The sequence below is a fragment of the Lepidochelys kempii genome, chromosome 17 (genome assembly GCF_965140285.1).
Source record: "Lepidochelys kempii isolate rLepKem1 chromosome 17, rLepKem1.hap1, whole genome shotgun sequence".
NCBI lineage: Eukaryota > Metazoa > Chordata > Testudines > Cheloniidae > Lepidochelys > Lepidochelys kempii.
The window spans coordinates 12219694-12464985 of record NC_136396.1 but is presented as its reverse complement, the minus strand read 5'-3'; the positions used below and the strand labels follow the sequence as shown (position 1 = coordinate 12464985).

At 44.7% G+C, this 245292-nt stretch overlaps 7 protein-coding genes, 3 long non-coding RNA genes and 3 other non-coding genes across 35 annotated transcripts; 4 read left to right on the top strand and 9 right to left on the bottom strand.

Annotated features, from left to right (window-relative positions):
• Window positions 1–20040: 20040 nt before the first annotated feature.
• On the bottom strand, window positions 20041–24114 carry LOC140899647 (uncharacterized). 2 transcript variants are annotated; one of them, XR_012155410.2, is made up of 5 exons: window positions 24092–24114; window positions 22680–22705; window positions 21733–21958; window positions 21023–21085; window positions 20041–20218 (listed from the first exon to the last, which is right to left on the bottom strand). It is a non-coding gene; the product is annotated as an uncharacterized LOC140899647 (long non-coding RNA). The 2 variants fall into 2 exon arrangements; XR_012155409.2 differs by lacking the exon at window positions 24092–24114 and adding an exon at window positions 23672–23744.
• Window positions 20295–20367, bottom strand: LOC140899918 (small nucleolar RNA SNORD65). Its single transcript, XR_012155505.1, has one exon. It is a non-coding gene; the product is annotated as a small nucleolar RNA SNORD65 (small nucleolar RNA).
• LOC140899913 (small nucleolar RNA SNORD49) lies at window positions 22187–22262 on the bottom strand. Its single transcript, XR_012155500.1, has one exon. It is a non-coding gene; the product is annotated as a small nucleolar RNA SNORD49 (small nucleolar RNA).
• LOC140899920 (small nucleolar RNA SNORD65) lies at window positions 22775–22845 on the bottom strand. The gene has a single exon (XR_012155507.1). It is a non-coding gene; the product is annotated as a small nucleolar RNA SNORD65 (small nucleolar RNA).
• Window positions 24115–28696: 4582 nt separating the features above from the next.
• NCBP3 (nuclear cap binding subunit 3) lies at window positions 28697–54020 on the bottom strand. 2 transcript variants are annotated; one of them, XM_073315047.1, is made up of 14 exons: window positions 53740–54020; window positions 52592–52657; window positions 49726–49831; window positions 48255–48380; window positions 46575–46700; window positions 42956–43029; window positions 41752–41860; window positions 40820–40919; window positions 40358–40464; window positions 38025–38310; window positions 35943–36100; window positions 34001–34165; window positions 33617–33662; window positions 31535–31618 (listed from the first exon to the last, which is right to left on the bottom strand). In XM_073315047.1, the coding sequence occupies exons 1-13, from the start codon at window positions 53914–53916 to the stop codon at window positions 33640–33642; spliced, it is 1623 nt and encodes a 540-aa protein (XP_073171148.1). In that variant the 5' UTR covers window positions 53917–54020; the 3' UTR covers window positions 31535–31618; window positions 33617–33639. The 2 variants fall into 2 exon arrangements, with proteins under 2 accessions (XP_073171147.1, XP_073171148.1); XM_073315046.2 differs by lacking the exon at window positions 33617–33662 and having other exon boundaries at window positions 28697–31618; window positions 53740–54019.
• Window positions 44483–46568, bottom strand: LOC140899479 (uncharacterized). The gene is made up of 2 exons (XR_012155351.2): window positions 46455–46568; window positions 44483–46357 (listed from the first exon to the last, which is right to left on the bottom strand). It is a non-coding gene; the product is annotated as an uncharacterized LOC140899479 (long non-coding RNA).
• A 58235-nt stretch (window positions 54021–112255) lies between the features above and the next one.
• LOC140899791 (tricarboxylate transport protein, mitochondrial) lies at window positions 112256–175573 on the bottom strand. 11 transcript variants are annotated; one of them, XR_012155454.2, is made up of 13 exons: window positions 175368–175573; window positions 172280–172387; window positions 172053–172152; window positions 171049–171187; window positions 170598–170682; window positions 170246–170350; window positions 169892–170007; window positions 168949–169022; window positions 168200–168296; window positions 164029–164200; window positions 121242–121303; window positions 119825–119976; window positions 112256–112550 (listed from the first exon to the last, which is right to left on the bottom strand). XR_012155454.2 is itself a non-coding variant. In XM_073315861.2 (10 exons), exons 1-10 carry the CDS (start codon window positions 175489–175491, stop codon window positions 164141–164143), a joined length of 1008 nt encoding a protein of 335 aa, XP_073171962.1. In that variant the 5' UTR covers window positions 175492–175573; the 3' UTR covers window positions 158663–164140. The 11 variants fall into 11 exon arrangements, 3 of the variants coding, with proteins under 3 accessions (XP_073171962.1, XP_073171964.1, XP_073171963.1); XR_012155456.2 differs by lacking the exon at window positions 112256–112550 and adding an exon at window positions 112614–112636; XR_012155453.2 differs by lacking the exon at window positions 112256–112550 and having other exon boundaries at window positions 119080–119976.
• Window positions 114301–158821, top strand: SMTNL2 (smoothelin like 2). The gene is made up of 9 exons (XM_073315857.2): window positions 114301–115219; window positions 141680–141767; window positions 142543–142785; window positions 143486–143548; window positions 145805–145880; window positions 148156–148329; window positions 149007–149124; window positions 150616–150767; window positions 157236–158821. Exons 1-9 carry the CDS (start codon window positions 114815–114817, stop codon window positions 157360–157362), a joined length of 1446 nt encoding a protein of 481 aa, XP_073171958.2. The 5' UTR covers window positions 114301–114814; the 3' UTR covers window positions 157363–158821.
• LOC140899792 (uncharacterized) lies at window positions 134795–135330 on the top strand. The gene is made up of 2 exons (XR_012155460.2): window positions 134795–134919; window positions 135131–135330. It is a non-coding gene; the product is annotated as an uncharacterized LOC140899792 (long non-coding RNA).
• On the top strand, window positions 175164–188623 carry TEKT1 (tektin 1). 3 transcript variants are annotated; one of them, XM_073315859.1, is made up of 9 exons: window positions 175164–175231; window positions 177214–177276; window positions 180156–180402; window positions 181332–181497; window positions 182732–182860; window positions 183424–183567; window positions 184473–184695; window positions 186300–186496; window positions 188188–188623. In XM_073315859.1, exons 3-9 carry the CDS (start codon window positions 180213–180215, stop codon window positions 188345–188347), a joined length of 1209 nt encoding a protein of 402 aa, XP_073171960.1. In that variant the 5' UTR covers window positions 175164–175231; window positions 177214–177276; window positions 180156–180212; the 3' UTR covers window positions 188348–188623. The 3 variants fall into 3 exon arrangements, with proteins under 3 accessions (XP_073171960.1, XP_073171961.1, XP_073171959.1); XM_073315860.1 differs by lacking the exon at window positions 175164–175231 and adding an exon at window positions 176356–176423; XM_073315858.2 differs by lacking the exons at window positions 175164–175231; window positions 177214–177276 and adding an exon at window positions 178265–178376.
• A 740-nt stretch (window positions 188624–189363) lies between these two features.
• On the bottom strand, window positions 189364–191670 carry LOC140899864 (F-box only protein 39). The gene is made up of 3 exons (XM_073316048.2): window positions 190657–191670; window positions 190272–190448; window positions 189364–189495 (listed from the first exon to the last, which is right to left on the bottom strand). Exons 1-3 carry the CDS (start codon window positions 191668–191670, stop codon window positions 189367–189369), a joined length of 1320 nt encoding a protein of 439 aa, XP_073172149.1. The 3' UTR covers window positions 189364–189366.
• Window positions 191671–195948: 4278 nt separating this feature from the next.
• On the bottom strand, window positions 195949–208250 carry XAF1 (XIAP associated factor 1). 3 transcript variants are annotated; one of them, XM_073315481.2, is made up of 8 exons: window positions 207320–207462; window positions 204914–205049; window positions 204067–204123; window positions 203220–203478; window positions 201898–201965; window positions 200765–201109; window positions 199362–199431; window positions 195949–197918 (listed from the first exon to the last, which is right to left on the bottom strand). In XM_073315481.2, exons 1-8 carry the CDS (start codon window positions 207385–207387, stop codon window positions 197905–197907), a joined length of 1017 nt encoding a protein of 338 aa, XP_073171582.1. In that variant the 5' UTR covers window positions 207388–207462; the 3' UTR covers window positions 195949–197904. The 3 variants fall into 3 exon arrangements, with proteins under 3 accessions (XP_073171582.1, XP_073171580.1, XP_073171581.1); XM_073315479.2 differs by lacking the exon at window positions 195949–197918 and adding an exon at window positions 208163–208250 and having other exon boundaries at window positions 197930–199431; window positions 207320–207403; XM_073315480.1 differs by lacking the exon at window positions 195949–197918 and adding an exon at window positions 207891–208135 and having other exon boundaries at window positions 197930–199431; window positions 207320–207403.
• Window positions 208251–218905: 10655 nt separating this feature from the next.
• Window positions 218906–245002, top strand: SLC13A5 (solute carrier family 13 member 5). 7 transcript variants are annotated; one of them, XM_073315282.2, is made up of 13 exons: window positions 218906–219139; window positions 222564–222620; window positions 222936–223064; window positions 225032–225168; window positions 227113–227327; window positions 229621–229792; window positions 230983–231105; window positions 231803–232015; window positions 233939–234060; window positions 234777–234895; window positions 236924–237085; window positions 240704–240841; window positions 242031–245002. In XM_073315282.2, the coding sequence occupies exons 1-13, from the start codon at window positions 219035–219037 to the stop codon at window positions 242157–242159; spliced, it is 1821 nt and encodes a 606-aa protein (XP_073171383.1). In that variant the 5' UTR covers window positions 218906–219034; the 3' UTR covers window positions 242160–245002. The 7 variants fall into 7 exon arrangements, with proteins under 7 accessions (XP_073171383.1, XP_073171377.1, XP_073171379.1 ...); XM_073315276.2 differs by lacking the exon at window positions 222564–222620 and having other exon boundaries at window positions 218951–219139; XM_073315278.2 differs by lacking the exon at window positions 240704–240841 and having other exon boundaries at window positions 218951–219139.
• Window positions 245003–245292: the final 290 nt, after the last annotated feature.

Sequence of the window (245292 nt, the reverse complement as noted above, 5' to 3'; positions counted from 1 at the left end):
TTGTAACAAAACTGTAAAACAAGTTCCAACTGCAGGAACTTGATTAGTGATGGCGATGCACAAGCCAGAGATAACCCAGCTGGGCTCTCAGGTTGTTGGGGGAGATCGTAGGGCAGGCAGTTGGGAACAAAATATACCGTAATCTTTTTACTTGCAAACTGCGCAAATCACATAGAGACTAAATGAGAGACAAAATTTCAAGCTTGGTCTTTCCCATTCTCTAACTTCCTATGTAGAAAAGAGAGCTGCTTACTTTTAAAATCCTACATTGCATCTTTTCTGCCTATTACCTTAGGGTTTCAATCTGTTCACCACCGTCTTTGATTTGCACATTATTCTAAATTAATTGCCTAGGTTTGCTGACTGCTAATAGCTTATTGATTCTGTAACTTGTGCACCGTAATTTACTCTTCTTTCCTCCTTTATTAATTCATTCTGAGGGGAAAATAAACCAGTTGAATCCATACAACAGCGTCCAGTAATGGTTTAAGCAAGAATATTCTGCAAGTGCTGGAAGGATTTGGCTAAAGAATTCAATTTGCAACCTCTCTCTTTAGTAAATCTGTATCTACTGCATCCTTGGTGAATTATTAGTGGAAACATGCAGTATTTAAGATCTAAAAAACACCAACAACGTAGGGCCTTATGTGGGGGTATGAAGTCAATGGAGTTGCACCAGTTTACACCAGCTGAACATCTGGCCTAACGTATTTGCTCTGGTTTGAATTTGAATGTTTACAGTTGGGCTGGGAGTCCTGAGTTCTGTTCCTCACCCTGCCACTGACTCACTGTGTTACCTTCAGTAAATCACTTATCCTCTCAGTACTGCATCTTTCCACACCTGCAAAGCAAGGACTGTAATACCACCCACCTGAGTGACATTTGTTGATGTCTATTATTATTCATTTTATTGTATCGTGGTAGTGTCCTTAGGCCCCCACCAGGATCAGGGCCCCACTGTGATGGGTGTGATACAAACATCACAACAGTCCTTACCCTGAAGAACTGACAATCTATGTGTGCAGGGTCAGTAGGAGTCTCAGTTCCGATCTCGCTTATACCAATTTTACACAATGTAACTTCACTGAAGTCAGTGGTGTTCCCATGTAAATCAGGACTTGTGCGAGAGAGATCAGACTCAGCACATCTCATGCTTAGGTCTCCAAGTGCTTTACAAAGGTCAGTCTGCATTATAAGAAGAAACTATTAGAATTACTGGTCTATGGAGATTTAGGGCTGGTTGTCTTTAAGAAATGCTAGACAGGGAAGGAAAAGGAGACAATGCACTAAGAGCGGGCCTTGTGGGAGCAGAATCCAGTTGGAAAATAACACCAAGTGAATCAGGGTGGGAATATGCCCCACTTTCCCCTTCCAGCCATCCTCCTTGTCACATTTCCATCCACAAATGGCAAAACCTGTACTTCCAGTCTAAATTGGCTTATTTATATTAAGAAACAATAGGAAAGAAAGAACAGAAACAATAGGAAAGAAAGAACAGAAGTATCATAAGAGAGCACAGTGGTTATGACTCCTTTGTAACTTGCTACATCAACCCAAGAATAAAATGGCTGTTGAACACTATGCATAGAAATTTAGGCAGAGATTTTCAAAGGTTGCAAGATCCCTTAAGGCAGAGTTGAAAATCTCAGCCTTAAAATAAAAGGAAAACAAAAGACTTCCACTTCATAGCTACCTCCACACATCACTCTCTGATCTGCAGAGATCCTTGATACTACTATTCACTATTTCACATGACAGTAACTGTTTTATTTTCCTCTTTTTCCTTACACACTTGGATGCTAAATTATGGATTTAAGACCAAAACATTTTTAGACTGCTGAAGGGAAAGCTATAATTTCTTGCAAGATGAGAGCTCATCCTGCCACATGTCATAGAAGCAGGTTTTCACAGGGTTGTAGGCTAAAATGCAAAATTTAATTGGCAGGATTTCATGGGAAGAGGAGTAGGAGGGTAATGCAAAAATTGTGGAACAGAGTCAGATTATGTTTAGGTTCTTTATGGAGGAGACTAAGAGAAAAAACAACCAAAAATTTAAGGGGTCAGATTTTCATAAGATCTCAGAGAAGCCCCCATTTAGGCACCCAAATAAGTGATCAGATTTTCAAGAAAACTCGACTGCAAGTCCTCAACAGGTGAGGAGCACTTTCTAAAAATTGGACCTAACATTACTAGGGAATAGATCCATTTTTCCCCCCACTCAGGAGAAACATGCAACAGAACATTTTATAAGGGGACCAAACGACTCAGGAGATAGACGTGTGAGGGCTCAATCACGTATTCATAGAATTCACTAGTAGGCTGTAGGTTTAAACCTCAGCTCATATCAGTGATGACTCAAGCCCACCCCCCTCGTCCCCCACATGGCTGTTTAGCCAGGGTACGTCTACACTGCAAGGGAAGGTGTGATTATAGCACTCATGCCAGCTTTAATCTAGCTAGCGCAGATAACAATAATAATGAAGATGTGATGGCATGGGCCACCAACCAGAGTACGACCCTCCCAGGGACACTGGACATGTTGAAACCTATGCCATGACATCTACACTACCGTTACCTGTGCTAGCCAGATTAAAACTTCATGCCTACCCATGCTGCAATCACACCTGCACGTGCAGCTTGTCCTCAAGCCAGGCCTCTGTGCACAGGTGCCCACATCACACAACCAACCACCAAAGTTGGCACCCTGGAGGGGGCCGCTCTGGCTCACCACCCATAAAACCTGATAATGCTGCCCATGCCAAATTTCCACAGACTTCTAAGTGAATTTCACTCAGAGCAGCTGCAGCATCAGCCCCATAACAATCACAAACCACATCCCCAAACCATATCTACAGAATTAACAAGGAAGAGGAAAACAGTAGGAAATAATGCAACCAGCTTGCAGCTCCGGGGGGCTTCAAAAACACACCAAGGGACTTGGGTTTGCAATGAGATTTAAACATAAAATGCATGATTTGGGGGTGGGTGGAGAAGAGGGTGGTACATGCACATTTAGGGCCTGATCTGTCGGAATTACTAATGCAAGTCGTGCCATTCAAGTCACTTGAGTGAATCAGGGTTGCAGGATTGAGCCCTCACACGTTAACTAGCCCACGGGAAAATTGTGTGTGTTCAGCAGAATCTGGCAGGATTTCATTCACAGGGACCCTCTGCACCTCGTTGTCTCTAGCACTTCTGGCTCCCTCAGCCACTGGTTCTTTGGCTGTGCTGAGCAACGCAGCTCTGGGGAACGTGGATGTGCTCGGAGTCAGCCCGTCTGCTAATGACCTGAATCCTCATGCAAGTGACTTAGAGGCTCAGGTTGCGGATGTGGATACCTGCTGCACACAGCCAGTGCACCCCCTAGTTTCGTTTGCGTCTTTCTTCGTCATACGGCAAGAATAGCTGCAACACATTTGTACTTTGCATGGAATAACTTCTGTAAAAGTGGACTGAGGGAAAAGCCTGTGCTTTCTCTGCTATTTATTGCTGAGGTGGTAAAATGTGCTCCTTAAAATGTCCCCCTCACTTTCGAAACTGATCTGTTTCCAGCTAATAAATCACATACTTTAGCTGAGAGGAGACTGTTGGCTTAAGTGACGTTATTTATTATGAAGAAACGATCCAGCAAGAGCTGGTTTTTCTGACACTGAAAACCTCCCATATAATGCAAATGCAATATTCATTTGTGTAGCGTTTCACATGCCAAATATATCTCAAAGAGGTCTTGTCGAACAAATGTGATGTTGTTTAGCAAGGGTACAGGTCCGGTTGATAAAGGCAGTTGTGTTGGTGTTCTATACTCGGATTTCTGTAAGGCATGTAACTGTCGACTTTTAAAACTTAATATGGCCCATATTAAATGGATTAACAATTGGTTCTCAAAGTGTAATTACTAATCAAGAGACATCAGCAAATAGAGGTAAGTTTCTAGTAGGGATGTAAATAGTAGTTTAAATAGTAACCGTTTAAACTATTAAAATTGTATCGGTTAAACATTTAACCGTTAACGAGTTCACAACATAGGGAGGGAACTTGAGATGCGGGAGGTGCTGTTGCCCCCCCGCATTTTAAGCAGGGTCCCAGCTGCCACCCCACACATCACGCATTTAAAGGTTAAACTGAATACATTACCAGTAAGACTGATGCTTATCGGTTAACCGGTTACATCCCTAGTTTCTAGTAGACTCCCACAGGATCTGTTTTTGGCACAACGCTTTTCTTCAGGGTATGTGTGCAAACATCAGTGCAGTGCTGTGTTAGTCCTTAGGAATACAGCAAATTGTTATAAAGTTTCCAACAATTTTGCTCATTTTTTTTCCAGTTTCCAAGGTTTACCATCACCCTTTCCATATTTTAATCCCTACATATGCTTCTCCTGTATTGAGAACAGTAAACACTACGGTCTCAATCATAAATTTCTTCCTCATTCTTCTGTCGGGGAAGGGGTAAGTATGCCCCTTCAACAGGGGATTCAGCTTCCCAAACAATTCATACCCCAGTACATGCAGAGACTCTAGGCCTTGGTACTGGCTCATTGGGAGCCATCCAAAATTCAGCTCTGCCAACATCTTACCAACAATTCCCTCTCAAAATTGCTTGAGGTTTATGGTCCACTTCACAATTTCTCCACCCCACCTTTTAGGGAGATCTAAAGATTGTGAGCAGACCCCAGCTTCAGTGGGAGACTGAAATTAAGCATTTTCTCTTGCATGTTTTTCCCCTCTCCCACTCTGTCTTATTAATGGAGGTGGAGAACATCAGCTCAGAACTACCAGCCTCACAGTTGCCTTGTGACCTTTCGTCTGGCTAGTCCCAACTACTCCAATTAAAGTTCCAGGACTCAGGGCTGGCCTAGACTGAACAGGTACGATGGCATAGCTACATCTCTAAAAGGTTGGGAAAATCCACACCCCTGAGAAATACAGTTAAACCGCCCTGACCATTGGCATCGACAGCACTATGTTGATGGAAGAATACTTCCACTGACCTAGATAAACGACACTGAGAGAGAACCCCTCCCGTCACTTAAAAGTGTTTATACTGTATGTCTTGAAGCCCTGAGCGGGGCACTGCACAAGCCGCAGGAGGCTGCATGAGAGGAGAGTTCGAAGAAACAGGAGATAAAAAAGGCTGCTTTCGTTTTTTTAAAGAATACAGAGATTTCATCAAAAAAGCGTTGAAAGAAGCAGAGGATTCGCACCGAGCCGGAGCTAACGTTGCATGAAATAGAACTGAATATGTGAATGTGAAAAGGGAGAGGAAGAGGTGAGCAGCCTTAGGAGAGGCCCAGAATGATCATTAGCTATTTCAGCCTTAAGGGTCAGATTGCACTGCCCTTCCTCATACCTTACTCCAGGAGTAGCCCCAGTGACTTTAATCCGGACTGATCTAGAACTAAGTCAATACACATCACCAGTACAGATGGCACAGTCTGGCCCTCAGGGTTAAACTATTGCCTGAAAAGAACTAATGTTTATAATTTGATAAAAATTCCAGGCATAACCTTCAAGGGTGGCATAAGGCACTAGAGAAAGTGACAGACAGAGAGAGAGATGACACACAATTGTTATGTCCTGGGTAACAGAGTTCTTGACAGGAAATGAGACCCAACAGTGAAGGATATTATGGGCTTGGCTAATCGTGCACTGCATCTATCTGCCTGCTCCAGGCTCTACACCAGAGGTCCCCAAACCCTAGGGGGGCATGGAGGAATATTTGGGGGGGGTAACAGGCTCAGGCCAGCCCCCACAGGGGTGGGGAGGGAGTGCCACCCAGCCCTGCCCCACCCCCAGCTGCAGCACCAGTTTCCGGCCCTGCACCTGGCCTCAGGCCCAACGAGGCTCCGGATCTGGCGGGGGGCCCAGCTATGGCTCCGCTCCTGCCCCTGCCCCTGGCCTCAGCTCCTGGCAGCGGCTCCTTCCCCAGCCCCACCCTCGGCCTGGCTTCAAGGGGTGTGGACAGGCATAAGAGAGGAGCATGACCCTCAAAAGTTTGGGGACCAGTGCTCTACACCATGAGTATCCTTGCTGAACTGAGTCCTGAGTCTGACCCAACATGCACTGGGCTTAGTGTAAAACCTGGAGTGGATTCTTGTGACACTTCCTGGGGGTACCCAGGGTTGTGAGGCACCTTGCTACCACCTACCCTTAGCATGAAGAACCAGCTCCCCAACTGCATGGGCAACACAAGCCCTCCCCTCTAGGCCTACCCAGGCTCCAGTCACTCGACAGGTCACACTTTAGCCCCCGAGAACATCTCCCTGGAGCGTCCAGCCCCTGTTCCATCGGACGCTTGCAGCGTTCACAGATTCGCTGCTCCCAAAGAAGCCGGAAGGCACAGTTCACCCATCACACCTCAGAGCACTGCCCTGCTTTGCACATAGCACTTAGATTTGTTTTGAATGAAAACAAGCCTTTAACAAAGTACAGCGATTCAAGTGATAGCGAGCAGCAGCACTGGAAACCAAGGGTAACAAAATCATAAAGTGCATCCTAGTACCTAGCCTGATTTAACTAGATACCTACATCTCTTACCGAGGAAGGTTCACCCAAAGTCCTTCCCACATTTTACAGCCAGGCTTGGCTGTGATCTTCAGACCAGGAGATAAATCACACTCCCAGCTTGCCTCCTCGGAGAAAGGGGTACACCTGGCTCTGCACCCCCAGAAATACCCAAGAATCCATTGTCTACACTTGTAAACAGGATCCTCTCCTGCTTGTTTCATCCTCTAAAGTTCCTCTCTTGAAGATTTCACAATCTCTTTATGGGCCTTTGACTCAGAATGCAAACAGTCATCCATTGTGAGACATACAATGCCCAGTACACACGAGACCAAAAAGAGAGATAAGCATCCATTACTTCTTGCTTGAAAGAAACCGGTCCAAGACACATCACCTCTCAGGTACCTGCCTTAAGAACATAATTTTCAATATAGGGACACAAAACTCTTCAAATATTATCCATATCTACATTTTGCAGTGATGACCAGTGAGCTACTGGCTTGCAGTAGAGACCACACATGCCATGCTTTAGTGAATGCATACATCTGACCCAAAGGATCCCAGTAAAACACTATGTACCCTCTGGGCACTTGTCAGTTGTCACCAAGAGGTTCCTGGGTCATAGTCCCCTTGAGGCCATCTCTTCTTTGGGTGTTCGGGAATCTGGAAGAGATTTCCCCAGGGCAGTACAACTGCACCGCTGCCTACATCTCTGCTCTCACTGCCTCCTACCTCCACATTGTCCATACAGATCTCCCTTCTAACAGCTCCTGGCATCTCTTTTCCTTCCCTCCAATTGCTTACGACCTTCTTTCATACCTCACAGTGCGGTCCTGTGATCTGCACTGCCTCCTTATGCCTGGATCTGTATGTCCCACTGAAATCAAGATGGCTTTCCTCTCTGTTTTCATTTCTCTTGCAAAGCATTTTTTGCATTTTGCTCAGTTTTGATAGCAAAACCTGTCTGCTCAGTTACTTTTTGGCTTTCAGTACTGAAGTATTGACCTCAGGGAGTCTACTCATTGCTCAAAGGTTAAGCATGTGCTTAACTGCTCTGCTGAATCGGAGCCACAGGGTACATCTGCTCTGCAATCATTGTGTGACTTCAGTGCTTGTACACACACCCAAGCTAATTTTGATCAACCTAGCTCAAATAACAATAGCAGTGAAGCTGCGGCACTATGATAGCACAAGCTCACACAGTACCCTGGGGATGTATTTGAGGGATTAGCCCTTGCCAAGTAGGCTATACCAAACACTCCGCTTAGCTCCCTGCTGGACGGTGCTGAAATGGTGTGAGGAGGGATAGAGGGCAGGTAGCTTCCTTATTTTTTGTTTTCAAGGACTGGAAAAAAAGAAAACAAAATCTTTAGCCATCTTTGGCAATCTCATTCTATTGCTTTCAATGGAAATGAATGGCCTAAGACTAATGCAATGTCAAATAACTGTGCAATACAGCTACAATAAATCGAAGAGTGACATTTCATTGTGTGAGGGTTTGTCTATAAGTTAATCTAAGTCGCATATCTGATCTAATAGCCAGAAACTGGACAATTGTTTCCCAAACCAGCACTTTTACTATCTTTAAAGGTTACAAATCCATTTTTCTTCTTGAGGTTAACAATAAATCCTCTTAACTTGATCACTGCACCACCTTGTGGCGAAATACTATTGCACTGACCGTATCCCTGCATCTGAAGCTTATTCTCTCTTTCCGTTTTCTTTTCTGAACACCATCTTCAGTGACATTATTGGCCCGCTGGGAGGATTTGAGGACTGGCCCTGGCCCTAAGGTAAATTGAGTTTGAGATCCCTGCTTTAAAACATTCCTTCTTGTACCTATTGAGTCAAATTCTGCTCTCAATTATAATTGTGCCCAGTTCACTGAAGCGAGAGGGGTTGCATGGGTGTAACCCAGAGCAGAGTTTGGCACAATCTATCAGAGCGGGCTTAAAATTCTTTTATAAGTGGAAAATTGAAAAAGACAAAAACACATGAACTGAAGACAGGGAAGAAGAAGGATGGCGATATTAGTGATTTTACCATATTGCTAATGCATCACCTTGGCTTTCTCGGTAGCTGCCCATGACACTATTGTTTGAGCCCAGATAACTATTCCTGTTAGGTTTTCAGGGCAGGTAGTTTTTTTCCCCCACACCCATTTGTCACTGATGTACTATCTAAATGGAGAGCATCTGGCCGTCAGATCCTGGGAAAATTACAGAAGCAATGATCTCAGCCTCTGGGCATGAGTGGAGAAGAGAACTTGGCTATTACTGATTTCAGTACCCATACCTAGTGGCCAAGGCTTAGGCACCCACCCTTAGCTCTGCTGAGGAAGATTCAGGTTTTACATCTCTGACCAAGGCTACAGAAGGGGGAAGTGTTTGCTAGCAGGTAGGGCTCAGAGGAAACAAACTTTTTTTTGCCTCACACTAATATCAGGATAATTATAGTTTGTCAGCAGCATGTGTCCCTTTGGGAGTTCCTCACTTTCCCTTTGCCCCTACTTGGGGATAGGGTGGGGGAGGGAAGGCTGGAAAAAATAAGTACCCTCCCCCCCTTCAAAGCAAAGGAATGAAGTCGCACAGCTGAGCTCCTATTTCATTCTGAAATCAGCTCTCTCTAACTAAGATGATTAATCTCATTTTCCTGAGACCAGTGGAAACTGACTAAGCCTCAAACATTAACATATGTTAAGTAATTTCTTTCCCCCCACCTCCCATTTCCTAAATAAGAGTGCATTGAGATTTAATCATAAGAGCAGCCAGCTCGGCAAGAAATGGAGCTTGGCTCACACGTTGTAGATTTGAAGTGGGATTTGTTTGCGTTAGTAGCAGGAATTTATTAAATACTGAAATTGTTGTTTCTTCAACAATGGTAACATTAATATGCATGTCTGTCTGATTACTTTACAACAACGACGAAATTGCGAGCCTTTAACCAGCACTAAAAGAAAACACTTTGTCATTTATTGCAGATTAAACAGCCAAAAGAACTAGAATATTTAAAATTCAGCCACTTTCCTTGAAGACCTTTTTCTATTCCAGATGTATACCGTTATCTACACTGTTATATGACTTTTAGGACATTTAGGTCACTCAGACCACATCCCTACTCTATTCAACTCCTTCCCATAATCCTCTGCCCTCCCATTTCTTGGGGCTTGTTCCTGCAAAGTATCTGGAACTACAGCCTGGCTCCAGCAAAGCCCTTAGGCACCTGCTTCACTTTAGGTATGTGACTAGTCCCACTAAGTTACATGAGATCTCAAGTTGAGCATACGCGTAAGTGCTTTGCTGGATCAAGCCCAGAGTGCGGAGCACCATGAAGGACTGGAGCCCTAGTGAATCAAGTTTCATATGATCGCCCTTGGCTGACAAAGCTCTCCATACTTCCACCCTGCCCTACATCTCTGTTCTTGTTTCTTATCACGTCCTACCTCACCAGCTTTGCTCCTCCAAATGATATCAGCCACACTACTCCCTTTGTCTCCTGTTTCCATTCCTAGTCCTCTTCCACACTACTCTCTATGGCTGGGATGACTCCTGCTAGGTCAGCACACCAGGCTCCCACCCTCTATTCATTTAAATCCCTCCTGAAAACCCACTTGTTCCACAAGGCTTACAAACGCTAACCCACGTCAATCCAGTGCCATCACCAATCCCACCTATGAAGAACCCCAAAGGGGATGCAGAGGTTTTGTCTGATCTTTCTTTGTTTTGACTATAAGCTCCTTGGGGCAAAGACCTCCTATAACTGCCATAAACAGCTGACCACATATCAGAGCTTAAGAAAGAATAAAACAGAATATGTAAAATAGACACCTATATGGTTTGAGATCTACTGATGAAAAGCACTATGTAAGAACTAGGTATTATTATTGTTAGTACTACAAAGCCCTTCCTTGACTCCACAATAATTGCTATAATATGAACTCAGTGCAACATAGAGGCTTTCTTCCCAAAGCACCTTACAAACTAGTGGCCTAGCCTGCCAGAATTTACTAATGAGTGCAGTGCTTACTCTTGAGTAGTCCCAGTAGTCAAGAGTGTAAGCACTATGCTTAGCAGTATTGATAGATGGGACTTACATACATACAGCACCTCTGAAATACAGTTGCCTTTGAGATGGAAGGCAACAACCAGGGAGAGAAGAAAATTAGAATAAACCCCCCTCCTCTTTGAAATTACTGTGGGTTCATTATTGGTCACCCAGAGCACAAGGCCTCAAATATTATGACAGCTATCCTAGAAATAGAAGACTTACGTTTTCCAAGAGGCCTTTCATAAAACTCAATTTATTGCCAAAGGGTTGCAGTGCCCAAGCTGGGATCTGAACTTGTGTTTCCAAGGTATCCCTTTGGCTTAGGTCACTCTGTGTTTTGCAGTGGCTAAAATTTCCAATGAAAATAAATGAATCCTTATCGTGTGCACCAAGAGGACATGTCTTTAAGCCTACAAGATTTGTTTATTAACTGACTTTATAAGGAAACAAAAGTGTCACTTTTTCAAAGCTCACATTTTTCCCTTCCCCCATATAAGGATAAATGTTTGCTCCAAACCTATTTCAATGACTAAGTTCAGAGCCAGAGTTTGGTAGCATCCACTAAAACATAGTGAACCTAGCGCTAGCATAGATATGCTTGCATCTCATTTAGCATTTGAAATGTGACTTTTGGGAGTTGGCGTTTAATACTTAGTTGTTCCTAATTTATTCAATTGAAGTAGCTCACAATTGTCAGTGTTGAGGGACTGATGCTGTTTTAACTTGTCCAAGGGCTGGTGCATTATGGTTACGAATGAACTGCCTGTAAAAAAGGGCTTTCAGAAGAATATTAATGTAGGTCTCCTTAGGAAAGATGTTAAAAAAATAAGAAACACAGAAAACATCTTGACATCTCAACTCTCTATGAGCAAAAACTGGAATTCATTTTATCAGATGAAGATTAATTCAAAAAAATTGCCTACATACTCTTGGTAAATACATTGCAGGATTAATCTAGAATAGAAGGCAGGCAGAAAAATTTGGACAACTATGTGGATAGAGAGAGAGAACCTGTATTTATTTTATGAAGGACAAAAGTTATTTGTTCAGTGCACCTGAAGGCTAATGATTCATATACAAATCAGGGGATTCCATTGCTGTATCTTGAATTCAGAGGCCCTGATTCTGCAATGAGACTTATGAGAGCAGACCCCTGTGCCCATGCAGATCTCATGGCAGGGATGGAGCCAGAGTGTGTTGCTTGCAGGCAGCCTGACTTGCCAAAATGGCTCATCTAAAATAATGGAAGTAGTCCCCTTCAGTCACAGAGTAAAAAGCAACAACATATGAGCACACCCAAATGTAGGATTTCGTCTTTGTGTTCAATTTTTAAAGGTCGTGTCTTAGTAACCATCCATAATTATCTGCGGCACTTCCCACAGGCAGGATCTAGTCTTGCTGATGGCGAAATAAACTTTAATATGAAAAACTAAATTCTAAAACAAAATTGTTACACAGGATAAATTAATCATGAAATATATCATATTTAAGAACACAGCCTATTGTCAAATACAAGACAGGAGGAGATGTGTCACATTTTTAGTCCTACTGCTTCTAATACCGAAACTACAAAGGATAAAAAGTGCAGATTTTACACTTGACTAAGATAATTAGTAGCTCATTTCAAAGTAGGGATCCTTCTGATATGGCTCATTGAATCAGAAATTGTGGCAATTTTTAGAGTGGTACCACTCAGAGAGAGGGGAAAAAACCTATTAGTAATAACAATTTATGCTTCAGTGTCACCATCTGAGGATCTCACTGACCTTTAACGATATTAATGAAGTAGTAGAACCACCCCGGGCTGACAAGAATCCTCTCTATCTGACAGACGAGGAGACAAAGGCACAGGCTAATGCCACAACCTGTCCCGGGTCACGCAGCAAGCCTGCGCGGAACCGGGAACTGAACTCAGGTTGCTTTAACCACCAACCAAGCCTACCCTTGATGGAAGTGGTAAGTGGCAGAACTTTGCTATTTCTGGAATTTCAGTTCAGTCCTGAAGTTCACATAGGTACCTTTCCAAACTTTAACCTAAGTGACTTAGAAGCCTAAGTACCATTGACTTTGTGCTGCAGTGAGAGCGGGAGATTGAAAGCAAGAGCTCAGAGGGACAGTGAAATAGAGGATTTACCGTTTCTTCCTGCAGTAACAGAAGGAAACAGAAGTATCAGGTGGAACTCCAGTTGTTACCTCCCTGAGAGCACACCAGCTTTTACTCTTACATTTACAGTGCAAGTTTTTACAGGCACACTGGGTAGTTACGCACCTGCACCCAGATTGGAAACGGAACCTCCACATGAGACCGTTCTTTTCCACTTCACTACAGGTCTAATTCAGCCTTCAGATGCCTGCATGTGACTCTCCTTCACGACTGCAGGCACCTCACAAACTCTACGGGCAGAGATCAAAGGTCACTATCATCTGATGGCTGCTTGTTGGCCTATGTGAAAATGAGCTCAGGGGTCTCAGTGATGTTTCTACTAACCAAGTACCTGCAACACAAAAAACAGCCACAAAAGGCATCCACAAAAGGCATCCAGCATAAAAAAGCATCATCACCTTCTCACCATGGCAGTGGCCACTCCGGCTCAGGATAGAAACTTCCAGTCATAACCTATAGTATTCAGAGTAACAGCCGTGTTAGTCTGTATTCGCAAAAAGAAAAGGAGGACTTGTGGCACCTTAGAGAGTCTCTAAGGTGCCACAAGTCCTCCTTTTCTTTTTGCTAACCTATAGTATGTGTTTGGTGTATCAGGGCACCTTACATCAGCACTGAATACTCTCAAAAATGAATTGCAACATGACGTTCCCATCTCTGTCTGGGAGCCATTCTTGCTTTCAGCATCTAATGTGGATCATTATTTTCTTGCTGCCTTAATCTTGTGATAGGTTTTAAATTTATTCATGGACTTGAGTTTAGCTCTCATTAAGCTCTGGGGGCACAAGCCCCCACTTTCTCTCAAGCTTTTGCTACTCAAAATAATTTTTATTTCAAGACCTTTCCATTGCTTACTTCCTAATAACCCTGCAGAACCAAATACACTGCAAATGCAGTGCAAATGAATCCATTTTATTTTCCCCAGAGAAGGACTGACAGTTATATATTTCATGTTTATGAAACAGAAGTTGGTTCAATCAATGCACAATTTTAATAGGGATGAGCCTTTGCTACACATCCTACTGGGAAACTATATTGTTTATTATCAGAGGGGTAGCCACGTTAGCCTGGATCTGTAAAAGCGGCAAAGAGTCCTGTGGCACCTTATAGACTAACAGACATATTGGAGCATAAGCTTTCGTGGATGAATACCCACTTCATCAGATGCATGTAGTGGAAATTTCCAGAGGCAGGTATAAATATGCAGTCAAGAATCAGGCTAGGGATAACAAGGTTAGTTCAATCAGGGAGGATGAGGCCCTCTTCTAGCAGTGAGGTGTGAACACCAAGGGAGGAGAAACTCAACAAACCACCAACAAATTGAAGGTCATTAATGGTGAAGATAGTTAATCTAAAATAGCTATTTATGATAGATACCATTGTCTTATAACTTCAGCCAAATTCCAGCTAATAAAGTGTCTTCTGAATGTAGACAAATATTCCCAAATCAACACCTTATAGTTTATTCAGCAGGAGCACTTCCAATTCACAAGCTCAATAAACTAACATATATTAGAAAAGAGCCCCATGTTAACAAAAACAAAGGCTTTAAACAAAACACTAGCCAGTAGACTGCAGCTAATTTATCCACAGACGACATAAAAATAAAAACCCCAGCAAGCTAAACCATCAAGTAAACATTTGCTCAGTTGCTTCACTCTACCCAAGGTCTGTGAGAGTATATAATGGCCATTAACATCAGCGGCGTTTGTAGTCTTATTTAATCAGAGGTCAGATTCCCTTGCAGCCCAAATTTGCACTCTTTCCAGATGATGTTTTTAAACCTTTAAAATAAATAAATGTTCTCTGTATAACACATCATTGGAGAAATGTATTTTGTTTTGTCTCAACAAAAACTCTGAACAAGTTTACAATATACTAAAACCATGCCAAGAAAAAAAAAACCCACCTCACATTTGTTGTAATACAAAAAGTGCTTTTGATTACATTTGCATTTCACAACACAGCAGAATAGACTGTGATTCTATTAAGGATTTTAATTAAACTGTGTTTGAACCATCAGTGTTTCCTAGCGCTCTGCTCCCGCATTCCAAAAAGAAGAATCTAATTAGTAACAACATGCAGTTTGCGTGCTCCATTGAACAGGTCAGAAACTTACTGTGATATATAGTGCTCTATGTTCTCGTTAAACCAAACGTTTTGGGTAACTGTTGCATAGCTATGCCACTTCTTTTGTACCAGCAAGAATATAGTTTCACTTTGTTATTTATTGTAGCTTACAGAAACATGCTGACTTTTCAAAATATTTGTATATGTGCTTCCTGGGTTCACATACAATATTGATATATTTCTTCAGCACAGACTACATTCTGTACCCTCGCTGGATTACAAATAAGATTTAAAAATGTAAGCCCCAATCCTGCAAAGATTTAGGTATGTGGTGAACTTTAATTATGCGAGTAGCTCCAATGGACGAAAGCTTTCACAACATTGGAGCCTTATACTTATTCTGTCCATTTGAGAAAATAAGAAATGGGATAACAAAGAACAAAGATCTACGTAAAAAATTCATTTAAATGACCATTTAAAAAGAGTACAACTACAATGTTTTAGGGACATCAAAAACATTTAGCAAAACAGGTTAACGTGAAAGGTAGGGGGCCAACCAGCTTGTGATGCACAAGAAACTCATGATTCAGATAAAAGTTTTGGCTGAACAGGGGTTAGAAAAAAACAAAGATTATTTTTTATATTAACTGTTCCTCACGCTATCCAAAAACTGGTTGTTTAGGGAATTACAACCTACCTCCCAGATGGCCTCAGTAGTTTCTTTCGAATATGGATTTCCTTCAAATCCTGGTCTAAGTGGTTGTCATTCAAATCACTCCTACAGATCCACCTCCTTTGCTACAAAACAAATCATGGAAGTGATCAGATGAAGATCGTATTGTTATAAAAATTCTCTCAAGCAACAATTTTATCTGCATCTCAGCCCATTTTGATTTTCTAGGTATGATTTGGGGTTGTAAGCGTTCTGACAAAAGGCACTTCATGTTTACATCTTCTTTCCCCTCCCACTTGTCTATTTAAAATACAGTACAAGCTTTTTCGGGTAGGGACTCTTACTCTGTGTTATCCAGTGCCTAGCAGGAGGCCTTGATCTTCATTAGGGCCTATAGGCACTATCACCAAAAATAATTCTTTTACAAAAATTGTACACCACAACCAAGTAGACAAGTGTTGTCATTTTACAGGCCAGCAGTATCCCCATTTCAGAGATAGGCGAAGTGAGTCAGGGGTGCTGGAACTATTTTTATGAGGGGGTGCAGATGTTGGAAACCATGGAAACCGTATATTTGGTGTTTGTTAATACTACTTCAAGGTAGGAGCTGCGACGACACCACTGGAATGGACTGCTGCGTGTAGTTTGAAGTCCTTTCACAGGCAGTGACCCCATGCTGTTATTATTAATCGTGTTTTTTATAGTAGTGCATAAGCATCAACCAAGAGTGGGGCGCCATTGTGCTAGGTGCTGTACAAACAGACTAGTAGATGGCCCTGCCCCAAAGAGCTTACAATCTAAATAGACAAAACCCAGGGGATGGGGAAAGGGATAGAACATAACAACAGAGTTAACAATATGATGGCAGCAAATGGCAGGTTAGTTCTAATTTTTTTTTCTAAATGGGTTTTGCTAGTTAGGAGGCGGGGGCAGGATCAGCTATATGTAAGGAAAGGGGAAGAGAGGGTGAGGGGGCCAGGGTGGAGTGAAGAGATTGTGAGGGAGGGAGAGGCTTGGAGCACACAGCACAGAGCAGAGAGAGGCCAGTCAGAACTGCAGAAAGTTCTCAATGTCCAGAGCTCTGTGCTTTGGCTGCTTCTGCCCCTACCAGCTAGAGACTCTGGCGGACTCCTTTCTGCAGTTTTCTCCTAAGCCCACAGGGAAGGGAGAGGAGTGGCCCCAGCTAGGCTCCATTTTACCTCCATCCCCTCAGTGCAGCAGTCCTTGATTTGGCTGTTTTTGCCACTACCAGCTAGTGTCTGTGGCTGGCTCCTCTACAGTTTTCATCCCTGCCCCATGTTGATTTTGGGAACCACCCAGGTTCCAGTGCCTTCCAAGTTTGGGGGTCTCCCCTGAACAGTTCTGGGTCCAGGGGATGCTAAAGGGAGGGGAGCTCTGGCTGGGCCCAATTTTCTCCCTTCCCCAGAGTGCGTCCCACTGTGACTGCTTCTGCCCCTACCAGCTGGAGTCTCTGGTCTATGAATACATGAGCATCTCCTTAAATTAGCTGAATATATCTACAGTCAGCTTGGTTTCTATATTGCTAGTAACAAGGTCCAAATTCTTGCAAAGTACCTTTAACAATTTTTTTTTTTTGATAAAAAAAATCAGCACTACAGGAGGCCAATATTAGCAAAAGCAAACTAAATTTAAAATCTCTCCCATAGTGACACCAAGTGGGCAAACTTCTTCAGTAATTTTTCAGTGGTGTTAAGTGGCTAGTTCCAAAGCCTCAGCAAACATGTTCAAAACCAAAAGAGATTATAATGAAGTAATCTTTGATACCCCACCTTTATACAGTAAAACCAGATACTGGTGTGGTAGCATATCGAATAGCAGACATGAGTGCCACCAGATTCCTCGTTGTTTTTGTGGATACAGACTAACATGGCTACCCCTCTGATAGCAGACATGAAGTTTCTCTATTACTAGAATCCTAGCTTTTTAGCCATTAGCAAAGTTGATCTCAGACTCAGATACCCTATTTACTTTCCCTGCACAAGGGTTGTAACAAAGTCAAAATGAACAAAATTGTGCCAATTCATCATACGGTTCACTTTTATACTAAATCCACAGGTGCTACCCCTTCACTTTTTGCATTTTAGTTTGCAGTCCAGGGCAGGGATTAGTTATGTTCACACAGAACTGAACTAGTGTAATATATAAATGCTTACCAATGATAAAGAACATGGGTAAGTTGGACGGAGTCTCCTCTAGGTTGTCCACTGACTGGAAGTGAATGTTACCCATTTTCTACCTAGGCAGTTGTATCCATCTCAGTCAGAGCTAGGACAGGTGGCCTGAAGTAGATTGTCTTTCAGTTAGTAGGATCATTGACCACTGTTTGCTGACAGAACATGACACCATCACATATCAGCTCCTTAGAGCAAGATCTGGCACTGCAGTGCTCTGCCTCAGTTTCTCCCTCAGGCTCTTGAGCAGGGAACTTCACAGATTCTGCATTTTGGTAACATGTCTTTGGGCTATTAAGACCCACTTAAGTCTTCCAAACCCAAAGATAAACTCCTCATAGTCCAAATCTGAAAATGTCCAACAGACTAGGAATCATAAACAGGGAATCTTCTGCCACCATCATGCTGACCTTCAACAATGGTCTCACCATGTCTTTAGTAAACAAACTTAAATTCAGCCCCTTTCTTAGGCACCCCTTCTGCATGCTTGGTGTTCCTGGGCTCTGCAGGGTGCTTGCAGTTTTAGCTGAGCACTGTCTCCCACAAGGTTCCTTTTTCCACAGCAGTTTCCCACTGTCTCCCCTTCCATGACTCTTGCTTCCCCTTCCTTAATGACAACCTGACTCCTTATAGGGAACACCTGCCCCTGCCCCCTCAGCTGCATCTCATTAATGAGCAGGCCGGTCTGGCTCCAAGTTCCTAAACAGGCACACCAGTTATAGCTGAAATTTAAGCTTATGAACCCTTTCATTCCAAACCCCATAAATGAACTGAGATAGTAAAAAATACAAATATAAGCTATTTGCTTATAAAAACCTATTAACACGTAGACATTGACAACTATTGGACACAAGGAGGAAACCGGTACTTCAAACTTATAGGAAAGGAACTTTGATGCCAAATATTAAACCTGAAATGTTGCCTTACCCTACAAAGAGTAGCTAAATGTCAGAGCTCAGCCCCCTGGATTCCAAGTGCTGTGCACATCTCACTAGAAAACAGTCTCCTTAACAGGTGAAGAGATGTGGCTTCTTCCTATGCCATTTTCATTACATCCAAGCATGCTACTTCACAGGCCTCACATCTTGCAGGCATTTCCTTTACAGCTTTCAAAATTTGTTAACCAGTTGTTCAAAATTAGTATTTGTCTGCAATATACACAATTCTGACTGGAATGCTACCCTGCCCCTGCTACCTCTGCAAATCCTACTGTATACAGGAGATCTTCAGCATCTATTTTTTCCAGAGACCCTGCAGTTTAAGGCCAAAGAGGGTGGTGATACAGAAACACTTCTTTCAATTTTGTTTGCTGTAGAATTACTTGCTTGAAAGTTCCATTGGAGCTCAAGCTTTTACACCTGTCTACAAAACCTTGTTAATCACCTGGTGTTTTGGATGATTGAGCAATGTATCAATCATTCAATGAGCTGCCCACATCAAAGATTGAGATACACATCTATAACACATAGGAAGATTTCCTCTTTTAAATATTTAAAGAAATCAGTAAAAAATGAAGGGCAGCAGCTAGGTATGAAGAGACTGTTGTGCATTCAGCACATTTTACATCTTACTTGCTCTAACTAAAGGGTCATTGCAGGAACAATCAGTCATTTAAAGTTATATGCAGTGTTGCAGTTGTGGGTGTTAAAGAGGCGGGTGAAGTAACATCCCTAACTGGACCAGCTTCTGTTGGGAGACAAATTTTCAAGTTTACAGAGCTCTTCACAACCACCTGTCTTTCTCCAACAGAAGCTGGGTCAACAAGACATTCTCTCCTTTAAAGTTAGAATTACATCACATGAACAGAAAATTCAGATTCTGTAACTGAGAACAAGTGAAGTGTCCCCTTCCCAACTCCCTGGACTATATTTGAGGAATGTTTCATTAACACTACTTTAGCTTAAAGGATGAGCACTCTTTAAAGGAAACAGTCCAGCTACAAGTAGTGTTTTAAAAAGGTAATTGTGTTTAAACTAAGCAAAGAGTCAAAAATCCAGTATGTTCTAGTTACAAAGTTTATTTGTATTACCTTAGAGCAGTGATTCTCAAACTTTTGTACTAGTGACCCCTTTCACATAGCAAATCTCTGAGTGCAACCCCCTTTATAAATATATTAAAAAGGGTTTTTAATTTAACAGCATTGTAAATGCTGGAGGCGAAGCGGAGTTTGGGGTGGAGGTGACAGGTCATGACCCCCCCCCGCTCTAATAACCTCGCAACCCCGAGGGGTCCCAACCCCCACTTTGAGAACCCCTGCCTTATGTTTAGTGCTGTTTTTTTTCCCAATCTGTTTGTGTAAACAATGCTGTATTTTAAAGTATATAAAGGGGTATTTTCTATTATAAACAATGAGTTTCGGTTATGCAAGTTATTTGAAATAAAGACCAAGAGTACAATGATTTGAACATTTTAATTTGTGCACTCAACAGTACGCATCTTTTACTTGTAAAAGAGTGAGCAGACACATTTGGTAGTGCTCACAAAAAAAAAAAAGAAGAAGAAGAGTTGCTAATTCTCAGGCTCATTTGGATGTTCTTCTATTGCAAGCCTGTTGGGTCTGCGATATGGACACCTGCAACACAATATGACAAATAAGTTACAGTGCAATGTGAACTTCTACCCAACCAATTCATTAGTATACAAGATGTCTTCAGAAAACCTTTGCTCACCACTAATCAATCTGCCGGTAATTCCAGCTATTTTTGGTGAATTTCATCATTTGATATCTTGTACTGAATGGTACACATTTGTAAATATCTATACAAAATTCCAGGATTATCACTGAAACCTACAATGTTTGAAGTGATGAAAAAAGTTACAAACATGGCTCTAAGGTTTTTTGTTTAGAGTATCATCAGGTTCAATCACCATTGGGATTTGATGTCTTACCACTTAATTTAAATTCTCAGCCATTTTTGGCCCTTTTTCCCCCCCCCACACTTAACCACATGGGCTTTCACCTCCAGTTCACCAATGCCTCAGTATTATTCACTCATTTGCACTTGATAAGATTTCAGTGAACAAATATTATGATGCAGGGACAACTCTCTTGTACATCATCAAGCACATCAGTGGTTAACTTTTTTAGCCATTAAAGTTTAACCTAGCACTGCATCAGTATGTTTTTAGAAAAGGTGGTATCACACTGAGTCTGCTAATCAACTATGCCCCCTAGAATCTAAATTGAATAGAAAGCGTAGCTGACAATTTCTCATTTAAAGTTTATGAACACAACATGTAAGATATTAAAGCTAATGTTAAAATTTAGGTGAATGAATTTAATACAGTTTAGGTATCTAGCATCCGTACATTACTCATGAAAAAAGTTTTACAGAGTTGGTGGTGGAAAGCAAAATATATTTGTATTCAAACTCACCCAAAAAGACTTTCTAGTGCTGTATTTTCTTTACTGCAGGAATCTCATTTAACTTCCCAAATGCTGTAACACACAAGTTTCCGAACCAACATTAAAAGGATAAAGGACAGGTTGCAGAGGAAGCTGCTAGTGATGTCTAAACACATTGGTTCTGTGAACTAAGACTCATTATGGGGGAGAGGTTTAGTAAAGAAGGGAAAATTGAGAGTTCACTCAGAGGGGAGGGAAGCAGATTAGTTACAAAACTGAAGGTCTAAACTCACAAGGGATGTGATTAAGAGTTGCCTGACCTAATTTTATTTTCTGATTTCTAAGGATGTACATGTGTAAACAGTTTAGAAACTATATACAGAGACTGAATTCCTGCTGAAATGTGATGCTACTGTAAAAGGAAAAAAAGTACCCACAGACAAGTGATCTGGAATGACAACAGATGGTGGGAGAGGCAATTTTTCTGTCCAGATTCCTGAATGACTACATTACCAGTCCACTGCTGCCATATATTAGAGAACTGTACAGCTGAATTTCACTAGAAGCTATTCTTATGTAGAACAGAACCCTTACATGTCTTCTATTAAGCTAGTGAAATATGACAGACACCTTGCACACTTTAAGCTATAAGCAAGTGCGAGGGGAGAGAGCGGGAGAAATCTGCCTCCTGTGGTGGATGCCCAGGTATTGTGGGGACAGGATGGTCTGTCACAACTTACATAATTATGCAATATCCAGTTTCAGCTCTTGACCTTGAATCTGTGTATTAAGAGGGTCTGAAGAATAGAAGGCTCCACTTTTCCACCAAGTCTTGGTAAGTCATGACCCAAGTTCTCCTTTCCACCCAGATTAGGTCTGGTCCAAGGCCCACCACAGCTCAAGGGAGCTGCTTTCCACCTCTCCCGTAGGCATCTCACTCCTCTGAAATATCGAAGTCTACAGATTCTGCAGAGTAAATGGAAACAAGAGAACAAAAATGGACATTACATGATGCCCTGAGTAGATCGAGGCTGGAGTGACAACAGCAAGCATGGAAGAGCCAGTCTTCAGATAAACTGCATGCCTGATTGTCTTTTGGCTCCTAGTACTAATGTCATTTTAGCATATCACAAACAGCCAAGTTCTAGCATACAGGCCTCCAGACAACTTTAATTCAATATACATATAGCTGTATTTCAGACAAGTTGAGAAGGTTATCGTCAGTTCTCGCATCTGACGGCACTTCCTATTCAAGGGTATCATCATATCAACAGCTTTTTGTTGGTTTAGATAAGCAATTAACACAAGCCCAAAACTTGCCAATTTTGCTCTAACTTTCCCCTTGACTAGGAGTAAGTTGCAAGGCATTAGCTGATCAAATCAGTAACTTAATCAAATCCAAGGATCAGCATTAGATTGGAGTATTCACCTGTAAATTACCAAAGTGCTTCTATTTCAACCCTCATGGAGCAGCTCCAAAAAAATCTTTATCAGCTTTTCCTTTTGCATTAGTCCAGGTCCAAATGATGCACTACTAGTCAAACGCCTAACCAGAGTCTGTCCCCCCCACATCCAGAAGTGGATGAATGGGACTGCCATATTTCAACTTTAGAGTTTGTCAATATGCAAGTAAAATCCCAAAACTGGCTTAAGAATTTATACAAGTTAGTGCAAAAATAAAGCTTACCTTATACTTCAAGACACCATTTTTCCCTAAAAAGAGAAATATCAATTATTATATGACAATATTACAGTTTTATACAAAGGATATTTTGTAGGTTTATTCAGAAAAACCTTCTCACCACCAACAATCTGTCGGTAATTCCAGCTATTTTCGGTTTATTTCATCATTATGCACCTTTGATTTGACCAATTCTATAGGATTATTAAAATACGGCTTTCAAAATGAGCTTTAAGACTCTAGATTTTTGCACGTAATTATCTGCAAAAAAATTGCCCAATCATGAATCACTGTCTCTAAAGTTCAGTAATTCCCTTATTACAGCTTGCTATCCGTTAGCCGTAACTTCAGTTTCTGAATTTAACTGCACTGCAGAATCCAGAACTATAACCACTGCTACAATGACTGAGAAGTTTTGTAGTCTGCTCACTAGGCAAACTTTTTTTTAGCCTGAGAACTATTAAGGAAATTAAATCTTGTATTCCTATTTCTGATTGGAGGAGCGCAGAGCTGCAGATCTTACTCCAACTTCTCAGCCCTTAATATCCAGCATGGGTGTCTTTCACAAAAAAAGTTTTCAACAATATGGGGCACAAACGCCACTGGCTGAGTCTGATCATCCCTTCCACTCCCTGCTCAGGTTCTACGCTTGATGCCGACGAGAACATTTTGTTTCGGTCACCTATGAGGCCTGCTGAAGGAAAAAGGGGTAGCGACCAGAGCTGAATTTAGAAATCCTGAGCCCGTCTTTCGAAGACGCCGAAGGCACCTCTCGTTCCCCTCCCTCTGCGGTTCATTCCCGAGCCGGCCCCTTACACAAGGGAGTCACACTGCGGCAGCGAGTCTCAGTCCCCCCACCCCCCCATGACCCCGTGTTAAGGAACAAGGGGGTCCCGAGCCCGACAGCGAAGCAGGGCGGGCACAACCCCATGGACCCCGCCAGGCCCCCGGGCAGGGCGCCTCCCCAGCCCGGCTGCAAGGGGCAAGCGCCATCTTACCTCAGCCGCGCACGAGGCGCCCAGCCCCGGCCGCGCTCGGGCAGCCGCCGCCGCCCTCTTCCCCCCGGCGCCTCGCGGCCACGCAGCTCACCCAGCTTGCGAGACAAACGCACGGCGGCCCCCAGTAGCAGCCCCGGGCCCGGGCCCTGCCCCCTCCCCGCAGCGCGCGCAGCCTCGCCCCCTCCCCGCTGGGGCCAGCGGCTCCCGCCCGCCGCACGCGCGCTCCGTCCCCAACGGGCTCCCCTCAGGCCCGGCTGCCGCGAGCCCATCCGCCCGCACCGAGCGCGAGGCGAGGAGACAGGCACCCCGCTGCCCCCAGGGTAGTGCACGAGGGTCCCAGCCCCACGCCCCGCTTTCCCGGCGCGGGCCCGCCCCCGAGCCGCTGCCCCCCTCAGCCGCTCCCCTTCGCACGCAACGTACCGGCGCCAGAGAACGAGAGGCGAGCGGGCGGCGGCTTTTAAGGGGTTGGAATGTACCATCCTGTGGGGGAGGGGAGGCTCATCGTAGGCCGTCAAGCGCTAGTGGAACGTACCATCGCGCTCGCAGGATACGGGGGGAGCAAACATGAGCTCGTCTGCCTGCCCTTGGAAGGGACCGAGGGTCTCACTCTGCAGAGCGGACAGTTGCAGAGCTCAGGAGGCCCCCTGGCGGCTCACGATTCTGTCAGCAACCCTCTTCAGGCCTGACACGCTCACTGCACCTCTCGCAGTGCTGACCTAGAATGATCTCCCAAGACTCTCCTGGGGGATATCAGAGGAAAGCGTATGGCATCCTGACCATCCTGAGCCTTGATGTACCAGCATGTGCTAAAAATACCTTTAAATCATGCAACCAGGCAGCTGTTGATAAATGTTTTCCCCAAACAACAGAAATGTTAATTTCCCTCTTTACCTAGATCTCGGACATAAATTAAGTAGGATACGTCAAATACAATAGGAGTTCATTTGCACCTGAGGTAAACGAGAAAGCAGCAGGCCGGAGAATCTTGTCAGAGCGTACACGTCAAAAGGATACATTTCAAAGGTTTACTGGTCTGTGAGAAGAAGGAAAAAGAAACATTCAGTTGTCAATGGCTAAGGGAGCGAAAAGGACAACATTTTTTACCCCCCATGAAAGTTGAATCCTGAACCCAGTGGGGAGGGGAAAGGGGGAAGGTAAGTAACCCTGAGCAACTTTCCTTAGACAGGGCTTGTAGCCTGCTAAAGTTATGTTCAGTCTCTTATAAGCATATTATTGTGTTTTGTCTTATTTGTAACCAGCACTGTTTCCATTATTCACACTCAGTTATTACTTGAATCTGAGAATCTCTGGTCTTTGCTAAGACAGATTCTGTTTTTACTATAAAATCATCTCAGTGCTGTGATGTTACATAGGATGCGACTTCTTGGTCGAATCAAGAAAGCAGGTGTGTACACTCTCTCCTTGGAGGTAGCATACATGGTATTTTCTGTGAGCGGCTAGTGATAGGAGGTGGATGCTACAGGGGAATGCTTTTCAACATGGCTTGGGGACCAGGATGGACCTAGTTAAACTGCAAGGCAAAGTAAATACTGACTGCATCTGAGAACATTGTTTAGGGTAGCTAACAGACTGGAGTGACAGGGAGCAGACATCCAGTTTATAACCAGCAAATCTTTCTCTTGCTGAGGCAGGGCGGGGGTAGGAGAGATACCAAGGTGATTTATAAACCTGGGTGCCAAGAAAACGTCACAGTAGCCTAGGGCTATCTACAGGGAGAAGGGGATCATGGGGCTATTTATACTTTGTAGGGTATAGGCAACCTGCGGCTATAAGATAGAGGGATGGATGTGATTATTTTTAGTGTTAAAAGTCTAGAAATCTGATTGATCACATAGAAACATTGGGCTGGAAGGGACCCCAAAATTACATGAAGTCTAGGCCTCTGCACTGACGCAGGACTAAGTAAACCCAGACCATAAATGTCAGGTACCTGTTCAACATGTCCTTAAAATCCTCCACAATTTCCTTGGAAGCCTATGTCAGATCTTAACAACCCTTGGAGGTAGAAAGTTCTCCTTGTTATCTATCAGCCTAAATCTCCGTAGCTACAGAATTAAGCCCATTACAATTAATCACCATCCTCTTCATAACAATATGTAGCAGGGCACACAGTTCCTAGAATTCACCTTTGATAAAAGGTGAATACTTACATGACCCATCATCAGGCCTTACACCCATTTCTGTCAGACTCCTAGAACCAAGAGTAACCCAGCTTCAAGAGTTTTTGTGACATACAGGGCCCTGTATTGAGAACTGTACCGAGACCATTGAACACCCATTAAATTGTAACAACTAAGTCAGTCACTATGACCTAGGCTGTATTCAAACCAGCAGTCAGATGAAAGACTTTCTATCCCTTTACCTACCTAAAGTCCCACAATGTACGCCCCGCAGGTTCTCCCAGACACGGCATAACCAACTCACTGTGGCACTGTCCCCCTCCCCTGGCATCCACACTGCATATAGAGTTTGAGATGAGCCTGCTAGACCCTGGGCTAATTTTCTGCACAGTGTTTTATTAGGTAATATCAGCATACCGTGATCTGTACAGAACACAGCTGCTGACCTGAGGCATCCTACAATCTACCAGTGGTTGCTTTTCTCCACTGCAATCATTCAGGCTATGAACCAGTTGGTTTTTATTCACCCGTTGCTTGAAGGGCTTTTCCTCACACACACACACACACCTCTGCTGAAGTTTTCCAACACGTCTACACTAAAAATTAAGTCAACCTATCTTACATTGGCATACAGCCACCACAGTAATTACATTGCTTGTATGTGTCTACACTTTGCTCCTTATGTTGGCAGTACACATCCTCACCGGGAGCAATTGTATCGATTGTCCTGTTAGTGTGGGGCATTGTGAGATGGCTCCTGAAAGCCAGTAACACTTGACAAACAACGCAGTGTCTACACTGATGCTGGGTCAACCTAACTACATTGACCTTGACTCTATGCTGCTTGTATAGGTGGAGTTATTAAGTCAGCCTAGCAGGGAAACATCATCAGTCGAAGTGAAATTTACGTAGACACTTCCAGTTAGATTGATGTAAGCTACCTTGCGTCAACCTAACACTGTTGTGTAGAGCAGACCTAAATCTTCAGATTCTACTTGGCAAAGAAAAAGGACACAGCTTCAGTGAATCATTAAGGTCTCTCATGAGCCTCACTCAAAAGCTTATCTAGACTACAATACAAAAAGTGCATTTTTAGTACATTAATATATTTTAACATGAGCTGGGTTGAATTTTTTTCATTGAAAAATGGGGTTGTGATAACATTTTTTCTGGACAAATTTTAATTGAATTTCCTCATATTTCAATGACATTTCTACGTGAAAAAATGACAAAAATCTTGATTTTTGGGGGTGGGGAATCCACTCACTTTTTTTTTTTTTTTTGTTTTAAAAACTTTACTCAACTCCTCCCACCCTTTTTTTGGACTGTGGGGAAGAAGTAAAATGAAATAAAGTAGTTTCCCCTACTTTCTCTACCATTTATGGGGGAAAGAAAGTGGACTTTTTCACAAAGCAAAATGAAAAAAATCATTTCAATTTTCAAAAACTAAACTAATTGAATATTTTTCAACATTTTTTGCAAAACATTTTACCTTTTTCTGATCAGATCTATTTTTAACTTAGGGCTTGTCTACACAGGAAAATTGACTGAAATAATTATTGCAGAATAACTTATTCTGCAAAAGCTATTCTAGAATAGCTGTCCATGGGGACACTATTCTGCATTATTCCCCTCTGGACACACACTAATTATTCCAGCATAAGGTGACTTTTTTATTCCAGAACAGTGTCCACATGGGGAGCTATTCCATAACATCCCTGCGTAAACAAGCTTAAGGTAGTAGGCCCCTTGGAGCAGATTGCCTTTTTGTTAAGTATTTGTACAATGTAGAGCAAAACGATATCCTTGTGTGTGTGAGGCTCCTACATGCCAGCAAAACACAAAGTATTTTAAAACACATTAGCTGATTGAACCTTAAACTCCCCTCCTACCGTCCACCATTGACCATCTAACCCAAATTAGTATTATAAAACATTTATATTGAGGGTAGTGTCTTAAAAGCCACAACCCGGTTGAACCTTATTGCACTAGGCACTGTACAAACATGACAACAGTTCCTGCCCTCTTAAATACATCACAAAAGAAAAAAAGGGTTACAAACCCAAATATTTTAAATAATTTGCAAGACCCCTTTACCCAAACCTCAGAAACTAGTAAGTCTCCTTTAACCTTGACATAAGGGAATACCAGTTTGCATTGAAACACCATATGATCAGTTTGAGTTTGAATTACAGGACCATGAAATAAAACTAAAGGTTGTTTAATCCAGATTAACTTGTTTTTCACCTCCATATAGAGAAGACAATGAAGGGCTAACTGATGCACCCACAGCCTCTATATTAAAATAATCACATATTTTTCTCTTACTTTATGTAATTGCTAGGGTCCTGACTGTACCCCAATAAGCCCTTTTCAGGAACTGATTTAATATGACTACCCAACAGAATTTCAGTAAAATTGGACGTTAATGTAATTTCTAGCAGTTTTTATTTGGAAGAAGACCAAGCCAACAGACATCAGCAATATCTGCTTAAATAAAGGTTTAAATATTTTCACATTTTTTTTTTTCCAATTCAAGGCAAAGAATATAATGTAATGTTGCTCTCTTCTTCCTCTTGTCTGTTATTGGATGTACTTACCTGAAAGGAAATCTTGATTTTAAAGTCCTAAGGCCTGGTTCTGCCCATGCAGACAGCTTGGAGAATTGAGGCCTAAAATGCCACATGCCCATTTCTTTTGAGAAACAGAATGCAAGTCACCTGAACCACTCACTAAAAGAGGTTTTTTTCCTTTCATAAGAAATGATCTAAAGAAAGTCTTAAGGTGTTTCTATAACAGTTCACTTAGAATTGAGGAATGCTCATTTCCCTTCCTTGGTGTAGGTCCTACGGCAAAACCAGAATATTCATTCCCAAATCTGAGAGACTTTGAACAGACTTCATTTATTCTAAATGGCATACACAGGTCAAATTTCTCACATTCACTATCTGAACATTTATCATCAACATTAATCACTTAAAGGTGCCCATTTTTCCTTTCCTTTTTTGGTTATGTGCTTTTTGCTTCATTATGTTGCAGGCTTAATTTTTCCCCCCCCCCAGCTTGCCTTTTACGTTACTAATTTAATTTGTCTTGCACAGACAACACAGTAATGACTTGAGAACTAGTGAAATGCCAACCAACCAAGAATCAAGAGAGTTTAAAAAGCCAAGCAAAATGGGGGGGTGGGGGGGGAAGAGGAAGGATTTTTAGTAAATCTGCTTAATACTTTTTCCTTGTTAACATCTGCTTAATTTCATTGAGTAATTAACATTTTGGGAAAAGGATATATCTTTGTTAAAAAGACTCATTACCCACTTTTAATGAAGATGAGAGAAAACAATACACACCCCATCTGAGACAACGGACAGGGTCCTCTAACCAAACCAGACTTGATGCATGTGATACTGGCAAATACCTTTCAAACCCTCTTTGTACTTCATAAAGAAGCAAAAATGGGCACAAGGTCAATTCTAGAGGAGTCTTTTGTATGGTCCCTTTAATAATACACTTACATTACACTCACAATTAGGGCTATGAGGACTCAGACCTAAAGATTTTAAAGATATTGGACCCTCCTACTGTGAAATGCGTGAAAGGCATAGCCACTTTCTGGCTGAGAAGGAAGACACAGCAGACATGCCCATCAGCAACACTAAAAGCAGATTAAAGGCCCAGTTACTCGGCCTAGGCAGAAATCTGCAAGGGCTCCAGAGCAGTGCATCTTACATGATCGGGGGCCTACACCATCTCTACTTCCAGAAAGAGTAAGATGTGGTATGGGAGTCAAGCCAGCAATACAACCCAAGTAATTTACTGACAGAAACACAGCAGTTAAGGGAACTTTTATCAGGATCTTATATTGATAAGGTGTCAAATGTATTGTTAGATATGATTCTATTTTAAAGCTTTATAAGGGGAAATATATTAAATGAAAGTACACATCAAAATAATCCATTACAGTGATATTGCAGTCATTTACTCTTGTCATGAACAGTATTTTAGGCAGCCATGTTTACCAGACAACATTCAATATTAAATATATAAAAAAGGGTGAATGTCACAAAAGCAAGGAAATAGTTAAGGCTAGAAGCCCAGTCAGTCCCCAGCTTACCCTGTTGTATTTAGTCACTGTAGCTTATCTTCAGTTTTATATACTGCTATTCTTATACAGACACACAGACATAATGGAGGTTAACTGCAGATTCCTTGCTTTTGCAAAACCCCAAACCTATTTCAATATAGTATGAAAAAATTAGAAAAGGGAAGAAAATGTATGTTAAAAAGGAAGAAGGGAAAGGGACACTGACATTTTGGGCTAACAGAACCTATGAATTAGATACAATGCAAACAGATTTGCAGGCTGTCAAATCTTGGCAGGTAATATTTTGCTACATGTTCTATTTACCAGAATGTGATAGACATTATTCCTTTTCCCGGAGTTGTGGGCAATCAAAATAAATGCCACAATTAAAAAAAATCCAGTTACACATTCATTAACCTTTTTACCTACTAAGGAAGAGGACAAGGGTAAGGAAAGTGAAGTGAATGTAACTCGTCAGCCATGTGCACGTCCACATGTACTATACAATTAGGACATTCAAAAAATATTGACATGAAACACTGATCCTATATTTTCCTTTTCTCTTTTAACAGCACATATGAAAACACCACTATAAGCTTTCACTGTAGCCAACAGAATTTTCACAAATATAAAAATTATTTTAAGCTTTTAAATTGTTAGATTTCTTCAAACATAATACAGCTATATTGAAATAATTTTTTAAAATTGTTTCAACATTTAAACTCCAAAAAATTAATCATCTCAGGAAATTTGCACAATTCTGTCAACAATCCAACTCTGCAGTCTTGAACTTGTCAATCTTCACTTAAAGCAAAAAGTTATCACCAAAACGAATGAAGCAGAATCCTTTCTGAGACTAGTATAGTGGTGCTGCTCTGATGTTATTTTGAAGTATTACTGTACTAGGAGGTCTAGTTTAGATTTACATTCAGTATTTTGGAGGAGTGGGAGACAGCAATCCTTTATAAGCTTTACCCTTTACTGGCTGCCCACCCAGGAAGCATCATTGTTATTACCCCATGAGGAGAATAAAGGTGCTGGTAACAGCTATAAGGGCAAGGCAATAGTGATTATTCTGAAGTTCCCTGTTCTTTGGATGAACTGTGTAAAACATTTTCTTAAAAGACTCCATGTTAAAAAGATTAAGAACAAAAAGTCTTCTACAAAATCCAGGAGTAGTTCTGCCCCTTCTTTAAAGTTTGAAGCTTGGGGAAAAAATGGTTTTGCAATAACTACAGGTTTGCTGTAATAAATGTATATGACAATGCCCTACACAACACAGGGCCACACATACTGAAGACAAATGTGACTGATTGCTTTAAATGTCAAGTGGTATACAGGTCTTTACTTCTGTGTAAACAGAATGGAGAGGCTCCTGGAACCTCAATCAGAGTCCTGCCACGCTTCCATAATGTTCAGCCTTTGGGCAATGGAAATCTTGCCATGCTGCAGAGTTCAAATCCTGAGGATCAGGGTCTAAAGGGCATCATGATTCAGTATCTGACCCAGAACTACTCTCCCGGCTAATTTCAATTTGTAGAGATGGCAAGTTATCTAATCGGCTTTTCTTCTGGCGAGATTGTTCTTTTTCTTTTATTAGAGCACCCCATGCCCGCTGGAGCTCTGAATCATCCTCCTCTGGAGATGTTACTGAGTTTTCTGATTTATCTGGAGTCTTTTCTTGTGTCTTAGGTGCTGATCCTAAGCGGGTCCATAAATTACCTAATTGGAATAAAAACAACATGTTTGAAAAACACAGAAATGGATAGTAATGAAAAACACTGGAAAAACTTTCAATTTTAACCATTGCATTTCCTAAATTTTGAACACTTCAACTATGCAACCTTAATGTTCTCAACATTTTTTTAAGTAGAATTTAATATATTTTAAAGTGGGGGTCTACTCTTAAAAGTAACTATGTAAAATGGCGCTTTTATTCAGTTCTGCTACTGTATGTATCCAGAGCAATCCTTGCTTATAGCAGTGATAGTTATGGCTCTGTGTTTCTCACAAAGGTCGTGGAAGTCATAGATTCTGTGATTTCTGCAGCAGACGGTGTGGCTGACTCCAGAGCCAGCTGCTGGAGGAGCCCTGCAGCCGGCTGCTGCTCTGATGGCCCCAGGGAGCTGGTCCTCGGGACCACCCGAGCAGCGGCCAGTGCAGCTGGCCCCAGAGACTGCCTGAGCAGCGGTCCCAGGGTGGCCGGAGCAGCAGCTGGCCCTCCAGGGCTTCCTTCCCCACGGTAGCCAGAGCAGCAGCTGGTGGTGCAGGCCCCCAGATTCCTCCCCTCCAAGATTCAATCAGGGGTATTGGACAGGTAACGGACCATGATTTTTTGTTTCTTGCCCATGACCTATCCATGACTTTTGCTAAAAATACCCATGATTAAATTGTAGCCTGAGTGATAGTACATTTTAACTAATTTTACTTCTGTTAGAACTGTAGAATCACACATCTCTGAATAAGGCTTTGTCTACACTAGAAAGTGGTACCACTTTAACTATACGAGTATAGTTAAACTGGTGCAACCCACCCAATGTGGGCAGTTATATCAGTATAAAGGTGCTTTGTACTGTAATATAACTTATTCTCCTTCCAGTATGGGAATAGCAACCCACAGAAGACACCTTTATGTTGTGTCCATGCTAGGAGCTGTACTAGTAAATGTACATTGGTTTTAAAAAAAAAAAAAAAAAAAAAAACAACAAAACCCCACACACCCCTTAACAACACAGTTATATTGATAGACCTGGTCTACACACAGATTTTGTAAGAGAGCAGGATTCAAATGCATCATCAAAAGCAAATACAGTCTTCCCCTAATACTTCCCTTATATCTATGCAGCCTCTATGTGGCCTATAGATGCTTTATTACTGGTGATTTACAAGTATGAAAAAAAGACCGTACAATTCCCAGGTTAAGTTTTCAGGGCTGTCACCAAGAAAAGCTTTCTTTCTGTAAACTGAGAAAATGTGACCTAGCTTCACTAAGAAAATTACAGAACTGTATCAAACTATTTCCACGAAGTCTCTTCTGAAAGTAGAGCCACACTTTAAAGAGAACGACAGCGAACATAAATAATTGAATTGCAATTCACAGTTGAAATGAGTAAAGGTTAGGAACGCTAATGAACAGTTTGAAATGCAAATTCCTTGGTTACTATAGTTTTGCACTTTTTATTAGCACATTATTACACCTCAGAGTTTGAGATATCTTTAACAACTGCTCTGTTCAGACAAGCTGAGCAAAAGAATAAAAAATAAAAATCAGGAAAAGTTCAGCACTGAGGATAGAAAATAACATTCAGGGAAAATCTGTCTTAAAAGTTCCTTTAGTCTATATTTTGAGAGAAAAGTAGAAATTAAATGCAATAAATTATATAATAATCAGGGCTTTGGAGCTGTGCTCTGGCTCCACTCCAGCTCTAGGCAAAAACCTGCAGCTCCACTGCTCCGAGCTCCGGCTCCAGGCTCCGCTCCAAAGCCCTGATAATAATTCAGCCATCATTCTATGATATTCTCCAAGACCAGATTTTGAAGACATTTCAACCAAATTGTGCCCTCAAAAATGTGCATAAGTCCCATTATCTTTTATGGGAATTGCATACATTTCTCAGGGCAGAATTTGGCACTTGTGACTTCTAATAACCATTAATATATTGCTTTACAATTTCAAAACATTCCACCAACATTCACTACTTGATTTCTAACTTCAGTCACCAGAATATTATTCCTCCAGGTTTTCATTTGAGGTTCCTCTTGTTCCCTAGAATCAAAGCAGTAAAGTATCTTAAAGGGAATAAGCCAACATTTGTGATCTTCATTACAAAAACTGCTTTAGCTATTACAAGTTATTCACATGAGGATGTTGTAATAAAGCTCATGAGATGCAATCTCTATGCAAAATTATAAAGTCTAGAATGTTATCCACATGAATGGGAAAGCTTTAATGTTTAGGAATAATATTCTGTTTCTAAGTTAATATCCTTCGGTTATTTTCTAGTCAAATGTCACTAAAAGCATCAAGACATCATTGTCATCTGTAGTTACAAGCTACATATGCACCCCTAAAGTAAAGTCACATTTTCTCTCTGTAAAACAAACCTGCTTTCTTCTCTCTGGTGTCAGAGTACAGGCCTTTCACATCTTGTTTGGGTATCCCTAACCGGCTATGTACATCTGATACTGATTCTCGACGAGGGGTGGAGGAGCTACTTGGGGGCTTGACTTCTGGAGAGTGAGGTCTCTTTCCTAGTCTCTGCCGTACATCTGGAAATAACATGTCACAGTGATTAAACTGAATAATCATGTACTACATTTTTAACTCTTCCAGCTGATCCCATGTCCTTTATCCATTTGCAAAATTTGGAATTAGAGAGGTTATCTATGGCTGTTTTTTCTGAAGTCTTTTCATTAAATCTTAACATAGCTCACTGTCTTTGAAATATTCTGAATTCCTGTATTACAGTTAATCCAGGCTTGAATTATTTCTATGACAGATTTGTCACACGGCATCTTTGCAAGGCACCCCTTTTGGGATGTTTATGCTCAAGCGGCTGGGCTTTGTCCCAAAGATTAAAAAGTAACAACTGTTCTAAAGATCGCCAAAAGCTATTTTTGTTTTGGATTACATTTCTATTTTAGGAATATAAATACTGAAGCAAGAGAAAAGGGTCTCTGTCCAGTGTGAGGCAGTTTATATGAAAAGTATGACTCCTTCATTAATTACTTTTTAGAATACATTAAAAATCTGCTTTAAAACTACAGTATTGTGTCCTCTAACTTTGAGAGCAGAACTGAAAATCAGAGCAAAAGAATCTTATTGTAAAGATACTTAACCCATGACGTGAACCATACCATATTGAAAACTGTAAGGGCTGGTCTACTCTACCGCGCTAAATCGATCTACGTTATGCAACTTCAGTTACATGAATAACGTAATTGAAGTCTACATAGTTAGATCCACTTACCGCAATGGCTACACTACACTGTGTCGAGGGGAGAGCGTCTCCCGTCTACTTCCCTTATGCTTCTCAGGGAGGCAGAGTACACAAATTGATGGGAGAGTGCTCTCCCATCGATTTAGCGTGTCTTCAGCAGACCCACTAAAATCCACACTCGCTGCTGATCTCCTGTAAGCGTAAACGTGCCCTAAGATTTGGATCCCTGCTTCTGCCATAGGACTCAGACAAAAACATGAAAGCAAATGGAACAGGAAGAGATATTTAGAAAGCTGTCAATCTGAAGGACATGAAAGATTAGAGAAAGGTATTAAACAACTGGATCATTTAGTAAACTTTATATAAAGAAAGTATTCCTTCCAGGTGACAAGAGTAACCTCTAGGCATTACGCACATGAGAGAGTAACGGAAGTTACACATGCTCAAGTTTAAAAAAATAATTAAAAAAAGGACCAATCAACTAAGATTAAAACTCAAAACCTGCCAGTCAGAAGCAACCTAAATATTCTGCTCTTAAACAGGATCTCTCATTCAAGACATTCAAAGCAATTCACATTTGTTATTTGTATCATGTTAGCCCCACAACGTGCTAGGTATTTTCGCACAGAAATACAGAATCTCTGCCTTAGAGAGCCAGCAACCTAAAAAGACAAATACAAAGAAATGTGGGGAGAACAGATATAAACAAAGTAATTCAGGCAAGAGTAAACTCTTCATCTCCATCCAACTATTCATTTTTCCCTGTAGCAAGCCCCAGTTTTGTCCCTAATTTTCTTATGTCTGTAATCTGCCCTCTGCATAAGGGAGTAGTTCGTTCATCAGATAAAAAACAAAGTAGGCATTATACATTTATCTCCACAAGCTCCTAATAACTGAATACAAGCCACCTGCAATTCCACTAATACATGAACTGTCAAAGCCTGGTAACGTAAGATTCTTTATATTCCTTATGAGGTGTGAAACATGTGAGAGAATATGGAATTGCATATCTGCAGAACCAACAGTTGAACATAATTCCTACAAGTTTATAAATTTCAGTACTGAACATACCCATTTAAAAATGTGTTAGATTAGTTTTCCATTACCTGATTTTGTAGTGCTGACTGGCTGACGCTGCCCTGTGTTATTCTGACGTTTTTCCTCTAACAGTAGTCTTACATCTGCAACTTTTTCTGACGACCCTTTGCTGCCAATCCGGTTTTTGACATTACTGGATGCTATACTATCCGCTCTCATAGAGTTCCTAAATAAAGACATAATGTATTTCTAATCAGCAAATAAATTCCCATGAATGAAGCCCAACAGAGTCTTCAGGAAGGCCCCCTGTGCGTAAACACATTTTGGAAGTTAGTGATATCAAGATTTCCCCTATTAAGAAATGGGGGAGAAAACACAAAATCTACCACTTAAAAAAAAAAAAAAAAGTCTGCATTCCAGAATCAGTCTTAGCTCTTCTTCAAACAAATTATCAATATGTTCAGAGCATTATATGCTGCATATCCTGTAAAAAATAGGTAGCAATGTTTTTCCAGTTTTAAACCAGGATTTAAGCATATCTTGTCAAAACAACAATAGAGAGAGTACCAATGCTTCTCTAAGTTTAGGTTCATCATCGTTTGTTACTCAAGACTATAAGCAATGTGCACAGGGGCTGCTTGTAAACATCTTACCTCTCAGGGATAATGCAGATAAGGGATACATTTGTAGGCTATGATAGTACAGAGTTTGCAATCCCTTTCGCTACAGAGAAAATGTATATTCTTTAAAGATATCTGCTACAGTCTCTAGTAATAAGTGTGATCACCACTATTCTGACCACTATGAGGTACTCTGAAAACTAAAAATAGTGATGTGAACAAGCTCAATCAGTATCTGTTTCAAACAGAAATACACCAGTTTAATGTCAACACAGCTGTTCCACTGCGGTCAAAGTAATTCAGAGTAAATGAACAGTCTCAGAATTACTAGACTGATTTAATTCACGTTATAATGGTTCCATCATGTTATTTACAGGACAAGCAGATTTTTATTAGATTATTAATACTGAAAATATTAAAACCTACTTTTACTTTTTACCATTAAAGGGTTGTTGTTGGTTTGTGGTTGGTGTCAGTTTTATGCACATTTCTCCTAGATTCAGGAATGGAAACACACCAGTCAGTTCTATTTATTTTAATCAGGTTCTCATGCATTAACACAATGCTGCAATGTCAGATTACAAACATTGCAAGGGAATATTTATTTAACAATTTTACGTTTGGATTAAGGGTCAATTTCAGTGAGTTTTCTGTATTTCTTCTCTTAAATATCTTCCACTAAATCATGTCAGAGCTAAAGAGGGCATGCTGATGCTGCCACTTCATTTAAGTCATTACAGCTCTGCCACTGAAATGACAAGTGATTGATCTTAACAAGAGTCAAATGGGATAAGTTTTCAAGGAGAGTTGTTACTCAGTGCTAAGGATTTTCAGCATTAAATATACCGCACATTGAGATATGCTATAGTAGCTTCAGAAGGGCTCCGTATTGTAACAAGTCAAAGCAGAATACTGCAATTGTTGTTAAGATCTTCATGTGTACTACTGAGTCATTTCTTTTGAAATACATGGTCTAACTGGAATGATCTTAATATACAAGATGTTAATATTGTTCAGGGCACAGAAAAGTAAGTAGCTATTGAACATGTTTTTGGACAATTCTTTTATATTTACTATTTAATAAACAGTTATTTCACAGATTTTACATTATCAGTATATACTTAAAAAATTACAGTCCCAGTCTTGCAGACACTTGTGCACATGAGTAAATTTAAACTTGAGTAGCCCCACTGAATGCAACAGGATAACTCAGATACATAAAATTACTATGTACATATGCGCAGGATCAAACGCCTGTACTACATGGGTTTTAACCATTAAACGGTGACTCAAAACACTTAAGTTAATGAGTTGAGATCCTGAACAGTTATTGTACTTTTTTTTTTTAAATTTAAAAGAGCAGGTCAGTTGACTTTGTCAATTCATATAAGTGATTACATTAATTATTGTCAATAGCTTTCAAGCTTTAAAAAAATAATTTTAACCAAATCAAAATATAAATATAATATAATGCAACACTTTGTGACTGGGGTTTTTAAGTAATAAAATGCAACAAATTAAAATTTTTACCTAATAGTTTTCAATTGAGATTCCACCTCATCAGCATACATTGTCATTTTCATGCTCTTTTTGGGAGATGGAGTGGATATCATTTTCAGTTCAAGGTCATAGTCCATTTCGTCAGAATCAGACGCACTGGCACTTGATCGTCTTGCTGCACTGCGATCTCGAGACTGTTTGAAAGCTTGTAGTTCATCCCGGTACTCTACCACAACCCTGTCATCCTCATCCATATCCTCATCTTCCTCCTCCTCCTCTTCTTCCTCAATAGGCTCCTCAGGAACATTCACTAGGCCTGAAGCACAACAATTACTTCTGAGAGATTGCAGCTTATCTTTTTCATAAATATTTGCAGGTTTTTTGAATTCATATTGGCCCCAGGATACAACACACAAGATGGGTCAGGTGATCTCTTCCACTGGACCAACTTTAAGACCTGAAGAAGAGACCCGTGGAGCTCAAAAGCTTGTCTCTTTCATCAGCAAAAGTTGGTCCAATAAAAAATATTATCTCACCTATCTTGTCTCTTTTTCATAAAGTTAATTAAAAATCAAGATCTAGAAAAAATGGCAAGTAAATACAGGAAAAAATAAAACTGCTATAAAACATGCCATAATCTGTACCATTCACTGTCTCAGAAGGAAAGCTGGATTTTTAAAAATGCCTGAATAAGGGTATGATCAATATGAAGCGATATCTGCTAAAATAAAGATAATTAATTCTAATGCTTGTATAGTGCCTTAAGGTGATCACTGCTGGTGAAAGAGAAAGATTTCTCCCAGATCCCATATTCAGCACTGGGCAACAGAAAAGGTGCATCATGTATTGCCCAAGTTCTAAATCTATAATATATACTCAGTTAGAAGTAAAACAGTGTTTTAATCTTGTGTCAGATGCAACAGGAGGCAAACACCGCTCCATCAAGTAAAACAGTGTTAATCATACACAGTTAAATGGATGATTGTGCACAGTTTCAGCACCCTCTTCCAATCTTCATGTGACTTCATATTCATGGACATATACAGGAATATATTCTAGAAAATGTATTGAATGCACTTTGTATCAGTCTCTTTTTTTTACAAAGCAGTCAGCAGACATGCAGCCTCCTGTACAGCTTTTCCTTAGCACTTTACATATTTCTTCCCATATTATCTCCCTAATACACACACCCATAAATCACGTGACCACTGTAAAGGCTAAAATACCAATTAGAAGCTCATTGATAGGGTTTTCTGGACTATATGCCCCTGGAATATACACCACCCAACTACTTTATTTTTGTCATGTACTGTAAGACAAGAGTTGAAATGGCAAATATGACAGTTTAAGATGAAGTGTAAACAAACCATTAGAGATTTTTGTCTTTTATGTTCTAGGCCCCATTTCCTAAATCTCTAAAAGAAAACCATCAAGTAAAATGAAGTACCTACTGAATTACGCTAGCTAAGTGATTTGATGTTTTGTATCTGAACGGTTGCTTGCAAAACCATAGGACGAAATCTAAGTGCTGGGGAAAAAGCATAGAACTCTTTCACTTATCTGACACTGTTCTATTTATCAAATTAATTATGCACAATCTATGTCAAGCTGACAAACCCAAAGACAGTAAGAATTATATTTTGGCAGGTATTCCATTAATAAGTATTTCAATTATTGCTTTACTTGAAAGATGCTTTTATTTAATGAAATGTATTATTTTAGAATTTACATTATGTATATTGATGCTTAGGTTATATTTTGCATTTGCATAGCACCTTTCACAAGGACTCTGACACTCTGATTTCTCACAACATCCTTGAAAAATAGTTATCAAGTAAAGGTTAAGAACAGTGTTTAAAGCACTGGACCAACATCTGGACTTGAGTCCTATCTTTGTCACAGATTTCCTAAGGGATCTTGGACAACTGACTTCATTTCTGTGCCTCAGTTCCTCACCTGCAAAGTGGGAGTAATGTTGTCCTGTCACACAGAGGTATTGTAAGAATGATTTGTTCGTATACTATGAGTCATATAAAGTGGCTAGACAGATAGGAAAAACGAGGTCATGTAACAAGTAAATCAGTGGCTAAGCAGGGCTAAGAACCCTAGTATCTTGACTCAACTCCATGTTTTAACCATTAGAAATGCCTCCACCCAAAACTAGCATGTGGCAACCACCATTTTCTCCTGGACTAAACTCTGCTTTGGTTAATTATTTAATGAGGTGAAGTGGAGTGAAAAGGCAGACCTGTGAAGCACAAAGACCTATATTTTATTTCATTCTGCAGTTTCACAACAGCTGCAACGCAACTGGTTTGAAGATGTAAAGCACTATATATGTTCCCAGTACTGTCATTAATTACCTGAATGCCGGTGTTTATAAGGAGGTGTCAACCCAACATCATCCCCAATGAGTGTCCTTTTCTTTATCACATCACGATGGATTCGACGTGAATGATATCTTCGTTTCCTGGAATGCCAACAAAAGCAAACGCATTTCTGCCACGTAAAAGGCCAAAAGAAAGTGAGGTAAATTCAGCCTCGGAGTAACAGCTGTAATTTCCATTGACTTCAATGGCAGTTGAACGCATTTACTCTATGGATCTATTTTGCCCAGTATCAATATCTCAACTATAAGCACTTGTTAATTTTGAATTAAAATTTTTATAAATATAAAGTCAACAGGTCAACTTTGCTAAAATACAAATCAATGCTCCCCACTCCCAAGTCTACAGAACTTTGAGGGATGACACTCACAAAGTAAATAGCCTTGTAAGCATGGCTGGACACATGCAAGGTTCTACTTCCCTTTATCATGTACTCACCAAGAGTTGCTAAGAATTCCTTTCATGCCACCATAATTAGGGTTGCCATATTTCATGTAGTATTGACTTCTTCTTGCAGCTCCAAGCTCTTTTTTATCATCTGAAAATGTGTAATTAAGTTAAAGGAATACTTTTTCCCTAACCACACTGGAGCAAAAATAAAGAGTGCCCAATCAAAGATATGAAGCATATATAGTAATAGGCAGTCTCAACTATTGTTGAGCTATAAAATATCCAATCTCCTTCATGTGAGTAAAAGATCTGTGTACTTACTAGGAACAAAATGGATTACAATGCTTGCGGATAATTCCTCTGAAATAAAACTAACAGTAAAAAAGACACTGGCTTCCACTAATTTCATTCCATGGAGATAGGAGTTTCCATTTATCACCTTCCTGTTGTATTATGTATCACTTTAAGACCTGGAATGTGGAGACTATCTACTTAGACATGTCCCTGTCAGAACTGTATGAAAAAGGACATAGTCAAATTGGAAAAAAGTCAGGACTTGAGTTTGTTTACCTTAAATGCATTAATATTATCTATTGACATGCCTGTAGCCAGTAACAGCTTCCACCAACACCACATAAAGAATTCCAACACCATAAGAATGGCAAATAATTCTTGATGCTCAGAAAAGGCAAAATTCACCCTTACGCAGAGCCTATTTTGTGGGCTTCAGTGGAACTGAAGTGGTAGATAGATCTTTTGCTGAATCTTTGCATCAGGCTGAACTTCACCCAGAATAAAGTTCTACATATACGTTCTTCGCACATTAAAAATACACATAAGTACTATGAGATCTTAACATATAATGCTAGACAAACAATATAACACTTTAATAATTTTATTTTTATCTGTGTTGTAAAGACATCATTTAGTCATCAGTCACCTTCAAACACTGTATAGTGCCTGTGCAGCGGATCTTTTACCTTTAGTAGCAAATCTCATGAACAGTTTGTTTCCTTTAGCCAGCTTGTTGGCTGGGCGAAGATCATTACGTAGGAGAGAATCTTCCTCTACCTGGGAGAGCGCATCCAACTTTGGAAACAAAATATTTTAGATACAAAAATAAAATGTTTTTCAGCACAGATTACATTCAACAGTAAAGCTAACAAATGATTTACTAGAAAGTTTATTTTTGTGTTAGGAGCTTTCCAGCAGATTTGTGAACTCAGCGGTTTTGCATTTCTTTAACAGACTGATTTATTAAAGGAACACTGGCAGGTTAAAATTATTTTTTTTTTTAAAACAAAAAGATTTCCCTCCCTGTCTTATTAAAACCCTAAGTTACTAAAACTAAGCTTTTTAACATCTAATTTACTTTCCACTACTTCTGACTCCATCTATGTTGCATTAAACCTGGACAATGAAAGGCAACTAGTCAGTTTTATTTTTGCTTACAGTCAGTTTCTAGCCTGTTTATCAGCTTGTCACACACTAGCACAACGCTGCAATGTCTGGACTGCAAAAACGTTTAGAAAAGTTTCCATTAAATTTATTAATATTAAATTTGTTTTACACAAACTGAAATTTGGGCCTATATTGACCTGACAGTATTCTATTAAGCAGGTCATCTTAAAATAAAAGGCTTTTTAAAAATTTCTTGCACCTCTAGAAATATTTCAGCTGGTTTCTTTTGAAAAGCAGCATTATTCCAGATGTGCTGTCCTTACTGTTGTAAGAGTGAAACAAATAAGTGTATGACTTAAATAGATACACTCCCCTGATGCATACCTTTATGTACAGTTTGCCAAAACCGAATAGCTTGACTCCTCTTCATCCTTCCTCCTAATTACTCCCCTTATCTCCTCCTTCCAGTCTTTTCCATACCTGCTGTCATACTGTCCTCACATGGGCAGAGCAGCTTCAAACTTCTCACATGCCAAATGCCCTCCCTCTCCTAAAAACCCACTTTCACAAAGCCATCCTAGGCTGATATCCCCACTGACAAAGTCTCTGGACTTCCCCTTGCCTTAAATGTTTTCATACGTACTAAATCTGATTTAGCAATTTAATTTATGATACAATAGTCTAGATTCTGTATAATATTTTTGCATTAGGAGTAGAATATCGGAACGAGCTCACTACCCAAAACTGAATCTCTCATGTTAATGTTTTTCTTTCTGTACTGACCTCAACATCACTTGGATTATCATCCTCAACCTCTCCTTCCTCGGTCTCATCATCCGAGCTTTCCTCCTGTTGGTCTAAGGATAAACAAATTTTAGGATATTCTTCCTGATTTTATGATGTCGCCAGCATTTGGTTTTCATTTCCTTATATTTTCTGAAATCAAACTGAGTAAGTTATCAATTGTTCCTGTGTAGCCTGGAGAATAATTAAGATAGTAAACGTCTGCAAAAACTTTAAACAGGTGTGTACACAAGATAACTGTAACTAATCAGAGAGCTTCCTTCATGCTGGTGCTCTCTATTAATGTACGTGGTTGAAGCAGTAGGGATGGATTACCAGTTTAATTCTCTGTTAATATAAGAAGACACACTGTGTTTCAGTTTATCAATAGCAGAGAGGTCATTAAATGCCTTAATTTAGCTGCCACTTAAAAATATTTGAGTTAATGTTCAATAGTTAGAAAGTTACAGAGATAATCTCTGCAGCTAAAAAATTATGAGTCATTTCATTTCAAGAATCTAACTAAGTAATTTTGGAAGCAACCTTTTAACCAGTAATAACTGATTACACTAGTCTATTGGCTGTATACACTGTGCATTACTAGTTGATGGCAGATATTTTCAGTTTATTTTTTGGGGATAAGAAAAAGATTTTGTTTATATTGTCAGCAGAATCTTGTTTCAAATATTTCTGAAAGACAACTTAACAGTCCTTTAACGGTGCCTCTCGCTCAGATATCTCAAAGCACTTTACCAACACTGGGTAAGCGTCTCAGCAGCCCTGTTTAGTAAGGAAATATAGAGATTCTTCACCTAGCAACTAAATGCAGCAACTGTCAGGGTGCATACAACAGCTGGTTACAGCACACAGCAACTACACAAAAGTTATGGGCAGGAACCAAGGAATACTGAACCCAAATGAAACCCTGGAGGATATTCAGACAGCAGAATGTAATTACTGCGGTGGAATTTGGCCAAGTTATCAGGGCTAGCATCCTGCCTCTTACAAAAAGGGCCCCAGGATCTTTAATTACTGCAAGGGTTTTTAATGACAAAATTCCAAAATTATTTTAAAAAAGGAATATATCTGAGCCAAAGCCTCCCTAATCGTTTGGATTTATCAGATTCCTCATACCTTAACTTACTTCAGACTTCTTCAGTTGGGAAGAATTTATGAACTTCGCCCAGTATCCTGCTTTTCCAGATGCAGAAATGTATGTGGGAGTTTAGATCAATACATATTTTACTACTGTTGATATACATAATAATTACTTTGCACCTGACAGGATCAATGTGAAAATATATGTCCTCAATATAAATAAGGTCTTTCCCTAGTCTCCAAAAATAACACAAAGATGTATTTTAAGAAAGTTACATTTTGTAGCATCTTGGTATTTGCCAGAAATCAAACGTTATGTTGTGTTTTAAAACTGCACAAAAAAGTTTTCAGTACAAAGAAATAAGACATAGTATAAAGGAGGCTGGTAAAATGGTATAAAAAGCACTCTTATCTTCCTCACAATACCTATTTTTGTATAGACTTAGTTTTCCCAAGGCAGGAAGGGGGTTGCTAGAAAGCCCCTGAGTTGCAGTGGAAAGCTGCAAGGAGAAATCTGCTATGAAGGCATCTGGAAGCATAACAGAGTTGTGAAAACAAACTACATATGATGGCTTCTACTAGTGCATAACGTACAGAAAGTGAAGATTGGTAATCTGGATTTTGTTCATGCAACTCATACCTCAGCAAAATTTAGTGTCTCAGTTAAACCAAACGTTTTTATGAATTGCATTGTCACTATTGGTTGATAATGTGGAATTCAATATCTTGGTTTGAACCACATCACAGGAAGTTAACACATCACCTAGCAGCGAAACAGTTGGATATAGTCAAAGTAATAAAGCCACAAATTCCTGTCTGTGGAAGTATAATGGGGTTATGATGAAGGGGATGTTGTCAGCAAGTAGATTCCACGGTTATCACAATTTGAAGGTACACCTTAGCCGCTTCAGTTTATACAACTTACTTGGCAGTATGCTCTGACTGGAAAAGGAGACTATGGGCACTGTGACAGAGTGGAATATGTCAGAGTCAAATTATGAACATTATCTTGTTCTATGTGTGAAAATGTTGAACACTGTGACTGCACAAGCCTGGACATGCACAAAGACTCCTTAAAGGACTAACACTAAGAGCCATCAAGACTGAAATCTGGGGTCAACAATTTTGATTGCCTTTCCACTACTGGCCCATCCCCATGGAACAATGGGTTTTCTACACAGGCTCCTGCAGTGGGGAAGGGGCAAGCATGACTGAGGGGTCACTAGCATTTCAATCTGAGCACATGGCTCAGAGAAGAAACCCTATTTAAGGGTGAGGTTCTGCTGAGCGGGGTGGGGGGGCGTGGGGAGAGTGACCACTGGCTACATTCAAGGTCTGGCGGGGGGGGGGGGAGGGAGAAGAGAGAGAGACTAGTACACGCAGAGACACGCACAGGACGGACTCTGTCCAGCTTAAAATACTGATAAAACCTTAGGTTTCAGAGTAACAGCCGTGTTAGTCTGTATTCACAAAAAGAAAAGGAGTACTTGTGGCACCTTAGAGACTAACCACTATGCTCAAATAAATTGGTTAGTCTCTAAGACGCCACAAGTACTCCTTTTCTTTTTGATAAAACCTTAGACTCACACAAGGGGTGAGCTCATACTAGGTCTCAGGATTTTTGTTTTCAAAGATCTAACTCAAATGTTTTAAGAATAAGGTCACTGTGGTTAAACAATTCCTGTGTTACTTGCTTTCCTGCCATGCTGTCCCCAACGGGGTAAAGCTACAAGCCCAGAGTGCTCACAGCCCAGGTGGAACTCTGGGGAGTGTATGTGACTGCGGGACTCAGGAGGTCTCTGACACTGATTTCAAAGTCCTGGATGGCGGCATCCCACATCCCAAGGAAGGGCATTAGACAAGAGGTCAGAGCCTAGGAATGTGCCCTAGGGTCTCAAAGCTAGAAACAGTGGCTAGACTCTAGCCAGACGCAGTTGGCTTGGAAGCACATGGGACCCAGCAATTGGGTCCATTTGCAATAGATTTGTGAACACCCAGTGGGGTACTGGGTCAGGTTTTAACAGGGTCAAATTCAGAGATAATATAAATAGTGATGGAAGTTACACATTGGTAAATCAATGTCATTTGCAGAAAGGACGGTGTAGTAACAAGAAAAAACAACCAACGGGAGGGTTTAAGAAGATAAAGCACCTTCTTACACCCACTTGTTTGTTTCTCATTGTTACCACCCCACCCTTCCACCCACTCAGCTTGTGAGTTACAAGTACTGTGTAACTTTCCCCACTACTCACAACGCCTCTGAATTTGTCCTTATGTTTAGACTGTTCAGTACAGACCTTATTACTGATTTTGGTATCTCTCCAACCCACCTTTTAGGAAGCAGCTCCTTCAAAAGGTTTCCAAGATGAAAGCCTTTTTTAAAGTGGCAGAATACCATTACCTGAAACTACATGACAGAACCTCCTTCAGTAACTCAAATTATGCAGCACCCAAGCCAAGAAAATATATTTTAAAGAATGCAGATTTTTCACTGCATGACCTGTATCTTCTGTGCATCTACCTTTCTTGTTTTTTTCAGTTGCTTTCTCCTCGTTTTCTCTGTTTTTGAGTTTATCCTGATCAGGCATAGAGCTCATATTTATAAGAGCTCGTGTTGCTGTCACTTCATCAAGCCAGACCACATTACCTAAAACAAAAAACCCACACAAAAATAGTTCTAGTTAGCTGAAATTTTCCACACAGGCTCTTAAGATTATATCCTTTATCTTACAGTCCTTTATGTAGAAGACAAATTACTAGTATAAAACTTCAGTCACATAATAAGTTATATGCACCAGTAGGAAGGGAGATTATCAGATGTGTTTCATAAAGGGAAAACAAATCCTTTAGCATGTTTGATCAGCAAGAGACAACTCTTTTCACACAGCACTACAAAGGCCATAAACCACATTATTTTCTGGTCAAAACTAAAAGAACGCTGAAATGATTATGGTCTACATAAATAATAGGGGCTCATTTATTTGTACCAATAACTAGAAGACCCACTCAAGAGTATTGCACTTTCTGAATATGCTAGTGAGCAACTATGATCAAATCAAGGATACAGGCTCATAAAATGCTCTGTTCATTTATTTTGAAGAGTGTTGTTTAGTTTCACTGTGTAAAACTCTTGACAGTATTCTAGAAGTATGACTGAAATATATTTTGTAAAATAATTAAGTTTAAGTAACTAGAGACCTCATTGCAGAACTCTGCTGTTAATCTTTGCTGAGAAGAAAGGAGAGACTGTTAAGGGTTTTTTGTACGGATTATCAAATTTGTAGATTAGTGATGCAAGGATTAGCAAGGTTCTCATGCACTGAAGAAAATACAATACAGATTTGTTACATATAAGAACAATGCCTGTAAGAAGAGACAGAATTAAAATTATATGCAGTAAAACTGATCATATGTCAGGTCGATGATAGTGCTGTTAGAAATGTGATGATGACAGACAGGAAAAAGAAGATTTGAGAGGTGCTTCTTAAAAATAAGTATTGAGCAAAAATCCTTTTATTGAGATGCATTCAGTCCAGATACAGCCACAAGCGTTATATGCTGCTCTGCTGTTTAATGATTCTGGAAAAACCAGAGCAATAAATTTTATCTTGTTTTATATTAAGAAGCCTGAACAGATAAGATTCACTGTAAGGGAAAACACTCATATTCTAAATGTAAAGGCAGGCTAAAGAAAGAAAAACTACATATAAACCAAATACCTAAAGCGCCCTTCAACATTTGGATTTTTGAAGACTACACCTTTTTTTTGTTTCTCACTCTGAAGAACAAGGACATTACCTCAGTATGTCTCGGACCTTTAAAAATGCTACAATACTGTTGCACCAATTTAAGACACACTGCTGCAGCTTGTCATTTTCACCAGCGTTAGCCTCTTTCACAACATTCTATATTGCAGCAGGGTGTAGCCAACCTAACCTGCTAGAGCTGGGGTAATTTTTCTCACTAACCAATAACTTAGCTATATATTGCTTTTGATATTCACAGTTCTTTATTAACTAGTTCTTTCTAACACCCCTTTGAGGTAGTAAGTTTACAGATGGGGAAGCTAACCCACAGAAGGGTCAGCGACTTGCCCAAAAGCCACAAAGCCACTACTAGTGGCAGAACTAGTAATAGAATCCAAGAGCTCTGGAATATGAAAAATATTAAGAACTATAGGCTAAAAACTTAGTTTACTTACATGAAGTGTCATCTAGCCACTCAATATGAGCAGGAGGATACTCTTTAAAATAGGCAAAGATGTCCTGGGTACTCATCTCATCTACCCCGCAAATGTGGACTGTATCCAGCCTCACTTTAGGGATTGCTGTAAACAAGAAACAAAACCACTGCTCATTTTTACAAAATGAGTTTTATGTCTAGAAACATGTTCAATTAAAAATCAAAATCATTTTTAAAAAATGGAGAATAGTTTATTAAAGACAGGTACATCCTATACCAATTTAAAGGCATGATCTTCAAGTCTAATGGCCTGGAACTTAACTTATAATTTCAGAATGTTTTGACCTTTCTAGTTGAAAATAAAAATTGGATACTATAAACATAAAATCATTAGGAATATTAAAATGTATTGCTATAGAAATTCTACTGCCAATCACTGATTATAATTTAATTTTAAAGACAGCATGCAAGTGGTTATTAACTTTTCAATAAGAATGTAAAATTTTCAGCTTAATTTAAAGGTACATGATCAAATAAAAAAACAAATCATGCCATTCTGAAAGTTTTTTACCTAGTATTGTTACAAGCAGTAATAAGGTTATCCATAACTGAAAATTAATTATATTATTTTTCCTCTGTTTTCAGTGTCTTCATGTATTTCACAACCATCTGTACAGTCAGTTTCAAGTTTCCTCTGTATAATCAATGGCCTAGGTCTTGATCCTGCAAATGTATCTGCACAGAAGGACCGTTAGGCCTAGGTCCTGCAACTGCATCCACATAGGTGGACCTCTATGACCACACTGAGCACCACTAACTTCAATAGGATAACATGCACATGGATCCAACCTGCACTAATGCAGTTGCATGACTGGGGCTTTAGTTTCTTTTTTGTATGTTCTTCACACAGCAACAAAGAGAAATATTTTAAATAATATGGGAAAACGTGGTCGTAAAACCACTAAGATTGGCAAGGGATTCAGAGGCAGATGCCGAACGGTTTTCAGACGACTTTTAACCCTTAAAAAAAAAGAATTTGAAGTTGATAACATCGCTTTCATTAAATATTGAACGGACATCCTACTGGAGCCTTATAACCGTGTGTGTGCCGACAGCTTCTGCTGTGTCAACTGACAGAAAAGCCTTGGACAGCCAATCTACCTGCAGCTGTGAATACTGCTGCCACGTCAGGAAAAAAATGATGTCTGCCCAAAATGGTTCTGTTTCTTTTAAGTGTCATCATCCTCCCACAATAATTTTAATTGTATTTATTTTTTTTTTATTGTCTTCAAGTTTTTTTTAAAATGGGAAAGTGAACAGAAAAAAAGGAAAGTGAAAAATACAAGATATTACTCGTACAGAGGCTTGCTTTTTCAGGAGCATCTGGAAGGGAGTGAGGTAGAATGGCCATCAAGGCAGGAAACGGGAAGGAAGCAATCTAGAGATTCTGCCTTTCGTTCAGTTTGATAAATTCATGGTACTTTCCCTACCTTTCTTCATCATGTCTCGCTCTAATGCCACATTCCTCTGGGAAAGGTTCACTTCAGCTCGAAAATGAAAGCGCTTCGCTCTTTGCTCCTTTTTCTCAATTGCTTCCTGAAGGAAACAAGGTCCAATGGAAGAGGAAATTGGTGCTTTGGTCCAAACAAGTTTCATAGTAATACCAGACATTTAATAAAACACAAATGGCCAGAAATTAATCATTACAAAGTTTCCATTAGTTGTTAATAGGCATGGCTGAGTCAACAAAAAAAGAAAATTATGTTAAAAAGGACAAAATTAAAAACTCTTTCACAGCTTGACTAAGAGTCAAAGGATTATTGTCTTGTGGCCCAAACAGCATAACGGGAATCATGATGTGTTGTCTGTCACTGACTCTGTGTGACCTTGGACACGTGCTTAACCTTTCTGATGGATAACCATATTAACTTATCCTTAAAATGAGTATACATCAAAGGCAAAATTCAGCAAACCTTTACTTGAAACAAATGTTTCCTCTACCAGGCAGACTAATCTTTTATTTTGAGAAGGCTGGCTTGTTTACTTGGAGGAAAAGAGAAAAACACATTGAGAAGACACAGATCACGCAGAGTTTCCAGACAGTTACAAAAAATAATGTGGAGATCTGTGGCCCTTGGGAATATCCCTTTGTGTCTGCACTGTGGCCTGTGGGAATATCCCTTTGTGTTTGCACTTCACTAGTACTAACTAGAATCCTGCATAGAGAAATCTTGCTGGGATTGGTAATCCAAACTATTTCCAGGGAGCCCATCAACAGATTCTCTAAACGCCAGTAATACAAAAGATGTTATGCAAGCCCCCAGAAATGGTAATTTTCTTTCTTGTGACTGATTAAGAATGCCTCCATCTAAAAAAAATAATAAGAGTGTTTTAAATATCTCTCAATCAACTAAAATGAAACTTGTCTCATAAAAATATCCTTAAGCAAGAACTGCTCTCTGATATCACTACAAGATAAATTTGACCTTTTAATCACAGTTTTATTAGATTTCCCAGCCAACTCATTTTCATTATTCAGCCCTGTATATCTTTATCCATAATTATGTATGCCATTTTGAAGCTGTATTAAGGAATGTAAGAAAGGACGGAGATTTTCTCACTGATACTATAACTTTAATTGCTTCCTGAACTACAAGTCTCTGACATACAGAAGTTATAGATTTGTAGCCAAGAATGCTGATTTTCCATCTCTAACACCAGCTCCATTTGTGCTCTTGGGCAAGTAACAAGTTCTCTGGCTAAGCTTTCTCTAGGCAAAATGGAAATAAAACTCATGCACCATCTCTCACAGTGCTGTTGTGAAGATTCATATTTTATCATGTTCTGAAAATGTAAAGTCCTAATAATACCACCGAACACTTAACACAGAACATGGAACAATAAATTTTATTTTCAATTTCCTGATACAACGTACAGTGATCTGTCATACAGTGATGCCAATTATTTAAAAATTGCAGTGTGTCAGGGAGACCAGCTGCAAGTTTAAGTTTCCAAAGAACCACAAAATGATCAAACCTTGTTTTGAAGTGGCCACTAATGTATGTATTTAAGGCCCAGTGTGTGGAAACACACAATGATGCCCTTTGAAGACTCAAGACAATGGAACTAGATTTTCCTGCCAAACGCTTGTTTTTCTTTCTCTGTCACACACACAATAAGAAAAATTCAGCTGACCTGACTCTGAAGGGCTTTGCTTTGCGCTACAGAGTAGCATCACTGCAATTCCAAGAGAGTCTCCTTGTTTTTTGGCAAACGCACTGAACATTTAGAAACAGTATTACAAATTCTTGTCGGGGTATGAGAACTTTGTCTACAAATAAATCTTTCAGTATAAAATCATAGAAAGAGATGTTTGGCTCAGCATTTTCATAGAGATTGTTTATTTTTGTATATTTTGTGACTTACGAATTGATGACTCTAATAATTTACACGAGACAGACATCACAGCAGGAGAAAAAATTTCACCAACCTAACGTCAAAACAAGAGCTCTCCAGTTACAAAAGAGTGTCTAAAGTCAGTAATTAGTGGTCCAGGAGCCAAATTAGCGATCAGCATTGCCCAAAAGAGCTCCAGTAGTGCGAATTCATTGTTTCATTTACTATTGTACTATATACAATTCTCACAGCAAAATGACTGATCAAGTATTATTATTTTATCAACTACAATTGGTTAATAACATAGTAAAAGCATCCTGATTGATTAATAATTAAGGCTCATATTTTGTCACAGATATGTTTAGTAAAAATCATGGACAGGTTGCGGGCAATAAACAAAAATTCAGGGAGCCAGTCCGTGATTTTTACTAAAAATATCCTTGACAAAATGGGGAGGGAGGAGGGTCCAGCACCCACAGTGGCTGGGCTGCTGGGGTGTGCGCGCACGGGGGCGATTCCCCTGCTCTCCCCAACTGCGGCTGGGCTGCTGGGGGGGGTTCCCCCTACCCCCACGGCTGGGCAGCTGCAGGGGGGCTCCTGCCTCCCATGGGAGGTGGGAGCTCTAGGGGACCCCCCAGAGAGCTCCGGGGTCTCCCTGCTGCCCAGCAGCTACAAGCTGTGGGGCTGCCTGCTGACAGCAGTCCAGCCCTGGGACAGAAAATGTCACAGAGGTCTCTGGAAGTCACAGATTCCATGACATAATTGTAGCCCTATTAATAATTAAATCACACAGTGTTTTAACATCAAAACAGCCGCAGGAGGCACATTAAAGAGCCAATCACTGGTCTAAGTGTACCTGAAAATGACCATTTATCTGAATTTCCTGAAGACCAGCTAACAATGCTTCCTATCCAACAATAGTAATACAAAACTTGAAAAAGACCCACAGCACAATATTACCTTGGAGGTGACATCTATTCCTGTGATGAAACTTCCAGCTTTGTTTTCATACCTTCTACTAGTGTCCTGAAAAAAAGCAGAACTGTGATGAAGGCTAAATGCAACAAACCAATTAGACTGATAAAATCTCGCCTGGTAATCAGCTCTAAAATAAATCCATTCCTTTCTACTTTCTCCTAACTCTTAGCTCCAGTATGTTCTTGACCCAGATGTGTACAACACTCAGTGGAATTACGTACCAACAGAATGGATCAAAACACATGCAGCTTCCTTTGGTGTAAGTAATCTTTAGCAGTAGTTAAAAATCTAATGCATCCACAATCACAGGGGGAAATATATTCTGCCACAGAAGGAAGGGGAGGTGATAATCAAACAGCTTTACCAACTCTAACTTCCATGGTTGCAGCTATAACTGTCTTCCAACAGAAAAATGTGTGTGTTTAACATAATCATATTAAGACATTAGACTCTCTAAAAGTTACAACGTACCAATATTAAGTTATCAAGCAACCTTTTAGCACAAGATAACATTAAACTCAACTTTCATATTAAAAAAGTAACTTTTAAGCCTCTTGGTGTCATTGGTTCCAGTCCCATTTCCCAAAATATAGCAGTCAAAATGACTGCCTTTGTTTTGTTAAAACACCTTATTAATGTCATAAAAATGAAGTGCGACGTGGAGGGGAAAAACCCAGGGTTTTTCTTTGTCGTCAGTTAGTTCTGCTGAATTCACCAGATCGCACTAGCCCATGTAGACTGTACACCAATAATCCAGTTTCTTCTCCTCCACCCTCTAGCTGAATGGCCATTGACCATCTCGTCCTGGCTTTGAGGCCTCAGCATTCCCCTGGCCTCTCCCCGCCCCACGCCCCGATCTGTTAGGGCTGACACGCCGGCCCGTCCTCACTAGGGTTCCACCTCGTGTTAGCTCGCTCGAGTTACTCCCTAGCGCACGGCCTCAGAGATTCGCCCCCGCTACCTCGGCCCCCGCCCCACACAGGCCCCCCCCTCCCGGAGAGGGACTGCCGCACATTCACCGCCTCGCCCCCCCCCCCGCCCCATCTCCCACTGCCCAACCTCCCCCTCCCGGCAGCTTCCCGCCTCCACTGTCTGCCCCCTCCCCCCATTGTCTCCTCGCCCGCCCGCACCGGGAGCAGCTCCCGCAGCGAGCGCCGCACGGGGACGGTCTCCAGCTCGCCCTCCTCCACCTCCATGGGCTCGGGCTCGGGGCCGCGGGGGGGCGGCTGCGGCGGCGGCGGCTGCTGCTGCTCCTGCTCCTCCTCCGCCGCCTTCACCGAGATCCGCAGGCCCCGCACGGCCGCCATCGCTCCGCCAGGCTCGCCCGCCCGCAGGACACAACCAGCGAGAGCGGCCCGCCGGATGGACTGAGCGCCGCGCCGCCTCCGAGCCGGCCTCCACGAGCACAGAGACGGAGTGGCGGATAGAGCGCCGCCGGCAGGGCCATAGAGACGGCAGCTGGCCGGCCAGAGCGCTCTTAATGCCATAGAGACAGGGAGGGAGCGCGACCAGCTCGGTCCTCCAGGGCCATGGAGTTCGGAGAGGAGGCTAGAGTGGCCAGTTGCCTGTTTGGAGCCTGGCTCTGCCCGCCTCAGAAAACCCTACAGCCTGGCCCCAGAGCAGGGGCCTCCCCTGGCTTGTCACCCCGCTGGCACCCCACAGCCTAGCATGAGGGGGCCTGGCGTGATATGGCACAGCACGAGGGGGCCTGGCGTGATATGGCACAGCACAACAGCACTGTCCGCTTGTATCAGATCGAGCTTCGAGTCACGTCCTCGTGATACCGTAGTGCCAACATTCGGCCCCGGGGGCTTAGGTTGGCAGAGCTGTGGTGCTCAGGAGTGTGAATTTTTGAGCGCCATAGCTCTGTTGACCTACGTTTTAAGTGTAGGCCTCAGAAGGATAACATGGGGATCGTTTGCCCAATCTGAAGCATTGTTTTAAATGCATGTTTATATCCCTGAGGAAGTAATAAATTCCATGAAAAGACTCTGTGGTCGAGTCTAAAAAACTACAGTGTCCAGGGACTCAGTCACAACATGGTCATCTCCTAATGCAGTTAATCTTGGGTGTAGGGTTTTGATTTAGCTCGTCTTTAGTTGCAATATTATTGGGATCTGTGGGGATTTGTGGCTGCCAAATACTTATTAGTGTATGTATCTGTATATCCACCTAATGGGATGTACTTAGCTGAGCTTCCAAAAGAGATCTTCGTGTTGGAGAATGAAGCCCCATTGAACGGTATCAGGTCAGGTAGCTTCCCAACTCCAAACTTTTAGAGTCAGGCCTAAATTGGAAACAATACTCCCACCCCCCGACACTCCTGAACTCTGAAAATTTGGATCAAATGGAGCCTAGATCCTAAAATAACCTTTGAAAAACAACAACCTTGTCCTAGAGGCTTTACCCGTATTTGCTTTTTCCTGTGCTTTTGTATGAAAGTGCTTGGGTTATAACTGTCCACCAGAGGGAGGTCTTGCAACAAGATTCCCTAACCGCTGTAGGATGAAGGATAGAGTATAATTAAAGTTTGCACTGTCAGTTTTGTGAGTAAGCTAAAAATAGGGGGATGTAGAGAGCAAGAGCACTCTGAGGGCACCGGATCAAAGGGGTCTTTTTTGGAACAATCTGCAATGAATTTCAAAGATGGAAAATTTGGCTATTGTGGGACAGTAAACGAAGTTCCCGTGACCTCTCAAAGAGACCAGAGACATTTTACTCACCACAATGCATTTTTTTGTTATCTTGTCTGGCCACTATGACTCAGAGCGGGACCTGAGAGCTGCAGCCCTTTAAAACGCAGTGAATCACACAATGAGCGAGTGCGGGAGCTGATCAAGGAGAGGTATTTCTGCAACTGGTGAACCCATAGAATCACCAGGATAAAATGGGAAAGGAGTGCAGAGCTGATACTGATAGATGGCTATCTAATTACCCAAAGGAAAACATCCTGATCAAATCTGGAAGGGTAACAAGCCCATGAAATGATGGATGGTCAGTGGTGTTACCTTAGCACTCAGGGGAACCTGCTTTACTACAGGTTTCAGAGTAACAGCCGTGTTAGTCTGTATTCGCAAAAAGAAAAGGAGTACTTGTGGCACCTTAGAGACTAACCAATTTATTTGAGCATGAGCTTTCGTGAGCTACAGCTCACTTCATCGGATGCATCACGAAAGCTCATGCTCAAATAAATTGGTTAGTCTCTAAGGTGCCACAAGTCCTCCTTTTCTTTTTGCTTTACTACAGATTTCCTGGGTAACCCTAGTTAAATTATTTAATCTAAATGAGCCTCAGCTACCTCCCCCAACCCATAAAATGGGGATAATCATACTGCTCTGTCTCACAGGGGATCGTGAGGTGCTCAGATACTACAGTAACAGAGGCCCATATATGTCCCTCAACTGGATAGATTTATCTGTTACATGGCAAGAATGAGACAATCAGTGCCTGTATGTGCTACAAGTTTAACCTCCAGCGTAACAGAGATGGTGACCATACAAGTACCCAGGCTGAGAGAGATTGGGTGCTACCGCAGCTATCTCACAGATGGGGCATCTCTGTTCTAATGTGATTTTTTTATTGCTGCTAAGAAGAGGCAAAACAGTTTGAAATGTGGTTTACCTTATGGAAAAGTCTTACAGAATTCAACAGGGCTGAAACAGAATTTCACAGAAATGTAAATAGGGATCTATAGACATTCCTCTAAAAACCTATGGAATATCAAAAATCAGTTCCTTTCAGGGTTTTTGAACCTATAGAATTCTCCAATAAATTTTATAGGCTGCTTTGGAAAACCTATACAAAGGTCTATTTATTTTGGTAAGGCCCTTCCCTAATGGATAAAAGAGCTGTGTTACAGAACAGTGTAGTCTTGTCCACATGAGCAACAAACACTTTAGATTTATGACCAGAAAAAGGTCACTGAAAGAGATGTCAGTTGGCCAAATAAACATGAGATGGAAAAGTCTGTTAATGACTGTGTTTCCTTTCATCTTGGACTCAGTAAAGACAGTTCTGAGATTTAGTTACCAAAACAATACCATCGTATAGGGAAGCCCATATGCAGCACCTTGTTTTCAAAGCTGTGTTTCTGGACTGGTCCTGGGATCCGATTCATGTGAACTACAGTTGTGTTTAAACCATGGCACCATTCCCCTGACATCAGTCTCAGAAACTTAACAAGGCCTGGGCAGGCCTTCCTCCTGCCCTGGTTGAAAGGGCGTAGTTCATCGGTTCTCAACCAGGTCTGTGTGCCCTCCGGGGAGGGGCGGGTCATGACCAGGTTTCAGGAGGCCCACAAAGCAGAGCTGGCATTGAACTCGCTGGGGCCCAGGGCAGAAAGCCCAAGCCCTGCTGTGGTGGGGCTGAAGCCCGAGCAACTTAGCATCGCGGAGCTCCTTGTGGTGTTATGTGATGGGCAGTTTCCCTGCTTACTATCCCCTAATGCTGGCCCTAGGTTTTATATGCAGAAAACCAGTTATTGTGGCACAGGTGAGCTGTGGAGTGTTTATAGCATGTTGGGGGAAGAGGGGCTCAGAAAGAAACGGTTGAGAACCGCTGGTGTAATGGGCTCTGCTGTTGTGTGCACTCCTCCAGCCTTCTTGGGCTCTGATCTGGCTTCCACTGAAGCCAATGACGTAAATCCCCTGGACTTCAAAGATGCAGAATCAGGTCCTTGAACTCATTGGCTCAGATCCTCAGTAGCGAGGATGGTGGTGAGCGCAGGTACAATGTCTGTAGAAGCTCTTGGCAGAGCAGTGCACCTTCATACATTTTACTGCCATGGACAGTGGTTTGAAACCACAGCATACTAAGCAGCATCAAAAAGGAAATGAATCCCTTTCTGTTCACAGCAAAAAGAGATTATGAACTCTAAAGTAATGTTTATAGGTATCATCCTTACCACACACACACGCACACACAAGGTGTGTGCCTTAATATCCCCCATGCAGTTATGGCAGGGCTTCCACACTTTGTTAACGATGGTGTACCTTGTTGCTCAGACTGAGTTCTATCATTCAGATCAAGGATAAATCCGTGGCTGGAAGCTAGAGTTTTCAATTTAAACAACTTCTGCAGAAATGCCAGCAGGAGACAGATATTTGGAAAGGTTTTCATAACAGGCGTGTGGATCCAAGTTTGCAGCTATAAGTTCCATATGTGAGCAGACAGAGCCAGCAAGTAGACAGGCAGATCTGATTGGCTGCTGTTCTTAGGGTTCTGGAGGAAGGTGTTATTAAAGAACAGCTGTACCATCCTCCATGGAGGAACATGGCGCTTTTTGTAAATGACACAATTCAGCCACTATTCCTTTCTTTCAAAGCTGCATTCACATTCTCCTTTCAAAATATTGACCAATCACCACAGTGAGGATAGACTGACTGATGTTTATGGCAAACAGCGAAAGAATGCTGCCTAGTGGTTTGTTCAGGGTCTAGGAAATCAGGACACCTGGGTTCTAGTTCTGATTCAGCTCCTGATCTGGAGCCAGATTATGCCCCCAGACTTGCATGGAGAGGAGACTCTTGGTGTGTGTATCCTATCCCTGCTGCCCAGAATCCCTCCCCCCCTTCCCAGGACCCCACAGAGGGCTGTCCTGGGGGTTGAAAGCCACTTACAGGGTGAAGTGAGAAGACTTGGCAGACTGAAGGCAAGGAGTGAGCAGCCTCGCCTTGGATGGAGGTGGAGCCCGGTGAGACTTTCATTGTCTCACCTTTGGCCCTGATTAAAGTCTCCAGGAAAAGAAACAGCCTGGGGCTGTACTGTGGAATTTCCCACTGTAATAGACTCCAGTGAAGCCATGATGCAGAGTGGTGCCAGGGGCACAAAACTGGGGCCCAGGAACAGGGGCCCAGCATGGGTGGTCCTGTCTTTCCATTGATCTAGGGGGAGTTTATAGACTGGGAGCTGCGACTGTCCCATGGCTTATTCTGGGAGTAGTAAACCCTCTGCAATGGGATGCTTGGGGAAGAACTCTATAAGGGAAACTTCACAGTGATATTCACCCCTCCTATGGGTGCTACCCACAGTAGGGAAGGGTCAGCCCTCAGTGGGAGTGGGGGGGCTAATTGCTTCATCTCTGTGTCTCAATTTCCACACATACCGTGGCTGAAACCCCACTTACCTACCTCGCAGGGCCATTCCTAAGGGTAATTAATTAACGTTTCAAAAGTGCTTTGAAATCCTTGTTGTGTCGGTGCTATTTCCATGTGACTATTAAAATAGCTATGTGTATTTGCATGCAGACAGCTTCTTTTCCTCTCAGATCTAGCATCAAAGTTTTAATCACCAAGGCAATATAAACAGATGGAGATTAAATTCCCATTCTTTAATACAGACTCCCTAGCCCTTTAATATTTCAATTTAAAACAATCCTGCTGCAGTGTCTGGTTTCTTGCAGTGGAATCAGTGTTTGCAGGTGGAAAATCTCAGCCTTAGCAGGTTGACTTTTGCTTTGAAATGATCTGATTATTAAATCTTGTTTAAATGAATCTGAAGCTCTATCTTGTTGTAAATCACATGGGTTAGAGTCTCACACCTGGCAGTGTATTAGCAGTGTGCCTTGCCAGTGGCTCGAAAAGCTACAGCTGGAGCAAACCTTTTTGTTTTTCAGAATATGAATATCCAAATTCATCCCTGGTGTGTATCCACTCAAGCCAATAACTTTACACCAGGAACAAATTTGTCTGAGTCCTGCTCCAAATGAAGTCAAGGGAGTTTTGCCCATTGACGTCAGTGGGAGCAGGATCAGGCCCAATGTTTTATATTTTTACAGTCCTGTTAGACCAATGTGGAGCTAATGGTCAGAGTAATTTAATCTGGGGTTTCACACATACAGCTTTCATCTTAATCCACCCTCTGGTCGGAATTTGCTGTCTGTGTGTGAGGGGGAAATCATGAAAGAACCATTCACTAATATATAAATCTCCTCTGTCACTTGAGGGTCCTGAGAGAAAGGGTTTGCTTATCCTGTTTTAAATCCAATAAATTATAATCTTCACCCACTGCCTCGGAGCAGAGCTTGCTTGTCATTATCTCCCACTCGTTTCTGCTGAATTTGTTGGTGCAAAATCAAAAGTTCTGCATTATAAAAAGGAAAGGAAAAGGAAAGAAATAAAACACAACAGTACAGATAAAGACAGTAGAAAGTAATGAGACTGTGACCTCTTTGAGGCAGGGACCATCTTTGTGTTCTATGTTTGTACAGCGCCTGGCACAATGGTGGACTGGGGCTGCTATGGTGATACAAATACATAAATAATACCTATGTGTTTGTACAGCTTTATGGGGACCTGATCTGGACTGGTGCTACTGCAATAGAAACAAAAAATAATAGATCACCAACAAATAGCCCCCCAAACCCTAGATATGCTTCTTTTAACTGAGTTTTTTTTTTACTATAGTTTAAATTCAATCCCTCGTAGGATTTATATTCCCAGTCAAAGTGGCTGAATCCAATTCTGGTTGTCCTAAGGAAGCCACTTCCAAAATAAGTGGAACCCTCACCCCCACCCCCAAACCTTGTGTGAAATAGCCTGAATTGGCTAACTTTTCCAACATTTTCTTAGGAGAGTGGCTGACAAAGCAAATATTGATGGGGGGTAAAGTATAGAGAAAATGGTGTATTAGGTAAATTTTCACATTGCTGATTATTTAGTTGTACTGGGTATGACAGGGCTTGCTGTTTCTTTTTTGGATGCATTGTGTTTATTTTTCCGAGGCACCCACAAGGGTTAGTTAGGTGCCCCATGTTATTGTGTGTGTTATGTGTGGGCTCATTTAAAAATTAATATAATGAATAAATGAATACATTGGATGAAGCTTAAATTTACTAAAAACTCTCCTCTTTTTAAAACATAGGTGCTGGAAGTAGGAGTGCAGGGGGTGATGCAGCACCCCGTGACTTGAATTGGTTTACATTATATACAGGCTTTACCATTTGGTTCAGTGGCTCTCAGCACCCCCATTATAAAGATTGTTCCAGCACCCTTTTCAAAATGCCTTTGTGTCCCCTTGCCTGACAATGAGTCTCCACTGGATCATCTGGCACGGTCAGATCTTAATGTCAAGATTCTAATTTGTAGATTTCGTCTGCAGCAGGATGTTAATTACACTAATGGATGCTTGCACTTTCAGTACAAGGAGTGTTAACACTCTTCTGAATGCTGATTTACAAGAGGTTACTTCTCATTTCTGTAAAACCCTCTCCCCCACGTGTCGCCTGAGATCTCTGTGTAACTGGAATTCTGTTGGTCATCTCTTTTACCACTAGATCATAAAACCTATAGAAGAGCCCAATCCTGCCCCCCATTGAATTCAGTGGGAGTTTTGCCTTCACATTAATTGGGAGTAGGATTGGGCCCTGTTTTTTTTCCCATTGACTAGGACTGGCAAATATCAATGAACCTTGCTTAGTATAGTGAAATTATTTTTCTTTCTACGGTAAGGATCATCACAGGAAATAAGAATTGTAGAAATTAGGGAGGGAGACGATCTGTTAGTTCATCTAGTCTGTCACGTGGCTGGTGCAAGTCATTCCCATAGGCCTTTCTATTACCCTGCATAGGTCACAGCAGCCCTGCGGACCTTTACAAACATGCTCAGGCCTGTGGTTCCTAGTGTGTCCAATGATTTACCCCTTCAGAGAAATGCCAAGACTAGACAAAGCCATTTATGGACCATCTAAGGATAATGAGAACGACAGGCATCTTCCTGAGGCAATTTGCACTTTCAAGTGACTTTATTTCTCCTCTACCACATGACTTTTCTACCAAATCAGCAAACATAAGAACGGCCAGACTAGGTCAGACCAAAGGTCCATCTAGCCCAGTGTCCTGTCTTCTGACAGTGGCCAATGCCAGGTGCCCCAGGGGGAATGAACAGAACAGGTAATCAAGTGATTCATCCCCTGTCACCCATTCCCAGCTTCTGGCAAACGGAGGTCTAGGGACACCATCTCTGCCCATCCTGGCTAATAGCCATTGATGGACCTATTCTCCATGAATTTAATCTAGTTCTTTTTTGAACCCTATTATAGTCTTGGCCTTCACATCATCCTCTGGCAAGGAGTTCCACAGAGTGATTGTGCCTTGTGTGAAAAAATACTTCCTTGTGTTTGTTTTAAACCTGCTGCCTATTAATTTCATTTGATGACCCCTAGTTCTTGTGTTATGAGAAGGAGTAAATAACACTTCCTTGTTTACTTTCAAAGCAACATATTTGTCTTTGAAAACTACCGTCTCATTAGCCTATAAAGAGAGATCAGCCAGCTCTAATCCACTCCTTTGTTCACAAAGGATGAAACTCACCCTGGTGGAAAGGGACAGCACACAGCGTAGGCATTGTCTCAAGCGTAATTTAAGGGCTGAAGTGGGACTCTAATGGTGCACAGACCTTGTACTGGCCCTCTGCACAGAGGGGGAATTTTACCACTGGAATTGACTGTACTTGTATGTAGAGATGGATCAAAATGAAAACTCAGAGCCAAACACCCCAACTTTATCCCAAGGCTGGATTTGGTCCTTAGACCTAGGACGTAACATGGACTAGTGGAAATCAAATGTAGAAACTGTTGAGTTCTAGCCATGGCTTTGCCACTGACCTGCTGGGTGACCTGCTGTGCAAGTCACATCACTTCCCTGTGCCTCAGTTTCCCCAACTGTAAAACGGGAATAATACTTCTCACGTAGACACAATTTTGGGATTCATTAGATTATGTTTGCAGAATGTGCAAAGTACTAAGATTTGCATTAGTTTACGGACACCTATCCTGCTTGGCATGAGTTCAGAGAGGTTAGTTCTAGAGACTACCCATAAAAACTTCATTTGCCTGAGAAAACAGAGTATTTTTGTCTCAGTGTACTAAGATTGGGGAAGTTAGGCAGGATCCGAAATACCAGGGAAATGTTATCTAAGTGCAAGGGCAACATTGGGAAGATTTTAAGAGCTGGGTATCCAGTTGGTTTTGTCATGCAAGGGTTCTGGGTGGTAAGACCTGTGTGAACAGCCAAAGAGTTTGCTCTCTGATTGGATTCAATTCTTGAAGCAAAGGTCCTCCCCAGGAACTGGGCATTGGCATTCCTGAAAGAAGAGATTGCCTGCATGCTGTTTGTGACTACCTCTGCTCCAGGACAGGAGTAACTCCTGTTATTGCCATGTTTATAGAGCCACAATGCTGATTTCTCATGCATTGGGAAGCTGACCTGTAAAGCCACAGACATTTGCTTCCTGGTTGGCAGAATGGCAACAATTCAAACGAGGAAAAAGACAGGGCGTGAACAGAGAAGGGGAATGTCGCAGGTAAGAGCAATCCTCAGCGTGCCAAAGAAGTTGCTCATGTACTCCTCGCTTTGGCCTCACTCCGGCTACTAGGCAGCAGCGCTCTCCTTAACACAGAAGACAGAGCTGCAACACAACCTGACTTGCAGTTTCAATCTTGTGCCTGTACTTGCAGCATTGTGCAGGATCAAACCGTACCAGCATTACTGAAGGCTGTCATTCTCCTTCATTGCACAGTGTTCCCTCTCGGGTCTCAATTCAGGAAGGTACTATAAGCACGTGAGTAGCCAATGCAACTCTTCTGGAACTTAGAGACAGGCTTGTAGGACTTATGTACGCCACAGAATTGAGATCTCAGATTGTCTTAGAGATGCAATTCCTTAAGGAGGCCTTATGGATGGGGCTGGCGGAACCAAATGGCTGGGCGGACAGGGAAATATTTGAAGCGCAGACGTCAGAGCATAGAGAAGCTCCCGTCTCACTCCAAGACAAGCTAGGGTGGCTGTGGTGCGGGGTTCTGTCTCCTGGCAAGCCTCAGGCTGCATCTTCTGGGCGAGCATTGATTCGGCATGATATTGAAGCAGGGGGGAGAGCTGTGTGATCACAGCTATGCGTGATAAGGGAACCCAAAGGGCTCTGTGGATCCTGAGCCTTCTCCAAGCTGAGGGGATGTCTGAAGAGAAAAGTAGCATATGCTTGGACAGACAGTACAGATTGCAGCATGAAGCCAAGGCTTTTGGAGAGGAGGGGAGCTAGTCAGTCACCAGCTGACATTGTATTCCAGGGAAATACAGCTGGTTGAAAGGCTTCGGAGTTATATGGGACATTTCAGGACTGATCTAGGGCTCTGCAATTCACAGTTCTGCAAGATGGCTGGACTACTCTGTTCTCTGGATCCTTCTGCTTCCTCACCTGATTCTTAATGAACGGACCGATGGATTTCTAAAGGCCTGACCCACCCGCCCCAGAGCCCGGGCCCAGCCTGCTCATTCATCTGGGCACGAAAGAGGAGGAGGAGGAGGTGTAAGAGCAGGCCTAAGGCCTGCAGTGGTCTCCAACGGCTCTAGCACCTTCTCCAGGTGTGTGGCAGTTCATCTCCCTGCCCAGCCTTGAGCATCCTCTGGGCAGCAGCATGCAGGGGATGCAGTAGGGATCTGGGTCCAGTGCTGTGCGGGGGAGAGTCACCCACTGTGGGGCTTTGCCCAGTCCTACAGAACTGCATCCCTTCTGTGTGTGGGGCCCTCCGCACAAGAATTAAAGGGTGGCAGGAATTGCCCTGAGCACAGGTACAAAAATTTAAATATCCTGTTCCTATGGACTGGATGGATTCCCTCCCCTACGTAATTCAGTACTCACCCAACCCTTCTGGGAAAGGCTGGAGGGACAGACCTTAGTCCTACTGAAGTCAATGGCAATGGGACCAGGATTTGGTCTTAAGTCAGAGCCTGGCTCTAATAAACCAGCATCAGGGAGTGAATTCCACTCTTCAGGACCCTCCACTAAGAATGTCTGACCACCAACCAGCTTGGGGACAGTAGGCTGATCCATTGCCCATTGAAGTCACAACTACAATGGGGAATGAGGATAGTAGAGGAGAATCGGGCAGATGATGTCTACAATTTTTCCAGAACTAAATCGTAAAGAGATTTTTCTGGACACTAGAGCCCTGACAACTTTAGCTACCCACTGCAAATGCTGGGAGATGCCACAACCGATAGCTAACCTGTCCCCACTATTTTTTCTTGCCACCAATTACAAAAATATCATGTTGCATCCGATGAAGTGAGCTGCAGCTCACGAAAGCTCATGCTCAAATAAATTGGTTAGTCTCTAAGGTGCCACACGTCCTCCTTTTCTTTTTAAAAATATCAGAGCGATATATACAAAGATTTCCCCACAGTTCTGAATACAGTGATTAGTAGAAAACTTGTAATACCCAGGTAACAGACGTCTAACACACCGACAGGGTATTCAGAACGGCTGAATCACATAGAATCACAGAAATGTAGAGCTGGAAGGGATCTCGAGAAGTCATCAAATCCAACACCCTGTGCTGGGGCAGGACCAAGTAAACCTAGACCATCCCTGGCAGGTGTTTGTTCAACTTGTTCTTAAAACCCTCGAATGATGGGGAGTCCACAACCTGCCTTGGAAGCCTGTTCCACAGGTTAACTGCTCTCTTGGAGAAAGCTACTTTGAATCTTTGTTCATCGGATACTTTGTTGCATCCGATGAAGTGAGCTGTAGCTCACAAAAGCTTATGCTCAAATAAATTGGTTAGTCTCTAAGGTGCCACAAGTCCTCCTTTTCTTTCTACTTTGAATCTGTGACAACATAAGAGGGAACTCTAAAATTTGGCGTCATTTAGATGCATTAAGGCAGCTATAAATGCCCTGTGTCTTACATGCATCACCTCAGTTCCAAAAACATCAATTTGTAGATGGTGAGCCAGATCCCCAGCTGGTACAGTTACTTATTTACACCAGCTGAGGATTTCACCCAATACGCTGATCTCATGATCTGGCTCTGAGCCTGCTTGTGAAAAAAGAAAGAAAGATTAAAGCACTTGTTTACTTTCCTTTGACCTGATATTGGTTATAATGATTTTTTTTGCATTAATTCCACTGATGCCTATTTACACCAACTGAGGAACTGGCCTAATTATAGTTTTGATTCTGTATTATTTATTAATGTTGCAAAAAAGAAAAAAAATTAAGAAATGAGAGGACTGAAACAGGGTAAAACAGACCAGGGAAACAAAGTTCTCCCAGGATGGTATTTAAAAGTTACATCAAGGCAGAACTATTTGCCTGTGTTCTTCAAATCATCAGCGTTTTGTCTGGCAGACTTGAAGTTTCAGAGTAAAGGTGGATCCGGAATCATTTCCAAATCTGCTCTGCAGCAGCAGGGAGGCCGAGGGTGATCCCATGCCTCTTGCTAACATTCTGGGCCGAAGCAAACAACTTAATTTTGTTTTGTTTGAGACGTTTCTCAGTTGCTAGGTGTGCAGTAGTGACTAGCCCTCAAAACAGGGTTTAAGTGGACCTAAATGGTGCCTCAGTTTGGCACTGGCTTTCTACAGCGCCAGTAGAAAGGGGCTGAATTTCACCCTATGGATCTTAACTGTAGGTTGAAAGAATGGGAATCTGAAGCTCTCGGTCTTCTCCCTGCACCAGGCACAAGCTCACACGGCTTCGTGGCTCAGGACATGTCTACACTAGAGGAGGAAGGCGTAAATTCACTCTTCAGGAGACATGCCAGTGCAAGCACCTTCCAGCTCCGGTCTCGGCGATCGGTTTCAAAACTGTAGGGCAGAGCCTCCCCCTTGCACACGTTAGGTTGTGCGTGCAATGCTCACACTTTCAGAAATGGAGCAGCCCCTTCCATGCCTGCCAACCTCACTCTCCAAAATCTGGCACGTTCACAGAAAGTGCAGAAACATCTCACGTGAGTGGCTGTTAATGAGAACTGTACACTGGGGTGCGTGCAGATGATCTGCTGCTGCCGAGCTAGTCCGCTACATTTCGGTTCTTGGCCTGGGTGCCTGGCCCTAGTTTCTCACACCATTACATTCCCACGGTATCTTTGAAGTCTCCCTTTCAGGCCTCACTATCTGGAAACCTCTCACACTATTAAGTCACAAAGGCGCTGAGATAAAGAAAAAAAAAATCCAGAAGCTGTCATGACTTCCTGGAGCCCTCCCCTGTTCCTCTCTGCATTTAGCGAGAGGCAGTAGCTGCCAGCACTTGAGCTGCAGAGTTCAGAGCCAGATCCAAACTTCCCCAAAGCTCAGGGGTCATAAGACCCAGCTTATTGATTTCACTGGGAGTCATAGGGATTCAGCCCCTAGGGGTCTGACCCAGTGAAGTTTTGCCCGAGTACATGCTGAGCAGGGTATTAAAGGAAGTGACCCATCAACATTATGTGCTGTCTAATGGTTAGAGCGAAGGATGGGACTCCCTAACTCATAGGCTCGACTCCCCATTCCTCTCACTGGCTCCCTGGATAGACTTGGGTACATCACTTATGGTATATCCACATTGCAGGAGTTGTTTCCAGCTTGGGTAGACACACACACGGGAGCTTTGACTGCGGCAGCATGCTAAATCTAGCAATGTAGCCATAGTGGCACGGGGCGCTAGCTGCCCGAGTGTTTACCTAAGGACCAGCTGTACTGTACTTGGGCAGCTAGTCTATGCCGCAGTGGCTACCCTGATGTTTTCAGCATTTTAGCTTGTTCAAAGCCAGTGTGTGCGCATGTCTACCCAAGCTGGAAATCCTATCTCAGCTGCACTGTGGACATACTCTTAAACGCCCTTCCTATACCTTAGGCTACGGCTACACTAGACATCTTACAGCTTCAACTACACTGCATAGGAGAATTAAGTCACATTTTCTAAAGCTCTTTGAAACCTGCAACTGAGATGAGCTACATACATGCAAACTACACGTGGGTTAAAAGAAAGGAAGGAATAAATAACAACCCTACCTGAAAATGTCTGCTTTTCCTCCAGAGATGCTAGGAGTTCTTCGTCATTGTTTCAGCCCTCTTTTTGCCCTAGCTGCATATACGGTAAATGTTAGCAAAGCCATAAATATAGAGCATGGGAAAGGAAAAAAAAAATCTTCTGGAACACGTATGGTTTCAATTACTTATCAGTTGTGGCTGACTGTGCAGATTGGTATCTGGGAGAAACATATGATGGGCCAGCTTTTAAATCACAAATAAGGCTCTGTTTCTTTATTATGGGGCAGTGTTTTCCCTTATGAGGGACCAATGGGTACAGATTTGTGGGAGGGAGGGGGTTGAGAGAGTGTGGGAAGCAAGGGGTGTTGACTTGCTATGCCCCACTGCCACATTTGGGCTACTTGGTTCCACTTGTGTCCTGTTACTGAAATCAACATCTTCAGGACGCCATTCTTAGCAGCGCTGTTTTCTGGGAACTTGCCGGCATCAGGCAGAGATCTCCTGTGGGCCAGAAAGGCCTTGATCTTGCTAGCCCTTGTGCAGCACTGAAGGGAGTGCAAGGTTAATTACACAGCAGTACAAGTATGACCGGAGACTATGTGACACAAGTTATCCCCTTTGCGGCATAGAGTGGGACAGAGAGAATGACAGGCAATTGGGTCCTTTGGTTTCCTCTATTTGGTACCCTAGGCAAAGAGGGAACAGTGCGGCTGCAGATAGTCCAGCAGGTCCATTACAACGTCACTGCTGGTATTAACAGGCGACCGTGGGATCGCAAAGCAGCTCCCACGAGCAAGGGTGAGCAATTGCCAAAATCAACGTCCAAGTGATAAACTCCAAGAACCTTATGTGCTGGGGCTGTTCGGTCAAGTGCTGGGTTTTCCCACTGTGTGCTGGATAAGAACGGAGTGTGGCTCGTGCCGTTTTACTGAGCAGTAACATGAGATGGGATTGGGGTCCGGGCTGGTAGAAAGAGTGCATTTGCTGTGTGCTGAGGGTTCTGGGGCACACTGAAACAATTGCAAGTTAGTGCTACTGAGCACCATCTACAAGCACCGATGGGAGGGAAAGAGAATTCTGACAGATGATGGTGTCAATTCAGGGCAACTGCGCCTGTATTTCCCCTAAGTGGTCCATGTCTCAGGCCTCCAGCTGCAGCCTTTCTTGGGTGTCTCACATCCTCCTGAGTGGTGTATTTCCAGACTGCACAGGTCCCTGCTTTCACTGTGTTATTCCCAGCACAGACAGGCTGTGTGCAAGGACACCTGCTGGCTTTCTCTTTAGAGACGGTTAACAGGTGTAATTGCTACAGGGACAAGTTACCCACACAGCACGTCCCATGATTTATTCCTACGGTAAGAGCAGGAGAGAGGAAACATTAAAAGCAATAAAAACCTCCATGCACCCTCACAAGCTTACCCGAGGCCAGCCCAGCCCTAACACAGGCTGTGGCAGGAGCAGTCCTTCAACCCCCCCATCCTAGGGGTTTCCTTCTGGTTTTAAGTTCATCACAACTTCAGCTCAGAACGGCACATAGTTTTATGGGGCCTCTGTAGGCCCAGTCCCTAAGCACTGGGGCCCTCCACGGACCAGGGGTCCTGCCCATTTGCCGGATCAGGAGGAAGGTGCTGAGCCTTTTTAAAAACAGGCTATTTATCCAAAAATCCTTTGTCTGTTGCTTCCTGGAGAATCCAGGCTGAGCTAGGAAAGGTGCACCGCTCCTGGGGGTGGTTTCCAAGAGCTGATGACAGAGGAAGTACGTTAGCACCCCCGCTCCATCTAGAGAAGGTACGTACACTGCCACAATCACCCATACACCACTGCATTTTTAACACAATGGACCCTAGGTACTAAACCTAACTCAATAAGGTTTAACTTAACAATTCAAGAAAGTTCATTCAGGAGATTGTCGGTCTGTCACAGATGACTCTTTAGTCCAGCTGGCAAAGGCATAACAAGATCCAATGGCTGGAGACTGAGGCTGGACTTTGGACTAGAAAGAAGGCAGGCACATATTTTTTACAGTGAGGGTAGTTAATCATTGGAAGCACTTTTCTAGTGAGAGGCTGGTTTCTCCATTCCTTGAACTTTTAAAATCCAGACTGGATCTCTTTCTAAAAGATCTGCTGTAGCTCACACAGATTATGGACCTGGTGTCGGAATCACTTGGGGAAATTCTGTGCGATGCAGAAGGTCAAGCTAGATGATGTCCTTCTGCCTTTAAAAATCTATTACGTGAATACCGATAACATTGTTCAATGCTATTAAAATGCCTGTCTAATGGACCAGGCCAGCAGTTCAGGTTCCAGGCCCTTCAGAGCCGAGGAGGCAGAAAATATTTGAGGGACCCCCTTGTTAAAACCTTAGCACCACATTACTAGTCTCAGAATACTGCTATGAATTAGGGATAGGGTGACCAGATGTCCCATTTTTATAAGGACAGTCCCTTTTTTGGGACTTTTTCTTATATAGGCGCCTATTACTCCTCACCCCCATCCCGTTTTTTCACAGTTGCTATCTGGTCACCCTAATTAGGGAAGTGTCATTATCCCCATTTTACAGATGAGGAAATGGAAGCACAGAGAGGTTAGGTGACTTGCAAGTCTGTGGCAAAGCTGGTGTTAGAACTCACGCATTCCTAGCCCCCGGTTCTGTGCACAGAGCCCTAGACCTCTGGATTCATTTATGTACATTTCCAAAACAAGACATAAAATACCCTGTTCTGCTCCTGCACCCAAATGAAAGGGGCGATAATATGACAAGCAAGCAAGTTTTCCAGACTCACAGGCCTAGAGGGAGTTTTACTCGGGTCAATGGAGAAAACATGAGTTATTTCAAAGGGCTGTTTTGCAAGTTCATAAAACGCGATGAAGTCAGAATGACAGTGTGTGCTTACGGCCAGATGAATGTTATATCATTCGCTTTACACACAGCCCCCTCCTGGCCTCAGCCGTCCCTTTCGGTGTCTGACGCTTCTTGAAAACAAAGCTCTGACAAATACTACTTGCCTCACGCTCCCTTGTGTCTCTTTCTGGTCCTGCTGATTCACACACTGAGGACAGGATCTGGAGGCAGTAATCCAGTTTAAACACTATTACCTTCTGTCCTCTCTCGTGGGTTGGAAGTCCTATATCCACCTCAGAAAGGCCTGATCCTGTAGTCTGTCCTGTCCTCACACAGAGCTCCCTGAACTTCTCTCAGCAGGAGTAGGAATCTCATGCATAATGCAGTAGGCAGATTGTGTCACGGCCCCAGATTTTCAAAAGAGCTCCAGGCTGCGTTAGAATGGCGCACTGTTTGGGTCTGGGTTTTCAGAAGAGCTCCAGGCTCCGTTAGAAGGGCGCGCTGTTTGGGTCTGGGTTTTCAGAAGAGCTCCAGGCTCCGTTAGAAGGGCGCGCTGTTTGGGTCTGGGTTTTCAGAAGAGCTCCAGGCCTGCGTTAGAAGGGCACGCTGCTTGGGTCTGGATTTTCAGAAGAGCTCAGTGCCCAGCGCTCTGAGCAGTTTGGAAAATCTGGACGTATGTTGGTGACCAATTGCAAGCCAAACTGGAATTAACTGCAGGGAAAGGTGAGCTAGCTGAGTGAACGAGTGGCCATGGGCTTATTTGCCAGAGTCCCCTGCCCGGGAGAATGCAGGAAATGTTTACTTCTCTTGCTTGCAGGGGAGCAGATTGGTGCTTGGGAAGCTCAGGAAGAGACAGCATTGTGCTGTTTTAGGTAAGCTGAGGGGGCTATTAGCCAAGAGAGTCAGGGATGCAACCCCATGCTCCAGGTGTCCCTAAACCTCCAACTCCCAGAAGCTGGGACTTGATGACAGGGGATGGAGGTCTCAACATGGCCCTGTTCTGTTCATTCCCTGTGAAGCATCTGGCACTGGCCACTGTCCGAGACAGGACACTGAGCTAGATGGATCATTGGTTTAACTCAGTATGGGCGTTCGTATGCAGTTAATTTCCCACCTCTAAAACCTGAAACCTTTGGAAAGAAACAACAGTCCTTAAAACAAACAGCAACTTGCTGGTGTGCTTCGGGATGGGAGTCAGGCAAGGAGCCCTTTCAGATGGTAGCTGTCTCCATCCAGATTCTAACAACCACTTAACGTCAGCCTCCTGCGTCCAGTATGCAGGGTTAATGCAAGGCACTATTTTGTTTTGCTTCATTAACAAAGGGTTGATTAGTGGTTCCTTGCCTACACTAATGTGCTTTCCCATGAGGGCTTGTCTACATGCTGTAACTTGTGCTATATCTGTTGAGAAACCAGTTGTTGCTTTTCTGGTGACATTTTGGGGTGGGGTGGAACGAAATCAAACATATACATGATGACAATTCATCCCCCCCCACCCCCCCGTTCTGAATCATGGCACAGCTTGCAGGACAATGGGTTTGGCACCTCCTCTCCCAGATGATTCTGCAACTGTTCCTTGTGTCCTAGGGAAATTGCTGCGTCCAGCACACTCTCATGCTTGCCAAAACTGCTGTTCTCGTCTCTGTTCTATTTCCATCCAAGTCTGGGTGGCTGCTATACCGATTAGTGCTAGGAATGAATTCACTCATCTGTTATTTCAGCTCCTTAGATATATACAAGTCCCGCTAGTGACTCTATCTGGCTGAGATGGGAGATTGGGTTTTTTTTGACTGACATTTTTGTGACTGACTTGATTGATTAGGGTACTTCTGGAGATGAGTTTTCACTCCTGCTTAAGCTATGATATTCCGCCCAGGGATGGCTGCAAATTATAGTTACATTGCACAGTGCATTCGAATCACAGGATTAACTTCCTGTCTGTCTATTTCTATGCCAGGAAGAGGTTAGCAAATCTGCCTGCTAGCAACTAACCCCCTAGCTGCAATGATTCTCAGTCCCAAGGGTGTTAATTTTTGTTGTCTTCCTGACTGATCTCGCACTGTTCTGACTGCACTGTGGGACTATATGTGTAAAAAGTAACTAGTCACAGACAGTAAAGAAGATGGTTTTGTGGTTAAAGGCCTGGATTAGAACCAGAAGACATTCACTTCTAAGCTCTCCGCCAGGCCTAGTGTGTATCTTAGGGCAAGTCATTCTTGCTGCATCTCAATTACCTTTGTGAATTCTTCAGGGCAAGGACTGTCTCTTGCTATGTGTGTGTACAGCACCTGGCACAATGGGGCCCGGATCTTGCCTGGGGCACTGCTGTAAGACAAATGAAAGATAATGCAGTACTTGTAAAATTAATAGGCCAAATATTCCAAAGGTGTAAGTGGTCACTACCCCACTGAGGGCTACTGAGTGAATTTAGCCCAATATCTCAAGTCTTTCAGTTAATTAACTGACATAATTTGCAGCTGTTTGAAAACAGAATCATGGCATTTCTAATGGTTAGTCTGCTGTCATTTATGTCTCCCCATTACTCTTCAGTCTCAAATGACATGTCACCCTTGGTAATATACTCTGTTGCACCGTCTGTGATTTTCCCAGGTCCTTATTGATAACAGATCTTGGCTGCACTAACCCCTTTATACTTAGCCCACTTTATCTTAGCCACTGACTGTTGTTTTGAGGCGCTGCAGATCTTTGAGCCATCCGCATGTGGTTCACATCACCCGGCCAACACTAACTTCAGTTTCACCTTTTATTTCCTACTGCAGATACGTAAAGTCATTTTCTGTGCTGTTCCCGCCCCCCCCCCCCAATTATTGTTTCACGTTACGCAGACCGCAAGCTTTTTGGGACAGGGACTCTCCTTACATTTTGTGTCTATATAGCACCTAGCTGGGGGGACCTGATCCTTTACTGGTGTCAATGCAGGAGGAACTGGATGAAATCCTATAGCCTGCATTATACAGGAGGACAGACTAGATGATCACAATGGTTCCTTCTGAACTTGGAATCTATGAATCTATTAACTGAGGCCTGTCGGTGCTATTACAATAATATGCCTGAGCAGTGCACGAGCTATCCCAAGGCTTTCAGAATATGCCTCTCTCTTGGTAATAAGTTAATAACAAGGACACTACATTTCTAGAGGAGTTTTTCAACCTTAAGGTTTCCAGGTTTATAATTTAGGAATTATTTGCCCAGCACTAAAATGCAACCACCTCTGAGGCAGTATGCAGCAGCTGTTTAGCAACACATAGCAAAATGATACAACAATTTAGGACAAGAATAGAAGAATATCATATGCAGCTGAAGGCAACACAGGGAATTTTAGATAAGCAGAATATCAGCAATCAAACTGGAATTTGGCCAGGATATAGATGTTAAAGACCCCTGGTAAATTTTGTGAATTAATGATCTCGTGACAGTGAAACCCTGCCACAGGCACCCTCCCACAGTCCAGTTTTCCCTTCAGCTATCCAGGAAACGGAATGTTGTCTCTCTTGGCAGAGGGTTCAAACCCTTTCATTCACACAACGTGACATAGTCCCTGAATCACTCCAAGTCAAAATAGCTCCTCCCCAAACCCCAAAGTAAAACAAGGTTACAGCACAGAAGCTTTCCAATCCCATTCAAAGGTTCCCAGGTCACCCACCCAAGAGTCATTGACAACTCAGTCCCACTTCCTTTCCCCGTCCCAGGCCATGAACCTGAGATTTCTAAGACCGGATTCTCTCCCGTCCCAGGAGCTGTCTCCTGTAGCCACAGATCAGGTCTCCTACAAGAGGGTCCCTGCAGAGTTTCACTCCACAGGCTTATCCTCCGTCCTGTGAATCCTATCCCTGCTCAGGGCAAACTCCCTCCAGGACCAACCCTTGTTCCTGGGCTCTTCCCACAGCCCTCCACCCCAGTCTTCTGTCAGAGGGCTCCCTGCAGTGTTGGATTCCCCTGGCCTCCATGCCTGTGGGTTCTACCGCTGCTCCTCTTGAGTGAGCCCATTGCTTCTGGGCCCAGTTTACACCGGCCAAACTGGTCCTTCCCCTTGTTAAAGGGGCCTCTGCACTCACCTTCCTGAAACTCAGGAGGGTTCCTCAGCTCTAGCCACTCCTCTCAATAGTGTTCCTCAGAATGTGTCACCAGCAGCTCACAGTTACAGCTCTCCTTCAAGTGTCCTTCAGCTCTTTCCCATGGACTCTCTGCTGCTTCTACTGTCTCTCCTCTGTTCTCAGGCAGCCTGCCTGTCAGACGCATGCATGGTGGGTGCACCCTCACTTGCTCTCTTTCTGTGGCCCAGCTGCCTCCTCTTAAGCACAAATGGGAGACAGCTGAGCAGTTACAGGTGAACTGGACCCCACTTCCTCTGAAAGGGGCCAGTCTCCCTCTGACAGACCACGAGTGATGAGGACCTGAGTTTTACACTTCCAGGAGCACCGCAGTGTTCTGTGGCATTGGTTCAGGGCTGATTCAGATGGAAGCATGCCACCTGCTGCATCAGCCCTTGGCGGGTGCTTTCAAACCTTGCTCTATTTCCATTCCCAAGTGGGTCAGTTCTTTGCTAGTATCCACCTTTGGGAAGCACCAGATCTGCTTTCCCGACCTTCAGTATAATTCACAGGCTGCATGTTTTCCCCTTTTACAGAGACCAGGAAGCACAAGGGATAGTGCATAGGTGTTGGAATTAGAGGAGCCGCCACGCCCCCTGGCTTGAAGAGGTTTCCATTATATCCAGGGTTTACAGTGTGGTTCAATGGCTATCAACACCCCCACTGTACAAATTGTTCCAGCCCCCCTGGGATAGTGTGACAGAGAATTTCAACTCCTTTGGATCCAGGTTGTGATACCTACACTCACACTGCGGGATACCTTACTCACACTAGTCCCATTGACTAAAGTGGGACCACTCCCGGTGAACAGTCCATTCATGTTGAGTAACGACATCGCAACATGTGCTCTGTTTTTATACCTCGTTCCTGTAAGTAACATCATTTACCTTGTTAGCACTGAGTCCGGCTGCTCACTTGAGCTGGAGTTACTTCCCTCCTGCCTTGGGCAGCACCACAAACAGCCTTACGTAACAGAGTGAAACTTCTCTCTCAGAGGCTGAAAAACAAATAGCCGTTGGCAGTTTCCTCTAGCTGCTCTTGCCTTAACTTGAGAAACTATTAACTGGCAATCTGACTTTGATTCCTGCACCAGGCAAGTTTGATACAGCCAAATACTGTCAGGTGAGTTACTTCTATCAGCCCTACCCTGAGTTGTTCTCTTACCACAAGATTCTATTCATTCGGGTTTTACTTCCAAATGTTGAGGCTTTCACTCAATTCTCTGGCTTCTCTTCTTTATAAGGTTCGTATACCACACTCCTCACTGTAACATCTGAGCACCTTCCACTAGTGCATTAAATGACATGCCTAATATCTATCGCACATTTGCTCTCTCATCCTCTCCCCAGGGGAAGATACACGAGTATAGGAATGTCTTGCTTTGATGGGGTATTTTGTGTTGTTGGTTTTTTTTTGTCTTCCATTTTGTTGGAGGGGATGTTTTTTTTTATTTTGTTTTAATATACCTGGTGCTCAGTGTTTATGCTGGAGAAGGTAGGTCAAAGAAACGTGCCTTCCACTCAGAGCAGAAGGTGTGAGGTTTGTGATGGCCCTTAGTCCTGGAGGAGTTCATTCCACAATCTCAGACCAGCCCCTGAGAAAGTTCAGATTACAGAGTTGGCAATTTATATACACATCACCTCGATCAATCGATTCCCAGTGCTTTGAAAAGTAACACCCCACGTACAGTGAGTGCTAAGTCCTTCTGACACCTCAAGCTTGAATTGAAAGTTTCAGATTTCAAACACTCAAAAGTTTGGATCGAGGCATGCAGTGGAGGTTTTGGTTTGGGCCGTTAGAACGATAGGAGCTATTTGCAAAGTTTGGAACTGGATCCAGGTTTGGAGTTCAAATGCTTCAAAGGCTCATGGATGTCAAACCCAGAACTCTGGTCTGAATCCATTTCACACAGAGAACAGCAAAGACTGAAATCCTCACATCAGCTGATCTGCTAAACATCTCAAACTCCCTGCTGGGCTAATTGATTTCTCTCCTTTGCCCATGTGTTTGTACAGTTTCCCCCAAATGGCCTCTTGGAGCTTGGGGCATTTCTTGTAACTCCATATTTAGTTATCCTGACTCAGCATGTTACCTTGCTTTGAGTCCCTTTTCACTGTTGCAGGCAGAATTATTGCCTTCCTTTCTAAAAACCTGCCAATTGATTTTCATATTGAATAAGAAATTCACAGCTCAGAGATGGGTAGGGTTGCCGATCCTCCCAGTTTCGGTGTAAGTCTCCCGGAATTGGGCTCTATCTCCCAGAGGCTACTGAAGCCAAACTGGGAGATTTTAGGCCACTAAAAGTCCAGTGGCGCACCAGGGCTAAGGCATGCTCCCTGCCTGCCCTGGGAGTGGGGAGAGGGTCTCTGCATGCTGCCCCCGTCCTGAGTGCTGACTCTGTAGCTCCCATTGGCCGGGAACTGAGGCCAATGGGAGCTGCGGGGGCAGTGCCTGCAGGCAGGGGAAGTGCACGGAGCCCCAGGGGCCGCAGGGACGTGCTGGCCACTTCTGGGAGCGGTGCGGGGCCAGGGCAGGCAGGGAGCCTGCCTTAGCCCCACATTGCCGCCAACCAGGAGCCGCCTGAGGTAAGCGCTGCCCAGCCAGAGCCTGCAGCCCTCACCTCCTACTGCACCCCAACCCCCTGCCCCAGGTCTGAGCCCCCTCCAGCACCCAAACTCCCTCCCAGAGCTTACACCCCGCACCCTTCCTACACCCCAACCCCTACCCCAGGCTCAGCCCAGAGCCCCCTCCCACACTCTGAACCCCTTGGCCCCAGCCCAGAGCCCACACAACCACACCCTGCCCCAGCCCAGTGAAAGTGAGTGAGGGTGGGGGAGAGCAATCGACGGCAGGAGGGGGGATAGAGTGATCGGGGCAGGGCCTTGGGGAAGGGGCGGGGCCTCATGGAAGGGGCGGGGCAAGGTTGTTTGGGTTTGTGTGATTAGACAGTTGGCAGCCCTAGAGATAGATCCTATGCCTTGGAATTCAGATCACAACCCTAAGTTTGGAGGAGTCCAGATCTGGGGGGTTCGTTCATAATGGAGGGAGGAGCTAAACATAAAATTTGAATCTTAATCTGGGTGTAGATTCCTGTCTGTCCTCTCCCCTACCACAGGAAAAGGTTATGGGGTATTTGGACTTCGGAGCGTTTTAGTTCAGGTCCAGCTCTAGTTTAAGTGAAAGAAGGAGAAGAACATAACCACTTACATCAAGCCTTTAACCCAGTTATGGAGACCCAGTCAGGGCCTGTCTAAATGATGGCTTTTAAGGGTCTGATCCAATGCTCATCCCAGGAAATGGACGGACTTTTATCGACTTCACTGGGCTTTGGATTAGGCCCTGAAACCTGATGTAAGTGCATCCCCTGACTCTATTCCAGTGTAGGCGGGGCCTCTATAATCTAAAACTCAACCCTCAAACTCTTACTCAGGATTAATTAGAGTTTGCACAATGTTCTTATTGTTTTGCAGTTTATTTATAGTAGCACCCACTGTGTGCTCAACAGATTCCAAAGACTCAAGATGTACCGTTCCCTGCTCACAATCTAAAGACAGGCAGACCATGGGACACAGGGTGAGACAAGAGGAGCAACAATAGACAATGTATATACAAGTCACCCCCAGGCTTTGAATGCCCCATACAGAGTGAGTGCTAAGTATTAGGCAGCCCCCTCAGACAGCTCATGCTTGGATTGAAATTCTTGGCACCTGGTTTGTAAACTACTTGGAAATATTTGTCCCTGGTTTGCACCCTCCCCATCTCACCCCCTGTTTGACCTTTCATGGCACTGACAGGAAAGCTGAGTGGTCCCCCGAAATGTCAGCTCCTCAGTGAATTCAGCCGTGTGTTGTGTCCCCAGTTCCTCCTGGGGTGGTGAATGAGATTGGTTCTCATTAACACTGCCTGGGCATTTGGCATTTCAGATTACATAGTGTCATGTCCATTCGGCAAGGCCATAGTGATGTTTAATGAACGGGGCCCCAGTGGTGTCAATCTCTGGCTAAACCCATCGTCTGGTCCAGCACGTTGCAGAATACACAGAGACACTAGCTCCTGAAGGGATTTTGTTTTTATGCAGGGAAAGTTTTAGAGGCAACATGCCTACCAAAAATATACTTCTGGATACAGACTAACACGGCTGCTACTCTGAAACCTGTCAAAAATATTAACACTCTACCTCCACAGTATGCAGTTGTGTTCAGCTTTCATAATGAATTAATGGTGCTTGGCTGTTTCAAGAAAAAAATAAAATCTGAGCATTCTTTTTTTACTGGTAGGGCATAATACCGCTCTGAAGACATAACCACCTACCCCACCACTGGGTGCCAGGGCTCACCAATGTGGGTAGGTTGGTACTTTGATGGGAGATGTAAAGCAACGCCTTTGAGAATCAGTAGGTTGCATGCTACCTGAGTCAGTATGAGTCTGGTATTATGGGTCACTGAACTGCGGGAGCTTCCGAGGAGTAAGAGCCAGGTGCTGACCACTTGTGGCAATTAAAGATTCCACAGCACATTTAATGAAAGTCTTGGCCAAATTCTCATTCAGGGCATTAAATCTCACTTGCCTAAATTCCCCCTGCCATCTCTGCTGGAGATGGTGTTCTTCATTTCCTAAACCGTTTTATAGTGTTGTTTCACACTGCCATGTACCCCACAAGAGGTGGATAATTTAGTTTTTCATTCATATTTGGATTAAAATAAGGCAAAGAGGCAGATAGCATAAGTAAGCCCGAACACAGAATAATTACGAGCTCATTAACAGTTCTCAGAAGATATTCAAATGGCTCCCCAGAACAAAAAGCCAGCATTGGGTCTTGAATACAAAGCTTGGAATATATTTAATATGCAAACCTGATGCAGCTATCTTAATTGCTCACATACCATAGTGACAAGTGCATTATGAAAAAGGAAATCGATAGGTTTTGTGGGGGGGGTTGGGGGGATTAAGATTTAGGCTGTCTATACCACAGATTTCTGCTGGCATAGCTGTCGGCTAGGGCTTGAAGACGTGTGATCTCTGACTGACATAGCTCTGCCAGCACGAGCCCCAGTTATATCAGCAAAGCTGCACTTTTACCAGCACAGGTTGTTTAGTTTTGTGGGGATGGACAGAAACAGGGAGCTGAGCTAAGACATAATGGTAAAACTGGCACTTTCCTATACTGGCAAAGTGCTCCTAGTGTAGACATAGCCAGGACTTACCTCCACAGATCACTGAGTAAATGAATAATGAAGAGAACAGGAGAAGCATTAAAACACACACACACACACAGAGTCAAAAATGGCTCCAGCTCTCTTCCACCCCCGACCTCCCAGCTTAGTTCAGATCAAGATCAAAATTTCTCCAAAGTTCATGGAGCATTTGGCTTGGAGTTTTGGTTTGAGCCCGTCACTGCATAAAAATAAATCATGACTAGCATAATTAGCTGATAGAAATGGTAATCCTCCATCTAGCCCAGGGGTGGGCAAACTTTTTGGCCTGAGGGCCATATCTGGGTATAGAAATTGTATGGCGGGCCCTGAATGCTCACAAAATTGGGGGTTGGAGTGCGGGAGGGGGTGAGGGCTCCAGGTGGGGATGCAGACTCTGGGGTGGAGCTGAGGATGAGGGGTTGGGGGTGCAGGAGGATGCCCTTGGCTGGGTCCAAGGGGTTTGAGGGCAGGAGGGGGATCAGGGCTGGGGCAGGGGTTTGGGGCACGGAAAGGGGTCAGGGGTGCAGGCTCCAGGCGGTGCTTACCTCAAGCAGCTCCCAGAAGCAGCGGCATATCCCCCATCCAGCTCCTACACGGAGGAGCGGCCAGGCAGCTCTGCGCACTGCACCATCCACAGGTGCTACCCCTGCAGCTCCCATTGGCTGCAGTTCCTGGCCAATGGGAGCTGCAGGGGCAGCGCTTAGGGTTGGGGCAGCGTGCGGAGCCCACTGGCTGCCCCTACATGTAGGAGCTGGAGGGGGGTATGCTGCTGCTTCCAGGAGCTGCACAGAGCGGGGCAAACCCCCAACCCTGCTCCACGGCCGGAGCGCCAGAGCAGGGCAAGCCCCAGACCCCTGCTCCCTCGCAGGAGCTCAAGGGCTGGATTAAAATGTCTGGAGGGCCTGATGTGGCCCCCAGGACCATAGTTTTCCCACCCCTAATCTAGCCCCAACTCAATCACTCATAGAATTATCATTTCACATAAACAGCTTCAAATGAAAAATTGAATGATTTATGGACATGTCCAATGATTTATGGACCTGTCCATAGGTTTTCTATAGCTCGGGTCTCAAGATATTTAGGTGCCTAACACCCACTGATTTCAATATCTTTGGGGATTGGGACCTAAATGCCTTACTGATCACCCTTTTATTTTATTGTATCGTTGAGATCACCCCACATTTCACTATTTAGAAAGCGTCTCCTTCATTCTGCATGCCAGAGGTACCAACCCCCAGGCACAAAACAGTCTTTCATTGTTGGTGTTCATAGATTTTTCCATCTACAGAGCAAATGTGAGACACTTGTTCCCCCCCAGAGAAAATGGACAGAGCATTCAAACTGTGTCGTGTTCCATAGGCCGCTGTGCTGTATTTCATTTGTGGGTAAAGTTATCCCCCGCAGAAGCCTGGATCACAGTGAGGAGGACGACCTATATTACTGTGGTACCTTGAGGCCCCCAGCTGAGATCAGAGCTCCATTGTATGAGGTGCTGTGCACACAGATTGAGACACATTCCCTGTTCCCAAGAGCTTATGATTGAAGCGGATGAGACAAAGGAAGTATCGTTACACCAGCGTTTCCCCCCCAAACAGATGGGGACCTGAGGCCCAAAGATTCAGGATCAGATTTTTAAAGGTCCGGAGGTATCTAACTCTCATTGATTTCAATAGAAATCAGATTCTACTCTTGATGCTGTGATATTATTTTGTTTCCAAGTCATCTGTGAGGCCTGCTGAAGGGAAAATGGGTAGAGAAGCTCTGGATTGAGAAATCAGAGACCTTCTTTATGTTAGGCATCAATATACCTTTCAAATTTGACCCTAAGTGACTTGCCCAAGGTTACACAGGGAGTTTGTGGCAGAGCCAAAACTAGAACCTAGCTTTCCTGAGTCCCAGGCTCGGGCTTTAACTACAAGACCTCTCAGCCTTTAAGTACAGAGCATACCCACCCCATACAACCACTCACATAGACTATCCCCTGAGCACCCATGCAAGGCATGGAGGAAACTGAGCTGGAATTAACTCCTTGTTTACCAGGACCCCACTACACCACCCACCACATCATTAGCCATGCAATCACAGAAGCTCTTGCTGGCCTCGGAGCACTCCTGTAACTCCGCCAGTACTGACGACCCCAGTGCAGATTCCCCTGATGGGGAGAGCTGACCAGGTGGCATACAACTTCTTTAGAAAGCCCTGTATCAGTCCCCACAGCCCCTAGTGTTCAGAGCAGGTCACGGGCGTGGCTGGGGGAAAAGGCGCAGCGGGAGCATGCTAAGCTCTGGTGGTCTTTGGCTGGCATAACAGCCTTGGAGTGCCTGCCGTTCAACTGTGCTACCCTCAAGTCATTGGGTGGTTGCTCAACATGCTGTTTAGGAACAAAGCTCCAAAAACTACCCACACATGGCTCCTTCTTCCTTCTAGGATCAGGGTAAAAGTAGAGCCACTTCCAGCACCAGCCCGCACAGCTGTCGTCATAAGGATAAAGACATGAAAACAACCTCCGCCTCCAAAGATACGGTTCCCTTGGGACATTTTTAGAGCCATAACATCTGCAAGATTCCGTGGAGCCCATTCCCACTGGCCACAGAAAGAAGGGCGGTGAAGACCTATTAGGTTATCTCCACCATGGAATCTCAAACATTTCCATGCTACGGACCACATCTTAGGGAAGAGGGGGAGACGGTGACTGCCTCCTGCAACTTCTGTACGAAACCTATTGAGGCAATGTGACCTAGCAGCTAGCCTGCAAGATGGGGACTCATGAGATGTGGGTTCCATTCCTGGCTTTGCGTCTAGCCTGCTGAGTGATGTTGGGGAAGTCACTTCACTGCTATGTGCCTCAGTTTTCCCCACCTGTGAAATGGGGATAATGACATTTGCCTCCTTTGTAAAATGCATTGTGATCTACTGATGAAAAGTGCTATAGAAGAGCTGGGTATTATTACTGTTGATTACCTCTAACATGTAGTTTGGGGGCAGCACTAATTAGGGAAGATGAGAATAAACTGTGAAATTAAATAAAATAGATGAGATGAAAATAAACACTCTGTAATAGGAAGAGTGAGGCTACAGTTTCCACACACACGTCTAACCCTTCTTTTGCACTCCTTGGGGGCAGGACCTAATGTCTGTGGCCCAATTCCTCTGCAGTGCTCCTTCTAGCAGTTGGGAAATGCTTAGCAAAAGGTTAGCAAGTACTCAGATCAAAGTCCTTTACTGAACAGAAATGTAGACAGTGCTTTTACCAATCACTGGTCACTGACTTCAACGACTAAGGTGCCACAAGTCCTCCTTTTCTTTTTGCGAATACAGACTAACACGGCTGTTACTCTGAAATCTATAACCTAGACTGAGAATATGAGTCTTTGTTCCCCTCTGGTGGCTGGTCTACATAAGAGGAAGAATCTACCACTACTGTCAGCTAATGGTGTTGTCCCATCACCTCACATGGTAGGACTTCATGCTGAAGGTCATGGGTTCAAACCTCCCTGATGATCCAAGTGGCGAATTGATATACTTGAACAAAACATAACTGCTTACTTGAGTGAAATGCTCAGATAAGCTGTTCAAGTGCTTGGTAACAGCCTGAGAAATGTTATGCAAGTTATTTACTTTGGCAGGGGGCTTTCTTGTTGCATGTCCTTTCCACTGCTCTTGGGCTTCAGCCTGCAAAAGGCTGAGCCCGCCCCTCCACTCCCTACTGATTTTGGTGGGAGTCAAGTGTGTTCAGCACCCTGCAGGATCAAGCCCCTGATCTCTCCAGGTCATCGTTTGTAAACTTTGAAGTCTGGCTGATGCATCACCATTGTGCAGACCCACCTGAAATCGCCCTGTGGACCAACTGAGTGCTGAGAATCACTAGCCCAGTTCATCCTGATGCTACTGCACTTACACACAGACAGATCTTCAGCTGCTGGAAAGTGTCCTAGTTCCACTGGCTTCACTGCAGCGATGCCAGTTTATACCAGCGGAGGATCTCCCCGACATCTCCATATCCACTAGCGCTACATCTGAGTCACGTGAACTTTGTATAACAGGGCCTGGTCCAAAGCCCAGTAAAGTCAACGGCAGCTAATATTTGGCCAACCTAGCTTTAAATCACTCATCCAGTGGGACTTCTGCCACTTGACTCGATAGACGTTGCAGTTAGCAAAATGTGACTATGCGGTGGGTCTGAATATACGTGCAGGGCCTGATTCCATTCTCATTCCAATGTAAACAAGGAATACCTCCACCCACATCGGTGGACTTACACTAGCTTCAGTGAGAGCAGCATCAGGTCTATGGCACACAGAGTTTGCATTAAAACCACGTGTGCAGCTTTAAAAAGAATGTTCTGAGCCCGAATTGTTTTTCCTCACTGGGGACCTGAGTACTCAAGAAAAAATAATCACATTGAGATTCTCTCGCTCTTTCTCCTTTCCTCTGCTTATTTGAACAGCTGGTTTCTGGAAAGATATTACACTGCCCTTTAAGTTTAATGTCTGCCATGGGGTTCTACTGGTTTACAGTGCCAAAAATTCCACATCCAAATAATGCACCAGCATGACTGTGATGGCGATAGCTTGCTAGACTCAAAATGCAATCCCTGCACAGTGCTCAGTAGTTTTACGAACACTGCCATGTAAACAGCTGGGGCAGGCTAAGGGGCTTGCTTTAGTTTAAGGCCTTCTAAGCAGCCTGCAAGGGAGGACGGTGCGAGCACTTGGCAAAATGACACAATCGCAAAGGTTTCATAGGAAGCCTAAATTGGAGATAATGGACCCAGTGACTCCCAAGCGCAACTCCAGTGAGGTCAAGTGGGTTACACCAGAGGTTCATCTGACCCATCCCATTTATTTTTAGTTTCCCCTTTAACATTCCTCTGTGTGTGTATTTATATCACTCCCCTCCCACTATTCCCCTTCCCTACCCTTTGTGCTTTGATTTCATTTAGCGTATAAGAGTTTTCGGGATAGAGACCATGGGCCACATTGTGATCTTGGTGACAAGGGTTTAAACCCCAAGTAATTCCACTAGGATGAATGGAGCGACTCCAGATTTACACAGTTATAGTGGAGATCAGAATCTGGCCTGGTGTCTTTTAATGTACCAGTAAAGTGCTGTGCATATCTACCTTTATTAAAAGTTACAGATTAATGAATTCCACTGAGTTTAACTGAGGGCCTGTCTACATGGGGACACTCAGGAAAGTTAATCCACATTAACTTTTAAAGTGGATTAATAAAATCACATTAAATCCCGCTGTGGACATTCTCACTCAGAATAAAGGCTATATCTATACTGTGCTGTAGTGAGGACTACAGGCATGTTAACTGCACAGTGCACAAGAGTTGCACTCTAGCTGCCAGTGTGGACACTGCTGGCAAGAACTAAAAGGTACCTCGTTGGTGTTAAATATACTCCTCTTTCAAACAGGACTACATCAATGCAAACTAGACACCTTTTAGTTTGTGCCAACAGTGTCCACACAGGGCAAGTTAGAGAGCAACTTTTTGGTGTGCTCTGCGATTCCCACCCCTGCAGTCCACACTGTGGTGCAGTGTAGATAAGCCCCTAAAGTCTCTAATTAGTTTAGCCTAATTCACTTCCCAAGGCCTAAACCAAATTAAGGCCACTTTAGTTCACATGGGGTTTTAATGCAGTTTTACTAATCCACTTTAAATTCACACCCTTATTAGTTAATTTAGACTAATTTCCTGAGTGTCCCCATGTAGATGAGCCCTGAAACTTTATGAGCAAAAGGGACAATTCTGGCTCTCTGTTTCATTAGAAACTCCTCCCAGCCAGCAAGGTATCGCGTTATGGCTACCATTGGTAAAAGGCTTAACACTGTTGCTAGTAGCTGGTGGAGACAGTGGCCTTATGCAAATTAACAAGGGTGCCACAATAAACCCCAGCTTTGTAAACAGGGAGAGCTAAAATTCTCCAGAGAAACATGGGAGAAGCAGCGCTTCATCTTGTGGACGGTGCCAATCTGCATAGATGGACAGCAAACCAAATCCAAGACTGAGTCATGGGTTGTCTGGATCTGCTCACACCCTGGATTTCCGGTCTCTGCAAATCACATAGAAATGGGCTCTTTGGTGGATGGGAGGGTCCCAAAGGAGGGCATCGCAGTATGTTGGAAAAACAACAAGTCAGAGAAGTTACGTGTTTGGTGACAAGGGAACCCCACATAGGGAAAGAGACAGACAGACAGGACACCCGTCATGATCCAAATGGCAGGAATTGTATATCATACCACAGGAATGTGTTGGAGGGATTGTGAAGGATACTTGAGGAGCACAGCAATCCGAGTATTATCAGGCAGGAAAACCACTATCATGCATGGGTCTGATAAACCCCAGAAGAGCCCCGAAGAATGCCATAATGGAAGCTTGAGTAGTTTATGAAGTGCCTTGGGAATGCAGAGGGAGATAGTGGGGAACCCAAAGCAGATTACACCAAAGGAATGAGGAGTGACACCCCTGTACTAGCCACTTAATATTTCTGGTGCTATTCAGCTGCTCGGGGAAAGATGCTTCCTGGAATGAGGATTAAAACAAGGGAGCAGCATGCCCTACAGCGAATTTATTTGGTGGCAAAAAACCAGCCCTCTCCGTTTTGAGGTACCTGTATCCTTGGGCAGCTACGCAGCCCATCTCTCTGAAAAGCCCTAAAGCCAGATTTTGAAAAGAGCTCAATCCCCCACAGCTTCTATTGTTCTCAGCAACTTAGGCATGAAGAGATTTCAGAAACTTGTCCAACGTCACAGGCAGTGCAAGGCAGAACCAGGACTGAGTCCCACTCCATTTTCTGTACAGTGATCGTGCCAAAGAGCCCCAGTCATGGAGCAGGACCCCATTGTGCTAGGCGCTGTACAAACACAGAACAAAAAAGATAGCTCCTGCCCCAAAGATACTCTGGTGCCGTAACCCCAAGGCTGTTGTCTTCCACCAGCTGGTTAGTTGGGCAACCAGGCTCTTTCAAAATTGATGCCAGCTGCTGTTGTGGTAGAAGCCAAGGAGCGATTAGTACTGTGGTTAGCACTTGGATGGTTGGCCCTCCAAGTATAAACCAGCGCCACCTTCACAACACACCTGAGCACTGCAAGCCTTGTGGCTCCTTCTCAGTCTGGATCGCCTACGTCTCCGTCTTTGGATCTCCAGCACTGTCATTCCTGGGCTGCTGGCCGAGTTGAAATAATTGCGAAAGGCCCTCAATTAAACAGAGTCCCATGGAAAATAATAGCTAATAGTAAGATGTAGATGAGGAAGCAGGTGCTACGTAGGAGACAGCGATCACGGAAGTGGTGTCAGGGAAGCGGCAGTGCATTCTTCCACCTCTTCTGTAACAGAGCGCTTTGGGACAGGTGCTGACACCAAGTGTCCCATCTCCAAGACCACCCTCCACCCCAGCAACCCCCACCTGGAGTTGTGCCAGGGTGTCAAGTTGCCTTACGCTGTGAACAGCTAGAATTTTGATCTGGAAAGAATTGGAGCCACCTGCGGCATGCTGTCAAACCAGCGGTCGGGTAACATTTGGCCGAAGAGAGGGTGACTGGGCCTTGGTGTTATCTGAAATCAATATTGGGAAAACAAAGTTTGCAACCATGGTAGCACTCCCCCGCTCTCAAATGTTACAGGCTGAAGGGCTTTGGCATCCATGTACTTTACATTTCAGGATATCTCCATAGGTGCTTCTTGCTCCCTTAGGCATGAGGAATAATAGAAAGACTGGCTGAGCTAGGAGTCAAGAGCAGAAGCACAAAGCAGGGAACGGCTGCTCCTTTCTCTGAACCTGAACATGCACCTGCCCTCAGAGAATGTGTGCTCTGTTACTTCTCTGCCATCAGGAACTTAGTATTGTGATAATCCCCAGTACCAAACATAGATGACACAGAAAAGTTGCCTATCAGTTATTTTAAACAGCTGAAGACCCTTGGCGACAAGCCCACATGAACTGAATATTACCTTCAGCTGTTTTCAAATAAGCTTTGCAGATTAGTACTAATGGCTTGATTTTGGTATCCCTGGGGCAGGCAATAAGAAGATAAATAATATGTTAAAATTAACATAATTATGTTCTTTAAATCTCTAAAATTGCGTAGCCTTACATGCTGCCAACCTGTGAACAGTTCTTGCTAACAGTTATTGTATATGTGCATTTGGGGCACCAAGTTCCGTACCACACTTTTCATGCTTCCATATTATTTAGATCATACGAAAGTCTGTCTGTGTCTTAGGCAAGCCTTTAAGGTCCTTGTAAATAAATATTGATGGATTACTTTCCTTATAGTTTATTTTTGACTCACAAATGTTTTGGCACAGTCTGAGATTGGGGAGATTTGTGATGGGGCTGACGAGGATACATTTTGAAAATGAGGATTCCCCAGCATGCGTGCACACACACACACGCCCACGTACACATTGTACATATACACACACATATTCTACACTTACGACACATCCATATACAGACATATTGCACACACCCCGCACAAACATTGTATACACACATGCACACACAGTCCATAGACCTACACACACCTATTATGCACACACAAAAATACACAGCTACATAGACCTACCCACACCTATATTGTACACATACACACATGCAGACATGATACCCACACGTATACACACTCTTCTCTGACCCTGTAAAATCCACTGAAGATCGACCTGCTCTGCTATTCCATTCTGTTCTATTAATTTCACTATTTCCTTCTCCTGTGTCATCCCTGGTCCTCTGGGCTCCTCTCTGGGAGTCTTGATGTTGAAATATTACAGGAAAGACAGTTTTTTTTAAAAATCCTCCTTCTGTTTTGAGTGATTGGGCTGACAGTGGGAGAAAGCCATATGAAGGGTGCAAAAAAGGAGAGCAAAATTGGGAGAGGGGAAAAGAAGGGAAGTTCAGGAAGAAAAGGGGAGGACAGGGAAGGGTGAGAAATGAAGGGGGGGAAGAAAAGAGAGAAAGAGAAAATTGAAAAAGGACAGAGATGAGGGAAGGAGAGAAGTGACAGGCTGTGAAAACAACAAACAAAAAAGAAATGAAGTGTTCACTTTCACTACCAGTGCCATTGTTTTTGGGGGCTGAACACCAATATGAAATGTTAGTTTAACATGATGGGCTGCACAATCACAGGTACCACAAATGGGATCTACCCTCAATTCTCACAACCAATGCAAAATTTCTCCTTACAATATGGCCTGGGCACGTCTCTCACCTACACTGGTTTACATGAGTTCAGCTCCATTGGCTTAACGGCCTCCATCTCTGGAGGATGTTAAACAGAAGCTACTAAAGTTAGATATTTTTAAATCATCAGGTCCAGAGAACTTGCACCCAAGAGTTTTAAAAGAACCAGCTGAGGAGCTCGCTGGACCATTAATACTGATTTTCAATACATCTTGGACACTGGGGAAGTTCCAGAAGACTAGAAGAAAGTTAACATTGTGCCAATTTTTAAAAAGCGTAAATGGAAAGACCGAGGTCATTATAGGCCTGTCAACCTGACATCAATCCTGGATCTCAACATAATGGAACATCTGATATGAGACTTGATTAGTAAATAATTAAATGAGATTAATGTAATTAATTCAACTCAGCACAAGTTTATGGAAAATAGATCCTGTCAAACTAACTTGATATTTTTTTTTAGATGAGCTCACAAGTTTGGATGATAGAGGTAATAGCGTTGATGTAATATACTTGGACTTCTGTTTGACTTGGTACCATACAACATTTTGATTAAAAAATTAGAATGATATAAAATTAACATGGCACACATTAAATGGATTAAAAACTGGCTAATTGAAAGGTCTTAAAATGTAACTGTGAAGGGGAATCATCATCAAGTTGGGTATGTTTCCAGTGGGATCCCACAGGGATCAGTTCTTGGCCCTATGCTATTTAACCTCTTTATCAATGATCTGGAAGAAAACATAAAATCATCACTGATAAAGTTTGCAGGTGATACAAAAATTGGGAGAGTGGTTAATAATAATGAGGACAGGTTACTGATTCAGAGCGATCTGGATCACTTGGTAAACAGGGCACAAGCAAACAACTGTATTTTAATACAGCTAAATGTAAGTGTATACATCTAGGAACAAAGAATGAAGGCCATACTTACACGATGGGGGTCTCTCTGCAGGGAAGCAGGGATGCCGGAAAAGATTTGGGGTCATGGTGGAGAATCAGCTGAACATGAGCTCCCAGTGTAACACAGTGCCAAAAGAGCTAATGCAATCCTGGGATTCATAAACAGGGGAATACTGAGTAGGAGGAGAGAGGTTTTTTTTACCTCTATATTTGGCACGGTGTGACCACTGCTGGAACACTGTGTCCAAATCTGGTGCCAACAATTCTAGAAGGATGTTGATACACTGGAGAGGGTTCAGAGAAGAACCACAAGAATGATTAAAGGATTAGAACACAGGGCTTATAGTGATAGACTCAAAGAGCTCAATCTATTTAGCTTATCAAAGAGAAGGTTGAGGGGTGACTTGATTACAGTGTATCAGTATGTACATGGGGAACAAATATTTAATAATGGACTCTTCAATTTAGCAGAGAAAGGGATAATATGATCCATTGGCTAGAAGTTGAAGCTAGACAAATTCAGACTGGAAATAAGGCAAATATTTAACAGGGTGAAAATTAGCCATTTGAACAATTTACTAAGGTTGTGGTGGATTCTCCATCACTGACAATTTTTAAATCAAGATTGGATGTTTTTCGAAAAGATCTGCTCTAGGAATAATTTTAGGGAAGTTCTCTGGCCTCCATTATGCAGGAGGTTAGACAAGATGATCCCAGTCGTCTCTTCTGGCCTTGAATCTATGATGGAGTTACTCCTCAAGTTTGAGAGAGGTAGGGTGACCAGATGCTAAATACAAAATATCGGGACTGCCACAGGGGGAGCGCCTTTTCAATCATTACACTCACCCGGCACGTTCGGCGACGGCAAATAAATCTTGCAGGCGAAGAAACAAGTACCCGCCGCAGAAATGCTGCCGAAGCCCATCAGTGACTGAAGTACCCACCGCCGAAGACCCAGACATGCCGGGTGAGTGTAACAATTGAAAAAGCGCTCCCCCCTGCCTGTCACCACCGCCTAAGGGGAAAAAAACAGATGTGCCCGAAACAAAATATTGGGACAAATGGCGTCCTGACCGTGCTTTGGTCGGGACACAGGGCAAACTGTTCAGTATCGGGATAGTCCCGATTTTATCGGGACGTCTGGTCACCTGAGAGAGAGGGGACAAACAGGCCTGAAATTTTCTAGCATAGTCTGGTGTCAGGGTGGGATATGAACTGACCACTCCCGCAGAGGAGGAATTTCTGAAGGGTGGGGTATGGAAACTCCACTGAATGACTCTAATCTGTTTCCCACAACGTCCAAATTATGACTCCAGATTTAAAAGTCACCCAGCAACACTGACAAGGAAGATCAGACGACAGGCTCCAACAAGATCCTCCCAGCTACCATGGAGTAAGAAACCAGCCTCACACTTCCTTGCACATAATGTGACTTGATCACATTCTATAAGTATTACATGGGGAACAAATACTTGATAATGGGTTCTAGCAGACAAAGTATAATAAGATCAAATGGCTGGAAGTTGAAGCTAGACAAGTTCAAACTGGAAATAAGGTGTAATTTTTTATTTTTTTTTTTAACAATGAGGGTAATTAATTATTGGAACAATTTACCAAGGGATGTGGTGGATTCTCCATCACTGACAATCAAGATTTAAATCAAGACTAGATGTTTTTCTAAAAGATATGAGCTAGTTCAAACAGGAATTATTTCGGGGAAATTTTATAGCCTGTGTTATGCAGCCAGACTAGATGGCCTTTTAGACCCCTTTACACTGCCAGAGAGGCGTAAAAGGACCTTAGTGTAAATGCAATCAGTCCCAGGGTGTTGAAATGACTCGCCCAAGGTCACATGGAAAGTCAATGGCAGAGGCAGGAATAGAACCCAGGAGTCCTAGTTGCTAGTCCCTGCTCTAATCAATCACTTAAATGGATGAGAAATGATTTACACAACTTATAAAGCTGTAAATAAAATGGTAATAATGATACACAGGGGAGGTTAAATCTGCAGCCGATAAGTCTGAAGGGGAAACATAAATTAGCTGAGGTATGTGCCTCCAGCGTGAGGGCACTTTTAAGAGCGCTAGATCACAACTCAGAGTGTTGACGTGTTTACTTGCATTGACCAGTTATAACAAAGGCTCAGACAACAATGTACCTTACATACACTTATCTTCCACTACGTTACTGGCAATCAGGGTGTTTCACACAGTTTAAGCAAGGTCTCTGGGAGGGCTGCCTTCACCCCATACAAATAGGTGTCCCTGCATGGGGCTGGAGAGTTAGGATTGCAAACTTTTGGAGTGGCTGCCTGGTAAGGCCTCCATTCAGCAAGGCACTTAGAACATACCTAATTTTATGTTCCGAGCACATGCACGGGCTCACTGAAGCCAATGCCTAAAGTTAGGCATGTGCTTGTACCTGGCTGAACTGGGGCACAGGTGGACAATTAGGCCCAGATCCTCAAAGGCATTTAAGCCCCTAACTCCCATTGAAATCGATGGTAATTAGGTGCCAAAGTTTCTTTGAGGATTTGGCCCTTAGTGGTTAAGGCTTTGTATCAATTCCTTCTGCAGTTCAGCTTCCCCGCCTGATGCCAGGGGCCTGCCTGCTTCACACAGTGGATTTCTCTGTTCCACAGTTTGACACGCCAGCCTTTAGTGGGTTTGACATGTGCCTGTGGTAATACAAGCTGTCTTGTTGGCAGCTGGCGAGGACTGCAAAGTCCTTTCACTCCCTTGTCCCTCTTCTGCTAAAGGATTATCATTTGGTACACGAGGGACAACAGGTGGGAGTGAGCTCTGGGAGGTGCCAAGACACCAGGGCTGCTGGCACAGAGGAGGGCCTTCCTGTGGAAGAAATGGGATTCATGCTGTTACGCAAGCTGCCCATTTAAACTTCTGGTTGCATGGAACCTCTCAGAGGGCATGTAACTAAACAATGTAGGTGGGCAAAATGCCATGCACTAACAGCGGGGCACAAACGCTGGCAGGCAGCTACACTCAGCAAGTTTCCAAGCCGGCAGTGTCCTAACTGTGAAGGTGCCCAGTGCTGTTGTGGCTAAGAGGATGTGCTATCTTTTAAACAAAACTTCAGTGTTGTTATCATTCTCTGTGTCATGGTCTCCTCTAGAGGCCACGACTGAGATTTGCGCCCCACTGCACTAGGCGTTGAACATACAAATAGTAAGAGATAGTCCATGTCCCATAGAGCCTACAATCTAATTATACACAACAGACAAAGGGTGGGTGGAAGGAAGTGTTATTATCCCCATTTTACAGATAGGGAAACTGATGCCCAGAGTAGCAAAGTGACATGGGGAGTCCATGGCAGAGCTGGGAATCAAACTGTCAGTCTCCAGAGTCTCCAGCTGGGGCATTAACCATCCTCATGTTTCATTTTAGAATCACCTCGTACCAAAAACTTGGCTTGTTTTAAAAAAATTAATGTTTTCCACCCCTAATGAAAATGGGCATTCCTGTCTGTTCCTCACTTGGGTCCAGTCCACCCTGCACAGTTTGGGCTGTGTTGTAACCAGGCCCAGTCTCGGTGGTTTGTAGGGTAAATGGGCCCTTACTCAATAAACTTAACCCTTCTTAGAAGATATGTCCTGAAGCTGTTCCCGTTGAAGTCATTGGTGAAACTCCCACTGATTTTAATGGGGGCCCCATTCAATTTAGTGGGAGTTTCATCAACAGCTTCAATGAGGGGTTGAGGGGAGCCAGGATCAGACCAGAGCGGTCCTCACAAAGCACATCAACTAGCAACGAGCTGGTTAATTGTTTTCTATATTTAGTCTGTTTCCCAGCACAGCATGGAAAATGGCCAACTCCCTCTGGATCAGCAGGGGTGAGAGGGTGTACGCAGTGGACTCAGCAAAGCACAAAGGGAAATAAGGGGCAGGGCGTCCAAGCGACTCCCTTCTCAAAGGAAAAAGCCATTCCCAGAGTTCCTGGGGGACACTCAGCATTGGGAGCACAAGGAGATGGATATTTATGTTTTTCACAAATAAGTCACAAAGCTATTTTTAGCCGGCCTCCCACTTCCTTCCTTCCCTCTTCCCCCCCTCGCCCCCCTCCGCCTGCAGTCCGAGAAGGACATCAGCATCGGGCTGTCAAATCAGCTGAAGAGCCCATGTGAGTGGGTGAGATTAACATAAACAAAAATGTCACCAGTGCTGATCTGGTGTCAGTTCTGGTCCTTGGGGCAGCTAATGAATTCACTCTACTTCTATCATAGCAAGCTTAGCGGGTGATATCCAAGCCTGTGTAGAGGCCAGTGCCCAGCTCAAGGCCTATGCACTGTAGGACCTGCATTTGGGTGAATATCACCCTTTAGAACTAGGGCAGAGTTCACAATTAGCTTTTCCTGTATAGACACGTGTAACAGTCAAACACATGCACAATAAACCGCTCTCTATGGTTCCTTTCAAAATGAGGCAGTCTGTAAGCAACGTTCAATGGGAAACTGAGGGCTCCATTGAGCGGGAAGGTCTGCAGATGTCTGCTCGAGACAGAAAACGTGCACTCCTCTTGCCACTGTAATATTCAATAACTGTGGGATGTCTGAATGTGCCATTGTACTGTGGGCATTGAAAGCAAGTGGGTACCAAGATATTTGAAAACTGGAACCAGCTGATCTCTTCCCTTCCCTTCTCCCTCACTACTTTGCTGAGGGAGGTGCGCTGTTACACACAGCCGGTGCAGCTAGGCTGAGTTCCCTAGCCTGAGAGAGAACTGCAACAACAGCAGAGTGCTGATGGTAATTTCAAACTGAGTGGCAAGCTGGCCTCGTGAAGTCAGTGCTGGCCTGCCGGACAGGAACGCCTGAGTTCTAATTCTGACACTGATCCTCCATGTAATTGCATCACTTTGTGCCTCAGTTTCCCCCTTTGTAAAATGGAGACAATACCAAGCTACTTCCCACCAGCACTGGAAGAACGATTTCGTGAATGCTTTGAAGTGTCCACTGGACAAAAACCACCATTGCAATTGGCTCCCTTGTTAGTTGGTGCAGACGAGCCAAGGACTGCCTGGGTCATGGAGGCTGAACTCTTCTCTCTTGGCTAAAGCCAGCCCCTCCATGGCAGCTGGACTGGGGCAGCATGGCGGAGGTTTGCACCACGACAGCTCTCAACGCTGTATCTATTCTCAGGGATTGATTAAGATTAAATGGAGCATAGATCTATCAAAACCTCAGGTGCTCATGAGATACCAGTCGCCTCACAAACTCCCCCCACACCACAAACTCACTTCTTGATCTCCCCCAAACCACCCCCTACGAAGGTACTCTTCCTCCCAATGCCCCTCCCCAGAGGGGCTATTTTCCTTTTCAACCCCAGTGGACTTCCTGGTCCTCCACTCTTTGCTGCTTTCAATACCAAGCGCCCAAGGTTTCTGCTCTGGTCTGCCCCTGTTGCTTTTGTGGGGGGCCAAATCCTCCGTCTCTTCACAAGCAAATCTCTGATGGCTACCAGTAAAGCCAGGACTTCTGTAGGTGACTCTGGTTAGAGAGAGGACTCCAGGCTTCAAGGCTGTCAATCTAGCAGCTGTCACCAGGATGAGATTCACTCCCACACACAAAATCTGACCTGGACAACTACATGCCTTATGTAACAACAACAGTGACAGGCCAGAAATAAAACCCGAGGACCGAATTACCTCTCTACACTCTGCAGGCAAAACCCAAGTTCACTTGCGCCAAACAGGCAACGTAGGAACATAGGACTGGCCAAACTGGATCAGATGCCTGGTCCATCTAGTTTAGTAACCTGTTTCCCACAATGACCAGAACCAGACGTTTCAGAGGAAGGGGTAAGAACCCTGCAGCAGGTAGATGTGGGATAATCTACCCCCACATACACATTAGAGAGGAAGGGGACACCTTGGGAGAGCTGTGTTCTCTTCTCTTCTCTGCCACAGGTTACTGTGTGACATTGGGCAAGTCACTTAGCAATCTCTGTGCCTCAGGTCCCCCAGCTGTGCTATGGGGACAACAGCACTGCCCTGCCTCAGAGGGGTGTTGTGAGGGTAAACACAGTAAACACTGTAAGATAATTACTATGGTAACTGGGACCACAGATGTATCTTAGATAGACATTAGGTCTCCTCTCAATCTCTAATAGAAAGAGACTGATTTAAGCTCTGAAGCATGAGGCTTAATATCCCTTCCAAAATTTTCGTTAGCATTAGCTAGTGTAACTCTGTTATCGATACAAGAGTCCAATTCCTTTTCGACTCTGGATGAGTTCTCTGGCACAGGACATCCTTCCAGCTATGTGGTAACTAGGTGCTCAAACTGCAGCATTTCAGCCTGTGGCCGACTGCCTCTTCTGAGGGGAAGCACATCCTTTCCCTTTCATTTTGCAGCCAGGGCACGGGAGGTACCCCTGTATTTGTTTTATCTGAGGGACTTTCACTGCGGAAAGCAGAGTGGAAAATGTTAGTCAGATGGGACTTTTGTTGAGCTACATGGCAATTGTTACTGTAAATGTTTGGCTGAAAAAGCAAAACATTTGTCCTGTAGAATATTTATGGAACTCGAGCAGGTTTACACAAGTAGTGGAGAGGCAATTACAAATCTCGGGGTCCCTTCCAGCCCTTTGCCAGTTCCCTCTCGCTAGCCCCAAGGAAGGCCGGAGCAATCACAGGCTTCTGAACAGCACAGGAAGAGCTTTTTGGAACCAGGACCTGTCTACACTGGCTAGGATTGGCTTGGGGAATCCGATTTGTCTGCAGTTACTGTGTTTCATTTATTTGGATCAGGAAGGGGGGGGGAAAACAAGCAAACAGGATTGTTAGGGGTGATGCGGGGGCAGAAGGGGATGTTTCTGTAGGAGCATCACCTCACCCAACTGGGTTTCTCATGATACAACCTGCGTGGCTGCTGATTACTGGCTGTCTAAAGAATAAATGCATCCAACCCCGCTGCAGAAGCCTGGCCACCCCAAGTCCCGAGTCCTCTTGGAGGAACCAATTCAACCGGACTTGCAGGGCTTGATTGCAAGCCCTGTGCCGCGGGAGGCAGGGGGTGGGGATCATCCCGGGAGCCGGCTCTGTTGAGAATTCCCCTCTACTGCGGGTAGGCTAGCCAGCTGCAGCCAGGTTACATTCCCTTGTGTCCTCTGGAGGGAGAATATGGGGCTGCTCCTGATGAGCCTCTGTGGAGTGGAGGCTCTCTCCAGACAACTGGGGGAGACCAGGAGGGGTCAAAAGCCCCCTCCACACACACCGCCTGGTTCCAAAGTGGAGCTGTCAGATAGCAACACAACCCATTGGCCAGAAGACACTCCCTCCTCACAGACAATCAGGAGCCAGGGGCTGTGGAGAGAGCAGCAGTAGGGCTCTGGTCCCCCACCCTTCCAAGCTCCCCACCCCACTCTGATGGCTGTGATTAAATCCCTGCCCTCCAAAAGACCGTCACTCCACAGGGGCTACAGCAGCTGAGCAGCGTCTCCCATCAGGAGGCCTGTTCAGGCCAGTGCAGACCTGCCCGCCATGGGAGTGAGGGGCCTAGGCCGCCCTGTGGGCTTATCCCAGTAGGATCACAGAGTTCTGCCTGGGCAAGGGCTGCAGGCTCAGGCCCTAAGGGGAAAGCATGTTGTCATGATGAGAGGTGATGCAAGCCCAATTATCTGAAGGATTAAGAGCCCTCCTTTTCTTCCAATTAAAAAAAAATAATTAGAGAGCCTTGTCCTGAGGAGCAATGGTACTGCAGGAGATAAACGGTTCCCCCTCCAGTCAGATAAAGCATGCAAACGACTCCATGAGAAAGAAAGACAGAGAGATGGAAAATGTGAGTCTAGCCTAGCTGTGGCCAGTTGGAGCACGATCCTCTAACACCATCCTGGAAGCAGCATTCCCACACACCAACACACTTTGCCACAATGGAGAGCTTTCAGGGAACACAGTAATTGCTCCCCGCTACCTCACCTGATTGAAAGTATATTTTAGTTTATATTTTTTTAAGGAAGGGCCAGATCCTCAGCTGGCATAAATCACGGTCGCTCCGTTGGCTTCCATGGAACTATGCTGATTTACACCAGCTTACAATCTCTCCTGAAATCTTTACACTCATGTCAGTTGGGCATGAGAGGCCAGATTTTCAGGAGCTCATTGCCCATAATTTGGACCAGTTTTCAGAATAACTTTGCTCTCATCCAGGCCTCTAAATAAGAGCCACATTTTCAAAGCAGCTCAACAACCAGCAGCTCCTCCTATTTGACACTTACGGCCAGATTTTCAGAAGAGCTCAGCAGCCAATGCTCTTTTGAAAACCTGATCTCAGTTCTCGATGCTGAGCCCTTCTGAAAATTCTGGGCCAGGTGGTTTAACAGAAAAGCCCAAACTACTTTTGACATTGGCAGCCCTTGCGCTTTAGATTGAGGAATGGCGCAGCTCGCTGGGTTCAGTAGGAAAAATGCTAATGATGATTTGGTTCAGCTAGAGAAACTCCTTCACAGGGGATGTCCCACCTTTGTTCCGTATCCCACGGCCTGGTACATCAAAGGGGATGGGGAAGAGGGGCTACTGGACTAGGTCTGATTTTCAGAGAAATAGGATTCTCACCCTTGGCTCCCACTCAAGCCCAAATTCGGCCATGAGGGCAAGGAGATTCTGGAAAGTGCTACGTGAGTTTTCATCTGTTCCCTTCAGGCTGAAAAAACAAACCTGCTAAGAGTTTCCCCCCTTGAGCAGAGCAGCTTGATTTTATGGAGAGGAAACTAGCAGGAGATTTGACTAAGAGAAGATACAAATCAGTAAAGAAACTAAACTACAAGAGCCTTCCAGTTGCTATTGACTTTACCATTAAAGGCAGCACTAGACTTTAACCTTGATACACATCAGCAGTCCAAGCACTGGGAGGGGGGCGGGAAAAGGGCCAATTACACACAAACTTCCAGGGAAGAAATTGGAGAAGAGTGGAAATCTGTTGCCTTGTGCAGGACAAGAATATATCGCTAAAGCAACTGACCTATGCAGGAACTGCAAAAAGAAATTCTCAATGTATACTTTTCAGCTGATGGAAGGAGATTTGGCCTTACACCATTTAAGCTTCAGCTTTCAGAATGATACCATTTTGCAGCCACTCTTTCTGCCTTATGGATGTGATCTCCTTCCACTTGGCTTAGGGTTTTATTTGTTATTCCTCCTTATTTCACAGGCATGATAATTTCTAAAAGGCATACAGAAGATGCATGCAGGCTAGGAGCATTTTGGGTAGTTGCATCAATCCATCCTGTCTCATTGTTTTCATAACTGTCTCACTCGCGCTTCCAAATTTGGGGTATGTGCCAAAACATGAAGCTAAAGATAGAAAATGTTTTGGAAAGCGGTATACATTGCTCTATAGGTTAATTACAAGGCACAAATTAGCCTGATCCTTGTTTGTCATGTGGACTTCGGGCCAGATCCTCAGATGCTGTAAATCAGCGGAGCTCCACTGAAGGCTGAAATTACTAGATTTACGCCAACTTACACCAGCTGGGGATCTGGCCCTTTATCTTAACACTATTCATTGAGGACATATTTCCGTTTGGTAACAATCTGATGAAATGATAAATCCAGTCGATAAATCCACCTGCTAATCAAGCCGCCATGGCTCTGGCCCTGACATACATCAGAACAGCCTAGAATAGTCAAGCTATTTTAAATAACTTCTACTTTTCCTGCCCACTCCATGACCTGTCCTATATTTGTCAAAGTACATCAAATCCATCGGAGCTATGGATACGTTAAAAATGGCAGTGATCTTGCGGTTATAGCTCAAATCTGATATCTTACAGCAAGTCTAGGGGAAATTCTAATGGTATTATCAATATTTATATAACATCATAGCATCGCTTGGCACGTCAGAGATTTTTAAAAGATGATCACTGCCCTAAACAGCTTATCATCTAAGATTCCCATCCTGCAGACTTATGCACCTGCTTAATTTCATGCACTGTATTTTCATTGGGTCTACTCACAGTGCGTAATGTTAAGCAAATGCAAAAGTCTTTGTAGGATTAGGGCCTGAATAAACAAGAAAGATAATGAAGGGGACAATGGAAGGGATAGAAAAAGCCGTTGATGTGGCACAAACTAAGAAAAAAGCTTGAGAAGCCCTGAGCAAGAGGAATTTAATCTAAGCATTCAGAAGCCTCCTATGAGAAGATAAATGCTTAAAACAAAAGGAATGAGAAAGATATAGACAGACACAAAGAAAGACTGTGTCAGCCTTACAAAACGGAAAGGTGAATGGTTTGATGTAATGTCTCCCTGTTGCATAAACCCTTCCTCATCTCTATCACTTCTCCTTTTCTTCCTTCTTTCTTTTTTTCTAATCCTTGTCACTGGAATTGTTCCAAGTGTATTTTGCACACTGTCTCACTATCCTTTTTCAATCTTCACAGTACTCTATGTTACATTTACCTGTTATAGAGGGCCTAATCCTCCCTTAGGGTGACCAGATGTCCCAATATTAGGGGCTTTGTCTTATATAGGCAACCATGCCCCTCTCCCCCCGAAAAAAAAAAAGTATCCAATTGCCTTCAGCGAGCTATGGATCAGGCACCTGGTGTATTACATGTGTGTGACCTGTATTGTCTGCATCTGAGTGAGATGGTCCTTTTGGGGGACAATAAGCATGTCTTTTTATATGACAGATCAGTGCTGAGACCATTGTCGATGCTCCACAGATAATGCACAACAATTAGCTCTAATATATGAGACTCTTCACTTTCCCTTTCGGTTGTTCTCTCCTTCTCTTTGAGTCTTGCCAGCTCCCACCTTTTTCCTCCCCACCCATCTTCTGTTGTTCTTGTTCCCCTTTCCACACCCCGTCTCCTGTCTAACGCTCAGTTACCAATTCTGCAAGGACTCTCCGTTCTCTCTTTAGTACCTTTTGCCACATGTGTGAAAACTTCCAGTCGATTTGGAATTGTGGAATATTCCTGCAGAACCATCTATAACTGGACACCTTCCTGAAGCAGAGGTGTGTCTGTTGGCTGCATATTTCAGTCCTGCTGGAGTACTGGCTACTCCTGATTTCAGAGCCGTAATTCACAAATTAAATACATCAAGAATCATGCATGGTTTGTTTAGGATGATCTGAAATAAGATAGAGTGATTCTGCTCTAAACTGCCCTGGCTTAGAGTTACTAGCATGCTTTGTGTTCACCTCTAAAGAGGAGTAACTCAAATGATCAGATTTTACAGCACAATGAATTCTACATTGATGAAATAGTGTTAGTGTTGGGGTAGTGCTGACCTTGCAAGTAGAAGAAGTCACACCTTCTGGACCTTCCCTTGTGGATAGCTGGGGAGGGGTGCACTTATTTTAAATAGATCAAACCGCCGTTAGGAGCTCTTTCCTCCAGCCTTGCCTCCCCACATTCCTGTCTAACCTAGGATCTGCCCAAGCTTCTCCCCTGGGGCTGAACTCAGCCTGGGTGCAAGGGGGTTCAACTCCTTCAAAGTCAGTGAATTGTTCCTACTTACTCTAGGGTTGGATTTGACCCTTGGTCTCTTTTCCCATCCCCAGCTTGGCCCTCTCCTCCCTTGCTGATGGAGCAGCCTCCTGGTTAGCATGTTCCATCTTCTCCCCTTTGGAAAACCTGTGACGCCCATGAGCACCAACAACCTTCCTAGGCCCCTGACCCCAAACTGCCTCCCACTTACACCAGCTTTACGCCAGTTGACTTCAATGGAGCAACTCCTGACTGACACTAGTCTATGGGAGAGGGAAATCAGACTCTGTGTTTCTTTTACCTTCACTGCTTCTTTCCAGGGGCCTGATTCTCCTCTCTCACACTCTATGCAGGTGTGACTCTGGAATTACCCGCTAGTGTCCAGGTGGTACATGTGAGAGGAGAATCAGGATCAGGATCCATGTCTTTATATGGTAAGATCCTGGGGGCGCAGAGCAGTGAGGACCCTGTTCTCTAAGGGTGCTGCAGTGAAAGCTGGTGCTGGGCACATGTGTCTTCAATCTCCTGGCTCTTTGTCCCTACATGTCTGTTTAGTGTGAGTGGACTGACACCGTGATGAATCAGACCCCGTAAGCCCCTCAAGGCAGGACCCACCTTAATACATGTATGTAAAGACCTGGCACATTATGGGGTGCTAGCAAATAATCCCAGTAAATGGAAACATTTTGGAATGACCTCATCCCATTGTGGAGATGCATCAGTCTCGTCGTCTTTTGGGCCAGCCTCACTTCTGTGGGTTCTACTGTCAGCACTGCCTGGTGCAACACGCCTCCTGTCTGCAGGCCTGTCTGCTTCTCGTGTCTGTTTCATGGGTGGGTCTCCCATCCAAACCACAGCACAAGCTTGGACACCGCAGCATGCTGACACTGAAGAGAGAAGGCTCCAGTCACTAACTCAAGCAGCAGTAGCCACCCATCTAGCCAAGATGTGAAGGTGCAAGCAAGCATTTGGCACCATTCAGACTGATGGCCACTTAGGAAGGAGTGAAGGAGCGACACTCCCTGTCTTATGGAATGACAATACTCCAGTCACACACTGTGTTACAGCCACAAAAAGCCACTGTCTGGCTCATGCCTCCTCTCCTGGTAGCTATTATTTTTTTTAAAAGGGCAATTCTATTTGGGAGCCTAGGGTCAAATCCCTGATCTCAGTGATGCCCCTCCACATCCCAAGTTTTTGCAGTGAAGTGGTGTTTACATCAAATTCCTATCTATCACATGCAACATCTTGTCCAATTTACAAGGCCAGTTCAACTAGAATGCACAGGGCTGGGATTTGGGAGATCTGCATTCAGTGCCTGGCTCTTGCACAGACTCCTGTGTGACGTGCCAAAGGTCACACAGGGGGAGAGCCTTCAAGTGCAGTAACCTCCTTGGGCACTTCTGAAAACCTGCCCTTTACCAGCTTTGGGCCTCAGCTCAGCCATAATATTTCTTTTCTCTCAGCCTTTGCCTGTCTTGTCGATAGATTGTCACTGTTAGGGGACTGGGAATGTCTTCTACTACGTGTGTATATGGCACCTGTGTTGGGGCCTCTAGGTGCATTAAATAGTGATTGCAACCCTACTACTTCCAAAACCATACACCATTGTCCTCTCTGCCTGCTGACATTTGACCGGCTCACCTTTGTCTCGTAACTTCCTTAGTGCTAACCCCTCCTGGAGATTCTCCAGTAGCTTAGCTTAGCAGTGGCCTCTGCTTTTTGAGCTGCAGAATCGGAGTTCTACCTCTGTTCCCCCATGATAGTTCTAAGCGACCCTGGTGTGCAATATAGCAAGAGCTGGAAGGTCTCAGGGATGTGTTACAATAGCATGGGGCTTGTACATCCTCTTGGAAGTTGTTACTGTACGGTAGCCCTACATTTGTTTTATTGTTTCTTCCTCCAATAGGTTGTCATTCGAGAAGAAATAATACATACTTGGCCTGCTTTTCATTTACACCACGGTCCCTTTCCTCTGCTCTGACCGTGTAAAGGAGCCTTAGAGTGGGTGTGAATGCAATTTAAGGCTTCTATACACTGCCAAAGCGTTGTAAAAAGTCCTGAGTGTAAATGGGAATCCGGGCCCCTGTTCTTTCTAGAGCTCACCTCCCTAGAAATGTAAAAGAACTGAAAATAAGCAAGAGCTTCTCTGTGTAACCTGGGAACTTTTTGGCACCTAAACCATTATCTAGAAATTCTAAGGATCATACTTCTCATAATTCTTGGCTAGCGTATGTAATGTTCTGGCAGGAAAAGATAAGAGCAAACCTCAGGAGGATAAAATGATATCACCCAAAAGTACATATTTACAAAAGCCTAGGAGTTAGTCGCCTATTAATTATAAATGATACAGTTTGCAGAGCTTTCAAGTCTGACAACGCTAGTGACCTCATTGTTTTCATAATTAATCTCTACCTGTTGTAAAGTGCAGAGCAACATGGTACTGTAAGTAGTTGACTGTCATCATCTCTTCTGTAGTTGTGGTGATTTGCCCTTTATCGTAAAACAAGGAAAGACTCAGCAGAAAAATCACAGAAAGCAGAATATCTGACTAATAGCAAGTATGCTTGAATAAATTCCTAACAATTGCCTGCTGTAGAAATATCTGATTAAAATCCATTCCACAAAGGCAGCTTAACGCTCTTACTCAGACTAGGTCTTTCTGGGGTCATTCAGGAAACCAAACTGAGACTTGGAGATATTTGTTCGTTTCGGCCTAACCCACCACAAGCAGGTCCAGACCCTGAAATTGATACCTCAGAGTTTGGAGGTTCAGGCCCCTCTCTGATTCTGTAGTTAGATGGGCTAGCGTGTCGGGTGGCACATTAGTTTGTACAAAAACCCTTTGAACCAGACGTACCTACTGTAAGTAACAGATGGTGAAAACTCTGGGGGGTGTCCAAAGAAGTTCATCGTGGTCTTGGCTTACTAGGTCCTGCCTCAGTACTGAGGCTGGATTAGATGCTCTTTCAAGGTCCCTTCCAGCCCTACATTTCTATGTTTCTACCCCAATAGGAGGCTTCTTTCTTGTTTTGTAGTGCATTTAGTGTTGAAAGGTGCCTGACAGATGGCTCTGGAGATGGGAGTCCTCTACCCTCATGGGCAGCATGTTCCACTAACAATACTGTGCACAAGAAATCATGCCTTGGCTACACGGGAAAGCTGTACCACTTTAATTATACCAGTATTGTTAAAGCTGTGCAGCGCCGCGTAGTGTGGCTGCAATTATACTGGTATAAAGGAGGTGCTTTCTACCAGCGTAGCTATTTCCAAGCGGGAAGGAGAACAACTACATCAGCAAAAGGCATCTTTAAGCTGGTATAACTGCATCCACACTGGGGCTTTTACCGACTTACCTGTTTTGGTAAGAAATTATGCCCCTACCTGACATGGCTATAGCTAACTTTCAAGTGAAAAGCAGGCCTTAGAGAAGGAAAAGGTTGGAAGACGAACGAGAAAAGTTAAAAACCCAATCGTCACATCCTATACCCTTTCAAGCTCATGCTGCTTTAGAGTTTTGCAAAAGGTCGTATCTCCTGTTTGACATGCTAATAAATGAGCATGGAGTAAAGAAATGCTCAACATTTCCTGTGGGGTAACATGTTTTCCCCATGAGCTGCCAGACCTCCTAATTGCCTGCAGAGTTTTGAGTTTGGCGAACCACCCAGATATAATAAATAAAGGTTATTGTTGGTTAAGCCACAAATGCTTTCAAGGCTTCCACAGAGGACAAGAAGAATGCATCACTATAGAACAGTGGACAGTGTGGCCCTGGATTACTTGTGTAAGAAACAAGAGTTGAGAGAGGTAAGAGGGGTGCTAAACAGGGCACAGTCTTGAAAGCAAAAACAGAGGGTCTCAAAGAAGAAGCCAGAGAAGGGATTTGCATGATGAACTGCAGAATCATAGATGCTACTGAAGACCTTTTAGTTAAGAGGTTTTTTAGTCCAATCTGTGAGTCAGGGCAGGATAGTTTCCTTCAGTCTGTTTTCTAGCGTTTTGTCCATTCTAGTTTCAAATGTCTGATGTGACAGCATTATCCTTTGCCCTCTAGTGCATCCCAACATGATCGAATTATACGGTGGCAGGGTTGGGTTACTCATGAACTATACATGTTGCAGGAATTGTGAAAAGGGCTGTGTCCGTAGCTATCTGAAGACACTCAGAAATGTAGAGGATAACTGCCAAAGCAGATATCTATCTACACAGCTGGCAGGAATGCAGGACATTCCACCAAATCAGATCCAAAAGGAAGTAGCTCTGTTTGCACTGGAAATAACTGGAAGAGCTGGGCCTAAGGAATATTGATTGTTTGGAGGAAACCACATCTCTCAGGTGGCACTGGAATGGGAGAATGTACATATCCCCTGCTGGTGTCTCTGATCAGTGATCTGACCTGCAAAGTGAGCACTTACAGTTGCTATTGGGTCCAGTCCTACCCCACTGAAACTAATGGGAGTTTTTGTAAACCAGTATCCTGTTCGAACATTATCCTGAAGAATCAAGTTAGCTCACCGCTCAGGGTAGACTAGGCTTAGTTATGATTAGCTGATGTAATATTGAACATAATTTGCCCTGGGCTATACTGACCAATAATCATAGTCAGCATCACATCAGCTCATCTGCCTCCTCGCAATCATGTTCCAGTGTGATACAACTGTGCTCTTAGACCACTGACAAATATTAATGTCTCATTGTTTCCTTGTGCTCCCCATCTGTATCACCTGTTGTCTCGTTGTTTTTTTTGTAAGAAAGGGGGAAAAAGAGCTGCAAGTCTAATTCCCAGTATGGGACGAGACCAGAGGCATAAATCACATATTTATATATTTTACAAGGCTGAAGATTTCACAAGGCTGCCGAGCATTTCTGGATTAAGGCAACTGCAGTGTGGCCTGTTGTAAATATTCTATTTAGAGGACAGCTTGCTGCAGGGGCTTTGTGGAATGTATCTGTCTGCAGGACAAACTAACTTTAAACTTTCTATGTACATGGCAACCTACTGTAAATACCATCTCCTGTGTGCATAGTCATCATGCATGCCGGCACAAATCCTGGCACTGCTTCTGTTGTTAGGGCAGCAGTGACATTATAGTCGCCATGTCTCATTCCTGATCCAAAGCCTACTGAAATCGATGGGAGTGTTTGGATTGACTTTGCTGAGTTTTAGATCAGGCACTTTTCTGACCCAATCCTGCAGCACGTACAGAAATAATTCTTATTACTCAGGCCTCATGTACCCATGTAAGGACTACTGACATGCATAAAGATTGGGGCATCAGTCAAAGTGCTTTGCAAACATTAGTCAGTTAGAACCTGATTTTGAGGCCAGTGTTTACACACCCATTTCTTCATGTCAGCACAATCAGTCCCTCAGTCTTTGCAACATCCCTTAAGTACTGGTAGGCAGGTGCCATTATCCACAATTAGTGGTGGGGAAGCTGACACAAAGAAGACAAGTGACTCACCCAAGGTCACAAACGTCGTTGGAGTCAGTCTTAGAACTCAGCTTCCCAGCCTGGATTCAGGCCACCATGCTCAGTAGACCAGAGTCTCCTTTACGCTGATGTCACTTTACATTACTACGGTAGTAAGAAGGGGATCGGTAAGTACAAGTACACTTGGGTTGGGTACATCTTCACTGCAGAGTTAACACAGGCTCTTATTTGCCCCTAACCCCACTCCCATTTGCACACAAAACCCTCTCACCTATGTGGTGAGTTTAACCCTGGCTAGCTGGCCCTGCTGGTGGGTTTAGAGTCTGGGTTCTGCTTTCACTTGGGCTGGTAACCCTCCCACTTTGCAATGAAGATACAGATTAAATCACGGAAGTGCTGACAGTCCTCCAACACCTTCCCACAGTTCCCCCACATGTCCAGAAAGAGAGACAAGCTCTCCCAGAGCTCGCTGAGACAGAATTGTACAGCAGCTCAACTTACTGCAGTGTTAAGAACCAAGGGACAGATGGGCCCCCAGAAGGCCTAGGGACACACATGAATAAGCACAGCAACACAAAGGTTCCAGTAACTCAGGTAGGGCTTTGCAGTGTGGCTACTCACAGCTGGGTTAAGCTAGCCCTGTTCCCCGCCACCTGAGTTAACTCTGCAGGGAAGACATATTCTTCAAGGCCTCTTTATACTGCGGCACACTAGAGCAGCGTAAAGTGGCCGTAGAGTACATGAGACTAAAGCTCAGCATGATTATTTTGGGAGAAAAAAATCAGAACCTCCCTGAAGTCTTGGTTTTAGCTATCTCGAATCAAAACTTTCCTGAACTGTCCTGCTTTAACTATCAACAGGTATAGTAAAGTGGTACAACCCCTCCCTAGTGTGGACCCAGCTATCCCTGTATAAAGATATAGCTCTTTCCTAGATGGGAAGGGGAATAAGCTATCTCAGTATAAGGTGCCTTTATAGTGACGTAACTGCATCTCCACTAGGGATTATAGCAATTTAACTACATTGGTAAAATTCAATAATAAAAACCCTGCACTCCTAAACTTAGTTATATCAGTACCAAAACTGCGTATAGACTGGACCTAATATTCAGCTCGAAGTCTGGGGTTTTCTAGGAACAGGAGACTGGAACTTGGGCTCCTCATTGTCTAAGCCGCTTTCCACTCTTCCACTTGTTATAAATATTGTCTTCATATCATTATGGACCCTACAAATCTCATTTTCTGGGATTTTGTGGGGAAAACCAATTGTGCTGATGTGGACTTTTTGCAAAAACACAGAGGTTAGAGGACAGGACAATGCTGCGTAAGAATCCTTCAGTACAGATGGTACTGCCATTCCCAGGAGAGCCCTACCCCTTCCTTCCTTCCTTTCTCCCTCCCTCTCAAACTATTTTAAAAAACGAGTCTGTATTTGGGTTTTAAGAAATTAATGTAGTAGCTGGATAATATTACATTATCAGATGTATCATGTTAAGTTTTGAACAATATTAAGGGCAACAAAAGATGCCTTTGTGAACTAATTGCAAAATAACCTGTCATCCTTCCAGTACTGTGCTAACTTAAAGAACCAACGTCAACTTAAACCCCTACAGGACTGGATAATGCAATGCCTCAAACCAGCTGACTCTCACTGGGTCAGAGCCTCAGCTGGTACATCAGCGTAGCTTCATTGACTTCAGTGGAGCCCACTTAAACTAGCTGAGGATCTGGCCCAATAACTAATGAATTCCCCCAGTATCACTAAATGCCAAGTCAGTATAATTAACCTCAGTTTAAAAGGGGGAAACTGAGGCACGGGGTTTAAATGGCTTTCCCAAGATCCCACAGCAACAGGGCAGCAGAGAGAGGCTTTGTTCTAACCCAGAGTCTTGTGCTCAAGACAGCAGATTACACATCTCTGTTAGATTCTTGGGGCCTGATTCTTCTCTGAAATCAGTTTGACGCTACTGTAATGCCTCTGACTTCATGGAGTTACTCCTGATTTGAGAGTGGGCTAGTCAGGCCCTCGGGGCTAACCTGACCACGTGTGTAAGTGAGTGCAACTCCACCAACTTCAGATCGTCCCTACTTTCTACTTTAAACCCAACTAGCCTTGAATTACAATAGTTATGGCCAGATACAATTGTAGCAGACAGTCTTCTCAAAGGTTACCTTAGTAACACGAGACAAGGACCACATCTCATCTCAGCGGTAACCTGGAGCAAGTCATGGAAGTCAGGGGAGTCACTCCGGAGTTAATTACACTATTGTAGCTCTGTGCAGAATCTGGCCCAGACTGTAATAGATAATTGTGGCAAAATTATGTCCTGAGTTACAGTCACGCAACCTCTTTTAACTGGGTGGAATAACTGACAAGTAGACATCTCCCCACCCCCAGCACAATCTGAGCCAGTTACTATATGCACTTTTGGTACAAATCTAGATCCTGATCCGGCAAGCAGCTCCCTGCAGGTGTGCTGGTGTCTGCCTGCTTGGAGCCCCTTCCAGAATCAGGGCCTTACACAGTCTGATGATTGCTAGGGTTGCTCAGAAGAGATGCTGGGACTACAGCAGCAAAGGCTGACTCTGGAGATGAAAAGAAAGGAGAAGAGGAACTTGGAAGGCCCCCTATGGCACTGCAGCCTGTTCCAAGGGAGATAAAGAACATGATGTCACTGCACACACTGACGTAAATCTTGTGAGTGAAAACAGACTGGCAGCCCGTGGAGATCTGTAACAAAGGCTGGGAGCCTCCTTTTTAACCCTGTGTTATGCTGCCTCGTTCACAATAAAAACAAACCAGTAGCTGCAGCTGCTGAGATTTTTCCATTCCCCACCCTGCCCCTCCGAGAGGAGAACAGAGAGCAAATTTCACCCTGCAGAGTTTCCCAGCCCCTGAGCAGAAGAAACTCATGTAGGGGGCATTGGATTCAGCTACCTTAAAAGAAAAGGCCTGATTCTCCTCTCCCTTACACCAGAGTAAATTAGGACTATCTCTGTTAAAATCACAGGAGTTAGGCTGATATAAAACAACCGTCAGACCAGAATCAAGTCCAACATGTACTCCAATAACGCTCAGAGTAGTTGGTAAACATGTACGGCCACTGGATTGGATGGATCAACTGTACCAGTTTACACATGCTGCTGAGGACCTGGTCCAGAAACAGAAGGATGGTTTCAGACTGGTGTCTGAAATCCCCCCAAAAACTACTTTGTTGGGCCTGGACATTGTATTCTGCCTCATGTATATCTTCCCCCAGCTGACCCTGCCCTGCACGTTGCAATGTACACTATGAATGCTTATGGACCAAATTACACCCTCCTCAAATATGTATCCAAAATGCCAAATACAGTATCCAAATATAAGGAAAAGCAGTTACTCTGCAGGAACTGGAACTAAAGAGTGAGCACACAGAACCCATAACAATCAACTTTTTTTCTTTCCACAGATCCCAAACTCAAATTTCAGTGTTAAAAGGAACATCTGAATCACCGCAGAATTTCTTCTTGCCAACTAACACTGACTTCATACTTGTTTTAGCTCTATGTTACACTGCTGATTGAATAAAAGGCTATTTTGTCATTCTGTATCCGTCCTCGCAAATAACCCAAGCGTGCAAGACAATTGATAGCATTTGCATTTACATTTACTGACGGCATTTATGGGGTAGAAGTTAATTGATTGGATTAAGTTTAATTTGGATGAGCTCATGTCTTGGGGGGGATGAGGGGGGGGATGTGCCAGATTTTCACTCTCAAACCTCAAGGAGAAATTTTTAAAGCTTTATAGCTGCAAATAAATCTATTTTTGTCTAACATTGTTGTACGCTAGCCCTGCTGATATCAAAGATTCCAAACACCGGGGAAAAAATATGGCAACAGGTCAGCACGGATGTGCCAAAATAGCTCCATAGGTCGTTACAAAAACACATGCACGCACAAAAACCTTGGCAGTAAGCTTTACCATGAAATAACTGTTGGAACATTTAATAGATTAGGTAATATAGTGTTCTTTCCTGTCTCCCAATCAAAAGAGACAGATTTTTTCTTTTAAAGGATCTAAGCAGGATTCTTACGAGCTTCATGGAAGTGTTTACATTCTATACTTAAAAAATGACAGACCAGCTCTGAAGGTGTAATAGTAGTTGGAATACAATATGGATCGACTGATGAAAGAAATGATTAGGGGGAAAATATATTTAAATCTGATGAACTCTCTTGTCAAACATTAGGGAAAAGCTTAGGCAACCTGCAATGCTCAGACAAATAATCCTTATGGGAGCAGATCTATTTGCAATGGGATTATTTGCATGCATGTTACTTGCATGAATAAGGGTGAGTCACCTGAAAGGCTTACAGGATTGGGTTCTAAGAAAACTTCAGGCTCCCTAAAGGTGCCCCACGGTTGCCAAAATATTAAAATTGAATTAAAAATTCCACATGAATGTGGGTAAGTCCCCTTACCATTGATGCACTGATTCTTGGAGTGCACAGAGGCAGTTTTGCAGGCAATGTTATCACATTATTAGCACTACAGCCGGAAGCGACAGAAATAAATTGAGGTCTTGGTCCCATGGAGTGTTGAGCTGCAGATTCGAATCCATTTTTGTGTAAGCTTTCCAGGTGCAGACTCAGGGTTGTACAGCGCTAGCCTATCACGGGCACTACCAGAAACAAATACTAGTAACATTCCACTTCATGCAGCAGGGACGGAACTGTGTGCTGGGTTACAGTCAGGAACTCCTTTGCGAGACCACTGCACACAATGGGTTCGGCCAGATGTCAGGGAGGGCATAACTGGGCTTGCAACATCTTTGTCACCACTGAAGATGTGCAAGATGGAACGACTTGATTCTCGGAGCCCGGATGGAGTTTGCTGCGCTGGCAGTTATTAAAACCAGACCTTTTTATGTGTAAACTGAAAGCTGAACACATTTGATCTGGGACCCACTGAGATGCAGTAAGGCCCACAATGCCATTTGCAGAGTCACTTTTCAGAGCGGAACCTTTCTTTGAGCCAGAACATGCCCCAAAGCTCTAGCTACACTGTGTATTTAAAACATGTATTGGAATCGCACTAATGCCTGGATGCTATAGTGCTAGGTGATTTAGAAATGCTGCAAAATCCTTACACAAAACACACCACCATTCTACAGTAATAGTCCAAACAATCCAAAGCACGATGGTCATGTAAACTGCGGTGTTTGGGATCACCACAATATTTTTCATAAGGCTGGAGAGACAATTCTGACTAAATCATTTTGGGTATCGGTTTGCTTGGCCAGTGTGGATGGGGCAAAGTAATTTCCACACTGTGATTAGAAGCCCATTTCTAAATACAGCTCACACTTTTAAAATGGTTCGGTCCCCAACCATGCTGGTCAGCCAAGTCATGCAAGAAACCATTTCAGCTGGAACTGTATTTCACCATGGTTCCAAAACCTGTGAAAAGCCCAGTGTAGGTGAAGGCCTGTCTGATGCTGGCAGGAAAAAAAGAGTTGATTTCATTGTACTGGACAGATTTCCAGAAGTGTCTCATTTGGAGTGAAGAAACAAACCAAGTGGTTTTTGTTCTAACAAGATGGCATGGTACTGCTGCTCTTACGCATTGTTTGCTCCTGTCTAATCTAGGCTTGATCCTAAAAGGTAGAGCACAAACAACTAAGGACAAGAGTGTGTGGATGCCCTCCCATGGACTTCGGGGGCTTTGGCTCAGGCACGAAAAGATGACCGACATTATTCGATTTTAAAAAAAAATCTTATTTTCAGGCATGACTTAAACAAAGAGGCACAGGCAGAAAGAACAAAACTCAGAGCGAGAGAGGATTTTCCAAGTTGTCTAGGAGATTTGGACATCACGTTCTTGATGATATTCCGGCATCTAAATCCCGTAGACAGCCTTGAAGCTTTCAGACAAAGTGTGTCTGTCTTCTTCCCCCGGTAAGGCTGCCCCTTGGTTTATTTTTTTCATTCTTGTGTTTGTTTTTTATATTATCTGTTCAATGCTGGCTTTGTCGTTGTTTGTGGCGGCCGCTCCATTCCCAGGGCTGCATCCAGCTGCGATGACTTGGAAGAGGGAGATTTCAAACAAACAAAAATAAGTGCTGGGCATGATTTTAAATGTCTGAAACAAACAGCAAGTGTCCCTCATCCTGAGAGAGAGAGAGAGAGAGAGACTTTGAGACTGGATTTTAATTTCTTCCAAAACCAGGAAGGCCCTGCCTCCACATTGCTGTATTTACTGAATTGTGCAATGTTCCACATGCAAGAACAAGGAGAGAAGTGGTTTTATAAATAACATTATGATGTAATTATTCTTTACTTGTCTGGGTCCAGACACACCGAAAGAAGTGGATTTTCTTGGAACAGATATGTGCTGCTTAGGGCTTGTTGGAAAATTTCGATCAAAACATTTTTTTTTTGACTGAAAATTGAGCTTTCAACTGAATGAAATTTTTCATAAAAGGTGGGGTTTTTTTCCTTTTAATTTTTTAAAACTTTTTGATGGAAAACGCAATGCCTCCAAAATTATAATTTTCAGGTTTTGGCTGAAAGAATTTTTTTTTTTATTTTTATTGAAAGTTCAAATTTTCAATGAGAAAAAAATATTCTGATCAACTTCTCCCCCACCCCCCGAAATCCCAAGAACTGGCATAAAAATCATGAGATTTTAAAAATGAACGGGGGATTCTTTTTATTTACTTCCTTTTTCTTTGGCGCATATAGAGGTCAGGCTGCCAAGCTTTTCTCTTTAAATAAATGAAAGCTGATGTCCCAGTGAATATCCTAATTCCTGCAGCTGGGGGCTTGGAGAAAAACAAAAAGAATCTTAAGCCTGACAGATGGCAATGCTGTGACGAGCCCCCATTTAAAGCTGGCTCCTAACTGGAGTGGCTTTGCAGGCGTCACCCCAGGAATAAACCTGGCCGAGTATAGCCCCAGATCTGCCCTGGTTTACTGCTTGGGCATACATCGCGTCAGTATTTAACCAAGTTTGCAACTCATTCTGGACTCCACAGTCTCAGAGCTGCTGCTGCCTGTCAGGGGACAACAGTTGAGCGCTGACCCCTTTCTATGGCAAGAAAGCATCTATTGTCTTATAGGCCATTGGCATTTGCTTGTAGGGTTGATTCAGAGCTGCAAACTGGGCCCCTTCTTCCCACAGACGGGAGAGGAAAAGGGGGTGTTAACACAAATCAAGGAGGAAAGAGAAATCAGTGGGGGTTGAAGGTTAAGGCCAGCTTTGGTAATAAGTCAATACCATAAATAAATGCAAACACGTGTGTGTCTCTGTAGATCACACCTACCTCTGCCAGAGACCTGGATCTCTGGGAAACACCTGGGTGGCCTGCCATACCAAGAATCTCCCTGGCTGTGCACTGGTAGGCATGTGAGAGCGTGTGGCAAGGGGAGCGCCACACGTGTGCAGCTGTGTCTGGATGGGAGCAGGTCTATGTGAGTGCCGCGTACATGCCCGTGTACAAGTTATGTGGGAGAGTGTGTGTGCCTTTACTCTCCCAGAATCCAGTCCCCTCTCCCTTTGCCTCCAGGCTCCCCCAGGGAGCGATAAGGAATGTTTACTTTGGCAGGAGCATCCAAGCAACACAGGAAAGACCAGATATGCAACCCCCCTGCTCAGTCCTCTCCCCTGGCTCCCACTCATTCCTAGTCACCTCCTCCCACAATTCCAGCCCCACCCACAGCCTTTCCTTTCTGATCCTCCCTCCCCACCCTGCCTCTCCCCCCACCCTTGTCCCCTCCCACCCCAGAGCATCTCCCCTGCAGCTGCACGGCTCCTCCAAGAGCTGTTGACAGAGCCAAGCAGCCTCTGGCAGCTGCGAACAAGCCAGCCCCCCTCCCCACCCCTTTGCACTGTCCCCTCCTGAAATTGCATCGCCTCCTTGGAGGAGCTGGAGAGAGACACACACAGCCAGCCCTGCTGCTCAGCCAGCTTTGCTCTCGCTCCCGGCCAGGGCTCCCCCAACTTCGCCCTCCCTCATTCGCTTTTCTGTGCAGAGCTGCCAGAGTTGCCTTGTGCATCCCCGGAGCGGGGAGAATGCACAGAGCCAGCTGGAGCCCGGGGAAGTGAGCATGCGAGTGCCCCGGGCAGGAGGTTGCCCTACAGCAGGGGCTGGGGGCTTTCCTTAGCCCTGTGTTTCTCAACCTTTTTGATACCAGGGACTGGCTTGCTGCCTTCCTAAACTGTGTCAGGGAGATCTCAGGGACCGGTGCCAGGACGCTCTAGGAGTGGGGTGTCCTGCGTTCGCAGCCCCCAGCCTCGCTGGCTGGGAGTTTGCCCGGAGCCCGGCAAGAGTCCCCAGCACCCCATCATGGACACGGTGGCCAGCGACATCGCAGACCTCAGCAGCCAGGACGCGCAGAGCGTGTGCGAGGCGCTGGGGCGCTACGAGGACACGCTGCGGGGCGCTGTGCGGGAGATCCACGTGGACATCCAGGTCTTCAAGCAAGGGGTGGACCGGCAAGTGGACGAGGTACTGCGCCTCGCCAGCCCGCTGGCCCGCACCGTCGCCGAGCTACAGCAGGAGAACCAGCGACTGCGCGTGCAGGTGGAGTGCCTGGCCAGGCAGGTGGAAGCCCTCAGCAGGTCGGCGGGGCTGCCGGACAGCTGGGCTGCGGAGTGCGGGGCAACCGGGGGGCCCAGCTCTCCAGGAGCTGGCGTAAGGCGGGCCAGGTTCTCCAGCCATGCCACCTTATCCATGACCGGCAAGAGCCAGGTAAGCACAGCTGGGAGCGGGGAGCTGTGCTGGGGTGCCCCCTTGGGGGTGGTTGGGCATTGCAGGGTGCTTGGGAGACAGGGGTGGCTGGGGCACCTACCCCCAACTGGGGAGCACCGGTGCACAGGAGGGACTAATCCAGGCATTTAAAAAAATCTCAGCACCCCCCTCCACTTGTGTTGAACAGAACATTTGATAGACCTGGCCAGTTTGTGAACTAGGCCTGAACGGAGATTTCACTCCCTTTAACAAAATCAAATGGCAAGGACAGATCAAAAATAGTGCAAACAGCCTGTTTGAAATCTGATGATGTTACTGTCTAATGTCTCTCCGAACAGGAGCTCATCTAAGGATTGTTTTTATCTCTGCTAGTTTCCTTCCTTAAATGGTTTTAAAACAAAATCATTGGTCTTTATGTATGTGGGGCCAGGTCCCCGGAGGATATAAATTGGCATAACTCCATTGAATCAGGCCCCTTGGGTCAAAGGGGGTTGTATGAATGAGGAGAGAAGTTGGGAGAGCCACGGCTATATATCTAAGGCCCTTGAGCTTGCGTCCAGTGGAATCGTTGCCCAAGGAAATTGTGCGCGCCCTTTGGTGTGCTCCAAAGGCAAAATGAAGCCCTCTCTTCAGGAGTCTATTTATGAGCAACAATAGAATTCCTCCCTGCCAGAGGTGATGTAGTGTTCTCCAGAATCCCTGGGCACCCACCCCCCTGCAGGACAGTGGTATGGCTCTGAGAATGGGCCCTAGAGGATAAGGCTTTTATGCTGTCATTCCAAGGTCACAATCTTGCAAGAGCAGATAAAAGTGCTGTCTCAGGGCTATGTTGGTCTGTAGCTTGGTACAGGGAAACCCCACAGAGTTGAGCAGAAACTCTGCCCGAAACATGATACCCAGACAAATTGTTTATTACAGTACAAAGAACAGAGGGCCAGGTGCAGCACCTACCACCTGGAGGTCGCAGTCAGACAATGAACACCTTTCCCACCCCACCAGACCCCCCATGTCAGCCACAAGGATCACCTTATGCCCAATAGATTATGCAGGGGTGCTAGGGAAGGTAGTTTAAGGCAGTGGAGAAGCACAAAACTGTTCTAAGGTAACTGAGGCTCAGGATCAATGCATGAGTGAGTACTAACCCTATTTAAAGGGCCTTTGGCTGGGAACAGTTGAGAGCTTTTTAAAGAGCATCACCATGGGCAAGTGTCAGCGTCATTGCCTCCTGCAGAGAGATCTGTAGGGTAATCTGGATATCAAGTGACTGTACTGGACTGAGTTGAGCCAAGATTGTTTTACGGGGCAATTTCATTTGTTGCAATCTTCAAAGGCATCGCCCTAGGAAGATTTGCTCACTCTTCACAGTCTCACTGCAAGTGTTTGAACACTAAGAATGAAACAACTCATTTCATGCTTTCACAAAGGTCTGACAAGCCCACTTGGCAGTTGCTACAGCTAACTCCCAAAATGCATTGTCAGACTTTCCTCAATCCTTAGGGAAATCTCTTGTTGAAGGTAGTGGAGATTTGCTTATAGACTAGAGTAGTGGTTTTCAAACTACGGGTCACAGACCCAGTACTGGGTCACGGAATGGAAGGCACTGGGGCTGCAGTGGCTCTGGTCAGCACCACCGACTGGGCTGTTAAAAGTCCTGTCCGCGGTGCTGCCCAGCTAAGGCAGGCTAGTCCCTACCTGTTCTGACACTGTGCTGTGCCCCAGAAGCAGCCAGCAGCAGGTCCAGCTCCTAGGTTGGGGGGCCACAGGGCTCTGCATGCTGCCCCCACCACGAGCACTGGCTCTGCACTCCCATTGGCTAGGAACTGGCCAATGGGAGCTAGAGGGGCGGTGTCTGAGGGCAAGAGCCACACGGAGCCACTTGCATACTTCCACCTAGGAGCGGGACCTGCTGCTGGCTGCTTCTGGGGTGCAGCGCAGTCCACGGTGCCAGGACAGGTAGGAAGCCTGCCTTAGCACCCCCGTGGCACTGCTGACCCGGAGCTGCCTGAGTTAACCCCATGCCCCAATCCCCTGCTCCAGCCCTGAGCCCCCTCACCCCCAGACCTGGAGCCTGCTCCTGCAACCCAAACCCCTCATCCCCGGCCCCACCCCAGAGCCTGCAGCCCCAACCCAGAGCCCTGTCCCCCTCCTGCACCCCAAGCCCCTGCCCCAGCCCAGAGCCCCCTCCCACACCCTGAACCCCTCATTCCTGGCCCCACCCCTCAGCCCTCACCCCAGCACCGCAATCCTCTGCCCCAGCTGTGAGCCCCTCCCACACCCCAAACCCCTCATTCCCAGCTCCACTGGGTCATGGGCATCAATAATTTTCTTTAATTGGGTCACCAGAAAAAAAGTTTGAAAACCACTGGACTAGATAAATACTTAAGGATTTGGCCTGTTGTACATACATAACAAATCTCACAGCTCCTGATCCAAAGCCCACTCAAGTCAATAGGAATCTTTCCACTGAGTCCAGAGGATTTCAGGGCTATTGACCGGAAAGAGATCCACTACATTTAGTATCGCTAATCCCCACTATCCAAAAAAAAAAAAAAAAAATCACAAGATTTAAAAAAAAAAAAGATTTTTTTGCTATCTGGTTTTTGAACACTTGGGTCGCGTTTTCAGGCTTTTGTCTACAGTCCTGGGAACCAGACACTTCCTTTTTTTAAAAGGACAGCTGAGATTCTTATATAATCAACATGACTCCCAGAGCTAAGGCTTCATATATCACAAGACTTGCAATTAAACAAAACCAAACCACCACACTTTGATAACACGGGCAGCTAGAAACAACTTTAAAAAGTCTCGTGGCTGTTCCCTAATGACAAGAACCACATCCAACAAATGCAAGTGTACTACTAAGAGGCACTCGGGTGGCATGGTGCTGGGCAGAGTATAATTGCCCGGATAGAACAGACCAATAAATGTTCTAGTTACAGCTCTATTATGATCAGCAATATTTCCTTTCTACTGCTAGAAAGGAACACTTTGCAATCCATAATTGGGTGCTGAATCAGTGGAGATATCTCCAGTTCACTAGGGGTGCACCTGATATCTTGGCAGCAGTGGCTTGACTCTTGTGCATGAATTATGTTATGCAATATAATATAGGCGAACAGAAAATAGTTTGGGGTAGTTCATATATTTTCTTTGACTGAGAAGTAGCTACTGTTATTTTGGGACTTGAGCCCTAGGGTGAAATTCTGGCCTCATAGACTTCAGCTCCAGAGTAGGGAAAAGAACCACAAGAATACCAACAACTGAGATACTGCTATCTGTTTTGTTTGTATTACTAATGCATGTATTTCTGGGTCCAGTCCTGCTCACAATAAGGATGAGAATAGTTCAGAGAAAAAGAACGGTCCAATGATTCCGGTGCTAGTCTAGAACTCAAGACCTTGGCTCAAGTCCTTGTTCTTCCTTTGTGACCTTGGGCAAGTCATTTAATCCCTTATCTGTAAAACTGGAATAGCAGCATTTTCCTACCTCATAGGAGTATTGTAAGGATCAGTATAAAGACTGTGAAGTGCTCAGATACGGTGGTACTGTAATGGGGCCACAAACAGACCACACCCACTGAAGTCAGTAGAAATATTTCACTTCAATGGGCAATGGCTTGGGTGCTCTGACACTAGCTACCCTCTCTGCCTCGGTTTCCCCATCTTTGAACTCAGGGATGGTGGGGAATTGAGATTTAAGCATTTTCTTAGTTTAGGAAAGGAGTGATTAACAAAACACATCTTAAAGTGCAAAGCTGCGCAAATCTTTTCCTGCACATTGTTATGAATTAAAAATAGGAATTTTTCACAATTCACTAAAGAACAAGGATGCTTTAAAAAAAGCAAAAACTGGCTCATTTTCAAACAAAAATGGCTTTGCATCCAGTAGCATGTAAAGGGTCTTTTTGCATATTTGTGATGTTAATAGCTATTGTGGGTACATATTGTTGTGGGGCCACCAGGCTTTTTTCAACACAGTTCTGCAAAACTAAAATATTGCATTTTTCATGTCATTACTATTAGGCACTACTGTCACGGCATTCATGAATACAAGACCCAACTGAGTGCAGGGTCCCCTTGTGCTAAGTACTGTGTGTAGACGCAGTACAGGGCGGTCCCCGTCCCAAAGGGGTTACAGTTTAAAGGGACAAGATAGAGACCAAGTGACTTGCCCAAGGTTACACAGCAACCTAGTGGCAGGGCCACGTCTCCCGAATCCCAGTGCAGGGCCCTATGTAATTCACCATGCTGCCTCACAGCTTTATTTCTCCCTCTTTAATAAGTTGCCTCGCAGAAGAAACCCACCCTGTTTATTTCTCTGATGGAAGCTTTCTTCCCAAGGCATCACACTCCTCTGGTCTGGTGGCTCTTTATTTTGCCACGTGCACGTGAGAATCGAATTTAACCCACTGAGCACCCCCAAAATGCAAGGTCGGGCTCATCATTTTGTATTTTCCGAAGAAGATGGTGGAAACTTACACCGGAAGAGTCTTGGGCGTCCATTATTTACAGTAGTATAGGTTCCCCCAGACCAGGTGCATGTTAATCCATAGTGCACGCTCCTAGTGCTATGAAAATGGGGTTGGATTTCTTAGCTTCAGCTTACCGCAGGTCACTGGTTCTGTGCTATGTTTCAGACAGCTCTTGGCCTGAGCTGTCATTCCCAGTTACCAGTGATGTCATTCAGAGCAGCTGGCTTTGCAGATCCCCTGGGGAGAGGTGAGAAAGCTCTTACAGCTGGAGCTACCTCGAGCAGCCCTAAAAGACAACAAACGTATTGAATGTACACTCATATGATGGATGGCTTTGACTTGTGCAGGGATGAGCGTGCCTGGTGTGGTTCTGTATGGCACGCTGAAGTCTCGGGAGAACGGCCGGAGGATACCAATTGTTGAAAGTGATTTCAGGGGTCTGTTTCATTTTTAAGCACGCACATCACCGGAGACCAACACGAACCCTCTGCGGAGTTCTGCTCACGCCAGTAGTTCGGTGGAACTGCCTCCAAAAGAGCCTCCCCCCCCCCAGCACTCTTCCAGTGGCCTGTCTACGCTGCAGCTGGAGTTGTGACTGCAGCGGGTGTGGGCACACAACACACTAGCTTTCATCCAGCTACCGCAGCTAAAAATAGTAACAACGCCACAAGAGCGCAGAGCCCTGCTAGGCAGGCAATGAGTGTGTGCCCAGCGTTCTAGGTGGGCGTGTCCAGTCCGCGCCAGCATCTGTCCGGCTGCAATTTCCCTGCTACTTTTAGCGGCGCGAGCTAGATTAAACCTGTGTGGGGACGCTTAGACTCGCTGCAGTCACACCTCTGCCTACAGCGCAGACGTGTACTCGGGTGAAATCCTGGCCCCACTGATATCAGTGGGGAGTTTGCTGTTGACTTCAATACGACTATGATTTCACTCTCTGATCTCCGTCACCAGCCCTGCTGGAGAGGAGGGGGAAAAGAGCAACTTTCTATGTGAATGAAAAGGTAACATAGGGTCCCATGTTTGAAAATCGGGCCTAACAGGTTCCTGTCAATTTTAGGTGCTTCCAGGCCAATATGATTATTCGGATGAAGGATTAAGGTTCCCATGTCTGGAAACTCCCCATTCAAACAGAACAAACACACAGTACTGCTTTTAGAGTAGCAGCCGCGTTAGTCTGTATTCGCAAAAAGAAAAAGGAGGACTAGTGGCACCTTAGAGACTAACACATTTATTTGAGCATAAGCTTTCGTGAGCTACAGCTCACTTCATCGGATGCATTCAGTGGAAAATACAGTGGGGAGATTTATATACACACAGACCATGAAAAATGCTGACATGCTACTTTTTATTTAGGGTGATTTTTGGTTGCTCTGTTATAGCGATATACAGAACTGTATGTATCCAGTTTCAGATTCTGGCATGTAAAGGTGCACACTGCAAGAGGTCATCGTTTTTGTGTCCATATAAGCTAGAAAGAGGAGCTTGTACCAAAACCCCTATGAAAGGCAGAGTCCTTTACCCTGCTTGAATCCATCACATGCATATATGTACCTGCAGAATTAGTGCCCGAACACAGCCCTCTGCCTGGGGTTCCTTGACAGCAGTTGAAGTATCTGTGGGAAGAAAGCTAGGCTGTACTTGGTTTTTCTCCAAGGCCTCCCTGTCTCAGACTTTAGTTTCCTATGCCGGAAAGAGTCACTCTCACCTCCTCTCACCTCCGAGGTGGAGTTAATGAGCAACACCCACCACAGTGGGTCAACAGGAATTCTGTGTGGGACACTTTACAAAGTGGATCAACAGAAGAACCTGCCACTTTATCTCAGACCCCGAACTGCATACCTGTGAACTCTGGGGAAGTTCCGATCGAGAGTGACACACTCCCAAAGTTTGGGAAAATCTTGTTAGGCCCATTCTTTAAAAGTATGATCATGTCTGTCACCTCCAGATTTTGATTCTTCACTTCCCACTGCAGGGTCAGGCAGGATTCTAGAGCTGGCTGAAGTTTTTCAATCAACACAAGTTTCCTGCCCCTCAAAATGGAGTTTTATCTAAACCAAAACTTTCCACAGGAAAATGTTAGGACTCTTGTTTCTGCAACCCAAAGTTTTCCAAAATATCAAATTTGTTTCTCCTTTTTTCCTGTCTCCCTCCGCCCCCAGTACAATAAAATGAATAAGCGACAGAGTAAAGAGAAAAATGAAAAGCTGCAACTCTAGCTTTGCAGAAGCTGATGAAGTTTTGAAAATCTGGAGAGGAAAAAAGCAAAGACGAAGAGGAAAGTGAAAGATTCCAGACATTAGGGTGACCAGACAGCAAATGTGAAAAATTGGGACAGGGGGTGCGGGGTAATAGAAGCCTATATAAGAAAAAGACCCAAAAATTTGGACCGTCCCTATAAAATCGGGACATCTGGTCACCCTACCAGACATACATTCTAAGAGTGTGGGCAGATGATCCCATATCTGCCTACTCTGGGGTTCTTACACCTTCCTTCTTCCGAAGCACCTGGTACCAACCGCTGTGGATGACATCATCTTAAGTTAGATGGGCCTGGGGTCTGATCCAGTCTAGCAAGTCCTATGTGCCTAGTGCATTCAGTGCTAAGAAGGGGGGAGGGAGACCCCAAACATCTGAAATCTTGATATCCATTTTTGATAACTATCAAAATCATTGCTTCCGTTTGAATTATTTCAAAATTTTCCCATAAAAAAGTCACTTCTTAAAAAAAGTTTAACTTTCATTTGAAACTGTGGGGGGTGGGTGGGAAATAAACAGGTTTTTCCCACCATCTCTGTAAGAGACACTTGCAAGCACTTGGACTTAGTCTGCTACAAGACTTTTCCGGCTGCACTTTGGTTATAATTGACCTCGCCCCCCCCCCAGCTCACCCTGGCACAAATCCATTCGCAACTTTGAGCTACCCAGAGAAAATGAGCCAGACCCTCCAATGGGGTAGATCAATATAGCTCCCTTTGGCCCAGTCACTGCAAGGTAGTCCTATGCTGCAATTTGTTGTGTTCCTGAAAAAAAATTAAAGATTAAATTATGAGTGAGCCAGTCCAGCCCTATGCAGGGCTGGATTTAAGGGCAGGTGACCCAGGCGATAGCCTGGGGGTGCCAGGCTTGGAGTGCTGGTTTTGTTGTTAGTGACAAAAAGGAAAATAGGGAATACTTGAAACATGTTACTTCAGACATTCTATGTGGGTTCATTTTTCACTAACCTCCTAGAATGTTCTGGACTTTAGTAGAATCTTGTGGAACCTTCCAGACTTTCTGAGAACTACAGTCTCCTCAAACCTCCTAGAATGTTGTCAGCCCTGCCCGTGCGGGTATATGAGGGGCGGGGTGTCGCCAGTCAGTCAGTGAGATATAAGAACGAAGTGAAGCGAGAGCCTAGTTGTGATGTTGTGAACCTTGTTTTATTTTGTAATTGTGAAAGTATACTTGTGTTTTAAGATTTGAAGAGTGTAAGTAGCGACTAATAAAAAGACATATTTAATGAGATGCCAGAGATCTCTATCGAACACCTATCTACACAACAATATAAAAGAAATACTGTTACTTCTTTTGCCATGCTTAGCATGAAATGTTTGAATACTGTGGATCACAGACTTTTGCTCTCCCTAATACTGTTTTACCCTGCAGAAAATAAAAGATGCTCCTGAAGATGCCTTCAGGAGCTCAGTATAGGAAGCGAAAAGCTCAATTGCAATCTAGTTTGCAGCAAGGGGCAAATTTGATGGGAAAAATATCTGAAACAAAACAACATACACTGGGCTTTAGGCAGTAGCAATCATCCCAGTGCAGAAAAAATTGAGGAATTTGTTTGCTTAAATATATGACATGAATAAATACAGATTTACAGATCCTAGCATGCAAATGTATCGTCTTATCTGACAGGGATAAATCATGCACGCAAATCATGCATCAAAGTTGTGAAATAGGCTAACAATGCAATGCAGGGGAGAGGGCACTGAAGCTGTCCCTTGCCTGGGGCACCCCATTTGGCCTGGACGGCCAATTGCTACCAAGGTGTGAGCTTTTTGGGAGGAGTGTTCATAGTGTTCATTACACAGTTGTCAGGAGGTGATCCACAGCTTAAACTTAGTATGTCCTGAGCTACCACGTACTTGTTGCTTGTACTCCTGCTTTCCTCAGAGAATTAGATTTTAAGCTCACTGGAGTGGGGGCCCTGGGTGAAGGATTTCACCTCACGTCTTTATGTATGTTTGTTACAATATCCTAGCATAATGGATCCCTGATCTTGTCTGGGGCCCTTTGGCGCGACTGCCATACAAGTAATAGATAATGTGCAGATACAGTTACAGCAGCCCCATGACAAGACTGGAAGGATGACCAGAATCCACGCTTGATACACCTGAGCAACACCGCCGAGTAGGAGAGAAGTCATTAACCCTCCTAGCCATCTATGCAGGGATTTGAGCCACTTGACCACCAAGGTCATGGATTTCAGTGCACCTGATCTGTTCTCAAGTCCTGCTCAGCACCAGCTCATTTGGAGCCAACCTAGAGCCTGTCATTGGAGCTCCGAGTATTCCTTTGTCTGTGCTCCCCCATGCAGGCTCTCCCTTATGTGGGGCTTACGTGGTACAGAGAGCCATTATGTCAGGCTGAATTTCACCCTAACTGGATACAGGAGAGTACCTGGAGTTGGGAAGGAAGGCAGATGTGAGTCCATCCATGTATTTTACAACAGCTCATGCATAATGCCTTTTTAGGTCTGCTGCGTAGAGAGATTTATTGCACTGATTAGATGGGGGGGGGGGAGAGAACCCTCTGAGCTAATGCAGGTTTTCTGATAAGACTGTGCGTGTATTATTCCACTGCAGAAAGGCCACATGCAAACAATGCCAGGTTTGGATTCAGTTGTGGCATTAAACCACAGCCTGCAGCAGGAACAATGCCCCAATGTGTGCTGTGGAAGTATGCCAGGCAAGCACAGCTGTTCTGCCACCTTAGAATAAAGTGCAAGGCGTACTCTTCCCCTGTGGCATGCTGGCTGGCACGCTGGGCCCTGGGATCATAATGTGGAGGGCATACTTAGGCTCACACTAGCCTATTGCAGCACCACCAGTGATCACCCTTATATTCTAACTTTGTTTTGAGGGTTTATGGTTCAAGGGTAGATATTGTCACCCGTCACTGCAGCACATATTTGACCTCTGCTCTTCCTCCCTAGTGCACCTGAGCAGGGCTAGATGCAACTGACCCCCTAGGGATAGATTCCACAAGATGCTGAGCACCTCCGATGAAGTGTTCAGTGCTTTTGACTCCGACTGACATAGACAGGGGACAATGGGCACTGACAGATGGTGCTAAGTACCATGCAGGATAGGGCCCTCATTGAATGAGCCCACAGTATTTTGTTATAGGTAGTGTTGTTGCGGAAGTGCTCTATAAAACAGATCTCTCTCTCTCCCTCTTCACATATGAGAGTAGTTACTAGATAAGGGATAATAACAGGTTTCAGAGTAACAGCCACAAGTACTCCTTTTCTTCTTTGGCCTGTCTCCAGACCAGGGAGGATTAACACCACGCCCAGAGCTTGCTCAGGCCCTTTCTTCAGGACACCATGTCATAGTAGGACCATTAATGTTCAGCATACCCCAGAACAAACCACTTCAACATAAATCCAACAGGTAATTTCCCCCAACCCATTGTCTTCCTTACCAGTCTCCCTGCTTCCTTACCAGTCCTCCTAGAAAACACCTGCCAGGGAATCCCCCTGTTCTAGAAACCATCCTACTTCCTGGAGCTTCTCCTATACCCACTCTTACAGCCATTACAGGAAACAGGAGCTCAGCAGGAAATCAGCTGACCCCTTTGCAGCTGGTTCTGATCACTCCCTCTGCTATGCACAAACACTTGTTTTTACAGGGGCACTGCCTCTGCACAGGGCTGGCCGGCTCCAGACCCCCTGTTTCTTTTGGGGGCAAACCACCCTGTTGCACTGATAAAAGGGTTAAATACTTGGGGTGAATTTGGTAAGAATCTTCCACCAATGTTTGAATTAAATTGTTTTGTGGTAAAATCTGGTCAAGCGGCTGAGTGATCTTTTGGGGCCCAATTGTTTCTGTTCCAAGGGCCTGATCCTCCATTTATTTTATTTTATTTTATTTTATTTTATTTTATTTGGCCCATGGGTGAGGCTATGGAGGGGCACGTTACTAATGTGTTGGCAGCATTTGTCTGCATTCATTTAAGAGCCATTTGTCATGTCTCAGCTGCATTTGGCCCTAAAACCTTGGTGAGAATATAACAGCATGAAGCAGTTCCCAGAATCTTTTTTCCTCTGCATGAAGTTTGTTTGCTCTCTTAATGCTGCCCAAATTACTGCCTTGCTGGTGTGCATTCTTCTGAAGTGGGAGCCAGATCCTTTAGATAACCTTTTAAGGTACACGCACTAGCCAAGCTGTTTGGAATTTGTACACTCTGCATGGCAGGCGGTGGGTCAACCTGGCTTCAGTAACATGAGAAGTTACACCAGGTGTGAATTCGGACCAGTGGGTGTTCTCTATGTCCTTGCCGTCTTTCTCTCTCTAGATAACGTTGTTTGCCTTCTCGTTTTTTTCCAACCCCCCCAATCCCCTACATTTTAGTACCATTTGTCTTTCCTTCAGCCCTTTACTCACATCACAGGTTTCCTCTCCCCCGCCCCCCTTCTCCAAGAGTGGCAAGCCAGCTCCTTTCACCAGCACTGAATTTGCAAAGGGCCCTGTTCTGAAGGCAACATTTCTTATGGGCTTGATTTTCAGAAGGGCGGATGAGTGCCCTGAACTCTTCCTGAAGTCAGCGGGAGTGGTGGATGCTCAGCACCTCTGAACATCGGGCCCAAAGTGATGTCGATGGAAATTTTGCCAGTGTCGGAAGTGCAAGATGGTGCCTTGAAAGGGGAAAAAATAATCTTCCCCCTGATCATTTTCAGAAACAAGTGACAGCCTCACCATGAAACCAAAGACATCATAAAAGCAAATTAGACAGGAACAGATATGGTAAAGCATTCTGGGCATGATCCCGCACTCTGGTCCCAATCCAGCGAAACACTTACATACATATGCAGTCTCGTTGACTTCAGTGATACTAAGCATATGGTTAAAATTAAGCAAGTGCTTAAGTGCTTTGCTGGATTGGAGAATGCTCAGCATCATGCGGGACTGAACATTTAGGCCCTTTCAGGAATCTTGTTCCCACTGAAGTCAGTGATGATAATCCTCATGACTTCAGTGTTGCGCTTCTGACCCTTCATGGGTTAAACAGGCTCTTTGGGACAGGGACTCTCTTTTTAATATGGATTTGTACAATGCCTCTCACAATGCTATGGGATTTCCAGTTAGATCACATTTGTAAGGTACTGTGCACATGAAAAACCAGTTGGAAGGCTGCAGTGTGATATCCACTGCAAGATTGGCTCTCTAGATACCTGTTTATTATTATTTTATGACGAATCAAGATTCTCAAGCGTGATTTTGCATGCCTCCATTTTTGGGTGCCAACCTGAGACACTGTAAAGGGGCTAATTTTCAGAAAGTGCTGAGCACCCACTCTGTGAAAATCAAGCCACTTTCAGTTGGGCAACCAGAATCACTAATCACGTCTGAAAATCTGGGCAATTAGTAATCATTAATTATCCACCAAATCCTGTGGCCCTCACTCAGGCAAGATGTTCATAGAAGTCTGTGGGAGTTTTACTCAAGTAAGGACTGCTGTTTTAAAGAAATTGAAACCGTTTGCCTTCCAAAAATGCCCCCAATCCGTTCATCTCTCAGGCAGCCTGCCCATCACTCAGTAATCATGGCTGTGTCTGCTCTCACAAGGCATGTTTTGTTATGGGTAAATTAAAGCTATATTCAGAAAGCCAGGCAATAGGTTAGAGCGGGTGTGTCTACACCGTGATAAAGACCCGCAGCCTGACCTGGATCAGCTGACTCGGACTGCAGGGCAATCAAATTGCAATGTAGATGTCTCCCGCCTTGTGGGGTCTCAGAGCCCGGGCTTCAGTGTGTTTGTAGTGCCACAACCCCTGCCACGAGAGCCCCAGTGAGCTGGCCCGCGCTCTGAGACTCGGTGCCGGGGTTTTTTATCACAGCGTAAACATACATAGCGGGACTGCTCCTGAACGAAAGAGAGCACATGGTGCCGTCAAAGCCCTGCTGAGATTGCATATTAGGTCCATGAACTGTAATGTGTATGATTGTATTTAACACTGTGTACATAATCCAGTATGGTGCAGTCAATAAAAACAGCAGCTGTGTTTTTCTGTCTGCAGGAAACAAATCCAAGTGTCACTTACTAAAACCCAACAGCTCCCAGGGTTTAGCGCTAATGTTTTATCGTTGCATTTGTCATGTTGCTACCCTGGCAACAAAGGCCACTTGCTTTCTGTTTTTCTATGTGTAGGAGGTTTCTGTGTATCAGTCCTGAGAATTCCTCTGCTGCTGAACATCAGGGATCAAAACCTGGTTTCTGAGCCAAGCAGGCTTTTATCTAGGGATCCCATTACTGTTGTATCTGACCACCTCACAATCTTACAAATATCTATCCTCCCAATACCCCTGCAATGTAGGGAAATATTTCTGTTATCCCAGTTTTACAGATGGGGTACTGCTGTGATGGTTAATTTGCTGGCTCTTGTGATAAAATCTGATCCGATGCTGTGATGATGCCCGTGCTTTGGTCATAGGAGCATGCTGCACTGAGGTTTTCTAGTCTTGCTGAAGTGCAAGCTGCTGTCCTGCATTGGTGGCTAGCTAGGGGAAAAGTGTTAACACCTTCCTACATAGCACTGCATGCAGTCAGGGAGGTGCTAATACAATTTCCCTTTTGTGGGTATGGCTTGTGTGAGGGGATTTCCTCTGCATTGCACACACTTGCCTGTTGTTTAATCCTCACAGTTCCTCTTTATTCTGAACAACAAAGCATCTTGGCCTCAGAAGCCAGACAGAGCTATTTAAAGGAGAGACGGGCCAGTCCACACCTCTGTTTGATTGACTTTGTGCACCACTTTGATCCCTGTCTCTCAGACTTGAATTGGAGCTGATGTCAGTTCATTAACCTCCTGCCATTATATCTCCTGCTCTAGCCGACTCTGTTTTTCTGTGACCTGAACAGTCTGATTCTTCAGAGTTAACCCATTTTCCAATAAAAAGGATCCCCTGCAACAATGACTTCCTACCTGCCCAGACAATCATTTGAGACTTGTCCCTTTCCCTTGCAGTCATCAGCCTACGCCTATCGCCACTTTCTGTTCAGTCAGCATTCTTCTCCTCCCCTCTGGGCTTACCTGGGGAATTGGAAGTCCGGCAGCCTGATCCCTTGGGCACACTTTAACCCATCACAGAATGTCACCACTTCCAAATGCAAGCTCACCCCAGCGTCCTTCCCAAAATTCAAAGGGGTTCAGATTTGAGATGCTGGTTCTGGCCTGTCCCTAGCATCTATTTTTCCTTATTTGCCATTATTTTCTCTCTTAACACCCCAGCATGAAATTCTTATTGCCAACAGAAACAGCTATCAGAGAACCAATAAGGGAAGTTGGTAATTACTCCAGATGTCTGCACCTCATTGCAAATTTGTAGCTACCAGAAAATGTGTTTCGTGAGACAAATAGTGTCGATTTACAATGCTTCAGCATGAAGCTAAACATAGGAGTTAAAGGTTCACAAGGTGACAGTGTTATGGGGTTGTGTAAGTGTTTTCAGGTTAAATTAGCACTCCCGCCTTCAGCGATAAAGGCTGAGATATTCAAAGCTACCCAGGGGATTTAGAGGCACAACTCCCATTAGTTTTGGCATGAACCATGTGTCTAAGTCCCATAGGCAGCATTTAAAATCTCAGCAAGGTGCTTTCAACTGCATATTGATTCCCGATAGCATATTGAAGGGGCCAGATTCATCTCTGGTGTAACTCCATTGAACTTCCAGGGAATAATTTAGCTCATGAAGTAGTAGGCTGAGTACAGCTGCGTGCTGACAGAAATCTAAATGAAGAAAATGGCAGGTCATTTATTTCTGATGGAAAGTATTGACAAGTGATTCATTTTAACTTCCATTATTTCACACAGAAGTGAAAACAGACAAGTTTATGTCGGAGCTAGCGCTAATGTGAGTATTTCATTCAAGATAAAGATACCTTGCATGTATATAGCACCTTTTGACAGAGGCTGTCTAAGAACTTTGCAAAGGTGGGTAACAAGTCTGATTACCCTAGTTTACAGGAAAAGAGACTAAGACAGAGAAGGTCAGATTCTGAGCTCAGTTAAACTGGGTGTACGCTGGCATAAATCCATTGGTGGATTGAATCCTGTTCTACATTGGTGAAATCAGAATCAGGTCCCGGGTGAATAAGTGTTTTGACCACAGCCATCTGATAAGCCAGGGGCAGAACTGGCAAAAGAATCCAGGTTTCCGGACTCTTCATCTCCATAGCAAACAACTCAACCTGCCTCTGAGCTACCTTGACTTCTAGGATAGTTTGTAAACTACCAGTTCTTGAGAACTACATCTGAAATCACTGTTTTTTAAAGGCCACTTTTCAAAACTTCCCATAAAGAAATAAACCAGATTCTAACTGGTTTCATAACATTTTGCAGACTACCTCTTTTTTTTTTTACAAAAGATGTAATGTATAAATGTAGAAAGAACAGATGTAAAGTCTGGCATCCTCTACATCCCTCAGAGGGGAATGCCGAAAGGTATATCCGCAGAGAAAGAACAAGAGGATACCAATATATATTCACAGAGTTTTGTTTCATTCAGATTGCCATCCTTAAATCTGGTCATGCCATAAGATGAATATCGCATATGGACAGAGAGAACACACAACATAAAATAGTTATCTACAGTCTGGAGCTCAGCACTTCTCTTCCCCTGGTCCTGCTCCTGCTATTAGAGCAGAAGCTTTTGTTTTGCACACTCCTGCTTCTGCCATTGATCTGGTTTCTTGGCACCAAACTTTTATGTGACACCATAATGGACCCAAATCTGGGAACCACTGTTGTGAAGGTGGAGAAGAATGTCATATGTTTGAAGGATGATTTTAAAAGCAGGCTGCTGGAGCAACAGCAGTGCTGCTGAGGATCAGCTCCTTGTTGGGAAATCTGTTGCTGTTTGTCAGATTTTTTAATCCCTGCATTCCCTCCTCTCCCTACCTCTGATTGTTTGTGGAAGAAGAAGTCCTCTGTCCTTTCTCACTAATCACCTCTGACATGCCAGTGGTAACCCTATCTCCGATGATCTTTCTGTAGTGTTTGTAGTTGGGCTCCGTGCCTGTCTGAATAGGATAGTCTAAAAATGTAGCAACAGTGTTCTCTTTGGATTCTGTTGTAGGAGAGTCCCCTTTCATCGTGTTTAACATGCCATCCACCAAACACATGGCAGCATCTTCATGAGTCACTCCAGTGTTCCTTCGGCATGCGCCACATACTTTCTGCACTCCAACTGGCAAACAAGCTTGGCTGAGACAGGGACCACGGTAACTCCTTGCTTCTATGTCCCTTCTCGGAAAGGCCTTGGAACAGCTGGCAGGGCTTTCTATCGAATACCAACTGGTGGCATCGGATGAGGAGTGCCTCTCCCATCATTCCTCTTGCACCATTGCAAAAGCCATGCTCAGGAAGATCTGTTTGCAAAGCATTGCCCACGAGGTTATGTGGGCTGGAGCTTCACCTGGTCAATATTTCCTGTACCAGATGACCTAACTGTCATTTGCCATCCCTAACTCTGGTGACAGGGTACCTGGTTGGGTTGGCAGAAGATCAGCTTGTCTTGCATTTGCAGTTATTGAATGGTTTGCTGTAAAGAGATGGCTCCATATGGGTAACCCGGTGAAATTTAATGGGCCTGTGATATATAGGAAGACACACTAGACCAGTGGTGGGCAACCTGCGGCCCGTGGGCCACATGCAGCCCGTCAGGGTAATCCGCTGGCGGAAAGCGAGACAGTTTGTTTATATTGACCGTCCACAGGCACGGCCGCCCACAGCTCCCAGTGGCCGCGGTTCACCGTTCCTGGCTAATGGTAGTGGTGGGAAGCAGCAGCCAGCACATCCCTGTGGCCCGTGCCGCTTCCCGCAGCTCCCAGTGGCAAGGAACAGAGAACCACAGACACTGGGAGCTGTAGGCAGCCGTGCCTGCAGACAGTCAATGTAAATAAACTGTCTTACAGCCTGCCAACCGCTTGTGGCCCACCACTGCACTAGATTATCGAATGGTCCTTTCTGACCTTAAACACTATGAAATCTTCTACATTCCTGTGTTTGCTACAGAAAACCTGGCTAACACAGTTTTCTTCCCAGTGTGCCGTGCAGACCAATGGCCTTTCGTATATGACATGCACAGTGTTTTATAAAAGCAGATGGAAAAACGTGAAGGAGGAGTAAGGAAGAAGCTTCCTGTTGATGTTGTCATGGAATCATACGGCCAAGTTTAGCTCTCAGCTCCAAAATGGGAGAAGCCCCACTGATCTAGGTGCAATTTCTCCAGATTCACATTGGTGCAGCTAAGGACAAATTTGGCCTCGTGCTGGAAAAGAGCTAGTAGTCCATTTAGTCTATCACTCGGCCAGTGCAGGATTGCACCCTATTCTACACTTACTACTGTTTTCGCCAGTCTAGCTTTAAAAATGTGCCAAGAAACGGGCTTCTGTCTCATCTCTTGGGAGATGATTCCAAGGACAGTAGCAGTGCTAATAACAGTCACTGCTGAGGGCTTTTTCAAAGCTGCAGGGTCATTTGCTACTGGAGAATATTAGTGTTATCTAATAGATCATTTTCTTTAATGGCTTCTTACTCTGACACAAGACTTAAGAGGGAATGACCATGTCATGCTTCTTCCTGGCCTGCTTGTGTTCCCCCCATCTTTTGTGCCTTTCCCCTTTTCTGTAGTATCAGTGATCTGTGATATGCTAGGTATAGAGGGTGAATTCTCGGCGCGGTTGAAATCCATGGGAGTTTTGCTGTTGACTTCAGTGCCTGTTGCCCAGCAGTAAAGTGGGGATGATGACATTTTGCTACCTCACAGGGCTGCTGGGAAGCTCATTTCATTAAAGTTTGCAAAGCACTTTGAGCTCCTCCGGCGGAAGCAGTTAGAGAAGTTCAAAGCCCCATTATGCTGTATTGTCAACGCCAAATGTTCAAAAATCATGAGTCAGACCCCCACCATCATGAAATTTTCTAAAAAATAACAAATGTTGCGTTCTTTTGACTTGCCCTCTGGTTTCTGAGCCTCGAGGCTGCCCTGAGCTCACATTTTCAAGCCTGTCTCTGCAATCACGAGCGCTAGACACTTACCTTTTTTAAAGGGAAGCTCATATTGTCACTGAATCGTATGCCTCCAGGAGAGGGGGCTTTCATAAAAACACCAGCTATCAAGAGACTAACGATTGTATCGCTAGAGTTGGCAAAGAGAGATTATGGGATGCACCTAGGGGTGGAGTCTGAGAACTCAGGAGTCTAAGCGTCTTCTCTCCTGTTATCAGGTCTTTTCCCCCACCCCCATCATTATTTTGTGCCTCCCAGTAGCACTCAAAGCCCCCCAACCAACATCGGCACTCCATTGTCCAAGGAGCTGATTTACATAATATGGCGTATCAGAGACAGCTCCCAAGAACAAACAATCTCAATAGGCAAGACAGACAAAGGCAATATTGCTCTCCCCAGGTCAAAGATGGGGAACCGAGACATGGAGAGGTTAAAGGCCGAAGTTTCCAAAGAGCCCAGGGATAGATTTTTCAAGTGCAAAGCACCAGATTTTCAGAATTGCTCAGCTCCCAGTTAGGCACCTAAATAGTAGTACTCTGCCTGGATAGCACCAGAAATTGAAGCCAGATCTCCTGAATCCCAGATCACTATCTTAACCACAAAGCCAGCTTCTCCTTTAACACAACCTTGGTTTCCCCCACACTGCTGATATCTAGGACATTGTAATTATCAACTGTGCCTACAGTAAATCCACAGAACAATGGTCAGCGTGGTAGGAAGTCAGTGTAATGGGTAGGATAATGCACTGTCTGCAAAGAATGACGCGTAATCTGCCTGAATTCTGTTTTGCTGCTGTCAGTGAATTCACTGGCCTATTCTCGGCCGTCGTCGGGTCCATTAGAATCAACACGTACCTCCGTCTGGAATCTGTTTCTTTCTAAGTGTTCCTTTTAAAAAGAATGACTTCTTTTTAACTGGGGCTCGGGGGTCTGGGTAAATATGGATTTGAGAGAGACTGACAGCTCCGGGCTGAAAAGGCAATTTTCTGAGCATGTAATTAAGTGTCTCTCCGGGTGTCTCAGGCAGATGCTTGTTCTCTCAGCTTTTCCAAACCATACAGCAACCCCAGGCAGCACATTCCTTGGAGAGCGATGTCATCATCACCTGTGTTCCTACCAGGGGGCTCATCCAGCTGAAAGGAACTGTTACCTTTCTGAAGAGGCTTTAAAACAAAACCATTTCATCTGAGTGCTGGGGAGCTCCGGGGTGCAGCAGAGAGAGAGAACGGAAGGATTCAGAGCAGTGCTCTCAATCACCAGGGTCTCATGATAATTGTACCTTCTATCCAGGGGTCATTTTACAGACATTAATGAATGACACCTCACAGTATCCCTGGGCGGTAGGAAAGTATTGTTTTACACGGGAGGAAAAATACATTCTCAAATGTGGTCTTTAAATTTGAGTGCATGAATTTTGGGGTGCCCAGCTCTGGACACCTGCAGTTTACATTTCACAACTCCTGAGCACTCATAACTCCAGCTGAAATCAGTGGGAGCTACAGGGGCTCAGCACCTGGGAAAACAGGCCCCAGAGGTCTACAGTTGGGCACCCAAAATTAGAGGCTACTTTTGAAAACTTCAGCACAAGTGGCTTGCCTGGGGCCACAGAGGAAATCCAAGGAAGGGCTGGAAATGGAACCCTGGCTCATAGACAATCAGTTCCCTCTTACACACATTCAGCTTACAACTGTGCTATTCGTAGGTCTCATGTGGTCTATGTACCCCATGCTGGTTCAGCGGACAAAGCAACTGCCCGCCTGCTCAGCCAGAGCTGATTGGCAGACCCACATGGCAGCTGTGCTGTGAAGATAAAAGGGCAGCAAGACAGGCAGGTAGGGAGGCTGCCAGAGGGACGGAGGGACCGCAGAGAGAGGATCCCTCCAGCAGACTGGTGAGACGCAGCTAGACAAACCAACCCACCAAAGAGGGAGACGGTGTGGGGAAGATTACAGAGGTAGGAAGTAGCTCAGGGAACACCAAGGGTTTGAGGGGGTCCTGGTCTGGCTGTCTCTGACAAAAGTCCTGAGCTGGAACCAAGTGGAGTGGGTGGGCCTGGGTTCCCCTGTGTATCCCATCTTAGAGAAGAAACTCCTAAATCCTGGAAAACTAGGGCTGATTAGCCCCTACTCAAGCCATGGAACTTCTGCTTCCCCTTTATCCTACAGGGGCAGAGTCTAATGAGGAAGGATTGGTCCTTGACATGGACTTGACAAATGCAGAGTTGAGAGTGACAGCAGAGGGGAGGATGGAGTCAGGTGGGCAAGCCTCTGCAAGGGGATGCTAACAGATAAAGACCCCCCTGAACAACTCTAACCAACAATGAAAAATCCATTCTCCACATTTACCAGCCAAGGGCCAGTAGCTCCCATCAAAGTCACTGTGAGTTCTGTACAGAGAACAGTGGCAGCAGAGTGTCCTTTGGCATTAAAAAAAAAAAAAAAAAAAAGTCAATCCGGCCACTTTGTACAAAGTGGGTTAAATTCCAGTCCCAGTGACACCAACAGGAATTTCACTGTTGACTTTAATGGGAGCAGGATTTCACCTTTCCCTAACTAAACTGTGTTTGAATTGTTGCAAACCGGAGAAAGTGAGTGTGTCTACTGTCGGAGGCATCCGTTTCTGTGCATGCCAGAGCAATGAGCATGCTATACAGGAACACTTGGGTTAGCTGTACTTTCTGTTTCAGTGGAGGTTTGCTGTTATTTATCTTGCACATACAGCATCATGGGGGTGTTTCTGTAACTCTTATTCTGCTTGCCTCATCTGTGGCAAACCAGTCATGGAAATATTTTGTCAGATGAGAAAATGATTCCCTACAGTTTGTAAATTGACATTATCAAGGGTAGAAGGATCAAGAACTGAGCTACCTTTTTTGTGTCTGTTTGTAAAGCTTGTGGAATTCTTTGTGGGTTTTCCTTAAAAAAAAAAGTCAGTGGTTTTTACAAACATCTATTATGAAAGGATGGGATTTTCAGAAGCGCGCCACACTTATTTCCCTTTGCTTCCATTGAAGCTGATCAGAGCTTTACCACTAATTTCAATGGGAGCAGAATGAGGCCAGTACTGAGCATGTGTGAAAATCCCACCCAAACCTAGCAACAGCAGCTCAGCATTCAGGAGGAGGCTGTCATCAATGATAAGCTGCTCTGCAGGGCTATGGAGCGAAGTTTGATCTTGAACCCTGACTGCATGCTGCCTCAGCACAACAGAGAGGAGGCAAACAACCCGGCCAAAGTGTAAAGGCAGCAAATCAGAACACCAGGGCATAGCCTGACCCCCATGTTACATCCCTGCTCACTGCATGATCAAAACATGGGACCTCCGACTCGTTACCGACTATGCGCCACCATCAGCACTGACGTGACTTCTGAAATCAATGGAGCTATGCCAAAGATGATTGGGCCCACATGCTAATTGTGACTTGTGCAGATGGGAACCATGTGTGGAGTCCACTTTACGCCCTGTTGAAATTTGAATAGATGGGCCATTATTTAGGGTCAGACTGTCTCTGGCTGGTGCCAGAGTGCGATAGCCCTTCCTCTCACCCCTCTCTAGGACCAAGAACAAGTGCAATCCCTGCCCTCAGGGGAGGCTAGAGAATGCTGTCTCTGGGCAACCCCCAGGAAACAAATGTTGTTCCCCACAGCAGCGCAAATGGGGAGTAACTTCCCTAAAGTTATGTTGCTCCAGTTTTACACCAGTGTAATTGAAAGCTGAACTGGGCCGGTGGACTGACTGTTTACACTTATCACATCATTAACTTCAAACTTGTGAGCAGTTCCATTAAAGTTAAGCACATTGCTTAAGTGCTTTGCTGGACCAGGGCCTAAGTCAGTAATGGGTGGAGGGCTGCATGCTCTTTAGACATCAGCGCACAGAGCCTTGGTAAAACACTCCGGTCCTCAAGGTGAAGATGCTCCACTCACTTCCGGTTCCATGCTTACAATGGATTTTAGTGGATAAGAGCACATTTGGACCATGGGGCTTGCTACTGCATGATATGGAGAGGGAGCACCTCATCCAATGGGAGTGCTGAGCACTGCCTGAGCGGGAGCAGCTCATCCAATAGGAACGCTGAACACTGCCTAGAGGGAAGCACCTCATCCAATGGGCATAGGTGCTAGAACTATGGGTGCACCCCCTGGTTTGAAATGGTTTCCATCATACACAGGGTTTACAGTTTGGTTCAGTGGTTCTCAGCACCCCCCACTACACAGATTGTTCCAGCACCCCTACCAATGGGAGTGCTGAGCACCGCCTGAGCGGGAGCACCTCATCCAATGAGAGTGCTGAGCACCGCCTGAGCGGGAGCACCTCATCCAATGAGAGTGCTGAGCACCGCCTGAGCGGGAGCGCCTCATCCAATGAGAGTGCTGAGCACCGCCTGAGCGGGAGCGCCTCATCCAATGAGAGTGCTGAGCACCGCCTGAGCGGGAGCGCCTCATCCAATGAGAGTGCTGAGCACCGCCTGAGCGGGAGCGCCTCATCCAATGAGAGTGCTGAGCACCGCCTGAGCGGGAGCGCCTCATCCAATGAGAGTGCTGAGCACCGCCTGAGCGGGAGCGCCTCATCCAATGGGAGTGCTGAGCACCGCCTGAGCGGGAGCGCCTCATCCAATGGGAGTGCTGAGCACCGCCTGAGCGGGAGCGCCTCATCCAATGGGAGTGCTGAGCACCGCCTGAGCGGGAGCGCCTCATCCAATGGGAGTGCTGAGCACCGCCTGAGCGGGAGCGCCTCATCCAATGGGAGTGCTGAGCACCGCCTGAGCGGGAGCGCCTCATCCAATGGGAGTGCTGAGCACCGCCTGAGCGGGAGCGCCTCATCCAATGAGAGTGCTGAGCACCGCCTGAGCGGGAGCGCCTCATCCAATGAGAGTGCTGAGCACCGCCTGAGCGGGAGCGCCTCATCCAATGGGAGTGCTGAGCACCGCCTGAGCGGGAGCGCCTCATCCAATGGGAGTGCTGAGCACCGCCTGAGCGGGAGCGCCTCATCCAATGGGAGTGCTGAGCACCGCCTGAGCGGGAGCGCCTCATCCAATGGGAGTGCTGAGCACTGCTGCAGAGGGAACTGATCACTGCTGCAGAGGGAGCTTATACCACCCTCATTACCATAGTATTTGAGTGTCTTCCAGTAGTGGATAAAGCAACATGACTAACATCTGTGTGAAGTAACTTACTGTATAGCAAAAGCCAAAGCAGAAAGCTTGGCTAATGGACAGAACACAAGTCAGAGGTGTCCCCATTTATGTTACAACCTGGCCCTTTTCATTTTAAAATGAGCCTTACGCTTCAATTCTGCACAGGCCCAAACGGGCTAAATACTTCAGCGTGAGCTTAACTTTAACATGATGAGTAGTACCACTGAGGTCAGGATAGGCTGGCTTCTCTAAAGTTTTGTGTGAATCACAAGAAGTGAGTAACTAGTGGCAGGTAATTTGGATTTTTAAAATTCTAATAGCAACAGAGGTAAAATGTGTTTGTTTATAACTTATGGGTCCAGATCCTCAGCTGCTGTGAATGTGTGTAGTTTAATCAAGTGTTATGGGGCTATGCTGATTTACACTGGCTGAGGATCTGGCTAATGACGTATAAGTTAACAGCATTCTAGGCTATGTCTACATTTACAGAGGAGTGTAGCATACAGATACTGCACACCCAGCTAGCACAGACATAAATAGCAGTGTCGATGGTGAGGCACTGCTTAGACAAGTAGAATACAGACACACCCGAGGCTTAGGGTATATATATCCTACATGGCTCTCTCTATACGTGCAAGCAGTCCCACCTACGTCTACGCTATTTTTAGCAGTGTAGTGTCCTGCTGCCCTCTGCCCTGCCAGATCCTTTCACTGCCACGTGTAGCTACACACCACAGTGTGGATGCAGCTGGCTTTTCACTGTGATACATAGCTACACTTACCCCACACGCTGTCACAAGTGTAAACAATAAAGCCCTACATGTTGGGCTAAACTCTGCTCTCAGTAACACTGGGGGTAAATTCTGGGAACACCATTCAATCCACTGTGTTGCTCCAGATTTACACTGGTGTAACTGGGAATAGAGTATGTCCTTCTGCATTTTTGCCAATTTCAAGAGTTCACAAGTTATGAATCAGGCTCTAAAATCATCATTGGCTTAATTATGATTTTTTTTTAAAAAAAAATAATAATAATAAGGCGTTATTTTTCTTTGCCTCCAGATTTCTGCATCTTTAGGTCATGCTCAGTTCACATTTTCAGGCTTTTCTCCATAACCATAATGGTTAGAAATTTCCATTTAAAAAGAAAATGAAAACAGAGACTCATAAAATCACCTGCCTCCAGGAGCTGAGGCTTTAAGATAAACACCAAATATTGTGAGGGTTGGGATAAAATGATGTGAGTGTGCAACCCTGCGTCTGGTGGGATTTTTTGTTTTGCTTTGTTTAATCCTGCACTCTGAATCCAGGGAGAGAGAAATTGACATATAAACTGTTGCATCTAATGTGACAACCCACTTGCACAACTGACTGCTTTGTTTTCTTTCATAATTTGCTTAGATTGAGTAAACACACAGATGTGTTGCAGATTTTTTTTTAAACTTTTGGGCCAGTCTGGTGTAAAGTCTATTTACAGTGACATCAAACTTTCCCATGGACTTTAACTTAGGGAACTCGCAGTTTCCCATGAACAGGTATAAATACCACAAACATTTTTTAATCAAAATAATCATGTGACTGCGAAAAAAATCTTTTTTTGGTCCCTTGCAACCAAAAATTGTGTACTTTCTGTTGGATGACAAAACCAAAACATTCTTGGCTGATTTGCCTGGAATTAAATTAGCAAACATCTAAAAGTAGTGTAGTTTTCCAAAAACAACATTTCAAAAGTTATAAATTGTAACTGAGTCATAAAGTGCTATGATATTTACTTTTCCCCTAATACTCTTTCCATATGTCATCTAATTGTAATGACTGTCATTTTATCTGCCTTAAGTCGAAAGAACTTGTGTAGAACATTAAGCAGTTTTATGCAATGTCCTGTACATGTTGTATAAAGAAGATTCATGTGTAAACATAAGGGACTCTTCAAGTTAATGTTGAGAAGAGTTATGGGCTTTACTCCACAGCTTGTCCCAGTGGAAAACTTTTACGGGTCATAAATTATACCACCGCTGTACACAAAGGCCATTAAATCATTCCTAAGGTAAAAATACTACGTTAGGATTTAAACTTACAATAAGTTAGGCTCAGCAACTGGATTGTCTGTGTGGAGAAAAAGTTGTCTTTTATTTTGCCCAACCTGTACAGGAGGGGGAATAGATTTACTGGGATACTGCTGTAATAACTTGGACCTCACTCCTGCAGTCAGTCCTGATGTGTGTGACTAACTTTACTCACAGGAGTAGACCTGTTTAAGTGGATGGGGCTATTCAATTCAGTGAAGTTTTACATCTGCATCAGTGCTTGCAGACTTGGGCCCTCACTCTGTTTCTGCATTGATTTTCATAATGTGCATGCAAATCCTGGGTCTGATCTTGTGAGGTGCTGAGCACCCTAAACACCCAGCACCTCTTTTAGGCCCTGATCCTACAAAGGCTTAACTTTACACATGTGAATAGTCAGACTGGCTTCAACAGAACTACCCACATGTGTAGAGATATGCACATGCTGTAGCTTTTGCAGGATGGAGATATTGTGTCAAAGACAGTGCAGAATCATTTGAAGACATGACAAAGTTGGCTATAAAGCAGAATAAATTAACTTTGTGCAGAAGAACTGTGACGCATGACTGGTATGTGCATCTGTGAAAAAGATCACACTCAGTTCACTGAAAGGTACAGACTGCACGTCTCTTGTCCTGGGGTGAGATCTTGGCACTCTTCAAGTCCATTGGAGTTGTGCCATTGATTTCAGTGGAGCCAGGATTTCACCCGTGGTGTGCATACCACTGATCTAAAGTAGACAGCACTGATTTTGATCCTGCTTCTTTCTGCTCCCAAAGAAATCAACGGGAGTTTTGTCATTGACTTCACTTGGAGCATGATCAGGCTTCATTTTCCACACTGTGTTAAATTAACAGCAGATGTGCTCACCTACAGTTCCCTACAAGTGGATGGCAGTGGTATTTGCTAATATTAAAAGCATGTCAGCTTTTAATATTAGCTGCCCGTCTTTTCTGTATAGCAGAGGGCTTTGTTTTAAGTTGCAACACAACTCTGTAAGGTTGGGGGGTGGGGGGAGGGGGAAGGAGCACCAGAACTTCCAAGGTATTAAAGTAACAGAGGGTGGAAAAGGCAGAAATTAGTCTTTTGTGTGATGCCCCCTGTGATTACAGAAAGTCCCCCACCTGAGCGTAGTGTATCCTCTATGTGCCATAGGACGGGAAACCCCCCGTGCGTAATTTGTCATGAAAGGGGTGCCAGGGCTCAAACAATTTTTTTACATTTATAACTGAGGCAGCAAGCCCAGAGTAGTCGGGGCTCTGAACTGCCAAACCCAGAGGCGCTGGGGCTCAGCCCTGGCAAAAATTAAGCATCAGAAACCCCTCCTTTCCACACTGTGCTCCTGAATAATTTGGCTTTTTGGGGTAGGGGCTGTCTCCCACTCTTTTGCCTGGAGACTATCACAATGGGACCTGATCTCAGCTGGGGCCTCTGGATGCTATGACAGTGACTACCATTAATAATTAGAAAGCCAGAACATCGTTCAAGTGTTGCGTGTCATGTTTTGGCAGAGCGTGGACCTGGATGACCACAACGAACCTGAGACTAGAAGAGTTTCTAATTCAGCCATAGTTGAAAACGGACACCAGTCTTTGTCAGGTAAGAGGAGAGAAGTGCTCGAAATTAGTCTTTTCAAGATCAACTGTGAATGCAAAATATTGCTGCTGGTCAAGAGCTCAAGTCTGTCAGGGTCTGAGTAACTCTCTAATGTAGCCAGTGTCTTCCTCTGGAAGTTGCTCTGCATGGATACTGTACTAAGGCCCTGACCCTGAAAACTTAGGTATATGCTTGGTTTTATTACCATAATTAGCCCCGTTAACTTGTTCGGCCCTGGTTCTGCAATCCCTTAGGCACATGCTTAAGACCCATCATCAGCATGACTTCCAATTACTATAACAGGACTTTGTATTCTGAATGCCTTCCTGTCCATACATTTCAAAGGACTTTGAAAACTATTAATTAACTCTCACCACCTGTCTGTGGGAAAGGTCTTATTATCTCTCTTTCTCAGAAGAGGAAACTGAGGCACGGATGGTTTAAGTGAACCAAGAAAGAATAAAGGAGTCCTGCTTCCTAATCCCCAGCAGTAGGCACTAGACTTAGTGGCCCTAAAAGAAAACACAAGTGGATTAGTCGTCTGAAGAAGCTTCTCTAATTAAGAATTTTAAAGAGTAGAATATGATCAGTTACTTCTAATTTATATCTGAGTCTGTGAAATAAATGACATAATCTGCTAGGGGAAAATTTGATTGTTATTCCAGTCTTTCCTAAAATAAAATTAAATAAAGCCATGGTGAATAGATATTGTTGTGTATTATTAAAGATATCTGTCAATAAAAGTATTTCTCTCTACTTGTTTCCTTTAATACCCTAGGTCAGGCAAAAGTCTCACAGGAAGTGACCTCTTCCCTTCAGATGTCAAACTCGTCCCCCGAGGCACATGCCCCTGCAGTAACCTTACGGATGCCCCACCTTCCAGTTACTGCAATAACAAGAGTATCAGAGAAGTTTTCAGGAGAAACCTCCACCTTATCAGGAACTAGTAATGCTACCAGTGGCCTGATAGGGCAGAGCAGGAGCCAGAATGAGGCTGTGATAAAAACTTCCAGCCAATCAGGTAAAAGAAAGTTCTAGATATGAAAATAATTTGCTCACTGAAGCCAGCTCTGATTTAAAAAAAAAACACAACAAAAAAAAAGCTCATATAATTTGATTCTTGTTCACACTATTCAGTGTTCTTTTTTGAACTGCACTTCATGCAAAGGTTAGTGGCTGTGATGTTTATAGTCCAGTTTATCTGAGTCTAAGTCACACATTGCAGATTTTACATAGACGTTGCTCCCATTGGGGTTAGATAGGACCTGATCCAAAGCCCACTGAAGACAATGAAAGTCTTTCCATTGACTGCAGTAGTTTTGGGATCAAGCCCATAGTGGTTTGCTCACAACTTCCCCGTGAGGAAAGTCTTGTTGTTCCTGTTTTACAGATGAGGAAACTCAGGTGCAGAAAGTTCAAGTGACCTGCCTGAGATTTCAAAGAGGAGTGAGAAATGCAGCCTGGAATAAAACAAAGGAATCCTGACTAGAGTGGGCTGGAAAATAGGAGTGGGGTAGGGGCTATGGACCTGATTCTCCTAATGCACCAGTCTGACACTGATGGAACGTCACTGAACTCCTTATTTGTGAAAGGAAAGTCCAGCCTCATTGCCAACGAGAGAAATTGTGTCCAAATAAAAAAAAAAATCCCTCCTCTCTACCTGCCCTTTTATTAAAACAAAGAAACAAGCAAACCCCTCCTCTGTCTTCTTTGCTTTTCAGTGACTGCTGTGAAGACCTGGAATTCAAGTTCTGTGAGAACAATGGGCACCTCCATAGCTGCAGGTGGGTGTTATTTTCTCTGCCCTTCAGCATGGAAGGTATATCCAAAACTCACATTATTATGCTAAATAGTACAGGGTAGCCAATGCTGCAGTGCTTGGGGGTTCAGATCTGGTCCCATCTCTGCTGAGTAGGATTTGTCTATCCACTAATCTTTAATTGGATGGTTACATTACATCAGTATGTAGTAACACTAAGAGCGTTACAAGGCTGCATGCAGAGGTCCAATTTAGCCCCATTGAAGTCAAGGAGAGTCTTTCCATTGACTTCAGTGAGAGTTAATAAATGAATTCTTAGCAGAGGGCAATGGTCCATTCAGACTCAGGGCATGTCTACACAGCAAAAGCTGTTCTCTTGAATCCAGCTAGTGCAGGTAACAGCAGTGAAGATAGTGCCGCGTGGGCTTCAGAGCTGGCTAGCATGCCAAGTACATACCCAGGGTCTGTGCCAGTCTTGAACTACTTGCGCTGAATCCCGTGCTATACTGTCTTCACTGCTATTGTTCACCTGTGCTAGCTGGATTCAAAAGAGCTCTGGTAGGCTAGCCTGTACACACCTTTTGCTGTGTAGACATGCCCTTGGAGTAGTTTGCCACTGGGGTTTGGATGATCCAGCCAGAGCAAAGAAAAGCCTTCAGTTTATTTTGGATTTTCCACAATACTCTTTGTCCTTACCACAAACACTTCATAAATCACACTCCCAGAAGGGAATTTATTCTCTTAGCCTTCGAATGGTTTGTCTAGCACTGAGGCCATGGTGCTACCAGATCAGACTGATTTTGCGTTCTTTGCTGTATATTGGGGCAAACTTGATTTTCTAGAGGAGAGAATGACCAGATACCTCCGCTGTGGGGAACATGGAGGGAGTAAGGGCTGTGTGAAGCTGCAGCCTGTAGAGCTGGTGGAAAAAGACTTTAACATGGGTGGTATACAAATGAAGGCAGATCAAACCCTGGTACATATCAGGAAGGCTGCTAAACAGAGCTGCTTTGGTACAGCAGCCACACAGCATGGGAGACTGAAATTGCTGGTACCACCATGGCAAAGCAAATTCACTGGAGATGAGTAGCAGGGTTTGAAAACGTTTCTTTTCAACATCTCACCCCTTCTTCAAGTCACGAATGTGTAAAAGGACAAAATGCCTCAGCCTCTCAATTCACGTCGAAACAAATGACTTGAACTCTATCCTAGAATGCTGTTAGTCCACATCACAAAGCTGTTACTCTCTGTAGACAGCAATGCCATTTGGAACCGATTTGCATAGTCAGTTCTGCAGGGATGCAGAACGACACAGCCTAGAAAACACATTACTTCTTAGCACAAGGGTCTCCCACAGGCTTGCACGTTGAGGATCCAGACCAGCTGTGGGCAGAGGAGCACAGGAAAACTTGTCCCTTTACCGTCCAAGGATTAAGCCTGAGATGAAGAATCTTTACATTCAGTTTTCAAAGGGCGATTAAGTTTACACTTGAAAACCTAGGGCCCAATTGCCTTTTCATTTCCAGTACCAGGGAATAAATCAATGAGGTCGATGCAGCTACACGCATATGAAACTGATGGAGAAGAGAACCGGCCCCTTAGTGTTAATGCTGGGTGAGCATGTGCTTCATTCCCATGCACAAGTACTGAACAGGGCGGAGACCCTGGGTTGTGTCTCCAGGAGGCATGATACAGAAGATGCAGCCCAGGGAGAGGCAGGGGCAAAGCTTTGCTGTCAGCCACCTTTGCACCCTGCTGAACCTGGGCTGCTCGGGGGGGCTGAAAGGCCCTTGGTGGAACTAAAGCAGCCTGTGGGGCAGCTGCTTTAAATTATATCAGCCTCCCCACAGCTGCTTATGACTTGCCAGAGTGACCACAGCAGCCTATGATATAGTACCTTTTCCTGATGCTCTGCCCTGACATGCCCTGGCTCCATCTCCAGCATGCCCTCTACTCTGGGACTGGCGGGAGGGCCAGTGTAGGTCTGCCTGCGGTGTCCCAGCCCAGTGTCTGCACCAGGGGAATTGTCCCATAGCCCCTGGGGAGCTGTTTATTGCCCTGTATGCGACTATAGTGGTGCCTGGGACAGCGGGGAGAATCTCTCCACAGGAAATCATTAGCTCATACTGGCAGAGGTCTTTTATAGAGAAATCTGCAACTTTTCATTGCTGTAAGAATAAATGTGTGGCCACATGTCAGGAAATAGATTGAAAACATGTGGGGGAAGGAGAGAAAATACTTTCAACACTGATGCATCTTGTTTTTCTTGCTGTTTATACAGAGAAAAGCACTTCCGTCACAAAGTCTACGTCAGCCATGAGCTATGGATTGACTAGTGGAACCAAAGCTAGTGAAAGGTAGGATCTTTCCTTGATTGTTTCAGTGAGACTTTTTCTGAGTGTGTTCAACATAGTCTAAATGCAGAGGTCTTCTGTTGACTCACCCTGGCAGCCAGACCAAGTGGGTCCTACTGGCTTCGGTCTAAAAAAGAGTTTGAGTGTCTCTGAGGCAGAAAGAAAAGGAGTACTTGTGGCACCTTAGAGACTAACAAATTTATATGAGCATAAGCTTTCGTGAGCTACAGCTCACTTCATCGGATGCATGCACTCCTTTTCTTTTTGCGGATACAGACACGGCTGCTACTCTGAAATCTGAGGCAGAAGGAACTAGAGACCGGAACAAAGAGAGATCCTGCAGGTTTTCTCAGGAACTGTCAAGCTCACAATGATGCTTAGACTGGGATTAGTTTGTAACGTAAATTAACAGCAAAGGCAAACCCCAGAAATGGGTTACTGTGTTAGGAGCAGGTTGGGAATAGCATGTGGTTACCTGCCCTGCATTACAGGATAAGGGACGGATGGGCTTGTGGGTCAGGCACTGGATGGGGACTTGGGAGATCTTGGTTCAGTTCCTGGTGCTACAATAGACTCCCTGTGTGACCTGGGACCCTTAATCTCTCTGTACTTCAGCACCCCCCCTGTAAAATGTGGGTAACAATATTTCCCTACATCACAGCCATGTTGGAAAGATAAGTCCATTACTTTGTGTGAGGGGCTCAGCGAGGGGGCCATATAATTACCAAGATAATGTGATAACCTTTGATCTAGCCGGTTCCCCCAGCCAGTGCAGGATTGTTCCCTGCTGTATACTTTATTGTGCTTTAGCTAGGCTAATGACCTATGTCTTCACGCACGGAGTGTTCCACCGTCATACAAATCTCACTGTCAGAACGCACCAAGTTCAGAACCTTGCTATTAATTGCCACGTTGCTAGCCCTGTTCTAATCCCAGCGTGAACAGGCACAGATGGGATGTAAAAAGCTTAGAGATGTCCTTTAATAGCCATGCCTGGGCCTCTGAAAGCTCCTTTTAAAGCACTCAGCTGTGTAAAAGTTGTTATTTTGGGTCTATTTTTGGCACTTGAATGCATGACCCCTATCAAACATCCTTAGTTTGACTGGCCTGCAGCTTAGCTTGCAGCTTTAAGTTTCTAAACTCCTTGCAGAACACACTATGACTTTCTGCCTTCACTCCAAAAGGCTGACTACCACACCTTTGTGATTAACTCAAAGTCACAGTTGTTTAGTATAGGATTACACGGTATCACAATTACTGCAGCAATAGCAAGGCATCCTCAGCATGCAAAACCTCAGCATGCAAAACCTCATCAGGAAACAGGGGAGCACAGGTTACCTAAACCTCTTAAACTGGGCTTGCATCTGCCCTGAAAATTTCCCTGCACAGGGTTTTACATTTCTTTTGAACAACTAATAAGTTAGGATGCTACACCCGCTCCTTGGTGGCTAAGTCATAGGAGAATGATCATCGTGGGCTTAATAGTAGATCTGCGTTTGATTCACAGCTCTGTCATGGATAATGGGTGATCTTGAGCCAGTCAGTGCCCCCATTTGTGCCTCAGTTTCCCCCTGTTGGAAATGGTGGGAACACACCCATCTTCACATGTGTAATATGTGGTTTAAATCACTAATGTTTGTCAAGTGCTTTGGGAACCTCAAATAGAAGTGCAAAGTGATAGATAATCCTGTATAATATAATCCAACTGGCCTGCTGGTGTAAATTGGCCAGGGTCCATTGGAGGCAGTGGAGCGACACTGACTTACAGGAGCTGAGGATTGGGCTTGGTATGAGTGATTTAGGAGCCCAAGTACCAAAAATGTGACTTATGCCCCTAGATGCCTAAATCTCATTGCAAATTAATAAGGATTCAGACCTTACGTGCCCAACACTTAGATTTTTAAAGGGATTTAGGAGTTGCTCTGCTCAGAATTGCAACGGCTGATTTAGATGGCTAAGTCCCATTTTCAAAAGTGATTTAGGCCTAGATATTTATTTAAGCACCTAACTCCCACTGATTTCAATAGGAGTTAGGCATCTAAATACCCTTGGAGACCTGGCCTTTTGCAGTCTACGTCCTCTGACCTTTCAGTTTGATTTAGGTTCCGAAATACCCAAGTTACTTTTGAAAATGGCTAAGTTATTCACACGCTTTTGAAAATGTTTATTCCATGTGTTTAGGCTGCTGAAGTTTTGCTGTTACTGATCTCAGTGCTTGGTGGCGATACCCAATGTTCCGGATAGTTTCTCTTAGAGTGTTTTTGGTGTTCTCTTTCAGCAATACCATTGACAGTTACTATGATGTGACACCCAAATCCTGCTCCCCACCTCCGACTGTACATCGCCAAGTGGAAAGGAGGCGAGAACTGGTGCGGTCTCAGACATTGCCACGCACTTCAGGAACACAGGCCAGGAAAGCGCTCTTTGAGAAATTTGAGCAGGACAGTGGGAAGTATGTCACTCCTTAGTCCCTCTTGCATCCAAAGGGGGCTCAGTAATGGGAAAATATTCTGCTAACAGCTTATAGCAGAGGGATCTCCAGATTTGGGAATTTGAGCAAAGGAAAGCTCGGGCCTGATCCAACTCCACTGAAGGCAGTGGGAGAATTTCCAGTGGGTGCTGGCTCAAGCCCTTGGTGGACACTTCCAACCAAGAATGAAGATCCGGTAATGTCAGGAGGTCAATCTGAAAGGGACAGAAGCCAGGAAATTCAGAGCTCAAGCTGTTGTATATTCACTCCCCTGGCCCAGTGGGTGTTGTTCAGAAGGGAGTGTTGTAAAAACCTCCCTCTGGATGGCTCATAAAAGGAGATGGATTTCATGGTCTTATAGTGTTATCTGAGAGCCAACAATATGTACTGTGCTTTACAGGACATGGTCCTTGCCTCAATGTTTATACTGTAAATAGAAGGTAGAGGTGAAATTCTGATTCTTTTGACGTCAACAGGGGTTTTCCCTTTAGCATGGTTAGGACCAGGTTTCCCCTATGCATGCCTCACATAGGCAAGGGGTGGAAGAAGAAAGGTTGTGTTTATGGGTTCTTTACTGTCTATGTCAGGGCACGCAGCTGATGTGAAGACATTCGGATTAGTCTCCTCTAGTCAAGGTTTTCTCCCTTTTCTTCTTCTAGAGGAAAAGGAGAGTCCAAAGCAAAGCTGAAGCGGTCACAGAGTTTTGGGGTTGCCAGTGCAAGCAGCATTAAGCAGATTCTACTGGATTGGTGTCGCTCCAAAACCATAGGATACAAGGTGAGAAGACGTCACTGCTTTCCATTTTAATTCTTTCCAGGAACTTCTTTGAGTATTTCTAGAGAAACTGTACTCAAAAAGTGTGTTCCACAGCTAGTGAATCTAAAATACACTAGACCATGGGTTACATTTATCACTGGTCTCCAAAAACCCCAAGAAACGGTGTGTGTATTGCTTAGTTCATTAGAAGTGAATGAGACTACTCACATCATTGAAGTTAGTGCTTAAGGGCTAGATTGTTTAAAATATTTAGGCACTCAACTCGCAATAGGAGTTAGATGCCTAAATTTCTTTAAAAATCTGGCCCTCGGTGCTTTGCTGGATTGAGGTCTGAATTGTTTGCGTTTACAGGATCCATCTTACGTTTGTGCACTCTCTGCTAATGGCAGTGTGTGCCTCCTTTATTCTATATAGTGAGATGTGGATAGGGCTGGAGATTACTCAGTAGTACTATTACCTGGAGACAAAGATAACTTAGTTATGCAGTAGACCAGACTACTCTCCATTGGAATTAGAGATGTTTAATCATATTAAATGCTTGAGGTTAAATTCTCCCAGTTTCAGCATGTTCGTGTCTATGGGATCGCTCCAGTGTAACTGAAGAGAATCTGACCTGGGGGAGGTTCCATTAATGTTACATAGCATTAAACTGCATTGCCTAATGCAATTGTGAGGGAAAGGGACAATTTCCTAGATTTATAAGAACAAAAGAATGCCCATGCTACAGTTCCATTCTGAGAAAACAAAATATTATTGTTGTTGAACACTAAACTCAAGGGTATGTTCCAACAGATAATGAAACCATCAGTCTGACTTTTGTAGGGTGGGGAAAAGTCTAGCATCATGAAGCAAAAGAGCCCCGTTCCATTTCGTTACATGGGTGCAAATCCAGAGTGACTCTGGCTCTTTGCTGTAACGGCAAATGGGCCAGTTTCTGCACTGTCCTACACTGTGTGCAGTCCCTCTGGGGCAAAGTGTCCCCTCATTTACCTTCATACAACTCCCTTAAAGTTAACAGGGCTAAGTCAGTACTAATTTGACCCTAAATGTGAAGCAAGCAAGTACAGGTTAGTCTTTATACGACACTAAGCACTGCACAGAAAAATACCATCCTCCGGTTAGTGACTACTCCATAGGTATAAGTAATACTCTCGAGTAAGAGTAGATAAAGACAGAGGCTGATCCAATGCCCACTGAAGTTAATGGCAGTGTTTCCATTGTCCTCACTGGGCTTTGGACCAGGCCCGTAGACTAAACATCTGCTTTGCACCTGTGCTAACTTTCGCAAAAGGGCTGAGGATGCCAATTCTCCTCTTAGCTGAAATAACGTAATGGGTGTACAAACAAGGAAAAAAAACATAAGGCATCTGCCAAGTACTCTGCATGTTCCCTTTGGTGAGTAAGAGAAGGGCAAGAATACAGCCATGAGTGAAGACGGCTGCAGTTCCCAGCTCTGTACATGGCCCTAAAGCTCTGTTTGCATTCTGACAGCACCTTGATCTACAGAACTTCTCCTCGAGTTGGAATGACGGGATGGCATTCTGTGCCCTGGTGCATTCTTTCTTCCCCGAAGCCTTCGATTATAATGCGCTTGACCCAGCTAACCGCAAGCGGAACTTTGAGCTGGCTTTCACCATGGCTGAGTGAGTATCACTTTAGATCTCTGTGAAGTGCATCCAATTAAAGTCTCACAAGACTGTGCGGCAACAGAGTGTGATCATTTCTCTCTCATACCCTCCATCACAAGCTCACCCTTCTTATGCCAGAAAAGGGTAGTAAGACTTTACAAGACATCACATGAAGCAGGAGGCTCAGGAATCAAAAGAGGCATTTTTAGCAGATGACTGGTAATAAGTTGTTGCAAAGAAACTCCAGGGCTCTGTGTCCCAGTCTGTCTTTGGATTCATGCACTCAGATTCTTGCCTGCCAACTCCAGTTCTCTATCAACCAGAGCTATTATATACACAAGGGATTTAGGAGCATCAGTACCATTTGAAAATCTCCCCCATAACGCTTAGCACCAGAGTATCTATAAAGCACTTATCACTGTAGCTTCTAATAGCTGGGTCCTGCTCCCACAGCAATCCATAGCAGTCTTGCTACTGACATCTGTGGGAGGCAGGACTGTGTCTTTAGAGTGTGGGTACGTGCACTAACATGAAGTTCTGATGCACTTGATTTAGGTCTGGAAATTCATGGTTTTCACTTTAACACTTTCAGAAGACTTAACTTGACCTTTCTATTGCACATCATAGAGCTTCCATTCAGGTTCCATTCAGTAGCTTAAATTAACCTGGGCTGTTATCTAATCGGATGTTGTTTCCCTCTAGTCCTTTGAGGGAAATAAGTTAAAATAGCTTTTACAAATTCTGCTGACAGTTATTACTGCATGTTCCCGACAGGTGGCTTTTCTAAATCCATGTAAATATCCATCTGGAAAGCTCTTAAACCTTATAAATTTTATTAATTGAGATTTGGAAAAAACCAGAAATGGTCTTAAGATGGATTAGTAGTAACTATGACAAAGTAACCAGATCAGACCATATGACTCGTAACTGTTGACAGCCTATTGGATTTCAATGTAGCAGAGAACAGAATACATGCACTTTCCTTGAGACAGCTGGAGGGTGGGTTATACAGGGTGACTTACAAGCACTGGAAGATACAAACTGAATTTAAAAGAAGTTATTATTCCATTGTTAGAAAATTGGGTCACTTTAAAAATTACTCTCAGCCAGATCCTGTAAATTGGCGGATGCCATTGATTTGACTAAACTGGTCTAGCTCCATTGACTTTAACAGCGTTACACTGATTTACAGCAGCCTGGGATCTGCCCCTCCAACTTTAACTTACGAGGTCAAGGATTCTTTGCCTTTGAGTTGAAAAGTTTAGGATTTGGAACCAGGAACCAAAACAACAGTCCCAAGAGTCATGATACCATGGTGCCTAATCAGTCAAACTCACATTTACAATACTCTAACTTGGCAGATAGGACAACTGCCTTTTGGCATCCCCTGAAAGGGAACAAGGGTGGCTATTGCAAGGACACTTGCAATGAGAGATTATCCCCCCCACCTCTCAATAAGCCTATCATGGCAAAGTATGTGCAAGACATGGCCGTTGTCTTTATTCTTCTGTAGCTGTAAAATGATGTTGATCCGTGAAATAAACACAAAATTAAGTGGTGAAACAAAGGTAAAACATGCATCGGTCAAGAGGCTGTATATGAGTGGTCTTTGGGCAGACACTAGTTGTGGTGTTAACATACGAAATAGCGAGGAAAGTGGAATGCAGTACCAAAGGCCTTTTACTGGTCCTGCTATGTGTGTTTATAGGATGTACAGAACTAGTATGCCGCTGGCATATATACACAGCAAGATTCTGTGTACTTGCATTTCTGCAATCGACACTTTCCTTAAACTGAATTTCTCCTGACTTTTGGGTGACTAAGGAACATACTATCAGACTCTCACGTTTGGTTTTTTTGTTTTAGTGGAATACCATTGTTGTTTAGAACAACACTTATTTTGCTTTGTGAAATACTGTTAGGAGGGACGAAAGTTATGTCTGTACACTCTTATCATTGTCAATTAAAGCAATTAAAATGTCAGCCTAGGGCTCTGTTGTTAACACACGCATTTGTCTAAGGGCCCGTCTCTGCTGGGGAGTGATTTGTACGGGTGTAGTTAGACAGGCACAAATCCCAGTGTAGACGTGCTGCACCAGTGCAACTTAGTGTGGTTTGAAACTGGAGTAAGCTGCAGCAGGGCTTGTCTACACGATGCGTTAGTGCGCCTCAGTGGGGTTTGAATTGTAGTGTACACCAGCATGTTGTACGCTAACTGGCCCACGTGCACCCTGCTAACCTACACTAAAAGTTCCTTAGTGTGTGTTGAGTCCTGTTTCAAACAGTACTATGTTAACATGCACTAGGGAACTTTTAGTGCACGCCAGGGGCTCCACACAGGCCAGTTAATGTTTAACACTCTAGATACAGACTAACACACTGTGTAGACAAGCCACCAGTATTTCATCAGTGCAGTACATTTACACTAGTCGTTGGCACTGGTGTAGCTACACTGGCACAAATACCCTTAAGGTCTGTCTATATTGGGGTACATCTACACAGGGGTAAAAAAATCTACGGCTGGCCCGGGCCAGCTGCCTTGAGCTCACGGGGCTTGGGCTCCGTAAAACCGCTGTGCAGACGTTCAGGCTTGGGCTGGAGCTCAAGCTGCGGGATCCTGCAAAGATGGAAGGTCCCTAAGGTCTACGCAGCAATTTGTAGCCCCGGAGCCTGAGCCCAAGTCAGCTGACCCCAGGCCAACTGCAGCCATGCCGTGGGTCTTTTATCTCTATATACTCTAAGTCTCTTAACTAGGACTTGAAAAATATTCAGTACTATTTTGTTCCATAGACGGTAGCAAGAAAAGCAAAACTACCAAGGGATGCCAGCTGGTGGACTATTGATTATAGATCACAGAACTCTCCCAGTGTCACATGGAGTACAGGTTCACTTGCTATTAAAGGCAGAGCCGATTTAATTGCGTTTCCCAGCTGCAAAGGTCTGCAGATATATCCCTCCAGACTCCTGCAGCTGTGTCTTCTATTGCAGGCCAGTGGGAACTTCAGATGATGTTTCCTCTCTTTCTTCCCAAGAGTAAGCATCAACAAAGCTTTGGCCTAGTCAAAGACCAAATCCAAGCTAAAGAAGGAGCAGATGGCCTAATGGAGAATGTAGTATTAGCACTCTTCTTGTTAAAACCCTAGTGTGCTCTAGCTCATTGTAGCTTCATAAAGGACCTGATGTCTGAAACTCTGGGTCGTGCTATAAAAGCTAATCTTTCCATTAGGCCAGTCGTCAACATGTATTGGGAGCGTTCAAAGTTAAAATCAAGAATCAAACAGCAGTCAAAGCAAATCACAAGGAAAGCTCTGAAGTGCTACAGTTTATGGAAAAAGAAAAGGAGTACTTGTGGCACCTTAGAGACTAACCAATTTATCACGAAAGCTTATGCTCAAATAAATTGGTTAGTCTCTAAGGTGCCACAAGTCCTCCTTTTCTTTTTGCGAATACAGACTAACACGGCTGTTACTCTGAAACCTGAGTTTATGGAAAGTGGCTCATTTTAACAGTTTAAAGCATTCCACTAAATTCCGTTCTGCCATTTTCTACATAAAAAAACATTTACTGGTCTTAAGGGGTTTGACATTATACTGAAGCTTTATTAGGTAATGGCTGCAATGTAACTGTGCCATCTCAGTGGGATGATTTTATAACCAGCCTTACAGTGTTATTTCACTACTCTTTGGGAAAATGGGCTCTATATCCTCTATTTGGACAGAGAAGAAGAACCTACATCCTTTCTAGCTTTTTATGATACAAGTCATAGGTGACTCTTACTGAACTTTTCAAAAAGAAAAGGAGTACTTGTGGCACCTTAGAGACTAACCAATTTATTTGAGCATGAGCTTTCGTGAGCTACAGCTCACTTCATGGATGCATGCCGTGGAAACTGCAGCAGACTTTATAAGACTTTATGCAGTTTCCACGGCATGCATCCAATGAAGTGAGCTGTAGCTCACGAAAGCTCATGCTCAAATAAATGGGTTAGTCTCTAAGGTGCCACAAGTACTCCTTTTCTTTTTGCGAATACAGACTAACACGGCTGTTACTCTGAAACCTGAACTTTTCAAGTAACCATCATAACAAAGAAACCGAGGTTTACAGACGCTTCAGGGAGTTAGTTATCCAACTCTCATTGACATTCAGCGGGAATTGGGCAACGAACTCTGAAACCCCTTTGAAAATCCCACCCTAATACCCGATTTAGATGAGGTCTGCATGCGAATCTCGCCCCGCTGGAAAGATCAAAAGTATGCAGCAAGTGGTTTAGTTTTCTGGAGTGAGATTTGCAAGTCTCCTCCTAGTTATGTCCATGAGAGTTGACTTCAGTGGTAGCAGAGAGGGGCTAGTGCTGTGCATTTCTGAAAAATCTCAGCCCTGCTTGTTAGGCGAAGCTCTGTAAAACAGATTGAGGGATCACACCACGCAGTTGCGTCATCCTGCGTGTTTTGGCACACCGGATCAGTGAGTGAGACCAGCCAGGGTTTGCTAAATTCATAACAAAGGGGCATTTTTCAGCTATTTGATAATTTTGTTCAATTACAGAAGGAAGGAAATTTTAAGCTGCTTGACCCAATGTAAACATGACTCATACTCAGCTGCGGTGCAGTTTAACTCGGGTAACAATAAGAGCGCTCCATGGGATACACAGTCAGGTTCAGCATGCTCTTTCCAAATAATCACAGGATGCAGCAATGCACGGCTACAGGCACCTACAGCTTTTGATGTAGCTTCAAACACTGTAACACTGATGTACAGTAGGCCCCACTCGGAGTGAAGTTTTTCAAATCAAAACTTCATTAGAACTGGAATCACCGTTTGCCATGAAGCAAAACTTGCACTATAAAGGCCATGCACCGTATTTGAGCTCACTGCAAGCGAGGTCAGTCATAGATAAATAAAATGATAGGGGAAGAATCTTTCTTACTCCTGCTGCTCATTAACAATCCCGTGAGTAAGCCTCAAGATTTTTTAGCTGGTTGATTTCTGACATGAACTATAATAGAATGCATTACCTCCCACACGCCTCTCTCATGTCACAGGGTGGCTCTGTACAGCCCTGGTTTGGGCTTCCCCTTTTCTCAGGACTCTCTTAGGTTTCCTTATGGTTAACACCATCCCAGCCTAGGGCTGGTTCAATAATATTTACAGTTCCAAAACAAAAAAAATCCTCAGATAAAGTCCATCACCACCACACACACATTCATACTCAGCTTTAGCATGTACAGCCAGTCCTGGAGCTCTTCTGCTGTCCCTGTTGGCTCTTCACTGAGCAGCCACTCTCGGTCCTTCCTAGCTGGAATTCAGCCTTCTCACGCACTAGCCCTCCCCTTATTCCTTAGGGGCTCCTGGGCTCTGTACCCTCCACCACAGCCGTCTCCCCAGCCGGAGCTGAGAGAGATCCGTGGGTAGTCAACCTTCCCCTACTGGTGCCTGCCCCTTTATAAGGCCCAAGTGCTTTCCCTTAAGCCCAGTTGGGCAGCAGGTAATCAGTCCCAGGTGCACTGGACCCCTCCCTCCCTCTCCAAGGGACCAGTCATCCTGTGGCCCAAACCCAGCTTTTTTTTATAGCCAAGATGGTGTGCCGAGATAAATGTGGGCTAGACCACAAGAGACTCTGAAAATTCAGTAGTAACCTATTAGAGAAGAGCTGCCTGTGGAAATGTAGGCTTCCCCCTGGCTGTTGTTGACTGCGACCTTGGTGTTTTCTTTTAGACCAGAGAAAGACTGGTCTCTCTCATTTCCTTCCACATGACTTGGGTTCTACTGGACAAACCTCTGTCTGCTCAGTGTGCATCATTCCACAGCCCTTCTGTCACCCCAGGCCTCAACAGACATCTGCTCTTCTGCCTCATCCTGGATCCTAGCCTGTCAGCCCTGATCCTGATGACTATCCAGGACTGCTGCCTGGGTCACTCCCACCTAAAACAAACATCCAGGCCTTCCTCATGAATTCCCTGGCCATTTCACTTACCCCTGTTGTCCCCTGCAAGCATCCCTACTGGCTGACAGAACAGCCCTGGGTTCTCCTCTGAACAACTGGAGTGACCTGGGCTTCCTTTCTCCTGCAAGTGGGAGAAGAGGATTTGCAAACCCGAGGGACCCTGCTTGCTGAGGCCCAGGGCAAGGCAGGGGTACTGTGGCATGATGAGAGATAGGGATGCATCCAGCAAAGCATTAAGGGCTTGATCTAAAGTCTATTGAAACCAACAGAAAAAAATCCCACTGAGCTTTGAATCAGACCATGAGAAGAAAGGAGAGACGTGGAACACGAATGTTCCCTGCTTACAGAAAATGGCAGCCTTCAAGCAATACATGAGCTTGACTGTTTCAGTGTTAACTACAGTGTTATTGAGATTTCTTTGATAGAAAATTCCACTGTTTGATACAAGCCCAAGTGATTCCGATATCGGGGTAGCAAATGGATACTGGAAATTGTTGGCAATAACCCTGTTTGATGGATCTGTTTTGGTGTTACTGCAGGAAACTGGCTCACTGCGACCGCCTGATAGAAGTGGATGACATGATGGTGATGGGACGCAAGCCAGATCCCATGTGTGTTTTCACCTATGTGCAGTCACTGTATAATCACCTGCGTCGCTTTGAATAAACCCACCAGGGTAGCTTGAATACAACCCCATACTGAGATGACTCCAGTGTTTTCTCAACAAAAGGAGAGCAGTGTTTTGAGAATAGAATGTGGCCACTATTGTTCACGCAGAAGCTCGTTATCGTCCCTGTGCTTGCATTCAGCCTTGTCCCTGCTTATACTGTTGCCAAGCAGGGCCCCAAATAGTGTTGATCACAGCAACGGGCCAGTAAAATATAGGGAAAGGCAGAAATTGTCATTCTGGTGCTAGTGATAAGTTGTTTTAAATACAGTTGTGTTAAAAGATTGAAGAAAGCTAAATTATAAGTCTCCTTCTGGTCAGCTTGGGACACATGGCTCTGTATGGTAAGAGCACCTCTGCTTCAAAGTCATTCTCTCCTACCACCGTTTAAGCCACACAGGAGAATGTAGATGATGTTTTCTACTCCTCTACCCAGTGTAACACACAAGAAACAGAAGGCAGCTTACACCAAGACTTTACAAAGGAAGGCAGCCTCTGCTCTAGTGAATACAAGTTATTTGACTTCCACCATTGCAATATCACCGTGCTCAGGTGTGCTTATTATGTTATGTGTGTGCACGCAACGTGACAGCCTCTGGTGGGGGTTTTTAAAAATCAGTGGCCCATATGGGGATTGAAACCACAGCCCAGGGCTAAAGGAGTTACATACTTCACTTGCAGCAGTAGTAAGCTATTATCTTTTATCTGAATCAGCTGCTAGGGGCAAGGGACACAACCCAAGTGTCTGAGCTCAAATCCCCATATGGGCTATTACTGTGTAACATACTCCACCAGCGTGTGCTAGTGGGGGGGCCAAACCTGAAAATCTTTTGCTCCAGTGGTTGGTTGAGGCCTGTGCAGGTCCTGGCTTAAGTCCTTGCTAAGGAGGCATGGGGGGAGCAGGGCTGTTATTTGTACGCATTTATGTACGTGTTCATAAATTTAGTGCTTACAAACCAGCGAGTCCTCGGGAGTCCTATTTAACAGGTGCAGCACAGGCAGCAGCGACGTGCCTCCACCCCAGCCCTAGGAGAGATCTCCATGATCCATTCCCTCCTCGGCCTCCCTGCTGAGGGGGCCTGCTAAGGTGCCACTGAGTATAAATGATTTGGGAGTTTTGGAACACCTTGGGCTATTTCTGATCTCAGTTAACCCACAGTAACGTCAGTGGTGTTATTCCAAATTTACACTTGTGGGGGAAAAAAAAAAAAGATCAGATTCCACCCTCTGGCTTCTGTTCACTAGATCAGCAGCTTTGTTTTTGCAATGAATGTAAAAAAACTGAAGTCCCACCCCCCCGAACAAACTAATAGAACGTAACAACTGCCAGGCAAGCAGATTGCTCTTGCTAAAGAATGGTTTTTTTACCTGTATCTGTTTCTGTTCCTCACAGATATTTATAAAAATGACTTTGGTTCTGTATTGATGACCATTTATAATAAAATATATGTCAAACTCCTTTTGGTTCAGTGCTTCTGGCTGAGTGGAGGATAGAGCAGGAAAGAGATTCCCAGAAAAGTTTTTTCAAAACTGAAATATATTTAGAATTTAAAGGAAAAAAAAACAACACACTGGGTCCCATTGTGATCTCAGTCACAGGGCTGTAAATCCAGAGCAACGTCATTGGCTTCAGGATGTGACTGACGCCGCTGGGTCCTTCTGCAGTACAAAGGATAGTAATATTTAGTAGGCTACAACTATTTGCATGGTAGGGACTATCACACCTGCTCTCTGTATGAGTGTTGTGCTCCCTACCAAGGCTCCTCCTTCATCTACACGGAGATGACCCACTACTAAGGATAGTAGCCTAGGACTCAGACTGAATTCAATTCCCTGCTCTGCCACTGATATCCTGTGTGACCTGGGCCAAGTCACTTAATCTCTCTGTAGAGATGAGAAACTGAGGCTCAACGGGGTAAACAGCACTGTCCTACTGCCCAGGGGTGTTGTGAGGGTAAATATGGTAAGATGTGTCGATACTATGATAATGGGAGCCATATGGGTACCTAAGATAGATATAGCTCAGACTGTCCCACAGATCATCCTGCTTCTCCTCAGTTGGCTTCTAGAGCCAGCAACTGCTGCCTGCTTCCCCCCACTCCTCCCCACCCCACTTTACAGAAAACTGGCAACAAGAGTTTTTTAAAATGTAAATAGTAGTTGAAACTACAGTTTTTAAGCATGTGCAGCTTAAACGCTGGACTTGCTAAATACACCAGGCCAGATCCTCGGCTGGGGTCAATCACCATGGCACCCTTGAAGTCAATGGAGCTACAGTAATCTGGCCCAACTACGTCACTGCAGTCCCCTTCTGTACAATGCACAAGCTTGCTCAACTGAGTCAACACAGAGGGACAGGAGGCTGGCCTCTCACTGCAGAGTTAGGAGCCAGCCCAGAAAGGACAATGATGCTAACATGATGCTAACATGGATTGCTAAATGCACCATCCCTGCAGGATTTTCACTCCTTTGGCCACATTCCTATTCCTGTTGAAGTCAATGACAAAACTTCTGTTGGTTTCAATGAGAGCAGGATTACTCTCTTCCTTATAAGAACTACACTGTGAGCAATCACTAGAGAACCAGCACGCGTAAATGTGCGTGCAACTGTCGAAAAAATTACCAGGCTGAGGTGGTTCAGGCAGTTCCAGATCTGTTCGTCCAATGGACTGAACTCAGCAAATGAATTTTACATGGTCCAGGTCATAGTTTGTTGAGTTACAGATCTTCTCCCCCTCACTGCCACGTTCTCATCTTATCCAGCCTATTTTGTTCCAACATCTGAAGCAGGACTTCCAGATACCTTGCAGAGATAATTACATCACAAGCCTAGGGCTGAGCCCCTCCTTTGCCAACTGCATAGCAAAGACCAGGCAATAACCAAGTATTCTCTCACTACAACAACTTTCTAAAGTTTGGTTGTTCTGAACAGTGGGCCAGTTGATAAGCTGGTGTAAACACATGCAACTCCATTAATTTCCAAGGAGCTTCTCTCAGTTGCATCAGCCTAAGTTTGGCCTGAAACTGAACAAACCAACACATGGGGGTTGGGGGAAAGACAACAAACAGAAGAGCTATTGACTGTAGTTACCCCCACCACTTCCCTCACAGTTTTCAAAGGGAATCCCTCAAACAGGAAACACACACTGAGATTTCCTAGTTGCACTTCAATTGTGAAATATTTTGCTACCCCCTTCATGCTGAAAAGTGTTGGATCAATTCAATCAGAGAGATGAGCCCAAGCTACACCATTCCAATCTGGGTCTGAACTTTCCCAAAGTTCAGAAGGATTTGGATGGAGAGAGTTTTCTTCCAATCCAAATAGTTTGGTCAGAGTTTTGGATCAGGTACCAAACAGCCCAAAGTTCAATGGCATTTGGAGTGGGAGTTTGGCTCAGGCCCCATCTCTTGTAGAATACATTATTGCCCAATATAAACAAGGCTGGGGCTCTTGCTTTTCTAGCAAACTGGAAAAGAATAAGGAAAAGCCATTAACCGAATACGTAAACTGACAGTTCAAGCTGGGGGGCATCCTGTTGCTTATAATGCAGATATCCTGTTGCTAGTGTCACAGTGGAAACAATTTGAAAGCCTTTATGCACATCTGAAAAATATAAGGTGCCACATCCCAGTTACTGCTAACCTTCTAGCTTTTACGGAAGTGGATGGAGGTTTGGCACGCTTTTGCCAACTTGTCAGATAACACTTTGGTGTTCTGAGTTTTAACATTGTCCTGAATGACCAAAATCATGATGGAGAGTAAAGATGTATACACAACTATTGCTCAGCAAAATGTGTTCTGAGTTGGAAAGCTCTAGATTGCTATTTCACAGTAATAGTCAAAGTCTTTATCCTGTTGAAATGCTCTGAAAGGAAACCTGTCTTTAGAGCCAGAACATACAGACCCTTTCTCACAGCACAGCATCACTATTTTCTCCATTAACATGGTCAGTAGGGGCATTACAGTATGATTCTTACTAGCCATATACCTTGCATCACCCCAGATTCATTCACATAGGCCCCCACTCAAAGGGCTCGCGCTCCATTGATTTCAATAGGACACAAGCATGAACTTAGGTGCTTTGCCAAATCAAAGCCAAATGCAAATCTACTGAGGCACGGAAAGCTGAAATGACTTGCCCAAGGTCCTCCAGCAAACCTGGGTTCTATTCCTGGCTCTACTACTTGTATGGTGGGGGTATGCTGCTTGTATGCCCCAGGTTCCCCATCTGTAAAAATAGGGATAATAATAGTGACCTGGTTTGTACAGAGCTCTGCAAGATACACTGATTAATAGCATTATAGAGAAGATATATTCATGAAGCAGTCACAGGCCAAATATTGTGCAGCACCAGACTTCCTCTCCTTCACCGTTTCAGACGTGGCCACTGACTTTGTCTTTTGCATTTAGCTAGTGGCAAGTAACTATTATTTTACAATTATGAGATATTCTTGGACATCTGTTTTAAAAAAGAAGAAATATGAGAGCTCATTATAAAAAATGAATTCACTTTCAGCTAAATTTAGCCTTGTCGGAAGTTTTTTGTTTTTTTTAAATCAACATTGCAAATTTTGAAAATTTTCAAACCAGCTCTACACCACACACATGTATGTATATTGCACTGGCAACTTTTACGCCTTCTTCATCTTGTCGGCTTTCTCAATTTGTTAATAGTATGTGATCTAATTTATAATGAAATATAAAATTAGTTGTGCACGAGCTTGCACTAAAACTGAAGCCTTTAAGGGACACCTCTGCTGGATTTCTTTATATTAATTTTTCCGGCTCCACAAATACCTATTCTTCAAAAGGGAGAACAGGAGACCAGCATTTAATAGAGATTAATAAAAGTGGTATATATCAGAGTCAACGGCAAATGGCAGTTTTGAAATAGATGGCTCACTGGTTTTCTAATGTCCTTCTAAAACAACTTCAGAGCCAGTCCTCAATGCATACAAAAGAGCAATCATATTGTTCAGTGGCACTTCAAGCCTCCTTATAAGACCAGATTATTTTGCATTCAATTTCTGCAACACGAAACATGTTAATTTTTTCCTTTTCAGAGATTTCCTGGATTTCAGTGTAACTGATTAGGGGGCCCAAGCCTGCAAATCCTCACTTTTGGGAGCAGGTTTGCAGACTTAGGCCTTCAGTAAATATAGTTATCAAATTGTAGGCTCCTTAGGATAGAGACATGCCATGTTTTATTTGGTTGTAAAGTGTGTCAGACACACCTCTCTAAACATTGGTAGCAAGCAGCTGATCTAGTATTAACAGCGACTGAACATTTCTCTGCTGTACTTCTAAGCATTTGCAGTAGAACACTGACCTCTAATGGCTAGAAATCAGTTCAAGATCACTCTGTGTAGTGCTAATTCAACTACGCAAATTCATTTGAACACATTCCCAAACGCATATCTCATATAAATAAATAAAATGCATTGAATTATCTGATTACTTTCAAAGCCAGACTAAAAGCAGTGTCTGAAAATTAAGAGACATCACTGTGCATGTACAGTTTAGAACAGGGGTCAGCAAAATTTTTGTCCTAAAGGCTACATCAGGGTATGGAAATTGTATGGCTGGCGATGAATGCTCAGGAAACTGGGGGTAAGGGAGTGGGTGCAGGCTCTGGGGTGGGGCCAGAAATTAGCAGTTCAAAGTGCAGGAGGGGCTCCGGATTGGGGTGCGGGCTTTGGAGTGCTCTGGGTTGGGACCAATAAGTTCAGAGGGCAGGCGGCTCCCAGAAGCATGTCCCCCCTCCAGCTCCAACGCTCAGCCAGGCGGCTCTGCGTGCTGCCCCGTCCACAGGCACCCCCCCGCTGGCAGCTCCCATTGGCTAGGAACCACAGCCGATGGGAGCTGCAAGGACGGCGCCTGTGGACAAAGCCCCACCGCGCAGAGCCGTCTGGCCATACCTCCGCATACTACGCAGGAACCGGAGCGGGGGATTGCTGGCTGCTTCCTGGGAGCCGCACGGAGTGGGGCAAACCCCCAACCCTGCTCCCCTGCAGGAGCTGAGGGCCAGATTAAATGGTCTAAGGGGCCGGATGTGGCCCGTGGGCCATATAGTTCACCCACTCCTGGTTAAGAGCATTGTTTGAAATATCCATAATGACGTTTTAAAACATGATCAATAGTAACTTTAATTATTACATCAGAGACAAAGTAAGATACATGTGTAGCACCAGGGGGGTCTGAATGAACAAAGGAGAGAAGCTACATTGCCAGGAACTCCAACAAACTTCAGTGCAGCCAGACCCTCACTATCATACCTGCCTCCCCTAGAGAGGGCCACAGGCAACACTCAGAAGAACATGGTTTCACTTTCCATTCCCCCAGCCTCTCTCAAACCATACTCCTCTGCGACCCTGCTAGTGAGAGATGAGAAACCCTTACAAGACTTTAAGAATGCATTCATAATAGTTGTATGTAACACACTTCCCTTTGGCGTGCTTGAACATTGTAATCTGATCAGTATAGATTGTGAATACGCATTTTCATATGATGAATTTCTATATTTCAATCACTGTGCAGCCTACAAGGAAACCCATATTTAGATTTCAAGAACCAATTACCATTGTATCTATTTAAGGGCCCCAAGTGTGTCTCCACAGTAAAAATGCAGAGATAGAACAAGTTAACAAATTAAACAAATAATCACCTTCAGTAGCTGGATAGGTGCTTCCTACCTCTGTTCCATCCAGAAGTTATGTGGAGTTTCTAAGGAGAACACTGGCAGTGATGCTGACTGAGAAGAGGATGTCCCAGCATAATCACCTTCCCATCCATATAATTCTACTGAATTTGAGATTGTTTCCTTCTGCACCATCCAGCTGTGGAGAATATAGAGGTATATAGAACAAATATCTTTTGCAGCAGGGATTCCACTTTAGTTGGATATATTTACCCAAATAATATGAACTACATCACTAATCAGATTACAGTGGGCAAGTTATGCTCTCATTTATTTGTGAAAGCATCAAGATTGCATTGGTATAAAGAAAAACAAAATTTGGTCCATTATCTTCTCACCCAGTGATTAAACACTTTTGAAATGTATCAAATTCTCATTTGTTTTCTCTGATGAAATCCACAAACAAAAATTTAAGAAGCTCCATATTTAGATTTAATTCTTTTTGAGAGAAACAAAAGATTGAACTTGTAAACAATTATTTAACATTAAAAATAAATGGAGCAAACAAGTTAGAAATGTTTAAGAAACACCGAAAAAGGCACAAACATTAGAAAGTGGCTTCCTTGAAGCATTGATCAACATAGCATTTCCTGGTTATGGTGCCCAGTAATGGATAAAATTAGAGACCTTCTAGTAATTCCATGTACTACAGACCAGAACAACTGGCAAGTCCATGTACTACTGACTGGACCAATATTAGGTACAAATAAGCATAACTCTGTACAGTATTTTTACTTGCCAGTGTGGTAGCTTTGTAAAGATGCTGTCTGTAGGTGAACACAATCATTCTGATTTTGCTACAACTGAAGATAACGTGTTCCTATTTCTGGTCCAGCCGATTCGGGATTACAAAATAGGCGGCTAATGAGCCAGTATGGCTAAATGAACAAAGCTAAAAACACTAGTCCCCAAACCCACATACAACTTAACACAGCTGTCAGTATTTATAAAAGTCAGCCCCCTCAACAACATTTAAACTTCATGATCAGGCTTGATGCTTTCCTGTCACTTCCTCAGCTCTCCTCTCCTGTTTAAGCTTAATGTCCTAGTATTTAGTCTTATTGCTATTTCTATTTGATAGGCCAGAGCCAACTCCTTTCATATAGGCACTGTTATAACTATTTAAGTCACTGTAGTTTGTCACCTTAGGTGTTGCTTCCTCCTCAGCTGAGCTCTGAAACTAAGTGGCCACTAAAGCCATTTTTAGCAATGAATCATACTTAGGCTCTGTGGCAATGAGGAATTTGGACATTTACAAAGGCTTTGTACTGGTTATCTATATCAGAGTTGAAGTGGCTGATACAGCTATAAATGGCAGATCATCTAAGGTTGAAAGTAGAGCTGTAGAAACAGAAAACAGTTTGCCAAGAGAACTCACCTGACGTCCCTTTGATGGCGCAGTTAAGACAGATGGGTCACTGGGGATCAAGAAGTTTTGGCAACTACAGAGTGATTTTAGTGGACACAATTTTGGTCAATGTGGAAACTCCAGTCAATAGTGCATGGGGACAACCTTGTTGTTTATTGAGACAGTAACGAGGGTTGTAATGACTTTGGCAATAAACTATTCTTTAAGTTATGAAGGTGGAAGCCCTGCCTATTCTGGAGGTAACAGTGACTATGTAAAGGAGCCATGTTATGGCAGTTATGAAGTAATGCATATGGCTTTAGAGTGGAGTGCTTAAAATTCCAATAATTCAGCAGACATGTTAAATACAGTATTTCTTGATGACCAGTTAAAAGCAACACCTGTTATAGGTAGTAACATGGGGTCCCAATTCTTGAGGGGTTCCTAATATGCTCTATATGTGCTTTGTATTCACCAAAACCCAGCAGCAAATTATCTGTAAATCGCAGATTACAGAAATACTTTAATATAGAATGTAAATGGCCAGTTCATAGAGAAACATGCACCACTCTGTTGGCCAATGCTTGCTGAGGGCAAGTGAGTGGACTGGCACAAGTTTCCTATAGAGTAAGGAAGCTTCTACAACTAAGTTTCCAATCTCTTGTACTTGGTGACAAATCCAACGACATGCTAATGGTGAGAACCACAAGAGGAAGGGATGGTTCATATACTACAGGGATAATAGGAGACAGGGCAGTACCTTTGCTTTGACATGATCCTTTGCCTAAACTGCCGTGAGCTTAGCTCTAGTTTGACGTTTTCCGACTTGCCCAAGTCTAAATGCCATAGCAAGTCTATGCTGTAGGATAGAGTACGCTAGATGACATTTTATCTACATTGATTTGGACCTTTCAACAACTATTTTTAATGCTTGTCTTTTTAAAACTATATGCACCTCGGGCCCAAATTATCTTCAGATTCACTGGTGTAACCCTTGAAGTAACTCTGAATTTACACTAGCGTAAGAGAGAAGTATTTTCCCCGCCCCCATTTCCCGGAGGATCCATGCACACAGGTTAAATGAAGTGTCTTCATATGCGTTAATGATTAATGTAACACCAAAATAAAGAGGTCAACTAGAATCATTTTTGAAGAACAAGTGTTACAATGTCTTAAGTTTATTCTCTCTTTCAGGGAAAAAACCCCATTTGCCATGCTCAGTGTTCCAGTTTGGCAGGCTGATTACTAAAGCATATATTAAGAACCAACGTATTTATCTGTTCATAAATACAAGACTACAAAATATGTTTTAGGGCATTATCTAACCCTTGAAGATGCAGCTCCCTGAGTTCCTATACCAGACAGAACATCAGAGCAACTTTCAGTGATGTCCCTCAAGAAGCTGGAAGCAGGGGTTAGTGAAATCTGGGGCCAGATCTCCAGTAAGACTGCAATGGCCAAGTAAAGTTACCAGAATACAGACAGAGCATAAAACACTGCAGAAGTTTTGGAAACTTTATTCTGCAATTTTAGAATAGTGCTAGACCTACAGTCCTTACTCAAGTAAGATTCACTGAACTCAACATGAGCTTTACTTAAGTAAATATAGCAGGACTGGGCCCTTATATAGTAGGGATGTAAAAGGTTAAACAGTTAGCTGGTAAGCATTACGCTGACCGTTAACTGGACCTTAACCGTTAACCCCAGCACAACCCCAGCCCCGGCCAGTGGGCCCCCTGCCCCGGAGTGACCTCGGTTAACCAATTAAACAATATTATTTTAATCATTTAACCGGTTAACTTTTTAAACTGATATTTACATCCCTATTATAGGCCAGTGATCTGGTCCCAAGCATTCCTTGCCGCTTCTAATGCCTCAGATCAGAAAGCTGGTCCAGCATTCTCTCCACAGCAGAAGCCCAAAAGGCAGCTTCCTCCTGGCCCAGAAATCAAACTCAAAAGTAAAAACAAAACCCAAACAAAAAACACAAAACCCCTATTTACACACTTGCTATTCAGCCTGACAGATGCTGTCAGCCAGCATGGAAAGTTTGCTCCCTTCTCCAATTTTTCAGCATATGTGATCTTTCAAGAACAGTGTGGCAGACTCTGCTCTCATTTATACCAGTGTAAGTAAACAGTAACTCTATTGAAGGCACTCAAGCCTTGTCTACACACACAAGTTGCACATGTTTAAAAATCAGATTACCTAAATCTGTTTTGGAACCAGTGCACTTTTAAAACTAGTTTATGCGTCAGGGTAAAATCTATATAAGCCAGGTTTAAATTAAATGAGAGTGTCCATACACGAGTTAACAGTAACTAAAATCCATTTAAAACCAAACAAAAAACTTTTAGTTGTTTGACACAGCTTTGTGTTTCGATGGGGCCTCTTTCGAGTTTAATGGTCAATAAAATTAATCCAGAGATACACTCATGTAAACAGCAGAATCCAGCCAAATGTTTTTACTTTAATTGGTTTTCTGCCTACCAAGATCATCAATTTCAGCTGTGTTAGGAGCCAGTATGTATGCAGTTAGTAATGCTGCCCTACTAACCTTTTCTCTACACCATACAACTTATAAACTTTGAAGTAGTGTAATGTTTGGATTACAGTTTTGTCACTTTAAAGAATGAGGACGGAGTGATAGTTTTTGCATTTCAAACCCCTTTGATAATAAACCATAGGCAATAAGTTCAATTTAGATCTGCACTCATTGGCCTTGGCTAGCCAGCTATCCAAACTGTCCTCGTTAGACTTATACAAGCAGCATCAGGCAGTTTTCCAGACCTTGTTGAGAACATTGACCACTTCTTCATAAATAACAAACACAATTGCTACATCCAAACAGACTCGACCAAGACGGGGAACTGTTCCTTTGTAAAATCTGTAGGTAGAAGAATTATAAATAAGAAAATGCTTCACAGAAGAACATATTTTTAGTTTTTGGAATAAAAATTCAGATGATTTGAACAACAAAGTTGCCTATACAGCTATAAATCTATTTCACAAAGTCAATCTCAAGGGCAAGTTGAACTTCTACAGTTTTGCAAATAGTTTCTAATAAGTATTCCTAAAACAAGTTGCCTACAGTAACTGATTAGATCAGATTCATAAACTGGCAATGAAAAAACCCTGTTAGATCAGTCCCATCCGTTGGCAAATAGGCAATAGTTCTTATAAAAGATCAACAGCATAAACTGTTCCACAAGCATGTATGGAGAGGAATGAAAGTTATCAAATATGCTTCCATCTTCTTTTCCTCTGTGACCAGTCTGCATGTGACAGACAGTCATTTGGGGCAGGGCAAGGAACAGTAGTTGTAAATGGCATATACTAGTTCTAGACTGCACTAAAAGTGAACCCATGAAGACAGACACCAAAACAGTACTAAGATAATATCCATAAATGCCATTCTAGCAAAGAGGTGTACGGTGGGCTAAGAAGTGTTACCCATCAAAATATGGAAAACAATAGTTTCACTGAAATATTGCAGCTATAATATCCCACATATATTGACAATAGTTGAATCCACTTACGCTAATGAGCCCTCCTTTTTGAGGATCTGATAGGCACAATCTAGTGTATTTTTATATTTATGGGCTTCCAGGCCCTGAAATGAAAAATATAAGTGAAGTGAGTTGAGTGATTAGAGATCTCAGCTTTTAGCAAATTCCAGTATAAATTGTAATTAAGAAATGGCTTTTTCCCCACCCCTCAATTAGAATCCCAAAATTGTCACAGTACTATCTGCTAAAATTATATGAACAGTGGAAAAACATGGGAGGCCCAGAGAGAAAAGTGCAGGATTTCCACAAAATTCTACCTGCCACTTTGGATTAGTTTATCTGTGAAAAAAATCCCAGTCACAAATTTTGAAGCTTTTATGCCTAGTTTTCATTTTTAAAGACAAATCCAATGATGTGCCATCATTAATACACCTTTCCTTTACAAATGGAAATTAAGCTTTTAAAACATCAGCAGAAACCAATCAAATCCAAGGATTTCTTCACAAAAATGTGGCTCCCTTTAGGGTAGTTGTGATGTGTGGTACCTGACACAGCCACTAGCAGAGCACTATGCTAGATCTGAAGTCAAATGCAAACTTTGTTAAGTGAAAAGAAAAGGAGTACTTGTGGCACCTTAGAGACTAACCAATTTATTAGTCTCTAAGGTGCCACAAGTACTCCTTTTCTTTTTGCGAATACAGACTAACACGGCTGTTACTCTGAAATTTGTTAAGTGAGGAGTCTTTTTCCTCGGTGTTTGTTCAGTGCGTAGCACAATGGGGTACTGGTCCACAACTACAGTAATAATAATAATAATCCTCAAGAGTCACAGTAACCCAGAGAAATTGTAGCTGTAAAAGACCAGCATATGGGGTTCTTTTTGCCTTCTTAAATGAAAGATCAGAGCTCTGCTAAGTGTCCGGAGAGTGGAGAGACCGTTCATTTTAAGATTAGTTTCCGTAGTGATTTTTACCTGCATCCTGGTTTTGATGACATCTAATGGAGTATTGCCAAAGACACTGGCTGCTCCTGCAGTAGCACCAAATGCAGCTGTAATAAATGGATTCACCTTTCTGTGGGGATTATCACCTGATCAAGCACATACAGGAGATAAGGCAATTAGACCATATACCTCAACTAAATTTCTAAAAGCATTAGCATTTGTACTTAATTTAGAATATATATTGTCATATTCAATTAAGTGGTCAACAGTAGGAAGTATTGATCAAACTTTTATAACATTGCCATTTAAGCAAGTTTAAAAAAATTAAATAAGATTTATCTACTTCTCATAATATAATTCAATTGCCAGCCTGACTCATTTTACCTAGATACCAATTGCGAAGGGAAGTCATCACAAAGAAACGGATAGCCTGGTTTGAACCTTGTTTGAGGACAGTTGCTGTCAGCCCCTGATATGTGCCACGTAAGCCTGTAAAAGATTACGTAATTTTCATTTTATATATACACATTTTAAAAAAATGCGAGTGAAAATTAGACAGCCAGAATGAATCTGCCAGTCTACTGAAACACTGGATGATTCACTGGAACAAACAGTGATCTCTCTCAAAACATTAATCTTATACTATTAGGCTCAAATAGGACAAAGGATGTTTATGGTTCCCCCATTAAGTTATGCAGAGATAAAAACCACAATAGTTTTTGCTACATGATTATACCTTGTTCCCGAACAATCTCCCGGACACCTTGGAAAAACCCTCTATACTTTGGATTTAAAGAGGACTGATCATGAATGAACTTCACCTGTAACAATTTAAAACAAAACTTTAAGCACAACGTTGTCTCATGACTATTATCCTCTAGTCCATCATTTAATATGAATAGGGGCTATTTTATTAGGTTTTGCAATACTGCCAACTTCACAATTCACAGGAAAAACCCTCCCCTGCCTTTTAAACAAAAAAAATTTCATAACTACATAAGTTTTCACAGTAAAGTGATAATACTCTGGTCTACTTGCCCTAAGACGGATGAAAATAGCACAAGCTAAAATGTGGTAGGCCATTTTAAGAACCACAATGAGGAAAGAGTGATAGACTTGTTTAGCTGACAGGAAGAAGTTTCCAAGAAGTAGATGTTATAGCCTATGAATATTAACATTCTGCCCACCTTTATAGTTTCCATTGGACAGACGACTAGGACAGCTTCTGCAACACCAGCTCCAAGGCCACAAAGTAAACTCCTTTTGTTGTCTAATTTCCCATTTGAATCCTTTGCAATATTGCTGAGGAACTCAAACATTCCGAACCTGCAAGGAACAGAAGAGTTTTGTTTTCTCCACCACAAATTTCCTCAATCTTACCCTGTGTGATTTGGCGAGTTTCCCTTAATATTACTGAAGTAATAACTATGACAAACAAGTCAAAAGGAGACTGTGTGCTATGATAAAGCTCAGTAAAGCATCAGCTAAAAAATGCAAAGAGAAGACAGAAATACAGAATGAAACAATATCACATGTCTAAGTAAAAATGTCATCTTATTCTTACCAGCAGCATCCAATAAGATAATGAAGTTGACATTTTGCAGCGATCACTATCTGACCCTGGAATGTTTGATCCAGTGCATACCACAAATAGCCTCGTGATGTTAAATCTATATTATCTAGTACTTTATTTAAAGCACTATGATCCCAAACTGGGTCTTTAACAAGAGAGAATACTTATAAAATGGACCACTCACTATTTTCCTCTTTCGAATGGTGTAACAGTCAAACTGATGTTGTGTCTTTTTTCCCCCCCAAGATGTTCATGTGGCCTAAAAATCTGCTTAAAGTTTCAATACAGAACATTATTTTTCCAAGACCCGCATTGCAAGGCAAATAAGATACAGATAGAGCTCAAGAGAGAGAACTGTACTGAGCACACCACAGTTCTTTAGAAATTGGGGGGGGGGGGGAGAGGAGGGAAATGGTGGAAAAGGATATAGTTACAAATAAGATGCAAAAAAAAAAAAAAAAAAAAAGCAGAAAGCAAAAACCAGTCTCATTTAGCACTTTAAGATCTATAGGTGAAAAAATCATGCTATAAAATTGATGAAAACCCATCAGCAAAGTCCTTCCACAAATCTTGACATTTTTATTATATTTATGAATAATAATTTAGAGATCATCTTACCTGACAGCAGATTTTGGAATAGAGCCATACAACAAAGAACTGAGGCCCCTGTACAGACCCTTGACACCATGTTCCTGAATGGTTAGCCTCACACAGTGACCTGCAAGACAATTTCCAACTTTTACTTTACAAATGAATCATACAGCTTTGCCTGCCAGGCTAACAGTCTACTAGAAACTTTGTTTGATATTTTAAATGCACACAAATGCGAGTTGTTATCCTCTTACCAATGCTTCTATACCGAGGGGGATTTGCTCTTTCATCCAATTGTAACTGTGTTTTTACATATTCTGTGGGAAAAGTGATACAGACTTCAATACCTCCAGCAATGCCACCTGCACAGAACAGAGAGGTTGAAATGTTATGCTGTTATTTTATAGAAACAAAAAGTAAGCAACACACACATTGTGCCAAACTGCACTGTGCCAATCAACATTGCTAATGATCCTATTAACAGTTTTGGCAACAATGCAATAAAGTACAGCAACACAGCAGAAACATTTCAAAACCAGAAGACACCCAGAAAAATTACTGGCTCAGCCAGTAACTATTACAAACCAAGCAGCCAAGACAAAAGGGGAGAGGATCAAAGAATTCCATTGAGACAATGAGAAATAATTCTTAAATTACAAATGCAATACACCAACAATCCAAAAACAAAAAGCTTGGTTACTTTTAGTGAAGATTAAGTGCAGTTAGAGAGGAGAGATTCCATTCAACACCAAAAAGGCTAAAATATTAACTATGGAAATCACAAGGATGGTGGTATAATTTTAGCTTAACACCCAGCTCACATATACACACAGATCATTAAACAAACCAATAAACATGACATAAAAACCAACAGACACACTAATACAAATCCAGCAGCCACACTTCTTGATTTTAGTGGGAGTTGGATCAGATGATTTTCACTTTAGACTTCAGCTGGAGTTGTGGGTACTCAGCATTTGTGAAAATCCAGCCCAGTATCTATAGATACCCATTTTTGGAAATCTTGTTCCCCTCCGTTGACTCTTCCTAATATCCAGCTGAAGGTTTTATTATTCTTGGGACCATACCTATAAAAACTTTAAGAGGTCCCCTTTCTCTCTTCACCCACAGAATCCTTCTTAGAGTAATATATTACTCAGCAACAATTAACCAAGGAATATTTCATCTCAGGCTTCTGCTAATTTCAAAATAACCTTTTAGAAGCCCTCACTGGAATGAGATCACTTTTCAGGATCTCCATACAGCCTCATCCTTCTCCCACTGAAGTTAAAGGAAGGATTCCAGTTGACTTTAATGTTAGAAGTATCAGGCGCCTAGTCCTTATATAGCACACATGCTAATCATGCTTTTCAAGAGATCAGTCCCGATTTTTAAGCTAATTTACCATTTTTACCCCCATTCCATTAATCCAGAAACCCCTCCAAATTATAATATTTCAATGCAGTTCGAGGGTGTGTATTTCCAGCTTTCAAGTGATGGATATGACTGCAAATCAGTTTTTTTTTACAACTTGATTCTCCACTGCCTTGTACCTATACAATCATTTATCCCAGTGCAAAACAGTTGTAAAAAGTCCACTAAAGCAAAACAGTAGAGTTTTACATGCTCTTTGAATATGCATGAGTGATTAAACAAGGTGCAAAGCAGTGGAGAATACAGCCCTTACTTGGGTCCCTAAATGTGAGTTTTTGAAAGTCTGGCCTTCAGTCCCAGGGACTGACAACTTCTTGCAGAAGGGAGGATGAAGGAAACTCATATGGCTCCACGCACCCCAAAAATCTCTCTGCACAGCACAGCCCCCTCCTTGCGACCATTCCCTACCCCTTGGGGGAAGCTCACTCTGTGTCATTAAAGGAAATTAACACAAAAAGAAGTGGGACTCAGCAGCCAGGTCAGCACCACTGTCTTTGGGGTGAGGCTAGAGCAGCAAGGAGCTAGGGGAACGGCAGTGACACCTTCCATGGCTGTCCCAGTACAGGGTAAGTTACAGCTGTCATGATCCGGCCAACACCCCCTTTCACCTCCAGCCAAACCACCCCAACCCCACTGAGACCAGTCCCCCCCACCTCCAACAGGCGCACCCTCGCCCAGCCCCACTGAGACCGTCCCCCCCCACCTCCAACAGGCCCACCCTCGCCCAGCCCCACTGAGACCATCCCCCCACCCACCTCCAACAGGCCCTCCCTCGCCCAGCCCCACTGAGACCGTCCCCCCACCCCACCTCCAACAGGGCCACCCTCGCCCAGGCCCACTGAGACCGTCCCCCCCCACCTCCAACAGGCCCACCCTCGCCCAGCCCCCCGCACCTCCAACAGGCCCACCCTCGCCCAGCCCCACTGAGACCAGCCCCCCACACCTCCAACAGGCCCACCCTCGCCCAGCCCCACTGAGACCATCCCCCCACCCCACCTCCAACAGGCCCACCCTCGCCCAGCCCCACTGAGACCATCCCCCCCCCACCTCCAACAGGCCCACCCTCGCCCAGGCCCACTGAGACCGTCCCCCCCCACCCACCCACCTCCAACAGGCCCACCCTCGCCCAGGCCCACTGAGACCGTCCCCCACCCACCTCCAACAGGCCCACCCTCGCCCAGCCCCACTGAGACCATCCCCCCCCACCTCCAACAGGCCCACCCTCGCCCAGGCCCACTGAGACCGTCCCCCCCCCCCCACCCACCTCCAACAGGCCCACCCTCGCCCAGGCCCATTGAGACCGTCCCCCACCCACCTCCAACAGGCCCACCCTCGCCCAGCCCCACTGAGACCATCCCCCCACCTCCAACAGGCCCACCCTCGCCCAGCCCCACTGAGACCGTCCCCCCACCCCACCTCCAACAGGCCCACCCTCGCCCAGGCCCACTGAGACCGTCCCCCCACCCACCCACCCACCTCCAACAGGCCCACCCTCGCCCAGCCCCACTGAGACCAGCCCCTCTTCTCCAGCCCCACTGGGCCCCCCCCACCAACAGCCCCACTGAAGCCGAGCACTCCCGCCCCCCGCAGCCCCGCTGAGACCGACTGGAGCCAACGCCCCCTCCCACCAGCACGCGCTGCCACGCCCACCCCCCGCATCACCGCCACCAGCCCCCCCCCCCCCACACACACACACAGCTGGGACCCGGGAAAGCCGCGGCCGCGGCGGGCGACACACACGGTGACACCCCCCGGCGCCTGTAGCAGCGGAGGTGCGGTGCGGGCGGGCGCTCAGGGAGTCTGAATTCCCCGCCCTCGCGGCCCTATCCTTGCGCATCGGGCGGGGCGGGCGGGAGGCGGCGGCTCCTCCTCCCTCTCCACGCGCGCCTGGCCGGGGAGGCTCCTTACCGGCCAGGATCGCCTTGCCCGGGTGGGTGAGCTTGGCTCCTGCGGTGGCTGCGGCGGCAGCCACGGCCCGAGGAACCGCTGGCTGAGCGGACATGCAGGCGGCTCTGTCTGCGCCCTCCCGCATCGCAATTCAATCGCGCCCCCGCCACTGTTCTGCCCGCCAATGCGGGACCGAGCTGGGCAGCCCCCATCGGCCGCCCTCTTTGCGTATTCATGAGACCTTATGAATATTGATGAGTGGTGCCGCGGGGCGGGCTCAGCCTGGGGGCCACTGATTGGCTGCGGGGATAGTGCGGCTCTGGGATTGGCTGGCGGTGGGTGAGGCGAGGGGGGCGGGGCGGGGAGATGCTGCAGGCTCTGTGCATTGAGATCTGTGCATTGAGGTCTGCAGGCTCTGTGCATTGGGGGGGATGCTGCAACCAGGGCCCAGTGCACTGAGGGGGATGGGGTCTGGGGTCTGGGAAGGGGGCCTCATCAGGTGACATGGCTCACAATAACGCCTCATAGGTCAAGGGGTAATGGGCTGAATTTGCAGCACGGGAGAGGTAGATTAAAGGGAGGGAAAACCTAACCCTAAGGATAGTTAAATACCGAAACAGGCTTCTGAGGGAGTTGTGGAAGCCCCCATCCTTGGAGGTTTTAAGAGCAGGTGAGACAAACACTGGTCAGGCGTGGCCAGGTATAGTAATGTTGCCTCAGCACGAGGGGGTGGACTAGATGACCTTGAGTAGAGCCCTGCGCAGATACAAAATGTATATACCTATACAAAGCGGAGATCTGCGGCGCTGCAGGGCTCTACCAGGAGCTGCAGCCGTGAAACCAGCAGCATGTTGGGCTGCTGCTCGCAGGAGCCAGCACCCAGCCTGGGCATCTCCTCGGGCATGGCCGTACCGCCCCCACAGCCCTGCCCACCCAGGCTTACTGGCAACCGTCCCGTGTCACGCGAGCGTTTGAGTGGCTCCCAGACAGGCGTCCCTTCCACGTAGCGGGGTGTGTCTCCTGTCTGGGAGCATGCGAGCCGCTTGCACACACTAGTGTGATCAGGGACAGCTGCTGGTGAGCCTGGTGCCCGTCCCCGTGGGCAGGGCTGGGGGCAGAATAGCCATGCTGGGGGAGCTGCCGGGGCTGGGCGCTGGCTCTTGCAACCAGCGGCCCGACATGCCCCTGCGGTTCCTGGTAGAGCCCTGCAGCTCCGTGGATATCTGCTTTATATCCGTGGATATCAGCATCCTCGGTTATAAATTTTGTATCCATGCAGGGCTCTACTCTTGAGGTCCCTGCCAGCCCTACATCTCTATGATTCTGTCTGATGTTATTACATATCTTCTTTTTATTTATTTTAAAAAATTATTAAAATCAGAAAAATTTGAAAGATCACATTTCTTTTTCCCTTTATGCTGTTCAGTTGCTTATTTTCATTTGTTTATTATTATATTTCATTCAAACAGGGAACCTTGACTGCTCAGTTTCTCTTTCTGGTTCTCATGGACTAACATGAGATGGTGTTTGGGTTCACAATAGCCTGGGAATGTTAAAAATTGTTCTAATTACTAAGAATAAAATTATTCTCATTGTTTTTAATTTTAAAAAATCCTCTCCATCCAAAAGTTTAATTAAAACTTGTGTTAACCATAATTTAAGTTAGGGAATAAAATTGTTTGATAATGTTTCTTTAAGGGTTCACTGAGATGTTTTAAAAATAAAGAGGCAGTTTTAGATACATAAACCAATAAACAGAATATGTGTAGGCTTGATATTTACAAATAAATATGTTTTACAAGCAAAATATTTTGAGTGTATTTCCTCTTGGACTTGAATTCAAAGTTTTATGTTTTCCCTCCTCCAGTTGATGACACTAACAGAGGGTAATGATGAAGGCTGCAAGAGAAATACAGAACACTTATTTCAGGTAAAGAGGTTCACCAGTTCTTAGTGGCTTTACATAACAGATAATAAACAAAGGTCCAATCCTGCAAAGTGCTGAGTGCCCTTAACTCTCAGGAGCAGGAGCAGGCCCTAGATTGTCAGAGCAAAAGTTCCAGAATCAAAAGAAAGCTAATGGGATACCACTGGATCACACTAAAATATTTTGGGGTGGACTTTACAATCTGGGGTGACTGAGACATGGATTTAGGTCTATGTGCACAGTTCAGCTCTCAGGGTGATCTGGAATATTTCCCCAGTTTTTGACTCTTTCAGCTCCAGCTTCTGTCTCCTTCCAAGTTTCACATCTCTCTTTCCTGTCCTTTCTTCTCCCTTCTTTCCATCTCTTAAATACCAGATCCTTCTCCTCTCAGTAATCTATAGCTATCTGGTATTTACAGAGCACTGATTGCCATAGAATTATCCTAATATGCCTAGACTAATCCCTTTTTCAGTTCAGCTCCATCTTTTCTTGTCTCTGGCTACTGATCTCCTTTTGTCCCCTGAAAGGAAAAAACATATAATTGCCTGTTTAAAAACAAAATAGTGTTCATAAAATATGTTGAAAGTCTAACGTTTTTTAAAGTATTTAATTAGTTACAATTTAGACAGTCATTTAAAGCTCTTGTAACTAGGTTTCAGTACAAGGTAGATGATAATTCATTTAGTTAGTTAGCTAGATTTAAAATAATAAAGCCGCTTATCCCAGGCTGTAGGCACCCTAACATAATTAATTGTAACAATAAATACAAGTGCATTAAGTCTCTGCGTGATAGATAGATGCTCATGTGCTGGAAGGGAAAGGACTATTATTCTCCAGCCATGTGCCTCTTCCAGAACCCCGCCCCTGTTGCCAAGGTGAAGTGTTGCCTTGTTCCCATAGGAACTGGTTTGTGTATATTCCAGGCTGTTTCTGAGACTGCTCCTGGAATATTCAGTCTGGGGGGGGGACATGCTTCACTGCTGCAGCGACTGAGGCTGAGGTCACAATCTGGAGTGACTCGGCAAGTTAAGGGAAGCCAAGATCTTAGAACTTGGCCAGCTTTTGCCATAAGCAACAGTCAGGCCAGTAGCCAGACAGCAAAAGTAGGTGTGCAGTTTGAGGGGACAGATTGGCGTGGGTGGGTTTGGCGGCATGGACTGATGTATGTCTGTATTTGTTGGGGAGGGGGTGGATTTGAAGGGAGGGATTGGTGTGTTGTGTGTGTTTAGGGGAGGGATTGTTGGGGAAACACTTGGATGAAAGCACAAAATCTCGTTTTCAGCACAAGGGTGTATTATAATATGTTTCAAGAGTAACAGCTGTGTTAGTCTGTATTCGCAAAAAGAAAAGGAGGACTTGTGGCACCTTAGAGACTAACCAATTTATTTGAGCATAAGCTTTTGTGAGCTACAGCTCACTTCATCGGATGCATACTGTGGAAACTGCAGAAGACATTATATACACAGAGACCATGAAACAATACCTCCTCCCACCCCAAAGGAGAGTGAGTTTGTGTGTGTATGGGGGTGGGGGGGGTGAGAAAACCTGGATTTGTGCTGGAAATGGCCCACCTTGATTATCATGCACATTGTAGGGAGAGTGGTCACTTTGGATAAGCTATTACCAGCAGGAGAGTGAGTTTGTGTGTGTGTGTTTGGGGGGGGGGTGAGAAAACCTGGATTTGTGCTGGAAATGGCCCACCTTGATTATCGTGCACATTGTAGGGAGAGTGGTCACTTTGGATAAGCTATTACCAGCAGGAGAGTGAGTTTGTGTGTGTGGTTTTTGGAAAAGGGGGGGGGGACCTGGATTTGTGCTGGAAATGGCCCACCTTGATTATCATACACATTGTAAAGAGAGTGGTCACTTTGGATAAGCTATTACCAGCAGGAGAGTGAGTTTGTGTGTGTGGTTTTTGGAAAAGGGGGGGGGGGGGGGAGAAAACCTGGATTTGTGCTGGAAATGGCCCAACTTGATTATCATACACATTGTAAGGAGAGTGATCACTTTAGATAAGCTATTACCAGCAGGAGAGTGGGGTGGGAGGAGGTATTGTTTCATGGTCTCTGTGTATATAATGTCTTCTGCAGTTTCCACAGTATGCATCCGATGAAGTGAGCTGTAGCTCACGAAAGCTTATGCTCAAATAAATTGGTTAGTCTCTAAGGTGCCACAAGTACTCCTTTTCTTTTTATAATATGTTTATATCTTGTACCAAATTCATGTATTTTATCATGACCTCTTGGCATCACCATTTCCATAAGTAACAAAAATTACCTTAGTGGGCCTTCGTTTTTCTTTTCTTTTCTTCTGTCCTTCCTTCCACTTTTTCCTTCCCTTGTACCTCTTGGTGTATTTTCTCCTCCATCTTTTTCAGGTCTGTTTTCCCTTAGCCTAATGTTTCTGCTTAATTCTTTTTAAAATGGTCAGCTCAGCTCACCTCTATGCCTGTTTCTACATCTCTTCTTTCTCTTCAAGAGACTTTTTCTGATTTTGCCTTCCTCTCTTTTTTTTTATTTTCCCTATTTGTCCCTTGAGTAATTTCGCCCTCCTTTTCCCATGTTTTCTTTCTTTCCCTGGGTTATCTCTCACCTTCTTCCATATTCCTTTTCAGTGTCTTTCCCTACTCCTCCCTGCCCTACAAGCCCCATCTCGCCCTTTATTCAATCCCTCAGATTTTCATGAGCCATTTGGCTGCCAGTGCCTTCCCTCTCCTTCATCATCCTCCAAGCTGACCCAAAGTCTGGTCCACGTGAAATCTTCACCTACTTCATTCAGGGGCTACTACTTACCCAGTTTCCATCCTATCCTCCCTGACCTGAAGGCAGATTCTTTTGCTATCTGTGCCCCAATGACCTGATGCAATATTATCCCATTTTCAGGTTCTCCATCCTAAGAGCTAAGCTGCTGCTTCACGTTCAGGATCTTTCAAAAAGACAATGGCCAAACTGTTGCAAGCTCCACCCAAGTTCCTCCCCCCAGAGTGGCATATTGCAAACAAGACACAATATGCCAGTGCAGAGAGTCAGAGATCCAGGTCAGAGCGACTTGTAGCTGAGAGCCAGAGGCTGGTGGATGAAATCGAAAAAACAACTCAGAAAACCCAAAGCGATGTTAACAAGAAAATAGGTGATCGTGTGGGCTTTGTTATTTTATTGATATGATTAAGGGAGACTCTCAAAAGCAGGAAATATTAAATAGTAGCAAGTTTTAATGGCTTATTTCTCCTTCCCTTAGAAAAATGGGATGCATTTCCAAATCCTTTTAAAAACACTTTGTGATGGATTTTATATTTTTATAACCAAACAGTTTCAGGCATCTGTTAGATATAGGGAGATAAATCCAGTCCTGGTATAATATTTACTAATTGTTAAGGCAAGAGCCTGGACTGAGTAAAGAAAGAAAAAAAAAAACATATCTTGGCTCACACTGAGTCATACATTACATTGTCCCAGCTTGGAAATGGTGTAGCTCCACCATGTTCCATGGGGAATTCAGAGAAATTGTGCATCAGGGTGCCAGGAGTAAGGTGGATGCAGTTGTGATTTGCCTTTGAGAATCCTCTTTCTTACCCATGTATCTCTGCAAAGGCCAGTTACAATCTGACCCTTTGAAAGCATTATTATTTTTATTACAGTAGTACCTTGAGGCACCCAGTGTGGCCAGAGCTTCATGGTACACTGTACTTAGATGTAGTCAGAGGCAGACCCTACCCCAACGAGCTTACAGTCTAATGAGATAAGACAGACAAAGGAAGAAGTATCATTATCATCCCCTCCATTTCACAAATAAAGAGCTTAGCCACAGAGAAATCAAGCAAGTTGCCCAAGGTCACACAGGAAGTCTGTGGCAGAGGCAGGAATTGAACCACATCTCCTGGCTCATAGTCCAGTGCCTTAGCAAAACCATTGCAGTACATCAGCATACAGAGCTATGTGCACGGCACTTTCTGTGGCTCGAGTCCTTTTCTGCCCAGGGCTAAGGCTGGGCCGTGAGGCTCTGTAGAAAAAGTTGGGCTTTTATTTATAATTAATGTGAAATCTCTCTTCATTCCACAGAACAGAGACTTGATGAAATAAAATTCTGGAAGCAAGAATTAGATGACAAACTAGAACAGGTTTTTAATGAGACAGAGGTGCTGTTGACTTTTAAGACAAGGCTAGAGAAAGCATTGGAGAGCTGTAAAGAGCCACTATTCATTGCTCAAGAGTGTCTCTTGAACAGGTAAGAGTAATAGCAAAACAACAACAACAATAATAATAATTAAGGGGGTAAGAAAATGAATTGCTAAGCTGTTAAAAAACCAAAAACCTGACCGTGTTATGGATAAATGATATGTCTGGGTCTGGGATGTATGACATGTAAGGCCCAATCCTGCAAAGTGCAGAGCCCCTGCAACGCCTGCTAAAGATGGAGTTTCTAAAAGGGGGTATATGGGAAATAGGTACTGAGCTCCCATTGACATCCGATGGGAGTTGGGAACTTTGCTCTTGTAGATGTCTTTAGAAATCCCAGCCAAAGTCAGCAGGATTTGCAGGCGCTCAGCACTTTGCAGATTTAGGCTCTTCATAAGAGAGACAGACACCCACAGAGAAGGAAATGCTTTGTACCCTGTGCTCCAGCAGGGGAGATCTGGGTTAGATTCCCATTCCCAGCCTCCGTCTCCCATATGGCTCCAGGCAGCAGGAGCTGGCAGTGCTATGGAGACAGTGCTTCCAGGCCTTTGCAGGGAAAATAAGGGAAATCCAAGAGCATCCCACTGGGCTGAGTGGAGAGCAGCGCTGATAGGTTTCAAGTGCACTGCAGTCTTCCTCCTCTGGAACGATGGTGACAATGAAGCGGGTCATCAAGTTTCAGGCTGTAAAGTGGATGAAACTTGAGGAATTCTAGGACTTTGATAGCAGGCATGGAGGACTGCCCTCAGAGCTCAGGTCCTGATGGATTCTCAACAGTGCTGAGCACCCACAGTTCCCATCGGCTTCTGTGGGAATTAAGGCTGCTCAGCACCCCTCAAGATGAGGCCCTAAATAAACAAGTATGTAAGAAACATGATCAATATATGAAAGCAAAGTGAACGAGTCACAGAATCCCGTCCTTTTTGTGCTTCACTGCGACTAAGCGTGTGAAGAAAGGCTGAAGGCCCAGGCCCATTCGTCATGTGTTCTGAGCAGAACTCTTTGCTTAATTCATCTTAAAAAAACCTTTGTAAAATAAGCCAGGAAAGAGAAAAGCAGCATTATTCCTGACCCTGCAAATGAAGGGCCTGATTCTCTTCTTGGTTGCCTTCCATGGAGTCACTCCTGATTTACGCTAATGTACACCAGAGGAGAATCAGGTCCTAGGAGTGGAAAGGTGGCTATGTCCAATCAGTTATAACAAGAACAAGGGCTTTGGGTCTCCAGAGCTGCAATACTCAAATGGTCGACACAGAGTGATGGCTCTCTCCTCTTTCTCTTAGGCAGAGGCGAGTTGGGATTGACTTGGTCCATGACGCAGCGGAGCGGGAACTGATAAAGGAAGTTGAAGTGCTCCAAGGGATTATGGCTTTGCTTGAGCGCACACTGGAACAAACCAATGAGCAAATTAGGTATCAAGGGGTCAACAAAGGAACAAACCACCGGATAGATCAGAATGGGGAGTGCTTCTGGAGAGGTTGGAGGAGGGCTAGTGTCAGATCCTCAGAGGTGCTAAGCAGCTGCTGAAATCAGAGGGGAGTTGCAGGAGTTAGTACTTCTCAGGGCTTAGACCACGCCATTCGATTTTTAACAGCACTGATTTCAGTGGAGAGTTCTGTTTAGACACTGACGGCACAATATGCCCCAGCATCCGTTGATTCCCAGGGCCCCAGTCCTGGTCCCACACCAGTGAAGCCAGTGGGAGTTTTACCATTGACTTCAATGGCGGCAGCAGCAGCATGCCCTAGATTTTTACAACTTGTAACTCACAGTATTGCCTATTATGATAATAACATTCATATTTTCTTATTTACCTGATCCTGCCAACAAGCTGCATGGATGTCAGTGGGATTTTTGAGTGCCAGTGGATGGCAGAATTTGGCCCTTTAGTGGTGGTTTACCTCCATTAAAAAGAGAAGGGGATAAGTATTTTGTTAGGTTTCAAATTAAGAGAGTCTAATTGTTTTCCCCCGAGGTTAAACCGTTCAGCTAAATACAATCTGGAGATGGATCTGAAAGACAAGTTCACCGCCTTGACAATTGATAACTATTGTTCCAACTTGACAAATAATACACCTGATATAAGATATGCCAGAAATGTACTGAAGGTTGAAGGAAAGTAAGTGGTTATTTCCCTAGCTACACATCCAGTAGTTATACAGACATAATATAAACTGTCCCTGTAATACAAAGCCTAACATACCCACTCCAGTTTATAATAAGGTTATCTGTCTGTCTGTCCGTCTGTCTGTCTATCTTAGGGATTTATATCGCAGCCCATCACCATGGTATCTGAGTGCTTTTCATCTAAAATCACTACTAACAACGAAGTTCCTAATGGACCATTGTTCTGTTGAATGGATCTGGTGCTAATTGTTTATGAAAGCAAAACTTCATGGCACTGGAAACCCACAATGGATTTACTAATCTAACTTCCAGTTCCACCTCATAATGATTGCAGAATGTGGTCCAGTAGATTGGCCATTGGAGTAGGAGTCAAGAGATCTAGGGTCAATTTCTGGCTTTGTTATTAATCTGCTGTATGACCTTGGCAAGTTGCTTCCTCTGTTTCCCCACCCAACTTTTGTCTGTTTAACTCTTAAGCTAAAGTCTTTTACTATATGTTTGTACAATGCCTAGCACCATTGAGCCTGATGTTGATTCTGGCCAATAATTATAATGATGCTTAATAATGATGAACATAATAATAAGCAAAAAGAAAAGGAGGACTTGTGGCACCTTAGAGACTAACCAATTTACTTGAGCATAAGCTTTCGTGAGCTACAGAGCTGTAGCTCATGAAAGCTTATGCTCAAATAAATTGGTTAGACTCTAAGGTGCCACAAGTCCTCCTTTTCTTTTTGCAAATACAGACTAACATGGCTGCTACTCTGAAACCTATAATAATAAGCAATAATAATACTGCTTCTTTCATATTAATAGAGATCTGCTGTCGTTAATGCATTTATGAATACACAAAGAGGGCTGAAGATACATAAAGAGACTTTTTTTATTTTATTATAGTTCTGTGAGCCCTGAAGACTGGGTAGATTTCTCAAATGTAAATGTTGAAAAGGCTGACAAGCAGAGGAACAACTCTTTGATGCTCAGGGCCTTGATTGACCGAATCTTATCCCAGACAGCAAGTGACATGCGCAAGCAGTGCGAGACGGTGAACATTGCTTTTAAGAACAGGGTGAAGGAGACAAAAGATGCAAAGAACAAACTGGAGATCCACCTTGCTAAGGTAAACACTAGAGCAGGGGAGGGCAAACTATGCCGGATCTGGCCCGTCAGGGCTTTCAATCCAGCCCACAGGATTGCCGGCCCTGTGGCACAGCAGGGCTAAGGCAGGCTCCCTGCCTGCCCTGGCCCGCGCCGCTCCCGGAAACGGCTGGCACCATGTCCCTGCGGCCCCTGGGGAGTGTGTGTGTGTGGGGGCAGAGGGCTACATGCACTGCCCTCGCCTGCAGGCGGGAAACCATGGCCAATGGGAGCTTCGGGGTGGTACCCGCAGGTGAGGGCAGCACGCAACGGAGCCGCCTGCCCCACCCCGCCCCCAAGAGCCACTGCCGGACATGCCGGCCACTTTCGGGAGCGACACAGGGCCAGGGCCAACAGGGAGCCTGCCTTACCCTTGCTGCGCGCCGCTGCCACCCCGGAGCCGCTCGAGGTAAGCAGCGCTGGGCCGGAGCCGCACCCCTAACCTCTCCTGCACCTTGCATCCCAACCCCCTGCCCTGAGCCCCCTCCTGCACTCCGCACCCCTGCCTGCACTCCCAACCCCCTGCCCTGAGCCCCTTCCTGCACACCGCACCCCCTCCCATACCCCACACTCCCTCCTGCACCCCAACCCCCTGCCCTGAGCCCCCTCCTGCGCACCACACCCCCTCCCACATCCTGCACTCCCTTGTACACTCCAATCCTCTGCCCCAGCCCTACATTCATGGCCCTGCATACAATTTCCCCACCCAGATGTGGCCCTTCGGTCCAAAAAGTTTGCCCACTCCTGCACTAGAGGACAGTCAGCAGAGAAAATAGGACAGGGACATCAGCCAGTTCTATTGATCCAATGTCTTGAGCTATTGTGCCTTAAGAATTCTGACTTTGCAGTTCTAAGCTGGACAAAGTCCAGTGCTTTTTCTGTTTTTATAGCTAAAGTACCATTGGCTTTTCCATTCCCAGTTATACAAATCCTCATGATTGCATGTGTTACAAGGCACATGAAAGCTTGGAGGCTCTTGATGATAACACAGTGCTACATATTAGGTAGTAGCCATTCAGAGGCAGCTATGGTCTAGTGGCCGTGTCTGGACCTGGGAATCAGATGACGCTTGCTGTGTGACCTTGGACAAGTCATTTAACCCCAAATTTTCAAAAGTGGCCTGTAATTATGGATTCTTCAGTGTTTGGGTGCCCAACCTACGACCCCTGGAGTGAAATCCTGGTCAACTGAACTCAACAAGAGTTTTGTGACTGACTTCAATGGTGTCAGGATTTCACCCCTGAGTTTTAGAGATGCTCCACAACACAGGTGTCCACAATTCAAATGGATTTCAGCTTGAGTTGTGAATGCTTAGTACCTCTGAAAATCGGGCCCTAAGTATCTCAAATTGGACACCCAAAAATTGAGTGTTAGAGACCACTTTTGAAAATCTTGGTCCTAATCCTTTGCTGCCCATTGTGCTGCAGTTATCCCATCAGTAAAATGGGGGTAATAATCCTTGCTCACCTCTGTACTTTGAGATCCACCTATGAAGTAACGCCTTAGAATTGCAAAGTATCATTATTAAAGAGGATGTCAAGTTTTCAAGTGGCACCGTGCAGCACTTCCCTTTGTTGATTTACTAAGGTGATGGATGAGATTACATCCCAGGAAAAAAACATTGCGGCCTTAAAGAAAGCTATAATCGATAAAGAAGGACCTGCCAAGGTTGCTCACACACGTTTGGAGACAAGGACCCATCGTCCCAACGTGGAGCTGTGTCGTGATATGGTCCAATACAGGCTGATCAGTGAGGTTCAGGAGATCACAAACAATATTCAGAGGTAAGTGAAATGGTGAAACAGCAAGAAGTCAGTGGTGTTGGTCACTGGGCAAATGTAACCAGCCAAAGAAGTAATAAATACAGACACACGCACAGACATACCTGTTCGCACACAGTTACCACATGTTTTCAATATTCTGTATACCTATTTTTCTAGATATGGTGGTAGAGTAACAGAACCCTGTTAAAGGGTATGTCTACACAGCAAAAGCTATGCATTGCTTAGTCTACGTGAATTAATTTGAATCCAGCCACTGTTCCTCACACGTTCTTGTCAACTGCTGGAAATGGCCCATCTTGATTATCACTACAAAAGGTTTTCTTCCCCCTTCCTCCCCCCGCCCCCCCCCCCCCGCTCTCCTGCTGGTAATAGCTCATCTTAAGTGATCACTCTCCTTACAGTAACACCCATTGTTTCATGTTCTCTGTGTATATAAATCTCCCCGCTGTATTTTCCACAGTATGCATCCGATGAAGTGAGCTGTAGCTCACGAAAGTTTTTGCTCAAATAAATTGGTTAGTCTCTAAGGTGCCACAAGTCCTCCTTTTCTTCTAACAGCTGTGAAGACAGCGCAGCATGGGTAGTACAAGCCCAGCCCAGGCCCTGGCTACATATTTGTCTCACTAGCCTGCTCTGAAGCTTGTGCTGTGCTCTTTTCATTGCAGTCATTACCTGTGTTATTTGGATTCAAACTAGCTTGGGTATGCTAGCCTGCGCACAGCTTAGCTGTCTAGACGTACCCTTAGTGCCACGTTGTTTTCCCTGAGAGAGTTATGGATATTACTGTGGTTTTTCCACTCGTTAGATCTTTAAATTATTAAAAAGAAGATGTGATGGGAATGCCTGGAGCATCCCAGCCCCAGCTTTGCCATTATTGTCAAGAAAAAATTGTACTTTGTACATTGTTTTGTTGTCCTTTAATTATACCATTTCCCATCTGCTTCTGCTTGAGGAGAGCGAATGTTGAGGACTGTTCGATGTTGTGGCTTAACAACCTCCTTCAAATCATTTTAATTGGGAGAGTCAGTTCTGCAAAATCGTCAGTACCCAGTGTGTTCCCAATCAAATGGTGCTGTTTACAAAGGGAGGGAGGTTGCGCCTCTTGGATCATATGTGGAAGAGACCCTTAGCCAATGGACTTATCCCCTCCCACTTGGCATTGTCTCCCAGTCTCTGTGGAGTGCTCTTTGCTGATTAGATGATATATCTGGTGGAAGGGCTGGCAGGCCGGGGCAGGGTTGTTATGGGGGTTTGGGGATTAGTGGCATCCCCCTGTACCCAGCAGAGTTTATAAGGAAAAGGTAATGGAGCCAGGAGACATATTATCTTGCCATTTGATACCCCTTTTTAAGAGGGAGAGGGGAAGGGCTCCTGGACAACCATGGCCAGGAGAAGTCCCTGATAGCATGGCTCCGAAAGAGCTGCATTGCTGGAGAGCAAAGCGGGACAGAGAGGCCCAAACACCTGGAGGCACAGAAGCTCCTTGTAGGAGGCCACGGGACCTGCAAGGTGCGGGGGCATCTGTCCTGCATGGATGGGCCACCCCCGCAGTGGAACAATGTGGGGAGAAACCATAAGGGGATCTTCACAGAGATTTCCTCCCACCCATCCCGTTGGGAGGAAGTGATGCCGCTCAATAGCAAGAAGGTACATGTAGTCAAAACTAACGTCGCTCTTTGTTTCACCCCTAGACTAAAGGACACATTGGCACAAGCTGAGGTGGAGCTGAAAGGTCTGAGCCGTCGACAGCTTTCACTGGAGGAGGAGATCCAGGTCAAGGAGAACACACTGTACATCGACGAAGTGCTGTGCATGCAGATGAGGGAGTCCATTTCCATTAACAACTTCTGAAGCCCTGGTGTCGGATACAGCATTCTCCCACACTGGGCCAGATTCTACTGGGAAATACACCAGGGCAAAGACGGAGTAAGCCCACTGAACATTAACCTAGCGCCTCTGTGTTTACACAAGTGTGACTCAGAGCAGAACCTGGCTTAGGTGTGTGAATTAATTAAAACAGACCTAAATGCCTCCTCCACAGCTGCCTGTGTCCCAGAAAGTCTATTGGAAGCTTTCCAGTAGACATTAAAGTTATGGAACAACAAGAAAAAATCCTTCATTCCAGCCACTTAGCATATCTTGGGTGCTGTCAGTGTCACTGTTTTTCTTTAACAGATTTTTTTAACTACATAAGCATGAACAGATATTCCTACACAAAGTCACTGGTTATGTTAGACAGACAGGAAGCCAGATCATGCTAGTTAGGGCCAGCTGTGGTGATGTGTACACCTGTCCACTGACAACTGGATGGAGAATGTACTTCAACCAAACGTAAGATAACTGCTGGCAGAAGCAGTGTTGGCTAATGGATAGGGCACTAGACTAGGACTCAGGAGACCTCCCTTCTATTTCTGGTTCTGTCAATGGCCTGATGGGTGACCTTGGGTTAGTCACATCCCCACTCTGGGCCTCAGTTTCGTCACCTCTAAAATGGGAATAACGATCTCCTTTGTAAAGCACACTGAGCTCTACTGATGAAAAGCATTATATAAAAGCTAGGTATTATTGTAAATGTGACTGTCCTGGCAGAATAATATTCTCTTCTTCCTTCGGTGCCATTGCAAAGACAAGACAAAATAACAAAGATGAGACACTGCGGGCCATCTGCGAAAGCCAGAATTTTAATACGTGGGCCTCTAAAATTGCTCGCTGCTTGTTACAGTTCTAGTGGTCTTTCCCTTTCATTGGCTTTCTCTTTCAGGGACATTGTTAATACCATTAGTCTCCCCACAGACTTCCTCAGAGGACCAGATCAGACATTTCCTAATGTGACTGGTTTTTATTTTAACTCCTGGCTCATCACACACTGCTCACACCATTGGGTAGGCGATGACAAAATAATTAAGCTCTGAGTCGATCAGGTTTCTGAACTTCTTGTAAATGTCTCGCAGCAGTCGGTCCTCTTCACTGGTCTCATGCCTGGTTGTGTAAATCCTCACCTGCGTGGATGGATCATAGACACACAAAGCTGCCACTGCAGTTAAGCTCGTAATAGGGAGAAGCCCAGGTGGCTGTTGAGACTGCTAGATAAGCCAGCCAGCTAGTAAATGTGGTCAGATCCTGAAGTCCTTACTCAGTTTTTGCTCAGACAAAATTCCTAGGGCCATCAGTGAGAACTTGCCTTATTACAGACTGAATGAAAACCTAGACTTCCCCGCCTTTGGGGATTTCAACAGCAGAATAGCTAGGAAAACGAGTGCCTCATTCTCTGATCCCCAGGATCAGCTCTTGGGGTCTCTGCTGGAGGATCAGGGCTCTGGGGTTCTGCTGTCTCCCTGGCAGGATGGTTTCCCCTGGCTGCAGCTGTCCCTGCCCATGATTCAGGAGAGCATCCCTATTCAGGACAGAATATAAGCACATGTTTAAGTCACACTGAAGTCAATAGGACTTAACCACGTGTTTAAATGTTTTCTTGAATAAGGACCTTCTTTATAGGGGCTCCCGAGCATGGGATTCTGGAAGAGATGACATCGGGGTTGTCACCTTATCGTACCGTTTCTGAGCATTCTCTGTGGGGCTGGTCAGGACATGGGAGACCCATCTCTGCAAGTGGACCTTGGGAATACACGCAGGATTCTTACACTTCCTCACAATCCCTTTCCCTGCATATTAATAGTAACTTTCAAACCACATTCAGAGGCACTGCTGCATTAGTATGTTCGTAAACTACATTTCGACGGGGTGGATGGTGGGAGGTTTGGAAAGAGATTTTTACCTTCATGGTACACAAGACACATTTCCCCTCTGCCCGATTTTGCAGCAGCCTCTCCACAAATGCCACACTGAGGAAGGCCCAGACTTTGAGGAAGAACAGCCTCTCGCACGATAACACGAGCTGCAGCAGCTCCTCATCCAGCAATTCATGGTCATTGTTGAACTCTAGTGTTAATTTCTTGAAAATAAATAACAGTGTCAATGTCTATACCAATGGGCAGGGCAGTTATGTATGGGACTCATCTCTTGTGAAAACTGCCTTGTGGAGCTCTAATGACCTCATGGGTCAGGGTTTCATTTTTACACCGATAGTTTGGTACAATGCCCACACGGCCACCTGGTTAGATTAGTGACAAAACGGTAAAACATTGCTGTTCCCACCATACCTGCAGAATGTGTTTGTAGGCTGGTAAGAGATAGGTGAGGGTCGGCCTCATCGACCAGTCTGGGTCACTGAAATAGCAGCTCCGTAGACTGATGCTCCTGAGTGGGATCTCCACTAAGAGTATCCTGGCTAGACTGTTGTGCTTCATGACTCTTTCAAAGAAGAAGTTCACTTTCAGTTTGGGTGCTCTCTTGGCTAGGTTGGCCCAGGACATCCCCCAAACCACCTGCCCGTGAGGGTCATGGATATGGCACTTGATGTTTATAGTCCAGAGAGAATGGGCGTTGTGCTCGCACAGGATTTCCAGCAATTCATCGGAGATGCAGTTGTAATTGAGAGTCAGGATGACCAGGTTGCGGAACGTGGACATAGTCTGGTGGAACAAGGGGCTGCTGTAGATGGAAAGATGGTGGCTGAAGAAGTCTTCTATGTTGATTTCAGAGGCAAAACTTTTGTTTTTCAAGTAGCTCAAAGAGCTCAAAAGCTCACAGCCTTCTTCCAGTGTCACTCTTGCTCCTTTCAGGTTGAGATAATCAAGGTGCTTGCTCATTCTTTTCAGGAAAGTACTTACGTTCTTGATAAACTGAGTCCTGATCCCATTTTTCCAGACCAATCGGTCCAACTCCAGGTGCTGAATAGTCAGGGATACCAGACGGCTGTTACATTTGCCCAAGCGCGAGAGAAGCCCCCTCATAGTCACTTGAAATTTTCGGGTCAAAACAGCATTGTAAGGATTCAGGAACTTGATCTCTAGGTGTTCCAAGTACTTGCCGAATCTCTTGACGTACCACAGAGCAGATTCAAACTCGGATGTGTTTGACCTGGATGGCCGCCCACTGAAGGTGATTGTTCTGGTTCTCCAGAGAGAGCCTGAGTACATGGCTTGATTCCATTTTTTACAGACTAAAGCAGCCCGAGATCTGTCCCTGTCATCTAGCCACCAGAACATGTTGCTCAGGCAGACGTCAGGCAAATAGGCCCAGCAACTCTGCTCTGGTTCACTGTCATCCTCCATGAAGGAGACAGTCAGTTCCTGTTGGGTGCAGAATCAAACCTAGATGGTTTCTGGATCAGGAAGGCTGTGGGTAGTTTGTTTGCTAGAACAAGAACGTTCCAAGTGAATAGCAAAAATCCTGCCTCTTTACATCCGAACGACGGTGACCACATGAGCTCTTGGGTCTAAACTGTGATCTAACCAAAAGAGAAGCAAAAGAGAAAATAAGCATAATACTGTTATGCTGAAAGATGCTAATGGCTGCCTTCAAGTGGGTCTGTGATCCAAAAACAATGGCAGACCAGGTTAAAGCAATGTGTGTGCTAAGCACCCTTCTTTCAAGCTCAATGGAAGGAACAATTAACCCCCTTTATGTGGTGATAGCTGGAGAAAATAAAAGGCATGAGGACTAAGCAGAGCTAAAATCATGTGGGTTGAAAGGCTTAGTTGATTGCCAATGCAAGGGGCTAGGGTATTGTTTTGCAAGGTGTGGATACACAAGTATGTACATGAATTAAAGGAAACCAACAGAAAGCCAAAGAAGCCATTGTGAGTGCAACCCTGAGGTTGAGTGTTCATTAGGAAAAAAGGTGTGTTAGCTTGAGTTAACTAAAGTAAGTTCCGGGGGAAGACAAGGCAGTTTGTAGTTTTCACGCAAGTTAGCAGGTCAAGTTAAAAACTACCTGCTCACTTGTGTGACAACTACAACTGCCTCGTCTTCACTAGGATTTACTTCAAGTTAGCTAATTCGTGTTAGGAATATACCTCGTTTTCTCCAGCGTAGACGAGGCCTGAGAAGAAACAGAGAGACAGAGCTTCTGGACAAAGAACTTGCTGGAGTGGCAGTCCTGGAAATTTCTGAGCAAGGAAATTGCCTGCCGTTTTTGTTTAGGGAGACAGTACTTTATGTACATTCTCTGTAAGTTAACAGGATTGCAACAAAGAAATACCTGATTCATATAATCAATTTCTCTTCTCAGCAGAAACAACCCTACAAAGCTCCAAGCGTTGGTTCACTGCTGTGGCCAAAGGGGCAATTGTAAAATTATGTAACACCAAAAGGTACTGTTTCAGTTCCTTGACCTCCAATAATGCTTAAACCTTCGATGGTAAAATGATATAGAAGTTCCAGATCAATTTGTTAAATTTTCTATCTATGCAGACTCCAGAAGCTCCTGGAAAACACCAGTGTAATTGAAGATGGCTTTTCTGCATGATCAGTTATTTCTTGAGCAGCCTCAACTCAGTGTTCTTGGTACTGTACAAAGAGTTGATTTCCTTTGTACTGCACAGATTAACTGCACTGCCTGAGATGAACCAGCTAAACCTGCTGATTTCAGCTGCTCTTCTGGGTTAACATCACAGCCTATTTTGGGAGGTACTGTAAAGAAGCTTTTTGAAGCTTTCCAAAAAACTTTGAAAATTGGTCTATGGAAACATCACATCCAGGGAGTTAGGGGAATAAACATTAAGCTGTTCAGCCAATGGAGTGATCCAATTATTCAGTCCATTTTAGGAGTCCAGTGTGGTCCAATGGATAGGGCACAGGTAGGGAGTCAGGAAACCTGATGGAGGGTTATAAAATTAGATGAACAAGGCATGTCATGCAAGAAGAGTTAGTTACCGGTTCTGATTTCCATGCTGGACTGGTGGGAAGGCATTCATACCCCAGCACCCTTCCCTCTCTGAGCTTGTCCTGGCAGGGCTCAGTGAGCACTGAGACATGTCATGTGCCTGCACTCAGCCATTATGAGGGAACAGCACATAGCTTCTGTGATGTCGCAGGCCCAGCCTGGCTTTATCCCAGTACAAATGGGGAGGAAGTCAGTTGAACAGTGTCCTTGATGTGAAGGCAGGAAGGAGAGAAAGATGCATTGCTTGGGAGCTCAGTGCAAACAGCATACAAGGAATCTTGGGGGCTGCTGCAGTACATCCTCCCCTTCCCTCTATGAAACCAGGTGATGCGTCTGGAAGCTGAGCCGCAAACTGCAAGGGAAGAAAGTGGTGCTTGCTCCAGCTTTTAACCTAGGGGACCCAAACCTCATGCATGCAATGCAAGTTGGTTTCCACTTATGACAAGATAATGCTTCCATCCTTTTATAGACCACTCAATGCAAAACAAGTGCATGGAATAATCTGCAAGTATTTGCTCAGTTTTCTGACACTGGGTTTTGATCTGCTTGAGGAAGATGTTAGGCTATACTTTCTCACTTATTTAACGTGTTACGGATCAGATGCATCTGAAGCTGGTGGATTGTCACTATTTTTGCAGTCACCGGAGAGTGAATTTATCTTTAAACAAAATAGCTCCACCATACTCAAGCTTTAAGTTAAGTAGCTAAAATCACTTTTGTCCCTATGGCAGTGAAATTGGAAAGAAAGCTGTACTCTCTCAAGCTCCACCCACAAAATGAGCCCCACCCATTTGTGACACCAGTATAAGATGCTACTCACAGTATACTGTTCAGATTTTCCTAATATGATCATCCCTACATGCTTTGATTAGCTGTGAAGTAAACAAGGCTGCCATTTGAACGGTCAATCTTAACTTCAGGTTTAACCCCCAATTGAGAAGAATGAGAGCAGCTCCCAGCTCCCTGCACTACGGCTGCAGGCTGTCCACATACTCAGGCAGACTTGTCACTGTTTGTAAGTACAACTTTTGAAAATTCTCTTTCTAACAACAAGGGATATATATTTATATTTACACAAATGCTTAGTTTTTGGAGCACAAGCTGGCTGCTCCGTTCAACCCCAGCCCATTTAGTTTAATTGTTGTACCACAGTGTTTTGTTTTACATGTGACATACATGCCAGAGAAGTTAAAGCATGAGTGCACCAGGGTTCTACGACGTTGCTTTTAACTCTGATGGGCCTGAGCCAAAGCCTGTGCTCAGAGAAGAGCATCCCAGAGTTTGTGTGTGTGAGTGGGGGTGGTGGTGGTGGTGTTGAAATACAGATCTGATTTACAGCCCAAGTTCCATCTCTTGTTTTTTGATGACGGTCCTTATGTTACTACACCCAAGTGGCCGCTATTAAACAGAGTGGGCCGTTAGCAAGAGAATCCAATTCTGCCCTTAGACTTCAGTAGGAATTGCACACATGTGTCTGAAGATCAAATTTAGCCCATACAGAAGATGTAGCAGTTGGTGGCAGGGCCAATCTAGTTATCATACTTATCAGCTCTCCATTACTGTAGTTATCTGAGCACTTCACTGTCGTTGATGTCGTTATTCTCACAATACCCCTGCGAGTTAGGGTAGTTGTAACAAGGTGGCCTGCTCCTCTAAAGGCCAGAGGGCACCAGCCCTGTTCCATTATCACACCCAGCTGGGAAGGGATCAGGTGATCCATAAGGGCTGAAAGGGGCTCACTGAGAAGAAAACTACAGAAAGCAAACAGGCTTCTGGGGTAGGCCTCGGAACAGAAGGTGAGGCCTTTGTTGTCTGCTTTGGCCAAGGGACTAGCTTTGTTGGGTGAGTTTTGTGTTTGAATAATGAAGTGAGGAAGAGGGCCTATTCCAGACTCTGGGAAGGGTGTCAGGCCAATGGGCTACAGAAATGCTGCTGTTATGCCCCTTTTACAGATGGTAAATTGAGGCCTAGAGAGACTAGGTGACTTGCCTGAGCTCTCACAAGACATCTGTGGTAGAGCAGGGATTTGAACCTAGCTCTCCCACTTCCTAGACTAGGAGCCTAGCTACCAAACTAGCCTTTAACGATTCTGCCTCTATCTAATCCAGGCCCCCTGCAGCTATATCTCTATCTGCTTCCCAGGGCTAAGCAAGCAGGCTTTTTTGAAGTCTCATTTCTTTGGTGGATTCAGTCCATATTGAACTGTTATGAGTCAAATTCATCCCTGCTATGAGCAGAGCCAACACCCCATGAAGGCAGTGGAGTTAAACCTCAATTCGTTCCTATCAGCCCTTGTTTGCAGGGGGCTAAATGCTTCTCTGTTAAAACCTGTACAATTCCATTGACATAAGGGGGGTTGTTGGGGGTGTGTGTGTGCAGAATGACAGCAGACTTAGTTCTGGACTCTTGGGGAATTAATAAGAGGCCTGTGGGAGTGGAAAACTTTGTTCCAGTGGCATTTAAAACATTATTGTTCATTCACTTTACCCCCTTCTCCTTGTGCCCCTGTGCGGCCCCCCCCCCCCCCAATAATCAATCTGCTATGTTAAACTACATTTATTATTTCTGGTGATGTGGAGTTTAACATGATTACCGCGATCAGCCCAGGAATGTGACTTCCCCCGCCCCAAAGTCTGAAACATGAGCTGTAGTTACTATGCTGTATTGTCGCACCCCAGCTCTCCCTTTCAAAGGAGGGAGGGGATTCTCATGACTAGTGCTGGTTAGAGCAGTATTTCTGTGGGGAAAAAAATTAAAGCTGTTTTTAGTTCAAAGTGTTTGAAACAGGCCCAATTATAATTCATTTACTGCAAATAAAAGTCTGGGACCCAAAGACTCCAGATCTAGGCCTCAGTGTGCTGTGCAGACAAAAAATGAAGAGACTAATCTAGCAGATCTTTCTATTATAATAAAAGTTTATTAGAGTAGCACTGAGGAACAAACCCCAGTCAAGGATCAGGGCCCCATCGTGGTAGGGCTCTGCACAGACACTAAACACACTTTGCTTGAGAGACATTACGATCTTATGGCTTTTTGCACATTACAATGACTTTTATGTCTTGGGATACTAAATTTATTATCCTATGCACATCTGTAAAACACTGAATGTAAAACTAATGTAAGAAACTGCTACAGAGTGTGAGTTAGCCCTTATACCCCAGCTACACACCCGTTCTCTCAAAAAAGCAATTGTGTAGCTATCCATATTCCATAACGTAGAGATGTTCAGCAGATATTTAGGATGGGCTTGTCAAAACCGGTGGACGTCTTTAAAAGTCAGCTATTGACTTCAGTTGAAGCAGTGAGTGAGGCTAGTGCTGGCAGCATTGGAAAATCCTATCCTGCTTAGAGCTATCTTGAAGGTCTCATTTTGATAGTCAAATTTCGTTCATTGACGCTCTCATCAGCAAAACGTCCAGGTATCAGAGACGCAAAGCAAAGGGTATTCAGTTACGTACTAGTGGCTTGGCAGCATGGCTTCTTCAGATAATGTAAATCAACATTCATTTTCAAATGGATTCAGATGAACTGGGTGAGAATGCACTTAGCAAACAAGGTCACTTGTTTGATTCACTCCACTTCCAGCAACCAGTGGATAGGATCACATACAGCTAGGAGTGCTTCAGTGCAGGGAAAACACGGTACCAATTAAATAACCTTATTTATTCACAGTTAACATTTTTATTTGTTCCCACTCAACTAGAGTTCAACATCTGCCTCAATATACAACCCCCACTTGCTCTGGAGATTTAACTTTTCCACCATTTGTATCGATCAGTTCATGTGGAAGCAGTTTGGGCTCAGTCGTACAAGGGGCTGAAGACTCTCATCTGCCAATGAGGGTGCTCAGAACCTTGGGGGCTAAACCGCGTGGGCTGCAGTCAATGACTAAGCTCCCATAAAGTTCAATGAGACCAGTATTTAGCCCTTTGCTGTGCTGGGCCACGCGCTATGAGTCAGTGAGGCCCACAGCTCTCATTGAAGTCAATGGGAATGGCAGATGCTCAGCAAATCTACAGTGCTTATGAATTACTTGAGGGGAAATATTTTCCCCAATAAGACACTATGATGCATAAGCTGCTCTCAGTGGTGAGGGGTGTGTATGTTTGGTTGGGAGAGAAGGGCTGTGAACGAGCCCAACAGACCTGAGTACAACCTGTCTAGTGGTGTGGGATGGATCACTATGGGAAGTTAGGGTCAAAGTTGAAAGCCAACACCTTGAAGGCTTCAGTGTAAGCACTGTGGGCCAAGTACTTCTGTCACGTTACTGCACCTTCAGCCACGATGCACCAGCATAGCTGAGAGGAGAATTCAACCTTTAACCTCCGCTCTTGTGACAGCCAGGGCACAGAGAACAAGTGAGTCCCTAAGGAGGGACTACATGTTAATGCCCAAAAGGATGGCACTTGGGGCACAGCTGTACAGACCTTTCTGGTGGAGCTTGACGATGAGCCTATTTGGTTCAGAATAAATTTCCGAGAATGGTTCTTTATTCTCAGTCTAGCATGACGCTTTTATTCACTATGTATAAAGCCATGTGTTTAGAATGCCGTTACTAGCGCTGAACTGAAGCCTGGGGTCTGGTGGGGCATCTCTGGTTCCAGTTTCTTCCAGGAGTGCCTTAGAAAGGCTCCTCTGTAAAACAAACAAAACCCAATGTCTCTCATTGTTTTTAAAAAAAAACAAAACAAAACAAAAAAAAACCGGTAAGCCCATGAATTTATGCCCTTACCTCCCCTGACCCATTTTGACTGAGTCCATTAGAACAGTCCAAAGTACAAGGAAAGTGAGTACAAACTATGTAATGGATGGGTAATTATTTCAGGGTACGATCCCATATTCCTAGTCAGCCAAAACTCCCTTTAATTTCACACTCTGGTGCATTCTCTGTTTTAGTTGTATGGCATCTTTCAATATGTAAATATGCTGCCTACAGAGAAAGGCAGCCATTTTGTGTCCAGGTTGGTGCAGTCTGTCTGAGGAGAGACATACACTGTATGCTCTTTCATTGATTTTTGTTCTTGTTTTTTCCCCTTGATATAAAACAATGATAGTTCTGGCTAAAAGTAGAAGGTAGCATTTTTGTCTATGGAAAATATTACACAAAGCAATGGGAGATTGTCCTGAGTATGGACTGCAGGATTAGGCCAAAGGTCCTTATAGTGAACATCACTTAGGCCAGGTGTGTGCACAGCTTTTGCACTGGTATAACTGTCAGGGAAATTATTATTATGGTTTTATCAGTACAGTTACACTGGTACGACCCCTAGTGTGGATGCCATTATACCGGTATAAAGGTGCCGGTATAAAGGGGTATAGCTTATGCCCCTTTGCATACTCTAAAATAAACTCTACTAGTATAAGCATCTTTAGACTGGCATAATTGTGCCCATTCTAGTGGGGTTGTACTGTTTTTATTATAACACTGTAATTAAAGTCATATAACACGGGCGGGTGCACAAGCCCTTAATTAAGATGTGATTACTAGAAACTTGTGGTTGGTTCTCAGTGTTGTCGTGCATCTTGAGTACCTAAAATCCTGTCTGCTAGGACAGCTGAAGACCTCATGCTTTATAAAAGGACAGCAGGGAGCTGATTTTAAGTTCCTGTGTGTAACTGAGTTGGTATGAAAATGCAGATATATATATTTTTTAAAGTCTCCAACTGGAGAGTGGCTATAAAATTCAGTATTGACCTGTGGCAGCTTATTCAAGTGGCAAGCATATAAGAATAGATGTTGGGAGCACCCAAGTTCTAGTCTCTCTGCCTCTGCCTTAACGTATAGCTATGGGCAGTTGCAATGCAGCTAGGGCCAAATTCAAGCATTCCTACTGAGTTAGCTTGACTAGGGAATGGGGCCTTGAAGATCAGAGCATAGTTTCTAAACATGGAGATGGTCTAGGAAAACATACCACTATCCACATTGAAATACCCAACTGCCCTGTGATGCTTTGATCTTTAACATTTCCAGAGGCACCTGCTATGGGAAATGCCCCATCGCCCCGACTAGCCCAGCACCTAGTAACTGTAGATGGCTCTAACTGAGTTATACTGTATTTCTTAGAAATATTATAGTACCTTGTTTTCCAGGATTCCATTTTGGTTTCCTCCTGAGACTTTGCAAAGAAGCCAGACGCAGACATTTGGTCTGAACAAATGAATAATAATGACAATGAATACAAAAGAACATAGCCCTGCGTCCTTTATGTATCCACACTTGGTTAGGAGACAACTGGGTCCCTGCACCAGGCCTTGAGACCTGAGGCAAGCTCTGTCCCTGCTACAAAATAACCCTAATCACACTCATCATGCTGTATTTATGTATTTGGAAGCATATTGGGAAGTGAAGAGGGAAGAAGAGGCCGAGTACCTTGAAGGATCTGACCCTCCATTTCTGCATTTGAGGCAGGGATGGGAGGGAGAGTAAAGGAGGTTTTAAGCCATCTTTGCCACCTCTGTATTCTGGAGCTATGCAGGAGCTTGTCCATGGCCCCTTATGAACCCTGGGAAGCAGGCAATAGCCATGCACCTGGTCACACTACAGATCCCCCTCCTACACCAGGGAATGGGAATAGGGCTGTGCAGAAACCTTATGCTAGCTCTGCACTGGCTCTGCCCAGGGGCTTTCCTTTGGGGACTGTTTGCACCCCTTTTAAGGCCCCTTTGCGTGGTCATAGTCTGAAAGGCCCTTAGCGTATCTGAGAGTCAAGCCCAGTGTGATTTACCAGACCAGATTCTCAGTTAATTTAAAGTAGGGGTAGCCCCATTGACTTCCATGGATCTATGCCAGTCTGCACCCATGAGTCACAGCTGCAGGACTAGGCCCTAAATACTAAGGGCTGATTCTCCACTGTTACACCAGCTTTTACATTGGTGTAACTTCCCCCAAATCAGGCAGAAGAGAGATGTTGTGGAGGGCAGAGTTGGGCAGTGTCAATCCAGAGTAACTCCATTAAAGTCAGCGGAACATAGGACTGGAAGAGCCCTCCAGGGTCATCAAGCCCAGCCCCTTGCTACCACAGGCAAACCCATCATATAACCCCGTTCGTAAGCTTATCAAGCTCCATCTTAAAACTACTTAGGTGGTTTGCCCTTTCTACTGCACGCCTGATCTGGGACCTCACTCCTGTGATGGTTAGAAAACTTCTTCTAATTTCCAGCCTGAATTTATTCATGGCCAATTTATACCCATTTGCTCTTGAGAGCCAACGTTGTCCTTCAGCTTAAACAGTAGTGAAGTTCTGCTGGATTGTCATGAGTGTAAACAAAAATGGAATCTGGTCGGTTGTCCACTCCATGCCCAATTCAGGGCAGCGCACGCTGCCAGCTCTCAATAAGTAGTGAATAATAGAAGAGGCAGGTGTGACAGCTGAAGTATCATTGGTCTCTAGATTGAGGCTGTCTAAAGTCCGGCTGTCCCCAGCACCCCTTCGCTGTCCTCCACCCCCAAGAGCGTGCAGGGGGCACGTAGCATTTCTCACCTCGTGCTTCCTTAGAGTCGGACCAGGGAGAAGGATATTGCACTGGGAACAGGTCACCAACACATCGTAAGTCATTGGGTCTTCGAGAGCCTTAGGCAGTACAGGATCCAGCGTGGCAGTGAAAGCAGGGCGGCCTGCTGACTTTTTGTTCTTCAGTGGCTTGAGCAAGGGCCTGGAGGCAGAAAAGTCTTTTTCCTTCCTCTTTGGGCGAACGTCCTTCCACGCCGCGGCTGCATTCTCGTGGGGGGGAGACGTAACCAGAGAGGGAGGTGGGAGCGGGCGGGATTTTGTAACAGACTGGCTGGCGAGAATCTCCGCGAGTTTGGAGAGCGGGCTGCACTCATTCTGTGGAGAACAGTTAAAAAGAATCACGAGAGAACAAAGGAAATAGCCAGATGGTGAACCAATGATGGGTGGCCTTGATAGTATTGGGAAAAGGTATAGTCTGCACAGCGATTGAATATAAGAAAATTAGTCTCCCATTATCTCCTTCTGATGTTTTTAAACGCCAGTAAAGATGGAGGTCTTTAAAAATACTGGGGAGGGAGGGAGAGAGATTCTATAAAGCAGACTACAACTAAAAGTCCCCTCTGGGGTGGGGAAGTCAGGGTTTGCAGGTGGTTTACAAAGCGAGGAGGATGGAGTCCAGGTAGATGCTCCAATGGGGAGTGAGGCTTTCATTAGGAGCTTCTGCAGCAAAGGCACCATCAAACTGGCTCAAAGGTTAGTGACAGCCCTTTCAGAACAGAGAGACCCCTCAGGGCAACAGAATTGGGGCCTACATTCTTCAGGGCTGCTTTAACCAGTCTATCTCGATATGCCACTTCCTAGGCAGTGGGTGAGAAGGACGCAGGGGGCATGTAATGTCACAGCTGTTTGCATTCTGCATCAGCAGTGAGAGGCTAAGAGCCCTGGAGGCAGCGCTGCCAAACACAGACTGGTGCTAACGGCCAAGCTCATGGTCACGAGGGCATGTGTAGCTGTTGCTAGCTGGACGTGGGATAGCAATGGCTGTGCAAACTGAGCAGCCAAAACATGTTGTCCTACCGAATCCAACATGTGGCTTTCGACAGAAAAGGCCTGACTTGAATGAAGCCCAAACTCTTTGCTGGTTTAGCTCCCAAACCACTTACCAGGTGTTGGAGGTACTGGTCATCTGGGAAGCACTTATTGCACTGCAGACAAAGATTGTCACTGAGACCTTCAGAGGAAAAAGGGAAAGCGATCTGTTGGTAATACGCAGAGCGGGCACGAGTCCGTAAAATACTGTACCCAGGCTCCTCAAACTCGGGTCACGCTGGCTAGTACCAGAGGCACCTGATCCAAACACCACTGAACTTCAAGGGACCAGAGCCTAAGGCAGATATGGACCTGGATTTCACTATTGACCCCTATTAAATAAACTCAAGTTCTGACCTTCCCTCCCTGCTGAACTTTGGAGTGGTTGAAATCTGAGTCTGGATCCACATTTTGCCCCTTAGGCCCATCTCTGCATAGTGCTATCCCACAAAGGATTGTATATTTCCCAGTGAGTACGTTCTTGCTCTCTGTCTCCCATTGTTCTTTGTGGTGCCTACCAATAATTCTGAGGAAGGACAGTGTTCACAAATGTTCACCCACTTATCCTATCACCCTCTGGTCAGGCCTCTTCTCTTACCCAACGGAAAACCGTCCCCAGCCCCAGGGGAGCATGATGCTATCGAATGCTTCAGTAATGCGCCTGGCTGTTGACACTTCAGTAGGAAGAAAGTCCATCTCAAATGTGCTACTTTTAAAGGTCACTGTAACAGGTTGGCAACATGGACTCTGAATACTTGAGGATTAAGCCAATCCCCAGGAAGGGGGTGAGTTTGTTGCGCTTTAGCTAGTGTTTGCAAAGCTGCTTGTTTAGTCACTCTCAGCAGTTTGCAGTAGAAGTAGGATTGTTATGCCAACTTAATTGGATTGGTTTAATGGGATCGGGGTCCCTGCCTGAGAGAGAACGCTGTCCTCCAGTTCTTGCACACCCAAATTGCCCTTAAAGCCAACAGGAATTTTGGGGGAAATAAGGAATGGTTGATCAAGCCCTAAGATGTCACTCTAGCTGAAAAGTCAATGGTGTGATTCTTATTTACACTAAGGCCCCTTTACATTGCCAGGGGCCTCTTGCAGACAAAAATAAGGCCCCATGTTTCTGAGTTATGCCACTATACATGCACAGCAACTCCGCTTGACATCACCAGAGCTGCTCTGGATTTACAATTGTTGGTGTAATTCAGAGCAGAATTTGGCCCCTTAGCTGTGGCTGGTTAGACAATAACCCCTTGTGGGGAATTTCACACTATACAAAACAACGTGGATTATCAAGATTCATAGAGAATTGTGAATACAGTAATTACAGATAAATGGGAATTTCCAAAGCAACAGGTGCTGGAGAGACCTGACCCTGTTGCAGATCATGAGGGATTTTGGATACCTGAGGGTGGGAGAATCGAGGTTTGACGAGCAGACTCCTCACTGGGTTGATAGTGCATCTCACCATTGCTTGATAGCTTACTGCCATTCTGACAAACGTCTTTGTGCTTGTCCAAGTCCTTGTACATGATGTATTTGTTACACTCCCAACAGAGCTCAGTGCGACTACCGCAGGCCTCCAGGTGCCTCTGTAGCTTATTGAAGGGCATTTCCAGCTCACAAAATGTGCATTTCAGTGATCGCTCATTACATTCATTGGACTGCATGTGGGCAGAGGAAATTATTGCAAACCGTAAATCAAAGCTGAAAGCATAAGGATGTTGGGCTGCAGCAATTGCTGCCGGTTCTGAAAATGTCCCCGCTAACTTCTCCATCTTCCTCTCGTTCCACATCTCCTTCCCAACCATTCCCACTGTCTGCTTCTCCCACCACAGCGTTGCACCTTCTTGCAGGCCATCCCTATGCTTAGAACGGCCTCTCGCTTTTCAGAGCCTCCTCCCTGGAATTGTGAGATGTGAGCTTGGGCTGCAGGGCAGAAGTGTCACTATCCATGAAAACAGTGGGCCCCCTGAGATGTGCAGAGGTGATAGTTCTGCAGGGATTGGCTAGGAGAATCTATGTGGGAAGAAGAGGGTAGGGACAGTGCTCACCATGCTAATTTAAATGTAAAATGTTCTGTTAAATTAAACTAAGGAACAACTGTCATGCTTAAGCTGTCTGACTCTGGGGCTGCTACATTTCAGCAGGCAAGATGTTTATTTTGAAGTCATTCCTCTTCAGTGCATATCAAGGTGATTTGTCAGAAATCATCTGAATAGGATTCTGATATTGTACATCACTCTACTCACCTCATGATTCTCCAGTAGGTATTTCTGCATGCTTTGGTGACACAGTTTACATCTGACCTGAAAGTGAAGGGGGAAAAGATTTAGTAGGTTGCTTAGGGTAAAATACGAAACAGATCATGGGGGAACACTTCAAAGATGTCTGGTGGCATCTCATGCCAACTCTGCTTCAGGCTCATTGCCTAGGGTGGTGTTTCTATTTTCATCCCGTTTGACGAAAAGCTAGTGGAGATTGTAGTTTTTGCAGCAGGGACTGAGCTATGTTATGCAAGATTTAGTGGAAAATACAGTTCTGATCTGGCTGTTCAAATGCAGGATTTGGCCACTTTATTCAGGCATTCGAGCCTGAAAGTTCCCCAAGTTCAATGCTAAGGACAAGAGCCTCACATTTATGTAGGGTCCTAACTCTCATTGATTTTAGTGGAAGTTAGGAGCCTATAGCCCCATCAATATAGGGACAGATGCTCAACTGGGGTAAGATATCATCACTCTGTTGACATCAGTGGAATTAAGAAGATTTATGCTTGCTGAAGATGGCTCCTGTAGGACCTGATTCCTATGCTAGTTCTGCTATGCTAGTTTTATGCATTGAAATCAATGGAGTCCCACCAGCATATACCAGGTGTAACAAAGTGGAGTCAGGTCCATGTGTTCTAGGCCACAGACCCTCAGCTTGAGCATGTAAGTGCCATGTGGCTGGATGGGAGCTGTGAGCAGGGAGGAGAGGATATTTTCTGCTCTTCAGCTATAGACGTTCGTTGCTATTTGTCATCCAATAGCATGGCCAGACTAAAATGAAACATAGCTCATAACTGGGAGCTCTTGTTTCAGGAAATAGAGCAACTCCCACCTGCTTATGTGCGTCTTGCTGATGCTCCTCCATCTCCTTTAGAGCTATAGGTTCATCACACTCTGGACAAATAGCGAGAAACCGCACGCAGTGGGCCTCATGGAGAGAGAAATTGGCAGCAGACACATCTCGTTTACTGTATGGCATGGAAGGGGGAAGGAAAGGAATGTTACTGGACCTCCTTTAACTCAACTGGCTTGTCCCTGAAAATTAGAGATGAATATTTATAGTTGTGCCCTGTTTGACTGAGACATTTGGACTCCGTTGCTGAGGTTGCACTGTTCTCCTATGAACATCTTTAAAGGGGACAGGCACGGTCAGTGGATTTAGGCCCAAAATATCTGGGTCTGATTCTCCTTTCACACATGTGTGAATCAGGAATAACTCCGACTGAGTCACAAAGGGGTGAAGTTGATGTGAGCGGAGGATTGGGCCCTATATTCATGTAGGGGACCTGCAAAGTTTGGAGGTGGATTCCAGCTGTCCTCAGGTTTGGAGAACTTTGGTCTTTAATGGACCTAGGACAACGTACATCTCCCTAGATTTTTGGTCCCGATTATGGTCATTTGTTTAGGCTTTCCAAGGATGGGAAGATAGGTATGGGTTCCCGATAGGCCAGTGGCTCTCAACCTTTTCAGATTACTGTACCCTTTTCAGGAGACTATAACAGGGTTAAAAAAAGAACTAGATAAGTTCATGGAGAATAGGTCCATCAATGGCTCTTAGCCAGGATGGGCAGGGATGATGTCCCTAGCCCCTGTTTGCCAGAAACTGGGAATGGGAGACAGGGGGTGGATCACTTGGTGATTACCTGTTCTGTTCATTCCCTCTGGGGCACCTGGCATTGGCCACTGTCAGGAGACAGGATACTGGGCTAGATGGACCTTTGGTCTGACCCACTATGGCTGTTCTTATGTTCTTAGGAGTCTGATTTGTCTTGCGTTCCCCCAAGTTTCAACTCACTTAAAAACTACTTGCTTAAGAAATCAGACACAAAAATACAAGAGTGTCACAGCGCACTATTATGGAAAAATGGCTGACTTTCTCATTTTTACCATATAATTATAAAATAAATCCATTGGAATATAAATATTGTACTTACATTTCAGTGTATAGAGCAGTATAAAGTCGATGTCTGTGTGAAATTTTAGTTTGTACTGACTTCGCTAAATGCTTTTTCTGTAGCCTGTTGTAAAACTAGGTGACTATCCAGATGAGTTGATGTACCCCTGGAAGGCCTCTGCGTACCCCTGGTTGAGAACCACTACCCTAGGCTACCATAGTGACCCATGCTATTAATGGGAGGTTGAAGAGACTGATTAGCCTGGATGTGGGAACTTCTGGGGACTTAGCCAGAGAGTTAAGTCGTTTTGGTGACAGAACCATTGGGCATGAGGGGAAACTGAGGCACTGGCAGGGTTTGGAGGCACCTTGCTACAGATCCCTATTCCAGACTCCATGAAAACTAACTTTCCCTATAGGCCAGTTGTTCCATAATCCGGGAATTCCCTCTGCTTCTTTTGAAGCAGTTGGTACTTGCTGTTGCCAGAGACAGATGAGTCTCTGGTCTGACCCATTGTGGCATTTCCTGTGTTCCTAGATGTTTGTATATAGAAGCAGAATGTGGACAGTAACCAATGGGGGAGGATCTGCCCATGATAAAGGGAAACGTGTTTTTAAAATACAAAAAATAGTTTAAAAACTCTTGGCAGCTTTTTTGCAAAGTTTAACACAAAGCAGATAACAACCCTTGCCACCTCATTGCTGCTGGTGAGCTTCAAGAGCCTGCCCTGGCCCTGACCTCCTCCTCACTGAGAGAGACTAAGGGGAGCTCTTTAGAGCAGTATCCGAGGGGTAGCCATGTTAGTCTGTGTCCACAAAACCAACAAGGAGTCTGGTGGCACCTTAAAGACTAACAGACTATGCCCAAATAAATCTGTTTAGTCTTTAGGGTGCCAACTCCTCATTGTTTTAGAGCAGTGGCTCTCAACCTTTCCAGAGTACTTTTCAGGAGTCCGATTTGTCTTCCGTACCCCCAAGTTTCGCCTCACTTAAAAACTCCTTGCTTACAAAATCTGACCTAGTAATAAAAAACTGGCACAGCATACTATTACTGAACAGTTGCTGACTTTCACATTTTACCATAGAATTATAAATCCATTGGAATATAAATATTGTCCTTTCACTTCAGTATATTGAATATAGAGCAGCATAAACAAGTCATTGTCTGTAAGAAATTTTAGTTTGTACGGACTCTGCTAGTGCTTTTTCTGTAGCCTGTTGTAAAACTAGGCAGATACCTAGAAGAGTTGATGTACTCCCTGGAAGACCTCTGCGTACCCTGGTCTAGCGCCCCTACAACCCTCAAATATAAATATCACACTGGGGAAATAAAGGATTTCTTACCAGTTCTTGCAGAATTTGCTCTCCTCCTCCATGGTTTCTCTCGGGCTGTGCCCCTCTTTGTCTTTCATTATTTATTTGGTCAGGCTGTAGGGAGAGAAACGAAACTGAAACTGCCTGTAATACTAACCCAACCCTAAACTAGGGCTCTACCAACAAAATCTGTGAAACAGGAAGCGTGGTGTGAGTAGGGAGGGGCAGTGTTTGGTGGTTGCTGTTTACCAAGAGTTCGGGTGAGCCCCCGTCCTGGAATAGACTCAGCTCCAACCTAGTCTCCAGGTGCTATGTGTTTGGGGTGGTATTTCCACCTCCTTCCTCTGTATCCCAAATTACTTTGAATACAATAAGGCAGTGGCTCTCAATCTTTCCAGACTACTGTACCCCTTTCAGGAATCTGATTTGTCTTGCGTACCCCCAAGTTTCACCTCATTTACAAACTACTTGCTCACAAAATCTGACTTAAAAATACAAAAGTGACACAGCACGCTGTTACTGAAAAATTGCTGACTTTCTCATGTTGACCATAGAATTATAAAATAAATCCAATTAATTGGAATATACATATTGCACTTACATTTCAGTGTATAGTCTATAGAGCAGTATAAACAAGTCACTGTCTGTATGAAATTTTAGTTTGTACTGACTTCGCTAGTGCTTTTTCTGTAGCCTGTTGTAAAACTAGGCAAATATCTAGATGAGTTGCTGTACACACTGGAAGACCTCCGCGTACCCTCAGGGGTATGCGTACCCCTGGTTGACAATCACTGCAATAAGTAATTTGCCGAGTTGCATGCAGACTTTTTCTCTGGGGCTGTGAAAGCTCTAGAGGGAGGGGGAGCTCTTCACCTGCTCGGCTCCAGCCCTGAGGCTGCCTGTGATCCGATGGCGAGTCTGCAGAGTCAATCTTCCTTGTCACAGGGGACAGCACAGGGATCTGTTCCTCCACCCCCTTCCTGCCTGTTGCTGTGAATTCCTTTCCTGAGGACAAAGAAAACATGAATAGCCTTCAGTGGATTCCTTGGCAGACAGCCCTCCTGGTGACCACAAGAGGGAGTTAGATTTCAGAGTAGCAGCCGTGTTAGTCTGTATTCGCAAAAAGAAAAGGAGTACTTGTGGCACCTTAGAGACTAACCAATTTATTTGAGCATAAGCTTTCGTGAGCTACAGCTCACTGCATCCAATGCATTCAGTGGAGTTAGAACACCCCCCCCCCCTTGTTTTCCTCTTATTTTTCTCTATCCAGGCTTTGCGTGGCCAGCACTATAGGATCCCAGCCCTGATCTAATGGGTCTTTCCCGTCTCCTATTTAGACCAGAACCCATGTGAGTGCAGGATACAGTCCTCTAAGAGAAGGTGCATCAGGAATTGAAATGATGTGAACATTTCCAATATTAATTTGACTCAGGACAAAGACCTGACAGATGAAGCAAGCTGACCAAAGGAAAAAAATCCAAACCTGTTTTCAAGTTTTCACTGCATGGGAAACTGGTAGAATGTTTCACGCCTAGGGCATTTTCTCAAATGTCTTAAAAGGAGCCTGGCATCCACGGGCTGTTAAACTGACCTTGTATGACATTTTGCTTATAAACACGCTGCAAATTTCCCTCCATCCGTAACATTTTATCCTAATGGATGGGCACAGGACTAGGAATCAGGAGACTTGGTTTTAGTTGTGCTGTAGATAAGCCCTAATTTAAGTGAGTTTGTGTGGAGGAGAAAGTAGACAGAGCATCATAAAATAAAAAGCGGATAATCTAACACACTCTAGGCTAATCTCGTGATGAATCTCACTGAGTGGGCTTCAGGCTGTTTTGTTACTAGCGTGGAAGATTACTTACAGCTCGGTGCTAGTAGGTAGCTTAGAAATGTTACCCTCAACCTCACCGATCCCCCATGGTGTCTGTATCTCCTCCAAGCCACATCCTCCTTTGTTAGTACAGCTCATTGGTCTCTGACCATGTGACAATGTCCATTGTTATCTCAGCCAATCAGAAAGAGCCCTGTGGCCTGGTTTCCAACTTCAGTTTCCCATTAGCATTTGGACCTTGCATCAGGCCACAGGTCTGAATCCAATGGGGTCACTTTGCTTCATTCATTCTCCCCTTGTCTGTCCAGAGAACTATCAATGGGGAAAAATTTGCATGTGGACACAGGGTGCTTCTCACTATTGGAAAGATGGTTGGTACCTGTGGCATTTCCTAATAACTCCTAGTGCTCATAGAGCACTATTTACCAGTAGCCCTCAAACCACTTCATAAAGGGAGATCATTATCCCTGTTTTACATACACGGAGGGGCCCAGCAAGGTCACCCAGCAGGCCAGGGGCAGAGCTGGAAATAAAGCCCAGGTTTCTCAAGTCCCACTCCAGTGCACTATTCCCTAAGCACACTGCCTCACCATGGAGACAAGTCCTGAGTTTCGTGAGCATAACACTTCCAGAACCTTCCAGATCACCCTTGGGCTAGCTTTTTGTTTTGCCTAATAACCCTCAATCCACTTCAGGAGAACTTTTTTGGTATGAACAAAGGCAAATCTTTAATCTGTGGGCATCAAACCTCCCCTTTGCCCCAGTACAAATATTGTGATGGTTGGGATCAGTAGGTAGGGTGACCAGACAGCAAGTGTGGAAAATCGGGACGGGGTGGGGGTGTAATCGGAGCCTATATAAGAAAGACCCAAAAATTGGGACTGTCCCTATAAAAGCGGGACATCTGGTCACCCTATCTGTGGGGGCATATGAACTTGCAGACATGCTAGATTTAAAAGGCAGGGTCGTGACAGGACATTTTCAGTGATTGGTGCTTGATTGTGGAAATCACTCTCTCCCATTGGTCCAGCACAGTTGGGATCCGTTGACGTTTCCAGTCAAACTGCAAGTTCTCTTTTCGTTGTGTCGTGAGCTGACGGGGATATAGGTTGGTTGTGGAAGAAGGCTTGTGTGTGCTGTGCTGGAATATTTCTTTTTGGCTGCTGATCCACATGAAATTTGGACCAAGTGTAAATCATTATAAGGCTCTAGATTTCTAGAGATGCCCTTCTAATGAATTACAGGGAATAAACGAGGGGGAGTAGGAGTAGAATTCTGTTCCATCGCATCGCTTCCCCATTTCAATCCTGGTGGAATTATTTTCGTTAGGACTATCTGGTGGACAACCTATGTCCTGACGACCGAAAAGCCTGTATCAGTGAATGGAAACATGAGATTACTGCAGCACTAATAATGGAAACAAATTGTCACACTTTACACTGAGGTTCCATTTATAAATGGTTTATAAAGAGTTAGTAGGTGTTATAAGTATGTTACAGACACAAGCAATAGGTTAGAGACCTATTAATAAGCACACCAGAGTGTGATATAGATGTTTATAAGATACCTGTTGATTTGTTGGATTCTGTAAGAATCTATAGCAATTGATTAGCCATCTATTAAAAATATATTAGTTAACCTTTGTAAATGGGACCTTAACATATAGTGACTCAAAAATATTAGCAGCAAAGGATTATACTTCATATTTATTATTTACTGTAGTGCCCATGATCTGCTAGGTGCTTTCCAGACATATAAAACACTCAGGGGCTTAGTCTAAGGATGGACAGTTGGACAGGTAGATAAACCTCAAGGAAGAAGATTTTCTGGGCAAAGCAACAAGATTTGCTATAATCTGGATTTCTGCTCTTGTACCTGGGCAGCCTAGAGCAGGATTTCTCAACCTGTGGGTCAGGACCCAAAACTGGATCTCCAGAATGTTTCAAAGGGTCGCATGGCAGAGCCTGTGGCTTCTGTTCCATGGGGGTGGCTGGGCTCACCTCCCTGGTCCAGGCACTGCAACCTCTGGGGTCCCAGCACCACTCAGGTTTAACCCAGCTGTCATGGTGAGGGGAGGCAGGGGAGGCCAAATTTGAGTGAGTGGCCCTGCAACCCTATGAGCCAGGTCACAACTCCACTCTCACAAATTTGGTCTAGGCAGGGGGGCAGAGCCAAAACTGAACGACACTGCAACCCCAGAGGTTGCAACACCAGGAGTGGAGAGCCATGCCAAGCCAGCCCCACAGCACAAGAGCTGCAGGAGTCATTCAGTCTGTGACCAGGGCTTGAACTCTGCGTTTCGGGACTGTCCCACCCAATTCAGGACAGATGGTCACCCTATTTCACGTGTGCTTGTCTTTACTCATCAATTAGGCCCAGGCAAATCAATACTTATGAAAATTAGGTCCTAAGGTTCAGATTCTTCATTGCTTTGCCCCGGGTCATTTACACCAGTGCAAAGTGAATGTCTTTGCACCCCTTTTGCAGTGGTATAATTGACTACAAGGTGCAGGACCCTGGTGAATCAGGCCCCTAGGGTCTCAAGTTGAATACCCAAAGTCACTGGACACTTTGAAAATGTTGAGCCTTCACCTCTGTCTGTAATATGGGATAACGTTCATTCCTCTACCTTACTGGGGGGTTGGGAAGAATCCTTAGCTAATGTTTGCAGAGCTTCTCCAGAATGCCACACATGGGCTAAGTGTTGTTGTTAAATCAGAGTTCATTTCGCTGTGGTTAATTTTCTGCCGATACCAAAAAACAAAACAAAACAAAAAAATCCACTATTGCCCAGACCTGGAAATAATTAATGTTTATCTGGATAAACACAAATTATGTAACATAGCAAAGAAAAGGCTTTTGAAAAAATATGTAAATGAGATGGCAGCCATCAGGAAGTAATGGAAGGACAGGCAGACTACAATGATGCCAATTACAATTCAAATCCCCCCCCCCCACCCCAGTGTTTACTCTGTACAGTATTTGAAACTCTCCCTGGGGTTTGACTAAACTGTACTGGAAGTACCATCCAGGGCTCAGAAGTCTGGTCAGCAAGGGACGGTGACCGAGAGGTTCATAATGAAGGCTTTTATGTAGAAAGTTATTGGGCACAGGGATTGTACTGAAAGAACTGTAAGTTCAGAGTTACAAAAGCTCTTCTTGGAAAAATATCAGACGCTGAATTAGGAACCCAGTCGAAAGATATTCCTAAAGGAACACTGTGGACTGGCAGAGGCTGCAAAAAGTACTTAGTGGGGGGAGGAGAAACAGAAGGTAACGAACAGCGATGTCCCCTGAATGCCAGTAATAACTTTCTTTCAGTTTAAGGCTTGTGTGTAAACCTTCTAGTGCATAAGGTAATGATACAAGACATGTTTTACGCATCTGATCAAATTAAGCATCACACAGAGAGGTAAGTTCTGAACAAGTTTTTTTTATTTTTTCAATGTCAAAAGACAGGATGATAGAAGTTTTCTGCTAAAACCTAGTAGTTCATTTAAGCATCAGATTCCCCCTCCCCACCCCCTCTCAAGTATCAGAGCTTTTGCAGGTCTCAGTGACTTTAATTTCATTAAGGTTTTGCACTTCTAAATGCTGTGTTGAAGCTGCGACATTTTAATTGTTTTAAAAAATGGTTGTATTTTGCGTGAGACAAACTGATTGCTTTGACACCAGGACGTTGTGCTTGCAGAAGGTGTGCTTATGTGGTTGGTGGGTGTTTGAACTATACAGGTGGACAGGGGGTGGGAGAAATTTCTGTCTCCAAATACACCCACTTCTACCTGTAAGTCATCCGTGCCAGTGGCCAGCCCTGTCTAGTGATAACAGCAGCCACTGGCATCCATGGTTCAGGAGGAGGACAAGATATCTCTGAAAAGTAATTTCTTTGGAATAAATCAGATTACACCAAATCTTTATTTTCTAATTTCCCCACCTGGAACTCTTACCTCCCAAGTTTACCCCTTATTCTCCAAGTTACTTAATTCAAACACTGCAATTGTCTTACCCTTTGACAGATATTTTGCTGTAATGTCCCATTCGCTGGTGGACCTGTGTTGTGCCATGGTTCTGAAGAGTATTCAGATCAAATGAAACAGACATTCATGGTTGTATCTATATGGGAAAGGATGGACTTGTCAAATTACAGGGCTCAGGAGGCTGGAGTTCTCTTACCAGCCCTGCCACAGATTCTGTGTTAGCTTGGGCACGTCACGTAACCTCCCCGTGCCTCAGTTTGCCCATCTGTAAAGTGGGGATAAGAGTAGCAAGGGTTTTATGAGGATTCATTCATTAATGGTTGTAAAATGCTTTGAAAGACTCCAGAAAGGTGGCTCTGTAGAAACACGGTGCACCACTGGCCTAATTCAACACCCATTAATGGAAGCCGAGCTGTTTAATCCAAAGGCTTTGGATCAGGCCCCTATATTTGCTTTTGCACTGAATTTCCAGTTTTTGCTTTATTGACTCTTGTTAGGAGCCATGCTAGTCTATAGAAGGACATCCCCATCTAGCCCGAATTGTCTCCAGTTTCCAAACAATCCTTTGGCAGCTGTTAAAGGTTGGGGAAGCACATGGTTCAGCTTTGCAAACCCTGCCCTGCCCTTAGTGGTGGTGACTTGCGGGAAGTAGCTCTTTACATGCTTGCATGGTGGAGTCATTCACCCTGCCACGGGTTTCAGGTCTGTGGGAGGGTCTGACTAAAGCCCATTTTGAAACCTACCCAACTCCAGGCGCTTTGGCTTTGCGAGCGCAGCCGTGTCTCTGCAGCAATGTGAACAGTGATGGGTGCCCCTTAGCCTGCGAGCAGCCAGAGGCCAGGCTCGTGTGGGCCATGTGAAAGAGCTGCCATTCTCACAGAACCCTGGGATCCGGCCAAGGCTGGCGTCACTATGCATGCACAGGCTGAGGGGGATGGGGATGGGGATGGGGACAGGGACAGGAGGGAGAGCTGCCAAATCAAACATGTTCCTCTCAGCCAGAAGCGCAAGCAAACTCCCAAGAGCAGCCATTGTAAGCCGCTGTCCTTCCCCATTCTGCCCAATCACATGCCCCCTGCCCTCTCCCCTTGCTAAGCACTTCAGTAGGCTGGAAGTTCCCCTTATCTGGCCACAGCTGTCTCCTTTATTTTAATTAGATCTACCTACCCCCCCCCCGCCCACATCCTCTCTAATCTATGTTTTTATATAGATAAATTTCAACACCAGGTACAATCCTGATGGGCTAGACTGACAGCGTGACAGCTGGGTGAACTTGGCCCATTGCCTCTTACACAGAGAATTAACTGACACTGAAATAAAACATTCTCTGGGGAGGTGTTTAAAGGCATGGAGGATCTAATTTAAATGGGAAAGGGAGGAGGGACTGGCTTGCTGGGGTTATCTAGCAGTGATGGGTTAGGGAGCTTTTTTACCTCTCTGAGTTGTGGGGTTCCTAATTCAGCAGCCCACTAAGTGATTGAAGGCTGGTTCAGCCCAGCAGCGGCTTGGAGGCTCATGTGCAAGACTTGTTCGGTTTCTGTGCAGTTCCTAGTGGAGAGAGATCCACATCACAGTTGGCGCTACTTAGCACCTTTGTTAGCAGCCTCAGCAGAGAGGTCAAGCAGTGGATGGGTCTCTGTAAGTGGCCTGAGCCAGGTTAGCCGTGGGGCTGTTTGGGGAAGCTTACTCACTGCCTCTACAAACTTTTACCACCACTGAACGGAATTTACGAAACAAAGTAAAGTGAGCCACATCCTCCACTGGTGTAAATTGGCATAGCTCCATTGACTTCAATGGGTCTCTGCTGGTTTCCTCCAGCTGAGAATCTGGCCCTAGAGGGAGCAGTAACTCCAGGAAGGAAGCTGTGATCTGTTTTTTGGAGGCTGGCAAAGTCAACTCCCAATGGCTTTAATTATCAACAAGTCTAATTTATTTTTGTGTATAGGCAAGATTGTCAGAATTCTGCAAGCTGGGTGCCTAAAGTCAATGTCCAGGCACCTCAGTAGAAGAGGCCTGGTTTTCCAGCTCCCAGGGGCTTCAGTGAAGTTGGTGGGTGCTCATCACTCCTGCAGGTCAAAGCGTTTAGTGATGTGCCTAACCCCGACTTTGGAGCCTAATTTTAGGCATCTAAGTTTGCAAACACAGGCCTTAGTTCTGCTGTGGGTGCCTGCCTTGTTAGATTGTGTCTCTGGCTGGCTTCTGGCAATACTGCAAACCTGATACTACCTGCCTGTTAAAATGGTATTAAGGCAGATCTGTGTTTTTGTTCTGGCCTGTGGGAGATTGGGTCTGAATTTTATAGCTGGCCCCTCTCTTCCCCCAAATTCAGCGGTGTCTGGACTCAGGAGTTTGGTTCTAAGCTCTCTCTCTCATTCAGCTGCATCTGGTCAGGCAGCAATTCAGCCCCTTCATAAACTCCAAGAGTTCTGGTAAGGTCACATCTTTGCAGGTGAATCCATCTGTCTAGATTACTCTCTGCCAGTTTCTTCTTTTCATCTCTTTTCCTCCTCATCTGTTTCTCCCCACAGGGATGCCACTGCCTCTCTCCTTAATTTTTTCCCCTCTCTGGAACTGCCCAAGACCAACTGCGATCCAACACTGCAGGGCACTTTGTGCTTCCAACATTCCTTCCCTTCCTATCCTGTTAACGACATAACACTCCATTTGCTAGTCAAACCACTTCAGATGAGAGGATCATTCCATTGTCTGTATGTCTCCTTTCGCATATCTTGTACCTCTTGCTCTGATCTTCCATTGGTCAATCAATGAAGAGCCCAAGTCTCAATTACTTGGGATTTTTGATCCTTTTCATGGAATACATGCAGTTAAATTATCTAAGGCATGTTGAAGATGGGTTTGAATGAAGCCTCAACACCCCTCTGAAGTAGATAGGGAAACTGAGGCATGGGTTGGCTAAGTGACTTGCCTAAGGCCATATGAGGACTCAGTGTCAGAACAAGGCATGGGCGCAGCCTCCTCAACCAAGATTTTTCCCTTTTATTGATTTAGCTAGTCCATTAAAAGGCATCTCCCACTGCTTGGTTGATTTTGTCTTTTTATTCTGTGTTTACTGGGTGAGCACAATTGCTGACTCTCCACTGAAGCCACAAACCAATTAACTATGTTTGCATTAGTTACTTGGGTACAGCAAACAGTACAGCTTCTATAAGGAGTTACCTCTTTACAGTTACTTACTTGAGAGCTTCTGACACTTTCATCTGCTGCTGAAACCTGAACACATGAATGCAGGTTTGAGCTGATTCCAGCTCCCTTTCAGCCTCTCCACCTTTGTGGAATCTTTTCTGGGCTCATTATGTTACCCAGAGGAGCTGCTGCTGGGGCTCCAGCCTGCTACTCATTTCCTTTGTGGGCATTCGTGTTAGCCAGCAGAACAGAGCATCTCCTTTTGTGACTCTGAGCCTGGAGTGCCTGGTCACTAGAGGCCAAAACCTGCCAACGGTACCTTAAGTCATCAGCACAGCCCTTACCCAGGTCGTGCAAACCGTTACTCACATGAGCAGCCCCAGTGACTTCACTGGCCCTGCATCACAGTTTGCAGGATCAGATCCACAAGTCCTTGCTCCCCACAGCAATGCACTTCAGCTTGGTTGTTGACACCTGTGTGTGAAGCAGGGAAAATGCCACTCCTCCAGAATTCCCCACTGTCTCACGCCAGTGGCAGTGTTTTAATGCCCACTTTGCCCAGGTGTGATTTACGCGTCAAGGTGCAAAGCAGTGGAGAATCAGACCCCTTGGTCTTCACTTGAGCAACGCTCCGCTCCAAGTGAAGAGGATCTGGCATGGCCCTAGCAGAGGCATGTTTTAGCGCAGTTGAGCCTTGCTCATACTGGAGTAGAGCTCATGCTAACTGGAAACATGTTTAAGCACCGTTCTTGCTTGCAGGATTGTAGCCCAGTTTCCATGAGCAATGTGGAGAAGGTTTTTCTTATAACTGTGTTATAAATGACAGCCCCCGATGAACCAGCAGAGAGCAGCTAGAGAGCATGGCTTTATAACATGAGCTGGGATACACAACGTAACTCCTCTTGTCAGGCCGCTAACAGGGGTAACGTGATTGTACTCCAGAGCTTTCAGTGGGCGGTCGTGCAAGTAGAGAGAGAGAGTTTCTGCCACAAAGACAAGGTGTATGAGCTAATCTCTTTTACTGGACCAACTTCTGTTCTGACCTGAAGAAGAGCTGGGTGTAAACTGGAAAGCTTCTCTCTCTCTCCGCAACAGAAGGCGGCCCAATAAAAGAGATTATCTCACCCACATTGTCTCTCTAATAGCCTGGGACCAACAGGACACCACCACTGCATACAGAGTTTCTGCTGTGCAGCCAGGAGGGGGCCCTGGCTCCTTCTTACCAGTGTCCCTGTAGGGAAGAGAGGCAGGAAAAGTGGAGGGGGGGAGTGGGGAGCCGAGGAAAGGAGAATATGGAGGGGGGGATGCCCGGTTGCAGGAGGAGGAGAGGGCTGGGAAGGGTGGTCAGAACAGAGGATGGGGCTGGTAGGGAGGGGGCTTAGAGTTGCCATGCTGGGCAATCAATGCTTTGTACTAATAACTTGCTCGGAGGAGTTTGATCCCAGTCCCTGATCATTCCCCAGCGGAACATTTAGGAGCGACCAAGACAACTCTGGACTCTTCTCCGCAGGAGCCAGAGGGCAGCCAACCAGCCTGGGCAGAGAGCCCTCTCCCGCCCCAGCAGTCAACCAGCCTGGGCAGAGATTCTCTACCCCCCCCCCCCCAGCAGCCACTAGCCTGGGCAGAGATTCTCTACCCCCCCCCCCAGCAGCCACTAGCCTGGGCAGAGATCCCTCCCCCCGCCCCCATTACTGGGCTGGGAAATGAGGCCGGTGCAAGTTTCCTTCATGCAGCACTCTCTGCTGGTGGCTGCATTTCCCCTGCTCCCAAGTCCCACCGCCCCAGGGTTACGGGTGTGTGTGTGGGGGGGGGGTAGTGTGTGAAAGCTGGGGCTGGGCGGGGGGAGGCCTGACTCAGGATCCCCGTCCCGTCCTGGGACTGCCAGGGGCACAGGGGGGATGCGTGGGGTAGGGGCTGGCGGGGACTAGCTGGGTGCCTGGTTGGTAGAGTACATGATTCCCCGCCCCACACGCTGCCATTGGCACGGTGGGGGGGTGTGTATGGGGGGGGAGTCTGGCACATGATCCCCGCCCCACGGGCACAGGATGGTGCTGGGCGGGAAGGGGGGAGCTGGGGGCCGTGTTGGCGTTTGACACCTGATCCTGCCACTCCCCCCGGGGGCTGTGAGTGGCCCACAGGGATGGGTGGGGTAGACGGGGGACAAGGGGGGGGAGCTGTGAGTGGCTCACAGGGAGGGTGGTATAGGGGGGCTGTCAATGGCTCGGGGGGGGGGCTGAGAGTGGCTCACGGGGGGTAGAAGGAGGCTGTCTGGCTCACGGGGGGGGGTGGACATGGGGCAGCGGGGGGGAGCTGTGAGTGGCTCGGAGGGGTGGACATGGGGCAGCGGGGGGGGCTGTGAGTGGCTCACGGGGGTGGACATGGGGCAGCGGGGGGGGTAGAGGGAGGCTGTCTGGTTCACGTTGGGGGGGGGCTGGACGTGGGGCAGCGGGGGGGCTGTGAGTGGTGGGGGGTAGAGGGAGGGTGACTGGCTCACGTTGGGGGGGGGCTGGACGTGGGGCAGCGGGGGGGCTGTGAGTGGTGGGGGGTAGAGGGAGGGTGACTGGCTCACGTTGGGGGGGGGGGCTGGACGTGGGGCAGCGGGGGGCTCCCTCTGGTGGCAGCGGCCGCCGGCACTGAGGTCGCCGCGGCGCAGTCCGGCGGGGGGGGGGGCGGCCCGGCCCGGTGTATTTAAACCACCCTCTGCAGCCAGGTCCCTCTCACTCGCTGGCTGCCCGCCGCCTGCCGCCGCCGCCTGCCGCTGCGCTGGGCTCGGACCCCCCCCGCCGGACCATGGCCCCGCCGTGCCTGAGACCCCTGCTGAGGTTCAAGTCCTTCGCCGTCCTCTTCTGCACGCCGCTGCTGCTGCTGGCGCTGCCCCTGCTCGTCCCCACCAAGGTAAGCGGCTGGGGGGGTCCGGATCGCTAGGAGCTGCTGCCGCCTCGGGACCGGCCAGCCCGGGGCGGGGGGGGGTTCAATGCACAGATCACTTTTCGCTGCTAGCAAAGCCCAGATTTCTCCGGGTTTCCCTCCGGGAGAGGGACCCCCCCTTCCCCTTTGTTAATTGCACCAGCGATGCCCAAGGGGATGCTGGAGTCTAGGGCTGAACATCTCCTGCTTGCCCCCCCCCCATTTCAGCTCGCTAGCGCTATGGGGGCTCCCCCTGTTGCTGCTCCTTGCCCATGCCCGCGGGGCTGGCAGGGACTTCAGACCGAGCCGGGACCACAGCCCGGTTGGGGCCACGTTTTCACAAGCGCCCAGCATCAATCCAGGGGAACAAGCTGCATCCCTTCCACCACCAGATGGGACTTCTGGCCATCTGGCCGGGGGTGTCCTCACTGCGGGCATGCCAGCTCCCAAGTTATCTCCCAGTCCCTGTGTCACTGCAACCTTTCATTCACTGGAAGGACAACGGATGGATTTCTGCCGAGAAATCCGGAGAAGGGTTTGTTTAAATAAATCCAATCAGTTGACTCAAACAGTTCAAATGGTGGGGGGAAAGATTAGTGGTGGTGGTTTTTCACCTTTTACTTCCTGAAATGTAATTCCTCTTTGGGTGATCAGGTTAGTAAATGTAAAGTTTTAAGGACTAGATTAGGATCACTTGCAGGGTAGCCCTCAAACAAACACAAACAAACAAACAAAAATGGTATTTATGTCCCAGGCTATAGCTCAGTCTAGGCAGTAAATGTTACAAAAAGAGCCTCTGAAGTAGAATGAATGCAGACACAAACTGGTTATAAGAAACCCTGCAGTGCCAGGATCTGGCTCACCCACAGACTCAAACATGAAACATGCCATTTTTACCTTTGTTGTCTTACAACTTTGATACCAAGTTTTTGATCCACAAAGACATTGTTTCAAGTTTTGGTCCATGTATGTTGGTTTTTGTCAGAAGCATCCGCCTCCTCTCGTGGTTAGACCTGGCTTTACCGCTGACTTGCTGTGTTGACGCCTCTGTGCCTCAGTTTTCCCATCTGTGAAACGGGCATGACACAGGCATGTTATGAGGTTTGATATTTGTAAAGCGCTTTGAGATCCTCGCATGAAAAGCTATGTAGGTGCACACCATTATTATTAACTTGTGAGAAGTAAAACATTGTGCCCGATGATTCACTGCTGTGTACCCTGGTGTAACTTGATTTCAGTGGAATCGTGCTAGTGGCTTTTATCTTTTTTGTCTTTTTGGTAAAATCTGAAACCCATGTTTGCAGCAAATATTAGAGTCTGGCATAGCTTTTAGGGTCTGGTCTAATTATAATGTGACAACTATTCATTTTTGATTGACCTACATTGCTCGACATATTTTAAACTTCAGAAAAACCTCAGGCATGTTTGTCAACAAAAAATGCCACCCCTTCTGGTTTACCTGTCTAATAACAGCCCTGCCTTTTGGTCAGCTTGAGAGACTCCAGTGGAAGAAAAGGAGGACGTGTGGCACCTTAGAGACTAACAAATTTATTTGAGCATAAGCTTTCGTGAGCTACAGCTCACTCCATCGGATGCAAGTGAGCTGTAGCTCACGAAAGCTTATGCTCAAATAAATTTGTTGGTCTCTAAGGTGCCACACGTCCTCCTTTTCTTTTAGCAGATACAGACTACATGGCTGCTACTCTGAATCCAGTGGAAGAGAAATTCCTATGAGTTGGGGTTGGGGAGGGACTTCACTGATGTGGTTTAAAGATTAAAAGCTCTAGATAGATGGTAAATATTGTAGGATCAATGCCAAAGCTTGTGATAGGGCTGTGGTGTGCAAGAGTAGCAATACAGACTTCAATAAAGAAGTTTGTAATTATAAAATTTATAATTTAATGACAGGTTTAATGAGTGTCTAGTGAGGTATTTTGTATTCCTCTGAAACATGTCATCTTAACAGGAGCTTACAGGATTGCATAACAGTTTACTAGAATTCATCAATGATCACTTTCACAACTGCCCTCCAAGAGGACAGATTGTTATGTTTTCTGTCCCTGTTCAAAGAAGCAAAACCAACATTCTACAGTTATTAGTGGTAATCATGACTATATTTTTCTAACCTTAGCGTTTGCTTTTCAGTTTTCTAAACCGGACTGTGCTTGAATTGGGTGTGTCTAGAAGAGTTAATTTATAAGCATTGTTGTCTTTTTGAACTTTAAGTAAATTATTTACTCCACATTCTAGTGCTTCTATTGTGAAATTTGTTCAAGAGTAGTAATTTCTTTCAGACCCTCACAGCTGTTTCTGTTTTTCACACAGTGGCCAAATGCAATCACATGTGATAAATTCTAACACTTAGCTACTGCTGCAAAACCTAGAATCACATTATAAAGTCCTAGAAACCCTAATTAAGTCTCTTCCCTTGATATCTCTCCTGTACTGTAGCCTATGCAGAATTGTTCTTTACAGAGCATACTCAGTAAATAACCTCCTTCTAACTTGATAAACATTTCCAATTGCTTGTAAATAACATCTTCTGCTCATATAAAGAGCTTCTCAGCAAAAATAAGCAACACATACCTGCTTATAAAAACACCTTATAGCACATTTGTGAATATCAACTTCCTGCCTGTTTGTTTTGCCCCCCCCCCCCACAAAAAAATCCTTAAGACCCTACAAACTGTTATTATAAACACAAGCAAATTGTGAACTATGGAGCATTTACACCTGAACCAAAATAATGTTTACAGTCAGTTTATGAATACTTACTTCTCATAAGAAAATTGAATTTACAAACTCTAGCATCACTAGGCTATAAAAATGTCTCAACAACAGTTTAACTGGACATGGTCAGAGATTTCTAATCCAGACAACCCCCATGTTAAGAAAACATTATCATTTCAGAGAAATAATTTAATACCTATAATATAATGACCTTCAGTCAGATGAAGAAAGATTTTTCAAGGGACTACTAGCGATTTTTGGTATCTCAATTGTCAGGCGTCCAACCTGAGACAACTTAAGGAGGCCTTATGTTCAGAAAGGCAGCGTCGGTCCTGTGAAAATCAGGCCCCTTTTAAGTGTCTTAAGATGAGCACCTGAAAACAGACATCCAAAATCATGAATCGCTTCTACACATCTTGGCCCGTAGGCATGGAAGCTCCTGCTTGAATCAAATGCCAGTAGGACAGCTGAACATTTAAGTTAGCCATATGTTTGCATTTCTATGGAAATTCTGGTTTTTCCACCCGCTCAGCTTTGGCCTGCAGTCCTTGTGCATTTAAAATGCCCCTAGCTTTGCCCATGCATTGTTTTCCAGGCCAGGCTTTAGGATGTGATGTGAATGTTCACTTAAGCTAGTTTCTGAATAACTGATTGAGCTGTAAAGATCAAATGTCTCTTTCAGGATTTGGCTTCTTGTGGAGATGGCCTGGAGCCAATTAAATCCAATGGGGAATTGCAGGTATTTGGCACCACTCAGGATCAAGCCCAAAATTCACTTCAGGAGTGAAATCCTGGCCCCATTGAAGTCTGTGGCAAAACTTCGATTGAGTACATTTTTGCCTTTACAATTTAGCAGATTGTACCAGCTGGGTGTCTAAGACTATTTTCTTGGAGAAGAAAACAACACTCCTATTAAAAAGCTCTTTTCCCTCCCCTAAGAGACCACTTGATTAGAGCGCTGCCATTTATATCCTGGGATCTACTGGGAGACCCTCTGCATTCAGCTACTCACTTGATTTCCTGTCGCTTAAACCCTTGTTTGCTTGTATTATAGGAGGCCAAGTGTGGCTATGTCATCATCCTTATGGCTGTGTACTGGTGCACAGAGGTCATCCCATTGGCTGTCACAGCTCTCCTGCCTGCTATATTATTTCCGATGTTTGGAATCCTGGAGTCTAAAAAGGTAAGGATTGATTCTAGGTCAGCCTAGGTTTACTCATAAACTTCAGGGGCCCAGACCATCTTAGACCAGCATACTCCAATGCACCAATGTTTCTGTGCTTATCACATTGGCTGAGTTGCTTTTCATCATGAAGGTAGCACTGATAATATCACCTTGTGTGGGTTACACTGCTGCCCCTAAGTTCTGATGCAGGTCAGGATCTGGATAGGTTTCATCTCCGTGCTGGTTTTATTGAGAAGATTTGAGCTGGAGTGAGTCAAATCCTGGAAGCAAGTTTTTAAAACGACATTCTAGCAATCGTATGCAATGTAGCTGTCTCGGTCCCAGGATACTAGAGATACAAGGTGGGTGAAGTAATATCTTTTATTGGACCAGCTTCTGCTGGTGAGAGACAAGCTTGCCAGCCAGACATGTGGCTTGAATGCTTGTCTCTCTCACTGACAGAAGTTGGTCCAATAAAAGATATTACCTCACCCGCCTTGTTGTTCTAGCTATTAACATCCCCTCATCTGTATATATTGGACATAGGATTCTTTTTCACTTCCTACTCTTAATGGTCATGTGGTGTTGCTGTGTGCTGTTAAATGACCACTGTGCTCTACCCTAGAGGTGGCTGCACTTTGTGGTGAGTGAAGGGATTCCTCTGTATATAGTTTGTAAAGTGCTTTGGAATCCTTTGAGATGAAATGTACAACATAAGTCTGATTGCTTTCTTCAAATTATTATTTATATTACAATAGCACCTGAAGGCACCCACCAAATTTGGGGAACCATTGTGCCAGGTGCTGTGTAAACACATGGTAAGTGGTAGCCCTATATCTGAGGGGCTTCCAATCTAAACACACAAGATGGATGGGGAAACAGAAGCACAGAGAGGTGAAGTGACTTGCCCAAGGTCACACAGGCAGTTCCTGGCAGAGCCTAGACCAGAACCCAGGCCTCCTGGGCTGGGACTCAGTGCTCTATCCCCTGGAGACACTGTCTTTTTAGAACAAGCTCTACTGCATTTTGTAAGGAATTGTTGCCTTTCATAGTGAAATAGGTGTGCTGCTGGACACATATTGGACTCTCCCACCTTAACATCCATCCCCTAAAGCTCTTTCACATGCCAACCTCAATACTCAGCAAACAAACTTGATGGTGAAATTCTACAAAAAGATACAAAACCAACTACATGGTGTGGATTGTGTCCTTCTGTAGTAGCTGGTCCAAACATAGGAGAATAACCTACTACTGCTGCCACCCATGGAGTTATTCTTTCAGTGGTAGAGATCTGTGCTTTGGTGCTGAAACTCCTGAGTTCAGACTTCTGAAAAGCCAAGGGATCATTTCAAAAGTGACTCCCGATCAGGGACTCATACTTTGGGAGATCTTAGATGCTTGAGACAAGATACTTTTAGCAGGGGATGTATGTAACATGCTGCCAAAGAGTGTGCTGTGTCCTCCTTTAGTAGCTGATTGTCATAGAGGATAACAGCCTACTACTTTTGCCAGCAAATGGGCATACTACTCGAGCTGGAGTGGTGGAAGTCTGTGTTTTGCTTCTGAAAGTGCCGGGTTCAGGACTTGCTGGTGACCTGTTGGGGTAGGATTATGGGGCTGATTTTTAGAGGTACTGAGTGACCTTCTGGGCCTTAACATCTCTGAGAATCAGACAGCATACGTGCAATACTTAAAGCTACTATACTTCTTATAGTACATGTGAGCAGTTATTTATATTTCATTAGCATCTAGTGGCCCCAACCATCAGAGGCCCCTTTGCGGTAGGCACTGTGCAAACCAGATAAGAGACAGCCCCTGCCCAAAGCAGCTCAGCATCTAAATAGACGAATGGAATTGAGAAAATGTACAGGGTTTGCTCCTGCTCCCACTGACGTCAGTGGGAGTGGAAAAAGGGCCAGAATACCTTGGCTGTTGACAAACCCACTTGTGAATCAGACACTGATAGGCAGTTCCTCTCATTGCAGGTGTGTATGCAGTACTTGAAGGACACCAACATGCTGTTTGTTGGGGGGCTGGTTGTGGCAGTAGCCGTGGAACACTGGAATTTGCACAAGCGCATTGCACTGAGGGTCCTGCTGATCGTCGGAGTGAAGCCCCCACTGTAAGAGGCCCTGTTACACCTGCCTTTCTATCTGTCTGTTATCTGGAGCAACCAAGCTTAGCAGAAGCGTCTTCAGATGCCAGGAGACGAGGGGGAGAGCGTGAGAACTGAGTCACACAGAATGAAGGCGACAAAAGCCTCAGTTGTTTCACTTCCAGAGGTTGTGTATGACCGCAGGAATGATGCAATGTTTGAAAGCCCAGGATGGCTGCAAAGGAAGACGCTCATCATTCAGCTTCCATTGAAGTCAATGGGAGTCTTTCTGTTGAATTAATGGGAGCATGGTTCTGTTCTACCCTAATCTGTACAGGTTCTTTTATTACACTCCTCACTCTAGTATCTGCTCAGGCCCTTAGTGCCTTGGTCAGTGTGGGTTTCAAGTGCCCAGTGAAGCTCCTAATGCTAGGTGTTCGCATTTCCCATTTGGGGACACGGTGCCCTTGGATTGGACGTTCGGTTCCTGTTTGAGTTTGACTCTTTGGGGAGCCAGAGTAAAACCACCACAAGCAATAGACTAGAGGTCTCCTGTAGGCCCAACCTGGGCCTGAACCAGACCCAAGCCCACCTTGAGGGGGCTAAGTCATTTTCCGACCTGACCTGACCCTTCCCACGAACCTGAGGCAGTGCCGCCATGGGTCAGCAGGGTGGTAGCTGCATGCACTGGCGACTGCATGCCCTGCTCCTGCCGGCTGCCACCTGAGTAAGAGGTGCTGGACTCCTCCGCTCCTGTGGCAGCTGAGAGGAGCAGGCCGCGCAGCCACCGCCATGCCAGCCCCACAGGCAGGAGGAGAAGAGCTGACCCAAGCCTGAGCGGGTCCAGGAGTTTTCCCACCTGCCCTGCCCCAGATCTGACACTGGTGGTCCGGTCCCTGAGGGTTCAGGTTGTGAAGGGCTCTAGAACAGAGCTTGTAAGTGTGAGGCTGAATGCCCTGATATCCTGTTAAGGCTCAGATCCTGCCCACCTCCCACCCCCTATGGCTCTTAAGTCCCACAGAATTGTTGTGCGTGGGAGGCAGGCAATGGAGAGATCACCCAGGGGGACTGAGCTCAGCCTGTAAGCTGGGGAGCTGCCTTCCAGGGAAGCTCCTTCTTCGTCTGCACAGAGTGAGCAGAGGGCAAATGCATAAGCCCCAGAAGGGGCAAGGACATGCCCAGTGGGACCAGCACAGCATAGGAGGAGTGCAGGGGTAACCGCTGCTGCTACAGCCATGGGCAGTAATAGTGGCTATAAAGTGACTGTGGTGATGCTGCTCAGTCCGGGGGGTTGCGGGGATGGTTTTATTCCCCATGACACCAGCAGAGATCATCAGCGCAAATCCCCTGTGCTCAAGACACCAGGATTTGGCCCCCGTATTTAATCAGCATATCCATGATGCCGAGATCCCTGTCGCCATTTTCATGAATGCCAAAAACCCGCACCCTGCTCCAGCCAATTATTAGCCGAGTGGAAGATGTAAGTGGGCCCGTTCTATGTCTTATTTACCCTGGTGCTGACGTTAGTGAGGGAGCAGCCGACACCACAGCTGTTCCATGTTAGCCAGGATCCACCTCCCAAGTCGAGCTCACAATATCAGAGAGTGCAATTTTCCAGATTTCCAACAGTAATCAGAAGAGAGAAAGGCAACCTTGCTTGTGGTTCGCTATTGTGAAATGGCTGCTTTTACGCTGGCTAAATAAGTGCTTCTCGCTAGGGCTTACATGACAATGGAGTTTCTCACAGGGATCTGCGTGGGGCTAACTACTCTGCTGGAGTGAGTCCAATGAAAGCAATGCAGCTGCACCAGCCAAAAATTGGGCAATGGTTTCCTTTTCTGGAACAGGTAGTACATGCCAGAGTGGGGCCTGCTATACAGGGTTGCATGGAAGTAGATTGCGCTGTCTGAAAAGCCCAGAAAAGCTTTCATGGTTATTTTTCTTTCCTTCCTTCTGTTTCTCCACGTGCAGCCTGATGCTGGGCTTTATGGGAGTCACCGCCTTCTTGTCCATGTGGATAAGCAACACAGCCACTACTGCCATGATGGTCCCTATCGTCCAGGCTGTTTTGGATCAGATGAACAGCACAGAGCAAGACCGGACGATTACGGACCAGCCTAACGGGCAAGTGAATTCAGCAATCGAGCTGGAGGAGAAGAACGTTATGAGCCTGACGTCTGTGCAGGGTAAGGGGCCTCCGAGCGGGCTTAATCAGAGTCTGTTTCAATTGCTGTATAAAAGCCTGATTCAGAGCCTGCTGACACAATGAAAAGTCTCATACCGATGTCACTGGGCTTTGGCCCAGGCCCTAGGAAAGCCAGGAGCGGTATCCAGAAAGAAACCCATTAAATACATTAAGGCCCAAATTTTCAAAAATGGCTCCCAGTTCTGGGTGCCTCCCAGCTTTGGGTGCTCAGCTCTCGACACCTGGGGCTTAATTTTCAACTGTGCCAAACACCCCTTCAACCTCAGTGGGTGTTCAGTGCCTCTGACAATTACAACCAATGGATAACATTTTCAAAAGCACCTAAATGACTTAGGAGCCGAAGTCCCATTTTCAAAAGGGATTTTGGCACTGAGGAACCTAAGTGTCATTGAGAGTCAAGGGGATTTAGGCTATCAAGTCATTGAGGTACATCTGAAAACTTTATCCACTCTCTTTTTGTTTTGTCCTTGATCAGTGGCCGTTTCTTTATGAAGCAAGTTACGGGGGAAATGATTAAATAATGAGAAACTGGTCCAGCGTTGATCGAACAGGAGCTGCAGCTTCTCAGTGAAGCTGAGCTGGTACTTGCACCCCCATGAAATGTATTCTCCCCCCTCATGGGGATTCTTTGCCTCTCCACATTTGACCGTCTCTTTCTTTGTATTTTGGGAATTTGAAACCCTGATCCTGCAATAGGCAGGATTTTTTTCTGCATAGGCAGAACCCTGCACCCTTACTGAGTCCTAATGTCTTCGCAGGCACAGAGGATCACCCATGCAGAGCTCATTATAGGATGAAGACCTAAAGTGCTTTTCAGGGGAGGAAGGACAGTCTACTTTAGGGGGTATGGCAGTAGATTGGGACTCGAGAAACCTGAATTTAATTAATCAGAAAGTGAATCAGCCCCAGATTCTGTCTGACTTTGGGTAAATCACTTTATCTCCCCCGTGCCTCAGTTTCTCATCTGCAAAATGGGGTTAGTACTTCCCTGCCTCCCAGGGGAGTTGGGAGGATAAAATCCATGAATGATTGTGAGGTGCTCAGATACTGTGGTGATGCAGGACATATAAATGCCTACACAGATTTCACTTGGTGCTTTGTAATAATGCTACCCATTTCTAACTTCAGAGCTGTTGTAATGGCAATAGATTTTATTTTTGTATTCAGTGACCCACTATTAATATGGGTGCTTAATAAAAAAAAAAAAAAGTGGGGTCAACTGGTCTCAGTTTCCATGGTGATTTCATGTCCAACAACATAATGTGTGTTTCCAGATTAGGTCCTCATCCACAAGAAGCAACAGGATGGACACAATATTACTAGAGCAAATACAGGCCTGATGTAAGCAGACACAACTCCATTGATCTTAGCGGTTCTGCCAAGACTGAATTGGATCCTATGTTTTCTCTGGATCTATTGGAAGCCTCCAATGTTAGTTGTGGGTTTCTGCCCTGGTATGTGAATAGCACCATCACTGTAATATCTGAGCAGCTCCCAGATATTAATGAATTCACCTCACAACTCCTCTCTATGGTAGGGAAGTGTTGTTACCCTCATTATTCAGAGCAGGAAACTGAGGCACAGAGGGTATGTCTACACTGTATTGTAAACCCAGGTCTGTGTGACCCGAGCTTGTGGACTCAGAGTTTCCAAGCCCATGCTTGAGGGTCCACACTGCATTGTAAACATAGGTTTACAATTGCTGGACCCAGGTCGCACAGCCACACTAACATATCCATTCTCCACTACACAGACCTTTTGACTTGGGTCTGCGGCTTGACCTGTGTCCACACTGTAGAATGGCAGGTCTTGGACCAGCGTCACAGTGGAACTTGGCCTTTGACCTACCCCCACTAGCAGGGTCCTAGGACCTGGGTCTTGAGCACTTGCCGACCCGAGTCAGATTGATTTGTGTGTAGACGGAAGGGGCGTTTGGGCTCAAACCTGAGTCGGAGCCCAGGCTTATCATGCAGTGTAGACATGCCCAGAGAGGCAAAACAACTTTCCTAAGGTCTCACAGAAAGTCTGTGGCAGAGCCAGGAATCGAACCCTAATCTCCAGAGTCCCAGTTCAGTGCCATAGCCACAGGACCATCCTCCCTTCTCTTTGCCATGAGCATTCTTATAAAATGATATGCGGCTATAGTCAACATAGCTTGGCATTAATTAAAATAAGAGGCATAGACAAATTGCAGCACCAAGAACATTGCCCCGGTTCTGAGCGTTGTGTCGCCACTGTTTTACGAAGGGCAAGTTCGTATTTGTTGTTTCCAGCCGTAGGTGGTGGCCACGTTCCTGATGAACCCAAAGCTCTTGGTGATCGGGAAGTGAGGAAACGCATCAGTAAGGGGATGACACTGGGTGTGTGCTATGCTGCTAGTATCGGAGGAACTGCAACGCTCACCGGAACGGGGCCAAACCTGGTTTTGAAAGGCCAGATGAATCAGTAAGTTGTTCTTACCACTTCTCCTTCAGCCTCTTAAATGGTCTCTCTCCGCTTTTTGACCAGCACAGCTGAAAGTCTCAGTTGGTGGCTGCTGATGTTGGTTCTAAGAGTTATCTGTGTGTATGTCATGTGCTTTGCCTCATCATCTTCTGCTCAGGCACAAGTGAGTCGTTTGATATCTAAATCAAAGTTTCCCAGTCTGTCATTGTAGCCCGCTGGGTTTAAGTCTACACTGCATTGTAAACCCAGGTCTGTGGGACCCGGGCTTGTGGACGAGGTGTTTCCAGGCCTGTGCTTGAAGTGTCCCCACTGCATTGTAAAGCTGAGCTCGCAATTCCTGCACCCAGGTCTCTCAGCTGATTTCTGCTGGAGAACCAGTAGCCCCAGCAGTCAGTAGACCACTAGGTTTCAAAAATCCATCTGGCCCAAATGGAACCAGTAGAAAATGTGCAACTGATATTTACAATAGAGTCTCATCCATTACTGACTCTGAATGCAAAATTCCAGGCACAAAGTTAGAGACTGTTTTTAAAAATGTGTCCTAACTCTTTAGAAACTAAGAGACAAACATAGGTCCTATCAAAGTGAATGGAAGTTTTGTTGTTGGTTTCAACAGAAGCAGGATCATGCTTTAAATTCCTGTCTTCTTGAAGATCCCCTTAGTTCTAAAGAGTTAGGGGAAGGGAATGCTGAAAGCATAGGTGGTTGAGCAGATTTGTTGCAAGCAGAATATTGCCCAAGGTTTTTGATAGGGCACCTGTGGGTCTTTAAACTGGGTTTATGTAATACAGGTCCAAAATAGTCAAACCCAAGTTATTTGGGCTCAATAAATGGGTAGCTGGATGAAATGCAATGAGCTATGATATGCATGTATTCAGACTAGATGATCTAATGGTCCCTTGTAGCCTTAAGCTCTATGAATTATGAAAAATAGCAACATGGGCTGCTGTGTGCAATTAATGTAAAACATTCGATAAAGAACAGTGGAAATTTCAGTCATGGCATTTACAGTCTGAAGTCCATGAGAGTCTCTCCACTGACTTCAGTTGGCTTTGGATGAGGCCCTTACGGGTGAGCGATGGATGAGCCCTGAGGCTCTTATAATATTCCAATTAGCGCATGTAGACGGGAGAATATACTCAAACAGTTTGACCTGGGTACAGAAACCATTGTTTGTTTTCTCTCTTCAGACTGTTCCCTGAAAATGGTGATGTCTTGAATTTTGCTTCCTGGTTTGGATTTGCATTTCCAAATATGCTTCTGATGTTGATGTTATCTTGGTTTTGGCTCCAGTTTTCATTCATGGGGTTCAAGTAAGTATAAAAATATAATGTTATGGGCCAGATCCTCAGCAGGTGTAAATCCGCTGTGAATCTGGCCCTCTTGGTTTGTCTTTTTATCATGAGATTACATGATGCCTAGGTCTACAATCTGGAAGCACAGTACTGTATAGACAGGGAATGACATATGTCACATAACATTATATCTTAGTAGAAACTTCACATATGTACAACCGTCTGTGGTGAGATTGAACTGTGCTTGTTACAACCACATTTGTAATTAGTGTTTATTTTCTCGTAGAACCTAGAGTCCACAACTGAGATTGAGGCCCCATTGTGCCAGGCACTGTACACCCACTTAGTGAGAGACCGTCATTACCCCAAAGAGTTTATAATCTAACTAGGGGAGGGAAAAACGAGGCAAAGAGAGATGAAGTGATTTGCCCAAGGTCACACGGTAGATCTGTTGCAGAGCCAAGAAAAAATCTAGCTCTCCTGACTCCTAGTGCAGGGCCTGGCCCCCAGACCACACATCTCAGCAAGAGATGGTAACCAGTGGCAGCTATGTGCAAAGGATAAGACAGGGGTTCACTTTATAGCACACTGCAGCTGTAGCCATTCTAGGCGATAGGTAACATGGTTCTGCACCCTACATGGCGAGTGTCAAAGTGGATTCACTGGTAATTTTCTCTTGCAAGCAAATATTTACAACTTTTTTTTTTTTTTTAAGTTTTAGGGAAATGTGGGGCTGCGGGATGGAAAGAACTGACAAAGAGAAAGCTGCTTTCAATGTGCTCAAGGCAGAGCACCGGAAACTAGGCTCCATCTCCTTTGCTGAATTCAATGTCCTCATGCTCTTCATTCTACTGATTCTCCTGTGGTTTAGCAGAGACCCAGGCTTCATTCCTGGCTGGGCCACCTTCCTCTTCAATAAAGATGAAGAGTAAGTTTGAATCCTGCAGTGTTTTAGCTGACTTAGTTATACTGTATATGGCTCTACTCCCGTTTGATCCTTAGGGGCATTTAATTCAGATCCTGTCTCAAGTCACACATGGAAGTTGTTTGATAGGTCTGATATCTAGTTCTCGTTTGTTGCATAGCACCAAACCACCGGATAATTGACAATCTCTGCTCTGAAGAGGCACACCTAGCAAGCGGGCCACAGCCTAAGACTGGCACAGCCAGTGTGAGGGGAATTCATGCTGTTTGTGTCTCAATCCAATTTGTTTATTCATTTCTATTAGCCCTTCAATTTTATGAGTTAAGATCAGATTGAACATCATTTTAATATGCAGTAAATGTCATGTGCAAAGGAAATCTATCCGGCACCCACAAGAAAATTGACTCAGAGATTTGAAAGGCTTCTCCATCTTCCTCCTATGCTCCTAACCTTGCACCCTAGTTTTAAAGGGAAACATAATTAAGACCATTTCTTGCCATACCCCACCCGTGCTGCAGTGTTTGAATTCATTTGGCTGCCTGTCGAAGTGTCTTTACTCATCTCACATGCACCAGTCTCACTTGTGAGCTGATGTTTATGATGATTTTGTTTATTAAACTGCTTGTTTATTATTGTTTGTTTAAAAATGCACCAACTACACTAAAGAAAATATATGCATAAGTGAGACTCTTTTCTTTGAAATATGAAAGAAACATGTTAAATATCTATGCCCTGGGTGTTGTTTTGAGGACTTGGTATTTGCTAGGGTATAACAGTTTTCAAAAATACATAAGTGACTTTGGAGTCTAAATCCATTTTCAAAAGTGATTTAGGACCTCCCAGCTTAGATGCCTAAGGGTAGGTCTACACTGTAATCGGAGGTGTGATTGCACCATGGGTAGATATACGTGAGTCAACTTTAATCTAACTAGCTTGGGTACCAATAGCAGTGAAGCCAAAATAGCTTGGACTTGGGCATAGCCTAGCTACCTGAGAAAGTACCCATGTACAACATGTGTTTCAGTCACACCTCTGATTGCAGTGTGGATGCACACTAAATCCCATTGACCTTTAGTGAGACTTAGGGCTTGTCTATACTTACCATGGATCGATGCTGCGGCGATCGATCCACCGGGCGTCGATTTAATGGGTCTAGTGAATACTTGCTAAATCGACCGCTGATTGCTCTCCCATCGACTCTGGGAGTCCACCGGAAAAAGAAGCATTAGGTAAGTCGACGGGAGAAACTTGCAATACTCTAGATACTGCAGTAAGTCGACCTAAGCTATGTCAACTCCAGATACATTATTCATGTGGCTGGAGTTGCATAACTTAGGTCGACTTAAACCCGCAGTGTAGACCTTCCCTTAGACTTGTTAGTGCCCAAGTCACTCTTGAAAATGGGACTTCAGCTCCTTAGCCACTTAGTCTGCAAAGGAAATATTTTCAAAGGGCCTAAATCCAAGCAGGGTTCTAGTCCTGGCATTCATTCAACCTTTGACCTTTGGCAAGTTAATTAGCATTCCGTGCCTCAGTTTCCCCTGGATACTAGGAGGATGATAATTCTTCCCTACTTAACAGAAGTGTGGTAGAGAAGACACTTTGAGATCTTTCAATGGAAGGCATGACGGAATTGCAAAGTGATATTAAGTAAGATGATACAAATGTGGAGTTTTGCAAGTCTGGATATCAGAATCTGCAATATCAGGGTACAAAATGTTGCTAAATTCTTAAAGACCGATTAGAGAGATTGTACAGACAAAAGCAAAAAGGACTTACGGGTTACCATGTACTAGGACAATGGTATGGGTGTGTGCTGGATGGATGCCATGTACTGAGACAACAGTACACATGCTGGATGCGTGCCATGTCTTGAGACAATGGTGAACCATATCCTGCTAACCTGCCCTCTGCTTTTTCTTTTAGGTACGTTACTGATGCCAGTGTAGCTCTCTTTGTTGCACTACTACTGTTCATAGTTCCTGCCACTAAACCCAAATTCAGCTGCTGTAGTCAAAACAGCTTTAGCCCTGACCAGAACAGAGAAGGTAATGGAAGGAGAAATTGACAATATTGATGCTTGTCTTGGAGCTTCCCCCCTGGCCAGCCCAGCTTTGTGATTCTGTGGTGAGATCACAACTCACCGTGCTGAGATTGTGAAGCCATTCCTCAGCTCCCGCTGATGGCGCTAGAAGAAGTGCTCCTTTGTGACTTAGGGCTTGTCCGCAGGAACCATGAGCGTACTGCAGACTGGGGTGTAAATCTACCCTAGGCCAGCCTGCCATGTGCTGTCTGTGCAGACCCTGCTGCTGCATGCTAAATGTTCCCTAGTATACACTGTCCTACTCCTGTTTCAAAGCAGGGTAGATCAGAGTGCGCTGCGAAACTTTCAGTGTGTGTCCGCATGGAGCCTGGGGACAGTGAGTGTGCAAAAGACTAGTGCAGGGCAGATTCACACTCCAGCTTGCTGCGAACTAAGTGTTTGTATAGATAAGCCCTTAGTGTGTGCAGTTCCTGGGAGCTAATCCCACTTAGTTACTGCTGGCATTTGACCATAACCCTTGTATATCACTGTTCACCTGAAATGGGCAGTTTTCTCACTAGCATGCCTGTCCTGGGCTATCGCATACACTGTGTGTCATTGGGTTTTAGCGCTTCCTTTGCACTGGGGTGGTAGGAAGTGCACATCCGAGTGGATAGCCTTGGAAAATGTAGGTGTCTTCATCTTCTCACAGCATTCTTGGCTCTGCTTTTATCTTTTTAGTGATGAAAGAGCCCTTTTTCCCAGCCCCGTTGCTAAGCTGGAAGGTGGTTCAGAGGAAGATGCCCTGGAACATCGTGCTGCTGCTAGGAGGAGGATTTGCCTTGGCCAATGGAAGTGATGTATGTCCTCACCTCTAGGCGCCATTGACTCTAAGGGTGACCTTTCTGCTCTGCTTTTTGGTCCCTTGTTAGTAGTAACAGGTCCAAACCAAAGCGGCATCTGAACCAATGCTTAATTTGTGCCAGGGCTGAGCCCCGCCACCTCTGGGCTTCATAGCCCCAGCACCACTGGGCTTGCTGCGTCAGTTATGAATGCAAACAAAATTGCTTGAGAGACGGCATCTCTTTCATTACAAATTAAGCACTGATCTGGACGGTAACTTGAACCATTTAGCAGCTCAGCCCGTTCTCTATTTATTAGCGTAATTGTTCTCTGGTTAGGATGGGTGTGCCTCAGGGATTGAACTCCAGGAGTTCAAGTGCTTCTCCAAAACACCTGAGCCTCCAGAATCTGCAATATTGATAGGAAATCTTCCTTGAGGTTTCCTTAGCACAAATAGCGGGAGAGCGGCCTTCCTTGTTGTCTATTGTCACCCCCAGTTCTACTCCTGGCCAGACAACAGAAGTGCAGCAATGCATCTAAGAGTTTCAGAGCTGTTCTGGATTTGTTTAGAAGAGATGTAAATCTTCATACTTCAGGGCATAAACCAAATACTTACTGAAGGGATTAAGGAAGCCTTTCTCTCTCTAGGGGCAGGTTACTCCATAATCATCCACTAGGGCAGTGGTTCTCAAACTTTAGCAACCTGAGGACCCCCATTTTGATTTACATTTTTCTGGGGACCCCAAAGCCCCCTGCTCAGCCCCAAGGCCTCACTCCTGCCCACCTCTTCCCACCCCCCCACTCACTCCATCCCCCCTCCCTCCATTGCTCGCTCTTCCCCACTCTCTCTCACTTTCACCAGACTGGGGTAGGGGGTTGGGTGCAGGAAGGGGTGTGGGTTCTGGGAGGGAGTTTGGGTGCAGGAGGGAATGAGGGGTGCGGGCTCTGACTGGGAGGGAGTTTGGGTGTGGGAAGGGGTGCGGGCTGTGTGTTCTGGGAGGGAGTTTGGGCGCATGCGGGGTGCGGGCTCTGGGAGGGAGTTTGGGTGCGGGATGCGCTTTCTGGGAGGGAGTTTTGATGTGGGAGTGGGTGTGTGCTCTGGGCTGGAGCTGGGGTGCGGAAGGGGGTGAGGGGTGCAGGCTCCAGCCAGACGGTGCTTATCGTGGACCCCAGTTTGAGAAACGCTGCACAAGGGGGTTTCTTGACCCTTTCTTTGAAGTGTGTGGTAGTGACTGCCATCAGAGAGAGGACACAGGACTCGCTGGGCCACTGCTCTGATCCAATGTTCCAAACTTCAGAAAACATTCAATTCCGCTCTAGAAATAGGCAAGGATTTGCAAGAACCCTGACTCCATGAAACCTGTTCCACGCATCCCTGTTGAGATGGGTCTGATCAGAACCCCAGATCCTCAAACTGCCAAGCTTTGAGGAAGTTCACATACTGATCCCAAACTTTGTGGCTGGGCTGTCCTTAAATGATAGGCCAGACCAAAGCCCTAGATTGGAACATTGCCCAGGCATTGGAACAGGAGGATCCAAAGTATGGTGGTTTTGGACTGCATAGCAGAAAACCTTTGTAAGCCACTGGAGTTAATCTCTGATAGTATTCATGAAGGAAAACACAGTCAATCAATTCAGTGCCTTCAGAAGCCTTAGCAATTCTTTCAGTGATTCCTCTGAGCAATTCATTAAATGTTTGCAGTTGTGTGGCTTCCTTGGTCTCTGGTATAACTCAGTATTGAACTTCTATGTGGCAAAAATGTGAGTACTTTCTGACCAGAATATGAGGGAATAAATCCGACTTAACTTCCAACTGGCAGGGAATCTCTTTCATTATTATTATTATTTTATTATTTAAGAAAGATCACAATACCTGTTCTATAAATGACCTGGTTTGTTTGCTCTTGAATGATCTAACCACTAATGTCGATGGCGTGTTTTCATATGTGTATTTGGATTTGGCAATACATTCCATGCAGTAGGAGCTACTATGGATGGCCTAGAGTTCTGTGTCTTCCTGAAATGCTCCTCTTGATTTTTGTCAGGCTTCTGGTCTGTCGAAATGGCTGGGTGATCAGATGACCCCATTGCATGCTGTCCCACCATGGGCCATTGCAGTGATACTTTCACTTGTTATTGCTGTCTTCACCGAATGCACCAGTAATGTAGCTACGGCCACCCTTTTTCTACCTGTCTTTGCGTCCTTGGTAAGATTTTTTTTCTTATTGGGTTTTCTCACTGCTGATCTGGAAAATTGATTTAAAAATCCAGGAAAAATTGATAAAGTCTTTAAAAATGGAACAATACCACATGTAGTGCCATAAGCCAAGGGACTTTGTATGCAAATAGGGTTACTCCAGAAAGCATCTAGCAAACAACCCATCAGATAGCAAAGCTGGCTCTAGTGCTGGGAAAAAAAAGGCCAGACTTGCAGCTCTGGAGTCCTTTATTTATCCACAGGATAGGTATCAAACAGGCAGCGGCACTGCAAACTTCCCTGGCACTGCCCTGCCACTGTGTATCAACCTTGATGGTCCAACTCTTGGAATGAGAAAGTAATTCAGCCTCCTTGGCCCCTCTCCTGAGATTGCCTATCAGGAGGCCAGTTAATGCCAACTGCAATGGTGGTTTGTGTGATGCGGGCACTTGTCCGCGGGAAAGTGGACTGAGCCACCAACTCATTTAAAATAGCTTACCCAACACCAGTCAGCTGGTGAGGATTTTTGGTCACTCGAGCTGTATTCAACCAGCAGCTTGGAGGTTAAAAGTCCTATCTTGCATCCCCCCCTATGCGCTCGGGAGTCCCCACCAAAAACATTTCACTTCTTTAGTCTTTCTTTCAGGGGCGCATCACTGAAGTCAATAGACCCTAAACACAAGCTTAAAATTAAGCGCGTGTGAAGTACGTAACCGTATGCATATGCTTAAGTGCCATTGAAGCCAATAGGGATAGACTTAAGCATGTGCATAAATGCTTTTCTGCCTTGCCTTAGAGAGGGGCATGTTTAGTACTGAGGGCTTGGTTTTTCCATTGCCTTGCACCTTGTATGCTCATTTACCCCTGTGCAAAGTGAGTATAAAATGTGTGTAAAGCCCCACTATTCTGAGTTTAACACTTTACCCCCACTTTGCACAGGTGTAAATGATGACCCAAGGTGTAGGGCAATGGGGCCTTGAACCTCGACTGTATATAGTTGGTGAAACACTTTAGGATCTCTTGGGATTACAAATGCCATGTACATGTAAAATGTTGTTTTTCTCTGCTGTGACAGTCTTCCTGCAGGGCTCTAGATTTTTTTTTTTCGCCTAGATTTTTGTTCTCCTTTGTTAAAATCCAACACTCTTCATTCATTTCCTTGGATGTTTCAGCCATCTCTGTCTCTTTTGCTAGAGCACTGAAGACAAGAGCATCCTTATAGGGTTCATTGCGCCATTTCTGCAGAACAGAATATTTTTAAACTCTAAGACGACACACAAGGAGAGGAATAAAAATGGTCACAGCCTTTTTTGAGCAGAGTTGGCACCACAGCAAATAGATAGTTTTTTCTTTATTTGTAAAGAGTTTTAGTCTTTTCTTTTAAGTAAAATTATCCTGACCCAGGCTGCTTAGCTGGCAGTGACTTAAATTGACACACAAGTTCTGGGGACTGGAGAATCCCACAAAACAGGCATAATGTTTAAAGTCTTGCTCTGTGAGCCTAGTAATTACAATCAAGTCCCTGTGTCGCTCTGACAAACCCTCTCAAAGTGTTGGTAGAGATCAAACAAAAGAACTCCATGTACATTTGACCAGAACCCCAAATTATACCATGCAGAGGGGGAAAAAAAGCATCAAGTATCTGCATCTGCAGTCAAAAGTGAATTGTGAAGTGAAATAAAGCAGCCATGTAGCAAGTCGCGTTTAGGAGAAAAAATTCCATGTGTGGGAATGTAGAAGTTAATGAAACCTATCCAGTGTTGTCAGCTCTGTAAATACAAAACTGGAGAGAATACCTAGAAGATCCAAGAGGACAGAGCAGAGCTATAACTAGGAATTTCAGCGTCCAGGGCGAGCAAGCATATCTGTGCCCCCCTGGGTTTTTTTCCGGCATTTCTCCACTCCCACAGCTTTGCACCCTGGGCAGCTGCCCTGCTCACCCTGCACTGGTTACAGGCTTGGGACAGGCATTGTATATGTTTTATTTAGAAGAGGTGGACAGTAGTAAAATAAGAATGTAAAGCCAGCATGAGGAATATGATTCATCAAATGCATAAACAGCTTTTTAAAATACAACAGATATTAAATGGTGACGATGGAGATACTTAGTTGAATGCAATTTCAGGACAAGTGAAACCTGCCTTTTCAGAATTCATATAGAGTGCGATTCAGTGTATAGTGAAGGAATAATGAAATTTGGCACTCTTTGGACCAGATCCTCTTCTGGCATAAATTAAAGCAGCTTCACTGAAGTCTGTGAAGTTACACAGATTATACCAGCTGAAGGTCTGGACCTCCGACCTTCTTTCCAAACCTCACAGGGAGGTCGTTGAGGATAAATACATGTTAAGGGCTGTTATAAAGTGAACTGTCACCAATTGTCCTCCATGTTCACTGAAGGTAGGACAAGAAGTAATGGGCTTAATCTGCAGCGAGGGAGATTTAGGTTAGATAGTAGAGAGAACTTTCTGACTGTCAGGGTAGCTATGATCTGGAATAGGGTTGCAAGGGAGGCTGTGGACCCTCCATCATAGGAGGGTTTTAAGAACATGGACAAACACCTGTCAGGGATGTTCTAGGTTTACTTCGTCCTACCTCAGTGCAGGGGGCTGAGACCTTTAAAGGTCCCTTCCAGCCCTACATTCCTAAGATTCTATGACTGTGAGGCTCTCAGATACTATGCTAATGAGGGCCCTATAAGTACCTCAGATACATAGATAGAGCACCTTCAAAGGGCTTTGAAAACGTTATGGAGCCAAATTCTGCCCTCGGATATGCCTGTGCAGTTGCCTTTGGATTGGATGGGGAATTGGGTGCCCCACTAAGGGCAAAATTTATTATTCTTGTAGTGCCTAGGAGCCCCAGTCGTGAACTAGGGCCCCATTGTGGTAGGTGCTGTTAAAACATAGACCAAGAAAATTTAGCCCTAATCCTTTACCTTAAACCTCATAAATACCCCATGAGGTAAATAAGTGTTTGTTTTTACATTTTATAATGGTATCCCCATTTTACAGATAGGGAACTGAGACAGAGTTCTGGAGGGCCTGATTTTTCAAAGGTGCTGAGCACCTAGAGCTCCCATGACTCCAGCTTAAGTGGTGGGTGCTCAGCAGGTCTGAAAATCAGGCCTTCAGGGTGGGATTTTCAGAAGAGATCAGTGCTGGCCTAGAACCACCCCCCTTGAAGTCAGTGGTGAAAAGCCCATTGCCTTCAATGGGAACTGAGCTAGGCCAATGCTGAGCACGTCTTTAAATCCCACGCCAAATGACTTGCCCAAAGACACAAGAGCCTGTGCCAGATCCAGGATTAGACCTGAATACTTCCTATCATCTAGTCTTGCATTCAAACCATTAACCCATGTCCCTCTCTCTGGAAATAGGATGGGAGCCTTGACCCACATCGATAACGTGCAGTGTGCAATACGCAGGTCTGGTTAGAATGACTTTTTTCTGTTTAGTGAAGCAGTCCTTTGCTATGAGAGGAGTCCAGTGCGTCATGAATATACTGTTCAGAAGTGACTCATACGGGGGGATGAACAGACCTGCTGTGTCTGTGGGATCTCACAGGCTTTCTGCCGGCTTCTATTTCTGAACAGCACTAACTCTACGTCTGGTCTGTTTTCCCCCAGTCGCAATCAATCGAGGTCAATCCCTTGTACATCATGATCCCTTGCACTCTCAGTGCCTCTTTTGCCTTCATGCTACCTGTGGCAACACCTCCAAATGCGATAGTGTTTTCCTATGGTCACCTCCGGGTTTTGGACATGGTAAGATGATGACGACGATTCCCTGGTCATTTGCCTAAGCTTTCCATTACCCTCTTCCGTAAATAGCATGGATGTCGCCTAGTTTTATGGTCCTGCATTTCCAAAGTTCCCTTGGCTGTCGAGGGAGACGTGTAAACAACCTCAGCCTCAATGCTACGGCCCCATTTTGTGGTCGCGTTGTAATAGGAACCCGCATGTAAAAAGCCGTGGAGCTTCGCTCCAAGTAATTGCCATGCAGGATAAAATTGCTGATTCTGCAGTCTGTCGTTTCGTCTTTTATACGTACAGGGTAAAACTGTGCTCACTGCAACCTCGCTGCCTTCAATAGGTTTGCATCAGCGTCACAAGGGGCCTGATCCTGTGCCCATTGTGGCCAATAGCAAAACATCCTCCTCCAACGTGAGTAAGATTGATCCTGCAATTGATAGGGTGCAGGCGAACTGCTGCACCATGCAGAGACGTACTGAAGTCAATGGGGCTCTCTGCAGTCCACCCATGTGCACCGATGCAGCTGTGCCACTGTAAGCTCGCTCGTGTAGCCGCTCTACCATTGGCTTCATTCCTCCAGCCCCTGCAAGTGACCGTTGCTATGTCAGTGGGAGAAGCTTGCCCGCTAACATAGCACTGTCCACATCAGCACTGAAATCGGCATAAATTATGTCACTTAGCCAGGGTGGCTAATTCACACCCCTGAGCAACATAACATGTCAACTTAAGCTGTAGCGTAGCCATGGCCTCATTGTGGCAGAATCCGGCCGTTAGCCAATAAAATGCATCTTGTTTGACAACAAGGTGGGTGAGGTAGTATCTTTTGTTGGACCAGCTCCTGTTGGTGAGAGAGAAACAAGTTTCTGAGTTAATCCAGTAAAAGATATGACCTCACCCACCTTGTCTCTCTAATATCCTGGGACCTACGTTGCATACAACAATGGATGCTATCTTGTTTCACAGTTTTTCAAGAGTCCAAACTAATTACAGAGCTAAGAGTTTGCACCGTGTTCCATGGCAGTTCCATTTACGGAAGAACACCAAACAGCCAGCACAATGGTTCTTTCTGCTTTACTAGGATGAAGGGTCTAAGAACACCTTCAAGTTTCTTCATTGTGTTTATGCTCATGAGTTTATGCTCAGGTCTTCTGAGACTCATTTGTGCTGGTGTGTGTTTTTTTTTTTTTATCTTCCCCTCCAGGCTAAATCTGGAATAGTGATGAACATTATTGGAATCCTCTGCATCACTTTGGCCATCAATACCTGGGGACGTCCCATGTTCAGCTTGGACACGTTCCCATCCTGGGCCAATGCCACAGCTGGAAAGTGAGCAGTGAAGAATTTATCAGAAAACCCAAAGGAACCCTAGTACTGTTCCCTCCTTGCCCCACGTCCTGTCTAGAGCCTTATCAGCACCTCGGATGCTGGGTTAGGATGAATGCAACCTTCTGAGGTTTAAATTTCAGGTCAAATGCAAATCAACTCATTCCAGCCGTGACTGAGCCATGAGTGCTGCTTCCAGACAGCAGTCTGAGGAGCTGTGTCCGTGTCATGCCTGTGATCTCTGCGTGCAAGATGGGGATGTAGCTCAAGATTTTACTTAACTTTATTAAATGGAAGAGAGGCTGTGCTGCTAAAAAAAAATGACTCGAACCTCCATGTAACTAGTGTGCATTTGGAAATCATTAGCATCGGATGCCGCGTACAGTCTGAGGCCTGCTGCAGTTCCTTAACGTCCTCCAGTGTCCGCCAGTCCGTAGCCACACCAAGCGTCCCCGGCTGTCGCTGGCAGGCTAATGCAGGAATGGTTCATTTAGACTGGGCTCAGCAGTGCAGTGAGAACTATTCCTTCCACGTACAGAGCCAGCAATGTTCCCTGAGGCCTTGTCATCACTCCCAAATGCTCACAGTGGAGAGTTGGGTTGACTAATACCAGGCTGACTGACCATGACTTGGCATCAGGCAAGGCTGAGTCATGGTCAGCTTCATGTTGGTGCAAGTTGCACTCAGAAGTATGTGTGGTTTCAACAGGGCAAGTACTTTCTTAGACAATGTGGAAGTGATCAAGATGGACAGCAAGACTTCCAGGTGTGGTCAAACCTCCTGGATTAACCCTTTAAGTGCCTACCAGCAGAGTGCTAGTTAACTCTTTAATTCTGGGGTGAAGACAAGGCTGGAAAGACCAGCTTTTAAGTAGGAACACGCTTCCAACTTGTATCAAAGCATAGCAATAACCAGAGAGTGAATTTAAAGCTATTTGTGGACTGAGTCCTGAAATCCTTAAGCATGGATCCCTGTAGGACTGGGCCCAGGGGCTCCAACAGCAGTTTTGTCTGACTAAGGTTCTGTGTATAAAGTGTTTTGTAACACCTGGTTTATAACTGGAATAGCACTATGATTTCTCTCAATTTTTCTGAAGCAGCTGGTGGCAGACAGCTACAGATGTGTCTGGCCATACTTCTGTGCCAGTGTCATGGGGAAGGTTTTAATTTAGTATTTGGAGACTAAATTACTGGAAGCCATGGCCACATGGTCTAGTGGAATGGCCACAGGGCTGGCTGCCAGGCACCTCCTGAGTTCTGCTCCCAGACTCACTATGTGGCCTTGACCACATCACTTCATTGCTCTGTGCCTCAGTTTCCCCAGCTGCACAATGAGGATAATGATACTTACCTACCTCACAGGGGTGTTGTGAGGCTTAAGAGCCCAACTCCTGCAGCCCTGGGAGATCAGCCTGAATAAGGGCTTCAGGATTTGGCCCCTAATGAGTTAATGTATGTAAGATATTAAATGTTGTTGTTGTTTTGACTTTCTTTATAGAACTGGAAAAAATAATTAATTATTGCTTTGTCTTTAAAAACAAGGAAAATATTTATCCACAAAAACCTCCGGTGTGGGAGCAAGAGGCATGTCCTGAAGGGAAAACACTTTAATAATTTAAATTAATTGTCTAAGGGTCTGATCCTTTAAGGTGCTGAGCACCCTTGGCCCCACTGACTGCAGTGAGAGTTGCACATGGCCTCTCCAAAGGACACACTCAGCATCTCAGGTAGGGTTGCCAACCCTCCAAGATTGTCCTGGAGTTTCCAGGAATTAAAGATGAATCTTTAATGAAAGGTTATGTCATGGGATCAAACCTACAGAAATACGTCCAACCAGAATTGGCAACCCTAGGCTTAAAGAGTCTGTAGTGTGGCCATGGGCCCAGTGCAACCTGGGTGGCCCTCTCCCTATAACTGCAGGGTGAGGACAAAGCAGATTATCTGTGGGGTTCTGTGGCTGGTGAACGTCACCAAACAAGCAATATCTGTCAATCTGTTAAGGAAGATCCCAGCCCAAGCAAGAAATATTATGATTGTGGGCATCTGATCAACACTTGTCTAAACAGATACGTAAACTCAATGAAATCAATGGGTGTTTGGCACTTACCTTGCTCAGGTGCTTTTGTAAATCCCACTTTGTACCTGTCTGCATCTTTTGGTGCCTAAATCCCTTTGTAAATCTGGCCCAATGTGCCTGCCCTGAGATGCTGATTGCTCTCAACTCACAGTGACTTCACAGGAGCTGGTCCAAGGACCTTTTTGCTGGAGAGTATTAACTCACAACTCTCATTTTTGACTGGTAGGATGAGAGCTGGGTGAGACTTTCCAGTCAATTTGGTGACACCAAAACTTGAAGCAGATTCATTTCAACATTTTCAAAATTAAGCATTTCAAGTTTTCAGTTTGAAACAACTTTTCCTTTCCAAACTTTCCTTTCTTTTATTTAAAAAAATCAAATAAAATTGGGAAGAGTTTGCAAATGGACAAAATCAAAACAAAACCTTTCCTGTGACCCAGAATATTTTTCATGACTTTTCAAAATTTGCCCATGAGCTGAAAATAATCATTTTATTCATCCTGCTGTAGCTGGGATGTAAAATCTGGTAGCACTAGAATGCTAGGGCTAGTTCTTAGTTTTCCTGTCTAAATTAACTGAATTAAAAACTTTGCTCTGAAATGTAGGTTTCTGGGAAGGGCCTTAACTTAGTCATTCCCCAACTCTGTGTGCGGGAGTGAGCTGCGGGGAATTTTCATAAGAAGAGGAAATGAAGTTGTTACTGGAGCTCTCATGTCAGTCAGGGCATCTTTTTCCTATATTGCTGCAAAGTTGAAATTAAACTTTATTTTCCTATATGGGCATATAAGACTTTTTTTATCCTGCGGGGGGGTGAGCAAGGGGCAGGAGGAACATATAGATGTGAAAAGAAAGAACCTGGTTTCAAAGGGTTTGGACCCTTTTTATTGTAATCATGGAGTCCTCTTCATACATGTCATGGTCCTTTTAAATATCCACTCTTTTTCTTTCTAAGGCAACTTAAATGGAAAAGTCACAGGATTTGAACTTGCCAAATAACAAGTGGGTGGACTCCATCTTCTTTCCAGCATGGCTGGTTTTTCTTGTTACCCAACACAGGGCTTGAT

Excerpts from the sequence above, each read along its gene's own strand:
- NCBP3 (XM_073315046.2), bottom strand. The coding sequence starts at position 53,916 with ATGGCGGCCGTGCGGGGCCTGCGGATCTCGGTGAAGGCGGCGGAGGAG. Across the intron at positions 40,465-40,819 it reads GGAATTCTTAGCAACTCTTG|GAAACGAAGATATCATTCAC; the intron begins GTGAGTACATGA and ends TTGGCATTCCAG. Across the intron at positions 31,619-34,000 it reads CACCAGAGAGAAGAAAGCAG|GTAATTTATGGACCCGCTTA; the intron begins GTTTGTTTTACA and ends TATTCCAATTAG.
- SMTNL2 (XM_073315857.2), top strand. The coding sequence starts at position 114,815 with ATGGACACGGTGGCCAGCGACATCGCAGACCTCAGCAGCCAGGACGCG. Across the intron at positions 141,768-142,542 it reads CGGACACCAGTCTTTGTCAG|GTCAGGCAAAAGTCTCACAG; the intron begins GTAAGAGGAGAG and ends TTAATACCCTAG. Across the intron at positions 143,549-145,804 it reads GGGCACCTCCATAGCTGCAG|AGAAAAGCACTTCCGTCACA; the intron begins GTGGGTGTTATT and ends CTGTTTATACAG.
- LOC140899791 (XM_073315861.2), bottom strand. The coding sequence starts at position 175,491 with ATGCGGGAGGGCGCAGACAGAGCCGCCTGCATGTCCGCTCAGCCAGCG. Across the intron at positions 169,023-169,891 it reads TCATCAAAACCAGGATGCAG|GGCCTGGAAGCCCATAAATA; the intron begins GTAAAAATCACT and ends TTTTCATTTCAG. Across the intron at positions 168,297-168,948 it reads AAAAAGGAGGGCTCATTAGC|ATTTTACAAAGGAACAGTTC; the intron begins GTAAGTGGATTC and ends TTCTACCTACAG.
- TEKT1 (XM_073315859.1), top strand. The coding sequence starts at position 180,213 with ATGGCCAAACTGTTGCAAGCTCCACCCAAGTTCCTCCCCCCAGAGTGG. Across the intron at positions 183,568-184,472 it reads GTACTGAAGGTTGAAGGAAA|TTCTGTGAGCCCTGAAGACT; the intron begins GTAAGTGGTTAT and ends ATTTTATTATAG. Across the intron at positions 186,497-188,187 it reads ATCACAAACAATATTCAGAG|ACTAAAGGACACATTGGCAC; the intron begins GTAAGTGAAATG and ends TTTCACCCCTAG.
- LOC140899864 (XM_073316048.2), bottom strand. The coding sequence starts at position 191,670 with ATGGAGGATGACAGTGAACCAGAGCAGAGTTGCTGGGCCTATTTGCCT. Across the intron at positions 190,449-190,656 it reads CCTACAAACACATTCTGCAG|AAATTAACACTAGAGTTCAA; the intron begins GTATGGTGGGAA and ends TTTATTTTCAAG. Across the intron at positions 189,496-190,271 it reads GTGTCTTGTGTACCATGAAG|GTGAGGATTTACACAACCAG; the intron begins GTAAAAATCTCT and ends CCATCCACGCAG.
- XAF1 (XM_073315479.2), bottom strand. The coding sequence starts at position 207,387 with ATGAAAGACAAAGAGGGGCACAGCCCGAGAGAAACCATGGAGGAGGAG. Across the intron at positions 205,050-207,319 it reads AGCAAATTCTGCAAGAACTG|TAAACGAGATGTGTCTGCTG; the intron begins GTAAGAAATCCT and ends CATGCCATACAG. Across the intron at positions 204,124-204,913 it reads AGCAAGACGCACATAAGCAG|GTCAGATGTAAACTGTGTCA; the intron begins GTGGGAGTTGCT and ends CTTCACTTTCAG.
- SLC13A5 (XM_073315282.2), top strand. The coding sequence starts at position 219,035 with ATGGCCCCGCCGTGCCTGAGACCCCTGCTGAGGTTCAAGTCCTTCGCC. Across the intron at positions 219,140-222,563 it reads CCCTGCTCGTCCCCACCAAG|GATTTGGCTTCTTGTGGAGA; the intron begins GTAAGCGGCTGG and ends TGTCTCTTTCAG. Across the intron at positions 231,106-231,802 it reads TTTTCATTCATGGGGTTCAA|TTTTAGGGAAATGTGGGGCT; the intron begins GTAAGTATAAAA and ends TTTTTTTTTAAG.